Below are 272,861 nucleotides of genomic sequence, written 5' to 3' on the forward strand. Positions count from 1 at the left end.
CCCAGCCCAGCCCGCGATAGCCATCCTTGGGGATTCTACCAAAAGTACAAGAAGAGTTTGCGGAGTCGGTGGGAAGTAGGAAGTGCTGCTGGGGCCTCTGTGCTCCTGCTGGGGGACGGACCGGCTGCCTAAAATAAGACCAACCAGAAAAACAGAAAAACAGAGTCAGGAGGCACAAACAGATGCCCAAACCCATCTGTTGGGTGCCTGGACCCCGGCGTGCCTCCGGCGAGATCTACCTGCTGGACTTTTGTGTACCCGAGCCAGGACATTTCTTTTTCCTCCTCTCTCTCTCTTTCCTCTCTCTCTTTCCTCTTCTCTCCTCCCCCCACCTCCTCCTTGCTCTTCTTCTTTTTGCTCAAATTGAGTTGAATTCGTCAATTCAAGTTTTAGTTGAATTGAGAAGCTTTAGAAGACTCCGGATGCTCTCCCATCTCAGTGTCCTCACCTGTAAAGTGAAGGCACTAATGGTACCGGTCACCTGCCACACGGGATCGCTGGGAGAGTGACATCAGCGGGTGCCTGTGAATGCTGGTCACACAGGGAGCATCAGCAGATGCTGCCTTTTTTTTTTTTTTTTTTTTTTTAAGGAATTAGAAAAAACTGAATCCAGAAAATCTCATCCCCCATCCCAAAAAGAAAAAGAGACGAAGACTGCCCCATGCACAAACCTATAGAGAAAACGGCTGAGAAAAGAGAGAGCGCCGCGGCAACGACTTCCGACTTCCTCCGGGAGATGTTCTTTCCTCACTTCCGGTCAGGCAGAGGCTGGGCCAGCAGTGGGGCTTGTCCCCATCTCCCTGGGTGGGAACCAGCGACCCCGCCTTCCTCACACGCTCCCTCATGCACTCCCTCATACTCCTTCCCTCCCACAGGTCGTCTCATGCACCCGTGCTGTGTGATACTGGGCCCCATTCTGTTGGCAATTGCTAGAAATAGCAAGCGTTGCCAGAGAGGAGAACGGGGAGGTGAAGTAGTTGGCAAGACAGAAATGGCTGATTTTGCAACGCGGCCTGGGGAGAGAGAAAGTAAACTGGGAGAAAGTTAGCCAGGCCTCCTAGCCTCATTCCTGCACTGGTTGTACGAAGAAAGGGCACGGTGTCTGTGCTCAGAGAATGCTCGGTTAAGGCTGCTCGTTTTCCCCGGCGGTTGGGACTCTGATGAAGCCGGGCCAGAGGGCTCTGGGGCTGAGCAAAGTGTTAGCACAAGAGGAGCAACGTTCCCACACGAATCCAGTCTGCTGGATTAATCAGCAAAGGTATTACACAGTTCGAGGGGTCTCTGAGGGGGAGGGCCAAAGAACAGGTCTCAGAGAGTTCCAGTCCGGAACAATGTCCTCACGATGCGGGCTACCCCAGATCATGGGCACCATGAATGGCTCATACTGCTGGTAATGGCCACTGGATGGTAGGAACCCCACAACTGTGCCCTAAACCCTTATCCCAAAATGGAGTCTGAGCAGCCTCAAGTTCCTCATGTCCTCTTCTGGAGACCAAGCCTGTCATGGTGTCTGAATGGCTAGGCCTCAGGTTTATACCTTGTTGTGAGCCAGCATTAGCTTTTGACCTTGGGGAGGTGGGACTCATAATGTGGGAAACTTCCCAGTCACGGGTGGGGTTCGAAAGGACAACCGTTAGGGATGTGTCCATCACCTCACAGCATTTCTACAGGTGTGTGGTTGCTCATATGATCTGTGACTCCACCTCCCCTTTCTTACGTGCTTTATCCTTAAAAATGCATTCAAGCTCCCACCAGCAATGGGGGCCCAGACTGCTCACTTGGGGTCACTCAGCACCTCCGAGTCCAAATGCAGCCCAAGTATCACCTGCTCACCCCTTCTTTCTTGTAGCTCTGCTCCTTCAAGTCATTATTGCCCACCAGACATGGGCACAGACCTCTTTCTACCCCTACCCTCTGATATGGAGAGCTGAAACATTTTTCAGAGATGGTACCAGGCCCTCGGGGAAGACCCTTTCCCTAACGCAACAGAGCAGTTGGCTCTGACTTGTCACATCCTTCTCCTAGGACTCACCTCTGGTTTCCCCTCTGCAGAAATAAAGGCCTTTGAAAGAGTCCTCAAGAATGAATTTGGCCACCAAACCTAAAATGCAAGGACAGAAGTAATGTTTTTTAGACACTGGGTTTTGGTTGGTCCCAGATGAAACCCCATTTGGGGGAACAGAATTGGAAAACTGCTCTAATAGTTTTTTCCTTTAGAAAAGCCTAGAAAGCAGATTAATGGCAGTGTGCCAGAATGGCCCCCGCCTCCCACATCCAGGTGACCATGCCTATCAGGACCCCCACAGACCTCACAAGAGGAGGCAAAACTGGGTAGAGAGAGTATCCTTCCCGGGTCTGCTCTGCGCCTTCTGGTGATGTTCACATGCTGCTGAACTTTGCACTTGCCCTGCCCCCGCCTTGCCCCCCCCCACCCTGGGCACTTCTGTCTGGCACTCAGTGCTTCTCTGTGGAACGACCAACCAGCTCCTCTGTGAATTCTGCTTGAGACCCCAGGAGAGACACCTACTAACCCCAGCTATCTTACTCTAAGAACCCTGTGAGTTACTCGGTTTTATATTTATCTGTGTTTTTCTTTTAGGACAAAGACAATATATCATTTGTTGTGGGGTCCCCAATAACTGGCAGAGTGTTTTTGAGTGGAAAGGAGGAAAAATGGATGGATGGATGGGCGACACACACGGACTGTCAGACCAACACCTGAGTTTTGAGGAACAGTCGTTGCTTCAGCGAAACGCCACGAGGGGGCAATGTGGAGCAGCTTGTCAAGGTCTCCCGAGACTCTTCCACCAGACCCTGGCTGGTGAGGTTTCTAGAGCTTATTTGGTTCAGCATTTTCTTTTTTTCTTTAAAGATTTTATTTTTTTACTTATTAGACACAGAGAGAGGGAACACGAGCAGGGGGAGCGGGAGCAGGAGAAGCAGGCCTCCCACTGAGCAGGAAGCCGATGTGGGGCTCCATCCCAGGACTCTGGGATCAGAGCCTGAGCCAATGGCAGACGCTGAACCGATTGAGCCACCCAAGTGCCCCTCAACATTTTCATCTGAGAGAGAAGAAGCTGAAGCCTGAGGGGGTGAAGGCTGTGCCCAGGGACACACATCTCCTGAGCTGGCCTCATGAGTGGGTCCAGCATCTTTTCATTATGAAAGCCTGTGTGCCCAGCTCCCTGGGCTCCGATGGCCTGAAGCTGCCAGGCGTCCGGCAGCCAGCTCCAGTCTCTCTGCAGCCCTTGCCCGACCTGGCTGGCTGCCGGCTGCTGGTGGTGACCCTGTGCCGCACAGAGGAGACAAACCACTGAGTATGCCATTCAGGGCGGGCCTACCGTGTCCTCCGGCCCCTCCGTGGGGACCCTACTAACTCCCTGTTTCCTTGACGTGTCTCTTCTGTTCTTTTGGGCCTACATCACCTGGGCTTATATTTCCCAAGAAAGGAAGGTTCCCGTATTCAGAACATGTCCTGTATCATGCTTCTTTCAAAATGTACTTCTTTTTTGTACCACGTCCTCTAGCCCCACTGTTTAATTCCCTCTGTTTCTTTGGGGAGCGGGCAGGTGTTTGGAAGAATGCCAGCATGGTGATGAAGCTCTCTCCCTCCCTTCCTGGCCATCCACACACTGTCGCAGCAGGCTCCTGAGGTCCGAGTTTTAGATGGCAGAGGGAAATATCCAGAATGCACATGAAACCTCAAAATTTCCTTTCCATTCATTTGCTCATTCACCTATTTAATTATTCAATTATTAAAAATGTTTTTAAGCATCCGCTATCTGTTAGGTGCTGAAAAGAAATTCAGTCTTACATTTATTATGCCCCTGGGCACTTATGTGCCAGGCACTGTGCTGAAGGCCTGACATTCACTATCTTTACACAAGCCTGTGAGGGTTAGGGTTATTATTCCCGTTTTACAGATGAGGCTACAGAGCTCTAGAGAAATGATGTCACTTGACCAAGTGAACTACAGAACCAGGAGTCAAGCTGGTTGGAAGCTGCCACCCGAAGGGTCAGGCATTTTCGTTGAAGTTCACTGTTGGGCTTGTGGTTGCTCGTGCCCAGAACTCTCCCAGAGTCTGCACCCTCCACAGGCAGGTGTGAAGTGGTTAAGCACAGAGCCCCAAGGAATGAGCGAGAGCTGCAGAGACCCGCCCTGGGCCTGGGTCTCTGTTTAGTTAAGTATTTTGTAGTTTTCTGTCTCCTAGAGTGGAATTCCAGAATGTTCCATCAAGTTCAATTCTGCAATTGTATATTAATATTCTGTGTGGGACCCAGGATCCCCTCAGAGATGTGGCTCAGAGAAAGGCCCCTCTAGGGTCACTGGGATGGGAGTTAGAAACCTGGGTCTGCTTGACTGGGGCCTACCGAGCCATGTGAGCTGGACCCTTTCCTGCTTCCTTGTAAACTGGGAGACTGTAGTACCCCATGCAGACTCTACCATGTGCCTCAGAGCTATCCTCAAAACAAGATAAGAGCACGTGTGTGGAACAAGGTCTTCTCTTATATGACCCAAGCGTCCTTATTATCTCCTTGAGCTGGGCTGCGGTGCTTTTGACTGGACCCCCAGAAGCCTAGAGCAGTAGTTCCTGGCCTTATGGACTGAACAGGTCAGTTTTCTTGTTTTATATTTTCTTGTTATAAATATAAAGAAAAACACATTTTCTTGCTATAAATCTCCATGAGTCCCATAGGATTGTTTCTTTTTAAAAATGGCTGCCACAAACACTCTGTTCTAAAAGAAAAAGAAGTTTAACAAAAAAGTAGGTAGGACATAACCTCCAATAAAAAGTGGATATATTTAGCTTTGCAAAAGAAACTACACAGTCTCTATTTTTCTCATTTTGCTTTAGGTCAGTGGAAACTGAAGCAAGGACTGGCCCCCGGGAGCTGTTGCCAGAGAGTGTGTGTGGTTTACGGGGTGTCCTTCGACCTCGCGGCCGAGCCTTCCCCGAGCAGTGAGAGGTACACTAACTGCGTCACGGAGCAGTCATGTGTGTCGGGGACCTGAAGGACAGCATAAAAAAATAATGTTCCAGGAAATGTTTTTAATGGGTATTACAGAATAGAGTGTGCAGCAGGACCCCCAACTTGTGACATACCTGATCGCCTACGAGCAGCCTCCAATGCACAGGAAAAAACGGCCAGAAAGCGATACAGCAAAATCCCATGGGGTTGTCTCTGCATGGAAGGACGGCGGGTTTATTTTCTCCGAGTGGTTTCTTGCATTTTCCAAATCTTACTGTTTTGTAATCAGAAACATAGACCGAATAAAGTAGCCAAAGGGGAAAAAGTGGCGCAAGATGAGTTATGCCACACGCTGTGTGAGACGCTGGCCTCCCCGGGACCTGGAGAGCTTCGTGAAGCCACATCTTGGACTGCGCTGGGACCACTCACCTCCTGTGCTTGCTTCTCTCCAGCTGGGCTTGGTGTCTGGCTTGTGGGGAGCGTCCCGTCTGTGCAAGTTGAGCAGACTGCTTTCCTTACCAGGCTGGCCAGTGTGGCTCCTGGCCAAGAGGGGCCACAGAGACAAGCTGTCACTTAAGTGGAGATGGGCCATTCCTAAACTGTTGTCCTTTCTGATGCAGACATTTCCGTTTGAAGCCTTGGGTGGCTTTTGTCTCTCCTCAGGATGCTGGAACAAGGCAACCACCAACAATCCTTTTAGAAGTTTAGGCTCCTGTCTTAGAGGCAATCTGGCCATTAAATGAAGACAGGGTTTGGGAGGATCTCTTCCCCACTTCCCCTTGATTAGGCTTCTTGCTGATGAGTGACAGGAGTTACTTCTGGCTAATTTGAGCAAGCAAGAAATGCATTGGAAAGGCTTCTAGTAACTCCCAGTTTAGGCCAGAAGACGAGAGCCCACTGATAAAATGGGCAGGACCCAAGCCATGAGGACCACTGATAAGGGCCCTGAGCCTTGTCTCTTATACTCATGATTCTGAGTCTGGACAGGTTCATGGAGAGGTTCAGAGCTCGGGCCCTGGAGCCAGACTGCCTGGTTTCAGATCACGTTTACCAGGACCTAAAGCAAATTCCATGACTTTTCTATGCTTCCGTTTCCACATCTGTAAAATAGAGATAAGAACCAGCTGGCATTCGTTATCTCTTGCTGTGAAACAAATTACCCCCAAACCTAGTGGCTTATAACAACAATAAACATTTATTGCCTCAGTTTCTGTGGGTCAGGTATTCAAGAGTAGCTTAGCTGGGTGACTCTGTCGCAAATTCTCATGAGGTTCAGTCGCGCGTGGGTTGGGACTGTCATATCTGAAGGCTCAGCTGGGGCTGGAAGGTCTGTTTCCAAGGGGGCTCACTCCTTCGGCTGGCAGATTGGTGCTGGCTGTTGGCAGGAGGCTTTCCTTCCTCCCGAACCTGACTGCTTAAGGACCCTCACAACATGGTGGAAGCCTCCCCCCAGAGCAAGTAATACTGGAGAGAGAGCTGGACAGAAGGTATGTCCTCTGTATGACCTCGCCTGTGAAGTCACGTCACATCACTTCTGCTCTAGTCACTCATTAGAAGAAAGTTAAGTCCAGCCAGTGTGTGAGGGGAAGAAAAGTAGACCCCACTTTTTGAAGGGAAGTGTGTGAGAAAACTTGTAGCCATATTTTCTAACCACCACAGTACCTCATAGGATTGTTATAAAGATGAAATGAGTTAATACTAGCTAGTGTTTAAAACAGTGCCTGGGGGCGCCTGGGTGGCTCAGTGGGTTAAAGCCTCTGCCTTCGGCTCCGGTCATGATCTCAGGGTCCTGGGATCGAGTCCTGCATCGGACTCTCTGCTCAGCAGGGAGCCTGCCTCCCCCTCTCTCTGCCTGCCTCTCTGCCTACTTGTGATCTCTCTCTGTGTGTCAAATAAATAAATAAAATCCTTAAAAAAATATATATATATATAAAGTTCCTGGAATATTGTAATTACTACATAGTGTTTGATTGCTACTGCTACAACTACTACTACTAGAAAGTACCAGCCCTTTCCCAGGAGTGGCTTGCTCTCGGATGTCTGCCCTGTGCACAGTGTCTTGTCTCCCTGGGAAGTCTCAGGCCTCCTGGAAAAAGGGAAGGAAGAGCCTTTCTCAGAAATGATCACCACTGTAAGTCTCTCCCTCCCGCCCACCCCCCATCTACCCCACAGCCTGGCTGAGGTGAATATTCAGAGCCATTGGGTCCAGGGTGTGGTGGGAACCCTCCTTGGCAGGATGGCAGCAACAGAGGCAGGAGGAAGACTTACAACCTCTACTCAGGGATAAATGCCCTTTGCATTCTTCTGTAGAATCGATCCCAGTTTTGCAGGAGATACACTGAGCTCGGCAAGGACTTGTGTCTCACACTGGCCAGCTACAGGCAGGTAAACAAGCAGGTGACAGATGGTGGATAGACTACTCACAGGGAGGTTGGCAAAGGAAGCCATGGGCCAGTAAGCATTTTTAGACAAACTTCATAAAATCTTCCAAAGGAAAATTTAAAAAACCACATTCAGAAAAAGTCCTTTCCTCCTGTCTGGTTAAAAATATAAAATAAACAGGCACAGAAGTCATCCCTCAGTGCGGTCTTCCCTTTAGCTCAAAAACTACACTGTTCATATTCACACTCGGCAGATCCTTGTCTCTCCTTCTATCATTTTATCTAGAGCGGGAGAAGCAAAGGAGCATGATAATAATAGTATTTTTTTAGCTTAATACTAATTTTATTATTTTTTTATTATAGTAACATTGACTTATAACATGTTATTAGTTTCAGGCATCCACCATAATGATTTGATATTTGCATACTTGGCAAAAATGATCACCACTGTAAGTCTGTTAACATCCATCACCATACAGTTACAGTCTTTTTTTCTTGTGGTGAGAACTTTCAAGCTCTGCTCTCTTAGCAACTCTTGAATATGCAATACAATATTGGTGACTCTAGTCACCAATGTTGTCCATGATATCCCTATGATTTACTTATTTTATAACCGGAAGTTTTGTACCTCTTGATTTTCTTCACTCGTTTTACCCACTCCACAAACTCCCTCCATCTATTCTCTGAGAGTTTTGTTTTGTTCTGCTCATTTGTCTTATTTTTTTAGCTTCCACACATAAGTGAACTCAAATAGTATTTGTCTTTCTCCGTCTGACTAATTTCACTTAGCGTAATACCCTCAAGGTCCAGCCATGTTGTTGCAAATGCTAAGACTTCATTCTTTATGGCTGAGAAGTACTCTTGGCTATTGTAAATAATGCTGCAGGGAACATAGGGGTTCATATATTTTTACAAATTAGCCGTTTTAATTTTCTTCAGATAAACCCCCAAAAGTGGAATTGCCAGATTATATGGTAGCTAAACTCACTAAGAAAAAGAGAGAGAGGTCTCAAATAAACAAAATCAGAAATGAAAGAGAAGTTACAACTGATATATTAAAAAAACAAAGGATCATGGGAGATGACTATAAACAATTATGTCAATGTATTGGACAATCTAAAAAAATGGATAAATTCCTAGAAGTACTATTGTCTAAGACTGAATCATGAAGGATTAGGAAATCTGAACGGATCAATTACTTGTAAGGAGATTGAATCAGTAATTTAAAACCACCTAACAAACAAAAGTCTGGGAACAGAAATTTCACCGGTGATTTCTACCAAACATTCAAAGATTTAATAGCTATCCTTCTCAAACACTTCCAAAAAATTGAAGGTGGGGGGGAAGCTTCCGAACTCATTTTACAAGACCAGCGTTATCTTGATACCAAAACCAGAGAAGGACACCACAAAAAGAGAAAATTGCAAGACATTATTCTGATGAACATAGATGCAAAAATCCTCAATAAAATATTACCAAAATATTACCAAATTTAACAATACCTGGGTGGCTCAGTGGGTTAAGCCGCTGCCTCCGGCTCAGGTCATGATCTCAGGGTCCTGGGATGGAGTCCCGCATCGAGCTCTCTGCTCAGCAGGAAGCCTGCTTCCTCCTCCTCTCTCTCTGCCTGCCTCTCTGCCTACTTGTAATCTCTCTCTGTCAAATAAATAAATAAAATTTAAAAAAAAAGTGGTATTTATTTCAGGGATGCAAGGATGGGTCAATATCCATAAATCAATGAATATGATACACCACATTAACAAAATGAAGGATAAAAATGATATGATCCTCTCAATAGTGCAGAAAAAGCACTTGACAAAATCCAACATCCTTATGATAAAAAAGAACAAACTGTCAACAAAGTGGGTATAGAGGGAATGCCTCTCAACATAATAAAGGCCACATATGACAAGCCCACAGCTAACATCATCCTCAATAGTGAAGAGCTGAAATCTTTTCCTGTAATATCATGAGCAAGACCTGTTTTATTCAACATAGTGTTGGAAGCCCTGGCCAGAAAAAAGGAAATAAAAGGCATCCAAATAGAAAAGGAAGAAGTAAAACTGTTCCTACTTGCAGAAGACATTTATATAAACTTTATATAAACACTAAAGACTTCACCAAAAATAACTGATGGAATAAACAAATTCAGTAAAGTTGCAGGATACAAAATCAGTATAAAATAATCTCTTGTGTTTTTATGTATTAATAATGAAATATCAGAGAAATTAAGAAAACAATCCCATTAACAGTTGCATCAAAAAGAATAAATTATCTAGGTGTAACTTTAACCAAGGAGTGGAAAAACCTATACACTCTGAAAACTACAAGACATTCATGATGTAAATTGAAGGAGACAGAAATAAATGGAAAGATATCCTGTGTTTGCCATCAAAAGAAATGAAATCCTGCCGTTTGCAATGACGTAGATGGAACTAGAGAGTATTACACCGAGTGAAATAAGTCAATCAGAGAAAGACAATTATCATCTCTCTGATAGGAGGAATTTGAGAGGGAGGGTGGGGGGTTATAGGGGTTAGGGAGGGAAAAATGAAACAAGATGGGATCAGGAGGGAGACAAACCATAAGAGACTCTTAATCTCACAAAACAAACTGAGGGTTGCTGGGGGGAGGGGTGGGTAGGAAGAGGGTGGTTGGGTGATGGACATTGGGGAGGGTATGTGCTGTAGTGAGTGCTGCGAAATGTCTAAGCCTAAGGATTCACAGTCCTGTACCCCTGGGGTACATAATAAAAGCAAAAGATATTCTGGATTGGAAGATTCTGGATTGGAAGAATTAATATTGTTAAAATGTCCATATTACTCAAAGAGATCTACAGATTCAATATACTCTCTATCAAAATTCCAATGATGAACTATAGAGAAATAGAATAAATAATCCTAAAATGTGTATGAAACCACAAAAGATCCAAATAGCTAAAGTAATCTTGAGAAAAAAGGTCAAAACTGGGGTCATCACGATTTCAAACTTTCTCACCTAGTCACAGTAATAATAGTAACTAACAACCATGAGCAATAAATAGCACTCTCACAACGAGGGCCCAGCTGCAGGCGCCGGCTGTCTTGATTCCCAGGAGCTATTGAGGTCAGTCCACCCTGATGACTTCACATCCTGTCCCGTGGACCGAGGATATTTTATAGCTGTGTGCACCTGGGGCCGGAGCCCCAAGCCAGGTCTCACCTGTGGTTTGGCTCAAGGGGAACCCCCCTACCAGGAAAATAATACCAGTTCTTGCTGTTGCCACCAGGTGGGACTTTACAACAAACATCAACAGCAGGAGGTCCCTCCTGGTGAGCCATACCTCTGCTACAGGGGTCTTTAATCTCAACACTACTGGCATTTGGGGGCTACACGATTCTTTATTGTGGGGCTGTCCGGTGCTTTGGACAAGGTCCAGCAGCAGCCCTGGCCTCTCCCTGACTCACTGAATGCCAGCAGCAACCCCTGAGTTGTGACAACCAAAAAGGTCTCCTGATGTCTCTGCAGCCGCAGGGGTGTGTGTGTGTGTGTGTGTGTGTGTGTGTGTGTGTGTGTTGGTGGTTAAGAGCAGGGGCCCTGAGGTCAAACCACTTAAATTTAAATCCCAGCTCAGTGGTGACTTGATGAACACTCCATGATAAACGTAAGGTAGGATGGCTACAGACTGTATCCTCCAAACCAGGACAATTTGAGAGGAAAAGAATGTTCTAACAATAATTTCATAACCAGAGACTGTCTCAGCAAACAAGGGTGTGTGGTCAGTCCTTAAGTCCATAAACGTTGTTGAGCCCTGGATGACTAGTGTGTTAAGTACTTTACGTATAGGAACTTCATTTAATCCCCTCCAGACCCTAAGAGATCAGTACTTATTATTACACTCTTTCTAGATACGGAAGACTGAGACACAAGAAGCTAGTGAGTTATATAGTCGGCGTTCTTTAAAAAAAAAAAAAAAAAAAAGTTTTTATTTATTTATTTTAGAGAGAGAGTGAGAGAGGGAGCATGAACTGGGGGAGGGGGGAAGGGCAGAGGAGGAGGGAGAAGCCAACTTCCCCCTGAGCAGGGAGCCAGACCCCAGGACCCCTGGGATCAGAACCTGAACTGAAGGCAGACGCTTAACTGACTGACTCACCCACGCGTCCCAGTCAGGATTCTGATCTTGGCAGGCGAGTTTCCAAGCCTGTGATCTTCGCCACATGCCTGACGATGCTTGGGCGCATGGGGAAACACAGGGCTACCCAATATCTATCCACTGGACGCCGCAAGAACTACCAGCTCTAGGTTGTTCACGGTTTCAGCCTGGAGCCCACTTACAAAGCCAGTTTTCAGGGGTTACTGTGATAAAAAGCAGACACACAAAAATCACTGTGGAGCAGGAAATGAGAGCAGTGTCCAGTATGATTCCCAGTTCTGTGGCGCTCAACAGATGTGCCCATCCCATTAGGAAGTCACTATGTCTATTTAAGAATGAAACAGAAAATTATTTTTTCATTAATGTTTATTTTCCCAGATGGCTACTAAGCTCATAGGACATAAAGTCTTAGTAAGCCTTTGGACCCAGCTGCTTAGTAAATGAAACTGTCGGGTATTTCTTTTGGCCTGGGGGGTACCATGAAGGTAATGTAAAAGTAGAAAATTCGGGAAAGTTTGCACTCACTATTTTTGCCATTGGAAGAACCTGGAGGGTAATGATGGAGAAGGCCTTCTGGCCCAGCCATCCCACCCTGGTCGCCCACTCTGGGGAAACCCGTCCTGTCCCCGTGGCACACGAGGCCCGTGCTAATGGAATCCACCCCCTGCCCCCACCAACCCGCTCTGTCCTCCTCCCATACACCCAGCTCTCTTTTCCCTCACACAAAGAAAGAATAGACCCTGACCCCAGGCAGTTGCTAAACCCCGTATGAGTCCCTTTCTTTCAATCTCCTGCCCCGTTTCAACAGCGTCAGAAAGCAAACTGGTTGTTTTACGACTTGAATTTCCTCAAGTTTCCAGTTGAACATCTTCCACGGACATGAAATCTGCTCTTTGGGTCGGAGGTCACACTGTCAACACAGGACACAGTGATAAGCAGACTGCATCCCCTCCCCAGGCAGCACCTCAGGCTGGTGTGCCAAGTCCTGAATAAATACACAGACCTAAGGTGCCGCTGGGAGAGGCCTGGGAGTATGGCAAAGGGGAGGGAGGTAGTGGGGGAGGTGGCCGGCCAGGAAAGTTGTCACTGGGTCTAGGGCCACAAGCACATTTTTCTTTCTCATACTGCCTGACTATAACAGAAAACTAGACACTGTGGGGGTGGTGGAAAGATACAGGGTAGGGGAAGGCACTGCTCTTATCACTACCCAGGAGCCAGCTTGGACAAGCGACTTCTCCCTATGCCTGTTTCCTTATCTATAAGGGGACTGGATCACCCAGTGGTTCTCAAATCTGGGTGTCTCAGACACATTCGCAGCCTGTGTGTCGGCCTGAAAAGTGTGGAATGTCTGTCTTTCTGGGGTGCCAAGCTTATTCAAGACTTTTGGGACCTCACTCTTTTTATGTGAAAGCATTTTTGCATCCTTGCTCGTTGCTCAGAATGCAGAATGTACATACATTTTTATTATAGTAACTAATAATTGATGACATTTCAGGAGCAATTACTATGTGCCCAGTGTTCATCTCTTTATTATGATCCTTGCAATTACCCAATGAGATATTTTATTCCCATTTTATAGATGGAAAAAAAAAACCTGGGGAAAGGAGAAATAAAATAATCTAGCCAAGGTCACATGTTACTAAGCAATGATAAACGATTCCCTCTCCCCCAAAAAGATCTGGGCCCATTGCAGAAGTGCTTTGGAATCTACCCCCAGTCACCTAGATAGGGCTTCTTTGATAAGTCAGAACAACATGGATCTCCCAAATGATCTCCAAAGTCCAGCTCTGACACTCCTAAGTCAATTTTATTTCAATGCATTAAGGGTTTCACACACAGGGTACCCTTGGAGGACGACAAAAGCTGGGGAGGCCCTGCAGGGTCTCCAGGGGTTTCTCTAGGTGGGGATTCCCGGCCCCTCCAGCCCTCCCCCATGAGTCCAAGGGCGTGAGGCCACCGCCGAGCCCGGGTGTTTCCAGAACGACGCCTGGCACTTCCTCGTTCCCGCGCGCCCCGGGCTCAGTGCGCAACGCCCAGCGCCGGCGCTCCTGCGGCGGGAGGGGGCCAGAGGGGAGATGTCGCAACCGCCTCCCTCCCTCTTTCCCCGCCTTGGCGCTCAGTCGCCTCCCAGATGAGCGCGCTCGCAGACGGCTGCGGGCCGCCCGGGCGCCCGGCATGTCCCCTGAGTGCGCGCAGGCGGCGAGCACCGGATCACCGCGCAGCCTGGAGCGGGCCAACCGCACCCGCTTCCCATTCTTCTCCGACGTCAAGGGCGACCACCGGCTGGTGCTGACCGCTGTGGAGACGGTCGTGCTGGCGCTCATCTTTGCGGTGTCGCTGTTGGGCAACGTGTGCGCTTTGGTGCTGGTGGCGCGCCGACGGCGCCGCGGCAACACCGCCTGCCTGGTGCTCAACCTTTTCTGCGCCGACCTGCTGTTCACCAGCGCCATCCCGCCCGTGCTGGCCGTGCGATGGACCGAGGCCTGGCTGCTGGGCCCGGTCGCCTGCCACCTGCTCTTCTACGTGATGAGCTTGAGCGGCAGCGTCACCATCCTCACCCTGGCGGCCGTCAGCCTGGAGCGCATGGTGTGCATCGTTCGCCTGCAGCGCGGCATGCGGGGTCTGGGGCGGCGGGCGAGGGCCGCGCTGCTGGCGCTCATCTGGGGCTACTCGGCGCTATCTGCTCTACCCCTCTGCGTCTTCTTCCGCGTGGTCCCCCAGCGGCCCTCCGGCCAGGACCAGGTGAGCGCCGGGCGGTGCGCGCCAGGCAGGTGTCTGGGGCGGGCTGGCGAGCGCGGATTCCACGGAAGCGATGACCCGGGGCAATGAGTAACCAAAAACAACAGAACGAGAATAGGCAATTTGTTGCGTTTAATCGTTGTGTCCTTGTGCCCAGTGCTCTGAAGTTTTAGCTCTTGAATTTCACTGCAGCAACTTAGGTCCCGTAAAGGCCCTTCAAAGCCTTGTAAATAGAGTCCCCCAAATGCCTGCAAAGTTTGCTCTTTATGGTGAGGTTAGTGCAATAAGCGGGGAGTGTAGGAGCCAACCAGATGGAACTTTGAAGATCCGGAATGGCTAATGGCACTCGTGTATATTGAAATCTGCTCTCTCGCAGGGTGGGTGCTAGCATACATCCACTTGATGTATGAGGAAGCTGAGGCCCACAGAATGACTTGCTCGGGGCATCTCATCCTAAGTGCGAGGAGGAGCTGAGAGCCTGCTCATCACATTCAGCCTTGGCTGGGTGAGGGTCCTGCTTTGAGAACCCAGGAGCAGAGAGCCAGGGAGAAAGGGCAGCAGAGACCCAGGGGCCCCAGACCCGATGCTGCCACTAGGGGTGTTGTAATACTTTCCTGGGGCCTCAGCTTTTCCAACTGCGAGAGAGAAGGATTGGATTAGACCACAGTATCTTGCCTGGAGCCTTGCATGGTGGGTGGCTTCAGAGCATCCTAAGCGCCCAAATGTTGGGCAGATTCCGGAGGCTGGGAGATGAGCTTTCTTCTGAGCTGTGTGTTCAGAGTTGTCATTAGGATCTTTGTGGGGGTCCATGACCTTAAAAAAAAAAAAGTTCTCCAGGCAGTGCATGACATTGGCTCGGGTCACTCGGGTTAGGCAGTCCAGAATCACGGTCCAAAATTGTGGTCCCCATCTGTTCCTGCTGTTGTCCCACTGCGCTGTTGTGGAGTTTGTGTGCCGAGATTCAATCCCAGATGCGGCACCTCGGGCCGGCCGGGTGGACAGTGGCCGGGGTGGACAGTGGCCAGGGTTCTGGCTGTCTTCCCAATGGGCTAGGTTTTCTGTGCCTCATAGGGAGGGACAGAGAAAGAACTTAAGTCTGTGCGCCCTTTATAGAGGCAGGTGTGAGTCCTGCTCTGGGCTCAGCCTCTCCAAAGGTTGCCCCTAAGTGGGTTTTCCCACCCCTCCCTTTCTCTACAACTCACTGGTTTTCTGGCCTGAGCAAAACTGTCACAAACCACAGTTCCAAAGACAGTCCTGCTCAGTGACCAGAAGGAAGTGAGAAGGTAGGAAGGTAGGTGAGATGTGACCTGGAGGAAGATTTCCTGCTGCATAGGTGGGTGTCTGAGCACAGGATGCCTTCCTGCGTATGTGCTCTGGGGCACCGATGCAGATGTGGGCTTCTCTGGGGGTCTCCCAGACCCGTCTCTTACACAAGCCTTTTAATGGCATGTGAGGAGAAGTCTGCAATCCATGTAAGCAGTCTCTCTCTCTCTCTCTTTTTAACACAAATCAGACCTAAAAGTCTCTTTCCTAATTGTTTACTTTTTGCATGGAATACATTGTGGGGTTTGATTGTTTTGTTTTGTTTTAAGGCCTTGAATGACTAATAGGCAGGAACCATGTCAGGCCTGTGGCACTTGATCAAAGAACATGGACGCCTGTGGCCATGCCCCCTCAAGTGGGGGCCAGGATGGCGGGGTTCAGCTGAGAGTGCCCATTGCCAAGCTTGCCCATCAGGGTGCCATCAGCATAGCAGACCAAGGACCCTAGTGGGTAATCCTGTCCTCCTCAGCCCAGATGTACTCGAGAATCAAAGTGGATCACTCAGATGCTTCAGAAATAAATGAAAGACCAGGCCTCACCCCAGACCCACTGGATCAGCTGGAGGCTAGGTTTTGCCATCAGTCCTTTGATTTTTTAAGTCATTCTTTCACTGAATAACAGTATTTCTGTATTTTTCACAGAACTTGAGGGACTTTTCCCCATTTTTTTCTTTCCTTACAGAAAAAAAATGACACTCGGGAAATTAAAGATCTAATAGAATATATCTTCAGGATATCTTAGGTTCCCAGACAAGTACCTTGCGCCCCTCCCTTTTACAACTGTTTTAGGTACCCTTGGACTTAACTGGCAAATAATGGTAAAAAAGTGAGGCTCTTGTCCCCTCCCAGACTAAAACTGCTTGCCTACGTGGACATAGGTGGTGGTTTGAGCGAGAAGGCCTTCGCTCAGATGGAGGAACTGCCCTGTTTTGTGACCTGTATTTTACTTCTGGTAGGGTGTCTCAGTGGTTGGAGCCCCCGACGGCACTCCCATGACCAGAACTGAGCTGTGAGGGGCTTCCATGGAGACTTATGTCATGGTTCTCCCTTGGAGCGGGCATGCAGACCCCTCTTGTATTAATGCCGAAACACCTTCTTGGTCATAGAGCCTTTGGGGAGGGATTGGGCAAAGCCACTGGGAGAGCCCTTCAGAAGCACCTCAGGAGACTGAGAGCTAGGCGAGTTGGCCACAATCCATTAGCCCTGAAATTAGTAGACATGGAGCAAGGGAGCTTGTCATGAAAAACCAGATGGTCCTTTTGAACTCTCCATCCTTTTTGTCTTTTCCCGACACATGCACCTGCCAATAAGCCAAGAAATAGAAAAACTGCCCAGTTCCTCAAGGGCTGTGACCTGAACATGGAGGAAACAATTCATTTTATAGGTGAGCAAACTGAGGCTCAGGGATTGAAGAAATAAGTTGAAAAGAATGAGAAACAGGGGGAAAAAAAAAAGAGTGTGGCCATTAAAAAAAAAAGAGAAGGATCTAGGCTAGACTGAACAGAGTCTCACATTTAAAATTAGCAAAAGCTTGTTTTCTTAATCCTCTATTCCCAGCTTCCTGTCTGTAGATTCTGCCCGCCCCTTCCTACTTGGACACTAAATACGGAGGTTTTTGGATGGGGGACACTTTCCGACTCAAACCACCGGCTGAGGGAACTCTCTAACCTCAAGCACACACTGGCCGCCTCCTCTTGAGGAGCATGAGCTCGGGAAACAGTGCCTCACAGAGCTTTCTGCCAGTTTAGTGCCCCAGCTCCCGAAAACGGGAACATGAGTACCTTCGTCCATTTGGGCAGTGGGTGCCTCCCAGTCCAGGGTGACCAGCCTCCCTCAAGCTTCCCTGTAGCGAGGATGAAATGATAGTCATGCTAAAAATGCTAGCTAATTTCATATTCAGAGTGTGGGCTTTGGAGTCCAGCATTCTGAGTCTAAATCCCATCTCTGGCATTTAGGAGCTGTGCCACAGAGGCAAGTGCCCCCCACCTCTGTACCTTCCTTTCCTCATTTGCAGAATGGGCATGATGACAGTAGAGCCTTATAGAATTGCCGTGGGGACCAGGGTTCAGTGAGTGGGCCAACGCCTGGCACATACAGAGTTAAGCACTCAAGAATTGGTAGCTATTATTAGTTTCCTTATCTTGGGTTACAAATATTTTAAACATTCTTTAAATGGTGTAATTCTTCTGACTGCCGTAAAATAATAGACTGCCATTTTAAGAGGGTGGGCACATTCTAGCAACTGAGACATCTCAGCCAGCTCAACGCAGCCTGTTCCAACAGGATTCCTGCCTCTGTGTGCTGTGGCTCTGCTAGGGCACTGACCCTCATCAGCAGGTTGGGGGGGACTGTCCACCCTGGCCAGAATGTGCTGCCTGTTCACTGCATAAACATTTACCGAGCACCCCTCCCTGCTGCCCGCACCACGAGTCACGTGACCAAGATGGCATCCTGTTCAAGGAGGTGCACGGATCGACAATGTTGGTGGTCTCAGACCCTGGCCCAGTTTGGTTCTCACAGAAACCCTATGAATAGGTGTTGGTATGTTCATTTTCCGAAGAGGGAAATGCCTGAAGTCACGGAGCAGGCAAGAGACGGAACTAGAATTTAGCCCGGGGCTGTCTTTCTCCCTGTGTCTTTTCCCGCAAGTTCACACTTCCTTAGGAGCCCTCTGTCTTACAGCTCTGCCTGCCCCAATTTACTACCAGGCCTGAACGCTGTCGTGTCTCTGCTGAGTGTGAATTGGCTGAGGAGAGAAACACCGTTTGCTTGCCTTTGGTATTATTAGAGGATACCTTTAAGACAGAAGAAAGTTCCTCTCTCGCATTGATAAATTCTTCCATTTCTGTTGGGAAGCTGGTCGGCAAGGGGATATTCACTGGGTTTCCCACTTCCTTAAAGTGATCTTGAGTCCTCCGTTTCGTTCAAAGAGGTGGAGCAGGGAGACTGATTTACAGGGGATCCTCAGGGTTACGCCGAGAAGCATCATTAGAGGAGCTGGCAGGAAACAGCTGGCATCAGGTGGCATTTCAAATAAGTCAGCCAGGGTGGAGAGGGGTCCGCATTTGAGCAGTGCCTAGAGATAGATGCCCCATCCACAGGGGAGTCTTCTCAGAAGAGAAGGAGTGATATCTTAGCTGTGGGTGAAGATGAAAGGCAGTTGGATATCCCCACGGATGTCGGGAATTGGAGGGACACTGCAGGCATGACAACACATGTGTTGGCAAGACATGGTGCTGGAAGGAGTGGTGGGGCCAGATGGAGAAGGCCAGGTATGCCCCTTGAGGGAGGCATACGAGGTGAGAGACGGCCTGGCCTGGGAGGGGTGCGCTAGCGAGACTGAGTTACAGGGGTCTGTTGGATAGCTAGTAGGGCAGAACTTAAAGGTTCTCTCTGAGTGGGGAGGGAGGAAGGAGACAGCAGAAAGCCCACACTCAGGTTGCTGGCAGCATAGGGAATGGTGACTCCATGCCCCGAGTCAGTGATGGTGGGAGACGGAGCCTTCTGGGGTGGGACATCAGAGCTTGACATGCCTGTGAGGCATCCTTCAGAGATGTCCTCAGGGCACAGGGGCCAGTCTGGGGTTTAGGAGAAGACAGGGCTGGAAAAAGCAGCCGTGTCTTGGAAAAGAAGCCATGGAAATGGATGAGATTGCCCGGAAGAGGTGGAGGTTGGGCTGGGGATACAAGTCACCCTTAACTATACTTGACCCTTGTATGTGGCCTCCTGCCTTCCTCCCTCCTGGTCCCAACGCTGAGCTCCAGCTTCCCTGTTCTGACTGAAGCCCCAGTCCTCCAGGCACAGCCGACACAACCCCTGCGGATTGGTGCAGTCCTCTGTGCTCGCCTGTCCCCGGTAGCTCTGAGCACTGGGGCTCCCTGCCCTGTATTGAAGATTCTTACACTTCTCTCTCTCCCTGAGCACATCAGGGCCCCCTTGAGGGCTGGGGCCTCACCTTGCCCATTCTCACTGTGGCCTCACAGTGGTGCAGACACCAGGGCTCAAGTCAGGAGTGGTTGAACAAACCAATTAAAGGACAGCCATTGAGTTGGCTAGCCCTGCTTCTGTAGCTCAGCGACAAAGCAGGCCTCGCCCTTTGGGTTTTCAAATTTCCTTTTTTAAAATCAGGAAGCATTTCAAATGTGCAGGAAAAGTATAGAGAATATTACAAGATTCACATCTCCACCTTCCAGAGCCGACTTACTACCACGCTCCCTCCTCAGTTACAGCCCAGGAGAGAATACCTAGGATCAGAATAACCTAAGTCAGATTTTCCCACAAAAACAAAATTATAATATCAGGCCAGCTCTCTGACTGTGGACCTGGTGCCTGTTGTTAGATTTTTTAATGAGGGTAAACACTGCACTTCATACCATATAAAGCTTTCTAAAGAGCCTATAAATCCGTCATTCAAGTCCACACGTGCCAGCAGTACCATCTCTTCCGTCACGCACGGGGGTGCTGTGCAAAATTCGCATCTTCCTTCCTTCTCACACTCTGTGCCTGGAGTGAGTTCCATGAAGGTAAAGGAGCATCTTCATCAGTCATGAAACTGGGGAACTTCCTGGATGAGTTCCTTGTTTTTCTTGGAAGAATCGCTGGTTAGGTTTGCTAAACTAGCATGGTAATCTGTGTTTAATATTTGATCCTCATTTCTTTTAAAAATGGACTTCTACCACCATTTTTTTTCTAAGTTAATATGGGCACATTCTAGAAAATTCAGATAAGCCAAAAGAGCAAAAATAACGAGTCCCACCTAGAAATGGACACTTAACTTTTTGGAATGTGTCCTTTCAGTCTTTTGTCTACGCATATGTGTGTGGGCGTGGGCGGGGATGTGTACACAGGTGTCTGTCCATTCACACCTACGCATTTTCCTCAGCAGCGCAGGGCTAATACAGGCAGAGTGTTTGGAGATCGACTTCTTTGTTCCTATCGTAGGGAGGACATCTGGCTCTATTGTTACACATTCTACAAAATCCTGTTAAGCCTGGAGAGATTTCCGCAGACATTTTGAAGAAGGCTTTTGGAAAGAGGTGGAAGCCTTTGGGGGTTTTAAGAAACGGTTCTGGGGTCTGTTTTTCTGCCCTCCCTGTACATTTTCCTAGCTCAAGTATAGACATCAGAGACCAAGGCACATTCTGGACTGGTATCCATCTCTTTAACATGGCTGCTTCCGTGTATTTGCTGGTCCGTGTTGCCCACCAGCGTAGTAGACTGAGGGCATGGTGGGCAGAGATCATCTCGAGATAATCACCACACTCAGTACTCAGAAGTTCCTTGAGAGACACGCATTTCTTTCCAGTCACCACAATGGGGAGAGATCTAATGCACTTTGTCCCCTCAGGCATGGACAGTGGGGATGGGGATGAAGGAACAAGTTTTTGGAATTACTAGTACATTTTTGAACCATCTAAATGAGATAGGAAAAGGAAACAACATTCTTACCCCCCTTTCAAGGTACAAATACGATTAAAGTATTCTTCCCTCCTTGACTTGCCTTAAGAGTTTTCTTGGTAGGTCCCTGGATTTCTTTTTATAACCACTTAGCTCTCTGGGGAAGATATTACATGATTAAAAAGAACTACACCTTTAGTGTCTTAGGCTCTTGGTTTAGGAAGAGGTTTCTAAGCCTTAGTTTTCGTCTCTGTGTAATGGGAAAAATAATAACATGCATTTCAATATGGTTGCTGTGAACCTTCAATGAGATAATGTATGTAAAGTGCTTCCTAGCATAGAATAAACGCTCGGTGAATATCAGACTTACTATTTTCTGTTAATACCGTACAGGAAAAGAAGGGCCTCTTCGTTTGTTTTTGAGTTTGAGCACCCAGTTATGATGACTCTGACAAAAGTTCTTTGCCTCTGCTTAGGGCTCAATACATGTTGCCTGAATGAATGAGTGAATCCCACGACTACAGTTCGTTAAGATGCCTTGTCCACCAGAAGTCAATAATATGCTCTTTTTACACAGGATGTGCTCTTGAAAGCCTGTTCTATGTGTTAGACATGTTTAGGACAACTTGATTTCTGTATGGTTTTATTCCTACAGTCAAGCCGACATGGGAAATTTGTGTTTGGGAGGAGAGACAGACAGACAGATCTCTTTTTGTTGACCTGTTTATTCTTTGGAGGAGATTATTGTGGCGGCTCCTGGTAATTATGTAATAAGGTCCCCACATGTTTTGAGGTTGGTAATTAGTGTCAAACCCTTAAATTCACAACATACTGACAGCAGCAAGATCACCAACGAGGATTTTTGGCCCCATTCTGGTAGTTTTCCATCTTGAACGCCGGAGACCTGTGTGGGGCTGTACTGTGCCATGCTGTTTGGGAGAGACCCGTGAGGATAGAGCTTCCAAGTCTGGGCCTCAGTATTGTCTTGGGATGAGCCGTGGCTTTCTTTGATGCAGCTAGACACATTTTAGACATTTCCACGTCCCTTAAATGAACCTTCGTGCCTTAACATTGTTTCTGGTGCCTTCAGCCGTCGCAGTGGACTGCATTGCAATGTCATGCCTGTTTCTCTATGCTTGTGCGCAGCATGTCACTTCCAATCTATGTAACCTCTTAGGGCTCAGGTTGTGATTTGTGAAGTGAGGGACTTGGCAGAGAAGGCTCAAGGGCTTTTGGCCGCTTAGTCCAGGCAAGTGGAAAGAGCACTGGGGCTGGAGTCCTGCCCAGGAACTAACTTGAGCTGTTACCGGTGTGTGACGTCGGGATCCAGCTGCATCTCCTGGAGAACAGGCATAATGACTGTGGTTATTCTGAGGGTCAGAGAGAAGTGATTCGTAGCTTGTTTGTGTGGGCGCGGGGGGGGGGGGATGCTGAGCTGTGCTGTCACCCTAGCTGCATCGTGCTAACACCAGTGTAATGGTGTCGGGTACCCTCCTACTGGGACTGAGCTAAAACCAAATAAGTAGCCACCATGGAAATGACATTTTCCTCCTTCTTGTGACAGGAGATTTCGATTTGCACACTGGTTTGGCCCAGCATCGCCGGAGAAATCTCCTGGGATGTGTCCTTTGCAACTTTGAACTTCTTGGTGCCAGGATTGCTCATTGTGATAAGCTACTCCAAAATTTTACAGGTATGTGTGTTTCGAGCACCATAGCTGAACTCCACTGAGGCTGGGATGTTTTATACAGAATCAGCCTGCCAGGTCAGAAGTTACCTTAGGGTTCACACCAGTCCAGTCCTGGCTCCCTACCCAGGTCTGCCCCTCTGCAACACTGTGGGGCAAGAGTTTGGCTTCTTCTTTTTTTTTTTTTTAAAGTGATATCTTTGTGACCACTATTAAGATTTTTATTATTTTGCTGACCACTAGAGTAATACAAAGCTCATTATAAAAAATTAAAGACATATAGAGAGGTATAATGCAGAAACTAAACATCTACTCCCATTGTTAACAGTTCAAAGTACATTTTCAGGTTATTTTTCTTACAAATTTACCTATATACATGCTTTGATGCCATGTGCGTATATATGTTACATATATATGATAAACCATATAAAATGGTCAAATAGCAACCATATGTCATGGTGTAAAACAATGTTTGTTTGTTTCAGATTTGAGATAACACTATCTGTAATTTCCTTTTCCGGCTTAATACCAGATTGCAATATCTGTCCATATTTGTTTTTATATCTCTGCCTCATGATTTTTAATAGAGTCATGGTGTTCCACTGTACGGATGTGACATAATTTATTTTATGGGCTTTGGGTTGAGTCCCTTGATATCCCATTACAAACAGCAGTATAGTGATGGAGAATGTACATGTCTAAAAACTTTTCACTGCAGTATAAGATACATCCAGGAAAGCAAACCTGGCATACAGGCACAGCTCACAAACTGACCTCATTCCTAGAAGCAGTTCCCAGAAACAAAATGAGAAACAGAACATTACCAGAAGATCCTTCCCAATTGCTACCCCACACTTCCAGAGAAGGCACTTTTGCAAAGTATGCTAAACCAGGAAGTGATCTCTACCTTTGAAGAGTGAGTATGTCCAGAGACAATGGAGGGGACCTTGCTGGCTTGGCTCCCGCCTCTGGACGCAGCCCATTCACACGGCGCCGGCAAATGGCATGTGTTCATGCTCATCTCAGAAGGTTTAATGCAAAACCTTGAGTCCTCTTGGAGGTTTATAGTTGTTGAATCTCGGTTTTTATCGCATACTACAGGGCCCCTGGCAAATGAACTTATTGAAGTGGGGCCTTGTAGGTGCCGCTTGGTCTCTGGGCACTTTTATGGCCCTTTCTTTGTAGCTGAGGATCTGTAAGCTTCTTAAATGCTCAGAACCCAAAACTAGGCCAAGCTCCATCCAGGTCTGCTGATTCTGGGTCCTGTGGGAGATGGCCTGCCATGCTCTTCTCTAGACTCTTCCCCACCCGTTGACTTGTGATCTGCTTCAGTGACACCGAGCCTGGGGCTTGCTCAAGGGTATGAGGCAGATTCAGGCCTGGAGTTAAGGTCTGTAACATGCTTGCAATGGGGACCCAACATGTGTGAATGCTATGTCAGTATGAGCTGTCATTACCTTAAAAGAAAAGGAGTAAGGGGAAGAGGAAGATACAATTTAGAATGAGTTCTTTAAAAATTATTTAACAAATATTTATGAAATACTTACAATGTGTCAGGAACAAATTCATTTAATCCTGTTAAGAATTACAGATGAGGAAACCAATACACAGAGAGGCTAAGTAACTTGCCCAAGATCACACAGCGTAAAAGCAGCAGGATCAGGATTTACACTTGAGCAGTCTGGTCCCAGGGTCCAACACTTTAATTCCTCAGATGTTTGCTAAGGAGCTGTTCTATTCAGCGTGTTGGTGGGGAGTGGAGATTGGTCAAGAGTGAGCGGGTCACATTCTTGATCCAGAAGGAGCTTTAACCCAGAAAGGGGAGGGGCAGATAGACAATGGTGCTGTTGCTCAATGCTATGAACCCCTGGTACTCTGAAGGGAGTGGTGCTGGGACTCAGTGTGAAAACACACAGCAAACCGTTGAGTGCCCTGCAGAGGTAGGAAGTGAATGAGGGGAAGGAGAGGGAAGAGGAAAGGGCCACAAAAGGCAGACAGGGAGACAAGAAAGGTCTCTTCTAATACCTGGGTTTTTGAATCCTTGCTGTGTGGCCTTTGGCAAGATACTTACTTTCTGTGAACCTCAGCTCCCTCATCTGCAGAATGGCGATGGCTCGGACAGTGCAGGATTGTTGGGAGACAGGTCAGAAACACTGCTCTTCCTCATACATGCCAACACAGGACTGCCTCAGGACCTTTGCACCTGTGATTCCCTCTCTTGGATCTCTATTCCCCCAATTTCTGTGTGGGCCACTCCCCTGCTCTAGAAGGTCTCTGCTCAAAAGGCTCTTCCCCAGAGACCCTTCTCATCACTCTCTAATCCTTTACTACCTGGATTTATTTCTCTTCAGTGGACTTATAACCCCTGTTGTATTCCATTTATGTGTATTTATTTGTAAGGCATCCGTTTTGCTCATTAGACTACAACTCTATGGGGACTGAGACTTTGTTTTGTTTCCTGCTGTAGCTCTGTGACTAGCACAGAGCCTGGCTTATTCATTATAGACACTCCGTAAACACTCACTGAATGAGGAAGAGGCAGACTTTGGGTCACACTGAAAGGGCTTACGGTACTGTCTCTTTTTGCACAGAGGGAAGATCACCGAACAAAAAGTCCTAAGACCATGATTCTAGTCCAAGCTTTATCAGTGTGTGACCTTAGGCAAGTCATTTAACTACTGTGGGCATCAGTTTTGTCGAGCTAGATAGGCCTCAGTGGATTGTTTAACACAATAAAATGAGAGTATAGATATGATAAAAATTTGAACAGGCTGCTAGCCTTTAACTGGAAAGAGATCTAGCATTGTGATTTTGAAAATCACACCAATGCAAATAGAAGACTTAAAAAAATTTACCTTCCACCCCACCAGCCAAACTTACTATTGCCTGTTTCCCGGGAGGACTGTGCTGTTTGTCCCGGCTTTGGACTTGTGGGTTTGCCGGGTGGGGAACTCGGAAGCAGGAAAGCTGCCAGATGGATGGAGTGTCTGCACGGGCCCTCATTGCTCCCGTCTCTCTCTCGCTGAAGATACTCATAACTCAGAAACATCGGATCAGCTTTTCAGCTGAGATTCTTCTGTCAAGATCGTAACTCTGTAAAATGAATTGAACATCAGTGTTAATCAGCTGTTTTCCTAGAGACACAACTAGCAAATCATCAGAAGCCAGAGGACACGTAACTCCACCCGCCACCCCTTTCCCTCCTCTGGCCTGTCAGTGTGGCCTCTGACTCAGTTTCCATGTATGGGCCTGAGAAGTGCCTCTTTAAAGTCACCCTGATCTTTTATTCCTCTAAAGCAGCATCTCCCCGAAAGCCCTCTCTAGAGTGCCATGGGCTGCTAGATGTTTAAAAAGGGGTCCATGACCCCATGAGTTTGGGAAATGCTGATTGATCAGGGCTAAGTGGGTTTCTTCACTGCAGGACTTCTGAGGGGCTCTATGAGGCTCACGTACTTTGAGAGTCTCCAACACAGGAATAGAGGAGGCAGCGCTGAAAATCCGACCACAGACCCCCTTTCCCCACAGAGCATCTCTCTGCACTGACGCCCTGTGGATCTCCTTTGGGGAAACTGCTCGAATGTCCCTGCCCCGGGGGGTGCTTCTGCCCGATGCAAGGACTGAGAGCAGGCCTCAGCAGGGCTCTTCCTCCCAGAGCTGCGCCACCAGCTCAGGGCCACGTTACCCACCCTTCTGCCTTCCCTCCGTCCTCTTTCCTCATGACTCAAGTGTGCTATACAACCTTTGGTGGATTTTTCCAATCAATACTTTCCCAGAGTACTAGTCTCCTGGTCACTCCCAAGTGCCTTCAGTGAGGTGGTTCCTTCTAGCTCGTGGGGCTTAGTTTACATCATCCCCCAGCAACCAACCACTGCCACGGCGAGATGAGATGCTTCTAGCCCTGGACCGTGTGTACAATTCTTGTTCCCCCTCCTCATTCTCCATGTATACCCTAGAATGGAAAGCAGGGTAGATAGGGCTCCCTACTTTCTTGCTGACTGTGCAGCACCTGTAAGAGTACGTGACACACGGTAGGGGCTCAGTAAATGTTCGCCGAGTGAGTATCTGGCTTGAAGCGGACAACCCTCCCCATCTCAGCGCTCACCTGGGAAAGGAACTCCGTTTTAGCTAAACATGAAGGTGTTAGGTTGTGAACATGCAGCCCCTTCTCCACATCCGGCCCTCACACAGGAGCCCTTGAAGGAGGGCCAACCCCCTGGGCCTGAGCTGTGTTAGTGGGGACCCACGTCTCCCTGCACCCACTCGGCAACCGTGGTGTGGAGGCACAGAGTGGCAGAGATGTGAGGTGGAGAGAAGTTTCCCTTCGGATCCTCACACGGGTCTGAAGGCAGTGTGTCTCAAAAGGACAGTTTACAAAGTGACACTTCAACGAACTGGGAGAAAAATCCCAAATCTGTCGCCCTAAATTGTTTTAGTCAGCAGGACCACCTGGGAGTCCTAGTTTATGAGAAGTGCGGTTTTCGGGCCCACTCAGACCCACAAAAGTGAACATCTGACAGGGGCCCAGACACTTGCCTGATGACTTGGACATGGGGGCCACGGACCATATTCCTGGGAACACTGTCCTCTCTCCCCACAGCCCCACAGAGAAAAGCTCAGACACCACCCCCTGAGGTGTGCTTCTCCCCGCCCCCGCCTTTGACCATGAGCCCTGAGCAAGTTACTTCACATCTCAGAGCCTCCATCTCTTGTCCCCAAAATGGAGCAATGACAGAGCCTACCCCATAGGCCTGTTTCAAGGATTAAAGTTAACCGTCAAGTTAGTCGAACATTGAATTTCTCCTGAAACACATGAAGCGTTCTGTGCAATGACAAGACATTTTAAAGCCTGGGTAAAAGTTAACTAGTCTCGTCATCAAACGTGGGAAGGGGAGCAGCAAGGAGCCACACCGGATTATAATAAGCCCATTTTCTTCTCACTCCCTGAAAGCTGTGGGAACCACAGGCAGAGGAAATGGAAGCATCAGTCATCGCTAAAAACAGACCCAACCACTTACCCACTCAGACCTTGAGTCAGCCCGCAGAAGCCCTGGGGCAGCCTAGCTCCCAGGGAGCCTGTAGTCCGCTGGTGGTCAGAGGTAGCCTTGATGCAGCAGCGTCGGCCACATGACACAGGTCACGTGGCAAGGGCCACGTGAGTATGTGAAACAAAGCATGGCGGGATGCCACGTGGGAGAGGAACCAGGAAGCCTTCTTGGTCTTGCTGGCATTAAAGCTTGGAACTGTAGGTCAGGCAGGAGGATTTCCATTGGCGGAAATAGTAGAGCGTAGGAAGGAGCTAGTTTAAGATGAAGAGCATGGGCTGGAGTCAGACGGCCCAGCTTTGAAACCCAGCTTTGTGACTGCTTAGCTGGGTACGGCTGGGAAGGTTCCTCAACCTCTTTGAGCCTCCGTTTTCTCCTCTGTAAAATCAGGATCATCAAAGCACCTCTGTCACAGAACTGATAATGTACAGGGCCTGGCACATAGTAAGTGCTCGATAAATAGGAATTTACATCAACACCACCCCCCAAAATATGTCTAAGACACTGTATGCGGAACTCTAGTCTTTTGGCCAAGCCATGTGGACAGCACAAACGATGAGACTGCTGTTGGAATCGTCCCTTACATGAACACCCCTGTGAGGGGACAGTCCCCTTCTGTGGGTCGGTCTCTATGTAGCTGGGGGTGGTGCCAACAGATCCCACTGATCAGGTGATCATTCCCAAATGGCCCACACCCCAGGCATCGTTTTCAGGCTGATTCCTGGCCGCAGCTGTCTTAGCAAATGAGCAACCTCCTATCTCCATCAACCTTCTATTGCCTGCACCTCGGGGGCCTGTGGCAAGACTAGGATCCATTTCAATTTTTCCTGTAAAGGAGAGGAACTAAATGTGGGGGTTCAGTGCATACTTTCTGCCCGACTGGCCATACCCTCATGCCATCTCCACTGCCCCTGTGCCACCCGGCAACTCAGAGGGGAGGGGAAATGGACAGTGGTGTGTGCTGCCATTTCATTCAGTACCTCTTCCCCTAAAAAAGGCAAAATAAATAAAATGCCCATCAGTAGGGGCCTGGATAAATCCTGGTACAGCCAGACTCTGGAACCTCTGGAACCACTGACAAGATAACAGGAATGAGGGGCCTTCTCTCTGGTCAGATATGGAAGGAGCACCAATATAGTGAGTGAACAAGAAGGGTTAAGAATTGGGTGTGTGGCTTGGTCCCATGAGTGTGCAAAGCAGAAGTATAGACCGTGAGTGTTCCCATGGCCAGGCATGTGTGTGAGAGCAGATCACTCCCAGAAGGACATCCAGGACTCTGGTCACTGATCTTTTCCAGCCAGTGGAAATGAAGGGTACAGGAGGCCACAGACCTAACATTTTTATTTTTATTTTTATAAATTAAAAAATGATTTATTTATTTATTTATTTGACAGACAGAGATCACAAGTAGGCAGAGAGGCAGGCAGAGAAGCGGGGCGGGGTGGGGGGATGGGAAGCAGGCTCCTTCCTGCCTGATGCGGGGCTCCATCCCAGGACCCTGAGATCATGACCTGAGCTGAAAGCGGAGGCTTTAACCCACTGAGCCACCCAGGCATCCCCAGACCTAACATTTTTAATTTGACCTGCATCAGTATCATATTGGTTGACTTTGTACTGCCTTTGTACATACTGCTTTTATACATTTCCTTACTTATCTTTTTCAAAAAGAAAAGAAAAGAAATAATGAGGGAAGATGTGCATCTTACTGGTTTGGGCTGCATCACAAAATATCACAGGGGGGATGCATTCAGACCATAGCAATGTGCTTCTGTTCATTTTTTTCCCCCTTCTAGACCATCCAGTTTAGCCTTTTCACTTCTCTGCATCATTTCCATTTATGATATGGATGACTTTCTGCCTTCTTTTTGGGGAACGGGGGTTGGCCAGTTCCCCCACTTCCCTAGAGCATCCTGAGCACAGGCAGCTGCCAGGCCGCTGAGACATGTGCTCCCATTCCAAGGTTCCAAAACCAAATTGTCCCAGGGCAGCAAGGATGGCAGATTCCAAGGATGGATACTTTGCTCCTCCAAAGTCGAACTCCCCAACATCCTGCAGTAAATAGTGGTCTGGCTCTGTTTTGTGTTTCTGCAGATCACAAAGGCGTCAAGGAAGAGGCTCACAGTGAACCTAGCTTACTCGGAGAACCACCACATCCGTGTGTCCCAGCAGGACTTCCGGCTCTTCCGTACCCTCTTCCTGCTCATGATCTCCTTCTTCATCATGTGGAGCCCCATCATCATCACCATCCTCCTCATCTTGATCCAGAACTTCAAGCAAGACTTGGTCATCTGGCCTTCCCTCTTCTTCTGGGTGGTGGCCTTCACATTTGCCAACTCAGCCCTGAACCCCATTCTCTATAACATGTCACTGTTTAGGAATGAATGGAGGAGAATTTTTCACTGCTTCTTCTACCCGGAAAAGGGAGCCATGTTTACAGATACGTCTGTCAGAAGAAACGATCTGTCTATTATTTCCAACTAATTAAATTTTCTCCATAGGCAGAGTGGATCACCCTCTGGAAGACCATAACATGTTTTCAAAGGGAATTAATTTCCAGGACTGTCACATCCATGTAGCCTGCTTCAAGAAAGTGTAACCTATGCAAACACACATTTATAGCACCCGTCAATTAAGGGGTGATCGTTCAGTATAACAGTTTTGCCCTATATAAAAATGTTTTGCTGTGGGCTCCTTTTAAATAGGAACTTTTTTCAGTATGTTTGTAATATGATTGAGTTTAATGAATTTTTATTTATAACTTCAGCAATCCCATCTCTTACGTGTAAAGCTGGTTTCTGAAATGAGTCTTGGAAATGATCCAGGGCCCAGATTTCTCCTTGAAGGTGTCACGGCCATCTAGGTACTCCCCTCCCCAGACGTGCAAGGCCTCAAGACCATTCATTAATGTCAAAAGCACTTGAGGAATTTCTAAGGAATAATTAAAGGTGACTTTAGTTTTTCACTTATAAGAAATGCCACGGACCCCTTTAGGAAAAGCCATGTCATGAAATCAGAGAGGAGAAAGGATGATTCAAAACACTGAATGTGAAAGCATAAGAGATTCCCTTCACTAATCCCTCTGCCAGGTCCTCTTAAGTACATGCTGTGGTTGGACAGCCACGGACCCTACCCTTATGGAGCTTACTTACCTTCTGTTCGGTGGGGGGTGAAGCCCTAAACAGAAGTCCGTAGATAATATAAATAGAAGTCCATAGAGTGTGGAGTAACGTCATGAAGAAAACAGGACAATGATGGCTATTTGGATGGGGTGGGGAGGGGTCTAGGAAGACCTTTCTGGGGGATGATATGTGGGCCAAAATGTAAACCACAAGAAAGAGCCAACCATCTGAATCCAGGGGAGCGGGGCTTTGCAGACCTTGAAGACACTGGTCCTGGTGCAAAGGGGCTGGTGTACTTGTGGGAGAGAAAGACGTTTGGTGTAGGGGAAGCAAACTATTGACTGAGCTACAAACTGTCCTTTGTGCCAGGATAGAGGGGTGCCCTGCTGGAGCCCATTGATTAAAACCAGAGAAGGTACAAGGCTGGACCGAGTAGGGTCTGGGAGGCCACATAGGGAGTTTGTTGTGTTCAGTGGACAACCACTGGAAGTCTGCAACTGGAGCCTGTTATGACCCAACCTGTATCTTTAAATGTGACTCTGGCTGCTGTGCAGGAAATGGACTTTGAGGAGCAAGAATTTATTTTTTTTATAATTTTTTCTTTTAGATTTTATTTATTTATTTGACAGACAGAGATCACAAGTGGGCAGAGAGGCAGTCAGAGAGAGAGAGAGGAGGAAGCAGGCTCCCTGCCGAGCAGAGAGCCTGATGCGGGGCTCGATCCCAGGACCCTGGGATCATGGCCTGAGCTGAAAGCAGAGACTTTAACCCACTGAGCCACCCAGGTGCCCCAAGGGGCAAGAAGTTAAAAAAAAAAAAAAAAAAAAAAAAAGACCATTTAGGCGGCTGCTGAAGTGGAACAAGAGGAAAGTCAGAGGGGGAGGTGGCCTTCGTGGGCCTTCGTGGGGGTTTGTGAGAAAGGATCTCAGGACTACTTTGGGGAGCAAGCACGATTTACTGATGGACAGGATGTAGAACGTGGGGAAAAGAGAAGATTCGAGGGTGACTCCTGACAGTGGGTGGATGGCGGGCCAGGCCATAAAAATGGGAACGACTAGAAGAATGGTAGGTGGGAGAACCAAGAGTTTTGTTTAGGGGTTATAAATTTGAGATCCCAAGGAGATGCTAATGGAAAGTAGGCCGTTGGATGCAGGGATGTGGGACTTGGGCCAAAGATACAATATTAGAAGTCATCGGGTAGTGTTTATAGGTCTTTGGTTTTATGAAATATCCCTGAGACAAAGAAACCAGAGCCAAAGAGGAGCTGTCACTTGGAGACGGGGCAGTGACTGGCATGTGCAGCAGCTTAGGATCTGGTACACAGTAGGGGGTCAACGAATCTTCGTTGCAGAGTCAATCAGTGCGGGTTGCTGTCACTCACAAGGTTTCTTGAACAGCTTGTTTCTGAAGTGAGAGTTACGGGGATCACAAGCTTGAGAAAAAGAAGACAGATTTTTTTTGTTCATCTTGGTGCATTAAAGCTGTTTTGTGAAGTGAGGTGTGGCTATGTTAATAGGCGTCTGGGATCGTCAAACCGAGGCTGGAGAGTCTGGCCCAGAGACCCTGTTGTCCAGTGTGAACAGCGGGCAGAGCGTTCCCATATCCAGATGCCTATCTCCCTGCTTTGTTGCTGGGAGAACAAAGCACATCGAAGCGGGGGGACCCAGGGTGCCCTTGGCTCTTTGATATGCCAGCTTGCAGACAGCGATCTCTCCGCACATGCACCCCGCCCTGCTTCCTGACACCTTTCCTAGCTGTCAGCCTGGCCTCATCGCCGGGGTTGCACGGCCTCTCAGTGCTCACACCGAACCCTCACCACACCCCATCAGGCAGGTACCGTTTCCCCCTATTTCACAAGAGTGAGGCTCAGAGAAGCCACATAAGCATCTCCAAATCACACAGCTAATATGTATCTGAGCTGGATTTTGACTTAAAACCAAGACTGGTACCAAAACCTTGATGCCTTTTCCAGATAAAGCCCCAAGGCTCCCAGGGGCTCCCGAGGAATGAGGGCAAATGGCTCTGCATGCGGTGACATACTGAGTTCGTGGTGCCACCGATGGTGTGGACACTGGTGATCCCCCCGGCCCCGCTACTTCTATCCCCAGCTGGCCTCTTTCCTGCACTCCAGCGGGAGGCACCACGATCTTCCCCTGGATCTGGTTTCCAGGGCCCCATCTGCTTCCTCCAGGGAAGCGCCCAGCCACTTCTCCCTCAACATTTTGGCCACACCTGAACTAAGAAGTGAATTAAGTGCTAGAGACCATGAAGGGCTGGAGGTGAGTCCACCACATGGACCTAGGGTAAACTGAGGCCTTGAGGCCTTGAGCTCACTGGCCTGGCCTAATCAACACTCACCTCCTCTTTTGGCCTCCGGTGTCTTGGCCAGGCTTGTAGTTAAGGCCTTCCTCGGTTAACGGGGAAGCCCCTTTTTGGGAAGTCAGGAGAAGCCACAGTCATTAATAATGGATATTGGGCACCAGAACAGGCCAAAAATCATAAAGAGCAGGGAGAGACTTCCTAGTCTATAAAAAGCGCACCCCATCCAACCATCTATAGGACACAGACTCAGCACAAATAAAAACCTAGGATCACAGGAAATGGGTGACTATATTTTAATAAATCAAAGTCTGGAATCTGAAGCCTTAAACAATTCCTTAGAAAATTCCAGGAAAGACAGTCATTTGAGTGCAGATTCACTTATCCCCATGTATCCTATTAGGCATGCTGAGGTTCTGTGTTTGTAGAGGGGAAGGGAGCACAGCAGGGCAAGCTAAACTCCTAAGATAAGACCAAGTTGAGGGCGGCGTGAATTAACGGGAACTTCTCGAATGAAACTCCATGTTGCTACAAAATGTTGTGTTCCGATTTGCGGTCACAGTAACCTGAAATAGAGAAGAGAGTCATTGAGGACAGAAAGCTGGCCCCCGTGTTCAGTATACACAGCGAATATCGTGATGGCCTTAGGGCTTGGCTGTGTTCAAATTGTTCATTGTAAGGTCACAGCTAGAGGTGGCTGTGATTCAGTGGCACCCTCCAGGCTCTTCCTGAACTCTCTGGGGGCTAGAGAGGGGTGGAGAGCATAGGATCTGCTGTCTGAAAATCTGCCTTTGCCTTGTCTTAAACTCGCCTCACTGTATTTCGAAGGATCAGGGGACACGTCCTCCTATTTCGGGAATTGGGGGCCAAATCAGCCTGGCCTCAGCAGCTGTGTGGGTGGCTTTATGGAATGTTCACCATGTCCGGTGTCACCAGGCAGTGCCACAGGGGGCTTCGGGTCACAGAACAACCTTGGTGTGTATCCAGCTCAGCTGCATGTGGGAGACCTTGGGCAGCCTGTGCGATCTTTCTTTGCCTATGTTTTCTCATCAGTAGAATGTGGATGATGAGAGTACGTCCCAAGGTGCTCTGAGGGCTGGGGGGTGGTAATGCAGGTAAATGGCATGGCGTGGGGCCTGGCTGTGGTGAGATCCTTCCCCCGCCCTACATTTAGGCTGCGCCCAGGATGAAGCATCAAAAGCTTGCTTTTTTAAATGTTTTTGTTTGGGGTTCCTATCTGTTGTGTGTCGTGAGGGCCAGCTAGTTAGATGACCAACAGAAAAGTTCAGTTTTGCTCTTTTTCTGCATTTTAGCAGTACCTATTTGGACTTTGAAACTCGGTTTCCTGTGGGAGTGAGGGAGTGTCGTTTCAAAACAGACTGCGCACTTTCCTCCAGAACGTTGTTGGTTTTTAAATCAAGATCCGACAAAGGTAACATCTATAAAAAGATTCAATGATTGTTCCAGGGAATCTCAAAAAATGTAAGTGAGGAAGTCCAGTGAGGCAATTTCACAGTAATTTAGTTCCGTGTGAGAAAAAAGAGCATTTGTTGAAATGGTTCTATTTTGAACTTTGCTATGGTGATGTCTCTCTTTCACTTTTTACAAAGCCAAAGGCCACGTTAGCTGCCCGGCCCTTCACCGGCATCACCGAATCTCTGGACAATGTGAATTCAGTCAAATGGTTTTTTGGGGCAGCGGAGCCAGGGATAAAATCAAGTGGCCACAGGTCAGGGCTAGAGGAGCAGAAGAAAAGGAAGCGCCTCTCTTCCGCAGCTTTACCTCATTAAAAGTGCCCGGCTTTTCCCCCACTCCTTCTGGAACAGTACCATGAAAAATCTGGTCAAGAAGGACCAAGATGGGGGCGCCTGGGTGGCTCAGTGGGTTAAGCCGCTGCCTTCGGCTCAGGTCATGATCTCAGGGTCCTGGGATCGAGTCCCGCATCGGGCTCTCTGCTCAGCAGGGAGCCTGCTTCCCTCTCTCTCTCTCTCTACCTGCCTCTCCATCTACTTGTGATCTCTCTCTGTCAAATAAATAAATAAAATCTTTAAAAAAAAATTAAAAAAAAATTAAAAAAGAAGGACCAAGATGGGACCCCTGGGTGACTCAGTCAGTTAAGCGTCTGCCTTCGGCTCAGGTCATGATCTGCTACTTCCTCTACCTTGCCACCCCCCGCCCCCTGCTCATGCTCTCTCTCTCACTCTCAAATACATAAAACCTTAGAAAATTTTAAAAGAAGGAGCAAGCTAGGTCCCATGGGGCTTCTCAGACTCCCTGTTTTCTCCTGCACGCAGGCCCAAATGCACTGCCGCTGACCCCACAGGAAGAGTCAGCCACACCCTGCTCCCCACTGCCCACTCACCATTGTGGACGATCAGCCTATACTGTCTGGCCAGGCAGAGCTCCTCCTGCCTCTGCCGCACGATCTTCTGTACTTGCGGGGGAAGGCCGTTGGGGTCACGGGAAAACACGAAGGAGTAGCTGTCAGCACAGGTGCCGTCCAGGTTCAGGAGGCGGCAGGAGTACTGCACGGCGTAGGTGTCGTAGTCCGTGTCCACGATCCAGTGGTCATCGTCTGAAAGTCAGAAAGCCACAGATCCAGTGCCTCTCCACAGGCAGGCTCAGGGGCCAGGGAAATACCCCACCTCGAGAAACCAGCGACTTCCTCAAACTGGTTTCATTTCTTTAGGAAGCAGGAGGCTACAGAGAATTCTGAAGGCTTTCACCAAATTGGGAGGACATAGAAAAGAACCCTGGGGTCGGGAGGGTTGGGGGGGGCTTGTTCACTTAAATGATCATCTCTGGGGCACCTAGGTGGCTTAGTGGGTTAAGCCTCTGCCTTCAGCTCGGGTCATGATCCCACGGTCCTGGGATCGAGCCCCGCATCAGGCTCTCTGCTCAGCGAGGAGCCTGCTTCCTCCTCTGTCTGCCTGCCTCTCTGCCTACTTGTGATCTGTCAAATAAATAAATTTTTAAAAAAATCATCATCTCTTACCCTGACCATAAATGTGCTGTATCTGCCCAAAGAACAACTGAGAATGTGAGCCCACTGAAACCATAAAACAGACCTTCCTACTGCCGTCTTCCCCATCTAGGCTCCAACAGCATCTGTGCTTTTGTGGCTGACGTCTGATGGTCGCCAGCTTCTGTCTCGCTGCCCTCCTGCCCCTCCATCCACAGGAGGATGCTTCACAGCTACCCTGCTCCAGCCTAATTCTGCTTGGTGACCTCCCTCCCTTCTCCGCGCTGGCAAAAGAGAGTGGTTTTTGTGTCGAGGGTACAAGAGACCCGCCCTCCGACACCACGGTCTTTCTCAGAGCTTGTACTTTTCGGATCTCCCCAGGTAGAGGCAGAGCTGAGCCCCCGAAGAATTCAGGTTCCATTCATTCCTGAGGTCACAGCTAGATGTGGCTGTAAGATGGGAAGAAGTGTACGCAGAGATGGTATAAGCATCAGCAAAGGCAGGATGAGAAAGAGCATTAATAAGAACATACGCTGGAGAGATTGGCGCTGGAGAAGCAGCAATGCTCAAGTGTATCCAGACACCTGAGACGTGGCGAAAAGTGGCACATCTCTACTTAATTTGACGTTCTCATTGACACAGAACCATGGCGGGGACTTTCTGAGCTCTTAGTTATGTATCTGTCACCGTGTAGACAGATTCCGTGTTTTCTCAATTATCCCTCACACCTACCCAGAAGTGCACGCTGTTATTTCTATTTTACCGATGGGGAAACTGAGGCACAGAGAAAGTAAGTAAGTTACTCAAGAACACAAAGAGCAGGACAGAACCGGAGCCCACATGCCTAATGTCTCCATTACACTGTCTCCAGGCAGTAGGTAAGTTGGGGGGAGAGGGGACAAGACAAAAGAAACAAATGCCTCTATGCTTCTGTCTCACACCCAGGCCATGAAGCAGGAGATGGTCTCTGCTCTATGTTGGTTCCACGTGGGAGGAATGCAGAGGAACCTGGGTCCCCCAGCATCCAAGACCATAAGGGAAGCCTCTCTTGCCCACCTTAAGTCACCTCTTGGCTCTGAGAACCCCTAGAGTGCCAGCCGAGGAGGGGCTGGGTCCGAACTCAGACCTGCGGGACAGCTGCCCAGGAGTTGGTCCTGGAGCCCCCCGTTTGGCTCCCTCCAGGCTCCCCAGGAGGAAGAATGAGCCACCACTATACCTCCCAGGCTTTCCCACAGGAGAGTGTCAGGGCCAGAGCTGCGGGGGAGGTGCCCTGACACATGACCGCTCTGTTATTCATCGGATGGGCCAGGAACAGAAGCCATGGGGCCCTGCGGGCCTCACCCTAACCACGGATCCCCCTCACAGGCTCCTGAGCCTCTGGGCCGTCTTCCTCCTCAGCAAATGAAGTCATTTCTTCCTTGGTGGTGGGGCTCAGTGCGTCAGCCGGAGGCGCCCCAGCAGCCTGCCCCTCAGACACACATGCACTCTTCTTTGAAATGTTATCCCGATTCATGATCGAGGCAGCTATTAGCTCAGCCAATCGGCAACTTAATTTCCTTTTTCCAAGATTGTTGCCAGGAGTGAATTCTGACATAAGAACTAAGTAACTTTTAATGCTTGGTTTTAAGAAAATGGACTACTGTTCTTCACTTTAAAAGAAAGGCCTAAGTTTGGTTTGGTTTATCTCCAGGCTCTTTTGGGCTAAATAGTTCAAAGACAACGAAGAATTCAAATCTTAACGATCTTTACTAGACTCTCTCTCCTGGGATGGGAGATGAGCTGCCTGAGAGCCCCGGGAAAGAATGAACTCGGTCCTCCCAACCCCAAATTCTTTGGATTGAATTATCTAGAGCAGTTTCTTAAGCTTCATTGTGCAGGAGCATTCCTAAGGACCACAGGAAACCTACAGACTCTGGGGCTCTATCCCCAAGACTTTCCGCTTCAGTAAGTCTGGGTTTAGGCTCACAAATCTACACTTTTCACAAACAACCAGCTGACCTATCTAGAAGTAGGTGGTCCAGGGACCCCAGCTTCGAGAAACTGCTGTAGGCAAGCAGGCCCATGTTATTTAGCCTGCAAAGGTCTCTTTACCAGCAGAGGGACAGGCTTTATCCAGAAAACAAAGGACAGTCTTTGTCCAGGTCTTTCAGGAAGGCCCAAAACAATGATGATCAAAGCTGATCTTTTCTGAACACTTATTATGCATCAACCTAAGCGTTTTTCATGCATTACCTTAATGTGTCCTCCCAATAATCTTAGGAAACAGGGGCTATTCTCTATCTCCATTCCACAGATCAGGAAGTCAAAGTTCAGAGAGGCTAGTCAGTGATGAAACCTGTGTTCAACCAAGACCGGTTGACGGCGGCACTCCATAACCCCCGAGACGTCCTGCTTGCTGCTGGTAGAGCAGGGGCAGAAGGAGGCCAGTACAGAACGCGCCCCAGGCTGGGGCAGCAAGCCAGGTCTGAGTCTGCCGACACTGAAATTTAATATTCAACTGCGGAAATCTATTACACTTAATTTTCAAGTGTTATGACTTAGGGATTTAGATTAAGGGAGCATTTGGGCCCAAGTTATTTTCTCTGCTAAAGCATACCTCATTTTAAACATACCTGTTTGGTGAAAGGCAGCACATGTAGAAGGTGAGAGACTGGGAATGCAGGCCACTCTCTGAGGCCTCAGGCCCTCCCAACCAAGTCAGGGTTTAATGCCAGACCAAGGTCAAGGAAGAAAAAAATCGGCACAAGGAGAGAAAGCAGGAGTTTGTAGAAGCTCCACCCACACACCCCCAAAGCATGGAAAACACAGAAAGTTTGAAGCATCAAATCATACTCTTTGTGGGCTACTTAGAAAACAGAGGGACAGCCCATGCCCTTTCTCATGCCTTGGGCAAAGAGATGTCACACAGGGCCACTAAGTAGCCACGTGGCCCTGGGCCAGTCACTTGGCTAATAGAGACCTCAGTTTCTTCATTTGGAAAATGAGAGGCTTAAACGCCCGGTGTCTGTGGGACTTCTCATCCTGTGCCCAGAAGATAAAATGTGATTTTTACCCAAAGCCCGGATACTCTACACTTACAGAGGACACATGTCTCAGACCCCACTCTGACTCTCTACAGGTTACTTCACTGCATCCACCTAAGGCAGCAACATGAGGCAGGCACTACAATCACCTCCTCTGCAGAGGGGGAGACTGAGGCACAGAGAGGACAAGGAACACCCGAGTTTTCACAGGTGGCGGGTGGAGTTAGGATCTGCACTCGGGCTGTCTGACTTGAGACCCACGTGCTCGGCCACGCACAGCCCTGCTGCTTTCTGAGAGGGGACCTCGTGAGGAATTAAGTTCTGAGCCTTCCCTGTTGTAGTCGCCCCACTGAATAGCTATAGCCATCACTTTCCAGATTTCAATAGTTCAGGTTTTTTTCCCCTCTAAATGAAATCCTGGATTGAATCTCAATCTACCAGAGGTAAGAGCAAAACAAATCTGGTTTGGTAGGAAGAGGAGGAGAAAAGAGGCAAACCTCACCTCCTCATTGGGACAACTTCCCACCTTCCCAAATGCACTACTCACGGAACTTGAGTCCGCTCAGGAGTGCATCTTAAAAATGCAAGAGAATTATGTGTTTACATTGACTAACCGTTAATACTCTTATATCCCCAGTATTGATTTTTTTTAGTTCATTATCAGAATAGTGTACCTTTCACATGCTAAACGAATAATTCTAGCAAGTTTTGCTACATTATTTGAAACAATTTTTACTTCTTACCTGGGAGTCGGGACCCCTGGCTTTTGACACTGGCTCCCACAAACTTGTATGACCATGGGCAGACCACTACTTTCTCTTGGTCTCAGTTTACTCATCTGTATATTAAAGCCCCTTTGTAGGGTTAACTCTCCATCTCTAAGGTCCCATGATATGTCCCCCCTTGGCCTACCTTATTCTCTAGGTACCAAAGAGATTCCAGATTTGAAACTTAAGAGAAATGGAATGAACGTAGAAAGGGTTCTTAGGATCAGCCCAAATTATAGGGTGCCTTTCTGAGCATCTTTAACACCCTGTCCCCCATCTGAGTTTCGGTGCTTAGAAGAAGGGAAGAGGTCAGTACCACCCAGAACGCTATACCTGGCTCAGTATCTCAGCATCTGCAGGTAGGGCACCCAGGTTTTACCCAGGGCCAAACCTATGCAGAATGCTCCCTACATCCTTGAATGAGGGTCTCCCAGCCTCTGCTGGGGATCCCAGAGTAATCAAGGCTGTCCCAGGGATTCAATCCAATGAAATGGAGGAAATACAAAACCAGGTAGAGGGGTGATGTGAGATGGGTCTTGGGGAGGTGCGACGTCTGAGCATGAAGACACACTTTGGCACAGTGGCTGGACATGAAAAGGGCAGAAGGAGGTCACTGACAAGCCCAAAGTTCCTTCTGAGTGTGGGCCAGGTGTTTGGAGCTGAAGGTGAAAGGTGGACTGGGGGGTGGGGGCTCACTAGTCCCAGTCTCTACCTCCCTGACCTCAGGCCCTGCTGAGGGTTCCTGCCACGTACAGACCATTTTTTCCAGGCTGCCACTGGAGAAGAATGCCAGCAATTTGGTCAGGTATGACCCTCATCCCCAGAGACGGTTCCATTGAACTGACTACTCACTTCCTTTCTGGAGAAAGGACGCTACGCCCCAGTACTTCATCTTGAACTTAGCAGGGTCCTCTGTGTCTGTGAAGGTGCCCACCATGTCTGCGCACACGTCCCAGTTACTGCAAAAGCCAAGGAGATCCTAAGCCAGGCCTGCAAAGGGCTTCCTCCCTCCGTCCCACCCTGAAGGCCCCCTCGCTCCCCAGTCCGGGTTTCGTGCTCAGCGGGGGGTTGGGGGAGAGGGGGGGCTCTGACTTCAAAAGACGGACTCGGCCCTTGGCCGTGGCGCTCATCTGGCCATTCTCATCCACGGAGAACTGGGCGACGATGTTGTCCTGCAGAAAGAGGCCCTCGGGGTCCTTCTTGGCCATGGCGTACCAGGTCCCGGCAAACTGCGAAAGAGGCGAGCGCAGGGTTTGGAGGCACGGCATGCACGCCCGGCCGCCGGGAAGGGAGAACGCGGGGGACCGGGGCCCGCGGCCACGGGGCCGCCCGGCCAATACCTACGCGAGCCTTGTCGAAGTTCTCCTTGACTCGGAAGCTGCTCACCCGGCAGTCGCGCTCCGCCCGGGCGCTGCCCAGCACCGCCAGCAGCACGAGAGCCCACACCCACGCCATCGTGCCCGGAGTCCTTCCTGCGGGGACCGCGCGCCATGAGCCCCTGGCCGCGGCCCCCGACCCTGTCCGCCCGCGCCCCCGCCCCGGACCCGGACCCCGGCACGGCCCCGACCCCGGCCCCCGGCCGTCTGGCCGCCGCTCACCGCCCGGAGCTGCGCGTGGAGCCAGGGAAGCAAGGGCGCCGCCGGGGGCCTCCGGGGGCCGCCGGGCCGCTTTATAGCCGGGGCGGGAGGGGGTCGCGCTTTCGTAACGGCCGGGGTGAAAGACCGAGGGGAGGCGCCGGGTCGGCCGGCCAGCACTTGCATAACGCGCCCTGACTCACCGCCGCCCGGGCGCGGGGAGGGTCCCCTTGGGCGGGAGCCGCACCTCCAGGGCCGCCGAGGGCGGTGCAGGGGCCGCGCGGGGTGGCCTCGGCCGAGCCCAGCTCCCCACGGCGCCGAGCCGCGGGAACAAGCCCTGGCCTGGTCGCCGGGTACCCGTGCCAGCGGCCGCCAGCTGCGGCCTGGGGTGGCCTCGGGGGCCCCCGGCGGCTCTGGCTGGAGGCGCGAGTCGGCCTGGCGCGCGCACCGCGGCCTCCCAGAGAGTCGGGCCGAGTGATGCCGCCCGGTGCCTTAGCGCCCGCGCCCCGGCCCTGCCAGTCGGCCTCCCTGCCCTCTGAGGGCCGCTCGTGCAGGGGGTCGGGACTATTTCGGCCAAGTCGTTTTTCGTTTAATAAAGGATGCATTTTACTCTTTCAGGAGAGTTGTGGTGCCTTCTGGGTCAATATTTTTCTTTAGTTTCAACATCTTTAGAAGCATTGAAACCTTCCCTGTTAAATATTCTCCAGAAGCGCACCTGGGTCAGGGCAGGAAATGCTTTAGCAGCCTCGGTGGTCGCCTCCTTGCTGTGTGGCACTTGGCTCAAACCACTTGCAAGCGCCCTGACCAATTGTTTATGGTTTGCAAGGCCCTAGTGGAGTTTGTTTTGTTTTCAAAGCAGCTAAGGTGAGTTCGCCTGAGGAGCGGACAAAGCGGGGAAGTGAACAAAATGCTGTAGGCAACGGTCAACTGAGTCAAAACTCCGCAAGGGGTTATTTTGCCTGCTTGATGGAACAGTTTACTGAGAGTCAGGATTGCAGGTCCTCTAATGGATCCAAAAAGTCACAAGGTGCAGCTTTTGGCTGAATGACAGCAGGTAGTCTAGCAGAGAAACAGGCGCCTTCCTCTAACTCTTTGGACATCTACCTGCCTGGTTCTCTGCTTCCACTTGCACCTTCCCCTCCGTTCCTGCTTCTCAGTTGAGTGGTTAGGGGTTCCCCGGAATGCCAAGGATGGCGCATTTAACTCCTTCCTGCCCCGTTTCTGGCCAACCAGCTGACTCCTTAGGCCAGTTTTATCCCAGGATGTATAATCCCAAATAGCTCCCTAGGGACCACATGGGGGGATAGACCATCGTCACGTGGGTGTGCTCTCCGTGGGAAGGGACCGTGGGGCATCTTTCTCCGGTCCAGTGCTTGGATCCCCTCCCCCACATCCCACAGTCCAGAAGGTCTTCCAGCTTCTCCTCCAACACACCCAGTGATGGAGGGAGAGGCTGATTGCCTTTGGACAGTTATCACTGCCAGGAAATTCTCCCAATAGCCCCCTCCCTTTCATCTGTTTCTTCTAGAACATATTCAGGTGGCCTTTGTACATGCTACAGAAATGTTGACGGAATAGAGGGAATTTCAGTGCATTGTTGTATTGATTGTTTTTGCAACATGTTTTTTCATTTACGTGTTAAATGTGTAAGAGGGGCTGTAACTGCTCCTCCTTTTTTAATGATAAATCGTGAACCTTCGTGTCCTAGATGCCAGCAAAGAAAAAACAGTTTATTTTGGCATTCTCTCTTGAATTTCTTCATGATTACAAATAGGTGAATACAGGTCAACTGATGTTTTTGGCTTCAGTGCTTTGAAATTTGTCCTCATAAAATATTTTTCATGTGCTTGTATATGTATAATATAAACAGAATCTCCATGCAATAGAATTAAGGACATTCAATTCATACTTTCTGTACTTTCCAAATTTTCCTGCGGTGAAACTGTTTAATCAGAAAACAAAACAAATATTCTTATCGCAAACATTTTTCTTTTTCTAACGATGAGATTTTGTTTTAAATGACATCTTAATGGATGTAAGTGTAATTGTATATAATATACGCAAAGGTTCATTTTCTGCCATACTTCATGAACAGACTGGGATTCATTCATCTTGTTATCTGCCCCTCCTCCCAACTTTTCCATGAGATTTACCTTGACTTGCACTTATTAGGTGCTCAACTAATAGATACGGACTTAATTTGTTTTACTGAAATTAATCACGTTAAGTTAAACTTCATATAATATTCATTTAAGAAGATTTGGTCAGAGGTCTTTGTTTCTAAAATATAATTTCTCAGGGGGCGCCTGGGTGGCTCAGTTGGTTAAGTATCTGCCTTCAGCTCAGGTCTTGATCCTGAGGTCCTGGGGTTGAGCCCCATGTTTGGCTCCCTGCTTCTCCCTCTCCCTCTGCCTCTCTCTCCACTCATACTCTCTCTCTCTCTCTCACTTGCTCGCTCTCAAATAAATAAAAGATCTTAAAAAAATAAAATCTCTCGGAATTTAGCACTTGTAGCTGAGGTTGCTAGTTAGTCTTCCACCAAAAAATTTGCATTCCTCTTCCATGGGGTAGAGCTGTTGGGAAGACACTTCTCTGCCAGATGGAACCTCCCCACTTCCTGTAGCTCTATAAAGCCACATGCCTCAGTGTGGTGGATGGAATGAGGACAAAAGTGCTGTGTGTCCACTCCCAGACAGGACTGGTAAAAGTTTCCTGTCCAGTTAGCCTTGCTGTCCCTCTTGTCTCCTCTACGAGCTGGTGGAGCCTCCATCAGCCTGGGACCCCACCAGCTACGGACTTTCTGGGAATGAAAAATAAACTTCCATTGGATTAAGCTGCTGAGATTTGGGGCGGGGGTGGGGGGGCACCTGTAATATATGTTACCATAATTGAAAGGAGAGCTGATGCAAGAACCTTGTGTCCTCGGCCTCATAAAAATGAAGCATTTCAAACCAAGCTCCATTTTGTGCAAACGGACATTTACATCCACATCCTGACAGAGAGGCCAAGGAAAATGAAAAACAAGGAAATGGGGTAGCATTTATCTTCTGACTACATTTAAACGATGCCAAAATAATTGGTGGGAAAATGAAAAGATTATTTGGCCAACTTTTTCAGGTACAAAGAGTCAAACTAATTTCTTCAATAAGGCTTCCTTCAGTGGTTACAAAGCCATCAGACAGGGGGAAATCACATGGATCCCACCAAGTGAGTTATTTTGAGACACTGCATCACACCCGACAATCAGGTGTGCACAGAGATTCCTGGGAGCAGATGTGCAAGGTGAAAGAGCCCATTTGCACTTGGCTGCTGGGATAGGCCTGTAATCCCTACCTTTTGCGGGTGCCATTCCGTGATGAGTAACGGTAGGAATGGAGACTCTGGGTAAGGTGCAGCCGTGAAGTGAACTCAGTGCTGTGGTCTGGAGGACACTGTGTGAATCCAGGACATTGTTAGACTTGCACTGGAGCTTCAACCTCAGGCGCACGTGCTTTAGCTATTACATAAGCATTGCTTCCTGTCGAAATGCTTCAGTGCAATGATAGTGTTAGGCGCTACGCGTGTTGATGAGTAGACTATCAAAAAATGTAAACTTGCTAAGCAGAAAGTTTAAGGAAGAAAAATCATTCTTTGGTACATCTGTAGGCTTTTTAAAAAAGATTAAATTCTTTGGCAAAGAGAGAGAGAGAGAGAGTGCATGGGGCGGGGAGAGGGAGAAAGAAACCCAAGCAGACTCTGGGCTGAGCACAGAGCCTGGAACCCAATGCAGGGCACCGTCTCACAACTCTGAGATCGTGACCTGCGCCGAAACCAAGAGTGGGACACCCAAATGACTGTGCCACCCAGGTACTCCCCTGTAGGCTTTTTAGAAGAGTTCTTGGAATTTTTATTTAACTTTTTAAAAATTGGTGTTTAATAACATTTTCTGATATATATATATATATATATCTTTTTCTGATATAAATATATATTTTTTCTGAATATATATATATTCGCTGTGTGTATGTGTATATGTGTGTGTGTGTGTGTGTGTGTGTATAGTTCCTTACAGGATATGTCTTTGATATTCCCCTAGAGCACCTATTATGATGTATTGTGCACCTCATGGGTACCCTTTTTAATCTAACCCTATTTAAACTGACAGTTTTGGGATAGGTCACTATCACTTACTAGCTGTGTGACCTTGAGCTAGTTACTTAATTTCTCTGTGCTTTGATTTCTTGCATGTAAAATAAAGACAATAATAGTACCTACCTCCTTGGGTTATTGGAAGAATTAAATGACATAATATATGTAAGGGTCTTAGAAGAGGACCTGGCACAGATTATATAATATAATGTTAGCTATTCTATGATCACTTTTTTATTACCAATACCTTGTGGCTTATATTTCTAAAAATATTCTGGGTAAATGGAATGGAGTTTTCACATTGACCTGGTTTTGTTTCAGAGACTTTTATCTAAATAAATGATAATCAATGTCTGTAATATCTTAGAAATGCCTAAAAATTAAACAGTGAAGTTCAACAAAGTCAATAAAACAGTGAAGTTCAGCAACGAACAGTGAAGTTCAAAAAAGTCAACATGTATTGTGTCGCATTAGAAATTCATTCTAAGTGGTCTGTTTGGTAATTCAAAAAAATATATTATTTGTTTCTTACATTTTTTTTTTTTCAGTGTCTCAGGCTGACCAGCCAGTAAGAGACACAAAGGTCTTGTGAGCTCACTCCTGTGATCCAGGAGGAAGGGCAATGAAGACAAGGGGATTCAGTCAAAGTCAAGAAAAGGAGAGAGACTCGTGTTCATGCTACAAGGCAGACTTCCAGTATTTCCCTTTAAAAAAGTCTTTGTCTTGGGGCGCCTGGATGGCTCAGTGGGTTAAGCCGCTGCCTTCAGTTCAGGTCATGATCCTTGGGTCATGGGATCGAGTCCTGCATCGGGCTCCCTGCTCGACGGGGAGTCTGCTACCCCCTCTTCTAGTCCCCTGTTTGTGTTCCCTTTCTCACTGTGTTTCTCTCTGTCAAATAAAAAAATTTTTTTTTTAAATCTGTCTTTACAAAATGTCATGCAGTAGGCAAAGTAGTCACCAGTGATCTCTTCGTCTTGCTTGTTTTTTCTATCTAATCCATTGCCTGCTCCTGTCAACTGTTGCCTAGAATTGGGTCTCACACTTGTCCCTTACTTTTTCATTCCCAAGCAACCTCACGCGTAGCCTATGAAGATAACCTTAAAAACTTTGTTTATGAATACATGAATTTGTTATGTAAATTATATATGTTCATTATAGATATTTGAGAAAAATCAGATAAACAAAAAAGAAGGAAAAGATTAATGCTTCGAATCCCATCACTCGGGAATAATCACTGTTACCATTTGGTACATACACCTGGATGTGTGTGTATTTATGTGGAATCATATTGCACAACTATCTTACAACCTACTGTATATCATAAATGTTTCTTCATATAAATAAATAGACCTTTACGGTAGGATTATTAATAAATGTAGCTCTCTATTCTGTGAATATAATGCTATTTATTTCCCCAGCCTCCTATTGTTGAAAATCTAGGCTATTTCTGATCTTTCACTTTTATAATTGTACTTTTGATGAACACCCTGGTAACTGCATTAATCACATACAGTCTTCTATTTCTGCAAGATAAATTCTTCTTTTTTTTTTTTTTAAACACAGAGAGAAATAACAAGTAGGCAGAGAGGCAGGCAGAGAGAGAGGGGGAAGCAGGCTCCCTGCTGAGCAGAGAGCCTGATGCAGGGCTCCATCCCAGGAACCTGAGGTCATGACCCGGACCAAAGGCAGAGGCTTAACCCACTGAGCCACCCAGGTGCCCTCTGCAAGATAAATTCTTAAACGCAGAATTGCAGGGTCAAAGTCCATACACATTTTTAGGGTATTTGATAATGAACCAAATGCAATGTAGCCTCTTAATCTTATCCCTACGTATAATGTTCCTTTTCTCCAACCCATCTTTCTAAGCACTACCAGATTAAGTTTGTAGAAAAGGACACTTATAATGTTTTTCCCTGTCCCCCCCAAACTCTCCAGGGTCCAAAATCCTCAGCCCAGCTTCTGAGGCTCCTGTGATCTGAGCCCATTGCTCTACACCCCCATGCTAGTGCTTCTGCTGTTACTACCACCTGGAACACACTTCATTCCCACCCCCCATCTCTGCCCATTCTAGATAGGATCTCTTTTCTGCACTCTCATAGCCATGTTTAGGGATCTCCCTTCCGGCATTTATCATATTCTATTCCATACTTCATGGATCTTTCTATACTGCTCTCATCTCCCTTCTCCACCACAAGTGCTTGTGAAACTACAACCAAGGCTTTCTCATCCCCTGCATCCCCAGAGTACAAGTGTCACAGTCAGGATTGACCCAGCTGTGCTGCCGGTAACAGGCAGCCCTCATCTCTGAGAGGCTAAAAATGAGAAAGATTTCTTTCTCACTCATGCTACCTGTCCATCTCAGGTCAGCAGGGGCCTCTGTTCCAGGACATCCTCACTTGGAATCAGGAGACCCCTCCATCTGGAACTGATGTGGCAGTGGGGAGAATGGAGAATTCAGGATCTTATGCTGGCAAGAAATTGTTCTTACCTGGAAGAGACATTTACGACCACATCCCAGAGGCAAAGTTTGTCACATGAACTTACCAGGGGAAGAGGGCAGAAAAAGAGAATCTTCCCATATAACTGGGATGAGAAGAGACTCAGATGAGGAGGAACATGAAATCTTTACCACAGAAGCTAATACGGCGGCTTGTTTATAATGGACAATCCATAGATAATGTGTTGAGAGAATGAGTGTACCATGAATCCAGAAGTAGTTACTAAAACAAAGGAATGGTGAACAATAACAGATTATGTTTCATTTTAAAATTAATTTTCATTTTTATAAGTAGAGGAATGTTAACATCTGTGGTTAGTTTGTTTTTCCCTTTAAGTATATATCTGCGTATGGAACACAGATACGTGTTTTTTCCTCTCTCTGGGTACGAGGGAAGCGTGGAACTGGGGAATTGTGAGCACACAACATACTTTTGGTAGAAATTGGAACTGTGCCATGGTCACACAAAGTAACTGGGTAGAAGTGTCCCAAACTGTGTTAGAATGTGATGGTCCCCTGGGAGGGGTGACTGGGTTGACTCAACTCCTTTCTCTTAGAAGATTTCTCTCTGCATTATTTTAATTATAATGAGATGCTAATAGGATGTTACACAGTTACTAGTACTCTGAGGAGGACGGACCCTCTTGAGACTACACTGAGTGTGACAGAGGAAGACACAAGAAAAGGTTTGCGCTTGGCAGGGTTCTTGAGGCGGCAAGCCAACTCAACTGTAAGAAGCCGCACAGCTGGACCAACGCCAGTTTGAGTTCAGTTCCCATGGGAAAACCGCCAAGAACCTCTCGTTGACTCACCTAGAACCTGCAACCTCCGTGGATGTCTTTTTCTTTTCTGATAAGGCTATTATCACTCTATCAAGGTAAGCTTAAAGTTTAACGAAGTAAATGAAACCCATGGGATTGCTGTCTTTGAAATGGACTTGAATGTGGGTCTAACACGAGCTTTTAGAGTTCCTGTACCGTGTGTGTTCATCTGAGAGAATCTGCCACAAAGTTTGCGTTGTTTTTATTGAAATGCTAGAAGACCTTGACGAAGTTTGAGATCAGCATTTAAATATTCAAGGAAATTGGTTCATGAAATGTGTCGTTTGACTTATTAGTTGTATAATAGTGTTTAAGTATTTGGGAAAGTGTGCTTAATCAATGTAAAAGCTTAATAAATTAAACATTAAACACAACTAAGTAGTGGTAAGTGTTTTTCTATGCCTAACCCCATGAGACATTAGAGATCCTAGCAACAGACAAGACAGGTTTTATCCACTAGATTTAACAGACTGTGTCTTGGAGCAAAAATGCATGAGGCTGGCTATTACTGCTCAAAACAAAATCCAAACTATGATGTGTGGCAGGAAGACCCAGTTAGCAGGTGTATTGGCTGCCTTTTACAATCATGTCTTTTGACAAGGATTATTGATTACATTGTGGCTTGATTAGGCTTGGATCACAGGCAAATGTTTTGCCGTGTTCACCTTTCTAGAACAAGATTAAGATTTGTTCCTTTAAAACACTCCCAAGGTCAAGCTTTGAAATGAGGGGAATTGAGAGGTGAAGGTTTTAGAAAAAGGCCAGGCAACTTGGATGATCGTAGGACTTTTAAGAGAAGGAAAGATTAATATTCCATTTTATGTTGCATTGATGCTAAACCTTTCCGTCTCCCCCAAAGGCTCATTAAAGTTCCATATAAATAAGCAGACCCTTCCAAAGTCTAATAGTTTCCCTTCATATAGCTATCAAGAAAAAAATGATTCAAAGTATCAATTGATGCTAATGTCCTATCATTAATGGGTACATTGATGATTCTCCCTTCAGTGATTTTTCTGGAATAGTCACCTCGACTTGCCACTTGCCTGGCTGATCTAAGATGTTCTGAGGACTTATGAGCTAAGAATGCTTAGGGATTTCATGTCCTGAAGAACTCTTTAATCCTGTGCTCCCTGAATCCTACTCTAAGCCAGACCTTCTGTCACAGCCCAAGGGCTTCCGGCAGTTTTTTTGAAAGCTCTGCTGGGCAACCATTCTGCTCCATCTTTCGGGGATCCTGTGAGGGGCCCTGTAGGGTTTCCTCAGTGACTTCGACCAGGATGTAGTTCCTTCTGGGCACTCCATCCCAGGGGGTGCTCCGAAGGTCTCCCTCTCTGAGCCAAAGCAGCGAAGCAAACCACACTATGGGTGAGATCAGCCAAGAGGCCGTGGAGAAATACCTAGAGGACCACCCCCAGTTTGCCAAGGAGTACCTCGCCCAGAGGCTGGGGGAAGCCCCCGGGGACAGCGGGCCGCTGTCGTCGGCCGAGGAGGGGGCCCTGTGCTCTGAGCTGATGCTGGCCATGCAGGAGGAGGCGGCCAGCCCAGAGCCCACGGTGCACCGGGCCCTGGGGAAATTGGCACAGCTGCTGCAGGCCGACCGCTGCAGCTTCTTCGCCTGCCGGGCCCGCAACGGCACACCTGAGGTGGCCTCCAGGCTGCTTGACATCACCCCCACCTCCAGGTTTGAGGACAGCCTGGTGGTCCCCGAAAGAGAAGTTGTGTTTCCGTTGGACATTGGGATAGTGGGTTGGGTTGCTCACACGAAGAAAGCCATTAATGTCCCAGATGTGCAAAAGGTAAGTGGCTTTGTGACAGTGGGGCCGACTGGATGTCTTGGCAGGGTTGGGGAAGAGCCAGTGGGAAAGAGCTGGGAGCTGGTGGGGTGGGGTAGGGGGGGCTGGGGGGGAGCAGCCTGCGGCATGAGGTTGTCTGTAACCTGAGGAGTAGGAACAGTGGGGAGAGGATCCCCTAGGCGGATGGTTGCCAGAGTTAGCAAATAAAAACACAAGATGCTCAGTTCAAGTCGGATTCGAGATCAACAGTGAGTGAGTTCTTAGCGGGTGTCCCTTATAGTGTCGGGCATTTTCTTGGGCAAACTTAGCGGGGCCAGGTGCATTCCACACCTGCTCCCTTACATATCCTCCCAGCTCTGGAGACTTTATTTCTGGACAGCCTGGCAAAGCGGCCCACGCTGGTGAGATCCAGTGCCTGACACTGAGACCTGTGAGCGGCTCCCCACACCTCTCGCTCACAACCCTTTCAGGTCCCTCAGTTCTTGGGGATGAACTAGCTCATAAATGGATTCTTTCACTTATGGACCGAATGCACAGAAAGAACAAATGATGCCATTTGAAAGTTCAGGTGTTGACATTTGGATTGTGAAAAATGTAAATTTGGATGATAAGCACAATTGACACCCCCCCCCCCCCAAGTCAGCTCTCTCCAGAATCACCTCCAACCACATGGTGTGGTCCTGAGATAGCCTACTGTGCAAACACAAGGTGTGGTTTGTGCTTTTAAAAACAACAACAACAAATCACTCTTCTTATCACCGCAGTGGGATTGCTCATTAAAAAAAAAAATACAAATAAACAAGAAGGAAGGAATGTAAATCACTCGTGAATAGGGGCAGCTGGCTGCAGGAGGCTAATCCCCCTTGTGCCTCCTGAAGCTGATTATAGGAGCAGGGCCTTCCTGCGGTTCCAGAAGGCACAGAAGTCGTCAAACATTAGCAACACTCTGCAAACAAGCCCAGCACAATCCCCCAGTGCAAGGGTTGCCCTCCACCACCGCAGAGTGATCCTTGGCTTCCCTGATCCTTGGCTTCAGGGAGGTCAAGCTGGTTTCAGGTAGCTTCTGACGCTAACTGCCGCTGTGCCTGTGACTGGACTGGTTTGTCCCCTTTAGGCAAAACTCTCCAGACACCAATTAGGAGGCTATGCCTACACACCCTGAGGTTTTCTCACGGGGTAGTATGCTTCCGGCCAGTCCCCAGGAGAGCGAGCCCATCTCCAAAGTTACTAGGACTTCAAACTCAAGAAAGTGACATGCAAGTTTTTTTTTCTGGAAAAAAAAAATTGTTTAAAGAGATGGAAAAAATGATTTCTGTTGTAATGCATTATCAATGAGTCCAGTTTGCATGTTGAGAAGAGAATGATGGCAGAGAGCTGCTGGGAAGAGCAGGCGGCCTTGGTGTGTTGCTGTCCATGGTGAGCTTCACCCGGTGGACAGAGCAGGAAATGGAGGTGGGCGGTGGGGGGACCCTGTTGTCCCCTTGCCCTTTTCCCTAAGGACTCCCTGCTGTTCTGAGCAGGACGGAGAAGTGTTGGGTTGAAGACAGACACCTTCTTCAGCTCAGACGAGAGACAAAGGCCTCATTTGCTTTTCATTTCTATCACTTCTAAATATTTTCTTCTTATGGAGAGAAGAGTGGTGCTTTTCAACTCCAAATGCACATTAAAATCGAATCTAGAGCATTTAAAAAATACTGTCCAAGATGCAATAGACCAATACACCAGACTCTGAGGGGTTGGAATGCAGGCAGTAGCATTTTTAAAAAGCTCTCCAGGTGATTCTAAAATGCAATCAGAATTGAAAACCACTGGTGTGTTGGGTGAACAGAGGGGGCGGAAATTGGATTTCAGAGCAACCGGGGGATCCTCCGTGGCAGGGGCTCCAGGAATCTTGAACTGACTCTTTCCCTGGGGCAGACAGGAAGCTGAGGTCACAGGGGCTGCATCTCACCTAGAGCCCATGGTATGGTCAGTGAGTGAGAAGGGCTGGGCCAGACCAGGCATCCTCACTCTGCGTCCAGCACTCTTTCGACCCTCCACCGACCCCCACATCCCTGCAACTTGCCAGACTTGAATCGCTATGATAAAATCTGCAAAAAGAAAAAAGAGGGAAACCAATGTTTTCATGAAATTTCTACTCATTCTTACCTTCTCGTTGTATTTGACCATTTATAAAGCATGTTCACATTCTTAATCTCCTTTGATTCTGGCAAAGATCCTGTGAGGAACAAGGGACCATATCTTTATTTCCATCCTGTACAAGGAAGAATCTTGTCAAGGCCAATCAGGCAGGATGTGGCAGGTCTGGGGCCATAACTTGGGTCTTCCCCTCCCCCTCTTCTACCACGCCACTGACCACACGTGGCTTCTCTCTGGTGGGCAATGTGGGCATCAGACAGACCTCAGCACAGATGTGGGTTTGAGTCTAGGTAACTGTGTGATAGATTGCATTTCTGCACCTGAGGCATGGAGGTAAATAAATATACAGATTAAATGAACATATAGTGCCTGACTCTTAGTAGGTGCTCAGTAAACGACAACCGTGATAATACTGTATTTAGGCCCAGGGGTGTTTGGGGGCTAAGTGTAGGTGCCCCCAAAAAGGGTCACTGATTATCGCCTGTTTTTAAAAAGGTTAAAAGACAGGAAAACTTTTAATAGCAGGAAACAGAGAGATATCCTCCTCAGGTTAATTATTTCTTTTTCTATTGGGAAAACTGCTGGTTAATTCTATGGGTGGTTCTCGTTCCGACTGTGGTTTAAAAGAAAGCCACGGGAGAAGTCCTAAGTTTTCAATAATTAACAGAACACCTCTCGCTCCCAGGGCCCTCTTCCTTCCCTTCTTTCTTCTGACTCCTGGTCTCGAGGAATAATGATACTTAATCAGAATTTAACAATGCTGAGATTGGATGAGGGACCCGGTCCGTCTGCTGCTGGACACAGTGTTTCCCAGATGCCTTCAGGGACTTCTCTGAAGGTCTACCCAGGGGAGTTTGCGAATCTGAGAACTATAGGAATTACTCAAGCAAACTTCACTAGGGGTTGTTTGAGCTAGTGAACCCGAAAGCCTCGCCTTGCCTACCTGTCATCTGATGGATGGTTTTATGTAGGGCTTTCTGATACAATAATAAGCAAGCATTATATTTTGAAATGTATGTCATTTTTTTGAAATAGCCAAATGAACTTAGGAATACTTCCTTGTGTTTAGAATCTAGAATCAAATAGCATGGAGCTTTGAAGCTGACGAGTAAAGTGTGTTTGCAAAGAAACGCGACTGCCTAGTGTGTGTGCATCTGACCTGGCATTTAGTGGTCAAGATTGCTGTGTAAACGAAGGGGATTGCAACCCATAATGGGTTGTAGGTCAGGAGGAAAATGGAATGCGAGCTGGCTTGAGCAAGCAGTGGATGAAGAGAAAGGAGCTAATAAAGTCTGGAGATGTCCTGGCCTCGGAGGGAAGATGTTACCAGATGCAGAGAGAATGGCAGATCAGGTGGTTAGGAAAGAAGTGTGGCTGTTGAAGGCGGGGAGTGGAGGTAGGGGAGGGGCGTGGGGTGGCAGACACCAGCCCTCAGGCAAACGCATGCTTCCGGGCATAGGGCATAGAAGGCCTACATCGATAAGAGCATCTATTATCTTCTGTGGTTAGGATTGGTTACAAAAGCTAGAACTAGAAGCAGAATGGCCCTTGCAAAAGAGAACTTCTTCTCATCCAGGGAGGCCCAATAAAATTCCAGGTGTCTTTTCCCAGTAATTTTTGAGCTCCTGCCATATGTCAGACACTTTTCTAAGTGCTCTACCCACACTGTGTTAGCCTACGTGTCAGGGACTCTAGAGTCCACACTGTCAGGCTTCCTATTTCCACAAGGCTATATAGCATGCCCGGGGTCTTGTTTTAGCCGGGGAACTCTGACTCCAGAGTCTTCTTCAACATTAGATGACGTGGCCTCCTAAGTAAAGAGTTGGTTTGTGTGGGTCCACGCTGGGAAATGCAGAAAAGAGATCTGGGATAAGGGGCTGCCTCTGACTCCCTTAGCATCTCACCATTCCTAACCGGGTCCTCTGCAGGAGTGATTCACCCACTAAGAGGACAGATTCCTGGGGAAGACAGATTCTATTCTAGGAGGGTGGGGGTCAGTGGGTCTGCTGGGAGGTCTGCAAATCTGAGTGTGTCTGCGGGGGTCTGTGAGGCAGAGCCCAGGTCCACTGCTGAGTTGAAGGTTCTACTGGCCAACGAGCCCTGCTCCCTGGGTGAGATTCTGGCCCAGAAGTCACACACCAGAGGACTCCCATATTTTTAATTTTGGAAACTAAACAGAGTCCAGCTCCTAAGGGTTTGTGTTAACCATCAACACAAGGAAATGAAAATAATACAAACTATGAAAGGAAAACCCCATTCACTTTGGCCAGTGAGTCTCAGAATCAGGCAGAAAGTTTAGTTCCAATGGAAGGAGACTCGGGTTCAAAGATGAGATAGTATGAACCAGGGAAGGCTGTGTCTACACCTACCTAGAGTGGGCGATCCTCTAACTTACAGCCCATAAGAACCGCGGTTCTTGACCCTCTGAAACTCTTCCTTTTGGGGACATTGCCGCACTCATCACTCTGCCCTTTCCATGGTTAGGGTGTTAGAATCATCTCTCCCATCTACTGCATGAGGCTTGTATCTGGGAAGATCCACTTCCTCTCTCCCACAGACGGAGAGAGAGAGCGAGAGAATGAGAGAGAGAGAGAGAAACATGTATGAAAGACGTTGGCTTGGTAGAACATTAAAAACTGATAAGCATGTGGTGCTGGCAAGAGGGACCCTTCACCCGTGACCAGTGGAAGTATGATTTCTCACCTTTTATAACAGTCATCGGTGTAAATACAAACTGCATATATCTGTGGCTCCCACGAAAGAGATTTTTCACCTACGGATCCATCCCATAAAAATGAAAGCAAGAGTGATTCATGCGGCATCTGTTTTCAGTGAAGAAAACTACGGAGTCAGTGGAGACTGGCTGAGTGTACCACGGGCCTCCCACATTGGGCAGTACTGGGTAGGAATCTAGAGGCTGAATTCACTTCCATTTGCACAGGTCTGGAGGGAAGTCTGTAAAGTATCATTATAGGTTGCAAGCATGGTGTGAATTAGAAAGGAAAATTTTATAAAAAAGAAAAAACTTTGTCCAAGAGTTAGAGAAAGGCGTACAAGGAGACATACTGGGGCACCCAGTGGCTCAGTCTATTAAGTGTCTGCTCTTGGTTTTGGCTCAGGTCGTGATCTCAGGGTCCTGGGAGGGAGCCTCGGGTTGGGCTCCCTGCTTAGCAAGGAGTCTGCTTGCCTCCCTCTCTCTCTGCCCCTCCCCTCCCCTGCAGTCTCTCTCTCAAATCAATCAATCAATCTCTAAAAAATAAAGGGGAAAAAAAAGACACATACCAAGCTGTTAACACTGGTTCCCTCAAGTCAGCAAGATTAGAAGAAGTTTGAGGAGTCATTCATTTTTTTCTTTATGTTATGGTGTACTGGTTGTCTGGTTTCACGCACATTTTACTCTCACAATTAGAAAGCTGAGTTCCGTGGCCCTACACCTGTAAACCCAGCTGTGACTCCTTCCCTGCACACCTTCTGTCCATTGTAACCCTGTTTCCTCTTAGCAACCCACTTTCCTCTTGGCCATAACCTCACCTCCTTTCTCCTGGCCCTACCACAGCCTCGCCTAGACAGGCCATAGCTCAGGTGGGAGACGCTTAACCTGAAACACGTGAGTTCACTCTGTGCAATCATAGGATGGGGGTGTGGGCGGGACCGCTGTGCTGGGGTCCTGGTCGCCTGTCCAGACCAGGTTTGGACTAGAGAGAACATTCTGGTGCCATTCTTAGACTTACACTTCATGGTCCTGTACAGCTTTGGCAAACATGTGAATGTGTCTTTCAGAATAGCCATTTCTCTGACTTCATGGACAAACAAACTGGCTATGTCACAAAGAACCTGCTGGCAACTCCGATCCTGATGGGCAAGGAGGTTCTTGCCGTGGTTATGGCGATTAACAAAGTAAATGCCTCTGAATTTTCCAAACAGGATGAGGAGGTAATGCTACCCTGGGTATCCAGCTGGAGGCTCAGGGAATTTATTTCTTATTTAATGGAAAGAGAGATACCATAGCTAATTTGTTTTTCTCTGCTTCCTGTAGATCTTTTGCAAATACCTCAACTTTGTTTCTGTCATCCTAAAACTTCATCATACCAACTACCTGTACAGCATTGAATCCCGAAGAAGCCAGGTACTTGGAAGTTGACCTTCCTCACTCCATGCTTTCCTGTTCTGACAAAGGGACCCAGAGGCAACAAGCCCAGACCCCCTCCTATCGCTCTTGGGGGTTTAAGCCAAGTGGAACTGATTCCAAGACTTTAGTCCTGGCTGTCTTCTCATGTCCGCCCCTGCCTCCCACCCCCACCTCCCTGCTCCTCCATCTGTGTGTGCAACTGACTTCCCTCGTCTTTATCCTGGGTAGCCATGGTTTCTTCTGTGAGATAATTATAGTACCTACCCTATGTGGTTGTTGTGATCATTTGATCATTACATGAATTCATCCAAACAAAGCTCTTAGGAGTTCCTGGTCCATATGGGAGCTATCAATTTCAGGAGCAAATCCCTCTTCTGAAGTCTGTTGTCTCCTTGAGCCAGAGGGATATGGAACAACATTGGGAGCCAGGGAACCAGGCCATTCTCTGGATGTCAGTTTCTTCATCTGTATAATGATGGGAGAGGGGTGGGGATGAAGGGCTTCCAAGGTTTTCTCCTAGCCAACTGCCCAGATGAGGTAACCTCTGAGTAGCTCAGGACACGTGGAAGGAGGCAAATGGATTTCTGCCCCCCAGGGGAGCAGCAGGTGCCAGGGCATCACCAATACTGGACCCTCTGCCTGGAGACTGTCTCTGCTTCCAATGTGAGGTCACCTGCCCTTTGACATTGGGGACCAGTCATGGTGTACCGCTTTCAGAGACTTTCACCTTTGCACAGGTCTGCTCATCATCCCACTCAGAGAATCTGAGTAGTGGGTCAGACATGAGCAAATTCAAAATGAAATTACATTGTTCAGTGATACATGTTCTTTTATTGGAGGCATCTCCTGCTTTCTTTTGGCAAATGCTCTACCTCTTCACCGTGAGTTTTGTTCTAAGTGTTTTCTTTTTATTTCCCCCTTTCAGATCCTCATGTGGTCAGCCAACAAAGTATTTGAAGAGCTCACAGATGTGGAGCGTCAGTTTCACAAAGCACTCTACACAGTTAGAACATATCTGAATTGTGAGCGGTACTCCATCGGACTGCTGGACATGACCAAGGAGAAGGTCCTTGTCACTCCATTACATTTTTGTTTCCCCTAAAATCATCTATACAACACCCACCACATGAAATGTGATCCATTAAAAAATGGATACTATTCACACACAATATATAATGTTAATTTTTCATCTTGTTTCATTAATTCGGTTGGAGCGCTCCTAGCTCAACATAAGTAATGAATACTATATCTTTTACATTCTTATTCTCCATGTGAATCGAAGTTATTTTTATCAGAGTAACTGTTCTAAGCGGATTAACACAGGACCAGGTGTCAGGAGAGCTGGGCTTTGATCCTGCCTCTGGGACTTGGTGGTTGAGTGTATTGGTTGGGGTGCTTTGGGCTGCAAGGAACATCAGACCCAGTAACTAACAGCAAGACAGTTATTATCTCATTTAACAAAAAGTCCCAAGATCAGGCAGTATAAGGCTGGGTCATTCAGAGCTCAGTACAGTCATCAAGGTCCCAGGGGCTTCCTGTTTCCCCTGGCATGGTCTCCACTGCCTGCAGTACGTTGATAAGGTCTCCCCTTGGGGGTGACAAGTTGGCTGATGCAGCTCCAGAGGTAGCACACAGAGAGGAAGAAACTGGGAGGTGCCTCCTACAAATGTTACTTCCATTGCCTTTCATCTGAGGGATGCCCTTCCCGAGAAGGGCTCAGCAGACTTCCCCCCTTCTCCGCTGTCCAGAACTGGCTGTGCGCCTGCCACCCAACTAATCTCAGGCACCTTATAAAGGCCACTCAGGGGCTGTGCAGGCCCCTCTGCCTTGAGAAAATGACCTCCTGATGCCTAAATAAAATGGGGGTCTGCTAGAGAGGAAGAGGGGGAGAATAGATGTTGGGTAAGGCAGCCTGCACTGTTGGCCACCCCGTGTGACCTTGGCCAAGCCTCTTAACCTACTTAGATTTAGTTAAAGTATCTATAAAAGATCTGCTGGCTATTGAGTTCCTTTACCTATGTGTCAGGTGTTCTGCATGTATAGCTCATTTAATCCTCACAACCACCCTATAGTATAAATTCTATTATTATCCGTGTTTTACAGAGAAAAAAGGCTAAGAGACTTCACTGTCTCTTAGCCTTAGTTCGTAAGCAGTATTGCCGGGAATTATAGGTCTTTTTCAGCTCTAAAATCTCAGAATTCCAAATTAACATAAAATATGCAAAGCCATGAAACCCACAGAAGGCATGGTAGGTCATGGAACAGTTTGTTTGATAATATTTAAATATAATTGCTTCCAGGAATTCTATGACGAATGGCCAATCAAGCTTGGAGAAGTCGAGCCTTATAAAGGTCCAAAGACCCCGGATGGCCGAGTAAGTGCAAACATCTTCCTCTGTGCTATGTGTGCTTGGTACAGGGCTCTAGAACCAGCAGAGAGGAAAGAGCACTGGTCTGAGAGGCCCTGGGTCCTTGTCCCGTAAGTTTTGGTGGGACCTCAGAGTAGTAGAAAGAGCACTGGACAAGGAGTTTGAGGTCCACGTCTCAGCTCTGCCCAAGCCAGCTGGGTGGTCCTTGCCTAAACTCATTGTTTACCTCTCAGTTTCCTTTTCTGTATAGCTGGGCTTGGTGAATCAGTAGTTTTCAAGCGGGAAGGACACATTAGAGCCACCGGCCTGGTTTTTGAGCCCCAGTGCCCAGGCTCTCCTTCAAACCTGCTAGATTGGAGACTCCAAGCGAGGGATGGATTGGATTAAATTTTCCCCTTGCCAGCAAGCTTCAGAGGGCAGGAACAATGTCTCACTACCATATTCCCAGCAAAGGAAAGTGAGGGTACTGGGATGGAATGTGTCCCGGCCTCAGGTTCTTCATCTGCCCAAAGTAGAGTGACTAGTTCTCCAGTCCCTCCCAGCTTTGATGAAGCACCCACTGAATCCTGTTCCTGAGGCACCTGCTCCGATCGGCCAGTGCTGGAAGGTGGGAAGTGTTCATTGCACAGTGGAGAAGGGAGCAAACACATTGGCCGAGGTTGAGAAGTGACATGCTGTGTTCCACTACTAGTTATCAGTCAGGTATTTCCAGATAATAGAAAGGGATCAGTTAAAAGTAAAACAAGAGTCCTTTGAAAGTTGTGTGGATAAATTCCGCTTTTAAAATTTAGCTGCACAGGGGCGCCTGGGTGGCTCAGTGGGTTAAAGTCTCTGCCTTTGGCTCAGGTCATGATCTTAGGGTCCTGGGATTGAGCCCTGCATCAGGCTCTCCACTCAGTGGGGAGCCTGCTTCGCCCTCTCTCCCTCTGCCTGCCTCTCTGCCTACTTGTGATCTCTGTCTGTCCAATAAATAAATAAAATCTTTTAAAAAAATAAAATAAAATTTAGCTGCACAGTCTTGTTTGTGTGGCTAATGAGCCACTAGTATTTCCAGCTGTAGTGCGAGCTTGTAATCAGGATGTGACAGTGGCTGCGGTAGTTTAAGCAAGCATAAAATGAGGCACAATTAAATGAGCCTTAAAGTACAAGTTCGCTGATGAAAAGTTTTTTCTTTAGGAAATAAGATTGTTCTCATAATCTCTTTCCTCTTAGGAAGTCATCTTTTATAAAATCATTGATTACATTTTACATGGAAAAGAAGAGATCAAAGTGATTCCGTGAGTACTGTCCTGAGGCAGCAGGAGTTGCCATTTTGTCTTTGTGCACATTGCGTGTCTCTGTATGGCAATGATTCTCTTTCTTCTAATCTTCCTCAAGGACCCCCCCTGCAGACCACTGGACTCTCGTTAGTGGGTTGCCAACATACGTTGCCGAAAATGGATTTGTAAGTTCCTGAACACATTCAAATCTTGAATAGTATTGGATGAAACTCTTACTAGCTATGGGATGGGAACGGATGTGAAAGTGAGATGCAGGAGGAAAGAATGACATGCCCTCACAGGACGTGGGAGCGAGGACTCCTGGCAGTTGAAAGGAGGTTAACTAGAGACTTCCAAACTTGACACGAAAATATTTAGTCAACATGAGAAAGACCCATCCATCCCCCCAACTTCTCACTCAGTAGTCATGCAAATTTCAGATGTCTTTTGAAGGTCCGTGACTATGATTCATGTTGGGTTTAATTTGATCTCAAGTACAGTTACCTTGGTCAAGACTTTCAAAGCATGGGAAATTACTGACAAAAGACAAAAATATGTAAATGGAGGACGTTGCCACTGACGGCCATGCAAAATGAGTGAGTTAATAAAGGAGGTGAAGAGTTTTCCCTTGGTCTGTTAGGTCAGGGTGGGATGGGGTGGACAGATAGCTGGCCAGGTCTGGCGAAGAGAGCTCAGGTGTAGGGAGACAACAAACAAGAGGTCTCTGGTAGGTGCCATAAGTCTTAAGTTCAGAGAACTAGACTCACCACAGCTTTCCCACTCTTCTACCATACTCTCCTTCTTTCCATGGCGGATTTCTCTCCCTTGTTGGGCTTCTCCACCATCTGTGTCTTCTTTTGGCATCAAGATTCCTCCCTGCAAGAGAGTTCAGTGCTTCCAACATTTCTTTATGTTGGCATTTTCCTATCATCCCCTTCACAAATCCAAGTTTCTGTAATGTATTTATAGCATTCATTTGCATATTTGGTTTTTCTTTAGTGTTGTCCTTGTGTTGTTGGCAGTGTTCATTCATCTTCATTATTTAGTAAATGGGCATGTAAGTTATAGTGACTAATAGAGCCACTCAAGGGTCAGAGGTAAGCTAGGTTAACCTGCTTAGTGTGAATATTGCTGGGTTTGGAATGGTAGGAAAATTCTGGATGTGGCTGAAGGCTCTTCATACGTCAGGGGACTTTACTTTGGGGTTTCCAGGAGGCCTAAACCCTGGGTTCACTGGTTACCAGACCAGGTGGCCTCGAACAGAACAGATGACATGATCCCTTTTTCTAGCGTAGAGACATGCCAAAGGGGAAGAAAAGCAAAAGGAGAGAAAAAACAAGTTTATTTCCTTTAGGAATAAACAGCACTATGTACAAACAAATATCACATTTTCATGTTTGCAAAATGATTGTTTTTTTTTTTTTAATGTCATTCCTGACTTAGTAGTAATGACCAAAGCATTCCAGTTCATTCCCGAGTCCACAGGTACCACAACTTTCAGCTTCAATACATCACCAGATTGCTCAACCGTAGGCCCCATCCATGGTTTCCTGGCAGGCCACCTACTAGATCCCTGTTTGGAGTTTTATCAGATTCAATACGGCCAACCCTGCCATGGTCAGTGTGGAGGGATTTATGCCCTGACTTTTAAGCACCTATTTTTTCCTTGGCTATTTCCTAGAGAAATGGATTTCCCCGCCAAAATCCATTTGGATGAAGTGAAGGTGTCAAAAGCCAATTTGTTGAATGGCTAATCCGACAAGTCATCATACTGCCATATAACCAACTTGCCAAGAGATGGATTCCCAAAGCAGGGGAGGATTCTCCCCCAGGTTTCAGTTCTAACACAGATCCCCTGCTTACACTGCCCTGCTGCCTTCCACATCTCAGCTCCCACCCTGGGCCCCATCCCTGCTCTGCTGATAGCCCAGGACTGGTGGCAAACTCTTGGAAATCATGTTTAAGGTACTTCTCACCAATTGCACTCCCAAGGTGGGAATTGATTTGCAGAGAGGTGAGCTTGAGCCATTTCCTGGGACTCCATAATTAGGGTGAGCATACATCCCAGTGAGCCTGGGCCAGCTTCCATGGACAGTTGTTGTGCTGGAGTTATTAATGTTCTTCCCTTTCCCTCCCAAAGGTGTCACCCCATACTATATACTTACAAGGGTCCGGACTTACTAAAAACCCATTTTGTGTTTAGCGCAGCATTTTCTCAGACTTAACATTATTGACTTTTGGAGCCAGATGATTCTTTAGGTTGGGCGGAGGGCGGGGAGGAAGCTATGCCGTACATAGTGAGATGTTCAGCAGCATCACTGATCTCTACCCACAGACACTGAACACCATCTTGGCTGGGAAACCCTAGTCTAAAGGATGATGTCAAACATACAGCAGACTCAGCCTCAGCCATGCCTCCCCGGGGGCCTCTGGTAATATGGCGGCACACTCTGGCCAAGAGAGCGAGAGGCTATGGCTCAAGAGCCTGGGTGCTTTGACTCAGTACTGCTTTGGGCAAATCCCTTGGCAAATCCTTGACCTTGGACAAATCCCCTGACCTCTCTGGGCTTTACCACTCACATCTGTAGAATAAGGTTACTGACCTAATTATTTAAGAGATGGGGCCTTTGAGAATTTCTAGATGCTATTTTCTAGATAAAAATGATCTGCAATTTTAATCATAATTATTGGTGGACCTATAAAGTGCTGAAACTTTTCCTTTTAGCTTTTTAAAACATTTCCCTCAATCATTTCGCTGGGTTAGAGAGAGAAAGTAGAGGCACGCTTAAGGGCGAGCTGTCGCAGAAGTCCCGCAGCCTGACCTCTCTGGACGTGGGGGACACGCGCACAGAGTTCTCGTTAAACAAGTACCTCCCAGCTCTGAATGGGACATGACAGGCACCAGTTAAATGATTTCTCAGATATTAAAAATGAGAACTAGGCCAGATTTGTAGCATTAGAGGCACGAAATACAGGATCAAGCCAAGCTGGAATTAAGACGTGGGAACTGAGAGAGAGCAAGGATTTCTGAATACTGAGCTAAAAAGCTTGGCTTCTAGGATCTTGACCCACAGGTAGATGTTCTCCAGGGGCCTTAAAAGTATGGGTGGATGGGGCACCTGGGTGGCTCGTGGGTTAAAGCCGCTGCCTTCGGCTCAGGTCACGATCTCAGGGTCCTGGGATCAAGCCCCGCATCGGGCTCTCTGCTCAGTGGGGAGCCTGCTTCCCTTCCTCTCTCTCTGCCTGCCTTTCTGCCTACTTGTGATCTCTGTCTGTCAAATAAATAAAATCTTTAAAAAAAAAAAGTATGGGTGGAAACTGACACTGTTGGTAGAAAGGTCAGAAAAGAGGACTAAGCTACTTCTTGCCTCTTTAAAACATACCCAAAGGATGCTCAGCCACGAATTCACAAAGGTTAGACCGGAAAATTAATGGATGGCACCCGTAATTCCTTCGACTCTTTAGCTGTGTATGCTAACAAAATCTTTGGAAGACTTGCACAGTTGCTTCCTAAGAGTAGCACAAACCCAGCATGTACGGCTTGACCACGGTTGGTTGTGAGTGCTAACGCTGGGGGGAGGGGGGAAGCAGGGGTGACCCCCAAGAGCCAGGGCAGCGGGGGTAGAAGGCCTTGCTCCCTGTTCACCAGTGTTAGAGTTTTGGCAACTTTATGAGCAGGTTGTTAAACTGTTGCCCACGGTGGGAGTATTGGTGCCACGGAAATGGGCAGATCTTACAAGTGATGGCCGCCCTGCCTCTCCCGAGGAGAGCGGGCCACACCAGCCCCCTCACTCAGACTTCACTTTGAGCTTCCTCCCATGGTTTTGAACAATGTCTCTTAACCTCTTTGAGCTTCTAATTCCTCATCTTTGAAAGAAGAAGCTCAAGCTTCATGACTAACATTCCTTCCAACTTTAAAATGCTATGATTTTAAGGATCTACTATAGTTTTGGTGGAAAGTACTGAGACCTGTTTGTGGTTATGATCTGACATACAGATAATTAAAAATTACCAAGAATGGAATGTCTCTTGTCCTTGTGGTTGAAAGCCGTAGTTTCTGAATTCAGTACTTCACATGACATCTTAGAGTGACTACTTACCTTGTACCTAAATCTGCCGGGCAGCTTCCTCCTCCCTTAGCCACCTGCTTGCAACTCAGGTCCCACATCAGAAGGAAAGAAAGGAAGAAGGAAAGAAAGAAACAGAGAGAGAGATGGAGGGAGGGAAGGAGGAAGAGAAACAGAGCCTTCCCGGCATCACTGCCACACCTGCCCCAGCAGAGCTGTCTTCTGCTCAGCTTCCTCCTCTCCTCGGTCTGAACCGCTAGTTGTTTGGAATTTGGAAGAAGAATCCTGAGAGACTGGGAATAAGAAAGAGCCAAGATTGTGCTACATGTCCTACAATGACTTAATTAGACCGTCAGTGTGTTGTGAGTGAGTTTGGCCCAGCCGAGGTTGGTGTGAGTAATTTACCTGCGCGCCATGTAGAGCTGTGGAGGAAACCCTCCTCCGCCGCATTTTTTTTCACGTGGGCTTTGTGGGTTCATGGTTCCGCCACATGATATTTTAGGTCTCTCATGTCCTCTTGCTTTACAGATTTGTAACATGCTGAATGCCCCTGCAGACGAATACTTCACATTTCAGGTAACTTTGCCCTCAGCTAGGCCTCACCCAGGAGCGCCGCTCCCCGACCCCCATCCCTGGAGTCTGCCTTGGGGTTAGGTGGCCTTCAAGGCTTCTTCTGTCCCATTCACCCTGGCTGGGCCAGAGCCACCAAAGAGCAGATTCTTCAGGGAAGGCAGAAGAGGTGAGAGAAGGAGGGGGAGTAGAGAAGGAGACAGGATGCTTGTCACCCCAGCAACAGGGGTGGAGGGTGCGGGCTCTGCCACGGCTCCATTCTACCCACTCCTGATCGCCCAGGGCTCCGAGCAGTGCCTGGCACATCAGAGGCGCTCACTAAGTGTTTTTTGGCTGAGTGATTAGCTGTATGCCCACTACCACCTGGATTCAGCCCTTTAGTGGTTTTCCCAGGCCCTTCCCTGCAATTTACTGGGGAAGAAAATCTATTTGTTGGGTCCTTGGGGGTCTCTCCTGCTGTCAGACTCTTGGTTTTATCTTTCCTCCCGCAACATCCAGGGAGCCCCCTCCGCCCCGGTCCTCTCCAACCCGCCCCACCACTCCGCAACTGCTGGGGAGAAACTGGCATGTGTCCCTACAGCCTCTCCTTTTCTGCCTTCTGGCCTGTGTTTAGTGTCCTGTTTTAACAAACATCCAGTTAGGGCCCGGGTTCCAGTCAGGAATAGAGACAGCCTTCCCTGTGGGGCCATCGGTCCTGGCTTCCTGTCTGACACACACACACACACACACACAGAGCCCCGTCTCCGCCTGATGGAGATGCCGGCCTCCTGGGGCCTGAGGACTGGATGAGAAGCAGCGTCCCAAGCTGGGCAGGCAAACCTAGGCGCCCTTGCCTAGTTTCCTGGAAGGTTTCCCTCTGATCTCCCCACTCGTCCTGCTGCTCACCCACATGGAAAACACACAAACACCATATGGCGCATTTGCTCCAGCCACAGCCTCACGGTGACCACACTGTGCTGGTCCTGACCCTGACCTTTACGGCAGCTGGGTGTGCGCAGGAAGGAACAAAAGGGGACAAGCACTTTCTAAAGTGACTGACCTTCAGCAGCTGTTGTCTGACTGGGGAGGGAAGGGAGCTGACCCAGGGAACCCGGGGCTGTGCTCTGAGGTTTGAGGGCAGCCACACATGGCTCCGATGGCCCTGACTGCCAGGAGGCTGCAGACCCGCCTGAGTAAACCTCCAGCCAATAGGAATTTCCCAGCTCTCCAAGAAACACCTGTGTGGTGCCCGTGAACATGGGCTTCTCGGGTCTCTGGCGGTGGGGGGTGTGGGGTGACCGTGCAATGGCTGCTGGGCTGAGAAGTCCACAGTCACCAGAGCACAGGGCTGCTTACCGTGGGCCACTCCAGCCGCTGGCTGAGCGTTGTGGGGATACTGAGGTAGATGCATTGCTGGGAGACCCCAGCTCCTCCCACCACAACGTTGGTCTCAGGAACCCCCCCAACAGCCCTGTGAACTCTGACAATGGCATCTTGGTCTAAGATACTGCTCCTCCCACCTCGCCCATCCTTAGCCCAGGTCAGGACTGAATCTTGATGGTGTTCTTGGCCTCCTTGGGCCTCCTCCCAGCTTCCTCAGGGACATCGCCCTTGAGGACCATTCCATAGAGCAGATTCAGGATATAGTTGCCGCCCTACCCAGCCTCCACCGTTCTCTTCACCTTCCCATGTCTCTCCACTTGCTCATACCCCACTTCTATTCACTAGACCCTTTTGTACCTGGGAAGTTTAATGGAAAAACGACTGATCCCAAGTGAACTATGGTCACAGCAAACCTGCAAAGGCAAAGTTCTCAAACTGTGTTCCTCAGGGGACCTGGTGGATTAGCTTTCTATTGCTGCTGTAACAAATTACCACTCACGCACAACTACATCATCTTATGGTTCTGGAGTCAGAAGTCCAAAAATGGGTCACGCTGGGCTAAAATGGGTGTTGGCAAGACTGTGTTCCTTTCTAGAGGCGGTAGGGGAGAACCCATCTCCTCACCTTTTCTAGCTTCTAGAAGCTACTGCATTCCTTAGCTCATGACCCCCTACCATCTTCAAAGCCAGCAATGACTTCACCCCTGACCTTGCTTCTGTTGTCTTCTTCATCAATTCTGACTCTCTCTTTTCTACTTTTAAGGATCCTTATAATTACTTTGGGTCCAACTGGAAAATCCAGGATAATTTCCTATCTTAAGGGCAGCTGGTGAGCAGCCCTAATTTCATGTGTCCTTTAATGCCCCTTTGCCATGAAAAGTAACAAATCCACAGGCTCTAGGATTTGGATGTAGACACCTGCAGGGTGTTCCTTGAAGTGGATAAATGGGTTCTTCCTTTAAGTCAATTGAAGTGACCTTCCATTCACAGGGAAAAAAAAAATAACACATAGAATTTTCTCAGTTTTAAGTTTTCATCCTATTAATTTTTCTTAAATCTTTAGTTCCTTCTAGCACTTTTCTATCAACAAGCTCTAACTAACTTAGTAACAACAAAACACATGAACATGCCCAGGCAACAAAAGAATATTTACTGAAAACTGAGAAACAGTCACTAAAACTTGTTTTGGAAACTTTTAAAAATATACAGGGTGCTTATGGTTGTGAAGGTATTTTGTACACAGGTAATACATTCTTTGCAATTGCTTTTGTCCCTAGTCTATCTGGTAGTGTACATAGAGAAACAGTTCACAGTATTTTCCAAGGATAAAGACTTTGAGAAACACTGTGTGCTGATTTTTTCCCCCAAGACACCAAGTTGAGGTTTGATTTCTATCTGCTTTTCATTGCAAGTCCAGAGACGAACCTCTGACTAAAAGCCGCTGTTTACCGAGCACCTGTCACATGCCCGGCCCCATCCCATCAATTGTGCAGAGCTCAACAGTGTGTGAGACACTCTTCGGCAGGATTAGAGTATAGCCTCACAGACAAAAATCAACCACTCCGAAGCATGTGGAAATTGTCTAACTGCTAAGTTGTGTGCCCCAGGCACTAAGCGCTGATTGAGTTCTGAAAAAGAGAAGTTCCATATGGGTCAGAAAGGTGAGAGAAGGTTTCACGGGAGAGGCAAGACAGGCTGGGCCTCGACGGATGTTCACTAAATGGAGCAGCCCCCAAAGCAGAAGACTGTTTTGAGGGATCGGTCAGGAAAACAGAAACCACACTAGGTGTTTCAACAGAGAGAATTTAATACAAGGAATTAGCTAAACAGGTGTTGGGGAACAGAAAAAGTGACCAGGGAATACTGAGCTCACATAGAGGTGAGTGCTGGGGGGCAAAGAAAAGAGGTTAAGGTCATCACAACGCAGATGCTCGGTTCTAGTACACTGAATCACATGTGCTAGAACTTCTTTACGGCATTCTAGTCCTGGCCATATTCTGATACAGTGTGGAATTGTGCATCTGACAGAGAGACTAGATTATTCTTTCTTTAAAGGTAGCCTAGTTTGGGGGGATGGTGGTGAGAGGGTAGCTCAGGGAAGACTTGGGGTGCTGTGTTAGTTCTGTATCTTGTTTCTGGGCAGGGTGCACATGGCTATACGTGTGATGAATTTGCACAGAAAGGCACACACACATGCATGCACAAGTAAGTACACACACATCTAGTGAAATCTGAGTGAGATCCAGGGCTTGTATCAATCTTTATTTCCTGGATTTGATAGTGTGCTACAGTTACACAGGTGTTCCTACTGGAGAAACTGGGTGAAGGATGCATAGCACTTCTCTGTACATTTCTTTTGCAACATAGGTATTTCAAAATTGAAAGTCGAAGCATAATCTGAATGTCTTTATTATTTGTAGAAAGGACCTGTAGATGAAACGGGTTGGGTCATTAAAAATGTCTTATCCCTGCCTATTGTCAACAAGAAGGAAGATATTGTGGGAGTAGCTACATTTTATAATAGAAAAGATGGAAAACCTTTTGATGAGTATGATGAACACATTACTGAGGTAAGTGCAATTATAAATAATGGAGGTAAATGAAATTAATGAAACAATGGAGGCAGCGTCATTATTTGTTACTCTGGAGGGATGTTGTTGAAGGGCAATTAAGGCATGAGTCACACATGGTTGTGGTCAGTATGGGCCCATTGTGTCATTTCCGTTTCCTGACATCTGTAGACTGCAACATTTTCTTCCTGAGATTGAACTCTGGCTTAATCAAAATTCTTTACGATATGAGGAAATCAGGAAGAAGTTTTCTATCTCCTTTCCCCACCCCTTCTATTCCTTGTCATTCTTGTTATCTCCCCCAATCCTCTGAGTTTCAGACTGTGCTTTACTCTACTGTATATTTGAAATTCCTCTCCTCTAATAAAGTATTTATGGGGCATGGTGCATTTTGCAAAGCAAGGGCTTAGCCAGCTTTATTGTCTGGGGCTGATTATCAGTATGTTTTTTTCTTTGATTGAAATAAGAAGCTGGATTGTTGATGGTGGGAAGGAGATTGATTGATAGAAAAGATGCCAATGGTTGCCTCCAAAACAAGTTTTTAACTGTAGAGAATTGAATCACATTTTATCCATTTCAGACTCTCACACAATTTCTTGGATGGTCTCTTTTAAATACTGACACCTATGATAAAATGAATAAGCTAGAAAACAGAAAGGATATAGCTCAGGAAATGCTCATGAGCCAGACCAAAGCCACTCCCGATGAAATCAAGTCCATTCTGGTAAGTGGGGAATTCGGTTCTGTGGACATTTAGTGACATCTGAGCGCAGCTTCTGGAACTTGTTTAATTACCTAGAGGTCTGACACATGAGGATAGGTTTAGTCCTGGGCTAAGGAGGAGGAGACAAAAGAAGGAAGTTTGGGGGAGGACCTGGGTGGCCCAGCAGACACAGAGTCTTATTAAATGTCTCAGCTGCTTGGTTGGAATTGCACTCTGCTTAAAACATTAAAAATTAAAAAAAAAAAACAAAAAACAGTTCATGGATCAGTAGGAGCTAGAGGAGTGGCAGCTAGATTCAAGTGTGTTAGTGAGGAAAAAATATTTCCAGGAAGGGAAATGTACCAGTCAGCTATTACCACATAATGCTGCATAACAAATATGTCAGTGGTATATGACAACAATCACCTATTTCCTCCTCAGGCATTGGTGGGTTGACCAGGCTTCAACTGATTCTTAGTTGGGCTTGGCTCTAAGCTGTGGGTTTGGTTTGCTCTATGCATATATCATTCTTCTTGGCCAGCAGCTACCTGAGAAGTGTTCTTCTTATGGTAATGTCAGAAATGTGAGAGAGTAAGCCCAAGTGTGCAAGCTCATATCAAGTCTTCACTCAATGTCACATTCACTCAAAGTCTCATTGGCCAAATGTGACCAAGACCAATATCATGGATGATGGGGAAGCAAGTGGATATTTACTAACAATGTTCTAATAACCACCACATGAAGGGAAGATATCACACACCCACTATCTTTATTCCTTTTATTTCCCTAGTTTTTGGAGTGTGTGTAGGTGCAGTTTTCTTGGGTGTTTTTTTTTCTTTTTTTCTCATTTTGGTTTTGCTGAGTGGTTTGAAAGTTGAGAGAAATTTTATCTGACAATTTGAGATGTTAAAAATAAGAAAATCTAGGGAGGATGAAGGGAAATTATTATTAACTCATAGAAAACAAAGGAGAAAATAAAAGAACTCATAAAAAAACATTTTTCTCTCTTTCTTGACTACATACAAACAACCTACATTTCTCTCTCTGTCTCTAAGACAGTCACTGTTACATTTTCCTTTTGGGGGAAGAAAGAAATCAATTATATTAGGTTTTCTTTTTTTTTTTTTGGAAATTCTTCATAATTATACTACAGGTCTTCTTTGTATCCAGAATACATCTTTGCATAGAACTCATTACAGCATATTTTAAATACATTTAAACCAATTTTAAGAGTAGAAGAATCAGATAGAAATTCACTTTATAGGAATCTCACACCCCGATTCCTTTTACGTTTTAGAAAATTAAAGAGAAGTTAAATACAGATGTAATTGAAGATTGTGAAGAAAAACAACTTATCACAATTTTGGTAAGTGTTTTACTTCTATCCTTTACACCTTTAAAATAAAATATATTAGGATACATGTTCTCATTTCTCAAGTAAGTGTTGACTTTCCTCTTCTCTGCCATCTTTAAAGGCTGGAAAGAAAAGAGATTTCTTATAAAGAGTGATCTTCTGGTTCTCTGCATTTCTTCCTCCTTGTCTCCTACAGTCCAATCCACAAAGATAATTTAGAATCAGAAACCAGATTTCTGAGATGTCTGGGTGGCTCAGTTGGTTAAGCGGCTGCGTTGGGCTCAGGTCATGATGCTAGGGTCCTGGGATTGAGTCCCACATCAGGCTCCCTTCTCGGTGGAAAGTCTGTTTCTCTCTCTGCCTGCTGCTCCCCCTGCTTGTGTTCTCTCTCGCTCTCTCTCTGACAAATAAATAAATAAAAACTTTAAAAAAAAGAAAAAAGAGGGGCGCCTGAGTGGCTCAGTGGGTTAATCCTCTGCCTTCAGCTCAGCTCATGATCTCAGGGTCCTGAGATCGAGCACCACATCAGGCTCTCTGCTCTGCAGGGAGCCTGCTCCCCCCCCCCCGCCCTTGCCTATTTGTGATCTCTCTCTCTCTGTCAAATAAATAAATGAAATCTTAAAAAAAAAAAAAAAAAGAAAGAAAAAGAAAAAGAAAAAAAGAAAGAAACCAGACTTCCACATAAGGAAACACAGGCACAGACTCTAAGGATATCATGGCCTTATTTATTTTAATAGTTTTGGATTGCACTGTAATCACCCCAGAAGACATGACAAAATCACAGTAGAATGTCAGACCCTCTGAGGCACAACTGTCTTCTGCCAGGTCTGGTTTCTTCCTTCTGGAACTTGGAGGAATTCGATTCTTTCCTATGGTTGCCATTGGGCCACCCTTATCATTTCCGGTTGCAATAACTTCTCTTCTTGTCATTAATACTATATTTGATTCTAGGTAATTTTGCCCTAAACTTCTTTGCCATAGACATTTTTGCTGCAAGCATTTCAGGGAAAGCATTTTTGCTGCATAACTGATTAGTTTGTAAGGCAATCTTGCTGTAAAATAAAAAATAATAGTTCTTATATTATGTAAACCTAAAAGAAATTTTAGTGAAAAAAAGAAAGTGTGAAGCCAAAGAAGGAGATAAATCAACAAGAAAATATATATATACATATATATATATCTTATATATGCATATAATATATATATACACACACATACATATTACTCTGAATGAAAGACTTCAAAGACAAGTGCACAGAATAAAATCAGTCATTTGCACCAGGTTGCCATGAATCTACCTATACGTTTAAAATATATTCAAATATTTTTTATTTTGCAGTAAAGTCTCTTTCATTTTGTTATTCATTTTTTGGTGTGTTTCATTACATCCTTTTAAATTAATTTTTAAGTAGGCTCCATGCCTAACGTGGAGCCCAACACGATCCTCATGATCCTGAGATCAAGACCTGAGCTGAGCTCAAGAGTAGGATGCTTACCTGACTAAGGTGCCCCTCATTACATTCTTTTTAATGAATGTCCCTCTCTTATTTTTTGGGATTTTATTTTTTACGGCAAAAATTGCCTTGTAGCTAATTAGTTATGTGGCAAAAATGTTGGCAACAAATGCTTGCCATGAAAATGTAATCATGGTAAGTGGAGATCATAATTTTGGGGAAAACTCTCTGAAATATTTGTTTGAGTTCTTAATTTTTATGCAGTAATGATCTGGGATGAGCCTAGAGTAGATTTTATATTCAAACAGGTGTTTCTTCGTAAAGCTATTGGTTTTTTACCCATTTTATTGCTTCTCCAACATAAGGTCCTTTGTCCTCTAACTGGAGAACTAGCGACCTTCTACAATGTCATGGATGCCAATGGCAGTTTTGCTTTCCAAGGAGGACTGAGGTAGCCTGCACCAATGCAGGCAAAGGAGGCGAGGCAAGTCCTCCCCCTGCCTTCCTTCCCTCCTCCCCAGGACACATCAGGAGGCTCTGCACCTCGCAATTACACCGTAGATCCAGAGAGGACTTCCCAGAGAAGGACCTTGGTCACCCATCCTTAATTCTATGCTTTTCCTTCAGTCAGTAGTTAGTGAGACACACTCTGCCATCCGGAGTACAAAAGGTAGTATGGTCTGGTCAAGAAGCCACGTTACTTAAGGATAAAATATAGGCAATCACACTGCCCCGCAGGGACGAGTTTCCAGAGCGTGAGCACCAAAGATCCAGGGGAGGCCAAGGGCCTGTTTCTACTTGCGGATGATGGTAGAACACAAGATGGGAGCTGTGGCAAGGAGGCTTGAGGGGAAAGCGGGATTTGTCTGGCAGAGGGTGAAGCCAGGGGTCTGCTCAGGTGCCCAGGGGATCCTTCTGGGAGTAGATGGAGCAAGCCAGCCTTGAAAGGTGCCGTCAGAACTGCTTCAGAGCTTGAGCAGGACATCAGCCACCCCTAACTGCCCTCATCCCAGCTTAGTGGGGAGAAGACTGGCCGTTGGGTGCCCAGAGTTCCTACTTAGCAGACCAACCAAACACCTTTATTTTTTATCGACCCTCTGTACCACCTATTATAAAACGGCTGTTCTTCAAATTCTATAATTTTTGTACTAAACTACTTTGATTGGTTTGCCTGTTACTGCAAATGGGACCTGGGGGTCATTCTTTTGAGAACCTCCTCCTTGGATTCTTGCTAAAATGCACACTTACACTTTACTGTGACTGAGCCTTTAAAGCATTAAAATCATTTTCACATCCTATCTTCACTCTATAAATTGTAGGGCTGAGACAACCTCCAGCAGGGAGTCTGTGTGGCCCGGGGTACTCCTCACCATACTGCTTTAACCTTCTCTATTCTGATTTTTAAAAGATATGCTTATTGTCTGTCTCTCCCCATGAGAATGCATGTTTCAGGGACAGTGACAGTGTCTGCTTTAGTCATCCATAAAGCCTGCAACACAGATAGAAACCGATAAATGTCTATTGAATGAATAAATCATGAATGAATAAGAGGAAAAGAAGAACCTACATGGGCAAGGAACCTGGGAGTGTTTGGACAGAGAAAGAAGGTGACAAGAAGGAGTAACGAAGAACATAGGCAGGTTCTATGAGAAACGGAGAAAGGGTTTTTGTGAGCTCAATCTCCACTAATTCTCTGTGAGGCAGGCAGATCAGATTAGCATTGCTTTTCAATGAAGACAGCAAAGACAGAATTGTTACTATTGTTGTTCCTGTTTCACAGATGAGAACACTGAGGCTTGTGCAGTCTGGGAGATGTAGCTAAACTAAACCCAGAACTAAAGGCTAGTCTCTTGGTTCCAAACCATTGCTTTGCAGGGAAAAAAAAAAAAAAAAAAAAATCATGTCTACCTGATGTGACCAGTCTGAGACTAGCCCGGGTGAGAAGGCATCACAGGGCTCTGGGAGACCTGGGGAAGGGAGAGAAGGGTGAGGGGGAGAGATCAATCCAGACTGAGGGCTTAAGGGATGAGGAAATCATAATTTTACTTAAAACAGCCATCTACCACTTGGTATTGAAATTTGTATAAAATAGAGCATGAGCTATTCCTCCTGGGAAACCATAACTTGCTGAGTGACATGGCCTTAGCACCGTGTGCAGGACTTAGGACTGGCTCAGTAAATACCCACTGGACCAAATTGCTCCTGCGCGCTTCCGGTGGACCCACGTCTCTCTTCCTAGCTTCTTTCTCCCTCCTGGAGCTCTCTCTCGTCCCGTGGGATCGTCTCCTCCCTGCCATCCACCAAACCAGCTGAGTCCACATCCTTCCAGAATCTCTCTCCCTCTAACTCCCTCTCCAGCCTGCCTTCAACTAACCCCAGCCTTGGGCCTGGGATGTTGTTACACTCTGTGAGTATTCTAAGTTCTCACCTTTCAGTGATCTATATTAGAAATATTAAAAATATTTCAATGAGCTAAGTTCGTTAAGGGCACGATCCCTATTTTTATTTCCCTGGCCATGTCATTTGCCACGGGCCAAGTTCACTGTTTTATCCACAGTCCTCGATCTAACAAGGTGCAGGGTGAATGAGGTGTCATTCATCCCACAGACATTTCCCAAACCCCTCCCTGGCACAGGCCTGTGGACACCAGGAGCTGCAGCAAATAAGACAGGCACGATCCCATGTGGCAGAGCCCACTGTCTGCGAACAGGTAAAGAGCAGATAAGAATGAATGAAGTGATCATTCACTGTTCAACAAGTATTTCTGGAAGAGGAGAAGAGAGAAGTCGAATCCTGAAAACGGACCAGGCAGCTGCAACAAGACCTTTTCTTTAGCATCAGAAAAAGAGAACGGCCACTGGAGATGGATTCAGAATTGAATTCCATTGCTCAGAAAGTTTCTTAATAGAGCCAAGTGTCAGCGTCACCCTCTGGAAACTGGGGACGATGGTATAGGCTTGTTGGGGGATCACACATGGCCTCTGCATGGCCCTGGGGTCAGGTGCACAGAGGCTCGGGGGGCTTTCATGGTAATTCATGGAGAGCAGGGTGCGGGAGAAGAGGCAGGTAATCCGAAGCTGTCCGCTCTTGTCTCCGCAGAAAGAGGACCTGCCGGACCCGCAGGCGGTGGACCTGTACGAGTTCCGTTTCAGCGACTTCCCCATCACAGAGCACGAGCTGATTAAGTGTGGGCTGCGGCTGTTTTTTGAAATCAACGTGGTGGAGAAATTCAAAGTACCCGTCGAGGTCAGATAGCATGTAATTGAAAGTAAGGTGTGATGCCATTGCTGCCCTCACCTGTGTTTCCCGTGGTTCAAAAGATTAACTTCCATTTGGGTTTTCAATGATTATTAACTTTGTAAATATATCAGCTTGAGCCCTGCAAACAGGACCAGCCTATCTTTTTAGATAAGATGGTCACAGACCTTCTGATCTTTAGAATTCGACTCCAAAGTCTGAACAGAGCTGTCTTGTTTGGGCGGCAGGTTCTGACCAGGTGGATGTACACGGTGAGGAAAGGGTACCGTTCCATCACCTACCACAACTGGCGGCACGGCTTCAATGTGGGGCAGACCATGTTCACTCTGCTCATGGTAGGTACAGAGAGCTGCGAACCGCGGGAAACCTGCACGGTTCCCTGCATAGTGAGCACGATGACAAGCAGCTGTGGTCCATGGTTTTAGATCAGTAATTTTGGATCCTATAAGCCCCAAACGCCCCTGTAGATGATGCCAGGCAACATGGGTATCTCTGGGCACGTGGTTGGATGAGTACCGTGGCATTCACATATTCATGGCCTTAAAGGAAACAGTCAGGAACCTGCTGGGTTTTGTAATTGCTGGGAATGAGCTGCAGTACCTGAGATGTAAAGCCGATTTGCTCTACAAACCGGGCAGGCCATCTTCTCCTTTGCCGGCTGACCTCAGTGAGCCTGCTCAGAGGTGTATATGTCTAAGTAAATATATATATATATATATATACATATGTATGTTTTTAGACAGGAAGACTGAAGAAATACTATACGGATCTTGAAGCCTTTGCCATGCTCGCGGCTGCCTTCTGCCACGACATTGACCACCGAGGCACCAATAATTTGTATCAGATGAAGTAAGTGACGAGTATTGGTGATGTTTGAAGCCGTCTTGGGGGAGAAGAGAACTTGTCTCTTAGCCTGTCAGCTCTTCTCCATCGTGTTCAGGAATCTCAGGGTCACATTCTGTTCCTTCAGAGCCTCAGCCCTCATGATAATGTCTGCTCTTTCTCCCTGGATGTTTGCAGCCCGCAGCCCCTGTCCCCTATGGTTTTCATCTCCAGGCGTGCCCTGCCTTATTCATAAATGCTGTCACTCCTCCTCTCTTCAAGTGCTTAGTCAGAGTATGGAATTCATATATGAAAGTGCACCAGGCTTGGGCTTACACGCACACACACTTGTGGAGCACCCCCAGCCAGAGGGTGTTCCTTCCTGGGCTCACTCCCCTTCTCTTCCCTGGTTCCTCTGCAGCTCCCAAGCTCTCCTGCAGCTGGCTTGGCACCTTATCCTCTCTGTCAGCCTCCCCTCCTGCCCCAGCCAAGGGCAACAATGAAGGTGCAGTTTCTCAGCTCAGAAAGATGTGGGCTCACTGGGTTCACAAGTGATTTACATTTTGTAAGCCTCAACTTCCTCATTTGAAAAGTAAGGATTGTAACAATGGTACCTAACAGGTAAGATCCTTGTAAAAATCAAATGAGATCATGCATATAAAGCATTCCACTCCTGGTAGTCTCTGGACAGTAAATAAACACTAAGTATTATTATGATGTCACTGACACTCTTCAAAATTCATCAGCAATGCCCGTGGCCAGCTGAGCTCCTTGATCATGGCTTTTAAGCTGCTCTGTCTGACTTAGACACACTGTATCTTCAACTCTGACACACTACCTACCCCTCTCCAGAGGCACCAGGCATTTAGAGAGAAGTCTGGGTTTGTGGGGTCCAACCACTTCCTGGTTGGGGGAGCTTGGGGAAGTCACTTGGTCTATTTGAGATTCTATTTGTGAACCACAGAAGGGGCACGATATCTACCTCTCAAAGACGGTTAGGGGACTCAAATGAAATTACACGTATCTGAAACTACACAGGAGTTGCTCCAAAAAAATCTACTCAGTGAATGAAAAGCACCCCGTGAATGGTGACGTCAGTCTCCCCTTCAGTAACTCCAGCTATGGGGCTTTGTCTTGAAAAGAGGATTGGCTCTGTGGCTTCGGGCAAGGGACGGATTCCCCTCCAGAGATCCCCGTGCACGTGGGCCATTCTGCATTCCTGCAGGCCAGTGTCCTGACAGTGGCTGGGTTCCCTTCCTCTCCTCTGGCCACTGGTGTGGTGGCCACCTCAGATCTACTGAGTAGCCAAGGTGTGCTGCCCCGCGCTGAGAACTTGGCACTCATCGCCTCTTTGAATTCTCCTAGCGCTCCTACATGGGGGCTCCTATCACCTCCCTCTTTCACTGAGGAAGAAACAAGCTCAGAAAGGCAAAGTCCATCTTGCCAAATTGGATGTGGCATCTGGCCTCCAGGAAGGATGCAGCCACCTCTGAGGTCTCTGCTTTGGCCTGGCTGGGGTCTGTGTGTGTGCCTCCATCCATCTGCTGGGGGGCATGCTGAATGTCTCCCGCCATTTCTCTCTGTAGACTGGATGGCAGGAATATGAGGCAGTGGAAGGACTGGGACCCGTGTTCGGGCTTCCTCACTGCAGGCACCTCAGCATGGGTGTCCTTGGTCCTGGCAGCTCTGCTATGCCACCATGATCAAACACTGCCTTGCTGCATGCTGTCCTTCAATCGTGATGCTCACTGAGGCTCTTCATATCCCTATTGTTCTGGAAGAATTGCTTAGGAGTCCACAGAGCTATGGAGACATGATGTTGGCATGTTCTTGAGAAGGTGGAATGAAACACGATTATTACTCTCACATTGATGGTGACAAATCAGCTCACCATAGAGGGTGACATGAAGCAGCAGGGATCACAGACGACTCTGCTTCTTGGCTGGACCTTGTGCCCATGGTCTGATTTCTCGTCTCCAGAATGTCTGGCCCCCTTGGTTCTGGTTTTCACCCTCAATTTATTAGCGTTATAGACTACCCTCTGACAATGCCTTAAAAACCTTGCCATTTTCAGGGCACCTGGGTGGCTCAGTGGGTTAAAGCCTCTGCCTTCGGCTCAGGTCATGATCCCAGGGTCCTGGGATCGAGCCCCACTTTGGGCTCTCTGCTCTTCAGGGAGCCTGCTTTCTCCCCTCTCTCTCTGCCTGCCTCTCTGCCTACTTGTGATCTCCGTCTGTCAAATAAAAAAATAAAATCTTAAAAAAAAACCCAAAAAACAAAAACCTTGCCATTTTCAGATTTCTGTTGTTACCTCCAGTTCTCCTACTCCCTTTGGTCCCTTCACTTTTCCAGTCAGTTTGTTTTCTGCTTCACTCATCTCTAAGCTTACTGATTTCTTTATTCCTCTCACCCCTTTCCTTGTTTAGTTTTTTGGCCATCTTGTCTTTCTGCCTCTTTTCTCTCCTCCGTCTTCTCCCTGAAGAAATGCAGTTACTGGGACAAAATATGAGGAATGTTAAAATTTATCTTATCCCCCATCCAACACAGGCCTCTCCTCAACTGCCTTCCTCCCGATGTCCTCGAGTCCATATCTGGCTTTTCCCATAATGGCCCACAGGACACACCGTTCTACTCTTAGATGATTCGGATGGTTGGATGTTCTTTATGATACTGAACTAAAATTGGTCTCCCAATCACATCTGTTTGTCCTGTTCAGGTTTCTCTCTGGAGCTGCTAGAATATGCATAATTTCTGTACCACAGACCATTCCTTCATATAAAAGAGAATTATCACTTCCCCCTCCTCCTTTCCTGGTTGAACACACCCAGCTGTTTAAACCATTTCATATATAAAGTCTCCACACACGTCATTTTTTGGGCTGTTCTTCTGTGAATCCAGTCTAGTGTTTTTATGTCATTCTTTAAATGCAGGTCTTGGGGTTTAACACAGTAATCCAGACAGGATTTGAAGTGTTTTACATTTAATCTTAATTAAATTTCATCTTCTTGATTCTTCATTTCACTCTTAATTGAAATTGCCTTTGCCATACTCTGTCAACCAATGGATTCATTTTTTTTTCCATTTTTTTATCATTGAAAAATTAGTCATGATTTCCATTAATATTCATTCAAGTCACTGGTAAAATTATGCATCAGGACAAGAGCAAGGGCAAAGTTTTGGGGCCCAGGACTGGAAAACTGTTCTCACAGTTGAAGACAGTCAATTAATCCCACTCACTGGACTCTGCTGCCCAGCTGTGTGAGTGGATACACTCACTGTTCCAGAACCTACTGCAGATAACCCAAGGTGCCCTGTCAACTGCCGTGCTGAAATCCAGACACAGGGGGTCCGCGGCCTTCTGCCCCCACCAACCCTGTCACAGAAGGGTCCATAACATCAACCTGGCCTCATGTATTCCTTCTAAACCTGCTTTGGGATTTCCTAATGATTATTCTGTAAGTGCTTGCAAACTCTGAAATAGTTTAAATTATTTCAGAGATAAAGGTCAACCTTCCTGTTCTGTCATCTACAGATTGTGTCATTTTCTGCTTCTTAAATTTTAGGATAAAATTTACTTGTATCCAGTCTTCAATCTTCTCCTCCACCACCTCAGAATTCCCTAGGGAATACTGACAGTGGTGTCCCTCCCCATAACAGTCCTCAGATTTCTTCGGGAAGTTGGGATATTACTCGTCTACCTTAAAAGAACCCCTTAGCACTTTCTTACCAACACTGTCCCTGGCTGGAGTCTTAATTTTCAAAAATCATTCTTGAAAAGTCCAGGAAAACTGGTAGGTTGGCAAGTCAAGTCACACCATGATCTCCTGCTTGAGTTTCTCTACTTTCGTTATTTTCTCCCTGGTCAGTAGCACAGCTGAACTAGCTATTTTCCATCCTTCAAGCTTACTGTTGGCAGACTTCCAAAATACAGAGAATTATTGATGGATGGTATGATTTAAAAAAAAAATTTTTTTCTCAGTATCCCATGGAAACTTTTAATGACATCTCTGAAATTTACTTTAAAAATATATCTTGCTAAACTAATTTTCTCTCCAAATATGTATATACATAAGTGTGTGTCTGTGTATATATAAAATTAATTCTTTTTCTTTTTACTGAACCATCTGTGAGTTGCAGACATCATGACATTTTACCCCAAAATGTTTCAGCATGTATCTCCTAAGAATAAGGGAGACATTTGCCCATAGATACAAAACATGATGATCATGCTGAAGAAATTTAACATTGGTACACTACTATAATCCAATATAGAATGTTTATTCAAGTGATTCCAATTTTCCCAATAATGTCCTTCATAGCTTTTTTTTTTTTTTCCCTTTTGATTCAGGATCTAATCAAGGATCACGCCTTGTGTTTGGTTGTCCAGTATTTTTAATCTCTTTAATCTGTAATAACTCCTCAACCTTCCTGTATCTTTCTGAATATGGCAATTTTTTAGTCTAGGACGATTCTTGTGCAGGAAAAAGCCCTCAATTTGGATTTTCCCAGTGGGTTCCTGCTTACTAGATTCAGGGTAAACATTTTTGGTGGGATTTCTACACGGATAGTCCCCTTCTCAGTCCATCAGGAAGCCCATAGTAGCAATTTGTCCCATTATTTATGAAGTATAGTTAAATTATTTATGGGCAATATCCAGGAGCTCTCTTTAGGTAAAGGTACATTTTCTCTTTTGTATTAATAAATAATCTATGAGGTATTATTCTGAGATTGGGTGTATCTCTAAATGCCCAGAAATCTTTCTTGACTGATGCTTTTAAACCTAAAGGAATTCTTTTCTGACCGGAATTGAGCTTTAATTAATTTTTTTAAATCTCCAGTGCTAACACAGAGGAGGTATTTAAATATGTCCTAAAATTAGGATCAATTATCATATTGTTCAGACGCTGTTCCCTAACTAGAGCATGTGGGTTACCTGACTTGTTAGTGACCTGTTACTATCTCTTCTACTCCCTAAAGTTCTGTTCTTTCTCAAATAAGATGAAACTTCTCTACTAAGGCTGCCACTCCTATCTCTGATTTCTTCCTTTCTTAAAATTATTTATTCATTCTGTATTTTGTATAACAAATTCTTCATACTACCTGTGTAGGCCTTTGACCTCAGCTTCTCTCTATGACTTCCTCTCTCTACCTTTTATTTTTGAGGACTTCTCCTTCTCAAAGAGGAAAAACTTGAAGGAAGACAGGGCACCCAAGACTGCAGTCCCCACTTATAGAAAGCTGTGACCTAACAGTTAACAAATGGGAAATTTAACTTAAAATTGATGTCCCTGTCTTAGAGGAGAAAAAAAAAATGATCACTTTATAATCATTTTTATTTTGGTTCCTGGAAATTCTTTTTCTTTTGTCTTAAGATTTTATTGATTTATTTGAGAGAGAAAGAGAAAGAGAGCATGAGAGTGGGGTGTAGGGCAGAGGGAGAAGCAGACTCCCTGCTGAGAAGGGAGCCCAAAGCAGGGCTCGATCCCAGAACCCTGGGATCATGACCTGAGCTGAAGGCAGATGCTGAACTGAATGAGCCACCCAGGTGCCCCAGTTCCTGGAAATTCTTAGTAAACATTTTCCGTGTAAATGATCTGTGGGCCTTCAAGAGGTTTGTTCCATGTTCGGGGAGTCACAGGCCAGTGCCATAAGCTCCAGGGAACCTCAAGATTTTAAACTTAAAAATGCAGGGGATGAACCAAACTTCCTAATTTAAATTAATTCAGTCATTTTATGCATTCAACAAATTAGCTTTCTTAAAGAATTTTTTTAAAGAGTGTATTCTCATGTTCTAAATCTAAAAAAATTGGTCCCAATATGTTCCTTTCGATCATTTCACAGGTATTAGAGGAGAGGGAGAAAGAAGAAATGGAAAACGTCCTCAGAGAGTAAAGACTTTATACTGTATGGACTTCTGTGTAATCTCTAAGCTGCTGAACTTATGGCATATCCTCTTCCTCCTAGATCCACGTCTCCATTAGCAAAGCTTCACGGATCTTCCATTTTGGAGAGGCATCACCTGGAGTACAGTAAGACCCTCCTGCAGGATGAGGTACATGAGCCCTTCTCCAGCTCAGAAGCTCTGGATCAAAGCACTAACCCATCGAAAATGCCTAGAAAGAGGATGGTCTTGAGTTATGGCATTTGGCAGTCTAAACCCTTATTGCAGTCAATTGCTAGAAATACCTATTTTGCAAGAGTTTTGAACAACCAGGCCGGAAGGAGCTGAGATAGAAAAGAGCCATAGAAAGCCACAAAATCTCTGTGGGTCTGTGGAGAAAGAAGAAAAATCTATGGTGGATGTGAGAGGGCCCTGTTCTCCCTAAGGGATATATATATATGGAAAGGGGAAAGTAGGCTACATAGCCAATGATTTTCTTATTCACGGAGCATGCCCTGTGAGGCTTTGTCTGTATCGTTGAGGAAGTCAAGATTTGGTAAGGTAAGCATGAAACCACGATACAAAACAGAAACAGACAACTGCGGTCAGAGAGGCACTGGTAATGCTGAGATTCTAGAAGGAGATGCCATATTCAAGAGTGGGTAGGGCATAGGGGAGCAGCGACAGCTTTGTGCAGGAAGCTTGGTCTTGAATTCACTTTGATTTCCACATGTCACGTGTTACTAATATTCCATAGGAGGCTGTCATTCTTCTTTTTATCAATTTTATTTAAGGGGTATATAGACTTGGGGGAAAGTGGATATATATTCTAGTTATACTTTAAAAAAAAAATCTCTTGAGAAATTCCAAGCAAAAGCTGATTAAAATGAGTCATTATTAGATGGAGGGAAACATTTTTGTCGTAACAGAGAACATGTTGGGAATCACATGTGCTCAGTCGGGAGAAATAAGCCCTTTGGCAGGGTAGAGCTTTTCTCAGTTTCTGTAACAATCTTTTATTAAAGGCTCAGGGAAGGAGCATACAGAAATATGCCTAAGCCCAGAGATAACACTAAATTCTCCCAAGTAACGTAAAGCAAGTGGGGAAACTTGTAAGCTAGATTGACCAGGCAGAAAGGTGGAAAAGAAAAAAAAAAATAGTTGAGTGTTTTTAATAGCCTGTGATTGATTCCACGCCCAGACAGGGAACCCAGACCCAGTGCATCAGAATTTACAGGGTGGAATTCACACGGAATTCACGAATTCATCAGAATTCATGCAGGTTGTTAAAAAGTTCCTGGGCTTCATTTTGCACTTCCTGACGGGGTTTTCTGGGATTCTGGCCCAGGAATTTGCATTTTTAGTTTTTTTTTTTTAAGATTTTATTTATTTATTTGCGAGAAAGAGAGAGTGAGAGAGAGCATGTGTGGGCAGGGGTGGGGGAGCCATGGAGGGAAAGGGAGAAGTAGACTCCCCACTGAACAGGGAGCTGGACACCATGCAAGGTTCAATCCCAGGACCCCCGGGGGATCACGACCCGAGCTGAAAGTAGACACTTAACCAACTAAGCCACCTAGGCGTCTCCTACATTTTTAATGAGAATGAAAATTCTAGTGTACAACCAGAACCTATCCCTGCAATAGGGTTTATAACATAAAAATGATAATATTATCTGTTCTATGAAAATTAAAAGGAGTGGAATTGAAAGTAATTCAGGAAGACAAGAGTAAATTCCTGTTACTAATTTGTTATGAGTCTCTGTTGGGACAATCTTACATTTTTGAGTAAGAATTTTCCCTACTTTTTATAATCAGTGGTGTCACTGATTATGTTACACCACAAGCTGGTAGTGTCAAATATAGTTTATTTTTTAATTTTACATGTCCCTGCAAAGCAAAATATATTTTAACCAAGGGGCGCCGGGATGGCTCAGTCGGTTAAGCCTCTGCCTTTGGCTCAGGTCCCTGCTCAGCGGGGAGCTTGCTTCTCCCTCTGACTACCGCTCCTCCTGCTTATACTCATAAATAAACAAAATATTAAAAAAAAAAAAAACTTCAACGAAGTATTTAAATGCTTAACATTGGAGGTTGGTGGGGGGTGGGGCAGTGGAGGTGGGGCTGGGGGGGTGGTCTTCCTATCTCCTATGGTTTTCCTTTCTGGAATTTAAAGGTTTATAATAGACTTGTGGTTTTCCATCTTAATTTTTTTTTTAATTTTATTTACACTGGAGTCTGAAATTGGTTTTGATGGCTATATAAAGGCTTATTATTCTTTCTAAAAAGTCATACTGCATCTGGGTAATCCATACCACCTTGGCACGGACCTGTCTACAATGCTATCCAACCTGCTAATTGCAAACTTACAGGGCCTGTAAATAGAGTCGCTAGGCAATGCAATCACAGAGCTTTTTATGAGCAGGCAAATGGAACACTAAAAAAAAAAATGAAATTTTTAGCCATCAGATGTTCTTTTTACACTTTTGGGAGACAATGTTCTTCTTCCATTTGTTTTTTTGTATAAAGAAAATATTTGCATTAAAAGCATTTAAATAAGATAAATCCTCATGATTTATAAAACAGTTTTGGCATTTTGTGGTCATTACTCATTTTATTTTGCATATTAGTGAGGCTTTGAATTAAAATGTCCTTATGTTCTAGTAAAGTGGGATTCACTGTTCTGAGGATTAAGAACCACCTGAATTCTAAACCAGACAGAAGTCCACTCTTTCACCTGAGTCAACAGGTGGAAAAATGCTGGTCACATTTGTAAAAGTATAAATTTTAACGCCATCATGTATTGTAGAAACAACAAAATGAATTTCTCAGCTTAACTAATGGGAGCACTGTTATTATTCAAAACACTTCTATACAGAGTTTATAATTCTACTTATGCTTTCCCATACCAAGCCCATCATATACAAAGGAGCGAAGAAGCAGTGAAATATCCTGTGTTTGGTCCCAGTGAGCCATGAACATGTTAGCAATCTCTTTTGATCGGTGTTGCAGGTACCACACTGAAGGCTGGAGCAGCCTGTACTCTCTCCTGCCTCACCTCATCTGAAAGCCCTACTCAGATGAAATGGAGTCACTCCTACTTATTTTGGAGGACCACTCGGAACTGATACACTTACTGCCATTTTAATAGTCAGGGAGAACAAACAAGACTCTCTGTCAGCTAGTGAGAGCCGCTGTGCACACCGGGGCCCACAGGATTCAGCTGGGAAACAGGCCTCCTCTCTTGCTCTGGTGCACCTGTTCCCACCTCAGGTTTTCAGCATAGTCCTTGGGGAAACAAATGGAGTATTACAGACGTACATGTTTTTAAAATCAATGATCTCATAGCGGTTGTAAAAATTATACTTGCCAATATAAAAGCTCAATGACAGGGAAAAATTCAAAAACAAATGTTAAAGAAATTATTTCAAATCCTATCACTCAGAAAATAGCTATTTCGTTACCATGTGATGAACTTCATTGTGGCCACCCTGTGAGTATACAGGCAGGATGGAAACAATTTTAGAAAAACGAGTTATACTATCCAAGCTTTTTTAAAAGTCAGAGTTACATTTTTAAAAGCAGCTTCATTGAAGTATAATATGTGTACAATAAACTCTACCCCTTCAATGTGTACAGCTTTATGAATTTATATAATTTTATACACTTAAGAAACCACCACCACAATCAGGATATAGAACACGTCTATCACCCCAAACCATACCTCATTCCCCTTTGCAGTGCATGCTGCTCTCTGCTCCCAGCCCTAGACAACCACTGAAACATTTTCAGTCACTATAAATTAGTTTAGATTTTTGTAGATTTTATATAAATGTAATTATACAAATAATTTTTTGTGCTGGTTTCTTGCACACAATGCAATAATTTTGAGATATGTCTGCATTGTATATATCAGTAATTCATTCCTTTTCATTGCTGACTAGTTTTCCATGTATCTTTATTTAATTCTATTTGAAATTAATGGAAGAAACATTTTGGAAATGGAAGGAATTGCAGAACTTTGGACACTCTGTCTTTAAGCAAGAGATACTAGCTCTTAAAGAGCCCTCTACAATGAACACATTACTCACAGTGAGAAATTGTGAAATTGTAACAAACTAGAGCTCAACTTTTAGAATTTTGATATTTTTGAGACATGAAGCAATTAAGATGCTTCTACTTCTATCCAGATCTTCACTTTTGTTTTGTAAGGTGTTTATTATCATTACTATTTCTTTTATCATTATCAGTATTTATAAAATTCACATGTTGCTTGATAATTTCCAGAATTGTTTACCCTTTTTAAAAGGATAATTTTACTTAAATTCCAGTTAGTTCACATACAGTGAAATATTTGTTTCAGGCGTACTATGTAGTGATTCTACACTTACATACAAGGGTGCTCATCAAAACAAGTGCCCTCCTAAATCCCCATCCTGTGTCTCCCGGTGCGCCCACCCCTTCCCCTCTGGTAACCATCAGTTTGCTCTCTGTAGTTAAGTCTGTTTCTTGGTTTGCCTCTCTCTCTTTTTCCCCCCATGACCATTTACTTTATTTCTTAAATTCCACATGAATTTCACATGAGTGAAATCATATGGTATTTGTCTTTCTCTGACTGACTTATTTCACTTCGCATAATACCCTCTAGCTTCAACACAATTGTTTATTCTTTTTTTTCTTTAAAGATTTCATTCATTCACCTGACAGAGAGAGAGATCACAAGCAGGCAGAGAGGCAGGCGGAGAGAGAGAGGAGGAAGCAGGCTCCCCATTGAGCAGAGAGCCTGATGCGGGGCTCGATTCCAGGACCCTGAGATCATGACCCGAACCGAAGGCAGAGGCTTAATCCACTGAGCCACCCAGGTGCCCCACAATTGTTTATTCTTAATTCTACTCTTAAATGGGCCCTGTACTTAAAATCAATCCTTTTATTATGGCTTCTCCATTCCTCTGTATTTTATTTTGACTCACACCTTGATTGGCTAGGTTTTTGTCAAATGGCAGTTTTTCCAAGAGAGGCTAATCTAAGTACATGTTTAAGAATACCTGTTTGTTACATTTGTTTTTGAAGATCAATTTGGCGGGACATAAAGGTCTTGCATCACACTTCTCAGAAACTGAAGAACATTGGTTCACTGTCTTTTGGCGTTCAAGTGTTGTCCTCAAGAGCTGTATACGGCCAGTCTTTTCGTCTTACATATGACTTGCTTTTTCTGCGTAGATGTTCATCTGATACTTAATTCTCCATATTTTAGTAATGTCATCTGGATATCTTGGTATTGATCATTTTGTATTAATTTTTTCCTGCTCTAATCACTGACTCTGCCTTATCTAACTAAAAAAAAAAAAAAAAGAAAAGAAAAGAAAAGAAGAAAGAAAGAAAGAGAAAAGAAAAAAAGGAAAGAAAAGAGAAGAAAGAAATAGTAAAGGCCCTAAATGTCTACAGTGAGATGTGTAAGACATGGGCCTCAAATTTGGTCAAGGGCTTTCTAGCCACTAATATAAAACAGAAGCAGGATCTTTTATATGAATCTATATCCATAGGTTATAAAGAAACCACTTAAAAGCTCTTTTTTAAAGATCCTTAGATATGAAAGAATAGAGAAAATAAAAAGAATAAAGAATAAAGACAGGGTTTTTCAATTAGGAGACTTCCCCTTTTTTTAGATGAAAGTGAAAAATGAGTCAGAAGGGGCACCTGGATGGCTCAGTCAGTTAAGCGTCTGCCTTTGGCTCAGGTCATGATCCCAGGGTCCTGGGATCAAGGCCCATGCTCTAGGGCTCTCTGCTCAGCAGGGAGTCTGCTTCTCCCTCTCCCTCTGCCTGCTGCTCTTCCTGATTGTGTCTCTCTCTCTGTCAAATAAATAAAATCTTTACAAGGAAAATGAGTGAGAAAAAAAGATAAAAATGTGATTCACGTCTATATGCCTATTTCATAACCATTAACTTCATTTGGCAAAACCACTATCCATGTCCTTTGGCCTGTATTACTAAAATGATGGATTTGGAATATGAAAGCTTTTGCAAAATGATACATATTGTTACAATACTATTAACTAGATGTAGTTTGTTGTTTAAAACCATGTAATCATCAAAATGATACATTTTGGAATATAAGAGCATTTAAAAACCACTCCCAAATTTGCTCTCATTTTCTAGAACACTATGAAGCTGATCCATTTATGAGGAGATAATTAGTGGGAAGCTCTTTGAAGAAAGGTCTAGTTAAATTGTAAAACATAATTTCAGGAAAACATTTTAAGAACAACTTGAAGAGGATTTTTTCCCCCAGTAAATACATGAGTACTAGTATAACTTGTAGTTTCTGAAAGTTTTCCAACAATTTCTGTGACTACTCTAAAATTATCTGGTGGATAATTCAGCATATCCAACAATTGGCTGTACCAGATATTCTTTATTAAAACTCCTCAATTAATACAAGCAAAATTTAAATCGATTATATTTATTATTGATTCTGGGAAAAAGCACTATTATTTGCTTCCCAAACTTATACACTGATTACATGAGTGTTTGCTAATATCTATTTTTATACTTTACATTACCTTACTCAATGTAGAGGAGTAACAGTCCAAGGGAGAAAGCTGAAAGAAAAAAAGTGAAAGACCTAGTTTTTCTTCTATGCTAATTATCTTTATTTTGTTAGGCATAGTTTTGTTGGTTTGTTGAATCAAAGGCAAATTAATGATTGTACTTTATTGTGATTTTTTAAAATTAATAGACCCATTTATGTGAATTTTTATCTTACAGAGTTTGAATATCTTTCAGAACCTAAATAAACGCCAGTTTGAAACAGTTATTCATTTGTTTGAAGTTGCAATAATAGCAACTGACCTGGCTTTGTATTTTAAGTAAGTACAAACTTCCTTATACTCTGTGTGCTTCTGCCTTACATAAATGGCCCATTGCATTCAAGTTAAAAGGCATTTCTTCACACACGTTTATTCACTTTCCTTTGGGATCACCAGTAGAATATACTCCAAGTACCTCATAATTTACTAGAAATCTGAAAACATATTTTAGAAAACTAACCCCCTAATGTCAATGGTTTGTTATCTGAAGAAATTTGAATTGAAGAATGTACAGCAAGGTTGGTGCATTGCCAGAAGAGTGATGCCACAAAGCCTTATGAGGTGATGCTTGTCCTGGTGGGTTCATCATGGTCCAGGGGCTGGTATTTAGAGTTGCAGGATCAGATATTTGATTCTGTTGCAATCTGGGAGCTAAAAAATCTTGGTGATACCAGTGCACATTAACAAAACTTGGATAATCCTGAGTCACATACAGCAGAGTACTAGCCTATTTATAGTAATAATAACCAAGGAGACCAGACACTCCAAGCTTCTGCCCATTTTCTTGTCAGTGAACTATAAAGTTGTTAGTGAAAATGGATTAGAACAAGGGGAACTAGTTGTAGTATCTAACTAGTTGTAGTAACTAACATTAGATACTACTAACTGTAGTATCTAATGACTTAGATGGGTAGTATCAAATTGTGGCTCTCTGATCCTTCTTAATTAAAAATTTAGTTATTCGAAGATGAAGACAGATACTTAGAATAATATAATTAATATCCAAATATCCATAACCCGGATTCAGCAAATACTAAGATTATTTTCCACACCCATCTGAGATCTTTTTTTGTGGAAAAAAAAAGTCATGCACTCAGGGTATCCCATCCCGCCATGAAAAGCCCCTACCATCTCCCTCACAGATACCATCATTCTGATGCTGATGTGTACTCGTCCTTTCCATGTTTTTATATTGTTAATTGTGTTTTTAAATTGCCCATAAATGGTATCTTACTGTACACACTTTTCTACAACTTGCTTTTTCATGTAACATTATGTTTTAAAGATTTACCTCGGTGGTAAACGAAGATCCAGTTTATTAGTTTTAACTGTATATTCAACTTTACCAAGAAGTCATAATGAATTCAGCCATGCTTCTACACATGGACATTTAGATCATTTCCAACATTTCATTATTGTTGACAATGCTATATTGTATATCCTTGTATGCATGTGAGTTTCTCTAATGTACATACTTAGAACTGAGATTGCTGTAGAGTTTGCAAATCTTCAGTCTTAATACTACATTGCAAAACTGCACTCCTGAGTAGTTTCCCCAATTTAAATTCCCACCAGCAGGATGCAAGAGTTCCTGTTATCCTGTATCTGGACTACCTTTGATCTGGTCACTTCTATTCATTTACTTATCTTGTCAGTTTGAGTGTGAGATGGAATCTTACTGCTGTTCAAATTTGTATTTTTTTTTTAACGAGTGAGGCTGAGCATCTCTTCATGTATTTTAGGTTCTTTGTTGGTCTTATGAATTTTTTATCCTCATCTTATCTCAACACAGCCTCTGGCCTTTATGTTTATGTTATAATCTCCTTTGTTACTAATGTATTCAAACCCACCAGTGTCCCCCCCACCCCCCGCCCTTTTGTGGCTTTTGGTTTTTCTCTCTTAAACTCTTTCTGTGCCAAGGTTAATAGCCATTCCCTGTTCTCTTCTCCCCGACCCCTTAGATCCACTATGTGGACATCTGATGGAAAGTGGGAACAGGAAATCTGAAAAGCACATATTAAAGATACTTTTTATCTCTGGTCTTATATGCTAAGATTGTTGCACAGCTGTATCTTTTTTAGGAAGAGAACCATGTTTCAAAAAATTGTTGATGCCTGTGAAAAAATGGAAACTGAAGAAGAGGCCATCAAATATGTGACCATTGATCCAACCAAAAAAGAGGTTATCATGTGAGTAGTCAGAATTTTATTCCTTTTTTGGCAAAAACAAAACAAAACAATAAACCACTTATTTTGTATATCTTTCTATTTTAACAACTGTTGTTTTCTCCCAAGGGCAATGATGATGACTGCATGCGACTTGTCAGCTATAACCAAACCCTGGGAGGTACAAAGTCAGGCGAGTACCATTATGTCTCCTCTTCTGTCACATGCACAGATGCTATCTAGATCACATGTAAGAGAGAAAAGGAATATTCTGGCAATCTTGGAATTTTGCTATAGGTAGCAATTATGTGACTATACATTTTGTAAGTGATTACCTTTCATTATCCTGGAACAAACAATTGATTTATATTTAAAAAGATAAAAGAAACTTAGGAAGTTAGGACAAAAATAAAATGTTCCCTGTTGGATTTCTGCTAATGAAGGCAGACAACTAGCTTTCAAGAATTCGCAAGTGTCAGTAAGACAACAGGTCATTTGGTTAGGCCCCAAGGCAAGAGAAGGGACCTTAGAAAGAAAATGCTTTTTGCAAAAAATTCCTTATCATTGAACAGACTGCAAAAACTTTATATACAATTATTTAGGGAATGTCTGAGTTTTTAATAGAGGAGATAAATTGGCACAAGAAACATAGTGCTTTCCTCTATCAAGGGTGGTTTTGCTCCTACAACCTCTTCTTGTGTGTCAGTAAGTAAAAGGCACTGTCTATAGTAAGTTCGTGTTTAAGGGTGCCTTCCCCAGTTCTTTGCCAACCTCAGGGAATGAGAGTCAGGAGTCGCTAGTTTATTACTTGATTTCTTACTAACTGGATGAAAGAAACTTCTCTTTTTCCCTCAGTGACTTCTAGGAAAAACCCTAGGGAGAAGAGAGGCCAGAATTCACTGGGTTCAACTGTAATTGTAGGTTATATGAATAAGGATAGAGTAATTGGAACCGTCAAATTCCAAAACCAAACACTTGTGCTCCTTCCACCCTGATGTGCCTGTTCTTCCTTTTTATTTACTCTTTATTCTTTATCTGCACAATCACCCAGGCCAGAAACCTAGGGCTGTGCATGAAGTTCCCCTCCCCATTCCTGTCTGTCATGCTGGCTACAGCCTCAGGTCAGACTTCTACTCTCTTTCATCAGCAAGATGGTGTGGCGGGATCCTCCTAAGTGACCCTTCCTCCTCCTTCACTACTCAGCCCTCCTCCGAGCTGCTGCTGGGATTATTTATACTGAGACCTCCGCTCAGCCACTCCTCTACTTAAAAGCTTACTAACCACCCCCCACCTCCCCACCCCCTACCGCTGCCAGAGGTATTCAAGCTTTCTTATTAAAAAGAAGTAAAGGGGGCTGATGGGTTAGTGGGTTAAGTCTCTGCCTTTGGTTCAGGTCATGATCTCAGGGTCCTGGGATGGAGCCCCACATCGGGCTCTCTGCTCAGCGGGGAGCCTGCTTCCCTCTCTCTCCCTCTGCCTGCCTCTCTGCCTACCTGTGATCTCTTTCAAATAAATAAATAAATAAAAGCTTAAAAAAAAATAGAATCAAACTTTCTAGCAAAGCTTACATGGTCTGTCTCTACCTCTCCTTAACTCACACTCATCCAGATTATTTCCTGGCCCTCTCTCCCATTCACTGTCTCTCACTCTAAGCTCTGGATGCTCAATTTTATCTCTGCAGATAGTCTTCCCCTCCTCTTTATCTGAAAAACTACTATTCATCCTTGATACAAAATAAATGCAAGCTCCTTTATGAAACTCATCTTTACTTCCTTCTCCTGATCCCCAACACTTCAACTACTACTTTTACAGCCCTTACCCACATGGTTTACATGACTGTCTCTATGAGACTAGAAGCATCTTAAAGAAACAGGTCACATCTGATTCCTCCTGACAAGCCTGGTTTATGCCAATATTAGGAAGCCAGTAGGAGTTCATTAAACTTGGTATTGGGTTTTTAAAAGCTATATAAGTTTACCCTCAAATATCCTCTCCCTGTTATCAAGTAAATCTGGGTGCTCATCTGTGTGCATGTGTGTACACCCAGATATATGCTAGAAGCTAACAGATAAGCAGGACAAGAGGACGATGTGTGGGAAGCTGCAGAGCTTGAAGCAAAATGTAATGGAATTAAATATCCTCCCATCTCCCCTTTTTATTGTTGAGATGTAGTGGCAATAGCAAATGGAGATAGGTATTCCCAGAATGGGCCTAGAATGCTGAAGTGACAAGAGAAATTTCTCTTTCCCATTTCAATATAATCTGCAGATGACATCTTTTTATTTTTATTAAGATTTATTTATTTGAGAGAGAGAGAGCACATGTGAGCAGGGGGAGGGGCAGAGGGAGAGAAAGAGGGAGAAAAAGAATCTCAAGCCAACTTCCTGCTGAGTGTGGAGCCCAACATGGGGCTTGATCCCACCACCGAGATCATGACCTGAGCCGAAATCGAGAATCTGGACGTTTAACTAACTGAGCCACCCAGACACCATCTTTCTAAAACCAGAGTATATGGTATGACAATGCCTCAAGCATTAATATTAATGCTACCCTTAAATGTCACTCATACTAATAAAATGCAAATTCTCTATGAATGACTCAGTTTCACGAATCAAGTCTTATTTTTATTTGCAGGTGGCACTTCTGGTTGCAAATGAATTTTGGGAACAAGGAGATCTGGAGAGGACTGTGCTGCAGCAACAGCCTATTGTAAAGACCTTGACATAAAAATGCACTTCTATTACAAATTATCGATACAAATCAGTCTCTTTTGTACTTAGAAAACTATCCTTAAAGGATTTATTTCTCTTTCCAGCCTATGATGGACAGAAACAAAAAAGATGAACTACCCAAACTTCAAGTTGGATTTATTGATTTTGTCTGTACTTTTGTATATAAGGTAAGTAAACAAATTGAGTGAAATATATAATCATCTGGGGATAAGGATTTTTCTTCCAAAGTGTTACCAAAATCAAAAGTCACTCACATGAAAAGCCATTAGGGGTATCCTTGTTTTTCCAAAGTAGCTTGAGGAATTACCCTAATCTCATTTAGGGGTGGAAGAAAAACTAGAACTCAGGAGCACCCTGAACAGACCAGATGCATTTAGAAAACAGTACCTGTCTTCCCTGTTTCCACAGCACTGAGTTAAACTCATCCTAGCAGCTCTGAGCACTGATACAACTCCTTATAGCTCCTTCTCTGCATGTGAAAAGTACTGAAAATCAACTACATAATTTAAATAGTTTCTGACCTAAAATTTTCTCTAGGAGTTCTCACGGTTTCATAAAGAAATCACACCAATGCTGAATGGTCTTCAGAACAACAGAGTAGAGTGGAAATCCCTCGCTGATGAGTATGATGCAAAGATGAAGGTGCTTGAAGAGGAGATGAAAAAGCAGGAAGAAGGAAACACGACCACAAAAGGTTAGATGGAATGTTTTTGCTAGTTGTAAAGTAACCAGGAGTCAGGCTGAGCTTAATCTCACATGACAAAACCATAAAAAGTAAATGCAAACAGGAAATTTGCTTTTCAGGTAATTATATATAATAAATTGATTAGTGCTTTTCAGATTACAACTCCCCACTGCCCCCAACAAGATCTTATGAATAATTCCAGGAGGAATTGACTGGTCCAGCTGAAGTAGGGGTTTGGGCTAGCCTTCTTTCCACTCTGGTATGTGGCTCCTAATCACCTCCATAGAATACTGAGATTTTAGAAATATGAAAGCCATAGAATCAGTGGGATCAGGGTTAGGTGAGAAAACAAATTTAGTACTAACATTACATGTTAGCTGTTACTTTGGGCAACTTGCTTAACCTGAGCTCAATATTCTTCTCTATATGAGATTTTACAGACCTCCAGCCTCCCTTCTAGACTTAAGGAAGCCCCACATGAAAGCAGAGCTGGCCAGCTGAATGGGATGACTTGGCAGGTATTTCAAGACTGGCTGTGCCTCAAATGTCCCCAGATAGTGGTTTTTCCTGATGAAACTTCTACTCCTGAAATTACTCTGTTGGGATCAACTACGAGTTTATCAGATGACTCAAATGTCATGTTGAAATGGGAATGCTAATGTCACCACTTTGCATTTTGTCTTGAGGGTTCAGCACTTCAAAGGTTTTGTAGGAAATTTTTATCGTTGTAACCAAGAAATCATGGAGGGAGAAGTGTTTTGCTTAAAAGGTTAAGGATGTCCTTCAACAGAATAAAAGTAAGAGTTTGACTTCTTGATACCCATTCACCAATGTATTTATTGGGGGTCTATTCTGTACAAGGCCCTGGGTTAGGAAGGGCCTGGGAAAAGTTGGGGTCCTTATCGCACAGAGCTTACCCTGTGGTTGGGGAGGTAGACATTAAACCAATAAATGAACTGATTATCTATCATCATGAACAATTGATTATAACTATCAGAGGAAGCATGGGGGAAGGCTTTCCTGAAGGATGCTTGTGCTAAACTCTGAAGACTGGAGGCTTTGGCTAAGCCAAGAAAGGGGGAGGCGGTGGGGAGGAAGCAAAGGAACAGAATATGCACGAAGGCCTTGAAGTGGAAATAAGCTTGGTGTGACTGAAGAATCTAAAAGCTGGTGTAGCCAGAGTCTAGAGAGCAAGCTGGGCTAAGTACCAGGTAGAGCTGGTAAGGCAGTTGGGCAGGATAATGCTGCCTTAAATGCCTTGCTTGAGGATTCATCTTCTAGAGGAGCAAAGGGAAGTCTTTAAAGGGATTTAGATGGGAAATCAAGAACCTCATTTTCACTTCAAAAAGATAACAAAAGGGGTAAATTCTTCTATGCAAGTGGAAAGCAAGGTATTTCTTAGTACAATTAAATTTAATCCCTATCTCAATTTTATGATGAACAGTCTATCAGATTCTTTAAGTGGCTTGGATATAGATCTTCTATCTTTATTTACATAAAAAATTACTTCTGAACTTTCTTCCTGCTACCCTGGCAAGTCTCTGTGAACTAAAAACATTATTTTGTGTCTTCAGGCAACAAGCTTTGTGCCTGGCACAAAGCAACAACTCAGATTCCCAGATTGTGCAGTTCACTGGTTTGCTTGAGAAACAGATGTTAATTGGTTAATCATTTATAAGATTCTGTTTTTCAGATGGGTCAACTCTGAACATGAATTCAAGTTTTTTAAATGGTCAAACCCTTAGTACTTGATCTAAGTTAACAACTATTAACTAGCTATGAAGTTGATACTAACATCATCAGAGTTTTAGAATAAACACTGTGTGCCCATGGATTCCCAATGCTACTGCTTTTTCTCATTTTTACTAGCCACAGAAGATGTAGGAGGTGGCAGTGATGACAAAAAGTCCAAAACATGCCTCATGTTATAATATAATCCGACTGGTCAAAATTTCAAATATCGTTTCTACTTTTGAAGAAAAACAGAAGAAACAAACTTCATTCAGCACACCATCAACTAACAGAGTACCAGGATCTTCAGATACGCTACCCTTGTGGCCACCAAAAGGAAATATATTGATAGCCTGAAAATGCTGAGGGTAAAATAAAGTACAACAAAAGTGCAAAATAGAAGATGAAAATAAGCGCATTCTTGGTGCCAATTTGTTTTAAATTAAAAATATATAATCCTGAAACCAGTCACCAATTCTTTTTTTAAAGGTTCTTATTAATAGTATTCATTTGCTAGGACTACCATAACAAAATACCAGCCTGTGTGGCATAAACCACAGAAATTTATTTTCTTACGGTTCTGGAGGCTAGGAGTCCAACATCAAGGTGTTGTCAGGTTTGGTTTCTTATGAGGCTTCTCCCCCTGGCTTGTAGATGGTCATCTTCTCTCCTTCTACCCTCACATAGTCTTTCCTTTTGTGTGTCTGTGTCCTAATCTCCTCTTCTTATAAGGACACAATCATATTGGATTAGGGCCCATTCATATGATCTCATTTTACTCTAATTAACTCTTTAAATACCCTTCCTCCAAATATAGTCATATTCTGAGGTCCTGGAGGGTTGAATTTCAACATGAATTTGGGGGGGGGGGACACAATTCAGTGCATAACATTAATAATTGTGATTCATATCTCAAATTCCTTCCTAAACTAAAAATCTCTCATCTATGCATCTTAAGAGCAAATACAATATAGAATTTATAACATCTGTAAGTACTATACACAAAACACGTAATAGGATGTCAAATGTTATTCCATCTGAAATGCTTACCATCTTTCCTCTACTTTTTTTAACCTTGATAATGGAAGGGTAAAGACCACACTGCTTTTGGCAGTTTATATGTCTGCCCTATGCCCATCCCTCTCCCCAAGTCTGAAAGCAATTATTTTATGTATAACTAAGGATATTTTTAAATATTCTATTCTTCTCATTGAAAGAATAATCAGCTTATAAGATATTCCCTGGATAATCCTAATGTAAATTAAATCAGCTAATAAATGTTATGCATTAAGAAGCATGTGATTTGATTATGCAAGAATTTTACTATCAAAAGCAGTTTAGCAGCACTTCAACAGAGGTTATTTAAAAAAAAAAAAGATTACTAAAACCATCTACCAAGCATTCTAAATACTCTTTTGTCAAGAGAAACTAAGGACAATTAACTACTACTACTACATGGTGCCTGTTTAGACATCAGAGAAATTTAGGATTTCTTCTTTACTTATCTAAAATCATTGACCAAATAAAAATTATGCCATAAATTCTGCCACAGATTTTTCTTACCAAAAGGTATCTAAATTTTAATAAATCAAATTTATAATCTATGAACCTCCAATGTTTTGTTATACAGAAAATATTTTTCAATGTTAAGGTCAAGGGGGTAAAAATCATTTGTTCTACGTTTACAAGCAAAAATTATAAGATTTAGAATCATAGGATTGCTACTTTCACATTAGAATGTAAGGTCTATGAGAGGAAAGATTTTTGTCTATTTTCTTCTGTTTTGTTCCTACCTCTATCCTGTTACCTAGAGAGAGAGTAGTGCCTGGTACAAAGTAGGTTCTCAGTGAATACAAATGAATGATATTTTGAATAAATGTCATAACCAACAGGTATAAATGAAGAGTGCCTGCAAGTTAATAAAGTATCTTTAGGGGGGAAAAAACTCATTTATTATATACACTTGCATGAGTGTTGTATAGACAATAATAAGTCATCACCTTGAGTAAGTGATAACATGTACACCTTACTTTCATTACTTAAAATAATTTTGAAACTCTACTTTTAGGATTATTTTAGAAACTGCCTAAGAAACTCTTCCTTTAGGGACACCTGGCTGGCTCAGTCGGTTAAGTGTCTGCCTTCAGTTCAAGTCATCATCTCAGAAAGCCCCAACGTACCCCTGCCTGGTGGGGAGTCTGTTTCTCCCTCTGTCCCCCGGCTCCCGCTCATGTTCTAATACATAAATAAAATCTTAAAAAAAAAAAAAAAGGAACTCTTTCTTTAGTTTTATGTAATTTTGGACCCCAAATTATCAGCTCAAACAACATCCCCTCCTCATTCACTAGAAAGCAAGTTGAGGAGCAGAGATGTACTGCCATTGAAGGTCTGCAAAAATAGGAGCTTTGCTAAAGAGCAACTAGAAGAAGGCATTAACTTCATATCCCAAAAAGTGGTCCACTGAACACTACTGACTGCACTATAGCCAAATATGAGAGAGGTCTGTCGGAGAATTAATCTTTAAACTCATCATCTTGTGGTCTTTCCAAAGGCTCCTTAAAAATATAACTAAGAGAAAAATACAAAACAAAACAAAACAAATATATGACTTCGATTATGTATGAATGGATTAAGTGTTGTGATTATATATAATGATCTAAAATGTACTAATGAACCTAATGTCTATAAACCATACTTATAACACCAAATACATGAATTTATTTTGAGAGTCTAGTTTTCTTACTTATCATTTATAGGAATTTTATTTCTGATGATCACTAAACTATGAATTTTTTTAATCATAAACATGTTTTAGCTACATATATACTAGTATCAGTTTGCTGTCGGACATTTCAACACTTTCTCCTTAGAAACCAAGATTCCTTTTTATTCACTGTAAGTAGTGAGATTAAAAAAAAATACAATTTCTTTAATAAGGGGATTTAAAAACAATGTTCAACATTAACAAACCGATACTGATTTACTGTTTTTGATGGCTTAGAAATGACTGTGTAATTATTTCCTAGATAGTTCCTTTGTAGCAACATCTAGCATAGTGCCTCACATGTAACAGAAGCCTGATAAATATTTGAATTAATGAATAACAACTTTTGAATAAAAGGAAAATCAGATACTAACCACTTAAAAATAAGACACTAAACTATTCTGCAATTTAATGCCAATCATTCCATGTTTAAATGTTATTTAAAATACTTATATTAACAAAATAATTGAAATGTTGTGATTGCTTTCTACAGGTCCTCTCTTCACTAAATCATGCATCTTCATATCCATCTCTTGGCACTTTACAAAAATGGGTTAAAACCTTTTTTAAAGAAATCAACAGATTTGAAAATTTGATGAAAACTATGGACCTTTTCCCCCCATAAATACACATAATCACAGAAGTTTACATTCAGATTCTAGGAGTGCTTAGATCTCCTAAAGCACATGCATCGACTCTAAGGGGGATGATCAGCAAATTAAGAAGTTCCATTTTATACTATATCCTGGCATATAAGTATATCCGTATTTGTGTGACTACATCTGAGATAAGCTCCAGCATATACTATTATTAGTTAAATTATCTTATTATAGAATCTCTCTGTTGGAGAGTCAACTTTTGTGAACCTAATCTACTGTTGTAGACTTCTGTGACCTCATTTGCTGTTCCTGCTGCCCCACAGTATTAATTTACTTTATAATAAACTACTCACATACTGGGAAGTCAAATCTGATAATAACAAGCTCCTTTAAGTAGTATAGGTGAGAAGGAAGAAGGAAGCAAGAGAAAAGTAAGAAAAAAAAGGCAGCTAGAAACAGGTGGTAATGGGAAAGTAGGTGCTTAAAAGGAGGGGTACCCGTGTATCAAAGGAAAGAAGGTGAAGACATATTTACTCTATAATTTTTGTGAGACATCAATAATTCTAATAATTTAAATTAATTCAAGTAAGGGAAGATAAATATGAATGAATAAAAACAACAACAAAAACCCCTACAAAATACAGGAACAATGAACTCTCCATACAGTGTACTAGCTTTATCCTCTAGTAGCTACAGATGGAGCAGTTGTAAATAAGCATCTGAAAAGATATATAAGGGATGAGGAAACATGTCTCCAATAGAACTGAAAAACTTCCAAAGCAGCTGACATCTTGAGAGTAGTTGGATTTTTATTTCTGAAGATAAACCATTCAAGCTGCAACTTGTAGATAAAATTTTTGTGAAGAGTTTCAAAGTGTACTTTCACAGTAAGGAATGTGGCCTTCTCTCTTCCATCTCACAGAAATAAATCTTGGAAATAGTCATCAAATTCTTCTTCTCTATTTAAAGGAAAAAGTATATGTATTGATTAAGATCAACAATTACAGAAAAAAATTACTAGGTGACACATTATAGGTGATTAATGAAAATGAAATATTCTAACTCGTTTGCTGATTTTTCTATATATGATATATTTCATGATTCAGCCATCAAATAATCCTCAGCTTTTGGAATAATCATAAGTATACCCAGACTGATTAAATGTGAAATGTTTTATATGTTGCCCCCACATCCTATATGTATTTATTACCTAAGATTTTACTTTAAAGTAAAATGTTACTTTGTGAAGAGTCATGCTTCATAATTGTTATGAAATGTTACTACTTCTCTTTACTTTTTTGGTTGACAGAATTCTCTGTTCTTTCTCATTTCAAATTATAGTCTGACCAAAAAATGAATGAAAAAGAAAACTATTTTCAGGAAAAATACAAGTCTTACTCCTAGGAATGGGGAAAATCTCCTTAGGCTGTAGGTCTTTATTGCTATGGGAATAGTAAATATATATTTGTAGCAGTAAATATCATGTGTAAAACAATGAATCAAAATCTGAAAGGAAATATTAAATTTAAATTGTATTATAATATGGTAAAATAAAATGAAAACTATCAAGTACTAAATAAATATTAGCACTTGGAACCAGAGTGCTACAGGAAAATACCACAGGATTTCAAGTCAGACAATGTTTAAGTTCTAGCTCTGTCACTTATTAGCTTATATTAGCAGGTTACTTAACTTCTCTGGGCTCAGTCTCCATGTTTGTACAAAGGAGAACATTGTAGTTCCTCACAGAGGTGCCATGAGGATTAAATGATTATACACACACACACACACACACACACACACACACACATTTGCCTTTCTTCCTTCTGGGACAGGAAATCAAGCTGGAAAGTAAAATCCAGTCTACCAGTCTCTTCAAAAAAAGTTCTTGTAGATCAGGGATTCACAATGGGACTCCATTATTTGGTTTTAAATAACTGTGAATACATAAAGCCATTATACCCATGTTCAAATTTTTAAAAAATTACTACAGAATCAGATAAAATTGATTTAAGAATTATCTGTAATTTGGTATCTCCCATGCTTTTCCTCCCACGTGCCAGCAATATACAGTAAAATTTTTTAAACTGTAGTAAGAATTTAAATATAGGAAATTAACTGAATCTCTGTGTAGGCTTAGGTGCTCAGTACTTGATCACTGTCAAGTACTTATAAGGTCACAAAAAGTTCTGGATGATGAGAGTCTTCTTAGGATTTACTCAACTATCTTTACTGCCTTAAAAGGTGAGCCAATCTGTCAATTTCAAGCTATAAAGCTCTTCATGGGAAGTTATACCATTAGAAGTTTAGTCCATAGTTTAACCAGGATAGCAGTATTTTATAGTAATAGCTTTCTTATAATCTAATCTATATTGACCATACATTTAGGAATTCTTTACTTGACTAGAAGAAAAAAAGTTAAGTTCACAGAAAAAAAGTGCTCTTGTTTAAAAAGCCTCTTTCTAAAACACCTGAATTCTACTACACTGAGAACATATAATTAGCAAGATGTTTCATAAGTAGCTTAAATTAGTGAATTATGATTTATTCAACAGGTATCTTTCCATTATGAGCCAATATGCCTAAAGACTAACAAAATGAGACTAAAATTTATTGAGCACTTATATTTGTAGGTATTGTACCAAGTGCTTTACAAATTTTTCTTTCATTAACTCTTCACAATAAACTCTGTAGTAGGTATTATTTTATCGTCTTGTTACAGATAAAGCTCAAGTGCTGAACATCCCAGTATACGACAAGAGCTGATAAAATTCCGGCCCATATCCAGATGGCTCTTCCAACTCAAGACAGATAACAATGTACACACTGAGTTATCCTGTCTTCGGGAGGCTAAGGTGGTTGTGGGCAAGTAAACTTCTACCCATACACAGACAGCTTCAAGGGTCTCCCTGTACACATTTATGATCATCAGAATATCAAGAATAGGCTTCTGTGGAACTAGGGAACAGCCCTTCTCTAAAGGATCCTAAGTAAAGACGGGATGGTCATTTGGCAAGGAAAGCTGAAGTAAGATTTACTCACTGAGAGGAAGCTGGATGAGTTTGTGGCCACAAACAATGACTAGGAATAAACTCTGATCTTACCAGGCTAGGTAGTCTCTGGCATTAAAAAGACATTCTTGATGAAAAGCTTTTTCATTAATTGTTATCAAGAATGGCTGTGGTTGTAGCTTCTTTACTGATGCAAAAGGTATGCATTATCTAGTAATATCAGGACTCACTGTGATTTTTCATCTGTTTCTGGTAGGGGGCCCTTCCAAAGTTCAGATTCTGAAGTACCTTCTTCTTCATCAGAATTTCCTATTCATTTAAAAAAGAGATTTTTAAAAATGTGTTATATTTAAAACATATTTTGAATTACCCACCAATGCAATTAAATTAGCTTCAGTTTAGTTTCACTTTTATGGCTCTGAGAATGTAATTCACTCTTTCAGACCAATAAATTCTTCTTAAAAATAAATAAATAAGCTGAGATATACCAAAGAGTCTCAGCAAAAAAACCAAGGAAAGTCTCATGGGAAAGTTCCCTAAGTTACACTGAGGGAACTTCAGTGGAACTTCCACTGAAAGTGGCACTTCCACTTTCACTGTGGTAATTCCAGTACTAACTCATAAAGGAATGATCTCTTGCAATATAATTGCCTTTGACTTAGTTTTTTCTTTCTGTTGGCATATAAAAGACATGTAGGTTAAGGTTTTTGTAGAGTATATTTACATTAGGATCAAGAATTCAAGAACTGAACTAGTACATAGAACTAGTTAGTTAAATTATGAATAAATATTGTCAGATGCTTTCAAAAATCTGATGCTGATTAAATTAATTAGAAGAAGCTGGTTTCAATAAAGAAATAGACATATTCATACTTGTTAAGAGTAAAAATTCTGTGAACTTCATTCTTGAGGAAAATCTAGCAATATAGATCAGTTTAAAATTTACATATCCTTTGACCAGCAATGCTGCTTTTAAGAATTTAATTATTTACTTAGAATAAATAAGCACCTGAGATACATGTACAAAGATGTTCATTACATAACAACAACAACAACAACAACAACAACAAAAGAAAACCTATATCCCTACCAATTAGGGATCAAAAATTGGTTAAATTAATATAATATAGCTATTTAAAAAACCTTAGCATATCTATAATATTACCATGAAAAAATATCACGCTGTTTCAAAATTTTTAAAATTACAGGAAGTATGCATGGTATAATCTCATTTATGATTACATTTGTGTATATATACGGTAAATTTGTAAGGACAAACAAAACTTAACAGTAATTATATCACCTGTGGCCTGGGATACTTTCACTTTCTATGTAAAACATTTCCAAATTTTTTGTATTTTAAACAATGATCAAGTAATGCTTTTAAAAATCAGTCAAAATAATAAAGAAATTTCTATTTTTAAAATATAAAAAAACAACATGTTTCAAAAATCACCCTATTATTAGTGAGCTAAAAATTATCAAATACTGAAAAATATAAGGCAATAAGTTAGTCTCAAAAAGAAGTGAAACAAATTCAGCCTATCAATACAGAATGTCCCTTAGTTAAACACACACAAAAATAAAACAGCATTGATTGCCCACAGTGCTTTTAGCCTTTTACCTGTTGGACTTTGAACCTTCAATCAATATGCATGTCTGAACTTTGGTCCCAACTGTGTCTATTCTGGCACAAATTATAACAAAAATGGCAGGGGGGAAAAAAAAAGAGAGGGGTTATATTTGGGGGGGGGCAGAGGAAAAGGGGGAGAAACTTAAACAGGCTCCATGCCCAGTGCAGAGCCTGACATGGGGTTTGATCTCACAACCCTGAGATCATGACCTGAGCTGAAATCAAGAGTCGACACAACCGAGTGAGCCACCCAGGCGCCACAGGGGTTATATTTGTAACGATCTACATACAAAGACAATAAAAGATGATAAAATTATAAAGCCTTGGGAACCAGATTCCCACTCAATGACAACAAACATGGAAGCTGCCAGTGTCTCAAACTGAATTGTGTGAGAAGTGAAAATAAGTGTTCTACTCTTACTTTTATGAAAACTCACTAACATGAGATCAAGAAACCACAGAAAAAACTAATTAGGCCTAATAGTTAACATTATGGTGTTACCCTCTTAATGATGTCAAAGAACAAACTTACAAGATCTTTGAAAATGGGCAGCTAATTTTAAAAGGCCTTACAAACACCTGCCCTCTCTTCCCTTTCAAGAGTACTTCTCACATGCCAGCTTTCCTACACCAGTTTTCTGATACTAGACTAGTGAGTTTTACTAAAAGGTCGAATCAGTTTAGAATATTATAAAGTAACCTTCTTTCAAAGATCATATGCTTAAAAAGCAGCCAAATATTGTTAGAGAATCAAATCTAGAAGACTGGACTACATGACCTCTAAGTTCAACTCTGAATCTATACCATTCTAGTTCCCTGAGAACAGCAGTAACTAGAAACCATTCCTATGGTAACTGCCACGACAGGCCTGAGATGGGAGGGGCACTGCTAAGGAAAACACAGTGAGAAGAATAAGCAATACAAATGCGTGCTCTGGTATCAGTGTCAAAACTACACAGCAGTTACTAGCAACTGCGGATCAGAATGTACATCACTGACTCTGTGCCATCTTGCAGGTCTTTGAACTAGCCCTTATCCAATGACTGAATCTCTTACTGCAACATCTCCCTTGACAAGTGGCTGTCCAATCTAGGCTTAACACTTCACTACTTCATGAAGTAGCCCAGTCCTTTGTTCCCTTCTTCAGATAGTTCTAATTGACAAGTTTTTCCTTAAATTAAGGCAAAAATCTGTCTCTGGGCAATTTTTATCCAGAGACTCTCATTCTGCCAAATAGTCCTCAAAAATAAGTCTCCTACACAAAAGCAGTCTTACAAACATCTACAGTTTCCATGTCTACCTCCTTACCCCTTCCCTCTTATCCCTTCACTTTTTTCCAGTCTGCATTTTAGAATTTACATTATAAAAGGAATACTGAAAACTTAAAAACAGATTAAGAATGGAATAACCAAGGCATTGACAGACAGAACTTGAAATTGTGTCACAGGAAGAATGTTGAACATCTATAAGGAAAACATCTATATTTCCTTCAACCTTCTTCCTGTGACACAATTTCAAGTTCTGTCTGTCAATGCCTTGGTTATTCCATTCTTAATCTGCTTTTAAGTTTTCAGTGTTCCTTTTATAATGTAAATTCTAAAATATAAACTGTGTATAATTTCCCCCATACATTTGAATAATGAAAGCAGATATGTCATCTTGGTTTTTCTAGATATTATATGATGCCTAAATAACTTGGGCTTACTGAAGAAGTGGCAAGTCTCCTATTATGGTAACAAATAGACAGGTCAAACTTAAACAAACTTAATTTTTGATCTGACCAATTCTGGAGAACAAAACACAGAATCTGTTTAATGGCTGTTTTTTTTTTTCCCCTTTCTGTAACAATAATAATAGCTATAGGTTAACAAGAACTTACTTTGTGTTGGACACATGCTTTACATATATATTGTCTCATTTGGCTCTGACAATAATACAAAGTTAAGTCTCTTTATACCTATTTTACATATAGAGCTGAGACGCAGAAAGGTCAAATCATTTAATGTAGATTTATACAATGTATCTGCCAAAACTGGGATTTGAAGAGTGTACTTACATTTGACTCACTGAACAGTTACTGATGATATAGGTAAAGGGGCACAGACATTGTGGAGTTATAAATCTGTGTTTCATCCCAGCTCTGCTATTAACCAACTAATAGAACTTTGGTAATTTATGTAAATTCTCTTGGTCTTGGTTCTCCTGCTCTGCAAAATGGGATTATATGCCCATCATTAAGATTAAATGAGGTAATACAAGTAAATCATTGCCACTTAGGCTGATAGAGTAGATAAACAACAAATCCAAGTTAAAATTCTTTTTCCTCACAGAAACTGGGTTTTTCTTCATAGATTTGGTTTTAGTAATCCAATGTTAAATGGTGGTAAAAGGGTAACTGAACATTATCTAGGTACAAATGAAAGATACTATATATATACTACTTCAGCCCAGATAGCCTGAGTCTATTGGTCTCATGCCCAGCTATATCCTAGAAACTGTTACTACACTTTACTTAATTTAAGAAAAAGAGCTATAGATCAATTAGGATTCACAAGTGAAGAAACAAAGTATCAGTGCTTAGGACACTTCAAATATGCTGAAAATAAAACTGGTATGAGCAAAATAATTCATAAGGAATATGCTGTCTTCCTAAACTAGAGGAATGCCTCCACTGTCAACTCCCTCTCCATTAAATCTTTAAACAAAAATATTTTTAAACTTCTCTTTTTCTATTTTTTCATAGTGCAAAATTTCTGATTACTGACCCCTTAAAAATTCTCCTTAAGAATTATATTAAAATGCTAACTGGGGCACCTGGGTGGCTCAATGTGTTAAAGCCTCTGCCTTTGGCTCAGGTCATGATCCCAGAGTCCTGGGATCAAAAGCCCTGCATCAGGCTCTCTGCTTCCTCTCTCTCTGCCTGCCTCTCTGCCTGCTTGTGATCTCTGTCAAATAAATAAAATCTTAAAAATAAATAAATAAATAAAACGCTAATAATGTTTTTCTTTGAATGGTGGGATTTGGAGTATTTACTGATTTTTTTTTCTTGAGTTTGCCAGAGTAAATATATATTACTTTATATCAGGAAAAAATTAATTTTTAAGTCTACAAATTTCTAAGCCTAGAAATGTCATAAAATAAGTCCAGATATTGTAAAATGAATTAGACAGGCTACTAAGTCACACTTCATTGTTAACCCTAACCCTACTGCAAGGTCTTTAAGAAATCTGACACTGTGTTACTATTGAGATGCAAGGCTACTGTTTGTTATATCACAGGTGGATGTCCCTTTTATGAACACACAGGAGAGTCTGCTCTCAGAACTCCGCCTGGAAAAGAGATGAATACCCTGCATATGATCTTATGGGTACAATTAAAACTTCTGCTGGTGGTTTCCCCTGGTTTGGTTGTTTAGAAGAACAGTGACAAATGTGTGATCTACCTTTGTAATTACGCAGGACTTTTTAGTAAACGTCTGTCTGTGTTAATTTTACTTTAAGCTTTACTTTGCTCTTCTTTCTTATTTTTCCATTATCCTGATTTTACTTTTATAAACCTTATTTTATTGTATCTGTAAGTCATTTGAATGTTTTTTGGAATGTTGCAGGAAAAAAATAATAAAATCTATGGCAAATATTCAATAAAATCTAAACTGACTTGATACAATCCAGTGAAAACCACAGTACTTATTAAAAAACTAACCACTAGTAACCAGTTGCCAACATTTTACTTTTCATATATAAACCACGTATTTCATTTGATCAATCAAAATCACCAAATAACAGAGATTACTGAATATACAATACAAGAAACATTTCTTAAATCTTAATCTACTTCCCCAATTCTTTTTCCATTCCAACCTCATCCTTTTGCTTTTCTTCCTTCACATTCTATAAAGTGAAATTAAACTGTGTATCCATTGTATTTACTGAAGAAGAAAATTTTATGCTCTTTTATTTTAAAATAAGAAAGTTTAAAATGTTCAAAATTGGGGAAGAAATCATACACTTTTGCTATTTTTTTCCATGATTTTTTCTACATGGTACAAAACCAAAAAATGATATATCAGAGCAAGTCACAATTGATGGGAAACCCAAACTGTGAATAACTTTAATCTATGCATTTTTATTAAAGAAATACTAGATACTTACTGTTTATAGAATTTTCTGATTTCTTTGAGGATGAATGCCCTGAAAAGAAAACAGCATTGTTTAGTTAAAAATCATTTTGCAATCATGTAACAGTTCTAGCTGTAACCAGAATTCTTCCTAAGACTTCCTAAGTGTCTAGTTTACTTAACAGTCTTACAGAGAAACACCTCACTGTCTTCTAATCTTTCATGTTCCTCAGACTTATCTCTCTAATTAAAATGTTAGGTTCTTCAAGGCAGAGGTTATTTTATGCCTGGAATACATAGCACAAAGCTTAAAAAATATGAACACCTGTAAAAAAAAGAAAAAAAATCTCAGGTTGCTCAAAAAAACCTTATAGATTAGCTGCAATATAACCATATTTTATCTATAGCTGGTCAACATAGAAAGCAATTTATAAATAAATACTCATTTTTCAAAATACTTTTTCAAATACAGATGAGAATTCTTAATAACTAAAATTCACACAAAATATTACTTCATAAAACAAAGTTCCAGTTCTACAAGTTATCCAGAGAAACAGAAAGAAAAAAGTACTGAAAATCTACTCACGTAATTTTTTAAAAAATCATCACTCTACAAGGTCTCCCGTAATAAGACTACAAGGGAAAGAATTTCAAAGACTGATAAATTGAAAAAAAAAATTACAGCTAACAGATGGAGAGTAACAATTCCTCTCCTTGGATAGGAGGTCTCATAAACCAAAGCTGTTACCTACATGGCCCCTTTCAGGCCCAGTGAAGTGGGTGTCAGGACCACAGGGTCAAGACTCCACAGGTAGCCAAGGCCTGGACTGCAGTTTTGCATTATAATTTCTTTTTTGTTTTGTTTCTGGCTTGTTGTTTCTTCCCTCTGATTTCCTACCATCAGAAAGCAAATAAAAATATAGCTACGATGTGACAAATTCTTTCCTGTCATCTGAGGAACACGATACCCGTTACAAATGTCTACAGGTAAAAAACGGGTTAGGCTTACTTTGGAGGCCTAACGACATGACTGGAACCAAAGGGAAGAAATTGTAGATTGGGGCTAAATTAGTTTAAGACACCTGCTAGCAATTACAGCTAACTGAAAAGTAAAGAATATTTTGGATGGTAGTAAGTTCCTCTTCCCTGGAGGTGTTGAAGCAAAAGCAGACAAGTACCTAATACAGAGCAGTACATCTCAAACTTTATGATGCATATGAATCATCCTGACTTAAAGTGCAATTGGGGAAGGGTCTGAGATTGTATATTTCCAACATATTCCCAAGTGATGAGAATGCCAGCAGACTATACTTTGAAAAGCAAAGTCACAGAATATCTTTTTAGTCATGATCCTAGGATGGGTCTCTGATGTTCCTTTCAATGTTGAGAAACCACTGTTGCACTGATTCACTCACTCATCTAAACATTTATCGAATGCCTACTATATGGAGAAAGCATGGTGCTTAGAAACTGGAGATAAAGAATTAATTAAATCATACAGTCCCTTCCTTAATAGAAAATAAACAAACTTTTCCAAGGGTGATTGATATGTATCTCTAAAGGAGAAGTGCAGGGTGCTACTGGAATATGTAATAAGGACCTAACTTTGCCTGGAGGAATTGGATGAAGGGTGTCAGGAAAGGCCTTCCCAAGGAATTGAGCTTGGGGATGCTGTGGTAGTGGTGGGAAGGATAAGATCTTCAACTTTCTGCCAGGACGCTCTACCAAAATACCTTGTTCTGCTCAGACCTGCCAAAGCAGACTGGTCCTCAAAGTCAAGCTGTTGGTCTTTTTTACATTTTCTCTCTATCCATTCATTCGGCTATTTAGCTATCCAATTATTCATTCATCCATCCACCCACTTACTTTTTGTTTGTAAAGTGACACCATAGGAGTAGGTGGGATCATATAGGGAGAAGAGAGAGAATGAGGGAAGTTCAATAAGAGCCTTGGGCAATTCCAACATTTAAGGTTAAGACTGAGGAATACCTATAACCAAGAGGCAGAGGAAAGGCCAGAGAAATAGGAAGGAAATCAAGAAAGTAGATTGTTTTGAGAAGTTCTGTCAACAGTTCAAATGCAGATAAAATATTAAGTATTTATTAATAATTATTATTCAAGTTTGAGACAAATTAAGGTGGCCTGGCTATAAAGAATCACATCAAAATCTAGTTACAGATGATCCCAGATACAAATATAATACAGAGCTCCACATAGTTTTCCTAAGTTTGCTAAAATGTTGTCATTTTCTGCTTTACAGCATTTATGCTTTGCGCCATAGAAGCTGAAAAAAAGAACTTTATCCTGTACTCTCTGCTATTAAAGGTACTCTAAATAAAGAATAAATGAGAAACAGTTATCTCCATTCCACTCTGCTTTGTCTCTATTCCTGAAGTCCTGAAACAATCTTCAAAGTCTTTCATTTCTTCCTTCTTTAGTGCTTATACCTTACATGTGCTAGTGGGGTGCTGGGAATACTAAATCAGAATTACTAATTTAAATTCATAGTCAAGGATGGAATCAAGAAAGGATCAGAAATATTTGAACTTAGACCTGGAGGATGAGTTACGATGGGAACTGGCAGTGGGGGGAGGAGGTTAGAAAGAGAGGAAGTAGCATCTACATAGTACCTAAATGGGAAGAAGTTTGACATTTTCTAGAAACTGAAAGGCTGTGAGCATGGAGTATGAAAGTGAAGTGAAGCGTGGTCAGAAACAAGTGTTGTATGAAGGATCGTATAGAGCACCTGGGCTTTGTGCAGATTTCAGTAATATCCTAAGAACAACAGGCAATCACTCCTTTATTGAAAATGCATTAAGGGGAGGGTAGGTACAATAACAAGACAATGGCAGAACTAGTAAGGAGAACAGAGCAGTAGTCTAGAAAACATGAAAAACATGAGAAAACATGGTGGTTTGAATGAGGGTGGAGAGCACTCAAGAAATATACACTCTGAGGGTAAAACTGACATGATTTGGTGACAAATTAAACATAAATAATGAGAAATAAGAAGATATCAAGGATAATTTCCAGATATCTGATTAGTCCTTAGCTTGACAGAGGTGTCATCTACTATAGTGTTCACAGGGAAAACATCTATAAGGAAGATCACATGCGTATGTAAGCATAATCTGAGGGTTCCAACCCCATACCAGATCGTGAATATCCAGCTACCTGTCTGCTTTGAAGGTGCTAAACACGCCTTTACAAGGTAGGAATTATTCTTTAATTTGGAATATATACTGATTACTATGGTACCATACTATGATTTATACAATATTACATAATATAATAATGAATACAACAAAACTCTCAAGTATGATACATCAAACATTTTTAAAACAAAAATTTTTCAAACTCAAATGGAATTTTCACATTTATTAATTAACATTTATTTTGGGGTTGGGAATGATTTAGACACAATAAAGTATTCTACTTCAAATATCATTTCTCAAATACCATTATAAATAAGAATAATATTTTATTTATATAAAATATATTTATTTTATTATAAAATAAACAATAATTTTTATTTTATCTATCAGTTTCACCAAGTTGAAAACTTGTTGATACTATATGCTTGAATATATTCTGATTTGCCAGAAAAAAGTGTATGGTAAGAATGAAACCTAGCTAATAATCTTCACAGCTGGAGCAAGGGAGCCCTCTCCTGTCCAAGTACTGTGTTAACATGTGGCTGACTCTAATGTAATCTATCATTATCGACATAAATTAAATTCAATTCACTCGAAGTTATAGCCAATGTGACTCTATTACGGACTGAAAAAGAAACTAGCAATAACCTTCATAATAGCTAACTATGCGCCAAGCACCATGCAAACTGTTTATATCTATTATCTCCTTTCACCTTCTGAACAATCCTATGAGCTAGGAAATATTAGCTTAACCCATTTTACACATGAAGAGATTACAGCTTAGAGTTTCAGCCCTACTGAGGAAGAAGTAAGTAACTGACTGATGGATTTGAATTTAACAATTATTTACTAAGTGTATGTGTACAGGACCACGATGGGTTCTGAGAACATATATATACCAAGCTCCATGATTTCAAGAAGCTCATAAGCTAGTGAGAAAATCACATAGGCCACGGTAATGCAATCCCACTGTTATAAGTTTAAACTGACTTATAGATTATGTACTGTTTAACAGTGTTCCAAATGTTTTTCACATTCCTATTTGGTTCTCCACAATAAGCTTAAACAGTACAGAAGCCAGATATTCACATCCCCCTATTTATATGAGGGATGTAAAACTGAAGAAGTTCAGGGACTTGCTCAAGGTAATGAGTGTTATTTGCAATATTATTACCATCTGCCCAAAATGCATTAAAATCAATATTGTTCTTGAAACTCCTGAGTTGCTACAAATTCATATCTAAATTCCCCAATCAGGGGGCACCTGGGTGACTCAGTCTTTTAAACATCCAACTCTTGATTTTGGCTCAGGTCAGGATTCTGGGATCCTGAGATCAAGCCCAGAGTCAGGCTCTGTGCTGGGCTCCAGAGCCTGCTCAAGATTCTCTATCTCCCTTCCTCTGCCCCTGCCCCCTTCTCTTAAAAAAAAATCTTATAAATTCCCCAACCAGTTTCAACTCCTATAAGGTTTATTTATTTATTTATTTGAGAGAGAGAGAGAGAGAAAAAAAAAAAAGCAAGCAGGAGGTGGGGGGCAGAGGGAGATGGAGAGAGAAAATCTTAAGCAGGCTCCATGCCCAGCACAGAGCCTGGCTTGGGGCTCAATCTCACAACCCCAAGACCATGACCTGAGCCAAAATTGAAAGTTGTATGCTTAACCAACTGAGCCACCCAGGCGTCTCCCTTTCAACTAGAATAAAATAGAAATCTAAATGTACTCACCAATTAAATTCTACATTTGACACATATAGCAGATTACAATGCATGTTAAAAAATGTGAATAGATGTATTTTAATTCCCTTGTACCTTTTTCCTTCTTCTTAGAGGTCTCTTCTGCAGAAGATAATCTGGATTTTTTATGCGATGACTCTTCACAATCTTTTTTGGTTTTATCCTTTCTTTTTTTTGACTTAACTTCTTTTCTCCTTTATGTTAAACAATATAAAATTAAAGTTAACTTTTCAACTGACCTTTATGAAAAATAAGAACCAATGAGCAAAAGTCAAATCAGTTAAAGTAACTTATTTTTACAATGTAATTAACATAAGGAAGCCTTAAATAAGTCTGTAAATATCTTAGGTTAGTATATTAATTAAAGACAATTCTGCAAGATAATGAAGCCTAAAACTGAGAGAAATCCTTTTTCATAAGTTCCATACACAAATCTTAGTAAATATAAATCACAGTTTTACTCATTTCCTCCTTTTTATTTTCTACCATTTAGCCACTTTTTTTTTTAAATTACAAAAACAAACATCATTTCTCCCCATATAAATTCATAGATACCTATACTTTGAAAAAAAAAAAACATACTTTGAAAATACGAAGAAACGCTGTAACAGCTCTAAACCACCACTAAGTAGAAAATTCTTCTGTTAAGAATAAAAAAATACAGTAAAGGCATGAAGGAATGGGGATGGGGGGCTTACTTAAATGTCTACTTTAGACCATTTGTCCTTTTACTGCTGTAGCTTTATCTCTTTCAGGCTAGGTTTATAAGACTGCCAGTACCATGGCTGGCAAACAATTGATTTTAACTGGTTAAGAAAGGAAATACTAGATAGGAAAAGGCGATAATGCTGAAACTAGGACCATGAAGGAGAATGAAGAGAAAACAAAGAGCCTGAGTTTCAAGAAACTTCCTCATCAGACCTTCTAACTTAAGGTACTTACAACAAATGTTTTAAGACTATTTAAGGCAGTAACCACTTTCTGCCTCTCATAAGAATCAATTCAATTTTGAAGTAGAGCTTGAAAGTCAAGGTAAAAAAAAACTCTCTGGTACCTTTCAGGATCACTGATGGAGACGGGAAATGAAAGTTAGGCTATTCAAGTAATCTTTAAAATTCTGCTAATTTTAAGAATTAAAAAATTTTTCATTACTTAATATTTATTTTTAATAACTAAAATACTAGATAAAGCACATTTATAACATAGCTGATTTTAAAATTAATATACTGACAAATACATTTTATAAAGTTGCAGAACCTCACTGTTAGACTTTCAACTGTTATTCAGGCCTTGAAACCAGACCATCACAACAACACCAGGTCACAGATTTTGTCTGAACATCTTCAGTGCCAGAGACCCCATTATGCTTAACTTCCCATATGCCAGGCACTACATCAAGCACTTCACATGCACTTTCATTAATCCCCATGATAACCTCAACATCCTCATTTTTACAGGTGATAAAATTGAGACTCACAGAGGTTAAGTACCTTGCCCAAAGAAGACAACTAGCGAGTGGAGAAGCTGAAAGGAATAAACAGGGTCTTGTTTCAAAGCCCATGATCTTATTTATATATATATTGCATATTGCAGAACACTGATATTCCTCCCCCACCCAACATGAAAGACACGTCCTAGCACTTGACAGAGGCCTGATTTTAACATCTGAAATGAGAATAAAGGTATATAATACTTTGTAAGAATGACAAACTCCAAAGAAAACACTGTTTAAATGAGATATAAGTGATACTCTGTATGGAAAACCCAAAAGATTCCACCCCAAAATTGCTAGAACTCATACATGAATTCAGTAAAGTGGCAGGATATAAAATCAATGCACAGAAATCAGTTGAATTTCTATATATCAACAGCAAGAAAAAGGAAAGAGAAATTAAGGAGTCAATCCCATTTATAATTGCACCCAACCCCATGAGATACTTAGGAATAAATCTAGTCAAAGAGGCAAAGAATCTGTACTTGGAAAACTATAACATACTCATGAAAGAAATTAAGGAAGGCACAAAGAAATGGAAAAGTGTTCCATGCTCATGGACTAGAAGAATAAATATTGTGAAAATGTCTATGCTACCTAGAGCAATATACACATTCAATGCAATCTCTATCAAAATACCATCAACTTTTTTCACAGAACTGGAACAAATAATCCTAAAATTTATATGGATCCAGAAAAAACCCCAAAGAGCCAAAGGAATGTTGAAAAAGAAAACCAAAGCTTGTGTCATCACAACTCCAGACTTTAAGCTCTATTAAAAGCTATGATCATCAGGACAGTATGGTAATGGCACAAAAACAGACACATAGATCAATGGTACAGAATGGAGAGCCCAAAAATGGACCCTCAATTCTATCTATGGTCAACTAATCTTCAAAAAAGCAGGAAAGAATATCCAGTGGGAAAAAAAGACAGTCTCTTCAACAAATGGTGTTAGGAAAATAGGAACCACATGGAGAAGAATGAAACTGGACCATTTCCTTATACCATACACAAAAATAGACTCAAAATACATGAAAGACCTAAATGTGAGACAGGAATCCATCAAAATCCTTGATGAGAACACAGCCAGCAACCTCTCTGACCTCAGCCACAGCAACTTCTTGCTAGACACGTTTCCAAAGGCTAGGGAAACAAAAGCAAAAATGAACTACTGGGACTTCATCAAGATAAAATGCTTTTGCACAGCAAAGGAAAGAGTCAACAAAACCAAACAACACCTGACAGAATGGGAGAAGATACTTGCAAATGATATATCAGATAAAGGGCTAGTATTCAAAATCCATAAAGAACTTCTCAAACTCAACATCCAAAGAACAAATAATCCAATCAAGACATGGACAGAAGACATGAACAGACATTTCTGTAAAGAAGACATCCAAATGGCCAAGAGACACATGAAAAAGTGCTCAACATCACCTGGAATCAGGGAAATACAAATCAAAAGCACAATGAGACACCACCTCACACCAGACAGAATGGCTAAAATTAACAAGTCATTAAACAACAGATGTTGGTGAGGATACGGAGAAAGGGGAACCCTCCTACACTGTTGGTGGGAATGCAAGCTGATGCAGCCACTCTGGAAAACAGTATGGAGGTTCCTCAAAAAGTTGAAGATTGAGCTACCCTATGACCCACCAAAGGCACTACTGGGTATTACCCTAAAGATACAAATGTAGTGATCTGAAGGGCCACCTCTACCCCAATGTTTACAGCAGCAATGTCCACAATAGTGAAACTATGGGAAGAGCCCAGATGTCCATCGACAGATGAATGGATAAAGATATATCTATAATGGAATATTACACAGCCATCAAAAAATGAAATCTTGCCATTTGCAATGACATGGATGGAACTAGAGGATATTATGCTAAATGAAATAAGTCAATCAGGGAAAATTATCATATGATCTCACTCATATGTGGAATTTAAGAAACAAGGCAGAGGAGCATAGGGTTAAGAGAGGAAAAAATGAAACAAGATGAAAGCCAAGAGGGAGACAAACCATAAGAGACTCTCAGTCTTGGGAAACAAACTAAGGGTTGCTGTAAAGGAGGCGCATGGGGTTAACTGAGTGATGGACACTGGGGAGAGTATGTGTTGTAATTAGCACTGGGTATTATTATAAGACTGATGAATCACAGAACTATACCCTGAAACAAATAATATATTATATGTTAATTAACAGCATTTAAATTTAGAGAATTTAAAGAAAAAAAATTAATGAGACATTAAGAAACACTTTATGAAGATCTGCTTTTCAATACAGTTTTCAATACAGATCTGCTTTTCAATACAATATTATGGCTTCTGAACGTTGACTCCAGACTAAAAATTCTAGCATCTATCTACGACCGTGCACAGGTCTTCATGTTTAAAACTGGCTGGCTAGAGAAAGGCATAGAAAATTTCCAGTTCCCTGGTATATGTGTTTGGTGTATCACAGTAATGCCAGATATCCCATACAATCAATAAATTAAACCATCAACCCCATAAGGCCACATTTAGACATTCAGTGCAGGTAAGTGACTATGTCCAAGACTACTAAACATTAACAACAGCATTTTACAGGATAATATTACCTGTGATGAAAATTTAATTTAAAGGAACATTCTTGGCATAATCCTAAAAAAAAAAAAAAAAGTGACACCACTGAAAGGTTGAATTTGAATTAACTATACTGATACTCTACCCTTAATATCACACATTCTCATTATTCCATATATCCCTTTTACAGATTATCTGAAAAAACAATCCAAAAAAGCAATCTGGTTCTCTCCACCTTGAAAAATACATATGCATAATAAAAAGGGTAACAGAATGCTTGAAGAATTGAAAATATTCTAGTATTACTTTAGAAAAAAGTGCTGTCAATTTATTCTAAAAGCAAACTCTGTTTCATATATAGGATTAATGTGTGTCTCACATCAAAGATATCTAATAACAACAGTGTGGCTATAGTTACTTGTTCTGAAGTGCTTTCAGAGTTTTCAAATAGAAAAAAAACCTTTCAAAAGGTTCCATGATTATGACCTCTTCTTTTGCCTTAATCTCAGTTCACAGCAGTTGACTTTTCTATCATGAACACTTCCAGGAGGAACCTCTACATTGGTGTGCATTAAGTAGAAGCACATGAGGAAATTCTTGACTCCTATAGGGAGTAGGCAGAAAACTCTGAAGCACATTTATGTAGGACCCAGAGAAGGTTGCTAACGTGATGGCCTGAAGAAGCTGACACATAAGACTAGCTTAATTCATGGTGGAGGGGGAGGAAAGAAGGAACAACAGATTCTAATACATTCTTATCAAGAGAAGCTGCTGTACTCTGGATTATAAACCTTACTAAGCTTTTAAGACTGACATCAAGAACAATTACACCATCTTAGAACTTGTTCTTTATTGACACGAAGAGTCTAATTATTGTCCATACCACAACAATATGGCTACCAGGTAGCATGAGATTTTACATTGCCTTTTCTGATACTCTGCATCTTATTCTGCACTGATGATATTCTCACCAATATTCCGTAACAGGAAGAGGTCATCACTTTACAAATTATAGGTTTTTATTTGGCATTAGAACTCTTTCACCTAAATGTTACCATAATGCTGAGAGTAAAAAAACTGAAGTCTCAAAAGTTATTTGTCACTTTGGGAAATTCAGAAAAAAGAGTGCTTCCAGAAAGATACATTAAATTTTTAAAATTAAATTTTAAATTAGTCTATATATTTTTAAATCTAAATTACTAGATAAACTTTGAAGAAATCAATTATATTCCACCTGAAGTCAACTTACTTAATTTAACAAGTGCATTTCTCTTTTCACCATGCTCAATATAACCAAAATTAACTTCCCAGCTCTTCAAGTCATCTTTTTTATCACAACATTTATTTCCACAGAAAAACTGGCCTGCAATAAAGAAAGGAATATTAGCTATGACAGTTGGTGACAATGTTTATCTGTACTATCTGGAATTACTCCTAAAATTTGCTCTTTACATACATAAATTCTTAGTTCTAGGTAGTCAGGATTAAAAAAATAACTGAGCATAATAACTATAAGTATACTTAACAAATGTATATACAAGTATTAGATCAAAGAGGTGAAGAAAAGGTTATTAAGAAAAATAAATCACAGAATTCTTGCTCAAGAGATTGATATACTGTATAGATCAGGGTTTCAGCAACTCCCTGATTAGGAAATCTTACACTTTAGAAAATGGAAATACTAAAAAAATAAACTCAATAATACCCTAAAAGAATAAATACATTTCCATAGTACACATATTTACACCTGGATGAATCCTTTTTAATATTTAATAATAATTTTTAAATTGATTAAAATTCTTAGTTTAAGTATTAACATTATGACTTCTATTTTAAGCACCAGCATAAAATGGCACTTAAAGCACATTTTAAAATGGAAGCACTCTGAGATGAAGTAGACTAAGTAATCAGTAGAGTATTGGGTTATACTCTAAGTTTAAGAGTTACCTGACACTAAAATCAACAGCACATTATTATGTTCACTGTATTTTTATTAAACCATTCTGTAAAAAAAGGACTAACACTGATGATCCTAAAAAAAAATAAACTACTCAACAACTATTTACTTTCACAGCAGAAGATGAACCTTGTATTTGCACAAACAAAAAAGAATTTTTATCTCAATAATTTGCACCAACAGAAACAAATCTAAAGTTTTTATAAAAAAGGAATTATCAAAATGAATTTTGAAAATTATCAGTCCAAACAGCCTATAACTTTTCTAAATTGGGATTTTTTTTACTCATTCCAAATGAATAGTTCATGAAATCTGTGCATGATCAGTAACAACAGCAACGAAGGAATAATTCTAAATCAGAGCAATAGCTTTCCCGTACCAACTCATCTCTTTTTTCAGTTATAGTAACTTAAAGAATGCTCATCATTTTTTTCAAAGGCAGCATTACTTACCATCACCTGAAAATTCCATTTGAATAAAAGTACAAAATTTTAAAACTGTGAGACATTTCATAATTTTTCATTGTTTGGATAAAAACACAAACTAAACTGTCATATTAAGAAAAGTTAAAACTAGCTTTATATTTTAAAAATTTTTAAAAATATTTTACTTATTTATTTGACAGAGAAAGAGAGAGAGGGAGAGAGGGAATACTAGCAGGGGGAAGTGGGAGAGAAAGAAGCAGGCTTCCTGCTGAGCAGAGAGCCAGACGCAGGGCTTGATCCCAGGACCCTGAGATCATGACCTGAGATGAAGGCAGACGCTTAATGACTGAGCCGCCCAGGCACCCTTAAAACTAGCTTTAAATTTGTTCTTTTTCCTTCTCCTTTAGAGTATCTTCAGGGCTGATCCTTCATCTAAAAAAAAAATTCCTACTCCTTAATTTTTTTATTGCAGATCCAGTTTTATACTTCACATATACACCCAATTTATGGAAGATGTAAATGATCCACAATGATGGCATCAATGTTTAATCATTTTAAAGTACAACCTTTATTTTCAGTTTAAAGGTTATTAGTTTAAAATTATTTCCTAAATGCTCTTATGCAGTTTTCAGAAGCATTAACACTTTAAAATGCAATTATCAATAAAGAGCTTTTGTATCATGACACAGTACAGAGACATTAATTTTTCAGAGATTTATGAGTAGATTACAACAATGCACAGAAAAAGCATTTAGTGATTGCCTACCAAATGTTTGATCTTTTGCCATAAGACTGAATATTCGGGGTTAATCTCAATGACATCCCAAAGTAAGAACTAGCCTGTTCAAAAATTCTATTAGTTCAAAGTGATATTTAATCTCTACATTCAAAATGTGATTAGACTGAATATGGTAATACCTACTCATTATCTCAAAAGTTGAGAAAAGAAAAAACTCAAGTATTCATCCTTTATTAGTTTCCTTTAACTCTTTAAATATTTTCTACTTAATCTCCATTGACTGTTCTAAAAGCAAAAATTTAAAGATAAAAATCACTAAAGCATTTTATTTTGACCTTTGCTAGTCATATATCATGAATAATATATTGTCTCTAATTTTACTTATATAGATAACCATTTATTGTACACATGAGAAATAATCTTACTCAATGACTTCAATTCAATAACAAAAAACCTTATCTTATAAAAAAGTAAAACTTTAAGATTTTATTTATTTATTTGACAGAGAAATCGCAAGTAGGCAGAGAGGCAGGCAGAGAGAGAAGGGGAAGCAGGCTCCCTGCCTAGAAGAGAGTCCAATGTGGGGCTCAATCCCAGGACCCTGAGACCATGACCTGAGTCAAAGACAGAGGCTTAACCCACTGAGCCACCCAGGCGCCCAAAAAGTAAAACTTTAAAAAAAGAATTACCTTTTCCTGAAATTACTTCTTTTTCTACTCGCCACCTAAATCCAAACTTTGAGAAAAAAATTACATTTATACCAGCATAAATTTAAACACTATTGAAATTGTATATACATCTAAACATAGAGGACACTGGGGCCACTCTTGGACAAAAGACAGGGCAAACACCCCATGGATACACAGCATAGAAACAGTGATCTGAAGAGTGCGTGGGGAACACGGTGCAGAAATTAGCTGCTCATCTCTGAGCGTGTCCCAGGAAGGCAGTGTTCACAGACAGACCTCTCTGGGGTTAAAGAAACTGGCCAGCACCATTTCCCTCCCATGCCCCTCAGCATAAACACAGGGCTACCTATGGAAACCAGCACAGGGCTGACACTCACTACTTAACTTGCTCACACAAAACCCTGCTGGCCCCCATGCTCCAGAGAAGCCCTGCTTCTCAGACACATTTGCCTCCGTCCCAGCACAGTGGGCCCTCTCCCCGGAGACAACTAGCCCAAATCCTTTCCACACCATATCTCCCTACCCAGAAGTCTTGCAAACCTTGGTTCTAGTAGTGGCAGTGACAGGTCTCATTTCACAAGCAGACCAGAGCACACCTAGTTAAAACACTGCCTATGACAGGAAAAGAGAACCTTCGCAGATGACTGGCCTGAAGGACAAAGTGGTCAGGACACAAAAGCAGAATACATGTAGTATACATTGGAGACACTCCCAGAAGCACCAAGCCCTGGAGAACAGGTGACACTATACTACAGGGCACTACGAGACCTCTTCTTCATAAAATGGAGTATTATTTAGCTAAAGGAAAAGAAATCTTGCCATTTGCAACAACATGGAAGGAGCTAGAGTATAATGCTAAGTGAAATAAGTCAGTCAAAGAAAGAAAAATACCGTATGATTTCCCTCACCTGTGGAATTTAAGAATCAAAACAGATGAGCAAAGGAAAAAAAAAGAGAAAGACAAACTAAAAGACAGACTCTTAACTATAGAGAACTGATAGTTACCAGCAGGGAGGTGGGGGGTGGTGCGGGGATGGTGAAACAGGTGATGCAGATTAGAAGTGCACTTGTGATGAACACAGGGTGATTAAAATAAAAAGTTAAAAAAAAAAGAAAAAGAAAACATAATTCTCATTGTGAGAAACTTTTTTTCTCCTTATAGGATTCCAGGTGTTTAAAAAAAACATTTGAATAATTACCAACTTCCCTATTAAGGAATTAATCTTATTTACTTTTAAACTACCTATTAAAAGGTACAGGTGCTAGGCTGCAAGATACCTAATTAATAAAAAATATTTATCTTGTTTTATGACACTGACAGAAAAAAAGAGGATATGGTACAGCAAAGAGACAATATGCTATAGTCCAAAAGAGTTGGATTGTCTGGGTTTACATCTTAGCTGCACCACTTAATGGCTGTATAATACTGGACGAGGTATTTAATGTTCTTGTGCCTCAGCTTCCTCATATGTAATGTAGAGAAAATACAATACCTATTTCTTTGGATTAAGAGGTTTGAATGGGATAATACGCACAAAGTATTTAGAATAGTACCTGGTACACAGTATCCTAGGGGTTAGTAAACGATGGCCTGCTGCCTTTTTTATGTTTTATTGGAAAACAACCACAATCACAATTCATGTATGGCTCTTTCCCCACTGGCAAAGTATTATGAAGAGAAAAGAGAAAGGGGACCCTTTGGAGCCCTAAACTTTCCTCCAGATTCCTAAACATAACTGTTCTTTTGGCTAAAAATAATTTTTCTTCACTGCCTTTCTGAAATCTTTCATATTCATGGGCTAATTTTCTATAGTTTTAATAAATGATTTCATTTTCTATTCAATTTACTATAATGGTTAAAAGCTCAGTTTTAGAATCATGCAGACCCAACAGAAGCTCTACCATTCATTAATTAGCTCTGTGGCCTTGAAAAGTCTCTTAACTTCTCAGTCTACTTTCTTTTTATGCATAAAAACCTCGTCTAATAGGTTGTTCTATTATGAGAGATAATTCAGATGAACTGTTGTTCAATGCCTGATTAACTTTGTCTATTTTTATCACTTATTTGAATTAGGCAATTTTGTAGTTTAAATGCAACTAGGGGCTCAAATATTTGAAAATACTCTGATTAAAATCCAAAAAAATAATCTCCCTCCCCAGTCTAGAAAAAAAATAAAACGTTCAAAATGACTCTGTTTTATTCTACTTTTAAGCCCATTTATGTTAAGATTGCCTGCCATCCAACATATATGTTGGGATGCCCACTGAAGCACAGACAAATGTGTACAGCAATAGTTTCTCAACTTTTCCTTCCACTCATTAATCTATTCAACAAATAATTATTAAGCAACTACTTACTGGGCTTGGCACTCTGCTGAAGATACAAGATGATTATTAAAATAGTGTCTATTATCAGGAAAGTTATAATCTTACAGGGGGTAAGAAATATAATAAACAAACAGTATGTCCTACTAGTTAAAGATTGTATAGAGGTTTTGTATCAATGTGTTTTTATATTCTCGCCCGACATACATTTTCCTGCTGATAGTCTGGATTAAACACTGGAATTACTCAGGATTTGGTGCTAAGCCTCCTTCTCTTACTCTACCTGCTAGCACAGAGAGATCACACATGCAAGCAGTAAGACAGATGGATCCTAACTTCCTGAAAACACGAAGCTCCAAGACCATCTACTTGGACTTCTATGCAGAAGAAAAATAAACTTCTAGCTCATTTAAGTCAGTTACTTAGGAGTGCTTCAGTCCTTGCAGCAGGTTCTAATCCTAACTGATTCAACAATCCAACCAATTTCTCAATGATGAAAGGGAAGAAGTAGTAAAGAAGGGAACAAGTGTGTGGGACAGAGGCTGGAATTCACTAAAAATGCCCCAAGTAATAGGCACTGAGCAAGGAGCTGATTAACTACAAGTGAATAAAACACTGTCTTTGTATAAATAAAATTATGAGAAAATGCATCCTAGCAAGGAAATCAAAGGCACTATTCTTAACTCAAACATGGTGTGCCAAAAAAAATAGTCATCTTTCCCTTAGAAAAGATACCCCTCATATATATGGGGTAAGAGGCATATGGGAAATCTTTGTACCCTCCCCTCAATTTTGCTGTGAACTTAAAAACTACCCCTAAAAACTGGGCCTTAAAAAAAAAAAAAACCTGCCTCACTCCACATTTCCTATTTCTGATTTCTTACTTAGATTTACCCTCACATCTAACTACTCATCATGTTCTAATAGGAAAATGTAATTTATTTCAAGATTATCCTCTTTAAAGTATGATTTCCAATAATATATGTTTTTCAAATGGAGAATATGAATACTTATTGTTTTGTGTACTTCCTCCCTTCAACTAAATTATAGGGATATTTTTTTGAAGGGCAGTCACGTTTTAATTCACAATACCCTGCCCAGTCCTTAATAAATACTGAACAGCAATCAACAAATAAGCTAGCATGGAATAAGCTGCTTTATTAGGTTCCTAGAAAGATGTGTATTTCATACTTGACTTGCAGTGTAGTAACTTCAAGTAACTCCAGTTGCTGTGGTGCCTTTTGGATTTGTTGTGATCAATAACTAGTATAGAGAGGAGAGATAGCTCTTAAGAAATCAAGGAAGTCTTTGGGATGGGTTTGTAAACAAGGTTGTAAATCTGGACACTCTTATCTATAAGAATACTGTGAAGCAACCCATATATTAAAAGCACTATGGAAAAAAAATATGAAACAAATCATGGTTTGAGATTTAATTAATTAAATGAAAAAGAAATTCTTATAATAAATAAATCTAAAAAAACTTTTTAAATAGATTCTGTCTTAATACAAATGTACACTATCCAAAACATAGATTTATGCAACATTCCCTCCCCCATTTCAAACTGAGATCATCTGTTCCAGGTTACTTTCTCTAGCTGTGAATGTGAAATTTGAGATAGAAATAAAAATCACTTTACTATCAACTAAAGTAACTAATGTAAAGCAGGAATGGAAATCTGCCATTACAAAATAGCACTGATAAGAGTTAATTCTACTAGCACAGACATTGGTATAAAAGAAGATGTACATCTGCCTCTTTATAGATGGTAATTTATTTGAAAAAAAAAAAAAAGCCTATCAATTTCAAACATCATCTGTGAAACAAGACATCATCCTGCAGTGTCAAATCATTCATTATAATCAGTAGAGGCTCTAGGCCAGAGTTAGGATGAAACAGGATCCAGTAGCCACTTGTTTAATTTCAGACTATTCATGCCTCAGCTCACAAAGCACCCTTGACTAAGGCACCCTTTGTAAATTTCATAGTTGCAGAAGTTAAACTGTCCAAATGACACTTCATAGATGCAGGGCAACCTAGCTCATTTAGCACCTTTAAAAGAATAATATGGGGTGTGATAGTATAATTAAAAAGTAATACGGTACTTAAATAAGAACTTTCTATAAATATTTGGACGGCATACCTTATTTTCTTTGTATCTACTGAGATCTGCTATGCAGTATTCCTTGAATAATTTATCATAGTATTTCTTTGCAAGTTTCTTTTCCCTAGATCCATAAAAGAACATAAATCTTTTACATTTATAAATTAAACCACAATTTTCCAGGTGAAAGCAATGTCAAATAAACAACACGTATGATATAAATATTAATGTTTTAAAAGAGGCCTATTACTTACATGTGCATAGAATACCTGAATATTAACTATTAATAGTGGCTCTCTCAGAGAGGGAAACAGGAAGATTGACAGTCAGAGGAGAGAAGCCTTACTCCTTTTCACGTTTTGCAATGTTTACATTTTTAAAACCACTTTCAGGTATTACTTTTTCCCAAAATATTTTTAAAAATGTTTAAAAACCATATTACAGGACAACAAAGAATACAGTAAAAGTGTAATATATTTTCTTTTCAAGACTAAGTCAAGCAATGAGAAGTCAGTTAAAACTGCTAAAAATGACCAAAGGAACCAAATCAGACTCAATACTAGGCATGTTTTTACTCAATACTAGCAATGAGAAGTCAGTTAAAACTGCTAAAAATGACCAAAGGAACCAAATCAGACTCAATACTAGGCATTCAGAACTCCTCAATGCCGGGGCTGAATGTAAGACATGGAAACAGCAGGAGAGACGGGACTAAAGAAATTCATGCATTACATCTCAGACAGCAAAAATTACCAATTCATGTCCATTTCATCCTCCTCATTCCATAAGAATCTATGATTTTCTCGTATAACATCCATGTCTGTCTTGTCATTTTCCCTGGAAAATAAAACTATTCCAATTACACATAAACACAAAATTAGTCAAATTTAGGAGGTTAAACAGTTCTGTGAGATTTTTTTAGCACTTGAGAAAAAATACATAAAGATAAAGATAGTTTTATGTGTGAATGTATATATACTTATAGAAACGATTTCCATATTGGGGCACCTGGGTGGCTGGGTCAGTTAAACATCTGCCTTCTGCTCAGATCATAGTCCCAGAGTCCTGGGATTGAGCCATGCATCAGGCTCCCTGCTTCTTCTCCTCCCTGCTCCTTCTCTCTCTCCCTCTCTCTCTCACTATGTCTCAAATCAAATAAATAAATCTTAAAAAAAGAAAAAAAATTCCGTATTGTCTAGAATGCTGCTCCAGAAGCAAGTTAAATGGATAAGGCATCCATTTACCTATTGTGCTGGCTTCAATTATATGGATGATGCTAAATCACCAAAGCCAGGAGGAGGAACCTGAATAAACTTGAATAAACACTAAGTGGATAGGGAAAAATAATGAAAGCAAGTTTTATCTAAAAAAGTCAATAACCCCATTTTCATCACATTTAAAAACTGTGTAAAGAGTTTTCTATACCTCATTTTACTATAGCTTCCTAGAGAGACTGAGTAAGAGCAGAAGAGAATGCGGGGAGGGAATGATATTTTAAGATGCTAACAGTTTGGGGAAAGAACAAGGGATTGTTGGGGAAAATAGGCTAAATTGAGAGGGGGAGATAAATCTGGGGTAGATGAGATCATACAACGTTTTTTAAGGCTCTACCAAACTCAGAAAATTATTAAGTCTGGGGAAAAAACCACACACACAACCAAGAGGCTCTGATAGAGAGCCTCAAATATAGGAAAGAGTTGATTTTTGTCCTGTTTGCCCTACCTTTTTTTAAAAACCAATCCCAAACACTGAGGCCTAAAAAAATAAATTATTTCAAAGATCCTTGTTCAAAAATTTTTAAAAAATTTACTGCATAATCAAGCACATGAGTATTCGTCACATAACCTTTTATCACCAAGTGCAGATCTGGCTTAGCAGGCTACCTGAGGCCAAATGCCAGAGAAATGGGGTTCATGATGAGATACTTAGCAAGAAGTTATGGATAGCCTCTCCACTTCAGGATATTATATGGAAACTGGAATGGTAAGCTGGAGAGAATGACAGAATCTGAAGACACAGTAACTGTGAGTCTTTAAAGACATCCATACTTTCCTCCTGTTCTATGTGAACTTCATGACACTTACCCCAATCGCCTGAAGTCTTCTTTTTTGCCACCATAGTACAAAATATAGTCATTTACAAATTTTGTGTGCCTTTGATACTGAAATGCAAAAAATTAAGGATTTGATTTGCTTAGGAGTTGTTCTATGCCTATGATAAATGAGTAAAGTAAAGAAAAACAGTATAAATCTACTTAGTTTTTTTAATATGCAAAACCTACTATATATGCTTATGAATTAAAAAAAATATCTAAAAGGGGGCACCTGGCTCAATCAGTTGAACATCCAATTCCTGATTTCAGTTCAGATCACAATCTCAGTGTCCTGGGACTGAGACCCATGTGGGGCTCCACGCCCAGTACAAAGTTTGCTCGTCTCCCTCTCTTGCTTTGCCCCTCCCCCCACTCACATGCTCTCTCTTTCACTGAAATAAATAAATCTTTTAAAAAATATATCTGAAAGGGTAAATATTAACTGTTAAGAGTCAATACTGTAGAGCAGAGGGGCTTTCACCTTCTACTTAATACTGTTCCTATTGTTTTTAACATTTTTCAAGCATATACTACTCTTGTGATAAAATATAGTTCTACCTGGGGAGAAAGAGAGCTTCTTATTCTATTGCTGAAATACACACAGACTCACACCAATATTCACTTTAATCATAATATGAAAAGTTATAATGTCTAAAATTTAAAGGAGTATAATTTGGGACGCCCGGGTGGCTCAGTTGGTTAAGCTGTTGCCTTCAGCTAAGGTCATGATCCCAGCGTCCTGGGATCAAGTCCCACATGGGGTTCCTTGCTCAGCGGGGAGCCTGCTTCTCTCTCTGCCTCTGCCTGCCACTCTGTCTGCTTGTGCTCTCTCTCTCTAACTCTGACAAATAAATAAATAAATAAAATCTTTAAAAAAAAAATAAATAAAGGAGTATAATTTACCTTTTATTACCTTAACATATAATTTAATTATTCCAGTAATGATAAAGCCTCTAAAATAGAAGATACAACTTTTATAGTATTAAATCCTAACATTAGGCTTTCAAAAACCTATGAATATAAGAACTCAGATGTTATTTTTTAATGCTTTCTTTTAATATTTAAGAATTCAGTCATGTTTATTTTTAATGCAATATAACAAGATATATGAGCATCTTAGTTTTTGTTTTGAAAAGCTCAACAGTATTCTCTCCAGAGCTGGACATGCAGATAACAGAACTGACCTCATCCACAGTACTGCCTGACTACACCCTACTATATCAAAGATAAATAATGACTTAATTCATCACAGTACGTTCTAACAGAATATTGAACCATAATATGATACTTCCAAGACTGGCAACAAACCAGTTAACCTTTCAGAAAAGGAAAAAAGAGAAAAGCTAGATATCCAGAGATTGGTATCCTTTCTAGCTCTTGGTCTATCTCTAACTGGTCATGTGACCATGGCAAGTCACTTCAGTCTTTTAGATTAACAAATTCTTTCTGTCAATTGTCAATATGCAGGCAATATGGCACCTGTCACAACAGCTTAGCTCTGTCATTTTAGCATGAAAAGTAGGCACAGATAGCACCTCAATGAATAAGCACAGTTACGTGCCAATAAAGCTTTATTTATAAAAACAGGGGCTGAATGGGACCTTGCTTCCAGGAAACTAGAGTAGACAAAGATGTACTTCTCCCTGTTCTTCTCACTAAGAACTAAAAACCTTGGAAATTGTATCTAAAACAAATATACAAAGATCCTGAGAGGTGAGGAGATGAAGGCATAACAGCTAGGGAGCTCAAGACCCATGGTTACACACGGTGGTTAGCTCCCCAGGTTTTCTTTTTGACTCATAAATTCAGACTTGAAAATGAAGATGCTGACAAGCTGAAAATGCCAACAAGCACAGATAAGAAAAGTCCCAACAAAGTCTGCTCTCTCTAACTGAATAATCAAGACAGAGGGCACCCCAACAAGACAGGTAACTTAGAGACAATACCTACGCTACTCCAGCGAAAAATTCTAGAAATAACCATGGCCCCACCTCCACCCATGTCAAAAAAGGGGACCTACACTTTCACCCTCATCAGTCTGTAACTAGATACCCCAATACCCCCAAATGAGTGGTGTCATGGAAGGCACAATAGATGCTGAAATGCCAAAGGAACAAGTGACAGATGAGATCCACGGGAAAGTTAAGCTATTGAGTTAGAAGATAAGAAGAATAAATTGGTGGTAAGAGAATTCCTGTAAGTTAAAGCAAAGGATTAGGAAATGGTAACAAAGTAAAACAGATGTCAATAGGTAGGGGATGTATCTAACTGCCATTGTCCCCTTCTCTTAATCCTGACTATAGTAATAAATACCAGAAACACGTCAGGTCTTGTTCGTCTTCTCTTTCATTCTCCAATATTCCCAACAGTAATATGGATGGCCAGTGGCAGCAGTCAGTGTAAAGAGCCACAGCCTTACCAAAAAGCTGAGATGAGACGGGGCTATAATAGAGAAGCAAGATATAGCTTAACGACAGCCCCAAGTCACACCTGAAAGATGAATGAGGCCTGAGGACAGACCACAAACACATCTACTTCTAGATACAAGTTTTACAAAGACTTTAAACAGCCAAGAACCAGGTAGTAAGAGAATAAGAGTTATTATGAGACTAAAGGTAAGACCAGTATTAAAATGAGAAATGTTGACAGCTTGGCAAAAATAAGTTGGAAAAATATCTGCAGGTTCATGGACTTTGTAAACCTATTCATAGATCATTAGTAATATGTTTTATTATTTTTGTTTCTGAGTCCTCCTTATGTATTAAAAAAAGAAAATTATACTCAAAAGTATAAATGTCAAGACTGCATATCAGTAAACAGTTACCTTTAAAAATGTAATATAGGTCTACCTGACTTCACAAGATTTTATGAAATAAAAAAGTAGATTTTAAAATATTTTATTAGTTAGAAAAATCTAGAGATATAAAAAGGATACAGCATCCATAGCTATAAGGTGAAACCTTCTATTTCTTGCTTCTTCCCTGTAAAAAGATAAATTTTAAGCAAATTCAAATGTCTATATTCTAATTAACAGAATTAAATCCCCAAGTCCCTGAGTTTATAAAACATCTTAAACTGAAAAAAAGCAATTTACACTGACGTACATACCTATCCAGCAATTCTGCTGCAACTTGTTTATGGGCCACTTTTCCATGTTTTTCTTTCTGAAATGGCTTTTTGAGCAGTAAATCATCTTCAACTGTCCTGGTTTGTGAAGAAGAAAAATTATGAAAAGAGCACATTTTTCCTCAAAGGATGTTTCCTGTTTCTTCATATTTTCATAAGAGGAACATGGTTTTAAAAATTCAAGTCTTAACTTAAAGAAGACTCACTGATCTTTAATGAGATTTTTTTTTTAAGATTTATTTATTTATTTGACAGAGAGAGATCACAAGTAGACAGAGAGGCAGACAGAGAGAGAGAGAGAGAGAGAGAGAAGCAGGCTCCCTGCTGAGCAGAGAGCCGGATGCGGGACTCGATCCCAGGACCCCAATATCATGACCTGAGCCAAAGGCAGCGGCTTAACCCACTGAGCCACCCAGGCGCCCCTAATGAGACATTTTATGTCTCCTTAAGTAGCTTACTTACTATCTTAACTTTATTATTTATAAAATGGAGAAAGTGAAACTAACAAATTAATGGATTCTGGTGTCAGATCACCCACGTTCTGGTATCCAAACCTGGGCTCTGCCACGCACTATCTTAACCTTAAGTAAATTTAAGTTACTTAATCTCTTTGTGCATAAAGTAGAGATAATGAAGCTTTTGGTAATCAATAATATAAAAAAATAAAGGTGGACTATAAGTGAGATGGACTATAGATAATCAGCCCTAGTTCTGAAGATAGGTAGAACCCTAGAGTAGAAACTATCAACTAGATTTGCTCCAATTCTAGTCTGACAATGTAATATTCTGAATGAAAAATCTTGAAAATGTAAAGAACCATACAATATAATTTATTGTCACTATTTCTGTTCTTTTGGTCATCCATGAAGACTGAGTACCCAACAAAAATGTTCAGTCCCATTTAGTATACCCAATATATTGCTCTCGGTGTGAAATAATAAAGCAATTTTTCTAAGTTTGGTTCATATGAATCAGTTAACCACTCCTAAGTTAAAAGATAAAATCAGTTTCTAAACACTAAAAGCTGAAAACAATGTCCCTTCACACAGCAACATCAAGGTGCGACCTCCTTATAAGGCCCAGGCTTTATTTGCTGACAGTTCTTGTCCCTTCTAATTCAATAAAAATTTCCATGAGCTCCTTCCTTTGAGCACTTAGTCTGCTCATTTACAAAACCATAAAAATGCACCATATCACAATCTCACTCTCCATGTTAACCTCACTTTGAAGTCACATACTTGCAAAGGGACCACCAACCAAGCCCCCTCTCTTCACTCTGACGTTTGCAAGTAAAATCCTTAATTTCTGAATGAAAAATAGATGCAAGAGAGAAATCCAAGAGTTTTCATTGATTCCCTTTTTCCCCCACTTCCCTTCCCATAAGTCCCTTCACAGCATAAACACTATTTTCTTATTTTTCACCTAAATGTTCTCAAATTCTCAAGTCAATTCATTCTAGTTTAATAAACGAAAATTCATTCAGTAGAGCACTGTTGTCTTCACATGCAAACACAATCCAAAAACTTTCAGTATTATTTATTTATACCTCATTGCAATCTAGAAAGGATATGAAACACAGATCAATAAAAAATTACTTACCTTTTTTTCCTTTTGTTAGATTCTCCACCATGTTCATCATCACTAAAATCAGAGTCATAGCCTCCATGACCATGCATCTGCAAAGGAGTGTAAAGTCAGTTACTTAGAACTTAAGTCGCCCATAGTTCAGGAAACAGAATAGTTCAAAAATAAGTTATCTTTAAAAGCCATAATAATTGTAAAGGATCATGGTGGGTATATCACCGTTCATGGGCTATCCAGCCATCTGAAACTTTCACTCACTTTGAAATAACAGTCTAAACTTTCAGAAATGAATCAACACTTTACACCTTAATTACCAGGAGGCTACTCTCTGACATTCTCATTGAAAATGAAATCTAGGGTGCCTGGGTGGCTCAGTGGGTTAAGCCACTGCTTTCAGCTCAGGTCATGATCCCAGGGTCCTGGGATCGAGCCCCACATCGGGCTCTCTGCTCAGCAGGGAGCCTGCTTCCTCTTCTTTCTCTCTGCCTGCCTCTCTGCCTACATGTAATCTCTCTCTGTCAAATAAATAAATAAAATCTTTAAAAAAAAAAAAAAGAAAATGAAATCTAGAAGTTGCTGTGTGATTGCACACTAGGTTCAGCAATGCTTCACTTCTGACTCGGAGTACTAACAGTTGCTGTGTTTTTATCAACTTTGTCCCAGATGTTACGGCAGGTCCTTAACAAACACTGCTTCCACATCTGCAAGTTAGGAACTATGATCTCCATTTTACAGATGAAGAAATCAATGACAAACAAAGTTAAGTAAATCAACTATAGAGCAAATAAACAGCTAAACTGAACTACTTGATTCTTAAGCTCATGATTTCAACTACTCTAAACTGCCTTTGGAATATATGTTAACATGATTATATTCTATTAGATTCACTGTGTTTGTGAACAGTCACTATCAAGTCATTACAACTTTCCTATCTTTTTTTCAACATATGTTGAGATTTCTTTTTTCTTTTAAACCTAGTTTCCACAAAGTAAACAACCTTGTTCTTTGGCCTAGTTAATTTTATCTTGTTCCAGCTCATATTTTTAACTGAAATCCTTAGAAATACTGAAAGAGCTCAGTTGTCACTTGGTTGTGTTGGAAGCCTCTGGCTTCAGCATTATATTGAATTTGGGACACACGTTAATGGGGGAATCAGAGCATCCTCTGACTTTTCATGTCATACTCAAATCATATGGCTACAAGGAACTAGTCCCGGTCAAACGACCTATCAAAACTTTTAAACTGTAATATTTACAAGAGCAGCAGGAAAATGAGAAAAGAACTCCCTAAACTTTAAAGCACTGGACCTAAGACAAGGTACGACAGCCCTCGTCCTGGCTACCCTGAATAAAGTCTGTGAACTTTTTCAAACTTAGATGTGCGGGTGTACACCCTCTTCCCTGTCCCCCAGAATTCTAGAGAGGAATGTCCTAGCCCAGGTTAGAGATAAAGGTTAGAAGGCCACAGCTCCAACTCTACCCTCCCTTACATCTGTCAACACCTGCAGATCTCACACCCTTTATCATGTCAACTCCTTGCTCCAGCTGTCTTATCCCATCTGTTGAAGCCATACCAGCTTCTCACCCTTTATGTCATTTTCTTTACACCTTGATGGGAGTCAACCATTGTGTGGAGCTTAGAGAAATACTCTGGCATCAGCCTACCAGAGTACAAATCCTGGCTCTGAAATTTTCATGCCTTTCGTTGTGCGTGTTCCTTAACCTGAGCCTCAGTTGCCCCTTCTACATAATGAGGCTAATAAGAGTACCGGTCTCACAGGACCGGACGTTAAATAAGCTACAGCATATAAAGAGTTTTAGAACAGAGTCCAGTAGGGTAACATCCTGTAAATGCTGACTACTACTAAAGTCATGTTGTTCCCATATCCCGCGACACCACCTCCTATCCTTGCTCCCCCTCCTCCCTTTTCTCTGGCATCTTCCTTCATCCCATACCCATCAAAAATCAGGGACTGCACTAAGAAGCTCTCACTCACTTCGGGCTACGAATCGACTGACAAGGGCCGAGAGAAATTCGAGAAGAGACGCCGGGTGTCTCTAGAACATACCCAAAAAAAAAAAAAAAAAGTAATCAACTAAGAGCAAAAGAGGAACAACTTTGGAGGTCCTTCTCCCCAACCCCCGCTACACTCGAGGTCCTTATCACACACCCCTTCCCTCCTCCCTGCTCTGCCAAGTGCGCCCTGCAGAGTCCTCTCCCTTTCTCCCGGAGGCTGCAGCGACGACCCCGGCCTCAGTGAGCCGCTACAGGGCCCGTCCCGTTCGCGCCGGCCGCGCAGCCTCGCCACAGAGACAGCCGCCGCAGCCCGCTCCCCGCCTCTTCCTACGGATCCCGACTGGGCGCTGCTTCCGGTCTGGCTCGGCCGCGTGTCACATTTAAATAACACCGTACTCGGGCGCGGCGACCTTGTGCTACTGCCAGAACCAGCCCCGGGAAACAAAGGCGAGGGAGAACAGGTCCGGGAGGGGAAGCAGAGGCTTCCTGCTATCTCAAGTCGCAGCCCTCAATTTTTTCCTTCCCTTCGGGAGCCCGTCATCTACTGTCGTGTGGCACTGCTCACACTACGCCCACGCCCGTCGTTTGAAAATGTTTTGTTTTAGAAAAAACCTCGCCTGAATATCACCTGCCGTCCTCTTTCTAGTAACCTTAGTAACGCCTCTTCGGAGCATCCTCGTTGCGTGTCTCTGATCTGCCTCTCCTCCCCCACTCCATAAAACAGTTCTCATAATTAGAACAAAAATAACTTTCCATCGTTTCACCGCCCACACAATAGATACTATTCCAAATGCAGTGCTGGTGGCAGAAGAGCTCATGGAATATGGGAGGAAAGGAAGAAGAGGGAATAGGAGATTTCACAGGGTCGCAGATTGTCTGCAGACAGCCATCTGGCACATGTGAAAACGGATCCAAAAGACTTCTTGAAAAAAAAAAAAGAAGAAGAGGGAAAAAGGGGGAAAAAGTAAGCAGGAAATTTTAATTATTTGAGCTCCACTAGGTTCTCCCTGTGTTGTACCTTTTCTATGTTATGATGCCTCATTCTGCTTTGCAGACTAGTTACTGGGTCAGGTCTTGCCTGCCTTCAGAGGATGCTGTTCATCCTTGCTGCCTCCTCAGCCCCCTACACAGTTCCTTGGAAATCAGAAGCGCTAATTAAATATTTGGTGAATTGAACTGGCACGCCACTGACTTTTACAGTGGGCCCATTTCAGAGAAAACCTTGGCACTTAACATACATATCATTTTACATCTTCTGCGCTAAACAGAAGATAACGATATTCAAGGCCCCCTTCTATTTCTGACAGTGAATTATAGATAAATCCTGTTTTACTCAATGCAGTGAATGTGATCTTAAAAATCTGTAAGTCAAAGTAGTGTAAATTCGGTTATTTCAAAATACAATCAGATCATACTTTTTCTTTTTCTTTTTTTTTTTTTTGAGCGGGCAAGGGAAGGTCAGAGGAAGGAGGAGAGTGAGCCTTGAGCAGGTTGCACACATGGCACCCAGGCTGATGCTGGGTTTGAGCTCAGGACCCTGAGTTGATGACCTTAGTTGAAATCTAGATCAGTGCTAGACTGACTGATCCACCCAGGGGCCCCAGATTATGCTTCAATAAAGATATTTACTCAAAAAATTTGAAGTAATAGGAAGCCTCACAATTTAACATTATATTTATACTATAATGAATTACTTTGTCAAGCAGTTCCTTTTTTTAGTAAAAATCTAAAAATCTATATTTAGTTCTTTTATTATCACTATAATACATAAAATACATCTGTACCTGGTATTCAATTTACTTTCTATCAGTATTTGACATTTAATAGCATTTTTCTACCATTCTTGGTATGTTTTTATCCACTGCTTCATTTTACTCTTAAAAACAAGCCTTGTTATTAGCCCCATTTTGCACGTGAGAAATTAAAGCACAGAACTTAAAACCACAGACCTGGTGAAGGTCTAGAACTAGGAGTGCTTGTCTCTCTACAACACTCAGCTTTTTGTCTGTCTCTGTGTCTCTATCTATCAATTTCTCCCTCTCTTTTAACTCATTGATTGTGTGGAAAGTAGCTTCTGGTTCAAACATTTTAAGAATTTCAGATTTGTTGTGCCAGATCATTCAGCTAAAGATTTGTATTTTTCCCTTGAGGCAGCAATTGTTGAAAGAGAAAAAAATAGGAAATATATGTTAGGGATGGATCACCCAATCTGAGCTAAAAATAATTTTTACAGGATAGAAAAGCTACCTGAACAGAAGATCTCAAGTTAGTAATCAGCTCAACAACTATAAAAACATAAATATTAATTGTAGTGCTTGCTCTGGGCAGAGTTGCAAATATATAAGGGTTACAAATACATAAAAGCCAATCCTTACTCTCAAAGGTTAACAGTAATAAAGAATTTATAGTATAATAATAGCAATATATTCTGTGGGGATGCCTGGCTAGCTCAGTCAGTAGAATATGAGACTCTTAATTTCGGGGTTCAAGCCTCATGTTGGAAATATATATTCTATCATATGCCAACTACCTAGCAAATGGCATAAACCTATAGTTCCTAATCTATAAAGTGTATTATTTCAATGAATGTGAAAATTTAAATGTACACCAGTGCCATGTGCTATATAACTCAAATAAAGCAACAAAATACTATGATAGGTATGTGGTGGGGGTGAGGGAAGTTAGTCTCACTCCTCCGCGTTACCTTTCACTGTCAACATACATACTCTTTTTGCCCGCTCGGAAAGCTGCTTTGGGAAATAGTATGGTAAAGAGACACATACCAAAGTCAGCTAGACTGTCTTCCAATTACTAGGTGGGAAATCTTGGGCAAATTTTTCATTCTCCGAGTCTTAATTTCTTCATCTACAAAATAGAGATTATACTAGTAGCTATTTTACAGGGGGTTAATGAGGTTTAAAATTAAATGATGTACCAAAAATTCTTAGCATGATGCCTAGTTTATAAGGAGTATGTAATGAATGCTACTTGAGGAAAGAAGCAGATTACAAGCATTCTTTCTTGAGAATAAGTTTAAAAATTAACTGCTGCTTGAATATAGCCCAGAAACAGATCCACTCATATATAATCCCATGATTAATGACATACTTTTAAGGGTGGACTTTTCAATAAATAGTTCTGGGTCAGTTAAATAATATGTAAGAAAATACTGATTCCTACTTTACACCATATGCAAAAGTCAGTTTCAAGGAAAACATCTTATGATATTTGATGATGTCTTCCTTAGGGCATAAAAAATCTTCCTAGGGCGCCTGGGTGGCTCAGTCAGTTAAGCGACTGCCTTCGGCTCAGGTCATGATCCCAGGGTCCTGGGATAGAGCCCCACATGGGGCTCCCTGCTCAGTGGAGAGCCTGCTTCTCCCTCTCCCTCTTCCTGCCCCTCTGCCTACTTGTGCTCTCTCCATCTCTCTGTCAAATAAATAAATAAAATCTTAAAAAACAATCTTCCTAGACAGGACACACAAAGGGCTAACTGTAAAGGGAAAAAACAACAAATTAACAACTTCTGTTCATTCTGAAAGCTATTAAACAATGAAAACTTAATTCACAAAGTAAGGGAAAATATTGCAGTATGCATATTTAACAGTATGCATATTTATCAGATTATATGAAGAACTTTAAAAGCCACTAAGTAAAAGGTAAAAGAAAAAAAGTGAAAAGTAAAAGAAACCCTAATAGAAAATTTAGCCAAAGTCTCCAACAAACAGTTCACCAAAAAATGATATCCAAATGGCCAATGCATATAAAACAAACTGCTCATCTTTAGTAGTTATCAGAGAAATGGAAATTAGGAACACAACATACCCCATTACACATGCTCCACAATGGTTAAATGGAAAGGATGGATCTAGCACTGATGAATATATCCTGTGTCTCATGTATTCTATTCCTCAGTGTATATTCTTTTTTAATTTCTTAAATTTTAATTTTTTTAATTTTTCCTCAGTGTATTTTCAATATAAGACTATACATATGTTCACTGGAAGACCTGAACTATGAAACACTAGTTACAAATAACTGCACTATTTATAAATAAAAAACTGGAAGCAACCCAAATGTCCATCCCCATTAGAATAGTTGAGTAAATTGTAGCTTATTCACACAATGGAAGACCATAGAGCAATAATAGCAAATTGCATTTGCAACAACAGAGTTGAATCTCAGAAATATAATACTGAGCAAAAGAAACATTGTATATGCAAAAGAATACACATACTACAATCCCATCTATATAGAGTCAGGATAAATGGTTTCCCTGATGGGTGAAAATCAAGTAACAAGAAGGGGCTACAAGGCAGTGGTGGGGAGGGCTTCTGGGGAAGATGGCAATATTCTGTTTCTTGATCCTTGCATTCAGTACATGAGTGGTTCATTTGTACTTATGGTTTGTGTACATTTTTTTTTTTAAGGATTTATTTATTTGAGAGAGAGAGAGAAAGGACGGGGAGAGGGGCAGAGGGAAGGAGAGACAGAGAATCGCAAGCAGACTCCCTGTGGAGCAGGGTGTGGGGCTCAATCTCATGATCCTGAGATCATGACCTGAGCGGAAATCAGAAGTCGGGTGCTTAACCGACTGAGCCACCCAGGTACCCCTGGTTTGTGTACTTTTATGTGTGAATATTATACTTCAATAAAAAATTTGCATTTTTAAAAAATCGAACTATTCCTAGAGGTTTTAAAAAATTTTGGCTCTAATGGGTTAATGGAAGTGTCAGTGATTAAAGCAGTGTCAGGCATGACGGAATAGGTTGGGCAGTAGAGAGGTGGGATTTCCTGGGAAATCGTGGCATATAAATGCTACATAGTCAAAGACAAATTTCCTAGGCCCTGAGATGAGGGCAGCCGGGGGGCGGGGGTGGCGGGGAGCTCTGTAAGTGCTTAGTCAGCACCCGAAGGACTGAAAGCCCCCAGGCCTAGTATCCTCGGCAAGGTCAGCCTGTGCTTCCCAAACGTTTACAAGTCAGGGTCGGGCAGAGGGCAGCCCTGCAGCCTCCATGGTGGAGCTCTGTCCGTGAATAGAGACACAGTCCAATAGGTATCTTTCGCAAGCTGGTCAGAAGTCAGGCACTTACTTGTGTAAACGCCCAAAGGAAACTGCCAGAGCACCAACACTGAGGTTGGATGGACTTTGGGAAGTTAAGTGGAGAGACAGCAAGATACCAATTACCAAATGAATTGATTGTCATCTTTAGGCCTGCTCCCAGGAGGCGGGAATGGAGACAGGATGTCTATCAAATTCCTCTCTGAGGCAGTCATGGGTAAGGAGCCTTGTGATTAAGAGATAGGGAGACGCCAGATCAGACGAGATGAGAAGCAGACACCAGGAACACTAAATGTCACTGGAAAACTGATGCACTTATGTTTTGTCATATAATATCTGTGTGTCTAAAGATTTCATGCCTTGCTCAGGCACGTGCAAAGTAGAGATTCACTAGACTAATGAAGGTTGATGGGTGTCATATCTCTGGATTCTGCCTCAAGGGCTGGCTAGGCCTGGGCCCATCATCATGGAAAATACATAATTCCCCCATCAAGGCCCAAGCTCTCTAGGGGGCACAGACACAGACACAAGTCATTAGATTACATTGCTGTGGGCAGTGATTGGGAGAGCCCCAAAAGGCTGTGGAAGTGCCAGGGAGAGGCTTCTAGACCTGAGAATAGGAAGAATGGAAATGCTTGAGAGAGAGAGGACTTTGTGTTTATGTTCCAAATGCTTAAATCACAGATTTAACTCTATGCTACAAACTGCCCTGATTTTGCATCCAAAAGAAAGGACCGTATGACTTCCCAGGCCTTCCACATTCACCAGTGACCACCAACAGCCTCTCTCTTTATACGGCAAAACCAAAAACCAAGGAGGAATTGACCAAATTCCATGATTCCACAGTAGAGGGAATGCTGGTATAGTCAAGGAAAATGTCCAGTGAAATAGGTCTGGGGCATGGTTAAGGACACATCTCAGCATTATTATGTGCTCAGGCAATTATATGTAAGTAGCAAGCAATTTTCCTAAATGACACCTTAATTACATAATCTCTTGAAAGTAAAACCTCTTTGACTAGTTGTTCCGGTACTGAAAGTGATCACGGGTGGTAGGAAATAGAAACACTTCAACACACACAATAGCACAAATGACTGAATAGGCTCAGAGGAGCAGTGGTAAACAGGAGATGGAGACCTCATGCCATGAGCTTGAACAACAGCACCCAAAGTCGTATTTGGATCCATAAATAGAACTTTTTCAATGACACACTTTATTGTCAGGAATTCTGTTAAATGCTGTAGGGTGGCTTACAATAGAAATGTAGGCCAGAATTACCTGAGCAATCCATTTTTCCAGAGAGGCTGGAAATCTGGATTTTCAGATTCAGTAGGCTGATTTTTAATATGGGCATCTAATTCAAGTTTAAAAATCAAAGAAAAACAGCATTTGGAATAAAACACTTCTGTGAGGCGCATTCAGCCCATAGGATGCCAATTTCCAAGGGGTGGTCCATTATCCTCTTTGGAGGTCGTGGTTCGGAAACATAGATTATGAAGCTATCTTGGGTTTAATCTCTTGGGGATAAGATAGGCTCCTGGCAAGTCAGGGAGAAGGAATTAAAGCGTTAAATAAATACTCAGGAAAGGGGGCTTTGAGAGGTCACAGCTTGGGCCACAGCAAGGAGTGGTCCCTAAGTCCCTGGTCAGGAATATCTATGCTGGCTGAGAAGGGCAGGGTGACTCCCAGACTGGGGGAAGGAACTCACATCCCAGAACATGCTGACAATGTTGAATTTCACCCGAGCTCTTCTGCTCTTCGTTCCTAGAAAACAAGGACAATTAAAGGAATCCCCTCATTTTTGTGTTCTGGAAAACAGCTTAAAACGAAGAACCATTCTTACCATAAGTCTTAGATAAGACTCAGATAACCCCTGTTTAACCTGTGACAAAGGTACACAGACCTTCCAAATTCCCATTCTTTGCCTCTTAAATGAAGACCTGAACTGCTTATTCCACTGATCAATTAGAACACAATGCTTATTAACCAAACTTTGGGTAAGCTTCTTTCCACCTTCCAAGCCCCTGAACTTTGACCCACCCACAGCCTGAGCCAGCATCAAGCCCCTCCTGAGAACAGTCTGGCCTTAGCATAAAATCCTCTCTCATCATCATACGATCATGACACCATTTCATTCCATTTTCCCCACACTCGCTTCTTTCCAACCTTGCTCATGCCTCTCTGCAGAAAACAACCTTTATGTGCCCCGACCCCTGAGACACTTGTAGGTTCCCCCTGTTGCAATAGTCCCTTTCCTCCCTTGTAAATATCTTTGAATAAAAGTCTCTTCTAGGGGCGCCTGGGTGGCTCAGTGGGTTAAAGCCTCTGCCTTCGGCTCAGGTCATGATCCCAGGGTCCTGGGATCGAGCCCCACATAGGGCTCTCTGCTCAGCAGGGAACCTGCTTCCTCCTCTCTGTCTGCCTCTCTGCCTACTTGTGATCTCTGTCTGTTAAATAAATAAAATCTTTAAAAAAAAAAAAAGTCTCTTCTAACTGCATCCTGATTTGTTTTCTATTAGACGGTGTCCTTACTCAGCCTATACTATTTAGCACAATTTCTGACAATGAGGTGTGTTGTTGACAAGGTTCTGTTTATAACCAAAAGCATTACTCTGTTGGATGATGCCCTCACATGACAAGAATTAGACAGCAGCTGAAGTGGCCCCAGTCACTGGACAGTGAGTTACAAGACGTCAGCAGTAAGGTCACTAGTCTGTCTTGGCTTCCGCCACACCACACTCAGTTTTCCCTCTTCCTCAGAGTCTATGCCTTCTCAGACTCCTGGGGCTCTGCAGGGCTGGGGCTGGGTGCTCTTTTCTACCTGCACCAACAGACATGGCCATGGCCCAGAGGTCCACCTATATGCTAATGTGCCCCAATTTATATCCTTTTAACGGCTGAATACTATCTGTTGCATATATATCATATTTTGTTCATTCATTCATTCATTCATTCATTCATCCATTGACAAGGTACTTGGGTTGCTTCTACCTTTTGGCTATTGTGAATAATGACAGTATGAACATCTGTTCAAGTCCCTGCTTTTGATTCCTTTGATATATATGTAGAAGTAGAATTACCGGGTCATATGGGAGTTCTATGTTAACCTTTCGAGAAACTACTAAACTGTTCTCCATAGCAGTTACCATTTTACATTCTTACTTTCTCCACATCCTCATCAATATTTGTTATGTTTGAAAATTAAGGGGTGCCTGTGTGGCTCAGTTGGTTAAGCGGCTGCCTTCGGCTCAGGTCATGATCCCAGGGTCCTGGGATTGAGCCCCACATCAGGCTTTGCTTAGCAGAGAGCCTGCTTCTTCCTCTCCCTCTGCCTGCTGCTCTGCTTACTTGTGCTCTCTCTCTGTATCGAATACATTTTTAAAAAAATTATTATTATTAGGGCCATCCTAGTATGTGTGAAGTGGTAGCTCATTGTAATTTTGATTTGGTTTCTCTTATGATTAATGATATTAAGTATCTCTTCATGTGCATATTGGACATGTTTGTACCTTCTTTGGAGAACTGTCTGTTGGAGTCCTTTGCCCATTTTTGAAATGCATTCTTTGTTTTGTTTCTGTTGTTGAGTTTGGGTTTTGTATGGATTCCAGGTATTCATTTCTTATCAGATATGTGATTCACAAATATTTCCTCCCATTCTACATGCTATCTTATTGCTTTCTTGATAGTACCCTTTAATTAAAAAGATAATTTTTAAAAGCCAAAATCATGACTACAGATATACAAATATAAAAACACATATCAGAGATTTTATTTACCTAATTCATGAGACAACCAGCTGGAGTTTACCATCAGTTACGAAGAAGAATCCAAAGAACCCACCCATAAAGACAATCAGAAAAGCTGACAGGAATTTACAAATAGATGTAAAACTGGTCAATACCCAAGGGCAATAATCAATTGCGCTTTCACCTGACAAAACGCATTTACATCTCTATTGGTAAGAATCATTTGTATGCTATAGGTTTTGTACAACCTAACAAGTTGTAAAATAGCTCAAAGATGATGGAAGTCCCAATAACTCAATAGGGTACCAGCCTAGTAACCCTTTCTGCCTATTTCAGTGTCTTTCATAATTTTTCCTGACGCCGCTCTCAGAGCACCCCCGGCACCACTCCCCCACCAGTGAGGGACACCAGCTGCTCTCAGGTTGCCTCTAGTCCGTCAGCACTCTGATGGCTCCTGGGGACAGTTATTTCAGCTCAAGCACTGCTCATGGGGTGCCATGTGGTGGAGGTACAGCCATCCAGCCATTTCTGCTACAAATACTTACTATGGATTCTGAGCCGGCACTATGCTCCGAGCACAGTGGGGATTGGGCCGTCTGATGTCTGTCCTCTGGCGCCTTCCTGTCCAAATAGGGCAGGAAGAATAATAAATAGACAAATAAAATAATTACAAACTGATAAACGCAACGAAGGCAAATAGCTGTCAATGCAGAGAATCCCCAAGAAGGGTTTAGATAAGTAGGGTGGTCAGGATTGCCGCTATGAAGAGAACATTTCAGCCGAGACTGGAAAATGAAGAAGAGCCAGCTACTTCGAGTGTGGAGGGCGGCAGGAAGCCAAGAGAGCAGCCAACTCTACAGTCTGTCCTCACCCTCTGTGCTTCTAGGGACTGGTCCGCAGCAGCTACAGTTACTGCTTATCCCTGCCCCAGTGCTTAGGAGGCAACAAAGGCCAGGTCCTGACTTCCCAGTGGCAGAACTGGTTGCCTTTGAGTCTAAGCTTCAAAAAATGCAAAGGAGAAGAGAAGGGTTGCTCCCGAACCAGCTTGTCCTCCTTCTTCTGACCCAGTTTCCCTCTGACTACCCCCATCTGCTAAGTGAAGCCTGAAATGTCTTCAACTTGTGAACAATGGTTGAACCCCCCCAAAAAGATAAAAGGCTTTAAAAATGCAAATGAGGGGCAAATGAGAATTAACACATTAGTGTGACTGTGTACAATGATCAGCTTTCTGCTGAACTGATTTGATGACAAAGCTGCAAGGCACAGGTCTCTTACAGGCAAAGGGAGAGACCCAAGGGTCGTATCGGGTGATGGGGCACCCAGATCAATGTATCATCTGCCTCCCGATTCTGTCCAGAGCCTGGCAATAGTTCATCGTTGTTCCAAAATCGTATCACGCTGCTCCATGACTCTCACCAGGATGCTGGCACCAGCATGGCTGAATTGGGGACCATCTGCCCGAGTTGGAGTGCTGCAAGTGGATGGGCGCACGGGGACAGACAGCAGGGAGAAGAGAAGGCGGGGGACAGAGTCTGAGGCCACTGATACGGCCAGGAGAGGAAGAAGGAGATGGAGAACAACAGACTCAGAGCCCACAGAACCAGAAAAAAAAATGTTGTATCATAGCAACCGAAGGAAATGTTTAAAGAAAGGAAGTGGCCAATTATGTCAATACCGAGGGACTGTTTCTCAAAATGTGTGTGGATCTGGGAACGCTCACATCAGAATCACTTGGGGCATTATAAGAATTCAGATTCCCAGGCCTCAGCCACACCTGGTTTGGAACATCTGGTCCTTCAAGCAGGAACTAAAAATTAAGATTTTTATTTATTTATTTGAGAGAGAGAAAGTGAGAAACAGCATGAGAAGAGAGAGGGTCAGAGGGAGAAGAAGGCAGGAGCCAGGAGCCCAGTGCAGGACTCAATTCCAGCACTCTGGGATCATGACCCAAGCCGAAGGCAGTCGCTTAACCAACTGAGCCACCTGGGCACCCAGGAACTGGCATTTTAATAGGTGCTCAGAGATACTGATGCATGTTCTGGAGTAATATGTAAAACACGGGATGTGGAATCAGAAATGGGTGTGATTCTGGTTCCTTCACATAATCTGTGGGGCAAGTTATTTAACCTCTCAGAGCCTAGTTTTTTAAATCTATAAAATAATATCTACCCCATAGGATTGAAATGAGGATAATCTTCACAATGAGATTATATTTATATATACAAACTATATATTCAGTGCTTAGCACAATGCCTGGAACACAGCTGGAAGTCAATGAATATCAATTGCTATTGTTACATGATAAAGAAAGGCCATGGGATTTGGGAAGAAGGGTTATTTTCAATTTTTCAGATAGTCTCAAGAGAGTAGCTTGGGAAATTTCTGGTAATTTGAAAGCAAATACATGGACAAGAAGTAGAAGTAGCAAGTAAAGATCAAAGTTAAGTTCAGAAAAATGTGCGGCAGAAGGAAAGCCATTGGGGTTGGTAGTTCTAACTAGAACTAGGTAATGTTGTTAAGAGGAAGGTGACTATTGAAGGGGCAGTGACGAGAGGGAGCTTGAAGGGCCCGGTAAGGACAGTTTCAATGGCAGGGATATAGGAGGCACTGGAAGAAAATGGGAATAGGAGTCCAGTCTCAGAGAAGATGAGAAGGAGTTTCAGAGGATGGATATGAGTTAGAGAAGCTAAACCATTTCCCCTGACATCAGAGGGAAGAATTACAGCCCAAGTTCGCCAGGTGTGGACCCTGTCCCAGCAGCCTGAGTACCATCAGGAACTGGCTAGAAACACAATTATCTTGCTCCACCATGGACCAGTACATCAGAAACTGGAGGATGAGGCAATCTTTGCTTTAACGAGCCCTCCAGGTGATTCCAGTGTACCTGAAGCTGGAGAACCACTGGATTAGGCAGGAGCTGAAGAGGCAGGGATCTTTGAAACCAAGCTATGTGGTGCTCTGGGCAGGCCATCTGCTGAGTGTGGGCACATGGGGAGGCTGAAAGAGCAGAGAAGGAGGCTGGGACAACTGTCCTGGATGTGTGCCAGAGTATCGGTAAGACCTGTGCAGGGGTTTCTAAACCACAAGATGCTATAAGCAGGTAAGAACATTTCTGTCCTACAATAACAACACATCTGAGGTGACCAAAAAAAAAAAAAAAAAATTCAAAAGCACCATGTACTGAGGTATGTATAATATTGAAAAACTAAACACTTAATTGCCCCACGTGAGGGGATACATTAACAGACTCCCAAGGCATTCATTTACTCCTTGTGCAGACTTTGAGACAATGAGAGAGAATATCTATGATACAATGTGGCGGGGGGAGCCTCCAACACTGTACATAGGTATAATAACAATTGTGTTTTTTTTCTTTTCTTTTTGTGAAGCACTTTTGGAAGGATGATTGGAATTTTAAAATAGATTGCCAAAGGCCACTGGAGCCAAGAACATGGCTGTTATACTTGCCACAGTGGAAGCAAGAGTTGGCCGTTGGTAGAAAGTGTTAGTCAGCGAGGACTTCTGGGTAAGACAGGCTTTAATCCGGGAGTTGACAGCCACGGGGTGGTGAGGCACCAGAAGCTGCTTTCTGGCGGTTGTTATGGTCCAGAGCCAGAGCAGCTAGGATAGAATCATTTGAGTTTGTTCAGAGTCCTTGAGGCTACCCATGTGTCTGGAGTAGAGATTGCCGTAGAGAATAACAGAAGATCGTCTTGATAAGCTAGGGCGATGACATTTTTAAAACCCAAACTTGTGACCCAAGACCAGCTTGGGAATATAGATGCTATCGGGAGTGTGGGCCAGCAAATCAGAATCTGGGCACCCCTGGCAAATGGAAGACCAGGGTGGTCATGGTGGACAAACAGTTCTAGGAGACCATTTACATTTGGAGTCCCCAGTCATTCTATAGATCAGGTAAATGAAGGCAAGGGAAGTTGAAGAACATCCCCAGAGTCACACAGCTTGAAAGACCAAGGCAGAAGCTAGATCTCCTATTTTATTACTGTGCCTCCTGGGCTAAAATAACAAACCCCGAGCTGAAAAGTCAAGATGAGATGTGAGAGGTAACAGGGATTCATGAGAAATCACAGCCTGGGAAGCAACATGGTGAGTGGAGTGTCCAAGGAAGGACAGTCACGTGTGAAGGGAGGGGATTGCTGAGGGACCAGCAGCAATCTCTAGGCATGGGGTCAGCTAGGGCCTGGATGAATTGCTGGCTGTGCCATTAGTCAAGAACCCCAGAGAGACAGGGCATTCCTCCCTCACTCCACACACCATCCCCAGTTTCCTTCCATCCATCCTTTAGAACTCATTTCTTTTGTCTTCAAGGCTTTGTGGACACAACTCAGCACAGTCTTTAGCCACCCTGTAGATCTTTCCAATATTTTTTTGCTAGACCATGCTCCCCATCTTCCAGAGCCAGGTCTATACCCACTGGTAATTAAGAGGAATCATACCCACCACAAATGGTGAGTGGTCCTGACCTCATGGCCTTCTACAAATACTGTGGTATTTAAAGAGAAGGCTGACAGAGCAGAGCTCTGGGGTGTCTCCCCTCTAGTCCTGTACTTCCTGTCCCACTTCCGGCATCTCTGCTCCTCCCTCATGCCTCCAGCTTCCTTGGCTCCTTTGAGAAAATGGGAGGCATCATGCTAAGGTTAGGGCGAGGTTCTGGGCTAAGGCCTCACAGATCCTAAACACGAGTGGTGAAGGAGAAAACAAGACCAGGACCAGGTCTCTTAAAGGCCTCTCTGTACTACAACCTGTCTTTCCCCCTCTATGAAATGCAACCTGAGATAAAGTTCCAAAATTAAAAAAAAAATTTTTTCAGTCTTAATTATATAGAGAGAATATATAAAATATAAACATATTTCTATAAGATGTAATTACATACTTATTATAAAATATGTAAGATATATAAATATATATCATATATATACAGATTAGAGTCAATAGAAGGCAATAAAGTTATGGTAAGTGTTGGGGGGGAAGGCCTGGGTGGTTTAGGTGGTTAAGCATCTGCCTTCAGCCTAGGTCATGATCCCAAGGTCCTGGGATTGAGCCACACTGGGCTCCCTGCTCGACAGGGACCCTGCTTCTCCTTCTCCCTCTGATACCGCTCCCCGCCACAACCACCACCACTTGTGCGCTATGGCTCTATCTCTCTGCCAAATAAATAAAATCTTTTAAAAATTATAGTAAATGTGTAGTAATTCAAATATCACCTTAAATGAAGTAATCGAACAGCATTCTTTAAATCGAATTACTTTAAGAAAGGGGAAAAAGAAGAATTTTTTCCTTTAAGCTAGATCTGCCATCAGAAGTAACGGGTCTACATGTGCTTTTCTTTGGCACACTCCTGTAAGTTCCCTTGGAACTACTTTATGTTATTCCTGGTCCTCGGTTCCCTTTCTTTCCATGACCCAATCTGCTGAAAGGAAAAGACCTTATCTTTGCATAACTCATGATTCTTTGTATTGTTTCTGGCACGTTGTTTATTCTTCAAAAGGTTTTGGCCCCGTGTTTACACCTTATAAACATTTGTGGAATGACAGAGCATAAAGTAACTTGCAGCCAACATTTTTGCGACTTGTCCCTTCACCGTGTAAAGGAGAAAAGACAAACAGCAAAATGAATGTTGCCACATCAAGTGAAGAATCTAACAAGTTGCTTTTCCAAAGAAAATACCTTGGAAAGCTTTGAGCTCACACCCACAGTTCTGAAATCCGTATCACACAAATGAGTCTGAACAAGTTGAATCAAGTCTTTGGTAACAAATTAAAAATTTGACCCATGGCAATTAAGGCAGAATCAAATAAGATGGAAAATGGCCTTCAAGCCAATTTCCCTTTCTATAATCAATGAGTCGTTTTGAAGCAAAAATATAAATAAATAAATAAATAAATAAATCCTAGGATTTTAATTTACTTACTTTCATTACTGTTATTTATTTACTTATTATTTTAAGAAAACTGTTTTGCTTGCTTTTCTGTAAAACCAAGAACAGAGTGGGTTCCTAGACTCCTTTCAGATGCTTCAGCTAAAAGTTAAATGAACACCAGTGCCAATAAAACGAGGAGAAAAATTATGCCAAACGCTTGACACCAGCTGCAGCAATTAAGTAAGCACCTGCTTTATGTTTCATCTCTCATCACTCCTTCCCTGCTTCATTTAGGCTGGCTTCTGGTTTTGGGGGAGGGGTTGTTTGTTTTTTTGAGAATAAATGCACCTCAGTGCACAAGCCCACAAACGTGCTTTTCCCTTCTTTTTCTTTGGCTGTCATTAACTGGGGTGAACTGAGTAGCAGGAAGATCTGGACAAAGGCAGGGTAGTAAAGGCACTTAAATTCCTAAAATCTGGAGTTTTTGAAAATGTTGGGGGCAGATGTAACCATAGCAATCAGCCCCACTAGGAGGAGTGCCAATGTCTGCTGCTTGTGCTAAGCAGTCGACTACGCCCTTCCAGGGAGACCCAGCAGATATGATGTCGATTTGATTTCTGGAAGCAAGGTTTCCATTGGCTTAAAAAGCAAGTTTCTCTGCAGACATTCAGGCTAGAAAAGAAACACCATTGAGGAGTTCTAGACTGTTAACATTGCAGAACTAGCATGAGCGTCAAACAAGATCTGGAAGACATAAGGGCGCTTTGAAAAGTTGAAAGGATTATGCAAATACGTGACAGGTATTAATATTAAACATGCTTACTGAAATCCATCGAATAGAAAGTAGACAGTAAGCGCATTCATCCCCTGGAAGTGAATTAGCACTTTTCAGAGCCCTGAGCTACCATTTCCTCTGTCCTCTTTTATCTTCTCTGTGAAAGCTGGCTAATGATGCCTCACTCATGGGGCAATTGGAAGGCTTACAGGAGACTAAGTGAGATAATGTATGTGAAGCACCTTGTTCCGTGCCTCCTATATATAAAGAACACTTAATAAATGTGACTTGATTTCAAGGGGGAAATTAAATACATTATCCTAGAATTCTTTGTACCTGCAGCCCACCAGTAGATGCTTCTCATTAAATTATGTTTCCAAGAGAGAAGAATGGAAAAGTCACCCACAACGGTATGGAATCAGGTAAGCGAACTACTTCTCACGTGGAGAAAACAGACACGAAACTAAGACATTTATCCTTCATTTCGTGAGTAGCAGAGTAGCAACTTTTCTTCCTATACTGATTATTACTGCTCTGTTCTCCAGGGGGAAATGTTAACACTGCTTTTAAAGTCCCCCTAACACAGCCACCTGCCTAACACAGATACCTGCAAAAGAGAAATTCTGAGAATGAAGCAAGAACTTTTGGCTGCAGACCAGCAGCTCCTTGAAGGCATGGACCTCCCCACCCCATTTCCTGCCACGGACCCAGCACCATCCAGCACTGGCAAGAATGCCCAACCTATCATGAGCCCTCAGGGCACATTCATTGAAGGAGTTCCGCACATCAGAGATATGAGGAAGAAAATGAGGTATCAGATTATAGGTCTCTGTTTCAACAATTTAATTGGCAGTCTTGCTTCCTCTGCCTTTGGTTCAGAATGAGGCCACATTTGTGTTAGGACTTAGACAATAAAGATTCCTAACTCTGCAAGGTAATGGACAGAGCTAGACTTACTGTGGTGTTTGCTTCCCAGTGTGTACACATATTGAGTCATTATGTGGTGCTCCTGAAACTAATACAATGTCTTACATCAATTATACATCAATAAAAGAAAAACATAACGATTTTGAGGTTTCATTCTTGATCAAGGGTCCATCTGCTCTTCTTACTAGTGTGCCCGACACATTAGTAAGAGTGAGAGCAACCTGTTCTTTGTTAATTAGTTAATATGGCCTCCAAGAAGGAGAAGCCATAAAGTCTGGTCCATCCACCTAAGGACTCTGTCATTGGCTGTCGGTACAGATTTACACTGGTGCAGAAGAAATAAAGTTGTGTAGAAGGAGCCTCTAGGTTTTTTTTAGGTATTGCTATAACACCAAGACAGACAGCCATTGACAATCCTAAAAGATTCTGCACCAAACAGATCAGTGCTTCCAGCATTAATCACTGACCAGTTTATACACACTCACACACACACAGAGCCTATCCTAAGGCATGTCTAGGGTGCCTGCGTGGCCAGACCAGCAAGTCCAGCATCAGCCTCACCCCATGCTGAGAACCCTTGTCTTGACTGTCCTCTCTCCTGGAGAGCCTAGAAACACTGAGCTTGAGTTCAAGAAGGTAACATTTGAGTAGAACCTTCAAGGATGAGAAGGAGAAGAGCAGATAGGTATCCTAGGAAAGCAGAAAGTATCACCAACAGCAGAGTATTTTTTTGTTTTCCTTGGATTTCTAACAAACATAATGCACAGCATTCAAAACTCAATGGCAAGGAAAAGGGCCATAGGCATGCACAGGGAGGGGTAAGAAGTGGACGAGTCAGGATCTGGGGCAGGGGGATGCCCCCCTTTGGGCATCACATCTCATCGAACTCACAGTCTTCCTTGTGGGAAGTCCCCCACTGTCACAACTGATGGCTTGATGAAGACATCGTCCCTGGCCCAGCACTCACAATAGTGTTTTCCATTTGCACTGTCATCGTTTTCCTCTAGTGACTCATCATAGTTGTGCCAATCTGGTAGAGAGCTTTGAAATCTGCAAGTCTTATGTACATGATGGTGCTGTGTGGCAGGGAGCTGCCCACGGGCAACCTGGCCTTCTCCTTGGTATTCCTTTGGTACAGAGATAACTTAAAAGATTGCTGTGTGTACCGCATTTAGACTTGGGGCAAAACCCGGAACCCACTGCCATCACTTTATTGTCCTATAGAGCAGTGATGGACTCAGGGAGGACTAGAGAACTGTGACAACACATTGGGAGTAGCCAGTCTTCCAAATCGTTAGGGTAACATGGCCCAGGCCAGTCAATCACCTAACATGGACTATTAGCTCTATGAGAGGAATAGATTAAAGGTGTTAAAAGCCCTTTAAAAGATACCCATGTCAGCCTAGGATAATTAGATAATCTTGGTCATGAGAGTGGACTCCTCAATATCTCACCGATCTTGTTTGGTTAAAGAGTACATTCATTCAACAAATCCTTTCATTGGTTCTTTTTCCTGGCCATAAAACAGATCTACCTAAGGAGCTTAAAAATTTCCCAGGGTGCCTGAGTGGCTCAGTCAGTAAAGCGTCTACCTTCTGCTCACTTCATGATCCCAGGGTCCTGGGATCGTGTAGGTGTTGGGCTCTGTGCTCAGCTGGGAATCTACTTCTCCCTCTCCCCTTCCTCCAGCTTTCTCTCTCTCTCTCTCTCTCTCTCTCTCTCTCTCCTTCTCTTTCCATGTCTCTCTTTTAAATACATAAAAAAAAAATTCCCAATGTCTAGGCCCATTCCAGTGATTCTAGATACCCCTGGGCTAAAAGAATAATGAGCAAGAAGGCCTGGAGAGCAGGGTAGATTACAGGTTTATTTAGGGTTCTACGTGCCTGGAACACAGAACAGGGAAATGAAGCAACAGGTGACATTGTGGGGTTACTACTGTCCAGTGCAAAATGGAGGTAATGGTGTAGGGTTTAATTCCCTGTCCCCAAATCTACACTATGGTAGATGTCCCTGCAGCCACAACACAGCAGAGGCTATTAAAAAAGGGAATCTCAAAAAATCTTTGAGAAAGGATGCCATGGTTGTTATAGCACATGCTGTGTAGTCCCCAAATCTTGTCTCCTTTTTCTCCGTAAAGGACAATGAGATTGAGTTCAGACCAAAGGAATGCGGGCTGAAGTGATACACACCACAACCAGGCTAGACCTGAAGAACATCTTGCTCCAGAACCTCCACGCCTGCACTCTCTCCCTCTCCCCTCTTCTGCTGCTGGGAGGCAGAGTCCAGTGAAGGACTCCAAGGCCCTGAGGAGGGTGGGCTGTGCGTAAGCAGTCAGCCTCTACTCTATTAAGTCACTGAGATTTGGGGAATTTTTGTGATGGCCGTTAGCCTACCCTGGCTTTACAGCAATCACAGATTCAACAAGTTCATTTCTGTAGAAGCACAATGTCAAGAACAGCAAAGGTTTAGTAGGGAATAGTTATCTATTATCATGTGATATTTGCACTTTGGGAACCTAGACTTTCCCTTCCCATTTTTTTCTAATGTTATTTTTTTCTCTTTGATCCAGTGACCGAGGCATATGTGGATGTCTCTCTCTGCTTTGTCTTTAAGCCTGATCACAATGTCAGTGCAATACTTCTGCCTGGACCTTGCTTCACTAATAACATTTCCTTGCAAAAAATATGGGGAGAGAGGAGATGCTTCTGTTGACATGCTAATGAGTCAGAAGCATGAGGCAGTCCAATTGGCGCTGTTCCCCACAGCTCAGCTCTGCTTTCCTTGCCTTTCCGCATGAGGGCTACAGGGCCGAGAGCTGAATTCATTTGAGGACTAACCCGGAGGGCAGCACAATCTGCTCCCCTGGAGAAAACATTCCATAAAAAGTGTTCCTGCTGAGTTTCACAAAACTTCCAAATTTTGATTAGACACTGGAGAACCAGATGGGCAGCAAAAGGAATTTTGACAAATGCAAGGAGTTTAAGTCAATGAGGAAGCCAGTGTTCCTACAGTAAGAGTTAAATCAATAGTCATGTGACTATGTGGCCACTTAATCAGCATGATTTGAGGAGTTCAGGGGTTCCCCCCATGGCCCCCAAACTTTTCCTCCATCGCTTGCTGGCAATGCCTGAAAAATGGTTCACAGCAATCTTTCACAAATACATGTCCCTTTATAGGATTTCTCATACTGTTCCCAACTCTCCAACAAAGTTGGGGTATAAGAGTGGACCCCACGGCTCCATGAAATCAAGTGATGTGCATAAGATTGCACAGCTGGAAAGAGCAGAATGGGGACCCTTAATGTGTTTAGTAGCTTCGGAGTTCTTGACAGCACAATTGCCTCTGCCATTTTTAACCTTCATTTCTTTGGGCTCAGGGCATCTCCCAAATAACTGATCACTCAAATGAAATTCAGTGGGACCCTGAATTGTAGTGAACATGTGGAGTTGTTCTGGTCAAAGTGTATTTATGCGGTGGAGAGGCAGGGAGAGGGAAAGTTTAGGGAATTCGATGCACAGTCCAAAAAATGCAGTCCAAAATCCACTAGCTTAAAGCAGCTGTGCCCTATTTTGATACAAATGGCCTTAGAGGAACCACTTCGTGTCATTCATACATCGTATCCTATCAGATAATTTCCTAGTAGCTGAGACAGGGAGATAGAATAGCAAACCCAGGTTGAAGGGCCCTGTTGGTGTGTGGCCAGGTGGGAAGGAGAAAAGGAATACAAAAAAGGATGAAAACCAACTTTACATTTTGCTTCAGGTTTACACCGCCTGTAGAGGGAATCGAATTCTGCTGCTGCTAATAGATTATTGTTTTTTGGACATTGATGTTTAAGGCTAATACTGTGAAGTATTCCTTGTATTTTGTCAAGTACCTGAGGATCAGGATTTTAGGGACCAGAGAGAGTGGTGGAAACCAGCCACCCCGCCCCCCAAATTCCTGGGAGCAGGCAGGTACAAGAGAGGAGGGTGCAGCCAGCTGGACTGGGACTGGGGTTTGTGGGAGGAGAGCCTGGAAGGGTCCTGATAAGTTGGGAGAGACTAGCTGAGGGGCTTTCCTCCTCCCCTTCCTCCTGTCTTCACACCTTCCCTCTCTGCTCTACTCAGTTCCTGCTGATGGAGCTCTTCCTGGGACCCATATTCCCGGGTGAGGAGGACTTACCATTCCTACCAAGGGTCCCAGTTCTTACTTCTTTTTAAATACCCCTTTTTAGGAGCAACGGTGTTTCAGTTCCCTGACCTGAAAAATGGGCCTAAGATCACCAGCCTCACAGAGTTATAATGAGGAATAAAACGATGGAATGAAATATATGTGAAAAGTTTTCAGCACAGTGCTCAATACCCACACAAGACCAGTGAAAGAGATCAGAGTATGTTACCCCAATATATACCACTTTGGAATAAGGTTTGTTTTGAGCTGAAAGGAATGATCTCTTTGCCCTTTCCCTTCCTGTCTAAATGCAGGGCACACATTTCCCTTTGTAAGTGTAATATAAATTTTCACTTGTGAATGTGCCTACCTCCCCAGTACCAGAGAAAGAAATGTTCTGGGACAATTCTTACCACCTGAGAGGACTCTTATCTATATAACAAACCTTATTAGACCTTTTTTATTAAAAAAAAAAAAAAAAGATTTTATCTATTTGAGTAGAAAGCCAAAGAGAGAGAGACAGACAGAGAGAGACAGACAGACAGACAGAGAGAGCTCAGGAAGGGAGAGGGAGAAGTAGGCTCCCTGCTGAGCTATATAGGGGCTTGATTCCAGGACCCCAGGGTCATGACCTGAGCCAAAGGCAGACACCTAACTGAGCCACCCAGGTGCCCCTAAACAACTCTTATTTACCATCTGTTTCCTCTTATAACTTATCCACATTCCAGAAGCCCCAAACCCATTTTCCTTTGTCTAACCTCTTTTCCAGACAGTGTCACCGTTTGTTAAGGTGATACCTGAACCCCAAATTCTAACACCTCCTTACGTCATGCTTGTTTGTGAAGTCCTGTGCATAAGTATATAATTAAATTCTGTTTTTTAAAAATACTCTTATTAATCTGCCTTTTGTCAGTTTATTTTTCAGGGCTCAGGTAGAAAATCTAAGAGATTAGAAGAGAACTTTCCTAACAGAGGCATGAAAACCTTTTCCTCTCATATTTTTCTCTTGTTTCACATTATGGTCTGTGTTCCCTGGTTTACCCTAGAAACCATCCCTCAGAAGCCTTGGCCATTGTGGGGAGGATTCAGAGGCCAAGGATAGAGGAGTTTTCCCAGATCTTTGGGAGCAGAGGGACACATGTGCTACAGTGGGACCCTCTCAGTAGAGAGCCACCTAACATCCACAAGGAATCTGGGGACCTTGGGGAGGCTGTCAGGATGGACCAAAACAGAAATGGAGCCCTCTGGGTTTAGTATAAACGTTCCTGACACCTTAGTCGAGTCTCTGTGCTATTATCACTGCTCCACACACCTGACTCTCCCCTGACACTGCCTTTGGTCCCCAAGTGCTTCCTCTTATTTAATTCTTTTTTTTTTTTTAAGATTTTATTTATTTATTTGACAGAGAGAAATCACAAGTAGATGGAGAGGCAGGCAGAGAGAGAGAGAGGGAAGCAGGCTCCCTGCTGAGCAGAGAGCCCGATGTGGGACTCGATCCCAGGACCCTGAGATCATGACCTGAGCCAAAGGCAGTGGCTTAACCCACTGAGCCACCCAGGCGCCCCTCTTATTTAATTCTTGACCCTTCCTCTAGACTATGTGATGCCCGAAGGCAGAACTCTGTGGGTCTTGCCCTGTACTGAATGTCCAGTGCTGGGCTGTGCCTCACCTAGAAATCACACTTAGCACACATTTGTTGAATGAATGAACTTAGATAATTATGCTGAGTAAGAATAAGATTCAGTTGTTCACAGTTAAAAAAAAAAAAATCCAGCATTTACTTAGTTCTAATCTGAGTGGCATGATTATAGTCAAATATCAGATGATGAACAGTCCCTTTCAGGAGGGCCCATGTCTGGGGCACTTGGGTGGCTCAGTGGGTAAAAGCCTCTGCCTTTGACTCAGGTCATGATCCCAGGGTCCTAGGATCAAGCCCCACATTGGGCTCTCTGCTCAGCAGGGAGCCTGCTTCTTCCTCTCTCTCTGCCTACTTGTGATCTCTCTGTCAAATAAATAAATAAAATCTTAAAAAAAAAAAAAAGGAGGGTCCATGTCCATCACAAATCACTTCAACGTAGGTCCAGAAAAGTGACAAAAGGGGAAAGTGGGATTTTCCTAGAAAAACCTGAACAATCATCTCAGAGAGTTGATGACATCATTTGAGAGCCCCTCTGAAATCCGGCTGCTCTCTAGAGTGGGGATAGGAAGGAAGGCCACCACTGGACTGTGTTTCTTCAGGATCCTCTGATTTACCCTCAGACTAGCCAGAGGAAACCCATCATAGAGGCCTGGGGTTGAGAGTAGAGCCTGGGTCAGGAAGGCAGCCACTCCAGCCTGTTCTCCCCCATGGCCAGGCCTGATTTCTCTCCTCACTCATTCTTTTTTTTTTTTTATATTGATTGATTGATTGATTGATTTGACAGACAGAGAGCACAAGTAGGCAGAGTGGCAGGCAGAGGGAGAGGGGGAAGCAGGTTCTCCATTGAGCAGGGAGCCCAATGCGTGGCTCCATCCCAGGACCCTGGGATCATGACCTGAGCCAAAGGCAGATGCTTAACCCACTGAGCCACCCAGGTGCTCCCTTCCCTCACTCATTCTGACAGCTTCAGGAGGGATGCTCTCGTAGGGGTACCTCGGAGACTGAGAGACAGATCCGAATGATAAGAACTTGCTGTGTGTTAAGCTTGCACATAGTTATCTCTATTCCTCTTCATAAAGATCCTGTGAGATGAGTACCAGTATCTCCAATTTATAGGTGAGAAAACTGAGGATAAGGAAGTTTAAACATGTTCCCAAGGTCATGCAGCCAGTAAATGTCAACACCAGGAGTTGAGCCATAACCACGACACTAGACTGCATCCTACTAGATTGGGATGACCCAAGAGTTCCCCTAGGCTTCCCCTGAGAGCCTCCAGAGCCAGGGCTGGATCAACCTCACTCATTTCCATGCCCCAAATGCCATACACTCTACGGACATCTTACATAGTACTCACCTCACGTGGACAAGGAAGGGCTCTAGAACTGCCCATAATTTCATATACATCAAAACTAGAGAATCCTATTATAAACATCTTGGAAGAAGATGACAGAAGTCAGTTTGAAGCCAAACTAAATGGCCTTGGGCAAGTCACTGAACTTCTGGGAGCTTGTGTTTTCTCATCTGCGGAGTGAGGATGATAATGCCTGGCACGCAGAGCAGGTAAGATGATCAACTGGTCCAGTAAGTTCTGGTTCTTCCGTCTCCCTGGCTCCACCACTGGGAGCCGTCCAGGCAGTGCTAAGTGTGTGGCCAGGAGAGGGGCTGGTGCAGAAGCCTGAGGCTCCCCTGCTGCCGATGTTTCTCCCTACTCCAGATCAGCAGGGCACTAATCCTACGGTCATAACCAGTTCCGTCATTCCCTTGCCATGTTCTGGGGTTAAATTCCAAGCTTCTGGGATCATCATTCCTACGGCAACTTAATGGGTGTAGTACAGGCCACAAGTCACGGGCAGCAATGGAAAGCTCTCAGTTCTTCCAGAACAAGAGTACAAAGCCAAACAAAACAAAACAGGGCCTTTCTAAAGGGATAAGGCAAAAGCAACAAGCTTGAAATCCAGCATCATGATGTTCACATTTCCAAAGCAGGAACAGTCTAGTTGCAGGTTTCGCCTTCAATTTCAGAATCTTAAACCAAAATAACTAAACAAAAAAGCACTTAATGGTCTCCTTGAAATGGTGAAGAAGTGTCTCCTTTAAGGAAAAAAATGACTGTTAATAACTACCGTGGGAGTGATTCGGGCATAAAGTAGAAGAAGAAAGGAGAATAATCATATTTTCAGATTTATATTCTAATAAACAAGTCCTCCCTATGGCAACGCCTCTCAGAGGCATTGCTTTCCCTTAGTACCACCCCAAATCATATTTCTGGCTCAATTTCATTCATCTTCTTCATGACTGAGAATTATGCTTGCTTTATTCACTGACAACCTTTTTTTTGCTATTCAAGTCTAGCAGGTAAGAAGGGCAGCCTACCGAGATCTTCCGTGCATTTTTGGTGTTTGGCTCTGAAATATTCAAATACATTTCTAGAGAAAATGTTAAATAGCTAAAATCAGAGTATATTAAAAATATTCTTGGATCATTTGCTTCTGTACACTTTTTTAAAATTAAGGTACAATTGACCTAGAATAGTACATTCATTTCCAGCATACAACATAATGACATTTATACAAAGATTTGCGAAATGATCACCACAATTAACCTACGTAATCTACACCTGTCACCATATAAAGCCACAAAAGAGTTTTTTTTCCTTGGGATGAAAACTTTTAAGATATACTCTCCCAGCAGTATGCAGTATGGTATTGTTAACTACAGTCAATATACTCGGTGAAGTATGCTTTTGTATTTTGATTTATTCTTCACCATGTGCAGGGTGCCTGGGTGGCTGAGTCAGTTAAGTGTCTGCTTTTGATTCAGGTCATGATCTTGGGATCCTAGGATTGAGCCGCACATCAGGCTTCCTGCTTAATGGGGAGTCTGCTTCTCCCCCTCCCTCTCTTCCTTTTCTTCCCCTCCCCCTCCGCTCATGCTCTGTCTCTTGCTTTCATTCTCTCTCTCTCAAATAAATAAATAAAAGCTTTTAAAAAAAATAAACACTGCCATGGGCATTTTGTTTAACTGTGGTACGTGCATGTACTATACACAAAATGAAGAAAACAAAGTCTTTTCAAGCTTCTGTTTTGATAAGGTATTTCTCCTGCTTGAGGAGAAAAGTTTGGAAGTTCTAGAATGTTAGTGTAAGAAAGATGAAGAAACTGAGACCTGAGGAAACAAAGTGCCTGTCCACGGCCACACAGCCCTTCCACATTTCTTGCCAGGGGATATCTGTCAGTTTGTTTTGGATTCTGTGTGTAGAGCATTCAGCTTCCTTGGGTTAATGGATTATTGATTAATGTTCAGAAAAATACACAAGGAAGTTTTTTATGTTCCCACTATGAGAACTTCTTTTATTCCTTCTCAGCGGGAATGCTAAGAGCTTTGGGGCAGGACAATTCCTCATTGTGTGTAGAGGTTCCAAGAGTTTCAGGATGTTGGCATCTCCAGTCCGGCGGCTATAGCCACGGTGGAGCAGGAGGCAACCAGGCAAATGTTAGCACAACTCAGGGCACCCAAAGAGCTACTAGTAACTTGTCGTACATTCAAGAACCTGCTCAACACTCTCCCTGCCTTTCCAATAACCTCCCCAGCAGGACTCCTGGCAGAGGCCATTCACATGTACAGGATCCTTAGATCCCACCCAGCCCTGGCACTTCCTTTGAAAAGCAAAGCCTCGATGTCAAGAGCTATACAGGAGGTCCTACAGCTCATCCCAGATAGAACCAGATTTTGGCCCCTTCTCTTTCTAACACATTTCAGTGCCACCACTTCTCCAAGGGATCAGCCCTGGGTACATGGCCAGACCAGCACAAGGGCCCAATACCCATCACTCCCAGAGGTTCCATACCCGTAGTTCCTGCCTGTCCTTGTATGAGTAAGGTGGGGTCACCTTTGTTCCAGGAAACCGCTCTGCAGCAAGGAGACAGTGCTGTGGAGTGAGGAAGAGTGTGGATGTCTCTGTTTCAAGCCAGGTGGACCTCTTATCTTGGACAAGCTGCCTGGCCTCTATGCCTCAGTTTCCTCATTTATAAATCAGGAGTCAACAGTAGCCAAACTGTGTTACGATTAAATGGGGTAATGGCTCCCAAGCCCCCACACCAGCGCCTGGCACACTGTAAGCACCTGCTAAGTGTTATCTGTCAGCAACAGCAGCACCATCATCACCTTCTTCAATCCAGGGACTAGAAAGATTCATTAATTGCAGATCCTGTCTTCAAGGGGGCTTTTTAAAGAAGTACAACTTGCTGCGTTTCATCCCATTCACCTGGGTTTCACTCTGTGATGGGCTTGGAATCTTGGTAAAGAGTGTGAGAGCCAAAATCCCACTGGATTCACTGCCCCTCCTGCTCCCTTCCTTACAGACCACTAACCCTAACCCTAACCCTAACCCACTCTTAGTGGGGTGGTTCCCCAGGCTTCCACACTGGTCTTAGTTGTTTTAGAGCCCAGCCAGTTGTTTGGAAGGATGAGGAGTGTTTGGATGAGTGTATTAAACACGTCTTCTTATTTTCTCTACTCTGATGGTTTGACATCTGGGGTCTTCCTGATACTGGAGGGACTGTCCCGGCCAGAGTTAACCAGTTCCTAGAAATAGTAAATGACTCATCTGTGAGAATATCTGTCATATGTGAACCAACCAAGGCAGCGTCCATCTCCCCAACCATCGCCTCTACTGGGCTCTCCTACTCTGAGCCAATGTCCACCTGCCCTAATCATTCCAGAAGCAGGTACCCGATAATGGGGGACAGCACCCACGTCCCAAAGCCCACCGTGATTATTCAAACTAGCACAATAAAGGCTCTTGTCTACATTTTCCCTTGATAACTTCTGCCTCTTGACAGTACCTAGGGCTTCCTCATGTGGACTTCCTGCACGGTGTGCCCTGCCTCCTGTTTCATACTCCAAGGCTGGGTACAGCAACTTCTTCCTTCATGACAGTCATTTCCATGTCTGCCTGTTGTACCACACCAGATTAAAACGAATCTTGGCTACCTTTACTTGTATCCTCTTAAAGGGAATGAAAAGGGGAAAGAATCAGAGATAAGAGTCAGCTGGGGAAGGGGTGCCTGCCTGGCTCAGTCAGTTCAGCGTTTAAGCTTCTGACTTTGGCTCAAGTCATGATCTCAGGGTCCTGAGAGCAAGCTCCTCGTTCAGCAGGGAATCTGCTTCTCCATCTCCCTCTGTCTCTCCCCCAGCATGTACTCTTTCTGCCTCTCTCTCAAATAAATAAATGAAATCTTTAAAATTTTTTTTAAAAAAAAGGAGCTTGTTGGGGATGAAGGGTTGATTTCAATTTAGTAAACATGACTAGAACAGCAAAAGAACCCCTCATACTTGTAAAAGACTGGAGTTGATAAAGTGTTTCCATTGACGTGATTTCATCCAGCCGTTGGCAAAAGCCTGTGAAGTCAACATTAATCTGATTTCACACAAAGATATTGAGACAAAGGCTAAGTGACTGACCATGATCCCACAGCCTGTAGGAGGCAATGTCAGAATTTGAACTCAGATCTATCTGTATCCACAATTCTACTGCTGCATCCCCAAGAAGCAAAGTGAGAACTAAAAAGGAAGAGTGAGCTATCTACCATCTTATAATCTCTGTATTCATTCCATTGGCTGAAGACAGAGACTTAGGTGTCCTTGCGTTCCCCAATGCCTCATGCATAACAGAGTATGAAGAAGTACACGTTGAACCAATGAATGAAGAGCAATCAAAAGGGCGGGTAAATAGTTCCAAGCACCTTACGAGCCCACTGACCCTCTCTCTCTTGTTCTTGGTTCTGACACACTAGTGTCACATGGTTTCCTTATCTGTAAGATGGGGTAATAATAGTGCTTATGCAAATCTGTTGAGAAGAATTAATATATAACTCAAATATATATAATACAATTATATAGAATATTATATGAGTTAATTATATATTTTATTATTTTATTAAGATTTTATTTATTTATTTGCCAGAGAGAGAGAGAAAGTGAACACTGGCAGATGGAGGCAGAGGGAGAAGCAGGCTCCCCGCCGAGCAAGGAGCCCGATGTGGGACTCGATCCCAGGACGCTAGGATCATGACCTGAGCTGAAGGCAGCTGCCCAACCAACTGAGCCACCCAGGCGTCCCATAGTTAATTATATATTTTAAATATGTAATATTTGTTGCTGAGAATTAATATTGGAAAAAACGTTTTATCCATATGCCTGGCATATAATCAGTAGTCAGTGTGTGGTAGCAAGAGTTAGTTATCTGACACTTCTGCTCTTGGCTGGGCACTGTGGGCCTTTTGCTGGGCTGAGAGTGCGGTATTAATGGCATCTGGTCAAAGTCCCCTCCTCAGCCATTCTTTTTGTCAACTGGCGAGTATGTCCCTGCTTTCTATCTAACTCCTCTTTTTCCTCCTTTGACAAAGGAGAGAGACTGTGTTCTGGCTCCATGTCCCCAAAGCACTTTCACCATTAATTCAACAGGTATGTATTGAGCATTGTTTCATGTTTCCTGTTGCTACATTAACCAACCAACCAACACATCCTGGCTTAAAATAATTTTATTTGCTCATGGCTCTTTGATCTGGTGTGGGCTCAGCTGGGAGTTCCTGCTGTTGGTCTTGCCACTGGTCTCTCTTGCAGCTGCATTCATCTGGTAAACCTGGCTGGAGCTGAACTCAGCCTGGGTGCTGAGGTGGCTGTGTCTCTCTATGGAGACTCGGGATTTCTAACTCTTATGTGGCCTCCTCACAAGCAGCCTGACTACTGATAAAGGACATCAAGCCTTCTAAAAATACGAAAGCAGAAGCTGCTAGTTCTTAAGACTCTGGCCATGAACTGGCAGTATATCACTTGTGCCCATCTTGTTGGTTAAAGAGGGCCAGTCCTGCTCCCAGGGGAGAGGGCACAAGGACATGAGTAATGGGAGGCCTGGTTCGTTGAGGGCCCTTAATGGAACAGACTATGGAAAGCACATTCTCTGTACCTACCACTTCCCTAGGATCATTGGTGAAAACGTCAGACCAAGTTCTTTTCTCCACGGAGCCTCCATTCCAGGGCAGTGGTTATCAAAACTTGACAGTGCATCAGAACCACTGGGAAGCTTTGTGAAAACTTAAAATGCTGGGTGCTCCCCCAGAATTTCTGTTTCCATTTGTCAGGGATGGGGCCCAAGAATCTCTAGCTCTACCAAGTTCTGGTCTGGGAACACTTCGAGAATCACTGTTCTGGGGTTCAGTTCTCTCACCAGAATACATCCTCAGAGATATTACTTCAGTTGGTCTGGGGTAAGGCAATTTTTAAAAACAGTTCCCTGGTGATCTTAATGTGCAGCCAGGATTGAAAATCATCGCCTGATAGTCTATTCTGTCTCCCTGTCATTTTCCTGACAAGGTCCCTGAGCGAGTCACACTTTGCTTTACCTTTATGACCCCACCTGAATATTTCTCTTCTTCAAAACAAGGGTTCTCAAATTTTGCTGCACTTTAGAAATTTGCTACAATTTAGAATTAAAAGTCTCGGTGTCCAGGTCATACACCAGGCCAATTAAATCAGAACCTCTAGGAATGTGACCCCAGCATTAAGTATTTTAGAAATTCTCCAAGTGATTACAAAGTGCAACAAAGTTTGAGAATGGGTGCTTTATAACGCCCTTAGTGATATTATCACAGCAAACATTTGTCAGTTTAAAAACCACCTTTCCTGGAATGCCTGGGTAGCTCAGTGGGTTAAAGCCTCTGCCTTTGCCTCTCTGCTCAGCGGGGAGCCTGCTTCCTCCTCTCACTCTCTGCCTACTTGTGTACTCTTGTCTATCAAATAAATAAATAAAATCTTTTTAAAAAATAAAAATAAAAACCATCTTTCCCACAGTAATTCCAGTAACACTAAAAAAAACGTAGAGGAGATTTTAAACTAGAATTTTACCTTCTCCTCTTCTACTTCCACTTGTAGCTGCATTCATGCCTCAATTGCATAGTCATCCTTTAAGGAGACCAGATTTTGCCACATTTGCCCTTAAAAATTTTTTTACTCAAGATCACCAGGAACTTTTGGTGAGGAAGGGGTTAAGATGATAGCCCAGTTGCATGCTGGGAATTGTAGTACAAGAGCCGCACTTTCCCCCTGAGGCACTTTGGACCTCCAAAGCAGCACCCAGGATCCCGCATCCCACTGAGCCTTTGGGGAGACAGTGCCCAGTAGTGGCTAACACCGTGGACATCAGACTCAGATGCCTGGGTTAGATCTCAGTGCCACTCCTCACGAGCTACAGTACTCTGGGCACACTACTTCATCTCCTGGCCCTAAGTTTTCTTTTCTGTAAGTGGAGAGGAAATAATAACAGCAACAACAATAATAATAAATATCTAGCCCATTAGATTGTTACGAGGAGTAAATGAATTAATTACATAAAGGGCTTAGAACAGCAGATGGCACAAAATATGCATTCTTTAAGTGTCAGCTTTATTCCTATTGTCTTCTAACTCCTCTCTTGGCCAAAGTTGGACCATAGGAGTCAAAAAGTCCCCAATTCCATAGTCAGGACACAAGGGTTTAGCTGTCTTTTGAGAAATTACCCATATCTGTTTGTCTAAATTGTCCTCTGGTCATTCTCTTAAAAATTATATGGTTGGTTGGTTGGGGTGATAGGTTGGGGCCAAGGGATACAATATTGGCTAACAGATGCTAGCACACATACCGTCCCCTAGTGAGTGTCCCTTGGTTTTACCTATCCAGCCCTCCTCTCTGCTCTTGGTAGTAAGACCAAAGTTTCCTTTGGGGTGCCACACCCCTCCCACTGCATCCTCGCTTGGTGGGATTGCTGCCCAGGTGTCTGTTCCCGTAGCAGATGGGTGGGTACCTGACTCCAGCTCAGCCCACCCGGCTCTCTCCTCGGGGGAGGAACATGGGGACAAGAACTGGTTGGAGTGGATTCACCTGAGGAACTTGTCTCTTGTCTCCTGCCGCCTAGATCCTCAAGCTCCCACAAGTTTCTCCTTTCTGAAATCTGCTTAGACAGACCATCCTCAGATTCTGCGAGTCACTCTATCACCATGGCAATGAGGGCCTTTTATGCTAAGACTGGTAGAATCAATGTCTGACACTTTCTACCAAAGAGTCCTCGGTGACACACTCCTTCTAAGTAATCTTTAAAATCTGGTCCTCTGCTCACTGCCCTTGCCCACTTCCCATCTAATTTCTGGCAGAACTATCAGTAGTCGAATGCCTTCTTTGTGACATGCCTTCCACTAGCATTATCATGAATTCTAATAGCAACAATGTAAAGATGGCATTACTACTACTTTATCAATGTAGAAAATGAGGCACAGAGAAGCCAAGCAACTTGCTCAAGGTCACACAGCTATAACAGAAATGATATTCTGATCAGTCTACTTACTGCCCTCAATCAGAAAGTGAATTCTTTTGGAATTGAGATCAACATTTCTCAGCCATTTCACAGACTCCTGGGGTGGGTGAAGATCTTTCTCATCCTCTGATAAAGCGTTTTCTTTTTCTTTCTCTTTTTTTGGTCCTAGACTGATTGTAAGCAACATTTTACATTACAACCATGTGTACACACGCACGCGAGCACACGCGCGCACGCGCGCACACACACACAAGAACTGACACCCATTTGCATGTGTCAGTGTTTGTAAAAGGGAGGCAGGGCTAAGCTGGAGCTTTTGAGGCTCATAATAATGATTTGTTTACTTGCATAATGCGTGTTTCCTAGGCCACAGCCAGCCTGAGGGGAGAGCTGGGATCAGAACCAGCACAGGCTGTTCCTCTCTCCCTCTGCTTTCATCGGCTCTCCCAGAAACTCCAGCCCCTCCACAAAGCCCCGGTCCTGATCTGAGGATGCCTGGAGAACTTCGCACATGTGCTCCCTAACACACACCAGGACCTCACCTCCCTTCTCTTGTGCTCTGGCTCTCTGCTGGGATCATTGCCAACTCCTCTGTGTGGCTGTCACTGTGGCTGGGCCACTAATATCGAGCTGTTCCTGCTGGAAAACCCAGGGCCTTTGGTGATGTATGAATCACGGGCTTGGACAGGGACGCTGTTGTATCTCCATGGCAGTTCTGGTACCACAGCGCTGGGCACAGTTCCTCATAGCACCCACGTGCAAGGCCATAATGGCCGCTAACCTAGAAAGAAGATCCTTTGTTCCAGGGACCCGAAAGTAGATTCTTCTTACCCCTTCTAACTTACACATGTTCAAGGGCAGCAGGCTGACAACAATCTCTGCCCTGCGTTCATCACCAAAACAACCTTCTTTTTCTCCAGCTCAGGACCTTGCCCTTGGACTAGGCTTGGATGCTCTTACTCTCACCCAGACTGGTGAGTTCTTTTCCCAGGAGGATCCTTGGTTGCTTTATGCAAATAGACTCTTGGCAAGGCCACATTCTCTTACCCCCTGCCTCCCCCCACAAGACCCTGCTTCCTGGAGTGAATACAGATTTAAGATAAACCCATTTTTATTTGAGAGCTTTGGCTTCCCAGGTCTTGGGAGTCACATGCTCAGAGTTCAAGTCCTGTTGCCGCAATGATGACAATGATGGTAACAAGTCATCCCCATGTATCAGACCCCACGCTAAACACTTTAGATCTATTTAATTCTGTCAACAATTCCATGTGATATGTATTACCAATATCCTCAAGATGCAGAAGAGAAATCTATGGCTTAGAAAGTTTACACTGTAGCCTGTGGTCACACAGCTGGCAACACGCAGAGCCATCCTGAGATCCACTCATCTTCTCCTCTACAGCTGGGCCTGTATATCTAGCCTTCCTCAGCCAAGCCTCCCAGCCCCCTTGGGCATCCTTCCAGCTTTGTTTTCACCCCTTCTAGCCTACTGTCCCAAGGGTCCCCATCATAATCCACAGGTGGGTTATCAAACTGTATCTAAAGGTGTTCGACTTGGTGGAAACCCCTAGCTTCCACCCTCCCGATTCCCACACCCTCTCTGTGCCGTACCAGGACTTCCTGGAGAAGGAGGAAGTTGTGGGGAAAGGAAGTCTCATCAGCAACAAGAGTCCCCTCTCCAGGCCCCTTAAGACTTCATTATGGCAAACTGCTCTTCCTAGCCCCCTCCTCAGTTCCAATTTGGGAACCAGGCAGTTTCTCTTCCCTTAAAAGGCCATCAGCATTCCACATTACACGGTTACAATTTTGCCTGATCTTAGTGGGTTAGTGGGTGTTTTAATTGAATAAGGAATTCAAGTCTGGGCTTTAAATGCCAAAGAGAAAGAAAAAGTTACTGTCTTTTCAGAATGCCCATTGTAATTTGCCCTTAGAGACCCCCCTCCCCTCCCCATGGTCGCTTTTCCACTAGAACTGACACACTGAACCACCAGATAAATATAGCTGCCAAGTGAAGTTATGGGCATGATTTCTTTCCCTCATTCATTTGCCCTTCTGCCTTTGTCCAGTCAAAAATGAAAGTGCTCACCCTTTCTCTGACTGTGTCTACAGAGTGCAAAGCGAAGGGCTGATCAAGAAATCTTGGTAACTTGGTATGTTTGAAAATGAAACACAGGGAGTGACTTACCCTGTTTAACCACACTGATCCATTTCACCACATCTCTGAGAATGTCACCTCACACAGAATGGTTGCTCTGCTCCCTACCATCTGTATGACCTCTTGGGAACTCAGTGTCCCCACATGTAACATTTTGGGGACTGGATCTGAGAACTCTGAAGTCCCTGAAGGTTCTTGCGGTCTTTATTTTATAATTACAAAATGCATCATTTACAAGTCAGATAAGTTAGGGAATGGGTAGTTAAAATAAAAAAAATCCTCTATGAAATTTTTACCACATAACTATTTTATGGAACAAGATTCCAGTGTGCACTTGAAACAAGACCCAATTTATAGAAATCTGGCTTGCAGCCAACTTTTAAGTGACACTTTTACCATTCCAAGTGGAGCTTGCCCATGGGTCACAGTTATTATAAACACTATCATATATTCCCTCCCTTCAAAGAGACTTAGATAGTGAAACATTATTAGAATCTACTCTAAAATCATTACTTCTCTTGCATGGAGGTTTTTTCCTTTTCTGTAAAAATATAACACATTTATATGCCCTCAAAAATCGGTCTAATGATCATAATCTACTGGTCCTTTTGAAGCAAAAACCAGATTATATCACTCCTTGCCCAAAACACTGCAGAGGTGTCTGCTGTCCTCAGGGTCAAGGCCGGGCCCTTGGGTCTATTTGCTCCACCCGGAAAGCTCCAGCTCTCTCCTTCATTCCCCCTTACCTGGGAACTCAGCTCAATCAATACTTCTTTAGGGAATTGTCCTCTGGCCCCCTTGATGAGATCCAATGCCTCTACTGTAACTCTGAGACGGGATGTGAAGTTTCATTGGATGAGCATGTCCTGGTCATGAATAGCCTCTACGCTCTGTTGTTGCTCTAGAAGGTGAACTGTTTGCCCAGCACGTGCACAATGCTGTCCAGGCACTGGAGTCACTGCAGGGTCTCTGCCCTTATGAAGCTTACCGTCTTCTGGGTAAACAGACAGTAACCAAATACAAGAGTGAACATGCCTGCCACTGCCCCCCCCCCACCTCCAGAGCTCAGAGAAATTAAACAAGTGACTGCAGTGAGCATGGGGCATGTGACGGAAGGGAAGGGGTAGACCACCAATGCATCAAGTTCCCGTGGAGGACGAGTTTGGTCATAATCATGCATTTGCTCAAACAGTCCTTTTACTGTTTTCAGTCCAAGAAGCTGAGCAGGAGAAAGGACTAGAGACTGACATCCCCTGGCCAGCTGGGCCAGCTCCAGAGTGGCCGACTTCAGCATGGTAAGAGGATCAAGGGTCTATTCTCCTCCTTGTCCTCCAAGCCAAGGGTCTTCCCACCCTCTTGGACTATATCATCTTGCCCCAGTGTCAAGGTCTGTTTTTTTTTTTCTTTAAATAAATTTCCTATTCCAAAGATATGTTCTCCTTGCCATCAGGTATGACAGTGAGATAGCTTACCACGTTGATGTAATGTTCATGATATTTATGGAACACCTATGCTACCATCCCCATTTCACAGACAGGAGAACAGATGCAGGGGTAAGGCCAATTCGCTTGTAGCAGACCTGGGACCTCAATGCCAGAGCTCCGGCTCTTAATCCAGTGCTTTCCCCGCCCTGTCTGAGCTCTTGGGCTAAACCAGGCCTTTACAGGGCCCTCAGAAGCCACAGTCGGCTGCCTCCTGCTGGCAGGGAGTTCCCTCAGGGCTTCTGGTCCTACGGCTGACGAAGGGAGCGTGAGAAAGGAGGAGGGTGGATTATGCACAGGGGCAGTCTACATCCTCATTTCCTCCCTCATCATGGCAGGAGGGGATGGCTCACACAGGGGGGTGGGGGGCGGATTATGAAAAGCAAGAATTCATAAGAGTTGATAAGTGTCAGAGAAGTGTTTACTCACATTCATTCCCTGAAAGTCACATTCTCCATGTGTTCCTATTTGTCTTTCAACGATGGCATCAGTCAGGTGGAATCAGCAAGCAAGACCAAGGTTTTAGCCAAATGCTGCGGAGAGAGAGAGAGAGAGAGTTTCATTTAACTTCATTTTTCCAGCCAGGGCTGGCTCCAAAGCGAGTTTTTCTCACTCGTTCTTCTGCTACACGCACAGCAAATTCCCAGAGGTTTCTGAGACTGCCGAGATCTGATACAAGACGACGGCTCCCGCCCACCCGCCCACCCACCCACTAATAAGACATAAAGCCGTCCTATTTTTGGTAACAATTAAAGGCCCTCTCGGTGCAAGCAAAACGCTGTTTATTTTCTGTTACATCACTTCACTTTGCCTTCGAAGGCTGTTCTGTGCTCAGTGTTCTCGTGGTGATGCAAGTCGGCTCTCTCCTCCAGCAGTTGGGTCCCTCCCATCGCACAGCACCTCACAGGTCTCTTCCCCGAGCAGTGCGTTGCTGGAGCGAAGAGCAGCTCACGAATCAGCTGCAGGTCCCCGTTTTGAAAAGCAGAGATACAGAGGCAGAGGAAACGGGTGGACTCCTGTGTGACCTGGTCTCAGAGCAAGACAATCACCAGCTGAATTCCAGAAGCCCTGTTCATGTTTGGGGATATTTTTTCGACTGCATGGAATCAGAGAGAAGCCAAAGGATGGGAACTGCCTGCATCCCCCTGAAAAGAATTGCTTATTTCCTATGTCTCTTATCTGCGCTTTTGCTGACTGAGGGGAAGAAACCAGCGAAGCCAAAATGCCCTGCCGTGTGTACTTGTACCAAAGATAATGCTTTATGTGAGAATGCCAGATCCATTCCACGCACCGTTCCTCCTGATGTTATCTCATTGTAAGGCCCGTAAGCATTTTGATATCTAATTTACGATTTAAAAATTCCAGCCGATGTATTTGGGGCTTTGTATGTATCGGTAGAAGGGCATGGAGAGAGAATTTCCTCTTGCGTGCTTGGCCATTTGACAGTGCTAACATTTTGCTGCATTTAGAAATTTTGATTTTGATTAAGCTGCTATGGAACATGCTTAGATATCCCCCACCCCTGAACATTATTATGAGAAACCTGTAGCCGATTTCATCTCTCCTGCTCCATCTGGGAAGGAACAGTATGGTACTTCATAAAATAGTGTCAAAATAGTGACTGTTTTGCTAAACTGGATTAACATAAGGTTTGTTCTGTGTGTGTGTGTGTCTCTTTGTGTACGTCTGTTTGTTTGTTTTTTGTTTGTTTTCTTTCAGATCCTTTGTGAGATCTGGTTTTACTGAAATCTCAGAAGGGAGTTTTTTATTCACACCATCGCTGCAGCTCTTGTGAGAAATATTTATATCATGACTATTTTTAATATAGCATATATTTGGATAAGCCCTCTAGTAAAACGATCTCAATATTAATTTTGTCAAATGTGATTGCATTTCTGGGAAGAAAAAGACATCAGTAAAGTCAGAGGTAGCTGGGTTTGTTTGGGACTGGACACGGGCAGTGCAGGTTGATTCTTTGCAATGGTAAATTTGCTAACCTGTAATGCTGACTACTCTAACGGCTATTTATGAAGTTGTTGGAATGTTTGCAACAATGCTCCCAATTCCATGCCACTATTTTACTTTCATTTTTGACTTGGGAACTTTGCTTATTTTGCCCTGGAGTTTTTGAATTAGTCGATAGAGAACCCTGCATAACATATGCGCTCAAGATGTTGTCTCCCGGGGATCTGGGGCGGGCTGCTATTCTGTATGATTTACCATGTGGGGAAAAACAAATCCGGGTTCTTTCTAGGTAACTCCTTAATATATTAACTCTTGTGAGATTGTTTTCTAATCTCCCATCACTTATAACTAGTCGCCTTACAAGGAGGCAAAGAAAATATTAATATAGGGTGGTGCGAAGGATTAGTCTTTGCCGTATGTTTTGAGTTAGCCACGAGGGAACCACCTATTCTGGCTATGTCTCAAAATAGTCAAAAAACAATATTTGACTAAGAAATTCTATTTCTCCACCGGCATAATATCACATGTATCATTTGTTCTGACGTGTAATGTTTGGCCATTGGAGTGCTAGTTCTTAGAGCTGGACCATGTGAGGGTCAAGAGGTCTCCCCAGACTCAGGTGTCAGGCGACAGATTGAAGTTGTAGTGATATGGTTCCAGGAGGAAATTAGCCAATTGTTGATCAACTGAGTTTTCATTATCTGAACTGCATGATTCAGGACACAAGTTTTTTGCTTGCTTGTTTTTTTGTTTTTTGGGTTGTTTTTTTTTTTTTTTTGCCTTAATTAGTCATTTTGGCTCTTTGAGGTTATATATACAGAGACAAACAGCATGATTTGAAACTGGAGAGACCTATGTAAATCTAACCCCAGCACTCACTAGAAACTAGACAAGGAATCTTGTACAAATGACTCTATCTCTCTGAGCCTCAGTCTCCTCATCTATAAAATGGAGGTGTTGATACATTGAAGGATTGTTATCAGAGATAGATAAGATTTAAGTAGATAAATGCTTGGCATCGGGTATGACAAATGGTTACACATTTTAGAAAAGGTAGTGTTTTTAATTTTTACATAAAGCTAAAAAGCTAAAAAAAATCTATAAATTAATTCTGTTAATCTGTTGTTTTATCTATATGAAATTCCAAAACTGGTTTGACTATTTCTTCGAATTCATAAACCTGATTAGGTGTTCGAACATTATGTAACAATGTTGGCTAATGTCTTTCTACTAGCGAGTGTCTTGGGGTAATATGCAATTGAGCAGAGTATTCTTAAGGGTTTATCTGATTGATGGCTAGTGGTATGATTAGGGGAAGAGTTAGCACATCAGACAAATCCAAAAAAGAGTCTTCAGTACATAGAGAGGCAAAGTCTCCCATGGCAGGATCCTTCTGCAGCGTAAGAATTGGTTGTATCTGAAAAAGTGATAATTGTGCTTATGTTGTCCACTTGTTAAATAAATAAATGGCTCATTTAAAAAGCATCCTTTTCCAGAGCTAAGGCACCTCTTTCCCTCCCAGGATAGTGAAATAGGTGAGTCCTTAAAATTCAAGGAGAAGCGTCAGTCAACACATTCTAATATTCCAACACTAAATAGACATTAGCTGTGACACAGAAAACCTGGACTGAACAACCCAATCAGTTAGAACATGTCTACTTTTTTTTTTTTTGCCAGGGGACCAGCCTCCCAAGCGCAGATGCTGGACAGTGGTATAGGAATAGTTACCGGCTGCTGCGGGGTAATGTGATTACACGTATTTAGAATCACAGAGGGAAGCCAAGGAACTGGTTTTTAAATAGCCCACACCGAGTGTGTGCCATGCCCCTGTGTCCCATGCTCTGAGTTCCTATGGAACATTCCAGCCCTTATTTCTAAAAGCAGTTCAGGTTTCAGAAATAACAAAAGGGCAAGTAATTCTTGCCCTGTATGTCCTTACTTAACTCACATTGGCTAACCTTCGACATGCAGATTTGTGTCTGGGCAGAGTTTATGCGTAAGTGTCAGGTGTCGAAGTTTGTCTCTGATCCCGGCACCTTGTTTTCTAAAGATTTTGCTCCCTATTCTTCCTGCTCAATGTTTTTTGCTTCCTCCTCTTCAGAAGAGGGTCTAATAAGCTCATTTTCACCGAGGAGGAACTAAATTGTAAGGATCCAAATGGGAATTGTGCCATAATCATAACATTGATGGGAATAGATGGTTCACGGATGAAGAGTTCTTCTGTGGGGCAGGGCCGCCGGGTGCCCTGAAAACCCCACGTGGGCTGCCAGTCCCTCCTGGAATACGAAGAGGAAGGGGCCTGAATTTGCCTTTGTGTGACTTTGGCCATCAGACAAGGCCTGGATCACAGCAGCGGTGGCTTGTGTTTTGCAATGAATTCTAACAGCCTTTGTGACCATGGATTACCAAATTGACCTGTCCTATCCTGTGAAGGGATAAACTTCAGACTTGATGCTGCTTCATTGTTGTGCAAAGACAGTTGGTTTCTTGCTCTGTTGTTGAAAAGGGGAAAGAAATGTCCCATTCCCATGATCCATGCTAACAATCTGATAATTTTGTTATGGTCCCAAATGCTTTTTCAGACCTTCTGCAGAAGCATGATGAGAAGTACTTTTTTGAAATGTCAGCATGAGGTACTGAGGAAAACAGATGCAGTGCCCTTTTAAGTTACACACAGTGTTTGGGGAGAAAAGATCCTGCTAGGCCGAGGCTGACAATGTGTTTTGGAGGGCAGGAACAACAAAAACCCACACTCTGTAGAGAGGAGAGGAAGAATAGAACTATCTAATAAAAATACATCACAAACAGTGAACAAAATGTTTTAAAAATATCTTATTTCTGGTTTTAAGCAGCCATAATAACAAAACTCTGCCCAAGCAAACGCAATTTCATTCATGTTTTCCATAGAGTCAGTTGTGAGACATAACCAATGAGAATAATTATTCATTTGGGTTTGTATTTAGTGGTGGGGAACAGTGCTTGTAGCAAATGGAATTTGCAGAAATGTGTTTTCACACATTAAAGCCCTGTTCTTCTCAACTACAGACTGAAATCCCCAATGACAAAGGCTCATTTCAGAAGTAAAATTCTAACTGAAGAGTATAAAATGTGGCCACATTGCCATTTGTTTATAAAATTTTTAATTAACCAAATCCCTCCAACTCTTGAGAGAGTTCTGTTTGCAGGGAGCAAATTACAGGGTTGACTTTAGTATTGTGCTCAAAAAAAAAAAAAAGAAAAGAAAAGAAAAAAAAAATCCATGTATATAAGAATTCAATGTGGTCAGAAAAAAAAATTCTATTTATTCCAGTGAGATTTGGTCCTATCTGAAGCAAGAGAATTGATCCCTCTGGGGAAAAAAAATCATTATTTCTTTTATTAATCCACAGTCAGCACACAAGTACATAGCCCCTAAGAAGTAAAAAATTAAAAAAGGAAAAAGTAAATACCATGAACAGATAAATAATATGTCCGTTCTTTTTTTTTTTTTTTTTAAGATTTTATTTATTTATTTATTGGACAGATGGAGATCACATGTAGGCAGAGAGGCAGGTAGAGAGAGAGGGGGACGTAGGCTCCCTGAGGAGCAGAGAGCCCAATGCAGGGCTCGATCCCAGGACCCTGAGATCATGACCTGAGCCGAAAGCAGAGGCTTTAACCCACTGAGCCACCCAGGAACCCCAATATGTCCGTTCTTATTAAGGTTTTATCATTTAGTCTTTCAAAATACTATCTGTCCAGGAAAAAAATACCATATCTCACCTTTGGAAGTGATTGGCCCCTTTTTCTATTCCTCCTTATATTACAAGAATAAGAAAAATGTAGCACCCTTTAATGACTACTCAAGCCAGACCTAAATGCTAAGGGGGCTTCTGGGGGAATTGTTAGCTGGTTATGGATGAGCCTGGTTTTGTTTGGGGCCAGCTGATGCCCCTCACAATAGACCACGAAGTAACAATTTCAGTCAGCAACTAGGTTGTGTTGTCTACAATACGCCTCATGACCCATGGCTCTGATTTTCAACTTTTTAATTACTTAGTTGTTGTGACTGCAAAGCAACCTTGTGCAATCAATGTTTTCTCTGAAAATGGATTTCTTCCTCTCAATTATTCAAGCGAGAATCTTAGGAGTTATTGGCCCTCCTCCTTCAGTGTCCACTTCCAACCAGACAAGTCCTCTCTCAAACAGGATGAGAACCTGCCACCTCCTCTGCACCCCAAGGCCATGGCCCTAATTTAAGCTGCCATCAGGGGCTCACGGGCTGCTGTGGGAATTTCTCCATCAGGTGCTCCTGCTACCCGCCTCCATTAGTGTTACTTCCAGAAACTCCGATCTCAGTTCCCCGAAAACAGAGAAAATCTGAACACCCGAGTTGGCATTCATAGAATGTAGATATTTGAGCAAGGTCATCGTTTATAATATTGATACCATATGTGCATGCACACACACACACACACACACACACACACACACGTGCACACAGACACTCCCCAAGCTCCATCCGTAACAAACTGAAGTACCTAATTCCCTGACCTCTGTTCTCTCAAACTCTATAGACTTTCTGGGTATCTCCAGCTCTTCCTGTCATTTACTAGAATTATCTGTGCTTCTATCTGCCCCATGTCTCTGGACCTCATGGAGGGTTATCCAGAACCAATTCAATTTTTTTGTTGAATTCAATCCATTTGTTGGATTCAATTTGTTGAATTCGATCCATATTTTCACAAATTTTATACTAAAGAGTCTTGCTTTCCTAACAGTAGATAGTCACATTCTTTTTTATGGTAGTGTACCCTATCAGATATCACGCGAACTAATTGTGTGGACATCTAGAAAGTGAACGGAATCAAAACAATGTGAAGAGGTTCTGTTCAGCCTCAGAGTGAAGGTGCTGTTCACGGGCTCAGTTATTTCCCGCGTACTGGCATTTTACGTTGGGAATCGGCCTCCTTCCTGAGGAACCAAGGACTACCCGTACAAAGAGAGTAATGGTTGGGTGATACTCCCTCAAGTTAAAGAGGAGCCCCCCCAATCTGTCTTAGGGACCCAGGTAATCTAGAAAGTGTGAGACAGAACACAACAGGCCATCATCGGGGAGCCCCCAGGTCTGAGGCTCCAGTTCCTGGAGGACCTGTACCCTCCCTCCTGAAGGCCTGGATACAGACTAGATCTGAGCGGGTCAAGCAGAGTCTAGTCAGGAAACTGCCTTGCCTTTGGGACCAGAACAAAATAGTGGAGGGCAGTCTGGGAGGCACGAGACATTTTCTTCCCCAGGAGAGGCCAGAGAGAGTGGCAGTTTGTCGGCGAACACCTCCTTCCTTTTCGCTGCCCCTTCACTTTCTTGCTGCCTTTTCCCTAATCTCTTCACCCACTTTCCTGGGCTATCTCAGTCCCCTCTTCTGCATCATGTGTATTGGTTATACATATAAATTATACTTCCAAAAAGAAGAAAAAAGAAAAAACATGGCGTTATGATGTTAAACTTCTTTAACAGAGATTTCTAGTGTACCAGAATTTACAAGGCAGAGCATCCAAAGCCTTTTTTAGACCCATTGCTGAGTCTCTTCTGTCCCACTTGGACTTCTTCTAGGCCTTTGACATGTAAAAAAAATCATATTTGCTTCCCAGGTTCTCTGGTGATTCTGGAGGCTGACTAGCATCAAGGGTGTATGAAGGGTAAAACCTTCCCCTTTATTCAGTCTGATACGACCTCCAAAGCGAAATGTTGGTTAAGCAGTATTAAGATGAAAAAAAAAATTCCCTAATAGAAAGGTAATTGCCTTTCTGACTTATTTATACTTGCTTAGCTATCAGTATGTATTCATTGTAGTGTTGCAAGCAGGAACAAAATGAAAGCAAAAGCCTCCCATCTCAGTAAATGCATTGTGGGATTCTTCGGTGCAACAGGCACAGCATTGGGCTTTGTGAGGGACACGAAGATGAGAGTCAGCTCTCTCTCCCTCCCTGCTCTGATATGGCAGATAGAGTTTGGCAGCAATCCCTAAAAAGATAAATTGTAATCGCCTGTGTTTGAATGTATCACAAAGTGTTCTCTTTTTAAACTTTCTTATCCTAAGGTAGTCTTGATGGGCTTTCTCATTTTGTTCAAAATGATACTCAGTTGATTGGCAATGATGATGACTTTTGCTAACTGTTGAGATATGGGCTACAAAATGATTACAGGGCCTTTGTATTGACAGCTGTGATATCAAAATGGCTAACCCTGGAGAGCTGGCAATATGGCAAGTAGTAAAGGGCACAGGGTTTTTTTTGTTTGTTTGTTTTTGTTTTTAAGATTTTATTTATTTATTTATTTGACAGAGGTCACAAGTAGGCAGAGAGGCAGGCAGAGTGAGAGGGGTAAGCAGGTTCCCTGCTGAGCAGAGAGTCCCATGTGGGGCTTGATCCCATGACCCTGAGATCATGACCTGAGCGGAAGGCAGAGGCTTTAACCCCCTGAGCCACCCAGGTGCCCCAGGGCACAAGTTTTGTGGTCAAATAAACATGGGTCCAGTCTCCACTCTGCTGCTTAGTAGTTCCATGATTTGGGGCAAGTTTAATCAAGCCTCATGATTTGCATCTGCAAAATGGGGAATAACCATCATACCTCCTGCACAGGATTGCAGTGAGGATTAAATGAAACAATAGATGGAAAATGCTTGGCACAGTTCCTGTACCTCAATAATAAACATTAGTTTTTATCATGGTTTTTGAAAATTACTTTAATTTGACCAACCATGATATTGGATTAGCATCTGATTGTATGGGCTGTGTTTGCTTATGATCCTAGATTCAAAATGTTGTTGTTCTACCCATAGGTGTCCATCAGAACCTGCTAAGCAATCTTGCCTTCAAATACCTCTCACCGAAAACATGAACTATTTGCCTTTCTGGGGTTAGAGGACTGAGAGGAAGCAGAATCCTCTCCCTTCTTCCTCATGGGAAAAAAAAAAAAAAACTAGCACCAAATTTTACAAAACATTATTTTATTCAAAATAATTAACACTATCCAGTCTTCAGAAAAAAGAGGTCTGAACTCAAAGACATGAGTTTCAAATCCAGGTCAGCCACTAATGGGCTTTCTGAAGTTGGGTTGGTCACGAAATACCCCTGGGCCTCAGATTTTTTTTTTAAAGATTTTTATTTATTTATTTGACAGATGGAGATCACAAGTACGCAGAGAAGCAGGCAGAGAGAGAGGAAGAAGCAGGTTCCCTGCTGAGCAGAGAGCCCGACGCGGGGCTCGATCCCAGGACCCTGGGATCCTGACCTAATCTGAAGGCAGAGGCTTCAACCCACTTAACCACCCAGGCGCCCCTGGGCCTCAGATTTTATATGTATAAAATACCAGAGATAGATAAAATTGTGATTCTCAAACTCAAATGCCAATGGGGATTGGGTGTTAGGGTAAATAAAGGAAGCAGTTGAGTATAAGACAATAGTGGATGGTAGTGACCAAGGTAAACCAGAGAAGACATGCCTTGTCTAAAAATGACAAGATCCTCAGCTTCAGCGGATCATTGCTGATGAGAATATGGTACATGAGCATGGAGCCATATTTTTCTAATTTTCAGGGGAAGGCAAAAATCTGGAAGCAGATTTTTTTTTAAAGGCTAAAAAACAAATAAAACATAAGTTGACATTTTGAGACCTTTCTACTCAATTAACTAAGGTGTCTTCCTGTCTTAAAAAAATTCTATTGTATTGTATTCCATTCTACAAGTAGAATTCCTAGAAATTAATATAATATAGAAGGTGGTCTCGTTAAAGAAATGAACAAAATTTATTGGATCATTTCTAACATTAAGCAGCAAATTAGATTATTAAATGAAAGAGTCTCATAATATGGAATTGGCTATTATAAAGTCATCATTAAAAATAATCCTGTTGTTCTCAATTTTCCAAGTAGATCCTCCGGGATTTTACCAAGACCTCCCCATGGTGACTGATGATAAAACAATATTTCATTATTTTTCCCCTGGGTAGGGACTAGAGAGAAATTGTTGTGTCCATTTACATGACAAGATGGCAGGTGTTTGCCTGTGTACAATGTGATTAAAAAGCAATAAGCCTTAAAAAAAATAGACCAGAATTTATATGTACAAACAATTCTGGAGTCATTAGAGAATTCCTGTGGGAGGTCTTAGATTCCTCCCAGCTACGCTTCCACAGCTAAACATTTCTAGATCCTTCTTTGAGAACTATCTTTACTGCCAGTTTACAAGCCATACAATAAAACCAGGCAAAGTTTTGTTAGGGGGTGTTTGTCATGTTTGTATTCCTGAGGCTAAGCACTTTATGGACCTCATTTCTTTACTTCATCATCACAATAACCCCATGAGGGGATATGATTACCTCCATTCCACAGATGAAACACTGAGTCATAAAAGGGTTTTAGGTAACCTCCTCTATGTCACACCCCTCCTAAGTGGCACATCTGGAGCTTAACCTCACATCCTCACTTTTAACTACTTGCATCTACTTCCTCTTGAACATGAATCACTGGGCTTGACTTCACATAGTTCCATTCCCCAAATCCAACCCCCTCTCAAAGGGTCAACCTTTGCCATTAATGGGGGTATTCAGGGGAATGTGTCCTGATTCCTGAGGACAATTAATGAGAAGGAGTTTCAAAAGCCCTTTGAAAGAACGGCAGCATTACTGGCAAGAGCAACTCGTTTCCCTAGGATTTAATTCTCATTTGTATGTGTAAGCCCTGGTCCCCTTGCTTGGAAAAAGAGAGAAGAAAATAGCAAAAGAAAAAGGACTTACATACTTTAAAGTTATTCCTTAGACCAACATCTTCTAAACTTGTGTCCAGTGGAACTGTTGTCCAGCAAGAAACGGGTCTGTGCTCAAATAAATTTGGGAAACTGTACATTTTATCTCCCTACCTTGGCTACTCACAATGCACTTTGGCTTAGAAAAGCCTTTGGAATTATTTTATGTCATTTCACTTCTCTTCACATCTCATAGGATATTAGAATCTATGCTTTTGGGATTCGTAGTATTTACTAACTTAATTATTTATACCTCACCTTGTTCTAGAAAGGCTTGCTAGCAGTGCTTAGGCAAGTGCAAAGAACTCCACCTTAAAGGATACACTAAACCATCTATCTCCATATAAGGAGTTAACTCAGTTTTATTAGTGTGGATTCATGGAGTGTGATATCCAGGAGCATGCCTGCCTCCCACACTGTCCAGCTGGTCAAGCAGCTTGGCACACACAGCTGCTCTGGGGACTTCTCAGGGGATGCTCCACCTTTCTGAGGAAGTAGCTAACCCTCACAGCACATTTAACAGGAAAAAGCCCCTGAGCTTATATTTACACTCTCACTACTTTTGTTTGGAGCAGGTTCCCTCACAGCCATTTCCCAAATGGCTAATCCAGCATTTCCCTCGGTATGTTTCATGGAATAGTCATTAAACATAAAGCTCAATGATAAAAGGGTCCCATGATCAATAAAATTGGGAAGCTGTGTATTTCATTCCATTTTGAAGAGTCTCAGTTTATTTAAGGATAGAAAGATTAGTGTGATTAAGAACCCTAATGATCTTTACTTATTTACTTTCCCCAGACTTATCTGTTTCTCTGTTCATGTAAAACCTCTCAACCCTATGAAGGCCTTGTATTCTAGGGAATAGACTTTGGGAACTTCTAGGCAAGGCTATTCTAGATCTGCAGCAGACACTGGGCAGATCTGATGGGACTAAAAAGAGAAAGCATGGCCTCACCTATGACCGTCACCAGTTTGAGCACAGAATCCCAGCTTTGCCAGTTACAAGCTTCAAATTACTTTGCCTCTCTTACCTCGGTTTCCTTCATATTTTAAGAGGAGAATATAAAACCTAAATTACAGTGCTCACTTTATGATTAAAATGAGTTCATAGATGGCAAGCTGCTGAAGATGAGGATTGGCACAGAATGGGCTTTCCAAAAAATGTAAGTCCTTTATTCTTGGTGCTTCAGGACCAGGGCAATACAGACTGAATTTATAAACAACATCGGGAGGGGTGGGCTGTTGACTAGTTATGTCAATTCCTAGACTAGTTATGCCAACTCCCAGAAAGGAAAAGTTTGACTGTCCTGGGATAAGAGGTAATAGACCATAAAAACAAAGAAGTAGACCCATGATTTGATCTTTGCTAGTAGGCATCATATCAAGAATATTCCCAAGGGGATCCCTGCAGATCTAAAACCAACATTCTAATCCTGGCCCTGCTGCCGATAAAAGATGTATATGACCTTGGGTAAATCCCTTAACTTCTGCAGGCCTCAGTTTCCTCACCTGTTAAAAGAGGAATTGAATCATCTATCTCTCTGGAATGTCCCTCAGCTACCACCAGATTTATGTGAAGCTAAAGTAGGGCTATTTCCCATCAACCCGGATGAAGCAGACCTGGTGGTCTACTTAAGGATCAGCTGAATTTCACTGAAAATTTTTTTCAAGGATAAGAGACCCAAACCCCCCCCCCCCAAAATGAAACACCATGACATAAGGTGCTCACGTGTGATGCTTCCCATTTTAATGCTTTCCTGTCTTAAAAGTATATTTTTAAATATTCAAATGTAAATTATTCACATAGCACATGCCCTTAGAATGTGCGCATTTAACTAAAGTGAATCATCAGCCTATTATTAATTATCATCCAACCAGCCCTATTCTTTTGGATAAAGGAGAATATTAGGATCTCAAGGGGCTGAATCATTTCAGCACAGCAAACTGTACACAAGTTGTCAAATCCCTCCAGCTATGCCCCTAACTTTCCCAGCAGCTTATGGCCTAGGTGGCTTCACATCTCATTTGGCTGTATATGCATGTATACATCACAGATGTTCCTAAATTTGTGCATTTCTGTGTTTGCACACACTCCCCATGACTGCCTCATTCCCAGGACCACACCTGTCTGGGACAGGTGACAATCTCACTAGCTCTCAGTTTCCCTAGAAGTAAAAAAATCTATCTAAAGGCTCTCCCAGCTCCAGTGTTTTATGTCTATGCTCTTTGTTTAGATATTCTTTGGCAGAAGCATAGGAGACATGCTCACATATATTATCCCATGTAATTCTTAGAATCTTCCAGGAAGTCCTTTTGCTATTATAATTCCTATCCTGACAGACGATGAAACAGATTCATCTACTTCATGTATCATGCATGTAATGAGTGGCAGTTACAAACTTAAAAACCAGATTCTCTGTTCTGTATCTGATCAATGCCATCTCCAAGTGACAACCACGTGTTGGCTGCTCACTCTTCTTCTTCATCCGGAGTAGCCCTCACCAAAGGTGAGAGTAACCAGGAGAATCTGCTCTGGCTTAAGATCATGCTCTGACGCCATGCAGGCCACTCATGGGTCAATGACAATTCTGACGATCATGGAGATGTCGCAAGTACCTACAGGAAGTTTGAAGAAGTATCGGTAGAACCAGGGGGCCCTTGCACACGACCAGGTGAGCAGTCTGGCTTGAGTCAAGGGAGGTTTTCTCAGCAGGGTTACACCTGTCATTCAGCTGTCTGCAGACCTGCCTCCACACCACTCCCTGCTCCCCGTGCAGAGCTCGTGCCTACTCTTCCATGAATGAAGCCCACCGTGCTGCAAGCATAGATTCCTATATATCTCAAGCTAGAAACCACCTAGCCTTCTCCTTTGACAATGTAGAGATAAGTCTTAAGGCCACACAGAGGATTTATGACCAATTCACAGGAATTAAGACCCAGACTTCCTGATTCGCTCTTCACTATGCTCCTTCCCTGGAACCTGAAAAAGTGAGGAACCTGGGTAGGAAACCACTTCAGCAGCCCATCAGCCTCATCATCAACACCAGTGCCTGCCCAGGCCTTTTGCTCTGGTGGCTTCCCATCTCTGGCTTCTTGGCTGGATATCTGGCAGCCTGAAACTTGACCTTCTTTCCCTGTAGCTAGATCTGCATTCTCTGATCTGCTCATTTCTTTATTTCTCTGTCGCCACCTTGGTTTCCCTCAAGACTCTGAGCTCCACACTAACCTTGTTGCCCACTTTTTTCTCCTTTTGAATTAAATGCTCTGGTCCTAGCTTTTCAGTTCAACCAGGAACCCCCTAACAACTTTACAACCTTGGTATTAGTTTACTGCTTGTGAAGAAATATGACCCACCCATCTAGGTAGTTGGATATAACAGGCACCAGAAGGAGCAAGGTGAACAGATATTTTTCAGAGATATCATCTTCTGTTCCCAGTGAAATATTAACAATAAAATCATGAAGTCTTTTTTAAAAAATCCTATCATTGAGAGGGGATTTTAATAATATTATTCTAAATACTTGCAGAAATCAGATATGCAATTTTAAAAGATTATTACCTTTCAAGACTTACTGGATGCCTTACTCAGAAGTAAAGTCATATTTTTAAATGCTTTCCTTTCAAATCAAAAAGAATAAAAATATATGAATTGAACACTAAACTCAGTATCTTGAGGAAATCAAGAGAACATAAATAATAATCGGATACAATAATAAATTAGGAAGCAGTAGGAATAATAAGTAAATCCAAGATTTGGTTCTTGGAAAAATCCAATAAAATAGGAGACATTTGAAGGAAAAAACACTCATAAATGAGGAAAGCATCAATTATTCAACAAAAGGTTTTAAGTAAATTTGAGTGTGTGTTTGGGAAAGAATCAAGGCAGTGTTTCACCTCACATTATACATAAAAGGAAGTCCCAAATCGATTGAGGAGTCAAACATTTAAAAGAAAAAATTTAAGAGGGTGGACGTAGGTGATATTTCATTGATCTTTATGTGGGAAAGAATATTTTAAGAATAAAAGCAAAGAATATACAAGGGAAGCTGATGCATTTTATTAAAAACATAAAATGTCTACCTGTTAAAAATCATGAATGAAAAGACAAGTCATAATCAATAGGGAAAAACTCTTAGCATCAAATAAAGATAAGAAAAGAGTAAGTAATGTTTTTAATATATAAAAGGGCTCAGAACCAACAGAAATTATCAAAGGACATGGTTTCATAGAAAAAAACAAAAATTATAATTCTAAATGTTGATGTGGTAGAACAGGCAAAAATATTTGTATATGAGGATGGTTATGGTAGTGATTAATAATAAAAATTGGAATCAACAAGAAAAAAATTTAATTACATCTATAACAGAAAACATACTCATCTGTTAAAATTATATTGAAAAATTTATTGTCACAAGAAATTGGTCATGATAAAATAAGTATGTGAAAAGGGCAGAAGAACATAACATCATTATCCCAATTTTATAAATATACATGTGTATATCTCATATATGTTCATGAATATGCATATCAATATCTTTGGGTAGTTTGATTATGCAATCTTTATTTTTTCCTTTAAACTTTCTATGTTTTTCAGAATCTCTACAATGAGGATATTGTATTCATAAACAGAATACACTGAAGTGCATTCCAAAATTTTAACATCTTTACTTGAAGAAAAATACGGGCTTAAATGATCTTAATGTCACTTTGAGACTACTTAAATTGATTAATTAGTTCCTTTTAAAAAGGGATTATTATTTTACTAGATTTCTTAAATCTATGAGCTGAGCAGTGTTGTCATGATTATTTGCCAGAATGGAGATATTAAGACCCTATTCTGAGCAGCTACCGGACAAGGAGTCTTGGGCCTCATGATCTTAAGCAAAGCTTTTAATAGCCCTCTGAGCCTCAGTTTCCTCCCGTTCAATAGATATTAGCAACTCCTCTACCACTTTCCAGAATTTTTCCAAAGACCAAAGAATATAATCCAGCAGGAGTCTATGAAATATAGGCTATTATGAAGGCAACACCATTCTTTAAATAATGAGCTATTGCCTGTCTAGAATTAACAGTTGGTTTGTACGGTCATCCTAAATCTCCTTCTTGTAAGGAAACATATACTCCTTTGGTTGCAGAGGGAGAAAAAGTCCTCCCCATTCCTCCTGTAGCTCCTTTTCCTACTGAATTTGTGAGGGTGCTAAGAGATCTAAGGGCATCACCTTTGGTGGTAAGATACAGATAGCTCATCGCACATCCCTGTGTCCAACTCCACCAAAACTCTACAAGGAAATGCCTGGTGTTTTCCTTCACTGAAAATAGAGGAAATGGCAGAGACCTCACAGGCTCCCACAAGACCAGGAGTGAAGTGAAGGGCAGATTCTACACTATCTCCAGACAAATCCACAGGATGACTGATTGGAAAGTCTGCGGGATCCAGATCTCTGATTTGTGGCTCAGAGTACCAACTTCATTCATATGGTACACTGGTCCCCACCAACCCTTCCATGATGCTATTGTGAGGATGATTGTCAAATCTGAATCATATTATTGCAGATTCTTACTACATGTAGTTAAGGGGACAGGACAGTTCACAGCCACTGCTCCAACCAGACTTGCTGCAAGGAGAGCTGACTGCTCTCTCGGTGGTCACAGGTAAAAGAGGGGAACAGGAGTAGGGAAACTGACCAGAAGGAAAGCCCAGGCTGCACCTGGGGAGTCACCTGGAGAGCTTTTGAACATTCCAATGCCCAGGCTACACCCCACATGTAGAATTTAACTGGAACCCCTCAGGGCAAAACTGGGTATTAGTATTTTTAAAGTTTCTCAGGTCATTCCCAAGTGCAACCAAAACTAAGAAGCAGCGGCTTGGGATTGAACACAGATCTAGGCATCCCCACTGCTCCAACATTTCCCTCTCTTTGTGAGGCCTCTTCCACATTCTGCTCTCTCCTGAGTGAGGCTTGCACACACTTTGCATGCCATATAGCTAACTAAACCTGAGGCATGCTTTCTCCTTCGGCTCTTCTACTGGCTGGCTCCATCTATGCTGATTCCCAATCCCCAGAAGGGGACTCGTTGTTAACCCAACTAGCCTTTTTGACCAGGACATTTGGGCCTTGGGAGGCTGACCCACCTCAGAATCAGCTATCCTGGATGAAGACCCGAGCCCTTCTTGCCCTAATAATCTGTGGGAAGGGACACAGGTCGTGTGCTATAAAAGATGGCCACCGTGGTCCTCTCCAGGTCTGTCGCATGTGAAGATGGTGTCGGGTGGCAGTTTCCTTTTAACAGCGACTGTGGGATTCTTTAATATCTGGATCAATAACAACAAATCATAATATTGAAATCAAATATATTTCCAAGAAATTCATAAAAATTAGGGATCAGAGTTTTACCCTCTTTATAGAACATGATTTTTAGTCTTTTTCTAAGTATAGATAGGGCAATAAAATGAATAGCCTGCTCAACTATATTTATTGTGTATATATAAATTTTATATATCTTTGTCCACAGAATCCTTGTCCATAGAAAACTACAACTGAGGGCACATGGGTGGCTCAGTCAGCTGAGTATCTGCCTTCGGCTCAGGTCATGATCCCAGGGCTGTGGGATCAAGTACTGCATTGGGGCTCTCTGCTCAGCAGGGAGTCTGCTTCTCCCTTTCCTTCTGCCCTACCCCCTGCTCATGCTCTCTCATTCTCTCTCTCTCAAATAAACAAATAAAATCTTTAAAAAAAAAAAGACTACAATTGAATTTAGAATCAAAAGACTAAGATATTCATTATTACCTTATTATCTTTCTTGTTTTTATTAAGAAACTTTTTTATTGAAATATACACAATGAAAAGTGCATATACCTTAAGGGTTTATCTCAATGGTTTTTTAAGACTTTTTAAAAAAGATTTTATTTATTTATTTGATAGAAAGAGATAGCGAGAGGAGGAACACTAGCAGGGGGTGTGGGAGAAGGAGAAGCAGGCTTCCCACTTAGTCGGGAGTCCAATGCAGGGCTCGACTACAAGAGCCTGGAATCACGACCTGAACTAAAAGCAGACGTTTAACCACTGAGTCACCCAGGCGCCCCTAAGACTATTTTTTTGAGCAGCTTTAAGTTCACAGCAAAATTGGGGAGAAGGCACAGAGACTCCCCGTATGCCCCCAGCCCTCACAGGTCTCCCCCATTACCAAATCCGCTACCAGAGTAGGACATTTGTTACAACTGATGAACCTACATCATCACCCAGAGTCCCTAGTTACATTAGGGTTCCCCCTTGGTGTTGTACATTCTACAGGTTTGGACAAATGTATAATGACATGTGCCCATCATTATGGTATCATACAGAGTGTTTTCAATGCCCTAAAATTCCTCTGCCTATTCATTCCTCCCTCCCTACCACCATGATTTTTTTTTTGTAAAATGAACACCTTTGTAACCAGCATCCAGGTCAAGAAACTCAGCACTATCCATACCTGAAAGGCTCCCCCTGTGCTCCCTTCCAGTGACTATCCACCTCTGAGGGTATCCATTATGTTGATTTCTGCCAGTATATATGAGTTTTACTGTTTTTTTTTTTTTAATTTATATATGTGAAATCACATATGATATACTTTATTGTGTTCTGGTTTCTTTCCCTCAACTTAGGTTTGTGAGATTCATTCATATTTTTGCATGTAGTTTCAGCTTTAGCCAGAGATCTTGATCCTTGAAATCTAGTTAAACAAGCATTATTTAACCAGGAACTGTGCTCAGGGCTGGGGACACAAAAGCAAATAAGGGTATGTCCCTGCTATAAGAAACATTCAATTTAGTAATGTAACATTGACAACAATTTAATGTAAAGTGAATTCCTTTATTGTTTAACAAATATTTATTCAGTGTCCACTATAGGGCAGACAATGTTACAGGTGCTAGGGATAAGCAATGAACAAGCAGATACAAATTCTAGTGGAAATTCTCTGTTTTACTTCCCTGACATGTGTGGGCAAGTGCTGCCCACTAATACCCATTTCCCGCTCTATTTTGCATCTGCTTTCAACATAAGGAGAGCTGGTGCTGAAAGCTCTTTCTTCTGGCGACTTGCAGTATACAGCTTTGAAGTTGCTAGTCCAACCATGAGACAATTTGTAAACCAGTGAGCAGGGGAGGTATTGCTCTGTATCTATTTTGCCTTATTCTATTCTCTCCATCCTTGATAATGCCTATACAGAATGAAACAAAAATCTGGAACCTAAAGAAGGCTTTGGATGTTAGCTTACTTTGGAGTAAAGCTGAGCAATCTTGTTGCTTTCCAGAACCATGAAATAAGAAGAAACAATTGCCAAAGTTGGACTGAAATCATAAACCTTTGAATTTCTTTTAATAATTACAAGCATCTAATATACATCATTATTCATTGGTGTTGACTTTTCAGAGCCTAGTGAATTATTTGAGCATGATGGAGGAGGGATAGAAAACCCAACGTCACACCAGGATTGATAGCTTAAGAAGAAATGGAACAGATAATCTAGTTTTATTAGTTTGGTTCCTGTTTTCCCCCATTTTTATGGAAAATGTCAAGCATATATAAAAGTAGAGATAAGGAGCACCTGGGTGGCTCAGTGGGTTAAGCCTCTGCCTTCGGCTCGGGTCATGATCTCAGGGTCCTGGAATCGAGTTCCGCATCGGGCTCTCTGCTCAGTGGGGAACCTGCTTCCCCCTCCCCCTCTGCCTGCCTCTCTGACTACTTGTGATCTCTCTCTTTGTGTCAAATAAATAAATAAAATCTTTAAAAAAAAATAAAGGTAGAGATAATAGTAAGATTCACTTCCATGTACCCATCTTTTACCTTCAAAGATTATCGATCATGCTCTATTCATCTCTAACCCACTGCCTTCCCCTCCTCTGACTGTTCTAAAGCAATCCCAGCTGTCAAATTAGTTATTCATAAATGTTCAGAAAGTGAGGTCTCTTAGTTTTAATCTCCTTAGTTAACAGGCACAGAGAGGCAAAGTCACCAAGCTGGTTAGTAGCAATTATTTTTAATCCCTAGACTTCAAAAGTAAGTCAAAAAGGTTGCTAACAGAGAATACTGGACTTTACATAGTGCAGTTAAATGGTATGTATGAGACATGAATTGTCAAATTAAGTAAAACATCTGGTCTGGTCCATGACCAGGGTCACATTTTGGATAATAGTTCTAAGTGGAATAAGAGGTTCCCCCACATGAGAACCTTAATATGTAGACTGAACATCACTTAAACTGAGGTATAAAATTGTCATCAGTACATTTAAAACCTTATTTTTAGCTTGTATCAACACTTTAGCCAATGAATTTCATAAATTAAAACTCATTCTAAAAAAACAAACAAACAAAAATATCCCCACCCTTTGTATTATTTGGCCTACAACCACCTCTTTTAAATCTCCCATTCAGAAACTGACAACTCTTCCCAGTTGTTCAACAGGATGTTGGGACTGCTGGTTGATGTTCCTTTTCATCAGTAATTTCAAAATTTTTTTTAATTTTGAAATTGCAAATAAATGTATCCAAGTGAAATTGTTCTTTTCAACTAGTTAAAAATAAAATGGATCTAATACCTTTTTTAAGCTTCATTGCTTCCTATCTTCAGCCTGTCCTATTTTCTAAGAAGTTTAGTTGATGTTCATTGAGCCAATGTTAATGGCTTATCTACTATTAGATACCAAAGCACAACTAGGCTTTGATGGAGCTACTTTTCCAGGGTTTCCAGGCTTAATACCCTGAGGCACCATTGTTTGAATTGATCAGAATGTTCCAGAAGTTTCTTGAGCAAGAGGAAAAGATTCTGTTAGTGTCTTCGTTGTGCTAATGTGCAAAATGTTGCTTTGGCTGCTTTGACTGTCATACTTGTCCAGTTGTATCTCAAAATGTTACCCAAGGCATGTGACATCCACACTGTGAAAAGTGGGGCATAAAGCCTCTCTCAATGAGTATTTAATGAGGAGATAATTGAGGGTATTAAAAAAAAGGCTGCAAAGATTACCTAAATAAATAACACTGTAAAAGGTAGATGTCCACTTTTTCATACACAACTCCCTCTAATTTCTCTAAGAGATAATAGCAGCGAAGATTAACAATCTATCAGGTTAACCATTTTCATTGTGTACTTTTTCTGGGCAGATTATTCACATCGAACTCCTTTGATGTGATCAGTGATGATGCTTTTATTGGTCTTCCACATCTAGAGTATTTGTAAGTAAAGAAACTTTTTTTTTTTTACATAATGATTCAGGACAAGTGCTCTCAGCTTCCTACAGCTGTCTGACAACAAATATTATAACCTATTGCAGATTCATAGAAAACAACAACATCAAGTCCATATCAAGACATACTTTCCGGGGACTAAAGTCTTTAATTCACCTGTAAGTATGAAAGTTGCTATTACTTTTTAAGCTTACTAATGGATAATGCAGTTTGATAATCTGTGGGTCAAACACCCATTTCATTAGTCCATGAAAACTTAAGAAACCCAAATGACTTCTCTCCATGTGCATGTGCCAAATCTCCCTGTCATCAGCCAGTGTGGATACAGGAAACTGATCATTATTAATATGATTAGACTAATCTAACGATAATTAGGAAAATAATCTAATGCAGAGAAGTTGTGTGACTGAAATAACTTTTTTATTATCTACATCATTACTCACTTCATGGATAGTTATGGTTTGACTGTATAGCTTAATTTGATATGTGCTGTTTTTCTTTTTCTGTGTAAGCCCTGACCTTATATACATTTAAAACATATACTATAACCACCAGCAATGGCTACAGAGTACCAAAACAATTTGTTTATTAATGGAATACTTAATTATTCAATGGATGACTATAGCTATAAGAGTTGCTCTTCACGGGAGACAGTTTTGCCTCCCAGGGAACATTCATCAATATCTAGAGACGATCTGGTTGTCAGAACTCAGGGTTGTGACATCTGGCAGGTAGAGGGCACCGATGCTCCTAATCACCCTGCAATACACAGGACAGCCCCCACAACAAAGAAATATCCAGCCTGAAATGGCATAGGGTTGAGGTTGGAAAGCCCTGGAAAACATGAACAAAATAATTTTTTTCTTCTAACCTTTCCCACCCGCCCCCCACATCCATTTTGAAGGAGGCTAGAGGGCATGGAAAGAAAAGGCACTAGCATTTATTAAGTGTCTACTATTTTGTCAGTCAATTTGCTTTACATAGATTTTCATTTAATCCTCCCAACAGTCCTGCCAGATAGGCACAATAATCCCCATTTTAGAAATGAGAAAACAGAGACCTAGAGGGGATATGTGACTACTGAGCTGAATAGTTATGGGATTATAACGCCAATCCCATAGTTGAACTGCAATGGCTATTCATCTATTCAAGACTATTTTTCAAGTGCCTAATATGTGTCTCACTAGTGTTAAGACAAGGATGCAGGAGATCCCGATGCCATTCTGTCAACTTTAACGTGCCCCCTCACAATACCTCACGGTCAGCTCTGTTCTAAGCCCCAGGATGCAGCAGGGAACAAGGTAGACAAAAATACTTGCCTTTGGGATCTACATTCTAGTGTGTCCATAGGGACTTAACACTTCCTCTCATCAAACCTTGTCTCAACTGCTGTTTGGATTTGCAGTAAGCGGCCCTGATGGCCAGATGTATTACACATAAATCATTAACCCTTTAAGTCTTCTGTAAAAGGTGTTATAATGAAAAACATTTGCTTTGCTGTGTTACACATCAATGCTGTAATGTGATACAGAAATAGCTGTGTATGGTATACATGTAATGCCATTTTATCACAGAGTCAAACACTGCCAAACACCATTGTTTAGAAAATAATAAAAAACAGATACAAATATATGGAAGGAGAAATAGAAGGCATGACCTCAACTTGAGAGCTGCTGAATTCACATAAGTCCTACTCAACAGAGCTTTTGTCTGGTACTCAGCATCATCAAGGGCTGAAGGGAGGATGTAAGATCCACGTGTCCTCTCTGGGAACTCGTGATGTAAGTCTGCTGTTCCCATTGGTTCACGCAAGCGTATCTTCTCTCCAGTCTAAAGGACTATCTGACCCAGAAGGAAGGGAGGAAGGAGGCAAGAATGTATGGAAGGAAGGGAAAAAAGATGGATGGAAGGGTTAATGAAGGAAGAGATAGAGAAAGGGAGAAAAGAAGGGGAAAAGAAAACAGAAGGAAAGTGGGGGAAGACGGGGAGCAAAGGGAGAAGGAAAAAAATCTATAGAACACCCTGATGAAGAACATCTATTTCATTTGACTAGAGACTATTTTGTTTGTTAGGTCCATTAAATGAAATGGGAATTGAAATTTGGGTCTTAATGAGGCCTCTTATAAGAAGGGGGCCCTGGTATAACATGTGCTTAGCATCCAGAAATTTTCAAGTTCAAGGGAACATCAAAGTCAGTCTTCAAAAAGAGAAGCATGAATCTTAAGGGTCAGACAGTGAAAGGGAAGCCCAACCTCTCTGACCAGGTGCTAGAGGTGGGAAGGAGGTGTTATGAGGAAACAGGTTAAAGCTGACGGAGTGAATATGACCCTTAGGTCTCTTGCCTCTTCATCTCACACTTAGGTTGACTCATATGGCATTGCCAATATTAGACTGTTTTTGATCTACAAAAATGCAGCGCCATATGGTTCATCCTAAATAGTCTCTAGGAAGTGCCACACAAAGATGAATAAGATCCAGTTCCAACCTGGGGGAGCTCCGTCTGGCAAGAGCAATTAGACAAACAAATATTTTCTCACTGAGTGCCTTTGTCCCCAAGTTATGTTCTCCTTGCTAATTACGCTGTTCTTCAAAATACCCTTCTTTCCTTCCTCCTTCTCTCCCTCCCCCTTCTCTCCCTCCCCCCTTCCTTCCTTTCTTCTTTCCTCCCTCCATTCCTCCCTTCCTTTCTTCCTTCCTTCCTTCTTTCTTTTCTCCTTTCCTTTCTTCCTTTCAAGGAGAGATGGATAGGGAGGATTTGAAAACCAAATGGCCCTCTGACTGCTCAGCACATCAAGTTAGCTTTCCATTATTTACCACCTATAAATAAATCTGACATTTGTTTGAGCTATTTAGTTTCTTTTTTAAGATTCTAGGCTTTAAAGAGCACCTTCCTCCACCTGAGACCAGCTTTTCCCACTCACAGGCAAACAGGAATCAGCAAGGAGTTATCATCTGACCCTCTAAATTGCATATACTGGAGAAGAAGTTTACAGAGCTCTATCATATTCTTGACCTCATTATAATCTCCTGGTGACCTTACAAAAGAGGGTGTAGCACTGCCCCTGTGGACAGATGAGAACATGGGGGTGCACCTTGCATTTAAGCTGCTCCCCAGAAAGCAGTGGTAAAGGCAGAAGTTTCCTGGGGTCTTTAATTGGATGTTTCATGCCCTCTCCACCAAGTCAGTTCTAGCAGGGATAGAAAGCTTTGATTGAGCTGCCTGGATCCTTCCACAGGACATGGTCTGAGGGGCAAACATGACTAGGGAAGAAGAAAATCCAGAAGACAGGGACCCTAGCCTCGCTCTTAGTCTCCAAGCCCAAATAGTTGGAATGAGACCTATAGCTTGAGTCAACTGGTTCCCACTCCGGCCTACCACTGAAGCTGCATCAAGGGGCCTACCTGAGCCTTTATATAGATGCAATTAGTTCCTAAGGAAGCAACAAACTTATCTCGCTTTCTTACACATCTATCTCAGGAGACTTAACTCCTAAAAAGAGAATTATAGACAACTTACTATACTATATATACCCCCTTCCCCTCAAGCTAGCTTTCAGAAAAGGGAGAATTCTTTACATTTCAGTCCTTACAATGCCAGTCAAATCCTGGGACCCTCTATTTATTATTTTATTTTGGATTACTGTCCCTATGTTATATGTGTTTGACGTTAATGTTTGAATAGTTTATATATATCAACAAGGTTTGAATTTTTCTGCTGGCTGTGTATTACTTTTGAAATTACAGGGTGAAAATGCATTAAAAATAGTTTATGGCCAATGTTGACAAAAGTCTCTAAACATTATATCTATTACTTTCTGTTAACACCCATGAGCCTTCTTGGTAATGATTTCCTTTGGTATCACGTATGTGTCACTGTGACTGAAGCCCAGTAGGGGCAGGACTGTTGGCATGCATGTATAAAAATATTTGGGGAAAATTGTCATCAATCTAGATGTGTTGCAGAGCCCCTGCTGGTTGCTTAGAAGTGGGGGACCCAAAAGGTGCATATAGCAGTCCCCAAACTCAAGATGCTTGTATGTTCCCAGTCAGGCAGGCAGGATGTCTTCCTTTCAGCCTTCACGATGACATACAGGTAAAGAGGCAGTGCAGGGTAGTGGCTGAGGGTGAGCTCTGCCACCAGACCCCCTGGGTTTCAAGCCTGATAGCTGTGGGATAGCCACTTAGCTTCACTGGGCCTCAGAATTCCTTATGGGTAAAATGGGAGTGATAACAATAATCTGTAAAAACAGGGAGACAGGGGATAAGAAGGTGCTTAGGAGTACCTCGCTCCTAAGGTTGTCCTAAGATCAAATGATTAAATCTATGCGAAGTGCTTAGAACAGAGCCTGGTAGGTAGGAAACACCATTACAGAAAAATCAACTAAAATGGCCTGCCTAACCTCTATGGGTCCTGGATCAGGATTCCAAATGCTGCAGTGTTTTCATCTCCTTTAAACATTCTGTATGAAATTAAAATAACTGCACTTGAACCGCCGCAAATTCAGTGAGACACCGACTGCAGCTGGGAATCTGCACGGCAGGGAGGCTGGGAGCACCCCAGATGGCTGTGGGCGCTGCTTTCTTAGCAGCAGAGCCCGGCGGCACTGAAACAAACGTGCTGTTGGAGCCAGTCTGCTCTGCCTCAGGGAGGAGACTTTCCAGTAGGTTCCACAGTCATCATCAGAGGTTTTCTCAGGTAAACCAGGAAGACACCAAAGTGGAGGTAATGGTCATCCCCTCTGCTGAGAAGGACAGACTGTCTGCCATTGGGAATGCTTGACCCCACTCAGCTAGTATCAAGGCAACTAGATGTTAAGTTGGACAGTTTCCTTGTGTCTTAAAAAATGTTTCTTATGCTTTGTGGAAGGCACCTTGAAAGAGCCTCCACATTGCTTTGGAATGGTTGCCATGGGGAGGCAATGAGGCGGGAGGGCATGTTGAGAGCAGCAGGTCCATGTGACGGGGGCGGGCCGGTGGCAAGGGCAGTTCACAGGGTTTACACTTTCTTCCTAACTCAGTATCTCGGTATAAGGGGGTCTAAGCATTCTCCTCCACTCTCTTCTTTGTCTAGATTGCTGCCCTTCCTCTCCACCATTCCAGCCTGCCCCATTCATTCATTCCTTTCAAAGTGTCTACTGAGGGCTTACTTTGTGCCAGGTACTAGGAATCTGGTGGTAAGAAGAGCATCCTTCCAGGACTTGCTACCGAATCAACCTAGAAAAAATTAACATGGATGAAATACATCCTCAAACCTTCCCTTGCCTCCTCTTCACTCCTGCTGATCGGTTCTGTCCGCTCCCCACTCAGACATTCTAGTGCACTCCTACTCCCTACCAAAACCTCTGGTCAAATTCATTGTCTCTAAATGGCATGGCTTAGGGTGTTGGCTCTCCTCATATCATTTCCTAATTATTAAAGATGAAGCCATAGCCTTTCATGGTAAAAAGCATAAAGATGTGATTTAAGAGCTAGAATAGAACTTGTATTTGATTCTGACCAAGTGATCGTTCACTTTGGAGAAAAGAAAACAGCCAGAGCTCAAACCCTGATATGTCATTCCTGGACCATGTCATTTCCACCTCCCCCTCCACATCCGCCCCCGCCTCACCCCTGGCTGCTCCCCAATCCAAAGAGCCCTGGAGAGGATGGACAGACAGGGGGTCGGCTTGGATGCTCGCCAGGATTCCCTTCAGTCATACCACATGCAGAATGACTTTTCCTGACAGTTCAGGTGGCCACGTCCAACTCCTTGCCTCTTTCTCCATCAGCCTTCTAATTTGTCTTCATCTTCTTCCTAATAATACTTGTATTTGGTTTTAAAATCCAGCACGGATTTGACCCTTGCCTACCTAGCAGACTTTTGAAGAGGAAGGAGGTCCCCCACACCAATTCAGGCTCATACTCTTTCAAGCCCTCTCACTCTGGACCAGAAAGAAAAAGGGAAGAGAAGAAGGTCTCTAGACCTTCAGGACCCAATAGCATGCCTCTCTGGAATCACTTGCTTTCCACATAAATATCCCTCATGAGATGGACTCTGTAGTAAGGAGTAAGAGAAAATATGACAAAATCTTTATAGTGATTACTTCTTCCAGGATGATTATTATTTCATCCTTTAAAAAATAATTTCTACACTTCCCAAATTTTCTTGAAGACATAATAAGCATTATTACATATATAGTATATATGTATGCATGTGTATATATATGTGTGTGTACATATATCAGAAAATATATAAATGCCAGTTATATATATATCACTAATATATATAATATGTATCGGTAAATGATGAGATGCTTAAAAATACTAAGGCATAGAGTTCTGTCTACTTAGAGAGGCAAAGAGAATCGATGATCTCAGCTCCTGAATTGAGCATTTAAAAGTGCTTAGGCATTAAATATCACTGGTTTTGACAATAACAAAGAAATGGATTAGTTTTATAGTCTTGATTATCTGACATAGGCTTAAATATTCATCTGCAGATGCCAAAATTTTCGCTGGAATCCATTTCAGTAGTGTGTATATAAAAAATACTAGCAGTTGTGTGTGTTAATTTTCACAATAAAGGAAATTGGTATTCTTTACTCAGTTTGGCAGATAGAGACAGAAACCAAGAGAGGTGAAATTAAGTTGGGAAAAGGCACACTCCTGAGAATGAGGACGCTCAAATGGAAGCCCTTGTCCACTTGAGACCAAGCCGGACCCCAAACCACCACACTGCTCTCAGTGATGCTGAGGACGAGACTGGCAGCCAGTTTTACAAAAGCCACAGAACATGTTTCAACCAGAGCATCTATTAGGGGAAAGGGAATAATGACATGAAGCTATTACTCTGTGAAGCTGGGGGGACAACGGAGGGAAAGGAGAAAGTGAAAAAAATTGAATGCATTAGATTGTCCATTTTGCCTTCCAGTAGCAAGACTCAATACCGAGATAGAATCTGAAGAATCCAACGATCCTAACATCAAGCCTAAAAACCCCATCCCTAACCCATGAAATGCTACCTCAGTCTCTCCAGCTGTTTAACTCATAGGCACCAGATCTTCACTCTTATCATCTAATGACCAAAGCTGAGCAGGCTTCAGGGAGCATCAGGGACTTGCTACTTTTTCTTCCTGGCAGCTCTGGTGCAGAGCCCTCAGGAGTTCCCTCACCCGCATCCCCACCCCCTAAGAGAACACACCTTAAGGCTTCAGATGCCCATGATGATTTTTGAAGCTCCAGTCCCCCCTCGAAGCTGAGTTTCAGCCGAGGCAAGGAACGCAGAAGAATGGCTCCACGTCTGGACTGACTGCAGTCCTTAATTTCCCCAGATGATGAGGGCCTGATGCCATGTGGGAATCTTGTGAGAAAAACGAGACATCATCGGACCACTCGGATCCCTGCATGCTGACCCTGACAGTCCCTCATACTCCAGCCCGGTTACTTTGGGACTTTGTGAGTGAAGTAAAATAATTGATTTAGAATCACTAAATCTTCACTGGACAGAACCATTCCATACACAAATACTCAGCAATGGCGTCTGTTTCAAACCTCAACTTTATTCTTTGTTCCTTCTGAATTTAAAATAATAATACATGCTTGATGATAAAAACTCTCACAATCTGGATGCTTATATAGCAAAAGCGAAATATTCCAAATGTAAAAAAATGATTCTCCTTCCAGATTTTTCTTTATGCATTGTTAGACATGTATCCTCCACCTCACGTGGGATTACCCTCTATATCCTACTCTCCAGTTTACCTTTTTTTTCTTTTAGGCATCATTCTGTGTCAAATCATAGAGATCTACCTCATGTTTTAAAATCTCCTGCAAAATATTCCATGTTAAGTATAAATCATCATTTATTTACACAATCCCTTATTAATGGACATGTAGGTTGTTTCCAATTCTCTTCTCCTACGGATAATGCTAGATTAAGTATCTTTCCCCAGTGGACGTGGGTCTTAAAACCAACTCTCTTCACTTGGTAAACTGGTAAATATTCTTAACTGGCCAGCTAATTAATGTGTGGAGGCATTCATCGGTCTCTTCTTAATTTTGCAGATTCTGCTGATCTCCCGTGTGCCTTATGTATCCTTCACTGTTGACCCATCAGCCCCCAGTGGAAGGATGATTTATATCAGGGCCCTTTACATTTGTTTTGCAGAGTAATTCCCAGCTTTATCAGCATTGTTTTCCTAAAACATTCTCTGCTCCAGTCCCTGCTGCCTGCTTTCTTCTTATGCAAATGTAACCCTGTCACTGAGGCCTGCCAAAGACTTTTGGGAAGCTGTCTCAACTCCTCTTCCTGGGCCTCGGAAGCCTTCCTCTCCTTTCTGGGTCTTACTTCCTCATGTTTCTGCCTCTTTTAGGAGTCCAGGCAGACTTCTCATGCCTACTTCTCATCAAACCTAGGCGTGAAGCTCCCTCCTATGTTGTTCAGAAACAGTCCACTGTGAGTCAGTATTTCACTGAATTTTGGCAGTGGAACAGGGAAACAGGTCACACTAAGTGCGGTAAATCCATCCACCATTTCTGCCTCTGGCACCCCTCATGGTGCTCTGCCTCCGCCACCCTCTGGTCCCCAGAGTGAGAGCCTCCCTGTTATAAGAAGCCCTCAAAAGGCATAAAGCCTCATTTTACAGCCCAAGAAGGCTAGCCTGCCTTCATCAGCCCCAGCCCCCAACTTTGTTGACTTAAAAGTCACCCATCTTGTCATGGAAAAATGATGTCTCTCCACCCCAAAAGTCTTGTAGCTCCAAGTCCGTGTCTTAGCAGCTGCTTATGTGGTTGGCCTTCATGTTGGGTATGTGAGGTCTAGAGCTCTATCCTCTGGGCAGGAAGTGGAACTCCCAAATTTGCTCATTGTTCAAAACAACTACCTTGGAAAAAAGAATAAAAATAAAAGAACTGCCTTGGGCAGCATTGCAAACATGGTGCCTCTTCCTGGGCAGCCCTGCTGGCAGTGATAATTCAGGACTTGACTGTTTCTTCATCACATGCCCGCTGTCCTATGACACAGCCTCCTTCAAACTTGTGTTTTACAACCAGTTGTAGTTGGTTTCATCCACTTAGAAGTTCACCTGAGAACTTTAAGATATATCGTGCTAGAAAATAAATTGAGACACATAACTTGGGAGTGATTCAGGACTAGACCAAGACACAAGGAGTTCTCTTCTTTCAACCACTAGGCAGAAAGGTGAATAATAGAGACATTCTCTTGAAAAGTCCTTAGGGTGCCTGGGTGGCTCAATTGGCTAAGCAACTGCTTTCAGCTCAGGTCATGATCCCAGAGTCCTAGGTTTGAGTCCTGTATCAGGCTCCCAGCTCCACAGGGAGTCTGCTTCTCCCTCTGACCTTCTCCTATCTCACGTTCTCTCTCACTCTCTATCTCTAATAAATAAATAAAATCTTTAAAAAATACATTTTGAAAAAATGGGGCACCATTTTTGGTGGGCTTCGTCAGTTGAGCGTCTGCCTTTGGCTCAGGTTGCGATCCCAGGGTTCCCAGATCAAGCCCCGCATCGGGCTCCCTGCTTGGGGGGAAGCCTGTTTCTCCTACTCCCTCTGCTTATGTTCCTCTCTCGCTGGGTCTCTCTGTCAAATAAATAAATAAAATCTTTGAAAAGTCTTCTTTAGCAACATTTTATTAATCCTAATACCACTGCACTCATAGTGTTTCTTTCATATAGCCAGTTTTCTAAATATTATTTCTTAGGCAAGCTCTTCTCCTTCTTTTCCTTTCCCCTTCCTCCCTGCCGCCCTTTATTGAGAATAGACCAGATGCCAGGTACCATCCGGAGTTATCTTATCTACTCTCCCTAACTTTCTTGTGACACGAGGTATTATCACCTCCCCCTAAAAAAATGAAAATATTGAGTCCTGAAGAAGATTCAGAATTAAAGTCACACAGCCAGGAAGTAGTGGCGTCAGAATTCAAACCAAGCTCAGAATGGCTCCAAAGCAGTGCCCTTCTTTACATAATAGACCATCACTGAGACGGGAACATTCTGATTCAGTTCCCTTTCTTATGTTCCAAGGTTCATTGAAAAGAGGTTTCCAACCTAGTCGTAATTTCTAAAACTCAAGAAAACAACATAATGAACTTAAAAATAGGTTTTAAAAGTCTTGAATGTTTGCACTTGAGAAATCTCATATTAATTAAGCAGGTAGAAGACAGAAGAGTTTTGGGAGTCTTTTAAACGGAATTTGAGAGAATTTTCAAGGACTTTGGAGGCCAACAATGTACGCTTTTTTGGTTTCAGTTTAGTTTTTATTTTTTGTGTGTGAAAAAATTTCATTAGAAAAGTATATAACTGATATGGGTGCACATACACACACACAATACTGGTTAAAAATAGAAAATTATCAGAATCTACATCCCTTCTTACTGTTATGTCCACACTTCTGCCATATGGACACATTTCCCTTTTCTTGATACCATCAGGACTACTCCTTACTCATTAGCTTTGATTAGAATTATTCTAGTGACTCACGAAAGAACAAATAGAAAGAGAAAGAGAAAACAGTTCCTGTGCAGTAAAATAAGAACTGGAAGAAAAGGAAAAGAAATGTTTAAAGAAGATGGATGGGGCGCCTGGGTGGCTCAGTGGGTTAAGCCGCTGCCTTCGGCTCAGGTCATGATCTCAGGGTCCTGGGATCGAGTCCCGCATCGGGCTCTCTGCTCAGCAGGGAGCCTGCTTCCTCCTCTCTCTCTCTCTGCCTGCCTCTCTTCCTACTTGTGATCTCTCTCTGTCAAACAAATAAATAAAATCTTTAAAAAAAAAAAAAAAGAAGATGGATGGAGGGATGGACATATGTGACAAAGTTGTTTTCTGAGGTCAAATGAATGGAACTAAAAGAAAAGAAAAATATAAAAAGGGAGTATATACATTGGAAAGAAGAAAGGATGTGCTGGCAGGGGGATAGGTTAGACAGGTCCCCAAACTCTAGAGCTACTGGCACTATTAGTTGGGGGTTTGGCCACTGTCTAGAGCAAGTGAGAAGGAGAGAGGGAGGAGCAGGGGCAGGCTGAGTGTGAGATGAAATGGGCACTGTCACCCATTTAGTTAGTCATCATTTGGGACACATCTCCTAGACTGAATATCTAAGAGTATGAATCTCATATTCCATTCTACATAAAAAGATCAATGTCCAATACCACTTTGTTACTGGTTTGTTAGCTTCTTTTTTGCCATAATACGTAGAAAATGCCATAAATACTGAGTGAGCACTGAAGCAAAGAGACCAAGAATTGAATATACAATAGTGGGAATCTGAGTAGTATCTTAGAAGAAATATAAAAGGTACCGCAACTAATTTAGTATAGTCAGGAAAGAATAAAAAGGATTCATAATTAAGTTTTATCATAAAATGCATCTATTTAGTTTGATTACAGTTTACATCACTCTTTTTTTTTTTTTTCCCCAGGAGCCTCGCAAACAACAATCTCCAGACACTCCCAAAAGATATTTTCAAAGGCCTGGATTCTTTAACAAATGTGTAAGAGGACCTAAGACATCACTGATTAATTAATTTACAATAGTTAACAAAGAAACTTAGTATTAATTTTTAGAATTTGTAATTGGCTTTAAAATTAAACTATAATTTTATAATTTAAATTTTAAATTTGCTTAAATTTTTGAGTCTTCTATAGTAAAGACTCAAAATATATATGCTATAATCTGAATATATAGTGCCCAGACTTTCCATGGGGCAAAGTGTGCGTCTTACGGGTGGGAGCACTGATAAGGGACTTTGAGGGGGTGGGAAGAGGAGGTCCCAAGTGAAATTTCAAGATGCCTTTTTTCTCATGAGGTCCAGGAAATGGGGCTACAAAGGAAAAACATAAAGGAGTCTGGGAATCTGACCGAGTACAGATGAAAGGTTACACCCATGGGTTGGTCAGTCAACAGAGAAATGGAGCAGGAAGTGGGGGAAGGGAGGCAAGTTTGCCTTTTCTCTCCTTAGACTGAACAACAACTCTAGGCTTAATCCCCAGGAATTTGGCTTAAGCCCCAGGAAGGGAATGAACTTAATTATTTTTGACCCTTTTTCAAACAAAAGAGCTTTCAAACTTTGACTTTTAAGCCTCAGAGTGAAAGATCTTTGTAAGGAATTTGTATATTTTGCTGTAAACAAAGCAAGTAATATATGCCTAACTCTCTCAAAAGCAATTTAACTTCATTAAGTGCCTTCCAGACATTAGAAGGGTATTTAAATGGTTATAAGGTAGATATAGGAAAAATGAAAGGATATATGTAAACATAAAGGTTTTTTTTTTTTTTTTAAATCAACTCAGGTACTTTTCTATAGAATATATGTTCAAAACAACTTTTCTCCAATAACAAAAGATCTGAGTCAAGTATTTTCTCCTAAAGTATTTAACTTCAAATCAATAAGCTAATGGAAAACTGTATGTGTTCCTTGTGGTATTTCCCCAGCCCCTCCTCAGTGCCTGGTACCCCAAGTCCTGAATGATGGTTTATTTGCAAGAGAGTACCAGAAGAAAGACACTACCAAAAAGTCTCAGACAGATCACAGTTAGCTGTTCTGGTTTACAATCACCCAGAAAACTTGCCAGTCATTATTTGGGGTCAGAATATTCTTGGAAGATAAAGTCAGTCCTGGGAAGGTCTTCGAAGTTAGATGATATACCATGGCAGATTTGGGGATACGGCTTATTTGGGCATTGTCCTCTGGCCCATCCTTCTGTCAGCCAGTGCCACACATGAGCAAAAACCAAAACAACAAAAACAAAGAACCCACTTGAAATTGGCTCAGTCTATAAGGAAATCCCGTAATGGGTTTGGCCTCTTGGGTCTACTCTAATATGCCTAAACCAAGAATTATCTAAGTACAAGGATCCTTGATAGCTTATCTTTTCATGGATTTCTTGGTTTTCTTGAATGTATCCCCCAAAAACATTTTTAAATGCTTCAACATTTAAAAATTATTTGTGTGCTGTGTGAAGACTAGGCAATACCTATCTTGGGAATTCTGTGTGACCAAGAAGGGTTTTAGGAAGGAGCTGGAATTTCTGAACAGAAGCAGTGCAAATAAACAGAAAACTTGTTGAGTCAGGATCATATGTGGAAATTTAAACGATCGTGCTGTATAGTTTATTACAGACAAGAGCTGCTGGATGTCTGAGTTAACTCTGGTGTGTCAAAGTCATTTCCTATTAAAATTGAATTTGTAGACCATGGAATAGGATCAGGATGAATTACATCTGTGAGGAAGAGCAAAAGCAAATAGTTCGCTTGATTTAATTAAATATGATATAATAAGCACTATATTCTGTCCTCTAGACCTGCTCTGTCCAATATGGTAGCCACACATGTGGTCACCGAGCAGTGTTCCTAGTGTAACTAAGGAACAAAGCTTTAAATTCATACTTAGTTTTTAAAAAATTAAGTAGAAAACTAAATTTAAATTGAAAAACTGATTCTCAGTTCAGCTATTGCAAAAGTTAATTATGTTTGGAACAACTTGGATGTGTGAAACTATTTTTTTCTGAGTATAAATTTTATGAAATCTAAATACAGATCACATACTTTTGATGAAAATTTAGCATCAAACTGAGTTATGTTCTAAGTGTAAAATACACACTAGCCTCCAAAGTCTTAAGATTTGGGGGATGCCTGGGTGGCTCAGCTGGTTGAGTGTTTGCATTCAGCTCAGGTCATAATCCCGGGGTCCTGGAATCAAGTCCTGCATCAGGCTCCCTGCTCAGTGGGGAGCCTGCTTCTCCCTCTGCCTCTGCCTCTGCCTCTGCCTCTGCCTCTGCCTCTGCCTGCTGCCCCCGCTACTTGTGCTCTCTCTTTCTCTGACAAATAAATAAACTTAAAAACAACAACAAAGATTTAATGTTTTTTAAAAGTATAAAATACCTCATTAATAATGTTTGTTGGCTACACAGCAAAATGATTTGTGTGAGATATTAAATAAAATATATTATTTAAAAATAAATGACAAATTATTTTAATATATTATTAAAATTAATGTCACCTATTTCTTGTTACTTTTTTTGAAATATAGAAAAAAAAATTTAAGGTTTTATTTATTTATTTAAATGAGAGAGAGAGAGAGTGAGAGAATGAGTGGGAGCAGAGGGAGAGGGAGAAGAAGGCTCCCCACTGAACAGAGAGCCTGCTTGATTCCAGGACCCTGAGATCATGACCTGAGCTGAAGGGAGATGCTTAACTGACTGAGCCACTCAGGTGCTCCTACAAAATTTTAAATTACATATGTAGTTTACACTATATTTCTATGGACAGCACAGCTCTAAACAGAGCTGCCTTTGATCCAGGAAGGAAATATTTATGAGGTTCTATTGACTGGGTGGCATTCAAGAGTGCGCTCACTGTGGGATATCTCTGAATTCAAAGTGAGTTGTCAGTCATGTTCAAGGTAGATGATGGAGCATGATGTAAAGCCAGGTAAAAGCAATCTGCATATGTTAATTGCTGAGGTAGAGGTCATACCTGTGTAGGTAGGATCCTCATACAGCAAAATCAACTGAAGTTTGTCTTTCAGGGACCTGAGAGGGAATTCATTTAACTGTGACTGTAAACTCAAGTGGCTAGTGGAATGGTTGGACCACACCAATGCAACTGTTGAAGACATCTACTGTGAGGGTCCCCCAGAATACAAGAAGCGCAAAATCAATAGTCTCTCGCCCAAGGATTTTGATTGCATCATTACAGGTAATGTATTCCAAATCATTCCACCTCATAAAGCTAAAATAAGGGCTACATTTTGTGTGTGTGCAGGAATTGATATTTTTAATATCTTTAAAAACCGAGCTACCAATTTTAATTTTTTATGATAAAGCATTAAAACTTTGTGGGTTTAAAAGCAAAGTAAAATTATCATTTTACTATTTCTCTTAAATAAATGTATCTCTTAAGGATGTTTGAGATCTAGCCAAGGAATGAAGCAAGCATTAGCACACAGTTATTCATCATCATTTCCTGTTTTTGCAGAATTTGCAAAGTCTCAAGACCTGCCTTATCAATCACTGTCCATAGATACTTTTTCTTATATGAACGATGAGTATGTAGTCATTGCTCAGCCTTTTACCGGAAAGTGCATCTTCCTTGAATGGGACCATGTAGAAAAGACCTTCCGAAATTATGACAACATTACAGGTATGAAAAACCTGACCGTATTTTGAATAGGAAGTTAAGCAGGTTGGACCGAGGGCAACAGAAAAAGACAACTGGCAGGGGGGATGCTTGGCCACGCTTAGAGTACTTTAATCCCCATCCGTACCATTTACTAAATGATTGGGGATTTACTAAACCTTGATTTCCTGACTTGTAAATGGGAATAATAATACTTAACTCATGGGGTTGTTGAAGATAATATATTCATAAGATAATGTCATCACATATTCAAGAAACAGCATAGAACGTAGCATAGTAAATGCCAAATAAAGGTGAATTATTTTTCTTCAAAAGAAAAGTATTGGACAAGGAATCATGAGTTTTAATCTAGGTTCTGCCACAAACCAGCTGGGTGAGCCACTCATCCTTACTGGGCCTTCCCTTTTTCTTATCTATAAAATAAATATGTTATTTTAGATCAATGAGTCACAAGCTCTTTTGTACAAAGTGACCCCCTCAAAATGTTAATGTACTCCTTGTCACAAAAAGGGGTTCTGGTCCAATAAATCTGTGAACCGTATCTCCCTCTTGGAGATTCATAATAATTATGCATTAGAGGCCCCGAGAAGTCTAGCAGTGATGAAGCCTCTTGCCAGTGTTTTGTGCATTTAATTTGACCTTCGGAACTACTTTTCTTCCATGAAAACTTTTACTTATGTGACTTCTTAATTTTTCTTCTCATTTCAACAACTTAATGGTTTTTAAATAAGTTAGAATATGGGCCTCCCTCCAAAATGTTTTCATCAGCTTTAGCTTCTAATACCTTTAGATCTGTTCCTGAGAGCATTCAAACCTCTATGTAAAAGATTACACTTCTTGGGTGGGAAGAGTTATAACTCAGTTGTGTTGGTGGCTGTCCACCCCACTGCTTACAGGATCAGGAAAGGTCTGGGCCTTGCTTGAGACTAAGGTGCTTAGGTGAAGGGATCTTCTCCAAACTGAGGTCCTCCCAGAAACCTTCTTCTTTCTCAAGGGGGAAGGTCATACTTCCCTTTCTCCCAAAGTGCCCTCAGTTTTCCAATGGACTGCAGCAGCTTTGTGCAGTTTAAACCAGGTTCTTCTTACCTGTGTATAGTCCATCAATTATTCTAGATGAATCTTAGAATGAACATTTGAAGGAGAAATGAATCACATATATGCACTTTCAGAGGACATCATCTCGTCTAAGATGACAAATATATACTCAATATGCAATCATTATGACCTCCCTTACCCCAGAAAGACATCGCTAATCAATCACAGTGCTCTTGCTTATGGAGTGCAGACAGGACTACGAATCCTTCTCAGCACAGTTATCCAACTCATCAGTTGATCAATATTGATATGTGGTTGAAGTCTAGTGGCCACTCCTGATCTAGGCCAAACCCTCATTGTACAGAAGAGAAAACTGAATTCCAGAGAAGTTAAGTGATTTTCCCAAAGTCATACAACCAGTTGAGTTCTGAAAAGGGTCACAAATAGGATAATTTCATCAATTAGTAGAAAGAGCTGATGCAGAACTTACTGCTTTGGAGCTCCTAAAGTTAGAAAAGGCTTGGGCCCCAGATTTGCCTTGCTTGCTTTGGATTTCCTAGAGCCAAGCTCCCTCTAGTCAATATTTACTAATAAATGATATTTATATTTCCTTTTTTTTTTTTTAAGGTTTTATTTACTTATTTGACAGAGAGAGATCACAAGTAGGCAGAGAGGCAGGCAGAGAGACAGGAGGATGCAGGCTCCCTGCTGAGCAGAGAGCCCGATGGGGGACTCCATCCCAAGACCCTGAGACCATGACCTGAGCCCAAGGCAGAGGCTTTAACCTGCTGAGCCACCCAGGTGCCCCGATATTTATATGTGCTGATAAATGCCAAACTCTTACTTAAAGGATATACTGAGCAAGGACACTGATCCATATTGTCTCTGAAATTTCTCAAAAGAAGTCTCTGGAGTATCACTTGTGACTATACCCCTCTTTCATCTTTCTCAAGAATTTCTCTTCCTTGTCTTCTCTCTTGCCACCAATAGCCTAAGCTTCAGGTAAATGACAGATAGCATTTTTGTCCTTTCCTAGGGGAAAATCGCATTATTTTTAGAGCAAGAACCCTTTCACACTAGGAACAAACCAATTACAGGTAGAATCATGGGCTACCCACATCACTGCTCAAGACTTTGTAGGGTGGTTCTAGAAACTTGTGGGATCCTAGCCCAAGTCGGAAGCCCTAGAATAGCTCACCTCCCTACAGATTGGATTAAAAGCATAGAGACGCTGGTAGACTTGGGTTTGAATCCCAACTCTGCCTTCTCCTAGCACCACTGAACCTGTCTGAGTTTCTGTCTGCTCATCTGCAAAAGGAAGGATAATATTTATCTCTTCAGATTGTTGGGAATTTTTAATGAGATGATTTGGCAAAGCGCAGAGCTGGTGCTCAATAAGTGGCAGTTTTCACTAGAATTACTGTAATTAACTCATGATGTGTCAGGGAAAGCAATGCTTGCTTTCTGCAAATAGTGAGAGGAGAAAACTCGGGCAGTAGCCGTGTGCCCTATTAAATGTCTAGTGCAGGTTGGATGTGACTTGACAACTCAGTTGTTAGTAACAAGGCCTCGTGAGGCACAAAGGCACAGAACCTCAGGGTCCTGCTGCCATTGGGCCTTGGAGATTGGCCTTGCCTACTCAACCAAGGGAATCCTTATTCCAGGCTGATTTTGGTAGAAGTTGTATGGCTTCAGGTTGCATGTTTACATGCTGCAGAAGACGATGGCCATTCTACTAATCTCTCATTTGTCTTTTCCCAGGCACATCCACTGTAGTGTGCAAGCCTATAGTCATTGAAACTCAGCTCTATGTTATTGTAGCCCAGCTGTTTGGCGGCTCTCACATCTATAAGCGAGACAGTTTTGCAAATAAATTTATAAAAATCCAGGATATTGAAATTCTCAAAATCCGAAAACCCAATGACATCGAAACATTCAAGATTGAAAACAACTGGTACTTTGTTGTTGCTGACAGCTCAAAAGCTGGTTTTACTACCATTTATAAATGGAATGGAAATGGATTCTACTCCCATCAATCCTTACATGCGTGGTACAGGGACACCGATGTGGAATATCTAGAAATAGCCAGAACACCTCAGACACTCAGAACGCCTCACTTAATCCTTTCCAGTAGCTCCCAGCGTCCTGTAATCTATCAGTGGAACAAAGCAACTCAATTGTTCACTAACCAAACAGATATCCCTAACATGGAGGACGTCTATGCCGTCAAGCACTTCTCGGTGAAAGGTGACGTGTACATTTGCTTGACAAGATTCATTGGTGATTCCAAAGTAATGAAATGGGGAGGTTCCTCCTTTCAGGACATTCAGAGGATGCCATCACGAGGGTCCATGGTGTTCCAGCCTCTTCAGATAAATAACTACCAATATGCAATTCTTGGAAGTGATTATTCCTTCACGCAAGTGTATAACTGGGATGCAGAGAAAGCCAAATTTGTGAAATTTCAGGAATTAAATGTTCAAGCACCAAGATCATTCACGCATGTGTCCATTAATAAGCGTAATTTTCTTTTTGCTTCCAGTTTTAAGGGAAATACACAGATTTACAAACATGTCATAGTTGACTTAAGCGCATGACACACCAAATTCTGTGGCTGCCACCAGAAACTTTCTACAGTACATGATCCGGATGAACTCAATGCATGATGACTCTTCTTATCACACTTGCAAATGAATGCCTTTCAAACATTGAGACTGCTAGAACCAAGCACTACCAGTATCTCCATCCTTAACTGTCCAGTCCAGTGGTGTGGGAAGTGACCTTTTATAAGACAAAATTGAATTGTGTGACTGTTCTTTGCAGTGAAGATGTGTAAATAAGTGTTTAATGGTATCTGTTACTCCAAAAAGAAATATTAATATGTACTTTTCCATTTATTTATTCATGTGTTCAGAAACTGCCAAATAAAATGTTTACATTTTCTTTCATATCCCAAAGGTAATTATTTACAGTTGTTTTAGTCTCAGTGACGGTACATTGAGGAAATAGGTTATACAATAGGGTTATGTTTAGATCGAGATCTTATGGTACAAATAAGGAGTGAAAACGAAACACTGATATTCATTACCCAAGATTTATGAACAGGTTTATCAGCTGTTTGGATTTGGAACATTCAAGGGTGTTTCCAAAGGTCATGGCTTTTAAGAACATTTTGTGGTAAAAGGGTGACAAATTTAAAGTGGGGTAGAGAATTTGCTTATTACAAGTAGCCTGATTTGACATAAAGAATAGTGAGATCCATCCTTTTCCTATTTGATAGCTCTAGCTAAAAAAATTCTTCAAAAAACTTAGAGACAAAGAGAAAGTCAAGTTTTTAAATTTTAAAAATGCTATTTAAGGACTTTCTAAGTGTCTGACCCTAGAATCATCTGAGAGCTGATTGAGGTAACCTTAGAGTACATGCCTCAAATTCACTCCATATGTGGGCCTCTTAATCTTATCAAGGAAGCCTCACTTCTAGACATCAGATTTCTTTACCACGTGGGAAGATATGAACTGACAATAGAGTTATGGGGGGGCAGGAAGACTTACCCACTGCTGATCTTGCACACAGGAAGAACTGGCCTTTGAATTTCTTATTTTTTCAGTCCCCTTTTTCTATAAGCAGCACATATGCTGTTGAAGAACACCTGCTTTGTACAGACTGGGTTTAAATCCAGCCTTGCCATGTACTGACTTTGTCCACAGGCAAGTTACTTAAGTTGTGTCTGAGCCTCAGTTTCTTTATCTGCAAAGGGAAACTATGCCTACTCCAAGGACAGTGGAAGGATTAAATGAGATAAAATGCACTCAGTGGATTGAATTTTCCAAATATGGCCACTATATTTCCCATCCCATGTGTTCTATGAGAACCTTGCTTCCACCCCATCAACAGGTGGTGCCCAATTCTGTTGTCTTTAAGTGTGGGCAGGCTTATAATCAATAGAATGTGGTGGGAATGATGCAGTTTGACTTTGAGCCTAGATCATAAAAACAATGAAGCTTCTACCTTGTGAACTGGGACAATTGCTTTTGGAACCCCGAATGGCCACCCACAAAGTCCCACGAGGCTGAGGCCACCATCTTGAGGAAGCCCACCCAGCTGAAGTCCCATCTAACAGCCACATCAAGCACCAGCCCTGTGAGTGAAGATGCCTCGGGTAATTCCAGCCCTGAGCTGTCGGACCTACCCCCACTGAGGCTCTGGATGACAAGACATCCCCACGGTACCTGGTCCAAATTCCCGACCCACAGAATCTATGAGTATCATAAAACGGTCAATTCAAGCATCTAAGTTTTGGGGTGACTTGTTACACTGCAGCAGTAATTGGAAATGCACACAAGGTACTTAACACTGACCTGACACAAATCAGCACGCACGGAGTGTGCCGACTCCACACCCAGAATATTGCATGCTTCGGGGTCATGTTCTACATTTATTACCTTAATGCAATTCACAGCCGTTTCATTTGTAAAGGATCTCTCCTGTTGTCAATATGCTGCTGGTGTTCTAACTCTGTGCCAGGCCCTCTGCTGAATTCAGGGATGCAGAGATGAAAGCTTGGATTCTTCTCTGTTTTCACAGAAACAGTGACTATTTAAGTTAGCAAACCAACTCTCTAATTCACCTGAAACCGAGAGCCAGAGATGTGAAGCGAGCAGAGGGAGGTAGCTCCAGTCCAGGCCTCTGGACACTCAATCCAGACTCAACTTTATCACATGGTACTACCCTTTGACACCTCAGGCTCCAGTCCGAACCTGGCACTGTAGATGGGGAAGAGGTGAGGAGTGAGTAGGCTGACAGAAATTCAAGAAAACCTGAGGAGGAGGACATGTGGTGGGATCTACTTTCTTAGGAACTGGCCAGTCCTCCCTGAGACTTGCCCTCCTTTTTCCCTGTACCCTTCTTCTGCCCTATACTGTAAAAGTCTGCCTCCTCTCTAGTCACAGATGATTGGACCAGGAGTGACCAGTGGGTTGGGCTCTGCCTGAACTGATCCAGTTCTTTCTTCTGGATATTTCTAATTAGGACAGCAGAGGCTGGGTCATTTAGCCACAGGCACCAGATTTGTAAAGTGACTATCTTAAATCAGGTTCCCTCAGAGCAGTGGTATTTATTGAGGGAGTGCTCTCCTGGTACACCTGTAAGGGACTGAGACTAGGACAGGGGAAGGTGTTACACAGAGATGTCCTTTCAGGAGAAATTGGCATGGATTGGTTCTGTGTGAATCAGAGCTTCCTACAGCTTTTATTGCTTTTATTCAGACTGACTCCACGGGGAACTCCAGAGTGTGAATTGTACCACACAGTGTGTCCTGCCTCAAGGCAAGGAGGATAGAAGTTTATACCCCCTCCCCCATCTGGTAGTCATCAACCCAAGAATATGGGGCATAACGTCTCAGACATCGCCAGTGATGAAGGCTCCCGTTGGCTAAGGACAATCCACTAGAGAGGTATGCAAATGTGGGCTGTTATAAACCAACACCCATGGCAGCTGCAGGACGGGTACTTCAACCCAGTAAGGAGCCTCTGGTTGGGAACCAATGGCATATGCTACAGGGACAGTGAGCAGCTGTAAGAGCAGAGGAAGCTGGTCTGAAAGGTGAGAAGAGAATGAGGTAGAAGGTCAGAGAAAAGGGGGGGTGAGAAACTACATAGTCTGAGAGGGAAGGGGAGGAAGAGCAAAGAGAAAGAGGTAAGGAGAGAGAGAAAGGGGAAGAAAAGGAAGGAGGAGGGAGGTCTGGTGGCTCCGGCAAGGTTGCCTGAGAACCAGACTCTGTCAGGCTAACGTACATACATTTATTAGGTAGTACCCTTGAAATGCGACCTGGAAGGGAGGAGAAGAAAGGAGAATTTGGCAGAGAGCAGCTGAGCCATGATGCAGTTCCAATAAAAGCATCCCTGTAGGGAGCTGAGATGCTCCTTCTCAGGCATCCCAAGTTGGAGCGAGGGGACCCACCAGAACTTTCCAGCTTCATGGGGATTAGTCACTAGATGTGGGCTGGAAGAAAGTGTGGCCTGAGGTGAGGCTGTGTGTCAGCCACAATCCCCACAGGCTAGCAAGGGCAGCCAAAGCTGTTTCTGGGAGTCCTCTCAGAAGCTGGGAAAGTAAGTCTTTTATTCCTGAAGGAGGATCTGGGCAGTGTAACACAGCATCTCTCACAGGGGGAAAGAGAGAGAAGAGAGGGGGAGATCCCTAGGGGCTATCCATTTCCCGCTCATCCCTCATTACAGCCAATGGCACTCCCTGTCCCTGAGTTCCTTGACGTACTTCTGGAGCCTTCTAATAACAACCCTGCCCCACCATGACCACACATACATGTCTGGCTTTGTTCTGTGTTAGTTTGAGTGGATTTCTGTAATTGCCACACAATTATCTTCACCTAAGAATGTTTAGGCATAGTTACCTCAATTTGGGTACAATGCTGAGTACTGAGATATTTCCATCTCCTTCTCCTCTGCTAGTCAAACTGTGGGATTTCTATTGATCTATCTTCAAGTTCACGGACTCTCTTCTCTGTCATCTCTCACTTCAAATTTCTTTAAAAAGTAATATTATATTACTTCAACTAGATCAGAGCTGCTCTACTTTTAAAAAGTTTTCTAATGTTTAAAAAAAAAGCTTCAACTATGGAAATTTTTAAAAATCTCCAATGTATTTTTGGCCAATGTCTTTCCATTGTGTTGTGGACCAATATTTTTTGAAATTAGAATAAAAATTAATTACCAGGAAAATGTCCACATGCTTCGTTACTGTGGCAATGCCAAATTGCTGTGCAAGTTTCTCAACGTTTCCTCTCAAGTCCTGTACTCATTCCATCCCAGGCTGATTCCAAACTCCTCCTTGCCTGGCACTGGTCCTAGGACCACATCTGTAGGTATACTGCTAGTCGGTAAGGGCTCAACCCACTCAACACAGTTCTTACATGTTGATCTTCATGTGGGATGTAGATGCATTTTAACATGATTGCTATCAAGGATACAGGGCATGCAGGACCACCCAGGCCTAGGAAGACCTTCAAGTGGCTCTATAAAGTCCTAAAGATGGAACTCAAAATCTGGCCAACTTCTCCTTCCACTCCACCATCATCCATTTCACCCATGCTCCCTTCATGCTCACAATTTGCCAAATTATTCATCTGAGCATGTACTTGCTTCTGTGCCCAGGCTACCCCAACCATCAATAATTCCCTTTCCCTACTCTTCTACCTTTGGACATCTTAGTCCTCATCCAACCAGCTGGATGTGGTTTCTCCTTTCTCCAGCTTCCTCAGCCCATGGCTTTTACCATAAACAAGGCTCATAATTTATTCTGCCTTGTGTTATGGTTGATTGTTGACCTATCCATCTCTTCTACCAGCCTACCTATCCCTGCTGGTCAGGACTTGACCTTAGGGGTCTGTGATTCTTTTATCCTGTCCCACCCTCTATCCCTTGGAATAGTCCTACTTCATAGGAAATCCATAAAGCTGGTGGAAATGAAATAGCTTTAAGCTCACCAGCTTCACCCCTCTTGCTCACGTATCTGAGAAGCAGCTTCCCCCCCATAGCCAATTTCCAGCCTCATAAAGAATCCTGGCCATGGGTTACTCCCCCAAAATAGACCTACCAAGCCCTCCTGCTTCCCAGGTATAACTGGGTGGTCTGGAAATAAAAGAGACACAATTTATTTCCTGAGTAAATCCTTATTCAAACACATGTGGCAAATCTACCTAAAACTTGATCCACAAAAATGAAGGGTAAGAACTAATTTAATTAATCCATGGAGACCCAAAGAATAAGAAGTGGGATACTAACACTTTCAGAAGTCTATACCTTTGAAATTTCTATTCTCAAGAGGGATCCCCACCCATTGTCAGCACTACTCAGAGATGCCCCCAAAGGGAGCATCTTCCCTAGCTGAAGCTTTTAACAATAATTCTCAGCAAAACTGTGTCCCAGAAACCAGTCCTCCCAGCAGGGCTAGATCCCAGGACAACTGTTTTTTGTCCTTCATTCCCTTAACCCTGTCTATCTACACATATTTAATAATTAAAAAAAAAACCTTTAGGAATTTTAATATTTTAATTAATATTATAATTTATATTTTAACATTTTAATTTCATTATAATAATAGTGACACTTCTTAAGCACTTACTATGAGTTGGGCACTATACTAAGTGCTTTAACTGTATTATCATTCCATCCTCTATGATTCTGTAATAAGAGCATTGTTTTACAAGTGAGAAAACTTAGGCTTAGAAAGCTAAGTAATTTGCCCAGTCATATATAGCCAGTTAAGAAGCAAAGTCAAGATTCATTTTGGATAGTATCCATCAGTGGCACCATGCTATGAAGTGCTTAAAAACAAAATAAATACCAAAAATTCAGGACTCTGAATTCTTCTGCAGCTGGGTGGCACAGTTGACTGAGTGCCCAACCCTTGGTTTCAGTTCAGGTCAGGGTCTCAGGGTTGTGAGATAGAGCCCAGCATTGGGCTCTGTGCTCAGCACAAAGTCTGCTTGAGATTTTCCCTTCCTCTCCCTCTGCCCCTCAAGCCCTCTCGTTCTCTCAAATAAATAAATAAATCTTAAAAAAGAAAAATTCAGTACTTTTGTAAACTGCTGGATAGACACCCTAATCAAGAACCTGGAGTATTCTAAGTACCCTAGGGCTACTGATTGGTTTTTACACCAACAGACACAGCAAGCTCAATTGTATTAAAAACTTTTCTTGAACATCTTCTATAGCCAAAGTGCTTGGAAGATGGTATGAAGAAAACAAAGTGTGCAAGAAGTTGTCCCTGCTCTTAAAGGATTTACATACCTCTGGGGTTTATTTCTAAAAGGCAGCGTGCAGACACAACAAAGGGGGAAAACTAATTTCTATAGGGATCTAAAGGAGAAGTGAAACATGACCAGTGTTTTCTTGCCTTTTGCCTGTAGACCTATCCTGTTGGTGGCCACAATATTTCTCTCTTTAGAGCAGTGGACATAATGAGTAACGACAGGTTTTCAACTCAGGTGGTTCTGGGTTTGCATTTTACTGTGGCTACTCACACCGCTAGAGAGTTAGGCAAGTTAATCATTAATCATTTCTCCACCCAGGTTCTGATCCCTGAGGAGACAGGGTGGTTAGGATTCTTTTGGTTATAAGTTGCTGAAATCCCAACTCAACTAGTTTAAATATAAAAACACATAGCTTCAGAAATACCTGGACCAGATACTCAGATGATATTTTCTTTTTTTTTTTTTTAAGATTTTATTTATTTATTTGACACAGAGAGTGAGATCACAAGTAGGCAGAGAGGCAGGCAGAGAGGGAGAGAGGAGGAAGCAGGCTCCCTGCCAAGCAGAGAGCCCGATGTGAGGCTTGATCCCAGGACCCCGGGATCATGACATGAGCCGAAGGCAGAGGCTTAACCCACTGGACCACCCAGGCGCCCCATCAGATGATATTTTCATACATCTGTTTTTCTCTGACTCGATTATTGACTACTTTCTAAGTCAGTCTCTGCTTTCATGTTGGAGAGATATCCATCAGCAGCTCCAATAGGACACCCTGACAGCTCAGCCGTGCCTAACGGAAAGACAGTACTCCTTTTCCAGTAGTTCTAGCTAAAGTTGGGGGCTGATGCTCACTGGCCCAGTGCCCATCCCCAAAGCAATTGTTCTGGCTAAGGACAGAAGGGTCTGATTGGCCAAGCACGGTCATATGCCCACCCCTAGAACCCATGGGCGATAACCACGTGCAATGAGAGTGAGGCAAGAGTATTTCCCTAAAGTGAAATTGTAGTGCTATTAAAAAGAAAGAAAGGATGTTGAACAGGCAAAACAACAAGTCGTCAGCCAGAGGTGTGGTCTCTGTGGAGAATCTCCATTTAGAGAGCTGGAGTTACTAGGGAAGAGGCCACACCCTTAGATGTGTCTAGAATCCCTTTGCTAAAAGGTTTCAAAGAGTCCTTCCAGCTCTTATTTTGCAAAACGTGACAAAATACAATCTGCCATCTTTGTCTATTATTCATGATGATTCACTGTTACGATTTCTATATACATCTTTAAATGGTGTTCTCTCAAACATTCTGTTTTAAAATATTTAAACTGATATCCTCTGTTTCAAAATGATGTTTTCCCAAGTGAAGTCAAACTGTCAATTCTGATTCCGTGGCCTCCTATCCCTGGGAAATGCGAGCAAGCATTCCTAGATCACATTTTGTTCTCCTGGATGTGTTTCGGCTTCAGATCAATCTTTATCTGGCAAGGGCAGCTTTCTCCTTGCTCTAATCACCTTGAGCTTGGCTTGAAGATTAAAATCTTAGAGGCTCTTTCCTGGCCCAGGACTTTTCCTGACTTAGCTTTTCCACAGGTGTCTAGTCATTAGCTGGAAATTATCATAGATCAATCTTAGCAGAGAAGAGAAGAATATAAAACACTGACTTCTGTTAATAATGGTTCCCAGAACTGGTTTTGCAGCCCCCACCCCCAAGAAACCCCTAGAAAGCAAACTATCTACACAGGTTCCTGGGACCCCACCTCAGGGCCACTGAAACTGAATCCTCAAAGAACAGGACCTAGGAGTTTTTATTTTTAAACATTCTTTAAGTGATTGTGATGTTACTGGCCCATCACCAGTCCGCTTGCTGGGCCTCTACTCTAAATAACCACATTGTGGGGCACCTGGGTGGCTCAGTAGGTTGAGTGACTGCCTTTGGCTCAGGTCATGATCCTGGAGTCCCAGGGTCAAGTCCCACATCGGGCTCCCTGCTCAGTGGCGATTCTGCTTCTTCTCTGACCTCTCCTCTCGTTCTCTGTCTCACTCTCTCTCTCTCAAATAAACAAATAAAAATCTTTAAATACATACATACATACATAAATGAATAACCATGTTGAACCAAGCAGGGGTATGTCAGGAGCACAAAGCCTGTGGTTACAAAAGTTGGCCAAAGCTTTGGGACATGTTAGCTTTAAGGATCACCTCAAACAAGACATTGAGTTTCTTTTAGCCTTAGTTTTTTCTATATTAGAACTAGATCAGGTCAAAAATCTGTAACTGTTACAATGGAGGAAAACGTGGCTTGGAAATTTGGAGCTTTTGGCCCAATTCAACCACCTTTGTAGTTTTGTGACCTTGAGAAGTCACTTTCACTCCCTGGCTCACAAATTCTTCTCTTTAAAAATTAGTTAACTGGAGTACATGACTTACAATTCTAAGATAGCTGTAAGATAACAAGCCTTAGATAATTCTCCAAACTAATCTGTCAAGATGTACAGTATGAACAAGCTGTTGATCATGATTTCCTGTTGACTTGGGTTTGCTGGGTTGAGAATCTGCAAGAAGCATTTGGTATGTTGGTGTTTAATGGATATGACATTTCACTACACCAAATGGGAATGGAATATTTTTAGCACAGAATTCTCTAAGTTTTAGTAAAGAGGGCTTGTTCTGTGAATGGAGTGTGAAGAAGCAGAGATACTATTTTAAAAGACCAAATATAACCCCCTCCCCATCACAAAATAGTCATATGTGTACATATTTTCACCACAAAGCTTGAAGAGCTTACCCCTTTTTATATCTCTGAAAAGGCAGTATTCCATCTACTTTAATAACTCTACTGGCTCACACACATTCCTTTTGTCTTTATACGGCCTATTTATGATCAATAGGCTAAAATATTGCTAATGATTGAAAGCAATAATAATAGCTACCATTGAGACTCCTGGATGGCTCAGTTAAGCGTCTACCTTTAGCTCTGACCACGATCTCGGAGTCCTGGGATCAAGTCCCACATCGGGCTCCTTGCTCAGCAGGGAACCTGCTTCTCCCTCTGCCTGCGGCTTCCTCTGCTTGTGCTTGCACAGGCTCTCTCTCTCTCTCTGACAAATAAATGAATAAAATCTTTTTTAAAAATAATCATAGCTATCATTTATTGAGCACTTACCATGTGCTGAACATGTGCTGAATATTTTATATGTATTTAGTCATTCAACCCCTGCAACAATGCTATTATTATCATTTTTTTCTAAAGCAAAAATGGAAGTTCAGAGAGGTGGAGAAGTCTACCTTAAGGCATGCCACTAACACAGCAGAACCAGGATTCAAACCAGGTCTCTCTGCAACCAGAGCCCTAGAGATTGACTTACACTCATATACTTAACTCTGATTGTTATCTGTCAGGATAAACTGGGTTATTTGGTAATACTTTGGTAACACTGAAATCTTATTGGCTTAAAATAATAAAGACATTTCTTATGTATGTTACTGAGAGCACTGTTTTAAGTCATCATAATCTGCATACATTGATACACTCATTGATGGAATAGCCACTATCTGGGAAGTTACTAAGTAACAATATCGGAGGGAAAAAGAGCCAGGGCAAAGTATGCATGACTGCTACTACTGCTTTGATTGGAATTCTTTATCTGATTCTTTAAAAACTGCCTTCTTTTCTTCTCTTTTCATAACCACGCCCAACTGGCTTACTTTATTGGAGAAGGGTACGTGGAGTTAAGGTGAAGAGAGTTGGGACCCGAGGTCGGGGAGAACACCCTCCCTTCTCGATACATGCCCACTGCCTCAAAAATAAATAAATAAATAAAATAACCGACTATGGAAGAACAGAGGAGACAGCAACTGAGGATGGGGAACACGGAACCCCGGGGCAGCAGAAGAGACCATGCATGTGCTGGGAGGTCTCGAGGCAGTGGCAGTACGAGTAATGTGAGTGGGACTCTTCCACATAGATCTATGTAAATCTAGAAAGAGAAGTTGTTCGCTTTACCTTGCTCTCCCCTCTGCTCTGAGCTCCTTGCTACAGCTCCAGCTTCTGTTTCCACACGAGGGCCAAAGGAAGAACATGGTGAGCAAGTCATCACCCAATGTGATCAGACCCATGCTTCCATAAGCTTCTGAATATTCAGTGCTGTTACAGGACCGTTTACGTTTTCACTGAGTGCCTAAGGGTCCTTCTGCATCTGTTCCAGGATAAGCCGCATGACCGGGTCACTCATTATCTGCTGCACCTGCAGGCTCTCAGGTGGGTTGAGCTAGGACATCATACGGCGTTGGTAACCGTCTGCCTCCTTAACTGTTGGAGTGCAGATCTAAGGCCTTAAGTGTTTCTAATTTAACGACATCCCTGGCATTCGTATAGTCTTTCGTGTCCTCTAGCGCAGCTGCTTGCCGAGTGTAAGCAGCAGAAGAGGGTTGGTTCCAGATGGATGCGTTCCTCACAGTCCTTGAGCACCAGCCGAAACTCCAGGAGTTTGGTGTATCAGGCAGCTTGATTGCTGTACGATTTGGCATCTCTTGGGTTCTGTTTGATGGCTTCTGTGTAATACTTCATGGCCTTGGGAGAGTCCCCTTTCTGAAAACATTTATTCCCTTTGTTCTTCTCCTCCAAGGCCAGGTCAGGGTTTACATAAGCCAGCCACTCTTGGTCCTTGAGAATTTTCTCCACCTTTTGGCATTTTTTTTTTTTTTAAGATTTAATTTATTTGAGAGAGAGAGAGAGATCACAAGTACGCAGAGAGGCAGGCAGAGAGAGAGAGGTGGAAGCAGGCTTCCCGTTGAGCCTAGAGCCCAATACGGGACTCGATCCCAGGACCCTGAGACCGTGACCTGGGCCGAAGGCAGAGTCTTAACCCACTGAGCCACCCAGGCACCCCCCTTTTGGCATTTCTTCAGCACATCTGGGGTTCAGGGCTCTGCCAAAGATTTGTTATAGAAATAGATGGAATCTTTGCCCTTTTCTTCTTTGAAGTAGGAGTTGCCGTCTCTGGCCACACCACCCTGAACTTGCCCATTCTCGTCTAAAGTAGGAGTTGTCGATTTGAGCATAAGCTTTGGCAGTCTGTCGACGGTCTTCTCGGTTTTCGAGCCCCACCTTGATGGCTTTCTCAAAAAGCTCCCGGCATTTACTGTAGTCGCTCTTCTCGAAGTACACAGCTGCTTGACTGGTCATGTGTGGGTCATACTGGTGGGATCCAGGTCCTTGGCTCTGTCATAGCGCTTCAAGGCTGTGTCAAAGTCTTGTCTTTGGCCTCACTCCCCAACTCTTTTTCTTTCAGTGGCTGCTTCTCCTTCGCTGCAGGATCTTCTTCTACTGGCGCGGGCTGGGTACCCTTTTTGGGAGGAGGTGGTGATGGCGCTGTTGCAACTCCTTCCTCCTCATCCGTGCTGCCCAGATCAACTCCAAGGAGGACACTGAGAGTAGTCATGATCCGGGATCTTACAGATTGGCATCCAGGTCAGACGGCTTGTTTCATGGTTGTTCTATCAGTTGCTGGTAGATAGGATCAGTGAGCAGCGTCCTTGTCCTGGGATCACCCTCTGACTTCTGGTACAGACTGGACATGTTGAAAGGATTCATGAAATTCCTCTCTGCACAACTGGGCCTCCATATTCTGCAAGCCCTCTTTCAACTGAGCATTATTTGCTTCATGTTTTAAAACTTCTTTGTAGGTTCCCTTGGCTTCTTCAGATCAGTGTTAAGAATTCAAAAGCTGCTGCTTTTTGTGAATAGCCCTTGCCCCAGTCAGGCTTTAAGTCAATAGTTTTGCAACCATCCTCATAGGCCTTCTAGTAGTCAACTTTCTTGGTGTAGGCTGCCCAGCAATTGCTGTAGAGCATGTGGTTCTGGGGATCTAACTTGCCTCAGAGGAGCACTATAGCATCAATGTAGTCATCGATTTTGCCAGCACTCAGGACCTATGACCCTTCTCTTTTAGCTCATTGACCTACTCCATAGTCTGGCCCAGAACCCAGTTGAATCAATTCTATCCACTCCATGTTCTCAACCCTTAAAAATTATTTTAATTTCATACTTTGATGACTTTTTTCAAGGGAAGTTTCCCCAAAAGTAGAGAGATTAAAAGGGCCTAAGCCCTTGGAGTTGTAACTGTTGGTTTGATGAAGATTCTACTGTCTTGTCCTCCTAATCTGAGGCCAATATGCTGTATCGTTGTCAGTGACATGAGCCCGATGGCCATATTTGTAATATTTACACTGGAATGGGGCAAAGTGCAGACCACTTATATATACACACATCTGCTAAAAGGCTCCTCCATGACAAAGAAGAAAGGTTACATGGTAGGTGGATTCTCCTAGAAGTACAGTATAAGCATGGCACTACCAGCCTACATTGGTGTGCTAAGAAGGCCTAGAGGGGCCAGTGCAAGACTCTGAGGAGGTCTACAATGTATAATAAATTTTGGTAGGTATTACTGGTCCCTGATGACCCAGCACATTGGGCCATCTCCACCTAGTCTCCCTTATCTTCAGGATACCTCATTTCACCTCTATTAGCATCTTTCCAACCTTCTCCCCTTCACTTTCAGTTGAAAGGGTCAACTTGATGCTGACACTTGAGATTTCTGCAATGCTCAGCTACTGCCTCATGGATGCTATAGTGGATGAATCATAACAATAACAATTATTATTATGCTATAGAAAAAGGTTTCCTCTTTAGAGGCTACCAAATAGAAACTATCATAATATGTGGGGATGAGGTCAAGAGATATCACCGTCTGATAACAGACTGAATGAGTCAGGGCATAGTTGATGAGCTCAGACATTTCCTGGACATATTTCAGGGCCCTTCCCAGAAATAACCCATTATCCATTGTGATGGGTGCCAGAATCATTCTCCTAGGCACATTAGATAAACTCTACGTGGAAGCTGCTGGCTCCATGCCAGCCTCCTTTATAATGAGAGGGTTTAGTATATCCTTAATAATAAGAGGGATTGCAGAGGAAGAAGGGTTGGAGGATAAGAATTGCAGCCTCTTGGGGCGCCTGGGTGGCTGAGTGGGTTAAAGCCTCTGCCTTCAGCTCAGGTCATGATCCCAGGGTCCTGGGATCGAGCCCCACATCAGGCTCTTTGCTCAGTGGGGAGCCTGCTTCCTCCTCTCTCTCTGCCTGCCTCTCTGTCTACTTGTGATCTCTGTCTGTCAAATAAATAAATTAAATCTTAAAAAAAAAAAAAAAGAATTGCAGCCTCTTGGGGAGAGGGACAGGACCCTTTGGTTAACAAGAGGAATATGTCCACTGTGGCCAGCAGAGGGCAGCAGAACCAGACTACTCCGGCAGGTTGCCCCTGTGACCCTATGATCCCGCGGCAACTGCTGTGAACATCAGTGCTCCAGGAGACCACAAAGGGTAGTCCCTAAAAAGGATACAGCTAAAGTGGAAAAGGAAGTTTGGGGAAAGAGATTTCCTTCCCAGTGATGATATTCTTCCCTAAAATCAATCCACGGTCCAGCCTCCTGGAAGATGAATCTTCCAAAGCCTGGCCATTCCAAGAGGACAGTCAGAATAGAGATTTTGATCATGCAAAGCTGAAGACTAGAACATAACTCCATCAAGAGAGAAACAATTCATTAAATTCAGCCTGAAACAGTCACTCATGCTTCCCTATATATGCCCCAACAGATTTACCATCGCATTGCCTGTGCCACCAATGTCCACCACCTCCACTATAAAGAGGGATAATATAAACACCTTGCTCTCATCTTCCCAACAGAGGTCCTGTCTTCCATCTTCTTTTCCAGAAGGTCAGTGTTCTTACTCAGAGGGTGGTGAGTATGGGCAATATGCTCAGAAAGGGTCTGCTTCATTGCCTCCTGTTCTTCTTCGGTTAAGCCAGAAATGACTGAGTATAGTTGAATTTTACTGCCCTTGAAAAATAGCAAGACTCCTTACACCGCACATGCAGAGACAGGGTCAAGGACATCATACCACTAAAAATTACTGCTAATGAGATGACTGTCCCAGAGGGTCGGGGCAGATGCTCAGATGCTTAAAGGAAATTGTGGCTAGTTTTGTTATCAAAAAATGTAAGTCTATCGAGGCAAAAATATTGATGTCAATGTATTTCCAGTCCTTCCCCTAGCCCTGGAAACTAAAGAAGGTTCTGCCTTTTTCTTTTCAGTTTCTTCCTTTCTCACGGTCCTCCCAGCAGGCTCCTGTTTTAGGGTCTCTCGTGAGGCAGAATTGGGAGGAGAATAACTCAGAGAAACTCACAGATCAGGCTGAAGGAGGATGTCCAAATCTGTGTTTTAGAAGAGAGAGGCCCAGAAGCAGCTGTGGAAGGGGAGTGGGTGGGTGAGGACATGGGGATTCTAAGAAGGGTTTCTGTGAGTTACAGCCTTTCCTGACATGAAAAAAAGAAATGGTGCTCGACTGTGTTCATTTGGTGCAAGTCCTCTTGGAGAATGAAGACCCTATGAATCATAGTTCCAATAGAATTATGGAAGACACTAACATAATTCTGCCTCTTCCTTTGAACAATGATTTGCATAATTTGAGTAGGTTATCCTGTAGCTCATGAGGAGTGTGGAAAATTACCTAACTCACAGAATCTCAGCATACCAAAAACCAAGCAAATCAAAAGCCAAAAATACTTATCAAAACTCTCTCATTTCTGATCTTCATTTCCATGTTGTTGCACCTAAAGCTTTTAAGAATCATCTTTGCTGCTTGAAAACTATTGGAGATATTTCCACTCCATCGCTCTTGGAAAGTTTTTTTTTTCTAGGGACCGTTAGCTTTACTATCTCTTTACACAGCTTGAGGCTGTCCTCTAAAAGCTCTCGCTATGACCCAGACTGACCAGGCTGATATCTTCTTATAATGATGCCTCCTCCACACGACAGCCAGTGATCTTGGTTTGGTGACTTTTTCTGTCCTTTTCACTTCCATAATTGAAGGCATTTAAAGAAGAATACAGTTGCTGGGTGTTATTACAGATCCAAGGCCCAAAGGCACTTAATCAATTAAATGTTACATGTGGATTTAGGGTGACACCCGAGTAACAGGCATGGGGACAAGAGTGGCTTTTCCTTCTTAAAAAAGGAAAACAAACAGAAGAGGTAACATTACCTAGAGAAAATCTCCTGGTTACAGATAGAATTTTGATATCTGAGCAGCTGGGATTTCCTCTCTCTCTCCCAGATTTTTTTTTTCATTGGAGGAAGATGAGGGCAGAGATAACTGAGAGGAGCTGGAATTCACTGGGGAAATTATCTCAGAAACCAGCTATGGATGAAGGCACCACAGAAGCAGGTCCCCATGTAACCATGGTGACAAGCAGAGGAAGGAAGTGGTGGGAAGAGGAGGGAGCAAAGAGCCAGTGCAGTTGGAGGGCAGGAGGGAAGGTTGGGAGGGGAGGGGACACCCAGGTCAACATGGTGAGTGACAGGAGCTTTTAAGCTAAATTCAGGGTGTTGTTGTTGTTGTTGTTGTTGTTGTTGTTGTTGTTTTAAAGATTTTATTTATTTATTTGAGAGAGAATGAGTGAGAGAGAGCATGAGAGAGGAGAAGGTCAGAGGGAGAAGCAGATTCCCCAAGGAGCTGGGAGCCCGATGCAGGAGGAGATCCTGGAAGTCTGGGATCATGACCTGAGCTGAAGGCAGTCGCTCAACCAACTGAGCCACGCAGGCGTCCCTAAATTCAGGGGTTTTTTGTTTTTTTGTTTTTTTTAAAGATTTTATTTATTTATTTGACAGAGAGAAATCACAAGTAGATGGAGAGGCAGGCAGAGAGAGAGAGAGAGAGGGAAGCAGGCTCCCTGCTGAGCAGAGAGCCCGATGCGGGACTCGATCCCAGGACTCTGAGATCATGACCTGAGCGGAAGGCAGCGGCTTAACCCACTGAGCCACCCAGGCGCCCCTAAATTCAGGTTTTTAAAAGAAGAAAGAATTTGTGACTGCAATTAACTAGGAAGGCAGGATGTGTGTTACATTATGGATTCCTTTTACATTTAGAAAATGCTTTAAATGTTTCTAGAGTTTAGCTATTTTAACAAAGCGAGATTAGGAGGGAACAGTGGAAAGTTGTGGTTGGGTTGGGGTGGGGTTGGGGAGGGTTGGAGGAGAAAGGAGTGCACACTCAGAACTACCCAGAAGCCCAAGGACTGCGGGCATCTAGAGTCAACACAGCACCCGGCTGCCTCCTGGTGGCAGCTGTCTTCCAAGAGATTCCCTTACCGAGGCTGAAGTGGAAAAACCAACCCCGGAAGTACAGGATGCCCACAAGCAGCAAATGTAAATACAGGATGCCCGTTAATTTTGCATGCAGCAAATAGTATCTTAGTAGGTTTATGTTCCGTGGCAACCCACTAATTAAATGTCTTCTTGTTCTCTCATCCCCAGTATGTTTAAAAAAGAAAGGAGAAAGACGAGGAGGGCGAAAAGGAAGGGAGGGAGGGAGAGAGGATCTGAACATGGCATGATTCGTTTCTATTTACTGACACACACTCCATTCCTGCTCGCTCCTCTCTCTCTCTCACCATCACAGAACTTTCCCTAACTATTCCCTACTCAGTGTCTTCAAGCAATCCCATCAGAGCAAAACCACACACAATCAAACCAAACCTCTCTGATTCCTACAAGCTCAGGCTGTCTTTTCCTGGCGACTACCCATGTGTGACGACCTCGCCTCCTGCCTCACCTGGAGCCTTCACACTGACCTCACTAAGCCTTCTTCAGCTGCCAGTTGCTCCTGCGGGATCCACAACTGTACCAGTTGACCCCACCTCCGAGCTCCCTGCGGGCACTTTTCTCAGGTCTTTTTTTTCTTTTTTTAAGATTTTATTTACTTATTTGACGGACAGAGATCACAAGTAGGCAGAGAGGCAGGCAAAGAGAAGGGGAAGCAGGCTCCCTGCCAAGCAGAGAGCCCAATGTGGGGCTCGATCCCGGGACCCTGGGACCATGACCCAAGCCAAAGGCAGAGGCTTTAACCCACTGAGCCACCCAGGCGCCCCAACTTTTCTCAGGTCTTTGTCCATGATTAATGCACAACTCTTAAAGCACCCACCAATTAAGTGGCAGATATCAAAAGATTCCATCACAGCAATACTTCAAAGAAGTGTTTTACAAACAGATTGATGTCTATGGTTCAGCAGTGGTACTGATGTTCTCTGATGGACTTTTCTCACTCATGCCTCTTCAGCTCTGGCCCTAACCAAGCACCACTACAGAAAAAAAAAAAAAAACAAAAAACCAAACACAAGAAAAGAAATGGGTTCACACATCATTTGGGTTAAGGTGCTAAAAGCATCCTGTATTATTTGAGGATTTGTGTGTTTTACTGTATGGATGTCACAACTCAGTGGAAGATAAAATATTAAGTGGGCCGCCCACAGTAATTCATAACCACATCATCCCTTTTTATTCCTTCCTAACAATGATCAGAATCTAGTGTTTATGTTGATTCATTTACTGCCTGTCTTCCCCCTCGATCGGAGTTGGCAAAATGATGACCCATTGTCCAAATTCAGCCACCATCTGTTTTTGTAAATTAAGTTTTCTTGGAACTCAGCCATGTCTGTTCATTGACTATTGTCTGTGGTTGCTTTTGGGCTACAACAGCAGAGCTGAGTAGTTATGACAGAGATTTCGTGGCCCCACAAAACCTAAAATGCTTACTATCCAAGCAAAATTTGACAACCCCTGACATTTGACAACTGTAAGTTTCATGAGGGTAAGAACTGTGTTGGTCTTGCTCATCTCTATCTTCAGGGTCCAAACAGTGCCTGGCCCAAACTCAGCAACCCTTCAATAAATGTTGGCTCCCCATTATGCCTTCTGCCAACTTACCCCTACTGCAGTCTCCTAGTTGCTCATCAGAGCTTGGATCCTGGCCAGGTGCCTACAAACTAGTGGTTCTCGCCATCTGCCATCCCTTCCTAACCCTGCCTTCTTACTCTGTACCTCCAACTGGTGCTCCTGAAAAGTGATCTGATCACAACCCACAAGCCCACACCACAAATCTTCCTCTTGTTTGTGGCCATCAGAACCATGTTTTGTAATCAACAGTTATGTGGCCAATCCATTCTTTATAATCATGAAGGCATTCCTATTTAAAATTTCATTCTTTTATGATTCAGCTTCTTGACAACATACTTATTTAGGTCTTTTTCTATTATAAAAATGATATACAAGTATAACATAAAATTTTGGAAATACAGAAAATAAAAGGAAACATCACCAAAATACAACCACTTTCATCATTTTGATGTAGTTTCTTTCCATTCTTCTATCTTCCTGAGTTTCTTTCTTTTTGTTGTTGTTGTTGATTTTTGGTTTTTTGGGCTTTTGGGGTTTCTTTTTTTTTTAAAGCACACTTGTTTAAAACAACAAAAAATGTCTGAAGACAATTTTTTTCTCTTGCATTATAAAAGCATTTTTATATGCACATTCTTTGTAAATTATTATTTTTAGTACCTGCACAATATTACATTGAATGAGTATATTTATGAAATGTTTCCCTATTGTCAAAAAACATATTTTTTTTTAGATTTTATTTATTAATTTGACAAAGAGAGAGAAAATCAATGATATGATATGTCAAAGAGAGAGATCATGACCTGAGCTGAAGGCAGAGGCTTTAACCCACTGAGCCACCCAGGCGCCCCGTCAAAAAATATTTTTAATATATCCAGATTTTTATAACCCCCCCCCAAAATTATGAACATCTTTATCCATGTAGCTTTCTTTCCCCTACCTTTTGGATTAACTCCTCAAGTCAGATATCCAGAAGCAGAATTACTGGATCAAAGGATTTTGTTTTTTTGTTTGTTTGTTTTGATACGTATTGTCATCATCACTTTTTAAAAGGCATAAAAATCTCTGGATAAAGTTCTCAAAGTAAATATACTCATAATCTTCTTTCCTGTACCCCAAATCCATAAGAATGAGATAATATATTAAGATATATATTTATACACTACTCTCAAAACCCAAGAGAAATATCTCAGTGGCTCAAAACAGAGAGTAAAACTTAAACAATAAGGAAAGTGTTAAGTCACAGGAACTGAAGATGGAACTGGAGCCAGGCAGGCAGGAGTGGGGTTAAATACCTCCTAGAAAAAGCTAGAATGCACCTTCTGTAACAAGAACTTGAGCTGGGCTTCCCACCCAAGAAAGGTGGGTGATATCGCTCCATCCATGCATCTAGAATTGTTGCAGTAACACACTACTTACTCAGGGCCAGTGTCCATAGCAGAGTCCCCTTCTGGTCTATACCACGTGAATAGTAGAGAATTGTCTCTCCAGAAATGGGGAGTGCTGAGCTGAACTACAAATATATGACATTGTTTGAATCGGGTCAACCTATAAGACCAAGGCTAAGGCAGCTAAGAAATTACCTCACAGAAAAGGCAGGTATAGAAGAAAATTCCCACACAATATGGGATTTCCAGGAAAAGTTTAAAAACACATTTAGGGGGCGCCTGGGTGGCTCAGTGGCTCAGGTCATGATTCTAGGGTCCTGGGATCAAGCCCGCACTGGGCTCTTCGCTCAGTGGGGAGCCTGCTTCCCCCCCCCCCTCTCTGCCTGCCTCTCTGCCTACTTGTGATCTCTCTGTCTGTCAAATAAATAAATAAAATCTTTTAAAAAAATAAAAAATAAAAATAAATAAAAACACACTTAGTACAATAAAAGTAGTCACAAAAGAGAGATTTATATCCTGAGGTGACAGAGATACAAGAATCTGAAAAGAAGTTTGAAATGAAGCTGTCTGAAACCTTCAGAGAAAAAAATAAGATAACATTAATAAAATCAATAGGATATTCTAAAACTGGAATAGGTAAATAATGAAAAGAATATTAAAAAAACTCATCCACCTCCCCACCCCGCACTTAAAAACCACACCAGTCCTTAAAGGAACTGTACTTCACTACATTGACAGAAGAGGGTGATCTTGAACAAGCAATGGCAAATTACTTTATATCCCATGACAAGAAATTAAGCACCATAAATTCACACAAAGCTACTCGAGGGGGAAGAAAACAACTAAGATAAAAAATAGCTCAGCTGAAGAAAATATTTACCAAAAATCAACCACAGAGTAATCACAAAACACAAAATTCCAAATGGAATTAATATCCTTAAATAAACATCTGAAAATATGAAAAATTACCTTAAATCAGAAATTCAAAATCCAAGAACAGAAATGGACAAAGTGATAGATGATAGATAGATAGATAGATAGATAGATAGACAGATTGATCAAAGTTAGGTAAGAAAAGACAAAATCATCTTAGGAATGAAAGCTCTATTACAAGTACCCAATGGAGAAGAGACTCAAATGAAATTTTAATAGAGTATTGAGGAGTGGCAGGAAGATAAACACGAAAATGAAATAAAATAAAGAAAGAAGTAAAAAGATTCAGAGAGAAAGTGGTTGAAATGGAAGACAAAAAATTAAGGATATTGATCATCCTAACCCCTGAAGAAGACAAGAAACGCCGGAATAAAACTTGTATTTAAACCTACAATCCAGGGGCACCTGGGTGGCTCAGTCGTTAAGCATCTGCCTTTGGCTCAGGTCATGATCCCAGGATTCTGGGATCCAGCCCCACATCGGGTACCCTGTGAGGCGGGAAGCTTGCTTCTCCCTCTACCATTCCCCCTGTTTGTGTTCCTTCTCTCTCTGTGTCTTTCTCTGTCAAATAAATAAGTAAAATCTTTAAAATAAATAAATAAGTAAACCTACAATCCAAAATGGAGCCATATACCATGTTCAGGTACTAGAAGATTCAACATTATTAAGATGTCAGTGTTCCTCAGACTGGACTATAGACTTGTCTATGAAAAACTCTTTGTTTCTCCTTTCTTCTCATACTTAAATTCAGTGTTGGGTATTAGAAGTGTGGCTCTGTTCCAACACCCACTAACTCTCCAATACCAGCTGAGTGTCCTATAGCTCAACTCAGTTCTGTACTACCTGCAGTTAGCATTAGATCCACAAATTAAGAGCTCAGTACCACAAGATTGTCCCCACTTCCGATGCCTATTTAAGTACCAGATTATCTCTTATACTTCTGACCAACAACCTGCTATCAGGGTTCCTGTAACTCCTTCCTCAGGTATGATAACTTGCTGGAACAGGTCACAGATATCAGGGAAACACTTACGATATTTAGTATATAACAAAAGACATGATCAAAGACACAGAGGAACATCCAGGTAAAGAGATGCATGGGGCAAAGTCTGGAAGTTTCCCATATGTAGGGAGCCCCTGTCTCTGTGGAGTTGGAGTGTACCACCCTCCCAGTACATGGATGTGTTCGCCAACCCAGAAACTCTCCAAACCCTATACTTTTGGGATTTTTATGGAGGTTGTATTGTGTAGACATGATTGATCATTAATTTAATCTCTAGCTCCTTCCACTTTCTCAAAGAATGGTGGGCAGGGCTGAAAGTTCAAATCTTCTAATTGCGGTTACATCTTTCTGGTGACCAGCATGCATCCTGAAGCCATCCAGGAACCCACAGAGTCACCTCACAAAAAAACATTCCTATTGGGGCACCTGGGTGGCTTGGTCAGTTAAGCAGTTAAGTGTCTGTCTTTAGCTCAGGTTATGATCATGGAGTTCTGGGATCAAGCCACATTGGGCTCCATGCTCAGCTAGGAGACTGCTTCTCCCTCTCCCTCTGCTCCTCCCCTGGATCATGCTCTTTCTCTCTCTCTCTAAAGCTCTCTATCAAATAAATAAATAAAACCTTTAAAAAACAAAACAAAACAAAAAAACATTTCTACCACCCAGGAAATCCCAAGAGATTTAGGGGATTTATGTTAGAAACCAAGATCAAAGACTAAATGTTATAGCAGAATATGCTACTTGTGCTCTCAACACTTAAGAAATTGCAAGGGCTTTAGGATCTCTGTGCCAGGAACGAGGGACAGAAATATATATATATGTATATATATATATATATATATATATATATATATATATATTTTCCTATTATTTCACAAGACTCAGTATTGTTAAGATATCAGTTCTCCCCAAATTGAAATATGACTCAATCCCAATCCAAATCTCCATAAACTTTACTGTAGGACTTGATAAGCTTATTTCTAAAACTCATGCAGAAATGTAAAAACCTAGAAAAGCCAAAACAAAAGAAAAGAACAAAGTTGGAGGACTTACAATACTTGATTTTGAGCCATAAGCAAGAAGAGTGGCATTCAATAGGATATCACCTCATATCTGTTAGAATGGCCATCATCAAAAAGATAGGAGATAACACATGCTGGCATGCATGTGAAGAAAAGGAAACCCTTGTGCACTATTGATGGGAATGTAAATTGGTGCAGACAGTTTGGGAAAACAGTACGAAGGTCCTCCAATAATAATAATAATAATAATGGAGAGAGAGAGAACTACCATATGATCCAGCAATTTCACTCCTCAGAATATATCAAAAGGAAACAAAAACACTAACTTGAAAATATATCTGCACCTCCATGTTCATACCAGCATTATTCACAATAACCAAGACATGAAACAGCCTAAGTGTCCACTGATGGATGACAGGATAAAGTCGTGGTATATATACCCATACAATGGAATATTATGTAACCTTAAAAAAAGAGGACATTCTATCATTTATGACAACATGGATGGACTTAGCATTACCCCAAGTGAAATAAGTCAGACAGAGACAAATAAATACTGTAAGATCTCACTTATATTTGGAATCTGAAAAAACAACCAAACTTACAGAAAAAGAGATCAGATTTGTGGTTACCAGAGGTGGGGAAGGGAAAAGGAGGGTTTGAAGGAAGATTGTCAAAAGGTACAAACTTTCAGTCATAAGATAAATAAATACTAGAGATATCACTACAACACAATGGCTATAGTCAGCACTGCTAGATGATGTATAGAAAAGCAGTTAAGAAAAGTAGTGTTGGGTCGGCGGTTCTGGGAATGCAGGAGGAACAAGAGAAATGACCGCCGGGGTCGCCATCTTCCAGTCCCCTCCCCCCCCTTCCTTAACCCTAGACTCTCCCGCCAAAAGGGTGTACACCCAGGTCACATCTCCATAGGTAACCCGATACCTATGCAGGAAACAGGAGTATCAGGAGCCCTCACCCCATACCTTCTGATCACCAAATATGGATGTGAGTCCATGCCCTACCTTGGCCCGAGTCCCCCCCACCCAACTTCCTCCCAGTGTGACTTCCCCCACTCCCCTTTCCAGAGTCGAGGAACCTCGCCTGAGGGTGCCCACCCCCTCCCGGCGTGACTTTCCTGGCTCCCCTTCTCCTGAGCCCTGAAACTTCACCAGAGGATGCCTTTAATAAATCTTGCCTTGCGCCTACCTCACCTAGTGTTGTGTTTACATCGCCTGCAAAACCTTACAAGTAGAGCCTAAGAGTTCTCATCAGGGGGATAAATCTTTTTCCTTTCTTTTTATTGTATCTATGAGATGATGGATGTTAACTAAGCTACCGTGGTAATCATTTCATGATATGTAAATCAACCATTATACTGCATACTTAAACTTCATGCAGTGATGTATGTCAATTATTTCCTAATGAAACTGGGGGGGCACCTGGGTGGCTCAGTGGGTTAAAGCCTCTGCCTTCATCTCAGATCATGATCTCAGGGTCCTGGGATTGAGCCCTGCATCGGGCTCTCTGCTCAGCAAGGAGTCTGTTTCCTCCTCTTTCTTTGCCTGCCTCTCTGCCTACTTGTGATCTCTGTCTGTCAAATAAATAAATAAAATCTTAACCAAAAAAAGGTATACTTAGGTTGATCTAAAAAAAATAAACAAATAAAACTGGGGGTGGGGGAACTGCTTCAAAAAAAAGGAAAGAAACAGTGGTACTGGCATAAGACTTGACAAATAGATAAGTGGAGAAGAATAGAAGATCTTAAAATAGACCCACACATATATGGTCAATTGATTTTTTATTAAGGTATTAAGGGAAAGAATTATCTTTTCAATAAATGGCACTAGAAATACTGAAAATCCATGTGAAAAAAATAAACCTCAACTATTACTTTATATCATGCATAAAAATTTAAGATGAATCATAAATCTAAATATAATATTTAAAAATATAGGGCACCTGGGTGGCTCAGAAGGCTAAAGCCTCTGCCTTCAGCTCGGGTCATGGTCCCAGGGTCCTGGATCGAGGCCCACATTGGGCTCTCTGCTCAGCGGGGAGCCTGCTTCCCCCTCTCTGTCTCTGCCTGCCTCTCTGCCTACTTGTGATCTCTCTCTCTGTCAAATAAATAAATAAAATCTTTTTAAAAAATAAAATAAAATAAAAATATAAACCTGGTAAAAAAAATATAGTAGAAAATATTTGTGACCCTGCAGTAAGCAAAGATTTCTTAGATTGGGCACAAAAAGCACAAAATATAAAAGGAAATTGATAAATCAGGCTTCATTAAAATTATAAACTTTTGCTCTTTCAAATACACCATTGGAAAAGAAATAGATAAGTCATGTGATGGGATAAAATATTCATATACATATATAGGACCAAAGAATTATATCCAGAATATATAAATAATTCTTTTAACTCAGTAATGAGAAGATAAATTACTTCATTTTAAAAACTGGAAAGGAATGAAGATTGGAAAGGAAGAGTCTTGGGCAAGCTGATGTGGAGTCAAGCCAAAGTCAGGGTCCTCTTGATAGAATGGGCTCAACTAAGTCCCTCTGCCATGTTCAGTCATTGGAGGGAGCAGCCCTGGGAAGCAGGTCCCAACACAATGGAGGCAGTAGAAGCAGAAAGGCAGAGGTTGTGGCCAGCTAGGGAATTTTGCTCTTCACAGTAGAAAATACAGGTGGTATATTTTCATAGCCACCCTATCCTCTTTCTCTACTTTCTAGTCTTCTTGGCCTCTGATCTCCCAAGCATCATTTTTCTCTGATCTTCTTATTCCTCCTCTATAAAATCAAGAAGATGGTACCAAACCTTATGCATTTTCCTACCATCTGACAAAGATGAGGAACCCCAGCTCTCCAAGAGGCCCCTTTGAAATTTTACAGCAGAAAAATACTATTGTCACTATTGTTAGGGCCCATCCCTTTTCTCTAGCCCCAGAGCTCCTAGCATGGTGTGTACCCATCCATCTCAGGGAATTCTGTCCCTTACATTCCTAATAAGCTAAGCTGCTAGAATGCAGAAAATCCCACATTACACCATCAGCAAATTCCATGTGTGTGTTTTGCTCACAGTTTTAAGCAGCTTTTAAATGTTTTAAGCAGCTTCCTTCCTTCCTTCCTTTCTTTCTTCTTCCTTTTTTTGGAAGACTTGGCAATTCTATCATAAACAATTTTCTGAAGATTCCTGTGGCCTACATGTGCTGTTAACCTTTGAAGTTGCTATAGGAACCAGTGTTTTTAAAATAAACTATTTATGTAAAGGAAAAAGAGACTTTGATACCTGTCTCAAAGAAAAACGAATGAGGCATTGGAAGATATTTTTAAAAACTTAAAAACCTGAACACAGTAGTAACAAGAAGAGCTTTTCATTCTGCACTTAAATTGTACTAATGGAAAGCTTGCAGAAATTCTACTACGTGAGGAATCAGAGCCCTTACTTCTATGAACAAAGTCAATTAGTACTAGATGGATGGATGAATGGATGGATGGATGGATGGATGGATGAAAAATGGGATACAAGGTAACCATGAGACAGTGTTGGATAAACTGATTATGCTTTACTCCTCATTTGGGTTATGGGAATTAGAGGGGTTCTTTACCCGATGATTAACTACTGATGCCAGATTTCCATCAGTTCTCTTCCTTAAACCTTGAGAGATTTCACTATGAATCACACATTCAAATTTCAGAAACCTATTTCTGGGCTGTAGGTGTTTAAAAGTCATACTGTGTCATACTATGAACCAGCTCAAGAAAGCCAATGATAATATATGACTATAGGCCAGAGGCTTCTTGCCAAACAAATTTTTTTCACCCACTATAACCAGGTATTACTATCTCTCAAGTATAATACAAGATCACATTAATTTTTAATGTCCACATTTGAATGACTGGAACCACTGAGATCATTGCTAGAGCTCAAGAGTTTGTAGCGGACACAGGAATGGTGAATCCCAGGTCACCCTTCAGGGAAGGATTTTTTTGGCTGCTAGGACTGTTGTTAGCAAGGAAACTTCAGTTGTCAGCTCCTTCAAGGTCAGCTTCAGCAACAGAGGCCACAGCTTTCCTAGGACAGCTTATACCCTATGATGGATGGAAGCAGGGATAGAAAGTCCCAGCCATTTCAGCCCAATGTAAGACAACTTGGATGCTTTTGGTTGCCTGTAGGTTTGTTTGAGGCCATTGGGCCTACATCTCAGTTCGCCTTCTTTCTCAACCCAGTACAGCTTTCTTTTCCCCTTCTGAGTGTGTTGATCTCAAAGGCACTTCCTAGTAAAAGTTCTGCACACTAAACTCCATCTCAGTTTTCTGCTTGACAGAGGAACCAATCTACAACAGTTCCTAACTCCTGCCAATTTTATTGCCAAATAAAATTCTGCCCAGTGAAATGTAAATTTCAGATAAGCAATGGATAATTTTTTTAGTATAAGTATGTCCCAAATATTTTTATGGTTCTACTCCCTTGAATGCCTAGTATAGTATTCAGCTTAAGTTAATGCATGTTAAATGAATGAGAGTGTTAGGATCCTGTCTTAAAACAGAGTGCCCTGTCACACAAGGAAGAAGTCAGAGGTGGGCAATGGTCCCCTACTATCCATTAGGCAAGTGTTTCTCAAAATGCCCACAGGTAAACAACATCCCAATGACCTGGAGGTGCTGGTTACAAATACAGATTCCCAGGCCTCACCTGATTAACTGAACAAGGCTCTCTGTGGTTGATCCCTAGAAATCCTCATTTGTAGCAAGCTACCCAGGTGATTCTTCTGCCTCCTGGAGTTTGAGAACCTTCTACATTGAGAATGGTGACATTGAACTAGAAAGACCAATTTCATCTAAATTGAGAAGGTCTCTCCCTGTGGTCACCAAAGAACTGGAGAGAGAAGGGGATCAACCTTCTCTCTTTCCCACTTGTCTACTTGCTTTCCCTTCCCTCAAATCTCCTTTAAATGGAAAGTAAGTTCTCGGATAAGGCTGATCATAAACTCTGGGAGAAGTGGCTTATAAGGATACTGATTTTATTTATTGAACGTAGTATTAGAAGTCCTAGCCACAGCAGTCAGACAAAAAGAAAGAAAGAAAAGGCATCCCATTGGTAAGGAAGAAGTAAAATGTTCACTATTTGCAGATGACATGATACTATTTTTTGAAAACCCTAAAGACTCCACCAAAAGCTACCAGAACTGATAGCATGAAGTCAGTAAAACCACAGGATATGAAATTAATACACAGAAGTCTGTTGAAATTAATATACAGAAGTCTGTTGAAATTAATACACAGAAGTCTATACACTAATAATGTAGTAGCAGAAAGAGAAATTTACAAAACCATCCCATTTATAATTGTACCAAAAATAATAAAATACTTAGGAATAAACTTAAGCAATGAGGTAATAGACCTGTACTCCAAGAACTATTTTTTAAAAAAATACTGATATACTAAATCAGAGACTCTGAGAGTAATACGCTAAGCACAGCAGGGCCTCAGAAAAGCCTAAAAAATAGGCGTTAGGGAAGAGAGGGCTTTGAATGGTGGGCAGTGTTTACATGGGCAGATTGGATAGGTTTGAGCATTCTAGAATTCAAAAATCTTAGAAGCAGGAGAAGCATGACGGGGGGGACACTTATTGTTAGAATGCTCCTAGATACAAGAATCTGGGTGGCAGGTTCAGGAACATTCCTTCCTAGATATAACACATAGTGTCAAGTTTCTGCTGCCAGATGCCCCCCCTGGAAATAAGCAAGAGGAATCTTCCTTTGGCGTTTGATCAGATCTCAAATGGGTCAATGTTCCAAATGTTCATCTGCTGGGAGTTCACAGACTGGTGCCCTAAGCGGTGGGACACTGAGTTCTTAAAGCTCGCATATTGATACCTCTGGTGGAGTCCTCCTCACACAAAACTTTATTCTCTTCCCCACAGGGTGAAGGTGGGTGGGATGAGGGAATGGTTTCCCCAGATGCCAAACGGTGCCACAAAATTCTCCTCTCCCCATCTCTATTTTATCTCGTAAGGAACACTAGGATTCAGAGGTCAGAGGCATCTCTCCCTATGGGGTTTGTGAAAGGTGATCTGGGTCTAATGAAAAAGAAGGCACCTCCGTGGAGGGGTGAGGTGAGGGCTGTCCCTCTCTGCACACACTTGGCTAAAGCAGCAGGGGCATGTTGGGGAAGAATAAAAACCAGATTGGAAAACGGACAGTGGTTTGCCAGCCATGGAATGTTAAGAGTTACCGGTTATCTTCTCAGCACATCTTTCTAGACTAGTTTTATTCTTGTCATTCAAGTCTTGGTTCACAAGTCACCTCTTCAGAGAGGCCACTCCTAAGCACCCATTCTAAATTCCCTCCCTCCCTGCTCTGTCCCTCCATCACGTCACACTGCTTTATTCTTTTTAGAGTACTACTCATATTTAAAATTACGTTGCTCATTTACTTGTTTTCCTGTTTGTTATCTTTGCCCTCACGAGAATGTAAATTCCATGGGGACCAGGTCTATCTCTGTTTTGTCCACAGCTGTAATCCCTGCTTCACATTATTCCAACATTTTTAGTATATACTGGATAAAATATGTGTTGAATGAATGATTGTACTTATATTTTCTTTTCATTAAATGTTGTGATTAGGGGCGCCTGGGTGGCTCAGTGGGTTAAAGCCTCTGCGTTCGGCTCAGGTCATGATCACGTGGTCCCGGGATTGGGATCGAGCCCCTGAATTGGGCTCCCTGCTCAGCGGGGAGCCTGCTTCCTCCCCCTCTCTCTCTGCTTGCCTCTCTGCCTGCTTGTGATCTTTCCGTCAAATAAAAAAAAGAAAATATTTTAAAATAAATAAATAGAAAATAAATGTTGTGAATATTTGTTAATCCACACCAGAAACATAAGCATAAATGCTATAATGCTAGAAGGGGCCCATAGCCTGCACCGTTCCTCAGAATCCCTGTGGACTCTGTTGCAAATCTTGTACTACATTTGAAAAGTCACTGACAAGGTCAATGAAGAAAAAGACAAAAGTTGAGAATTCACAGAGTCTTTCTTCAGTGGTAGCACAGGGTTTTCTGATTTGATATTTAAGGGAAAATCAGCAAGTCAGTCTATATCCAACATAAATCCAAGAGTTGAAAGGTAATAATTACTCATGAACATTACGTTTTCATTTTAAAATCTTTAGTATAAAAAACCTTTAGACAGATGGATGTAGTTCACTTAAATTTTATCTCTGAAAAAAAAAAACAGATGTAACTGAGCTTCTCTAATGAATAAAAACTTATTTTAACACTAAATAAAACTTGCCACAAGCTGCATATCCAATGGAGTATTTGTCAAAATTTAGGTGGAAAAGAATTAAATTCCATTAATCACCAAGAATTCAGAGTTCAGTCAAGGAGAGAAGAACAGGAAGAATGTTAAGAGCTGTTACATGTTAATGAAGTCTGTGCACCACTTCCCAATATGTAAGATTATAATATTCAAAATTTTAGTTATCTGCATCTCTGGGTCTAATTCTCCTATGTTTTGAATGCCACAAAAGTTCATTTCTTCAGATCTGCAAAGAGCACAGTTTTCTAAAAATAGGCAAATAGAACCTGTAAATCCTTTACCCTTCTGAAGTCTGAGTATTTATAATTATGCCCTGCTTTTAAAAAGGAGGCAGGTACATTATCTGTGCCTTTTAAAGAAATGTTTGGTGGAATTTGGTTAAGTTTGTCGAATTTATAAGATGATTGACTAGCTTAAAGTAGGCTATTTGAGCTTCTATTAGTTATTTTGAACTTTCTGCTTTCATCTATTCATTTTTCATCCATTTCCTTCTAATGTTATTTGAGTTATTCACTGAGTATCTATGCCTATCATAGATAATGTGCCTCTGATTCAGAGCGGCTGTGTTCCTAGCAGAAGCTAGCATAATTCATTCATTCCACAAGTGCCTGCCTACTGCAGAAACACCAGGAAACAGAGACATCTGCTTTCTTGGAACTTGCGTTTTAGTGATGAAGACAAACAGTAAATAAGATAAATAAGTAAAATAAGTACTCTGGTAGATTGTGATGGGTGCTAAGAAGAAAACTAAGTAGAGAAATGTCCATAGGACATCTGTTTATGGGTGGGACTGGAGTGCAATGGGCTTTTAAATAGCATAGCCAGAAAAGACATCAAGGAGAAAAGATGTCATTTGAGTCAAAATGGAAAGGAAGGGGACCATGCCAGGCAGATAAAAAGCACTCATGTATCGAGTACCTGAATCACAGTCAATTGATTCCTCAGTTCTCACTGTGTTTGGGATGTCTCCTCCACGTGGGGCTGATGTGTTTACACTGTAGATGGTTTGTCCCTTCTCCTAACTCTTGAATGGTGTCCTTATCCGGAGCCTATGAACAGCAATCCTGTATGCAGCTGATGTACATATCCACATCCTCAAGAATAAATAGCTCCACACTTTCAGAAATTGGATGATATGTAAGGGTTAACACAGTAGACTGCACTGGTGACAGGTAAGCAGCAAACCTGAGGCTGTTTGGATATGGAATAGTGCTACCTGTGAGTAAAGATGAAATGGAAGTGATCAAAGAACTCTAAAGAGAAAGCAAAAGACAGAGAAGTGTTGCTATCGGGAGTTAAGGTTTTACACGCAAACTGCAACCAAACTCCACATTATAAACTAGTTTTCTATCTCTGACTGTAAATATGTGGACTTTCCTCCATACTTATCTACTGGTCATACTCAAAAGGCATGTTGTTCCTGCAAATTGCTGCCCCAAAGGAATTCATGCTCTTTTAGCTCTCCATGACTTTGCAGGTAGGTACTCCTGACCTTTAGCCTGCTGTTAATTCTTCCAGGACTCAACTCAGAATTTCACCTTATCTGTCAAATCTCACTGAGCTGTAACCATTAAGATGGGTGCATATCACTATATGTAAATTATACCTCACATACATACACACAAAAAGTGAAAGGAAAAAACCCTCATCTCCTCTGAGTATTCAGGGCACAATCTCCCACCCTTGTTCCCTATCTCAGCAGAGTCTGGGGGTGAGCTTCCTAGAGAGCTAAGGGCCCAAAGTGAGGGATGTTAGTGTATCTGGTAGCAATCCAGGTGAATTATTACATTTTTTGCCCTTTCTACATTCCATGTTCCTCCTCTTTTTTCCTTTCAACAGTAGACAGATAATTACAGCTTCCTGAGCTTCTGTTCACTATTGTATTATTAATATTAGTATCTCTTCCATCCTCGCTAAGTTCTGGGATTCAAACTTTGCATCATAATTCTGACGTGTCCTATCCATCCATCCATCCATCCATCCATCCATCCATCCATCCACCCATCTTATAACTCTTTATAGCACAGTTCCGAACTCCCATTGCCTAGGTTGAGATCGTGGCTTCTTCACCTACTGAGTAACTTTGGACAATTACTTAACTTCTCTGAACCTCAACTGACTTATCAGTAGAATGGGATAGGAATAGCCTTTATTTCTATTACTGGGAGAATGAAATGGGTTAATGCATATAAAATGCATAGGTGCTACCTAGCACATAGTGAGCATTCAAACATTGACAATGAGCATTCATTGATGAATCATTCACTGAGTATCTACCATAAAGAACTGAATTTGACACGATGGAAAGGAACAATCAGCAAGGCAGGATCCCTAACTTTAAAAGCCGAGTTTATGAGGGAAGATTCCCAGGCAGGCAGATAGACAAATACAACCCAATGGATTGATCCTATGATGGGGCAAGCCCTAGGGGCCATGGGACCCAAAGAAAGGGTCCCCAGCTGTCACTGGGAGATAAGTCAGTGAAGGCTTCCCAGAGGTGCAGTTAGTTGAGCCAAGTCCTACAATTCTGGCCTCTTTTGTTTTTCCCCTTCAGTTTCAGTATCATACTGATGTCTTTGTTTCTGACCCCAAATTCTCTGACTGATGCCCTGGACTAGCACCTAGACTTTAGCATTCTTCTTTCTGGTTGGTGTTCTGCATCCACTGTGATTCTAAAAGGACCTAAGCCTCTTCCCCCAAGAATAGGCAAATAAGAACAAAAACAGTGCAAGTAATATGATGATAACTAATTCCCATTTTATTCAGAATAAAAGCAAAAGCCCTTCTAAAAGCTTCTAAAGCCTACATCATCTGCCCCCATCATGTCTCTAACCTCTCTGTCATGCTCTTCCTTCCTTCTTCAGCTCCAGGCAGACCTTTTTGCTACTCCTTGAACATATCAGGCACACTCTCACCTCAGGGCCTTTGCACTGGCACCAACCCCTATCCAAAGTGTCTTCCTTTTACATCTGCAAGGCTCATTCTCTCAGCTTTAGGTCTTTACCCACATATCAACTTCTCAAATGACCACTCTATCTAAAATGCAAACCCTACCTCCCAGCACTTCCAAGTTCCCTTCACTTTGAGCTCTACTGTTTTTCTAAAGGCCGTATCATGTTTTCTCATTCTCCATAATGTACTTATTTACCATGTTTATTATCTCTTTACTTCACTAGGTTGTAAGCCTCAGAAGAGAAAGCATATTTATCTGTTTTATCCTATGTCAGTGGTTAGCACATTGTGGGTGCTCAATATATTAAATGAGGGGATAGTCAGGCACCTGGGTGGCTCAGTTCCTTAAGCATCTACCTTCAGCTCAGATCATGATTCCAAGGTCCTGGGATTGAGTCCCATGTAGATAGAGCTCCCTGCTCTGCCGGGAGTCTGTTTCTCCCTCTGCCCCTCCTCCTGCTCATTATCTCAATCTCTCTCTCTCTCAAATAAATAAATAAAATATTTAAATAAATAAATAAATAAATCTAAAAGAGGATATTCACATTAGCAGCCTAAGGAAAAGTTTATGAAGCTCCACAAGTTAGAAAGCACAGAACTACCTCTCTGCCTTTTAATTATTAAACTGCACAAGTGTTAAAAACTCATTCTGATTTTACCCTTCAGTCAACAAAGCAATAAAGGTCCTTGAACTTGCTTAATGAGTCCATGAGAATGATGGCTAATTAACGTGAAGCAGCTAGTTGCTTTGCCAAGTTAGCCGCTAGGATCACCTGAAGAGTCCAGTGGAAGTGGAAAAGGTCTCTCTCTGATTATCTGCATATGTACCCACCTGTCTGTGCAAGCCCAGGGGGTATAAAAGTGGAAGGATTGCTGAGACAACTTCTACCTTGGTGTCTTTGACGGTTCCCAGGCTCCCTATAGGAAAGAACAACCAGGAACCAAGATTCTTAGCCTGGACCTTGGTTTGTTGGATTCTGCAAAGGCTGGTCCTAGAGCTATTTAATTAGAACACACTCTGATTCCATGCATGCTTGTGGGATAACTGGGTCTGAACCATGCTGGAGTCTTCTCTGGCCTGGTTTTCCTGGCTGAAGAGCACTCAATCTCTCTTTTTGCAGAAACTGATGTTCTGGCCACAAATCCAGAACAGATTGTACCAGTCTGACTGGGTCTGAATCAGGCTGGTCTATTTACTGGCTAATTGACTTTGAACATGTGTTTCAACCTTTTGACAATACTGAATTTTACTTGGGCCCCAAGAACACATTGACAGTTAAGAAGTACCCCACCTTTTTGTACTTCAAAATCCCTTCACCCTTTTTTTTGGTATTCCAGGAATAGCTAATCCCCCAAAAGAAGACCCTGACCTCCCAGATTCCAAGATAAAACCTGTCACCACCCTTCCCAGAACTCCCATAGATTCATTCCCTTGTATTTACCTGCTTGTATAAAACCCCAAGTCCCCTTCCCTTTCACTGAGATAGTCCTAGTCAATGAACCTTCTCCCTAGTGCAATAGCCTGAACAAAACTATCTCCTTAATGGTTGCATTTTGTCTTTCATACTTAAGAGCCTCAATTTCCTCATCTGTTATTTTTTTAAATTTCCTTCATTTTATTTTCATTTTAAAATTCTCTATAAGTATCTTCACAATTTGCAAAAATTAAGAAACACAGTAATTTAACATTTTTATAGAACTCTACCATGATTTTTTTTTTTTTAAGTAGGCTCCACACCAAACGTGGGGCTTGAACTTATGACCCTGAGATCAAGAGTCCCATGCTCCAACAACTGAGCTAGCCAGGTACCCCTGGTGATTTCTGGTATATGAAATGACTATAGCAAAGGTTTCCAGTTCAAATGCAATAATTTAACATTATATATCTAGTTGTATGTTTCAGTTTATTCCTTTTAAAAAAGTACGTTTGTCCCACAGCATTTTCAAAATACGACCAAAATGTACTGAATCAGAGTGAACCGACTTTAAAATACTCTCCAAACATTTCTTCCATATATATAAGTGTATTGCTATAGTAACATATAATGTACATTATGTAGTACACAGACGTTTTTAAGCATGAAGTAAAAATAGAAATAGACATGTGATAGTTTCTTCTGATATCCCTGTGGGTTGTCTTGTGTAGTCCTGAAGGACACACAGCAGACTTTAGAAACCATTGTCTTAGAAAACTAAACAGTCAAATAATTTAGGGTTTTACATTATCTGTATTCTGTATTCCTTTCCATTAAAAAAAAAATAGATTTGGAAGTAAATAGTAAAAAGAAAATGAGAACTAAATTTTTCCATGCCTTTGGTGGTAGATTTTACACTCTTTTTTAAAAGAGTGTGTTTACTATTCTGGCTTGAAATTTGGTAATTTGGTATTTGCTGCTTAAAATTATGTTTCACAGCATTCTTGGGGAGGAAGAAGTTTTCCTCTATTCAAGATTCTTCTAGCCAAACTAAGGATTACATTTACATGAGATCAATTAACAGGAGAAAATCAAATTATTCTACAATGGATCCACACAGACATGAAATTTCAAAGACAGGCAACATGAGGCTTATATGACATCCTGAGCTAAGAAGAGGGGTAGGGGTCTAGGGATAGCAAGGGGAGGAAGATCATTAACAGAAAGTGAGAGTGTTCAGTAAACAGAGGTTGCTCTGTTATGCAAATAAGTTTTTTAAATAAAGAGGAATCTCTGTTAATAACTTTTTTCCTGGTACAGGCTCTCCTTTCCTTCCATGTAAATTTAAGCATTTGAGGGTGAGTAAAGAGCTTTTTCTGAATTGGCTGGGTTTTGATTGCTTTTAACTCAAGATAGTCTTCACTCTAGGTGGCCCACCTTGGAGCTGCCAGCCCTTGACCCTACAGTTGCCTCCTTTGGAACTTCCCACATGGAAAGTTGAGTTGATATGTAGTTTCCTCTTCTTGAACCAGTTTCTAAGTCCTGGCAATAGATTAACACAGTTAAATTCATTTCAGGAGGCAGTGATACAGGTGTGTTCTCAAATTTAGGCCAATGGTTCAAGTAATCAGGTATTAAATGAGAGACATTTCTCCTAAGACTAATAGGGAAAAACTGTAGTCTTAAGATGGCTGACCAAACCAGCAAGGGAATGCCAGTCCCTGTCTTAAAGCCCTTCCGGGTTCTTCTTTCCTACCCTGTTTCCCACGTGCACCAGAACTACCAAGTATGGGGAAGTAGAAGGGTATTAATTCCCCTCCCTGATTGTGCTCAAGGCTCAGACCTTTGGAGAACAACCTCCTCTGAGCCCAGCTGTGTTAAATCAACCCCCGATCCCCCAAAGTCTCTGAGTACCGCTTGGTTCTTCCACCAGGAGCCAGTCCAGGTTCCGTAACAAGATGGCTAGAAACTGTAAGCAGGGTAACAGACTGAAATTTCGAAGGGCCTTTATTGACTCCATAAAGTCAACCATATTTCCTTAAAACATTCTGATTATATCTGAGTCTATGCATGTCTCTCTCAAATATGACATTGCAGCCAAAGCTTTGGTATTATGACCAGTGTCTCCAACTGTGTCCTAGTTCCGTATTAGGATCTTAAGGTTATCAGAAGCCTGCTCTCAAGAGTTCTTTCCATGAGTCTCACTGAAGATGAAACACAGTTGCAGGAAGCTTTGGTAGAAATAGCTGAGTAAAAGTATAACTGTTACAGTGTTATGGAACCTGGACTGGATCCTAATGGAAGAACCAAGCGGCCCTCAGAGACTGGAGGATCAGAGGTTTATTTTACACTGGCGGGCTCAGAGGAGAGTGATCTCCAAAGGTCTGAGCACTGAGCACACGCAGGGAGGGGAATTTATACCCTTCGACTTCTGCATACTTGGTACTTTTGGCGCATGTGGGAAATGGGGTAAGGAAGAAGAACCCAGGAGGACTTGGAGACAGGGACTGGATGGAATTCCCTTGCTGGTTTGGTCGTCCATCCTAAGAGTACAGTGTTTTCCCTTATCAACAGGATTTCTATTCCTTTAGTGCCAGTGGTTCTTGGTCACACCGCCTCAAAGAATGAAGAGGTAGGTAGACAAGATGAACTGTGTTGGGCAGCAAAGCAAAACTTATTGAGTGAGAGTAAAGTTTATTGAGCAACTGTACAAAGCTCCTGAAGAGGGAAAGGACCTGAGAGAAGTGCTTTCAATTTCCCCATCTGTTAAAAGGAGATCATCATAAGTACTTCCTAGCGGTGGTTATGAGAATTAAGTGAAATAATGTGTAAAGTGTAGTGAGCCCTCAATAAATATTTTGATGGAATTATTATTCCCACTGTTAATTCCCTCTAGACTGGTCCTACCAGGCCTTGAGCTTTAGGGTTTCCTGTGCTGATAAATGTCTGATGGATGTTCTTAGAAACTTAAAACTTGCTATTACTACACAATTTCTGTTAGTGATAGCATTTTTCTAGAAGCTTTTGAAGGGTTTAGGCACATGTAGTGGTACTTAGCCACTATCAATAACCAAACATATCCTAAGAGTGTGTCCCAAAAGCTATCTGAAAACAGCATTTTAATGCTCTCTCTCCATTCAGATATGGAGTTCTGAACTGCTTCCCCAACCTGCCCCAAACTGTTCTCCAAGATCTAGCCTTGTTTCTCCCTTCACATTTGATTTTTTGGTGGGTTTTCTTGTGATGAGTGTTGCTTCTTGCTTATTCAGCTACATGTCTCTGTGTCCTAATGGGAATGGATAGGGGGGCTACTTTAGCTCTGGGGAGAGCTAGAGCTAATCACTCCCTCACTATGCTTCTGCAGAACCTTGCCAGTAGTTGGAATTGGAATCCCCCCAGGGACTAGGGATCTTTTTAATACTCTTTTAAAAAAGATTTATTTATTTATTTATTTTTGAGAGAGAGAGGGAGAGAGAGAGAGAGAGATCACAAGAGCACACAAGTGGCTGCGAAGGGCAGAGGGAGAAACAGACTCCCTGCTGAGCAGGGTCCCAGAAGTGGGACTCAATCCCAGAACCCTGGGATCATAACCTGAGCCGAAGGCAGACACTTAACCAACTGAGCCACCAGGTGCACTTTCTTTCTTTTTCTTTTTTTTAAAGATTTTTTTCATTTATTTACCTTTTTATTACTCATGATACCCAGGTGGCAAATCAGACCAACTAAATCATGGCCTTTGGGTATAGGACCAGGGCACTGATTTTTTTGTTTGTTTTTTAAAGATTTTGTTTATTTATTTGACAGACAGAGATCACCAGTAGGCAGAGAGGCAGGCAGAGAGAGAGAGGGAAGCATGCTTCCTGCTGAGCAGAGAGCCCGATGGGGGCTCGATCCCAGGACTCTGAGATCATGACCTGAGCTGAAGGCAGAGGCTTTAACCCACTGAGTCACCCAGGCGCCCCCCAGCACTGATGTTTTTAAAAAGGGTGCTAGATGTTTCTATGTGCAGCCAAGATTGAGAACCATTGTTATACAGACTTCTATGGTATCAAACACTCTTTAGTATAATTTATCTTTCTGCCTTCCCTGATAAACCAGAGTTCTTAAGCTGAAGTCCACGGACCTTTACAGGGATGATCAGGGATCTATGACCCAGAAGACATTTAGAATCATTCATCCCTAGTCCAGGAGCTCCTTGGGAACAAGGCTTGCAGCTTTTCCATTTTTAAAATCTCTGTCCTAACTCCTATTCACTCAATAATGTGACATTTATGCAATGATAAATCAGATACTGGGGACAGCATCTCAGGAGGCATTGCCCAGAAATTCTTTGAGGAAAGAAGATGAGAATTAGGTTAAAGAATAATCTCATAGCCTAACATGCATAGAACAAGAATATATCTCAGTACTAAGATAGAATATAACTCAGTATTTGGTCATACATATGTAGAAGAAAAATCTTTTTCCCTCTGCTCTCGTAGATTTAATGTCTAGGGCCCATTAATCAAACTGTTACAAAAGTCATGAGAAAAAACAGTTTTAATTATACACTCAGAAAAACATGGCTCAAGGAAGCAGCAGATGATTGACACTTATGTACCATCATAGGTCAGACAAAGGAAAGAGTTCTAGGGCTTCTAATCAGGAAAGCCAGGTTATGGAAGGGGAGGGGAAGCAATGTATGACAAATAAGGGTTGTCATGTTACACTGATAAAAGCTTCTTGGAAGATAAATGTTATCTCTGAGAGTAGCTTTCTTCGTCATATGGAGACATCTTTATGCAGAAATTTCCTTTATAAGTGTGAATTTCCTTTATAAAAGAAGAAATTTATACTCTATTTTTAGGTAGTTGGGGGAGGTAAAGAGCTCTTCTTGTGCCTGCTGGTTTTCAATGGTCTTTTAACACAAAATAATACACCAGAAACATATTTGAGGACAGCATATTGTGATACCCTTCATATGTTTACTGAAGCGTTTGATCCCCGTCAAATTGCAACTGTCTGAAAGTTTGTAGCATTTGAAGAATTATCCTAAGTTCCATATGTCTGCTCAGGTTAATTCATTTTAAATTGATTTAAATATTCATCCATTTCCTTTTTTCTTTCATCTTCATAGAATAATAAAAGTGGCAGAGAAGTTTTGAAATGAAATGCTTTAAAATTCTTTCTATATATTTGAGCTGAAGGGGAGCAGAATCTGTAACCCCAAAATATCTCCCTTGAACAAGTGGATTATTTTGAGCTGAACACAATAAAGACCCAGCTGACTCAAGAAAAACTTGTTTTTTTTTAAAGATTTATTTATTTACTTGAGAGAGAGAAAGTGTGAGCACACGCAAGTAGGGGGAGTAGCGGAGGGAGAGAGAGACAAGCAGATTGCCTGCTGAGTGGGGAGCCCCATGATAATGACGAAGACACAGAGCAATCCTAGGACCCCGAGATCATGACCTGAGCTGAAATCAAGAGCTGGACACTCAACTTACTGAGCCTCCCAGATGCCCCACAAGACTTTTACCTCTCCCTTAACTGTCCAGAAGAATTTAGATAGGGGCCTGGTTCAGAGAGAGAGAGAAAGAGAGAGGGAACGAGCACACTATTGCCAGAGATAACTTTGACTGAAGGGCCTGTCTGTATGGCAGGACAAATATCTAATTAGCAAACACCTGTTCTTCTTGTCCTATGAGTTATCCTCCCCTGTGAAGACTCAGACTCCTATCCTATTCCTTAGTTCAAAATGGCATATAAAGCCCAATTGCTGGACTTGTCCTTGGGTCTCATAGTCTTATAGGCACCACAGATGTATGTAATCAAACTTTTTTCTTCTGTTAGACCAGCCAAAATATCACGAAGGATAGAGGGGGAAAAACTTTTCTTGCCAACAGACCCTAATCAACTGAAGCCTCGTTATCATAACTGTGGAATACTGTACGAATTCAGAGATCAAATGTGATCACATCTCTGCCAGTTTTCTAATTATTTGCTTGAGGTCCCATCTGCCTTACTAGCAGGAAGCATAGTATGTCCTACCCTGAATTGTCCAAGAACCATGGGGGGTAAGTATCGAGTAAGGAAGGGGGCATCTCACGTCAGCCAAAGAGGAAATCAGTGCAGTTTCCACACTCCTGCTATAGCAGGGAGTACCGCATTAATTATGTCTTTTTATTTTCTTCATTTCCGGTGCTTTGACAAACTCAGGGCCTCGACACCTATAGATAGACTCTCCCAGGGTTTGCCTAGAGATAGGAGACTTCCTCAGATTTCATATGCAAACTAACCAATCCACAGCACATACCCCTACCCCCTCCTCTATCAGCCTCTCTCACTGAGGGCCACCGTTCTCCTACCCTAATCACCCCAGGGCCAGGTAGCAGACAACTAGAGATAGCTCCTATACCCCAGAGCCCACCAAAATTATTCAAACCAGCTAATCCTCAACCTGTTTACAGCGTCTCACCTGTTTCTGTTTCACAGAAACTACAATAAACACATTTGCCCACATTTTTCCCGAGTTCCTTTTGCTACTGAACAACCTTGGTTGTTCCCCTGTGCCTCCCTATCCCTCACTGTGGTGTGGCACACTCCCTTCTCTTGGGAGCTAGGAGTAACTGTCTTTTCATGGGCAATTGTTTCCTGACCTATTGGTCTCACTATTCCTGAATGATAATAAAACTTACATTTTCTTTCTTTCTTTCTTTGCTTTTTTTTTAAGATTTTATTTATTTATTTGACAGGGAGAGATCACAAGTAGGCAGAGAGGCAGGCAGAGAGAGAGGAGGAAGCAGGCTTCCTGCTGAGCAGAGAGACCGATGCAGGGCTCCATCTCAGGACCCTGGGATCATGACCTGAGCCTAAGGCAGAGGCTTTAACCCACTGAGCCAGGTGCCCCAAAATTTACATTTTCAACCCCTCCAAAGGCTGGTGAGTCCAGCAGGCTCTGGCTTCCGAGGGCATCAGCACTGAAAATGAGTCTTACAAAGTCCAAGATGCTATGCCAGGCCCCTACTGTCATGATGTCAATGCGTTCCAGATTGCAACCAAGACTGTGGGAAATCCTGGGGGCAGAGCCCAGTTTAGCCAAGGATGCTCCACATTTGGGATCCCAAGAAGGCAGAGGCATAGCACTTTCAGTTCACATATCCAGGAACTTCCTGAGGGCAAGTCTGCTTGGTGGAAGCCTGAGATGGGGCATGGGCCTGAGGCAGAAAGCCCAAAACAGCCACCTCACTGAGATGAGGAGCCACCGAGGATGACTTAGCACTTCTCCGCCAAGTCACCCCTGCCCCCAGGATAACTTGGCACTTCACCAAGTCACTTCTGCATAGCCTTAAGAACTACCGCCAGATTCCCAAGCCAATCAGCTGTGAGAAACCACGGAAAAGCCCTAGTTTGCCTATAAATACTGGTCCCAGCAAAGGTGGATGCTCAGACTTTGGGAAGGATCCTCTGAATCTGTTGGGGATAATAAAGCTGCATTCTCCCAGCTCTCCGAGTGCCACTTGGGTTTCTCGGTCGCCTCAGAACTTCCGCAATAGGCCACGCTGGGGATCCATGACTGTCTTGGGAGGAGGCTGCTTTCCCAGGAGGCACCACTCCAGGGATTTACCCCTCCAAGGGAGTATTTGCTGGGACTTACTCTCAATTCTCTTGCTATACAAAGAGAACTATTCCCCCAAATGTACCCTAATTTCATATAGACATTTTATAACTTATTAGAAGATCTACTTTATGAAAGGACAGCTTGTAAACTAACCTTCATTCCTCCCCCATCACTGGCTTTCCATGGCCTCATTATTGGACTGTTCTCATCCCTGAAAACTCCGACTCCTCACCTCCCGACCACAGTGAACAAAGCTCCCAAACTCACCACTTCTCTACTGGTCTTCTCCCAGGCCTCCAAGACATGCCCCAGTCTTGCTCCTCCATCAGCCCTGTTTTCCTTCCCTACCCCCTGGCCCATATGGGGTTCCCCACAAACTCAAGGCTTAGCTTTCAGAGAGCCTTAGGGACAAACATCAGGCCCAACACTTGAGTTTGGGAGGTGGGGGGCTTGGGGTGTTTCAAAGGTTGAAACAGTGATAGGGGTTAAAATGGGTTTTAGACTGGCTAGAGAACCTTGCCAACATTTAAACAAGTATGTTTTCTAGGCGAAGATGTGTGCCAAGTTCTAAACAAGTGACATACAAATGGCGTTTCAGAACATAACGCTATAAGCAGGCTCGGTATGGCCTGTCTTTTTACAGCTTCAAGCTAGTGGCACAGAGGGTGCCGGGGAATGGAGGCCGCCCAGGGAGGCTGGCGTTCTATTCCCCACGCGGCCACTCAGATAGCTCATCAGTAAAACTGGCTTACCACCTTTAATATATTTCTTGCCAGAAATTAGGAGCATGGATCAGATTGTCTCTTGCACTTCTAACAATAATGTAAAATTAAAGCCTCCAAGAGGTTCATTTCCTGCTGTGAAGAGTCCCTGCATTGAATGATTTATGGAAAATTTTGGGAGAGGGGGTGGTTTGACACCAGCTGAAAGGATCCTCCTTCCCAGTGGAGTTTATTAATTCAAGGATCCCAGCAGAGAGGAGAATGGGGTGGGGTGGGGTGGGCTGAGGGCTGTGAGGGTGGCTGAGCCCGAGATCCCAAGGTTCACAAAGGGACCAGGAGTGACCAATTTATTCCAGCTTCCTTTTTCTCAAATCAAGTTCCCCATCGCATCTCAATAGTCTCAAAGGAGCCGTTTGCCTACATTCCAAAGAGCAGCCATTTGCCACCTGCTGGTTTCATTAACATAAACTATGCAGACAGCTTTTTGTTCTAGAACAAAAAGCCTCTCTGTAGGGTTGCTTAAGGCAATCAGACATTCAGAAAGCCTGCATTAATTGACTGCAGAAAATAACTGACTTTTCTGCTCCAAGTGCTGTTGAAGGGAAATAATTTTGAATGGGTTTGTAACTGGTTCATTTACACAGTTTTGGTTTTTTTTTGTTTTTGTTTTTTTTTGGGGGGGGGTTTAAGTGAGTTTTTATAGTTCGGGGGCCTCACTTAGTAAAAATTGCCCTGGGTGAGATGTTAAACATTGACACTAATGCACATCATCTCTCCGTAGTGTTTATGACAAACATTGAAGCTGTTGCTGCTGATTCCTGAAGGGACATTAGGCTATTAAATGTCAAGCCCTATTTTCACATTTCTAGTTTCATTTAGCTAATTATCACTTAACAGAAACCTGTTGTGACTGACCCTCATCAATCAGTTAACAATGGAACAGATTTCAAGGAGAACTTTCTCTTCAAGAAGTCACTGAACTGGAGTGCACTGAGCCGGTAGACCTTGGCAAAGGCCTGGAGGTGGGCGGGGGTGGTGGTGGTGGATACTGACTGGGGAGGCTAGGCCAAATAAAACTAGGTAAACAAAGCAGCTGGGTAGGATAAAATGACTAGATGATTTATTGTATAAACCAGGGCACGTCTGATAGGAATGTGCAGGATTTCTCTGCCTTTAGTGCCCACAGTTCTTGGTCCCGTCCTTCAAAGAATGAAGAGGTAGACAGGAGGGAGAGTGGAAGGCAAAGTTTACTGAGCAAGAGTACAAGGCTCCTGGGGATGCAGGGGGCCTGAGAGGGTTGCCTTGGAGTTTCTAAGTTTAGGGGGTTTTACGAGCTTTTTTGTGGAACCATCTTGAGCAATAAGGGTGTGCTGAGTAGTGCCAATCAGGGCTTTGGTCAGGTCTCTGTCTACTTATTAGGTTAATGTCAGCATGCTGATGGTCTTTTTTGCTGACCTCTGGGGGCTTAGGTCTTAGCTGGCCCTTTTCTGTGATATTGACAAATCCTCTGTGGTTAATTGCCTTATTTTAGGACATTTTGCAGAAGTCATTTCTGCAAAGGCCGCAAAGCAGAACACTAGTGTTATCCTGTCTAAGCTGCAAAACAGGATGTTAGTGCCATTTTATTGTGGTTGTCCTGACGCCATCTTTTCTTGTTGGGGACCCCGGCCCTGACCACCTAATTGTCCAATGAACTTTTCACAGTAACAGGGATTTTAACAGAATGGCAGACCAGGACAAAAGAACAGAAACTGATGTGGCAAAACAAAGAAGAAAAATCATTAAATTTCCGTACTACCTGTAAGTCCTTGAAACAGGCAGAATGACATTCCCCTAAGGACTCAGTTGCCTGGATGTTGACATTTTGCTAAGGGCAAAAGGCAATCTTAGCCTGACCCCCAGGATCCTGTAAGCCTACTTTAACATATAAAAAATTCTTTAAAAATTCCTTTATATCCACCTCCTCCCCTCCAGATACATGTTGGCAGTCATCCTCCAAGTGTATGACCACCCATACACATCTGAAGGGTCTCATTGAGTAAGGGAAAGGTGGGGCTGGAGAAGGAGACAGGTAGGGGTCTACACGATCAGGCTCACAGAAATCCCAGAAATGCTGAGGCACAGTGAAACCAGAGGTAAGGGAACAAACCAGACCCCTCTGCCCTGCACATCAGACGTGGGGTCTTTTAACGGCAGTCACACTGTGACCAGACCCCAAAGAAGAAGTAAGCCATTAAAGAGTGATCACCCGCCCTTCCTCAAACTAAGACATCACAAGAATGATAAGGCCACAAGCTCTCAGGTCAGTTCAAAATAAAAGACTATGAGTGGAGGCCCATGCTGGCAACCCTCTCGGGAACCCCTCTCACTCCTGAAAGCTTTTTCTGTATCCTTGCTTGGTAAAACTCAATCGCTTTATTCACTCTCCTTTGTCCACGAGAATCATTCTTCTACTCTGTGAGACAAGAACCTCACTCTCCCACTTCAAAATTTTCTTAGGAAAATCAGAATGCATGGTCATCACACCCCTAGGCTCCTTAGCAGTTTTGTGACAGTGGGAAATCATGTGACCTTTGATCTTTCTGAGCCTATTTCTCAGCTTTACAATAAGATAACAAAGTCCTACAGGATTTTTATACTTACTAGTCTTAAAAAGACACATTAATGTACTTTGTAACTTGTAAAACATGATATAAATGTGAGATACTATCAGAGTTGATAAAGACAAGTTTATTGCTTGCTACTGAGACTGAATATATGAACAATGGCTAGATCGTATATAAAAATAGAACTTTGAGGGGCACCTGAGTGGCTCAGTAAGTTAAGCATCTGACTTTAGATCTCACCTCAAGTCTTGATCTCAGGGTTGTGAGTTCAAGACCGAAGTTGGGCTCCACGCCCAGGCCAGCATGAAGTCCACTTAAAAAACAAAACAAAACAAAACAAAACAAAAAATCCCAACCCAGAACCCAGACCCAGAACCCATAGCAACATGCCCAGGAAACCAACCCCATTTCTGCAATAAACAGCCTAAGAAGCTTGCCTACTCTAAGTTAGACTTACAGGAAACCAGACTGCTATCTCTAGTGACAATCCAGGAAGCTAAACAGTAATTTCTATAATAATCAGCCCCAGAGGGACTCGGGGACTCGGTTAATAATGAACAGTTTCGGGCGCCTGGGTGGCTCAGTGGGTTAAGCCGCTGCCTTCGGCTCCAGTCATGATCTCAGGATCCTGGGACAGAGTCCCGCATCGGGATCTCTGCTCAGCAGGGAGCCTGCTTCCCTCTCTCTCTCTGCCTGCCTCTCTGTCTACTGTGAACTCTCTCTGTCAAATAAATAAATAAAATCTTTAAAAAAAAAAAAATAATGAACAGTTTCCCTAATTTGTCTCCACACTTCCAAAAGGACCAATCAAAGAGAATCAAACACGCATTCCTAACCAATCACACTGGATTTTCCACTTGTTTAGGTGGCTTCCAGCTTCCTCTTGCTAACAGCTTTCAATTAGAGAAACCTTAAGCCTTCCTTCTTTTCCACTGAAAAGCCAGCCTGCTCTTCTGCCTGCCTTTGGGTCTCTGCCAGAATAAAAGTGACCGAGGCTGATTCCCTGGCTATATAGCAAACTCTCAATAAAAGAGTCTTTGCTTTCCTCATTTAGTTGGTCTATCTTTATTGCCAGATCTGATGTTTACATATAAAACCTTGGGTCATGAGATATTGAATGGAACTCTCACTGTTGTATTAGAATTGTCAAAAAAGTCCTAAAGCTAAAGAAAATAGGTGTTAAGAACACCCAAAGGATAAAGAGGAACTCAATAGGTTCTGCTACCATGTCATTATTTCTTACAGCCTAAATCAAGAGCAGAAATATTCCTAGAGTAGGAGGATTACCTAGAAGTGTCCCTTTTCTGTGATAGCTGACTCCATGTAAAATAGTAGTTCAAGACTTCTCACAGGTACCCTGGGTAGGCAGCTGGCTGCTGGTGAGAGGGACCCAGCCCAGAAGGGACTGAGGATGGTCGTCAGAAAAGATTATGTTAGAAGAGGTCATCTTGCCTTGGGTGCATCATCATTCAAAATAAAGATTACATTGCCCTTGTCCCTCTACCCAGATGTGCTTAGTTCTGGCTAATGAGATGTTCAGCATCTATGCAGTTTAGAGATCCTACAGGGCCGCTTTCCCTATAAAGGTTTTTGTTTTTTTCAACCCTACTTCTTCACCTTCTTCAATCCTGGTGGATACAGAAGCAGAGTGGGGAGGAGTAGGAGGAGTAGACCATGTCTCCTTCCCCAGTGTGGTGGGGGTGAGGGGTGGGGGGGGGTGGGGGGGTGGGAGTAGGGAGTAGGGGTGAAGGGGGAGGGGCTCAGTCATATGCCCCCTGGGGAGGAAAGAACATTGAGTTGGATGTGAAATTGAAGCTTCTCATTGTACTGGACTATGCTAGACTTCTTCTTCTTCTTCTTTTTCTTTTTTAAAGATTTTATTTATTTATTTGAGAGAGAGAAAGAGAGAAGGAGCAGGGGAAGGGGCAGAGGAGAGGGAGAAGCAGGCTTCCTGCTCAGCAAGGAGCCCGATGTGGGGCTTGATTCTAGGACCCAGGGATCAGGACCGAGCCTAAGGCAGATGCTTAACCGACTGACCCACCCAGGCATCCCTAGGCTAGACTTTTTTAAAACCTGAGTGTGACCAGCAAGCTTTGGGATCATTAAGAAAGAGAAAACAGGTGCTCAGTGGATTTCAGTTAGATGACACTAAGCTGTCTGGCACATCCACATGCTCCATTTTCTTAAAACGGGGGTGGGGGCACATTTGTATGCTGTGCAGAATATGTACAGAGTTTAAGGTGGGGAAAACACCAAAATTAAGACAAACATTTACTAAAAAGGGAACCAGTAAGCCAAAGTACATTATTTTAAACTCCAGTTTCCTATAACATGCAAAATCCTTTCCTACAGCTCTTGGCTTCTTTCTTGCTGAATATACAAAGTAAGGTGGTCACTAAATAGTCATTATGTATCAATGACCAAATGATTTTATACGAAAACTATTTTCTTAATCTTTTCATCAAGGAGGCAGCTTCTCTCAAATTCTTCCCTACATTTTAAAATGTTTAAGATGTAATCTCTGTGCATATATCCAGCAAAAAAGAAAATGGAATTACAGCTTTCTAAACATTGAAAAAGTAAGAAACTAATTTGTCTTACACAATTTGAGTCAGAGTTTAAATGTAAAGATGGGTTAACAATTGCTGATTTTGTGATACATGCTGACACCTACTGGCCAAACTTGATATTAAATGCTTGCCATGTTTTGTTTTGTTTTGTTTTTAAAGATCTTATTATTTATTTGACACAGAGAGATCACAAGCAGGCAGAGAGGCAGGCGGAGAGAGGGGGGAAGAAGGCTCCCTGCTGAGCAGAGAGCCTGATGTGGGGCTTGGTCCCAGGACCCTGTTATCATGACCTGAGCCGAAGGCAGAGGCCTTAACCCACTGAGCCATCCAGGCGCCCTGCTTGCCATGTTTTGACCAAGAAAAAGAACTGTTCCTGGTTCTTGGAGGGGGAAATTTGGAGGCAACAGGGAGGAAAATACTGGTTCCTGGTAGGTAAGAGTGTGGTCACTGGGAAATGGAGATGCAAGTGTGGAAAAAAGACCTAAGGAAAAGAATCGTGGCGGTAGCTTCAGAAATGTCATCATAAATAGCTAAATAAGTAAATAAATAAAATCTTTTAAAAATAGAAAAAGAAAGAAAGAAATTCAGAGGAGAGAGAAGTCAAGGTATTTACTGTCCCAGCTCCCTTTTTGTCAGGCTCTGGGTGAGCAGAGGGTACGCTCCTCTACTGAAGGCCACAGAGTGCCCAGCAGCCCATCTCGTCCTGGTATCCACTAACACCATACCTTCCCTTGCCTCTTCAGGCCTAGGGGTAGTAGTGGATTTCTACTATTGATAATCCCTTGTTGATCCTGCTAATCCTTGGGACAGATTAGTTTACCATCTGTTTCCTGCAAGAACCCTGACAAACACCTTACATTTACATAATGCCCTATAATATCCTTTGGTGTATATTCTTTTAAGGGGTCTTATTCTATTGATACTTCAACCTATTGCCTTGCCTCCATACATCTTTCTAGTACCCCAGCTTCTCATAATGTTCTACCAGCATGTGCATAGCAAGTTTCCTGTAGAATAAGGGAGGCTTGGCCCCATAAAGTACACAGGAGAGAATTACAGTTACATGGCTTCCTTCACAAGTCCAGCTTGACACACTTTATGTTGTCTGATTTTCATGGTTGCAACTTGCATCTCTCCAAGGCTGTCCTGCTTCCTGTGAGTCCCAGTCCTTTGTCTGGTCTTTCTAATAAGAAGTCCAGCTTCTTTGTCCTATCCCTTTATTTTGCATCCTTTGCTCCCAAGCTTGGCCCGATATAACTCATACAAACCTCTTTCCTCCTCTGTCTGGGTTTAATTCCCCTAGCATCGCCCATTCTTAACCATTTCACTTCTTTCTTCTTTTCTCCTTCCTCTAGTCCATGCTTCCCCTTTTCCTGTCTTTCTGGCTTGGAAGTGTCTGGAACACGGCATCACTACCAGCCTCATTTCCCAGGTCTAGTGTCTCAATGCTTGCCAATCATTTGCAGACCATCAGGGCATGTGAAAGAGAGTGTTCACTTATTTTATTCTATGAGTACTGGCATTGTAATAGGGCAGGCCTTTCTTAGATAACAATAAATATAAAATAAACATAAAAAATAAAATATAAAAATAAGAAAGTATAAAACTAAATGTTATTCAACTTTAGCATCACATGGATAGGAGCCCATTCTGTTGATCCATAAAAGCCATTTGTTTTTACTATGGTCTAACACACATAACATAAAATTTACCCTTTTAACTATTTTTGAGTGGACAGCTCTGTGGCATTTTGTACATTCACACTGCTGTGTCTCCATCACCACCATGCAGCTCCAGAAAGCTTCCTTTTTCCCAAACTGAAACCCTGTCCTCCCTACACACACGCCTCACTCCTTGCACCTCCAGGCCCTGGCAAACCACTATCCTATTTTTTGTCTTTATGATTCTCACAGTGGACTTAATTTGTACTCTTCGGAAGAGTGAGCTCACAATCGCTGCCTGTGAGCTTCATGTGTTCTGGAGATGTGTTCAGGGTGGACCCATGGTCAGGGGTCAGGGAGGCTGCAGACAGTGTTGCCTGCATGACCACACCAAAGGGTGAGGTATCAAAAGAGATGACCCTCCCACTCCTGACCCTGACCCCCAACGCCAGACGGCAGTCTCCCTTCTGACTTTTCAATTCCATGAAAAGGAAACTTGGATGGCGTGGTTTGAAACATGTTAACAGAAAATACAAGTTGGCTTGGTTATTAGAGCCAGTATGTCCATACATGAGCTATTGGCAATTAAGGCCAGATTTGTGCAAAATAATACTGATAACATCTTGTATTTTGATTAGGGCAAGTATCTCAAAAAAACAGGAAGGTGCAATGTAGAAGTGATGAAAATAGGCAAATTCTTTATGGCAAAAGCTGCAGATAGGAAGCCTGTAGACCAGATTCAGACAGCTGTCCGGTTTGGCCTGTGTGATATATTTTAAAATATATTTTGTTGGTAGATTAAAACATCTGACTATTGGTTTCACTTGAAGAGTCTGGCAACACTGAGCCTGAAATCCTGTCTGGCAAGAAAATAAGGCTTCCCACTCCTAGTTGCCCTACAGCCAGGCCCTGGGAGCATTTGGGTTTGCAACCCTTGTTCTTTGGGATTTAAGGTCACCTTTAAGGATACACTTAATAAAATGTCAACAACCTGATTAATTATAGATTTTAAAAATAATTTTTAATTTTTTAGAAAAATATTTATTTATCTATTTTAGTTTATTTATTTGAGAGAAAGATGTAGAGAGAGAGAGAGAGCATGTAGGGTGGGGCAGAGGGGGTGGGAGAGGGAGAGAGAATCTCAAGCAGACTCCGAGCTGAATATGGAACCCAATATGGGACTTGATCTCACGATTCTGACACCGTGGTCTGAGCCGAAATCAAGAGTCAGATGTTTAACGGACTGAGCTACCCAGGTATCTCTAAAAAAATAATTTTTAAATGAATAGAGGAAATATGTGAAAATGAACTGATTCCACAAGTGCTATGGAAAAGGAGGTTGAACTTCATCAAATAAACTTGCAAAGTCAGTAAAATAATTTAAAGACATATCTGAGGGGGAAGATCAATCAGTACATATTTATTGGGTACTTGTGTCACTCCTCACCATACCCACCCTGAGCCCTGCTCTGTCTCCACAGACATACTTTAGTATACTTTACTTATTTATTATATTTATGTGCATGTTATAACAATTACTTATTATAACTTAATAAAGTTATATTTTTAAATATAATTGTTCATGTTCACTTATTTTATTTCTATTCTACTAGAATATAAGTTTGCCAAGGGTAGAATTTTCCCATCTGTTTTATTTACAGTTGTATCCCCAGAGCTGAAAATAGTTCCTGACACTTAGCAAATATGCAAGAAATATTTGCCAAATGAATGAATAAACTTATTGTGAGGAAGTTAGTGCTGTATGAGCAATTGTGAGTGGTACAGGGGACATATAAGATACCACATCATGTTTGAAGCTCTCAACGTAATTAGAGAAATAGGGCATGAAGACAAAAGACAATAATAGAAATAGGGCATGAAGACAAGAGGCAATAATAGAGATAATATAAATTTTTAAAAAAGATTTTATTTGTTCATTTGAGAGAGAGAGAGCATGAACAGTGGGGAGGGGCAGAGGGAGAGGGACAAGGAGACTCTCTGCTGAGCATGGAGCCTACACAGGGCTTGATCCCAGGACCTCAAAATGATGTCCTGAGCCTAAGGCAGATGCTTAACCAACTGAGCCACCCAGGTGCCCCACAAGACTTGTATATAATTGATAAATGACTCGAGGAAACACAATGTTACACAATGTTACACAACTACAAAGGGAGGGGAGACTTTGACTTGTGGGTGGATGCTCAGGAAAGCCTCATAAATAAGGTGGGACTTAATCTCAACAAGGAAGGAAGGGTGAGATTCTTACAGGCAGCAGGCAGAAGGTCATTCAAGGAAGAGGAAACCACCTACTAGAAAAAAATCAGCAAAATAGTTTGGTGACATCTTTGAACACTTTCACTTTATCATTCCACAGTCTGAGCAGAATTTAACTAAAGTATATATCCCTGGAAGTTTGGGGGCAAGTCATTGTCCAAAGCAATGTTTTCAGACATTTAGTTCATGGCAAGGTGAAGTATGAACTTGCAGGACACGGTACTGACAGCATTTGCAGAGGCAAGGGAAAGAAGTCTTGGAGATTTTACAGCTTGATAGCTCAAAGTATCAGTAACAGAAATACCGAAGTCAAGGAAAAAGAGAGGCAGCAGGTCAGGGTTTTTATCACAAGTAACAGAAGTGCAATTTGAACTTCTATGGGCAAAATAGAGACTATTGGCTCATGAAACCAAGCTGTGGAAAGAGCAAGGATAACATGGAGTCTCAGAAACATTTGGCACAGGAACTTGAAGTTCATCTCAATTTCCATCAACATCTGTTTCCTCTCTCTGTGTTCACTTCATTCATGAAGCTGGAATCCTTCTGCCAGCATCTCCCAGGTTTGCATGCTGCCCACACCAGATATGACAGAATTTGCTTCCTTAATCCCAATTAGAAAACTCCCAGGGAGCACTGATGGATCTGTTAGGGCCACATGTCTACTTTAGCTGGAGAGAAGAGGCAGAGTACTCTGATTAGCAGTGCCCACTAAAATCACCAGGTTGGCAGTTGGAGCAGTCCTTCAAAACAAAAGTAGGATATATTTTCAAAAAGAAATATAAACACATCCTGGATAAACAAAGCAACGAAGGCCTACAACAGGGGACAGGCTGATAACTGTTTGTTTTAACATTTTTTTTCTAAAGATTTTATTTATTCATTTGACAGACAGACATCACAAGTAAGCAGAGAGGCAGGCAGAGAGAGAGAGGGAAGCAGGCTCCCTGCTGAGCAGAGAGCCTGATGCAGGGCTCGATCCCAGGACCCTGAGACCATGACCTGAGCCAAAGGCAGAAGCTTTAACCCACTGAGCCACCCAGGCACCCCTGTTTTAACATTTTAAACTAAGGTAAATAGCATATATCTAAGAGGGTGGACTCACATGATCTCAAAGCTCTGTAAAAGTCATCTGATCCCACATCCTATTTAATGTATTCATTATTTCCATATATTCCCAACAAGTGATCTCTCAACAGGAGCTCAAATAATTTACTCCCCCTTAAGCACTATATCCATTATAAAATGTTCCTAGTTGTTACAAAGTTGCTCCTTATGGTCAGGTAAAATTTGCCACCTTGGAATTTCCACCAGTCAATGACAACTTCTTCCCTGGAGGTGCCCATAATGAGCCCCTTCCATTTTGCAGATGTGAAGAAGACTCTCATGTTCCCCAGTGCGTCTTTTCTTCTCAGGCTAAGTCTCAATTTATTCCAACTATTTCTCATGTGGCATGGAGATTAAGTCTCCTGGACCTTTGTCCAGTGAATTCTCTCAACATTCAACAAATGTTTACTTATACACTTGCTTGTGCCAAGTGTCTTGCTTGGGTCTCTACGCGTTCATGTGACCAAATAAAACACATGCCAAGGCATCAATACCAGAGTTGTGCCAAGCAGTAAATTGGATCTTGAGAATAAGATGATGAGAAAAACAAATTACATTCCTGTCCTAAGGAGCTTACAGTCCAGGAGGAGAGATAAATGCTATATATTCACACAAAAATGCTGCAACCATGATAGGTACTATAAGAAAACTTCAGAATTATATATTTATCTTAAGTTTTGGTGCCCAGAATCATGTAAAATGTTTCATGTATGGTCTTGCCAGTGGTAATGATGGGTGGTTTAAATATGTCCACAAAGTCCTTGACACTGTCTTCAAAAGGTACAAATCTCCCCTTGAGTATTAGCTGGATCAATAGGAAATAAGCAGAAGTGACAGAATGCCACTTCAGAGACTAGCTCATAAAAGGCACGACAGTTTCCCAGTTGCTCTTTCTCTCACTCAGGGAAAGCCAGTTTCTGTCATGAGAAAGCTCAAAAGTCCTATGAAGAGGCCCATGTGGTGAGAAACTGAGGCCTTCTGCCAACAGCCTTGTGAGCAATGTTGGAAGCAGATCCTCAATCAAGCCTTCAGATGACCACAGCCCTGGCCAAAGTTTTGCTGCAACTTCATGAGCCCCTGAGCCAGAAATACCCAGCAACCCAGTCCTTAGTTCCTGACCCACAGAAATTTTAAGATAATAAAGATCTGTTTTAAGCTGCTAAATTTTGAGGATAATTGGTTATGCAGCTATAGACAGTTGATATGGTAAACAAAATATAACAATTGAACATCTACCTGAAAAATAGTAAATGGAAACATCTTTTAGAATGGAGTCAGAAAGCTGCCAGGGGAAGAAGTTCTCATACCCCGCCACTCATCAGTTATAGATCCCACAAGAAGAGATAGACTTCACAAGTCTATACCCTATTTTACTAATCCAGCTGGAGGAAGGAGGATTTCTTCCTCCCCTGGCAACAGCCCAGCCAATGAGAGACAGTCACAGCTCAGCCAATGGAAAGCCACTATACTTCCAGTTCCCAGTTTACTCCAATGGATACTTAGTTTATAAGAGCCCCTCCTAACTCCCCTCATTCCTCTATAAAAGAGCCATTCCTCTCTCTGGTTCTCTGGACTAACCTGTGGTTTCCCTATCTTTTGGTTGTTCTAGATTGAGATTCTTAGCAATTCCTGAATAGACCCATCTTTTGCTAGTGAAATAGCTGGCAGCTTTATTTTTTAGAATTAAGACGTCCTTCACCTTGACTATTTTAGTTGTCACATTGCCCTGTTGATACATGTTGATTTTACAATTAATATACCTAAGTCTTTTTCTCTCACACTCTGTTAAGACTTGGCTCATTGTTCTATCCTGTCAAAATCCTTTGGGAGTGTAATTCTCTTTCAAAGTAGTGAGTTATCTTTCCTGCTTTGTACTACTTCGTGCAAGAAGTAATAACAAAATCCAAGGAACTGGATAGAAGTACCAGATTTGCCACTAACTAGTTGAGTGACAATGAGAAGATCTCCCATCTCCTTCAGCTTCAGTTTCTTCATGTGCAAATTGAATATAATAATGCTGACTTCATGGGGGCTCTGAGGGCAGACTAACCTGAGACTTGTTCCTAGATCTGGGACTCACTAGTTGCAAGGGACACCTTTAACCTGATGAGTATGTACTCTCCTGCCTGCTTCTGAAAACAGCTGAAGTTTCTTTTGGGAACCACCCCTTCTACAGTCTCAGTCCATATTATTCGGTAAGGGACTGCTCGATTATAAAGGACTTTAAACTATAAAGATGTTTACTGTATAGGTAAAGGAGGTTTCTGGTTTGGAGCAGTCAAACCAGAAAAGGAGGTATCTGGTTTGGAACAATGTCAATTTTAGTTCTGCATCTCTGAGATTGTCTCCATCTTCTCATTGTCACACTCCAGTGTTTTCATTCTCACACATCAGTGTCAGAGCAGGAAGTTATTGGGTGGGTGCAGAGTACACGTCTAGGAAAACTAATTTCCCTTTTAATCAGGGGAGAAACCCTTAGGATGCTGGATGATGAGCTGGGATTTGACAAAAGACCCCAAAAGAATTGAAATAGAGAGGTTTGTCACTCACAGGGACTAGAGGAAGTATACTGCATGTCTTGAGGAACCACACAGGGAAGTCAAGTCAGGGTTAAGGCAGAGAGAGAGAGGCAGGAGCTGGGTGCATGCATTTATGACGGTCTGTGGGTGAAGTGCTTTGGGGATCCAAGGTTAAGGCCAGATTTAATCAATTCAGGCCCAAAAGAGCAGGGTTTTGGTGAGCTCCACAGGGGTCTTCTAAGAGGGAGGGTGCAAGGGCAATGCTCTGGGAGATGGGAGAAACTGTTTAATCACAAAGGCAACTGCAAAAGTCATATCAGAAATTTACAGTTACCTAGGACTCTGTGGTCTATTATCTAGGGTACGCACTTGCATGAGGAAGCTAATGTTAGTTTAAGGTCTCTACGTTCATGTGACCAAATAAAACACATGCCAAGGCATCAATACCAGAGTTTAGCATTGCTAAATTCTCAAAACTTCCCTGGAAGTCTGAAGATCAACCCCTTTTTATCCTTCATTGGCCAGACTCAATCACATGGACACATCTAGCTAGAAGGGAAGCTGAGCAATTGAGTGTTTGGCTTTTTCAGACTCTCAGGCAATGGAGAAGACAGCTGGGAAACACTGCTGGGTAAGTAGTTAATCAACAGCGTGTGCCATGGGTAAGCCCATGACCCAGACTAGCCAGTTAGCATATTCCATCCTCCCAGTCACAGGATAGGTGCATGGATGGAAAGATTCATGATCCTGCATGGCTCCTCAAAAGTCAGAAATACTGTGGCCTTTTGCCACCATTAATAGGGAGTTTTCCTGAGAATGGTGTTGACACAGAGGAAGTAGAGATGAGACGCAGAGAAACATAATCCAGTTGGCCTCATTTGAGTGCCTTTTTACTGACAACCTAAGACAGCTATTCTTTTTTCTTTTCTTTCTTTCTTTTTTTTTTTTTTTTTTTGAGAAAGAGAGAGAGAGGGGAAGGCAGAGGGAGAGGGAGATAGAATCTAAAGCAGTCTCCATGCCCAGCGCGTGAGCCCACTGTGGGGCTCCATCTCACAACCCTGACATCGTGACCTGAGGCAAAATCAAGAGCTGGACACTTAACCGACTGAGCCATCCAGACACCCCCCTAAACCAGCCATACTTGTTAAATCTGCCGGTAACATGAGCCAAGAAATCCCTAGCCCAATATGGTTCGCATAATACATTAACAACCTGCAATGAACCATGGTTCCCAGTATTTGTACCTTTGCAGTCTCTCTCCTTGAATCTGGACTGGCCCTCTGCCTTACTTTAGTCAATAGACTATGATGAAAATGACATTATGCAAGTGCTGGGCCTAAACCTTAGTACTTGGGCCACTGCACTTTTGGAAATCAGCCACTTGAGAAGTCCAGCTATCCTGAGACTGCTGTGCTGTGAGAAAGCCCAAGCTGACCATATGGAAGAGAACTGAGGAACCTAGTTATATCAGTCAGGGTTCTCCAGAGAATCAGAACTAATAGGATATATAGAGATATATAGAAAGAGATATATTATGAGGGATTGGCTCATAATCTAGGCTGAGAAATCCTATGATCTGCCATCCATAAGCTGGAGATGCAGGAAAGCTGGGGGTATAGTTCTAGTCTAAACCCAGAAGCTTAAGAACCAAGGGAACAATATGTAAGTCCCAGTCCAACCAGAAGTGCTAGTATCTGGGGTACCTGGGTGGCTCAGTCGTTAAGCGTCTGCCTTCGGCTTGGGTCATGATTCCAGAGTTCTGGGATCAAGCCCCTCATCAGGCTCCCTGCTCAGCGGGAAGCCTGCTTCTCTCTCTCCCACTCCCAGTGTTTGTGTTCCTTCTCTTGTTGTGTCTCTCTGTCAGATAAATAAATAAATTCTTAAAAGGGGGGAAAAAAAAAAGACGTGCTAATATCCAAGGGCAGGAGAAAACAAGTATCCCAGCTCAAGCAGAGAGAACAAAGTTGCCCTTCCTTGGCCTTTTTGTTCTACTGAAGCCCTCAATGGATGGGATATGCCCAACCATATTGGTGAGGGTGATCTTCTTTACTCTGCCTACCAATTAAAATGTGAATCTCTTCCAGAAACAGCCTCACAGACACACCCAGAAATAACGTTTTATAAGTTATCTGGGCATCTTTGAGCCTAGCAAGGTTGACACATAAAATTAGCAATCACACCAGCTAACAGCAAGAACTGAGGCTCCCAGCTGAAAGCCAGCACAAACTTGTCAGCCCTGTGAGTGAGCCCTCTTGGAAGTGGATGCTCCAGTTCTAGTTGATACGCTTTCCCTACCGAGCCCTATCGCAAATATATAAAATGGTTATTGTTTTAAGCTACTAAGTCATGGAGTCATGTACCACAGCAACAGATAGTTAAAACACTGAATAGGATTCAGGTATTTCATTTGCAGTACTAAGTACAAAGGTCTTTGGCTAGTACACCAGCCATATAGCCTTAAAGGGGAACTGTAATATCTGCCCCCAGTTCAGTTTCTTTAGCTATACAAAGGTTGTAACTGACATTCAGTGTATATTTAATTTTCTTCTACTTGCTGGGTTATTTTTAGGATTAAATGAAATAACACATATAAAAGTATCTAATAATACTAAGGATTCTTGCTGACTCCCGGTGACCACTGCTTTCCCACCTGCCCTGCTGAGACCCAGTAACACTGTCTCCAGCATGGCCTTGATCTTCCAGCTTTATAAATCATCACAAAGTGAAAAAGATTAATTTAGCTAGTGAATTCCTGCTGAGGCACCGTGACCATTGCTTTCCCAAGTGGGTAAGAGATTCATTCCAATGGGCCTTTCTAGAATTTTGCCATGAATACAAAAAAGGCATAGAAATTCATTTAAAATGGAGCTTTGTTCATTTTTGCATTTATTTATTGTTTATTCCTTTCCCCTCCCTTCTCCCATCCGACTTCCTCCTCTACCGGGCATCCCCAGACAAGATGAAAATTCTCTGGCTTTGGTTACTGAGGAGATTGGTTCTGCTTGGTTCTAAGAGTGGAATATTCTATCCTGATTCTCTTCTAGTCACGGAAGAGGGGAAGAACAGAAATTTTAGACTGGTTTTGGAGTTCTAAAAGCAGAGGGGACCTAAACTGCTTCTCTCTAATAGAGCCTGAGAGGGAAAAAACAGCAGAAACTCTGAATAGGTTTAGGGGTTCGGAGCTCAGTGAGTACTGGGTAAGGGGGCAAGACCTCAGACTAGAAATGGCTGCGGTGCCCTGGGCAAGTGGGCTTGAGAAATCTTCACTGAAGACTCGTATACTCAGCTAAGTATGGGTACAGTAAATGATTCCTCTTAATACATCTCATAGTAAGGGTAGTAACTTTGGGCCTGATATGATGAACAACACCAGGAACCCCATGCTCCTAGAGAAGGCACGCAGTGAGCTGAGAGAACCCCAGCCCTAAGAGAGAGACCCAGCACTAAGGAGGGATGACTCAGGTGGGACCTGTGTGGATTTACTGAAGACCTGGTAAGAATGAAGACTTCCCAACAGGAACCAGACATTCCACCTGCCCCTCTCTGCCATCTGCTCTGCAACTCTAACATAAGATACCAGAACTTGGATGCAATCTTAACTATGGTTTAAAGGGCCACTGCGCAAATCAGGCTTGGGGCTCAGAACGGAAATCAAGCTCTTTTACAGAAAACTAAGTGCTTGTATTTTTCATACCTGAATTTGTGCAAACATATTATCTGCCTGGATTTTGGCAAAATAGTTTGCAGACGTATGGGGAGTACTGGGACCTGACTACCTCAGGTGCCATCAGCCTGTGATCCCATGACCTAGGCTCCCAGTACTGTGCCAAGGACCATTTGATTCAGTTCATGAAGGTGGAGGAGATTGCTGCCAGTGAAGTGCCACTGAGCAGTGGTCTGGTAGTTCCATGACTCCAAGATCAAGGTCATACTGCCTCACCAGGTCCAGGGTGGGCAGTGAAAGCCATGCTTCACCACCAAGAAGCCTAATATCCTCATTATTTTATTTATTTATTTATTTATTTATTTATTTATTTACTCCAACACCTTCATTTAGAGGCAGGGCCCTTCCCATCTGAGGTCTGCTCAGATGAATTCCATGTGGGGAGGGGGGACCCATACCCTCCACATAGGGAATGTGTCAAGTGGAGATCTGAAAGATGGGTAGGGATTAGGGATTAATCCAACACAAAAAAAGAGAGTTCTAGGCAATGGGAGGAGCAGTGTTTCAGAGAACTACGTAGTAGTTCATTTTGAGTAGAGTCACATCTAAAATAATTTTTGTTTGTGTATTTTTTTACGCCATTAAAGGGACAAGTCTCAAAAGTTACCAAAACAAAACAAAACAAAACGTTACCAAACCCAGTGGTTTCTGGTTAGCTGGGATGTATTCTACACTCCATGATGTTAGTTCCCTTACCGAACTTTGCATAACATTGGGGATCATTTTGAACTATAATTGCTTTAGCAGAAATCTATTGGAGTATCTGCCAGTTCTCAGTGACCCTGTTCACAATGAACTGCTCTTCCATGGAGGTGGACTCCTGGCAACCTTGTTTGTAATAGATGATCCTGGGCAATTATAAATCGGCTTGAGAGAGACATCTGGGTCCATCTGAACCAGATTCTCCCCTGGAAATGAAATTTGGTGGCTAAGCAACAGCTAGTTATTCTCAGGGTACAGCTGGAACCGAGGGACATATAACCCCAAGAGATAACTTTTCTTCCACTGAACAGAGACATGAAGAAAGAGAAGAAAAAAGCAGACAGGCAGGGAGACCTGGCATCATGGAAATATCTGCTCCACAAAGAAAGAGAGAGGAGTGTGAGAGAGGGCACCTTCCAACTGCATTCCTACCTTCAGCTTTTCTTTTTTTTAATACTTTATTTATTTATTTGACACAGAGAGAGAGAGAGAGAGAGAGAGAGGGAGGGAGGGAGAGAGGTATCACAAGTGGGCAGAGAGGCAAGCAGAAGGTGGGAGGAAAGCAGGCTCCCTGCTGAGCAAAGAGCCCAATGCGGGCCTCAATCCTAGGACCCTGAGATCATGACCTGAGCAGAAGGCAGAGGCTTAACCCACTGAACCACCCAGGTACCCACCACCTTCAGCTTCTGAGACACACTCTGTCTACCCTTACATACCTTACCCCATCCACCTCTACCTATCTGGGATGAAGCTAGTTCAAGTAAATCCCATTACTAGCAAAAAAGAGTTCAAAGATAAGATAGTGATTATTTGTGTCCCTTTGTTTTCTGGTGGGACAGCCAGGACCTGCGATGTGCCTGAACATAGCAATGTTGCAAGAACTCAAAATAAAATTATTTCCGGCTCAAAATGCATGCCTATGACTCAGCAGTTTTCTTCTCGGAGTCCCTGCAAAGTCCTGGCAAATCTCAGCCAACAGCTTCCTGTTCCTTGTTCCCCGCTAGGTTAGACTGGCTGCTTTTGCAATTTCACAGCAACTTGCTGGGGGCACATCTGATGGATAAGTAGTCTAACACATAGGGATGCAATGGAGAACACGGCAGACCATACACCTACCCATCCAGAGCTTCCAGCTGGAATTAAGCACACAATTATAATTCCATGTAGGTGTTGTTGAGCCACGAGGAAGTATAGCATGCCAGAAAGACACATGGCACGGGCTGCCTAACCCAGTCAGGGAGGGGTGGAAGAGGAAGAGTGATTGTCAAGAGGGAACACAATCCCCAAACAGTTAAAGCCATTGATGACAGTCATCTGCTGTGTGTCAGACATTGTTCTAGGCACTTCGTGTGTATGAGATCACTTAATCCTCATAAGTTCATGTGGTGAACACTACGATTAGCTCCATTTTATCGATGATTCAGGTCCATTATAGAAAGATTGATAAGCATGTCTAAGAACATACAACCAGGAGTGGTGGAACTGAGATTCAAACCTGGGCCATTTGAATAATAATTGCTTATTGAAGGAACAGCTACAAAATGGACAAAGCACAGCAATGTTTAATCCTTCCACTAACACCATACTGGTCATTTTAATCTCTAAAATGTAGAGATTTTAGACCTTTAGGCCTTGAAATGTTTGTCTAGTGGGACTCAACTGTATATGCAGAGTTAATGTCAAGATATAGAAAGAGCATTTTTTTTTATAATAGGAATTTTTTTTTTTTAAGATTTTATTTATTTATTTGACAGACAGAGATCACAAGTAGGCAGAGAGGCGGGCAGAGAGAGAGAGGAGGAAGCAGGCTCCCTGCTGAGCAGAGAGCCCGATGCGGGACTCGATCCCAGGACCCTGAGATCATGACCTGAGCCGAAGGCAGCGGCTTAACCCACTGAGCCACCCAGGCGCCCTAGAAAGAGCATTTTGAGGCAATTCTGTCAAGTTATCACAGTCTAGATAGTAATGTCCGGCTGCTACATTATTACCGGCAGTGACCTCTCCATATCCGAGAGCAGGAAAACAAACAGGACCATTTCAAGTTTGTGCCAGCTGCCCGCTGAAATTACCCCATTAAAGGGAAGGCCAGAGGAGCGGTTGCTGGGTAACAGGAGAGGCTTGTGGACATGCAGAACTCCTTTCCAGGAAAATCTTTCCACGCAGATTTCTATTTCCACAGTTTTCTGATTGGTTTGTAGTTTCATCGGAAAATGATTAATTGGTCATTCTATCTCACAAAATGTACTGGAGCATTTACTCGTGAGAAGCCATTGAGAGGTGAACCAGCTTTAGGCTGAACATTTAATTACCAGATTTTGAGTGGTTTTGGCTACACTATATTTTGTGCTAAAAAGAAGTGATCGAAATTTTTTTCAGAGTGACACGATTTTGCGTATTTTCCAAAATTGTATTTATAATTCATTAACAAAATAAGGTACTCTACTTCAGAAGTTTTTAAAAAAATTTCTGTTCTTCTTTCCTCCTAGCCTTTATTCCCCTCTTCTCTCCTTTTGGCTCACATCTATACAGTGAAACTCTGATCATCTTCCTCCTAGAAATTTTATAATTTTTAAGTAAGAGATAATAGTCTGTCAAAAAAGTGGAAATAAGCCAAATGTCCATCAACTGATAAATAAACAAAATGTGGCATACACACGTAATGGAATATTATACAGCCATAAATAAGAATGAAGGACTGATACAGGCTACAACATGAATGAAGCTTGAAAACATTATGCTAGCTGAAAGAAATACATGCAAAAGGCCACAGATTGTATGATTCCATTTATATGAAATACCCAGGATAGGCAAATAAAGAAAGCAGATTAGCAATTGCCAGGGGTTTAGGGTGAAGGGTAGAGGTAGGGATAGGGAATGTGCTTAATGGGTGTGGCTTTTCCATTTGGAGTGATAAAAATGTTATGGAACTAGATATAGTGATGGTTTCAAAACACTGTGAATATATACTTAATGCCACTGAATTATACACATTGGTCAATATGGTACATTTTACATAATGTGTGTTATATCACAATTTTAAAAAATGAATGTGTCTGTGTGTGTGTGAAGGGCATGTATAATTCTCTAGGGTGAACATGAGTTGATAGGGAACATCCATCAATCTGAACGATTATGGCATGACTGAGAAATAAACTTTTACTATATTGTCATTTGTTGCAACAACATAACATACCCCATCCTGACTGATATAAAGTATTATATTGCATTTATTTCATCTAATCTTTTCTTCAGCCTCCTTTGTGCCAGGTACTGGGGTAACAAAGATGAAAATCCTCAAGCAGCTTGCAGACTAGCAAGGGAGATAAACATGTCAACCAAAAGATGCTCTTGGGTATGATGATATCATAATGGAGGTAGATTATGAGCTATACTGGAAGCACAAACACTAGAATAGCCAGTTCCATCCTGGAAACTCAGAGAAGACTACCCAAGACAGCAAAGATGGAATTACATTTTAAAAGATGTGTAACAACACGTCCGCTAGTGAAAGGGAGAGATTCACTGAAAGTTGATGGAAGAGCTTGTGCTCTATGCAATAATACAGGCTTGACACGCTTAGCATGTGGCAGGAAATGGCAGTCATTAGTTAATAAGGTGTAAGGTGATGAATGCTAGAGAAGCAACTAGAGAAGTCAACACGTATCTGGAGTTTAGAACTTATCTTGTAGGGGCACCTGGGTGGCTCAGTGGGTTAAAGCCTCTGCCTTCGGCTCGGGTCATGATCCCAGGGTCCTGGGATCGAGCCCCGCATCGGGCTCTTTGCTCAGCAGGGAGCCTGCTTCCTCCTCTCTCTGCCTGCCTCTCTGCCTACTTGTGATCTCTGTCTGTCAAATAAATAAATAAATAAATAAATAAATAAAT

The 272,861-nt window shown here is 42.4% G+C and overlaps 5 protein-coding genes, 2 long non-coding RNA genes and 1 pseudogene across 10 annotated transcripts; 3 read left to right on the forward strand and 5 right to left on the reverse strand.

Annotated features, from left to right (window-relative positions):
- Positions 1-13,513: 13,513 nt before the first annotated feature.
- FFAR4 (free fatty acid receptor 4) lies at positions 13,514-31,075 on the forward strand. Of its 2 annotated transcripts, XM_032313383.1 has the most exons (3): positions 13,516-14,226; positions 22,507-22,635; positions 29,763-31,075. In XM_032313383.1, exons 1-3 carry the CDS (start codon positions 13,660-13,662, stop codon positions 30,150-30,152), a joined length of 1,086 nt encoding a protein of 361 aa, XP_032169274.1. In that variant the 5' UTR covers positions 13,516-13,659; the 3' UTR covers positions 30,153-31,075. The 2 variants fall into 2 exon arrangements, with proteins under 2 accessions (XP_032169275.1, XP_032169274.1); XM_032313384.1 differs by lacking the exon at positions 22,507-22,635 and having other exon boundaries at positions 13,514-14,226.
- On the reverse strand, positions 22,629-27,743 carry LOC116573317. The gene is made up of 3 exons (XR_004278705.1): positions 27,645-27,743; positions 25,510-25,722; positions 22,629-24,086 (listed from the first exon to the last, which is right to left on the reverse strand). It is a non-coding gene; the product is annotated as an uncharacterized LOC116573317 (long non-coding RNA).
- A 2,316-nt stretch (positions 31,076-33,391) lies between the features above and the next one.
- Positions 33,392-41,587, reverse strand: RBP4 (retinol binding protein 4). Its single transcript, XM_032313315.1, has 6 exons — positions 41,460-41,587; positions 41,206-41,333; positions 40,954-41,090; positions 40,714-40,820; positions 35,472-35,684; positions 33,392-33,675 (listed from the first exon to the last, which is right to left on the reverse strand). Exons 2-6 carry the CDS (start codon positions 41,314-41,316, stop codon positions 33,638-33,640), a joined length of 606 nt encoding a protein of 201 aa, XP_032169206.1. The 5' UTR covers positions 41,317-41,333; positions 41,460-41,587; the 3' UTR covers positions 33,392-33,637.
- Positions 41,588-50,242: 8,655 nt separating this feature from the next.
- PDE6C (phosphodiesterase 6C) lies at positions 50,243-96,967 on the forward strand. Its single transcript, XM_032313394.1, has 22 exons — positions 50,243-50,677; positions 56,594-56,746; positions 56,850-56,939; positions 57,868-58,008; positions 59,243-59,317; positions 60,524-60,588; positions 60,689-60,755; positions 65,166-65,213; positions 68,989-69,138; positions 69,719-69,862; positions 71,139-71,207; positions 75,749-75,895; positions 76,135-76,242; positions 76,647-76,756; positions 82,694-82,781; positions 89,371-89,471; positions 91,274-91,381; positions 91,487-91,550; positions 93,992-94,066; positions 94,173-94,256; positions 94,627-94,783; positions 96,644-96,967. Exons 1-22 carry the CDS (start codon positions 50,243-50,245, stop codon positions 96,703-96,705), a joined length of 2,541 nt encoding a protein of 846 aa, XP_032169285.1. The 3' UTR covers positions 96,706-96,967.
- Positions 84,670-97,222, reverse strand: LOC116573329. The gene is made up of 3 exons (XR_004278712.1): positions 97,082-97,222; positions 89,166-89,204; positions 84,670-85,891 (listed from the first exon to the last, which is right to left on the reverse strand). It is a non-coding gene; the product is annotated as an uncharacterized LOC116573329 (long non-coding RNA).
- Positions 97,223-99,364: 2,142 nt separating this feature from the next.
- Positions 99,365-134,984, reverse strand: LOC116573674 (protein FRA10AC1). 2 transcript variants are annotated; one of them, XM_032313921.1, is made up of 15 exons: positions 134,790-134,984; positions 134,616-134,683; positions 132,635-132,711; positions 131,018-131,113; positions 130,845-130,890; positions 127,902-127,978; positions 126,571-126,654; positions 125,857-125,941; positions 121,389-121,434; positions 118,828-118,941; positions 117,614-117,656; positions 113,591-113,709; positions 108,664-108,702; positions 103,110-103,188; positions 99,365-100,827 (listed from the first exon to the last, which is right to left on the reverse strand). In XM_032313921.1, exons 3-15 carry the CDS (start codon positions 132,709-132,711, stop codon positions 100,785-100,787), a joined length of 948 nt encoding a protein of 315 aa, XP_032169812.1. In that variant the 5' UTR covers positions 134,616-134,683; positions 134,790-134,984; the 3' UTR covers positions 99,365-100,784. The 2 variants fall into 2 exon arrangements, with proteins under 2 accessions (XP_032169812.1, XP_032169813.1); XM_032313922.1 differs by lacking the exons at positions 99,365-100,827; positions 117,614-117,656.
- A 35,635-nt stretch (positions 134,985-170,619) lies between these two features.
- On the forward strand, positions 170,620-210,416 carry LGI1 (leucine rich glioma inactivated 1). Of its 2 annotated transcripts, XM_032313919.1 has the most exons (8): positions 170,620-171,114; positions 171,519-171,590; positions 190,684-190,755; positions 190,854-190,925; positions 202,177-202,248; positions 205,285-205,454; positions 205,734-205,898; positions 208,692-210,416. In XM_032313919.1, the coding sequence occupies exons 1-8, from the start codon at positions 170,648-170,650 to the stop codon at positions 209,525-209,527; spliced, it is 1,926 nt and encodes a 641-aa protein (XP_032169810.1). In that variant the 5' UTR covers positions 170,620-170,647; the 3' UTR covers positions 209,528-210,416. The 2 variants fall into 2 exon arrangements, with proteins under 2 accessions (XP_032169810.1, XP_032169811.1); XM_032313920.1 differs by lacking the exons at positions 190,684-190,755; positions 190,854-190,925.
- A 9,374-nt stretch (positions 210,417-219,790) lies between these two features.
- Positions 219,791-221,653, reverse strand: LOC116572831 (annotated as a pseudogene).
- Between the last annotated feature and the right edge of the window lie 51,208 nt (positions 221,654-272,861).

Source organism: Mustela erminea, chromosome 14 (genome assembly GCF_009829155.1).
Source record: "Mustela erminea isolate mMusErm1 chromosome 14, mMusErm1.Pri, whole genome shotgun sequence".
NCBI classification, from domain to species: Eukaryota; Metazoa; Chordata; class Mammalia; order Carnivora; family Mustelidae; genus Mustela; species Mustela erminea.

What these genes read in the sequence shown, in the direction of transcription:
- LGI1 (XM_032313919.1), top strand. Translation starts at nt 170,648, where the DNA reads ATGCAAGTCGGCTCTCTCCTCCAGCAGTTGGGTCCCTCCCATCGCACA. An exon ending in ACACCATCGCTGCAGCTCTT is followed by an intron (nt 171,591 to 190,683) that starts GTGAGAAATATT and finishes TTTTCTGGGCAG; the next exon opens with ATTATTCACATCGAACTCCT. An exon ending in AAATTATGACAACATTACAG is followed by an intron (nt 205,899 to 208,691) that starts GTATGAAAAACC and finishes GTCTTTTCCCAG; the next exon opens with GCACATCCACTGTAGTGTGC.
- FFAR4 (XM_032313383.1), top strand. Translation starts at nt 13,660, where the DNA reads ATGTCCCCTGAGTGCGCGCAGGCGGCGAGCACCGGATCACCGCGCAGC. An exon ending in GGCCCTCCGGCCAGGACCAG is followed by an intron (nt 14,227 to 22,506) that starts GTGAGCGCCGGG and finishes TTCTTGTGACAG; the next exon opens with GAGATTTCGATTTGCACACT. An exon ending in GCTACTCCAAAATTTTACAG is followed by an intron (nt 22,636 to 29,762) that starts GTATGTGTGTTT and finishes GTGTTTCTGCAG; the next exon opens with ATCACAAAGGCGTCAAGGAA.
- RBP4 (XM_032313315.1), bottom strand. Translation starts at nt 41,316, where the DNA reads ATGGCGTGGGTGTGGGCTCTCGTGCTGCTGGCGGTGCTGGGCAGCGCC. An exon ending in GGCCGAGTCCGTCTTTTGAA is followed by an intron (nt 40,821 to 40,953) that starts GTCAGAGCCCCC and finishes TGGCTTTTGCAG; the next exon opens with TAACTGGGACGTGTGCGCAG. An exon ending in TAGGCTGATCGTCCACAATG is followed by an intron (nt 33,676 to 35,471) that starts GTGAGTGGGCAG and finishes TCTCTATTTCAG; the next exon opens with GTTACTGTGACCGCAAATCG.
- LOC116573674 (XM_032313921.1), bottom strand. Translation starts at nt 132,711, where the DNA reads ATGCATGGTCATGGAGGCTATGACTCTGATTTTAGTGATGATGAACAT. An exon ending in AAATTAAATTTTCATCACAG is followed by an intron (nt 113,710 to 117,613) that starts GTAATATTATCC and finishes TTTAACATAAAG; the next exon opens with GAGAAAAGAAGTTAAGTCAA. An exon ending in GAAACAGATGAAAAATCACA is followed by an intron (nt 100,828 to 103,109) that starts GTGAGTCCTGAT and finishes TCCTTTAAATAG; the next exon opens with AGAAGAAGAATTTGATGACT.
- PDE6C (XM_032313394.1), top strand. Translation starts at nt 50,243, where the DNA reads ATGGGTGAGATCAGCCAAGAGGCCGTGGAGAAATACCTAGAGGACCAC. An exon ending in ATGTCCCAGATGTGCAAAAG is followed by an intron (nt 50,678 to 56,593) that starts GTAAGTGGCTTT and finishes TGTGTCTTTCAG; the next exon opens with AATAGCCATTTCTCTGACTT. An exon ending in TTTCCAAACAGGATGAGGAG is followed by an intron (nt 56,747 to 56,849) that starts GTAATGCTACCC and finishes TGCTTCCTGTAG; the next exon opens with ATCTTTTGCAAATACCTCAA.